The following is a 264,076-nucleotide window of genomic DNA, read 5'->3' on the forward strand; positions in this document are numbered from 1 at the left end:
CTCTACACTACACTACACACTACACTACACTACACACTACACTACACTCTACTCTACTCTACACTACACTACACTCCTCTACTCTACACTACACTACACTCTACTCTACCCTACACTCTACTCTACTCTACACTACACTCTACTCTACTCTACTCTACACTACACTCTACTCTACTCTACACTACTCTACACTACACTACTCTACTCTACACTACACTCTACTCTACACTACACTACACTCCTCTACTCTACACTACACTACACTCTACTCTACCCTACACTCTACTCTACACTACACTACACTCTACTCTACTCTACTCTACACTACACTCTACTCTACTCTACATTCTACTCTACACTACACTCTACACTACACTACACTCTACTCTACTCTACACTACACTCTACTCTACTCTACTCTACACTACACTACTCTACTCTACACTACACTACACTACACTCTACTCTACACTCTACTCTACTCTACTCAACACTACACTACACTCTACTCTACACTCTACTCTACTCTACTCTACTCTACTCTACTCTACTCTACTCTTCTGGGAAATGCATCTTTTCACAAAGGGTCCAAAATGGTATAACTGGAGCTTCATCCGTTGTGCCTTGAATGAAAACTTGGGGTGGGTAATTTGGTACTCAGAGAAGAGATCGCGAAACCTCAATGCTCTAGATTTGATTGCTGATTGAGTGATTGATTGACTGATTAAGAGCTTTCACCAGCTTCTCCTCTTGGCTGACCCATGGACCTACTTTCTCCACAATTGAGTCTCTTCCTAAGCTGGTGTTTTGAGACCTTCCAATGGGACACTGTAGCGTTGTCCACCCAGCCATGCGTTGATTAGCAAGGACAATTTTGCTTGGGCTCAGTTGTGATCGTAAGTCAAGATCTATCGGTAACGAGAGTCTTTCTCCTGCCTAGGATCTCAGCGGTCATATCTGCAGGTGATTGTTCCTCAAAGGAGCCCATCTCACAGCAGTGGAAATCAGGTATTTCTATGGGTTTTTTCCTGATCCGTTGTCAAAGTTGCAGCTAGTTTCACTGTCACTTTCAGCCCCCGCCTGCCCGCAACTTCAAATCCGCTGAGGGTTATTAAGCTGATACCCACTGGGGAACAATTTGTAACACAATTTCTTTCTTTTTTTTAAATTTATAAAAAAGTTTTTATTTATAAACATGACACACAAAACAAACATTGGACATTTGTATTTACAAATCTGTGTTACATTTCTTTTTGTGCTCGCAACCTATTGCACAATTATTTTACCTATTTATTGTAGACCGGTCGTATACATTGATCTTATTTTTATATCTAATCCTTTATCTGTTTTCCCTTAACGGTTCCATTTGTCACCAAGAAATATCTCTATCTTTTAAAAAACAAACAAACTTTTCACTCCTACAACTATTATTATGACTAGAATAGAATAGAATAGAATTTGGAATGAAGAATAGAATAGAGTAGAGTAGAATAATAGAACAGAGTAGAGTAGAAAAGAATAGAGTAGAGTTAGAAGAATAGTATAGAATAGAATAGAATAGAATACCTTATTGGCCAAATGTGATTGGATACACAAAGAATTTGTCTTGGTGCAGATGCTCTCAGTGTACATAAAAGAAAATACAAGTTTCATCAAGAATACTAATGTACAACACATAATGATAGTCCGGTAAACGTTTATTATTCAATTATTTAATTATTCAATTATTCAATTATTCATACCTTGCTTACAGTTTGTGCTGCTTGAATTTTGGCTTGATTATTAAAAAAATTATGGTTTGCACTGCTTGGATTTTGCAATATGAATAAAGCAACAAGAATAATATCCAACCCCCTTTTGGTTGTTTCAGGAGAGGATGTCATTTGACATGAACATAGAAGGGAAATCCATTTCAGTTTACCTGAAGCAACAGTGAGTAAGAGAAACGATTGGAAGCCTCTGCCTATTTTGGAGTTAATTCATATGTTTAAGGCAGTGTTTCCCAACCTTGGCCACTTGAAGATATTTGGACTTCAACTTCCAGAATTCCCCAGCCAGCGAATGCTGGCTGGGGAATTCTGGGAGTTGAAGTCCAGATATCTTCAAGTGGCCAGGGTTGGGAAACACTGGTTTAAGGAACCACGTAAACGGTTTATTTTATTTTAAAAGATAACCACAGAGGAACAGAATAAAAATATTAATACAGCTGTCATTGGCTTATATACAGAGGGTGGACAAAAAACCTGGAAACACCTTGCAGCTCTTCCGTGGAATCCAGATTTGTGAAGCTCCCTTCGAACAGTTTTTGTGGAAACTGGGTTCTGTACGTGTCTATTGAGCTCTGCAGTGATTTTAGGAGCTGTGGTCTTGCGATCCGCTCTAACAATTCACTTTAGAGTCCAATGGTCTCTATGTCAATTTCCCCATGCCTGGCGACATAGATGGGTTTTCAGGAGTTTGCGAAAGGCAAGGAGGGTGGGGCAGTCTGAATCTCCAGGGGCAGTTGATTCCAGAGGGTCGGGGCCGCCACAGAGAAGGCTCTTCCCCTGGGCCCCGCCAGACGACATTGTTTGGTCGGCGGAACCCGGAGAAGGCCAACTCTGTGGACCTAATCGGCTGCTGGGATTCGTGCGGCCGAAGGCGGTCCCGGAGGTATTCTGGTCCGATGCCATGTAGGGCTTTATTGGTCATAACCAACACTTTGAATTGTGACCGGAAACTGATCGGCACTCCAAGGCCGTGGAGTGTTAACGAGACATGGGCATATCTGGGAAAGCCCATAATTGCTCTCGCGGCCACAATATATACTATTGGGTTGTATCATGTAATATGTCCTTTCTCTCTCACCTCACTTTGTCCTGGACCCGGTATCCGTCTGCTTTTTTTCTGTAGAGCCTTCCTATCCAATAATTTCAGAGTTTACACATACAATAAAGACGGGACGCTGGTGTCATTTGTCCCAGCCAACCAGGTAAGATTTCTCCGAGCTGGGAAGTAAGCATTTTCTTAATCTGACGATGGTTTGATTCCACTAACCCACCGATTCTGAAAAAAACAATCCCTTGATGATTGGAGTTTTAATTCATTGGCGATCAGATATGCATTAGTTAGGCATATAAATAAAATAAATAAATAAATACTGAAATAAATGAATATCTGCAGGATATTCTAATTTTTCGAGTTTCACCTGTATTCTCATTGTGCCCAGAGCGCGAGAAACTTGAAAATGTCCAAAGATACTTCACCAGAAGAGCCCTTCACTCCTCCACTCGAAATAGAATCCCCTGTGAGACTAGACTTTCAATCCTGGGCCTAGAAAGTTTAGAACTAAGACGCCTTAAACAAGATCTAAGTATTGCCCACAAGATCATATGCTGCAACGTCCTGCCTGTCGGCGACTACTTCAGCTTCAACCACAACAACACAAGAGCACACAACAGATTTAAACTTAATATTAACCGCTCCAAACTTGACTGTAAAAAATATGACTTCAGTAACCGAGTTGTCGAAGAGTGGAACTCATTACCGGACTCCAAAGTGTCATCCTCAAACCCCCAACACTTTACCCTTAGATTATCTACGGTTGACCTATCTAAATTCCTAAGAGGTCAGTAAGGGACGAGTACAAGTGCACTAGAGTGCCTTCCGTCCCCTGTCCTATTGCTCTCCTATATCTCCTATACCTTTCCTCTATTCCTATATCTCTTCTTCTATTCTTTCATTGATATATTCTATTCCTATATCTTCTTTTCTATTATTTCTTAGATATATTTTACTATGAGTATCTCCTCTATAACCTTCATCATGTATTTTATGTGTATATTGATATATACCCACTAAAACCCTCATTGTGCATTGGACAAAATAAATAAAAATAAATAAAAATAAATAAATATTGAACTCACAGCCTCCTAATTGTGAGACTAGAGCTTCACCTCTAGGCCGCCGCACTCGTCTCCGGTACTTAGATGCCCCTCATTAAGCATAAACCCTCTTGTTTATTCTTTTTATAGCGGGATTGCTATTACCAAGGCTATATAGATGGCCACACAGATTCAATTGTGATGCTCAGTTCCTGCTCTGGGCTCAGGTGAGTCCAGGTAATTTCCCTTTGAGCGAACCACTCCTGTTCCTCAGCCCAACTCTTAACTGCATTTTCTCCTCTCCAGAATAATAGAGTTGGAAGGGACCTTGGAGGTCTTCTAGTCTAACCCCCTCCTGCTCAAGCAGGAGATCCTACGTCAGAAGTTCCCAACTGGAGGGTACGAAAATATATTCCAGAGGGAGTGAAAACTTGGGCTTAGAAGTTTCAAAATTATAGTGTACAGTACAGTGTTCTCTCGATTTTCGCGGGTTCAAGCTTCGCGAAAAGTCTATACCATGGTTTTTCAAAAATATTAATTAAAAAATACTTCATGGGTTTTTTCCCTATACCATGGTTTTTCCCGCCCGATGACGTCATACGTCATTGCCAAACTTTTGTTTGCCTTTAATAAATATTTTTTTTAATAAACTTTAATAAATAAACAGGGTGAAATTGCAATTTAGGGGTTTAAAGTGCTAAGGGAAGGCTTCTGATACTGTTCATAGCCAAAAATAGTGTATTTACGTCCGCATCTCTACTTCGCGTAAATTCGACTTTCGTGGGCGGTCTCAGAACGCATCCCCTGCAAAAATCGAGGGAACACTGTATATGCATAATTATATTTGATTTAAAAAAATGGTGCCTCCTCCATTTCTCTTCCAAATTTATTTTTTCCTCTTAGCTCCAAGGTCTCCAGAACCCCATGCAATAAAATAAGTTTATACTTTGCAAACACCAGGAAATGGAGTTGAATGAACCACGATTCCAATAACTGTGGACTGCCACATTATCGTATATTAAATTACTCTTCTTTAGCTTCGAGGCCCAACAGAATAATGCCTGGTTTTCATATTTTGTTTTGTTTTGTTTTGTTTTGATTACTTTATTTTATTATTACTGTACTTTACTTCATTTTATTATTTTATTACTTTACTTTGTTTTTTATTTTATTTTATTTTGCTTTATTTTATTGTTACTGTACTTTATTATTTTATGATAGCCTTCCATCTGATAATCAGCTCTAGGCAACTAACATTAAACCCACAGAGAGAAATCCAACCCCCTTGCCTTTTCAAATGTATTTCCCTTACTTAAAAAAACTAAGACAAAAACACCATCTTGCTAACGGTGCTTTATTTCTTTTAACTTTATTTATGCTTTTTCTGCCCAACAGTGGGGTGATACAGATTCAGAACGCCAGCTACGGAATTGAGCCGATCGAGTCGGCCTCTGGTTTCCACCATCTTGTTTTTCGGATAGAATACAATGATACTGGCCTTCAGTTTTCGAAGCAGAATTATTCCATTAAATGGACGACCACGGTGATTTCAAAGAAAGACCCATTGCAACCTGTGAGCATCACTCATTTTATTTCTTTACTTATTTACTTATTTACTTACTTCTTTACTTCTTTACTTCTTCTTTACTTTTTACTTACTATTTACTTATTTACTTATTTACTTACTTACTTATTTACTTATTTACTTACTTACTTACTTACTTACTTATTTACTTACTTATTTACTTATTTACTTACTTACTTATTTACTTATTTACTTATTTACTTACTTATTTACTTACTTACTTATTTACTTATTTACTTACTTACTTATTTACTTACTTACTTACTATTTACTTACTTACTTATTTACTTATTTACTTACTTACTTATTTACTTATTTACTTACTTACTTACTTATTTACTTACTTACTTACTATTTACTTATTTACTTATTTACTTATTTACTTATTTACTTACTTACTTACTTACTTACTTATTTACTTACTTATTTATTCATTCATTCATTCATTTTTCTCAACTATGTATTGATGGTATACAAAGATAAAATAATATTTATATACATGATACTAATAAAAAAGAAACATTAGGACAGGGGACAGAAGGCACGCTGGTGCACTTATGCAGGCCCCTTACTGACCTCTTAGGAATCGGGAGAGGTCAACAGTGGATAGTCTAAGGGTTAAAGTTTTGCGGGTTAGGTGGGGAAACCGGGTGAAAGCATTGAGCGCATATAAGAGGTTGGCTAGTCCTGGAACCTTCCCCTAATAATGGTGTTTTAAACTTTCTTCCCTTGAATGAAAACAGATTAACTTTGCCGTGCTCAAATTTGTGGAAATGCATGTGGTTGTGACCAAATCTCTGGTGAGTTTTATTTTTGTTGGCTCTGCTTACTTAAAAGGTTTCCAAACTTGGAGTTGAATAGAATAAGGATAGCAACACCATCTGTAAATACACATTTATTTATTTATTTATTTATTTATTTATTTATTTATTTATTTATTTAGTTAGTTAGTTAGTTAGTTAGTTAGTTAGTTAGTTAGTCAGTCAGTCAGTTAGTCCAATACACAATAATACACAATGATCAAAGAAGAAATGAAGTTTTTTCCCTTTTCTTTTTTTGCAGTATGATTATATGGGCTCCAATGAAGATGTGGTCACGGGGAAGATCATGCAGCTTATGAATTTTATCAATACGGTGAGTTGTGCCTGTGTATGTGCTTGTAATCTCTACACCAGCCCTGCTTAGAATGTCATGCTCCTATTTAGACCCACACTGGGCTGATTTTGTCCCCCAATAGCTCGCTCTACATGTAGTGTTCTGTTCTTCCTCTGAAATAATAACATTGGCAACCTAATTGCATCCTGGCTTCAGTCAGCATCAGGGAAATGGAAGAGGGACTCCTTCCCCTCCCCTCCCCTCTTCCTTCCTTCCTTCCTTCCTTCCTCCCTCCTTCCTTTCCTTCCTTCTCCTTCCCCTTCCCTCCCTCCCATCCTTCCTTTTACTTCCCTGCTTTCCTTCTCCTTCCTTCCTTCCTTCCTTCCTTCCTTCCTTCCTTCCTTCCTTCCTTCCTTCCTTCCTTCTTTATTATTTTTGTAAATAACTCAAGGTGCCAAACACACACACAATACTCCTTCCTACCCTTGACCCCACAAGAAACATGTTAGGTGGGTTGGTCTAAGAGTCACAAGTTCAGTCACCCTGCTAGTTTTAATCCCTAGGGGAGAACTAGAACTCCCAGTCTCCTGTTGATTGGCCCAAAGTCACCCAGCCGGCTTTCATGCCTAAGGATGAACTAGAACTCCTAGTCTCCTGGTGATTGGCTGGCCCAAAGTCACCCAGCCATCTTTCATGCCTAAGGCGGGACTAGAAGTTACAATCTCCTGGTGATTGGCCCAAAGTCACCCAGCCGGCTTTCATGCCTAAGGCGGGACTAGAACTCCTAGTCTCCTGGTGATTGGCTGGCCAAAGTCACCCAGCCATCTTTCATGCCTAAGGCAGGACTAGAACTCCCAGTCTCCTGGTGATGATTGGCCCAAAGTCACCCAGCCGGCTTTCATGCCTAAGGCGGGATTAGAACTCCCAGTCTCCTGGTGATTGGCCCAAAGTCACCCAGCCGGCTTTCATGCCTAAGGCGGGACTAGAACTCCCAGTCTCCTGGTGATTGGCCCAAAGTCACCCAGCCGGCTTTCATGCCTAAGGCGGGAATAGAACTCCTAGTCTCCTGGTGATTGGCTGGCCCAAAGTCACCCAGCCATCTTTTATGCCTAAGGCGGGACTAGAACTCCCAGTCTCCTGGCTTCTCACCACTAGACCAAACTGTCTGTTTTGAATCTGGGCTGTGAGCCTCTCCTGAATGGATTCTTGCTCCCGTTTTCAGATGTTTTACAAACTCAACATGAAGCTTGTCTTGTCCTCGTTAGAGTTATGGATCAAGAAAGACAAGATCCCCCTCACGGGGAGCACCGACACGTTGCTGCAACAGTTTCTGAGCTGGAAAAACGAGCACCTGGCTCTGCGGCCTCACGATATGGCTTTCCTATTCGTGTAAGGAAAATCCGTCCTCCCCCTCGAAGAAAGGAAGGGATGAGGGCAGCGGTGGGTGGCTACCGGAACGATAAAGGAGGCCACACCGGTAGCAAACATTGGACTGCGTGTGCAGCTTTGCTTCTCCTGTGTGGACATGTGCACTTTGCGGGGTGTCTTGCGGAATCCTGTGTCCAGTTTATTTATTATTTAATTTATTTATTTATTTTGTCCAATACACAATGGGGGTTTTAGTGGGTATATATCTATATACACATAGTAAAATACATGATGAAGGTTATAGAGGAGATACTCATAGTAAAATATATCTAAGAAAGAATAGAAGAGAAGATATAGGAATAGAACATATCAATGAAAGAATAGAAGAAGAGATATAGGAATAGAAGAAAGGAATAGGAGATATAGGAGAGCAATAGGACAGGGGACGGAAGGCACTCTAGTGCACTTGTACTCACCCCTTACTAACCTCTTAGGAATCTGGATAGGTCAACCGTAGATAATCTAAGGGTAAAGTGTTGGGGGTTTGGGGATGACACTATTGAGTCCGGTAATGAGTTCCACGCTTCGACAACTCGGTTACTGAAGTCATATTTTTTACAGTCAAGTTTGGAGTGGTTAATATTAAGTTTAAATCTGTTGTGTGCTCTTGTATTGTTGTGATTGAAGCTGAAGTAGTCACCGACAGGCAGGACGTTGCAGCATATGATCTTGTGGGCAATACTTAGATCTTGTTTAAGGCGTCTTAGTTCTAGGCTTTCTAGGCCCAGGATTGAAAGTGTAGTCTCGTAGGGTGTTCTGTTTTGAGTGGAGGAGTGAAGGGCTCTTCTGGTGAAGTATCTTTGGACATTTTCAAGGGTGTTAATGTCTGAGATGTGATATGGGTTCCAAACAGATGAGCTGTATTTGAGGATGGGTCTGGAGTTCTGGAGACCTCACCTACAAAAAGAGATGGATCAAATTGAATGGGTCCAAAGACGGGCGACAAAAATGGTGGAAGATCTTGAGCATAAAATTTATCAGGAAAGACTTCATGAACTCAATGTGTATAGTCTGGAGGACAGAAGGGAAAGGGGGGACATGATCGAAACATTTAAATACGTTAAAGGGTTAAATAAGGTTCAGAAGGGGGGGAAGTGAACATAAGAACAAGGGGGCACAATCTGAGGTTAGTTGGAGGAAAGATCGGAAGCAACGTGAGAAAAATATTTTACTGAAAGAGTAGGAGATGCTTGGAACAAACTTCCAGCAGACGTGGTCGGTAAATCCACAGGAACTGAATTGAAACATGTTTGGGATAAACATAGATCCATCCTATAGGCTGTATATATGTTTATCCACCCTATAGGAAAGGGGGGACAGAAGCATTTAAATAGGTTAAAGTGTTAAATAATTTTCAGGAGGGGAGCGTTTTTAATAGGAAAGTGGGCACAAGAACGCGGGGGCACAATCTGAGGTTAGTTGGGGGAAAGATCGGAAGCAACGTGAGAAGATATCATTTTATTGAAAGAGTAGTAGATGCTTGGAACAAACTTCCATCAGACGTGGTCGGTAAATCCACAGGAACTGAATTTAAACCTGCCTGGGATAAACATAGATCCATCCTAAGATAAATACAGGAAATAGTAAAAGGGCAGGCTTGATGGACCAGGAGGTCTTTTTCTGCCGTCAATCTTCTATGTTTCTATGTCTTTGCTTCTGCGTATGCGCAGGAAGCAAAATCTTGCGCAGGGATGCATGCGCACTTGAGATTTCAGCGATTGTTTGCTTCCGCGCATGCGTGGAGGCCAAAATTTTTTAAAACCACCAAGATCCCTCTCTTGCGTGTCACCTCGTGAGATTTTGCTTCCTGTGCATGTGCAGAAGCAAAGACACACTCGGACACGCATGCGCGCATGCAGGAGAAGTGAAGTTGGGCGCGCGGCACGCCAGTGGCAGCAGGAATGGGAATCCCCCCCTGGATGTGGGGAGGGTCTCACTACAAAAACCGGAGATGATGGCACCGACCCCTGAACAAGCAAATTCTTCCTTTCAGTTATAGGAACAAGGCAGATTCTGTCGGGGCAACATTTGCCAAACAGATGTGCTCCAAATCCAGTTCCGCTGGAGTCGCCATGGTAAGAGAGCTGATACGGCTCGTGGTTATTATTCCCCACTTCTGGGTTCTGTTTGCCAACCCGCAGTCGGATGGGCCACAGCTTAAACTCCTAAATAGAAATGGTCTTTGGCTCCGTTTGCTGAGGAAGGCATAGCTCAGTGATGGCGAAACCTTTTTGGTCGGTGTGCCCAAAGGGTGCGTGGGCGCCAGTGAAGGGCTGCAAAATTGTTTACTTCCCCGCTGTGGGCGTGGCTTATTGGGTGGGTGGGGCTTTCCAGCCATGTGATCAGGTGGGAGTGGCTTGACAATCCTTCCTCCCACTTAGGACTGTATGACTGTAACTTGTTACTTGTATCCTAAGATTTTTATTAATATTGATTGTTTCCTCATTGCTTATTTGACCCCTATGACAATCATTAAGTGTTGTACTACATGATTCTTGACAAATGTCTCTTTTTCTTTTATGTCCACTGAGAGCATCTACACTAGAGACAAATTCCTTGTGTCCAATCATACTTGGCCAATAAAGAATTCTATTCCATTCCATTCCATATATTCTATTCTATATATTCTATTCTGTTCTGTTCTATTCTATTCCATTCCATTCTATTAGTTCTGTCTATTCTATTCTATTCTATTCTATTCCATTCTTCTATTATTTCTGTCTATTCTATTATATTCAGTCCTATTCTATTCTATTCTATTCCATTCCATTCCATTCCATATATTCTATTCTATATATTCTATTCTGTTCTGTTCTATTTTATCATGTGACCTTAAAGCTTAAAGGTTATATGACTGGCTTAAAGGTGGCCAACTTGATGTCACTCAGGTCAAGGGTTAGGGTTAGGGTGCCTGGCCTCTCCACGCCTCAAAGAGATACAATTTTCCTCTCTATTTACTGTTACTGAACAGCCAAAATATACTCTTTAATTCTATGTATCTGTGCTGTAGGTGTACATACATATTACACACAGGCACACAAAAATATACATTATCTACTATATGAACTATACATGTAAATGCAATAAATAAATAAATAAACTTCCGATCAAATCTTAAAGGCTCATCAGAGCCCAGAACATTCTGCCTTTGGTTGTTAAGCAGTTTCCACTTTTCATGGATTTCTGCTTTCTCTCAGTTTCAAAACGGGATGACCTTGGAAGCCTTCTCGGTTATAGTGGCGCAGTTGCTGGGGTTTAGTGTCGGACTGTATTTTGATGACACCAGACAATGTCATTGTTCGGGGACGGTCTGCCTGATGAACACCAGAGCAGCGTAAGTCTTTCTATTTAGCATTTTGCCTTTAGACTTAGTAGGCGCAAAGTTGACTCAGCCTTCCATCTTTCCGAGGTGGGTCAAATGAGGACCCAGATTGTCGGGGGCAAGAGGGTCATTCTGTAAACAGCTTAAGGAGGGCTGTAAAAGCTCTATAAAGTCTAAATGCTCTTACTATTGCCCTTCCTTCCTTCCCTCCCTCCCATCCTCCTTTTTACTTCCCTGCTTTCCTTCTCCTTCCTTCCTTCCCGCCCTCCCTCCTTCCTTCCTTCCTTCCTTCCTTCCTTCCTCCTTCCCTCCTTTCCCCTAGCCTGGCCATCCCTCCATTTTACTATCCCCCTTCCTTCCTTCCTTTCCATTCCTTCCTTCCTTCCTCCTTCCCTCCTTTCCCCTAGCCAGGCCATCCCTCCATTTTACTATCCCCCTTCCTTCCTTCCTTCCTTCCTTCCTTCCTTCCTTCCTTCCTTCCTTTCCATTCCTTCCTTCCTTCCTCCTTCCCTCCTTTCCCCTAGCCAGGCCATCCCTCCATTTTACTATCCCCCTTCCTTCCTTCCTTCCTTCCTTCCCTCTTTCCTTTCCCTTTCTTCCCTCCCTCCTTCCTTCCTTCCTCCTTTCCTCCTTTCCCCTAGCCAGGCCATCCCTCCATTTTACTATCCCCCTTCCTTCCTTCCTTCCTTCCTTCCTTCCTTCCTTCCTTCCTTCCTTCCTTCCTTCCTTCCTTCCTTCCTTCCTTCCTTCCTTCCTTCTTTCCTTCCTTCCTTCCTCCCTCCCTCCCTCCCTTCCTTCCTTTCCCTCCCTCCCTTCCTTCACAGTGCTTTTACAGCCCTCTCTAAGTTGTTTACGGAATCAGCGTATTGCCCCCAACAATCTGGGTCCTCATTTTACCCACATCGGAAAGATGGAAGGCTGAGTCAACTTTGAGCCTACTTTTGACAACAAACATTTTATAATATTGTCAAACTGTTTAGTAAGGCTGTATTAGTATTGTTCTTCTCATCTTTCCTATTACCTATCTCCTTTTCTATTTGTGACTAAAACTTTGTTGCCTGTATCTTTACGATTGGGGCAGATTGCCATGACCGCCGCTACCGATGCACTGCGCGTGCAGCTTCGGTTCTCTTGCGCTGTGTGTACGTCGCAGTGTATTTTTGCTCTGTGCGCATGAGCAGAAACAAAATTTTGCCAGGCATGGAGAAGAGAACTCCTGCAGAAATTGAGAAAACACAACTATTAAATATAAAGAAAAAGAGTTTGTTGCCTTGAAACAGGCACCAAAAAGAGATTTAAGAAAGGAATATCTGTTCTTAACTAAGAAATGGATTGGGAGAGGAATTAATTTTAGATGGCCAGAAGGTATAATGTCGGTACGGCATGAGCAGAGATTGCGACTGGACACGGTTAACAAGGCTGAAACTTTCTCCAGACAAAATTTTGCCAGTCAAAGGCTGCGTTATTTTTATCCCTTTCAGACAGTCCAGTGGCATCAAGACCTTCAGCAGCTGCAGCGTCAAAGATTTCCAGAATTTCCTGAACTCGGCGTGGTCGCAGTGTCTCCACAACAAGCCACATTTTGATATCTCCTACCGAGCGCCCCTCTGCGGCAACCACGTGGTGGAAGACGGGGAGCAATGCGACTGTGGCACAGTGCAGGTTTGCAAGAAAAAGGGGGAAGGGGGAAATCAGAGGAGAGGAAAAAGAAATGATAGAATAGAATAGAATAGACAGAAATAATAGAATGGAATGGAATGGAATAGAATGGACTGAATATAATAGAATAGACAGAAATAATAGAAGAATGGAATGGAATGGAATAGAGTAGAATAGAATAGAATAGAATAGACAGAAATAATGGAATGGAATGGAATAGAAGAGAATAGAATAGAATAGATTGAATATAATAGAATAGACAGAAATAATAGAATGGAATGGAATAGAATAGAATAGAATAGATTGAATATAATAGAATAGACAGAAATAATAGAATGGAATGGAATACAATAGAATATAATAGATTGAATATAATAGAATAGACAGAAATAATAGAAGAATGGAATAGAATAGATTGAATATAATAGAATAGACAGAAATAATAGAAGAATGAATGGAATGGAATGGAATAGAATAGAATAGAGTGGCAAGGGACTTTGGAGGTCTTCTAGTCCAACCCTCCGCTTAGGCAGGAAACCCTACATCACTACAGACGAGTGGAACAGAGTTTCTTCCCAGAGTCGTGGGTGCTCCATCTTGGAGGCTGCCCCCCCCCCAAAAGAAGACTGGGCATCTATTTGTCTAGCAGGGGGTTGGACGAGAAAACCTCCGACGTCCCTTCCCGCCAGATGATTCTGTGCTCTATGATGCTCAGCTCTCCTCTCTCCCACGTATTTCTCTTGTTTGCAGGAATGTGAAAAACATCCTTGCTGTGAGTCGGATTGCACCTTGAAAGCAGGGAAGCAGTGTGCCCAAGGAGAGTGCTGTCTGCTGGGAACCTGCAAGGTAAGGGCGGGCCCAGGTGGGACGGTGCAGAAGCCATGGGCACTTGTTACTCGCTGCCATCTAGTATGGCCGCCATCTTGGTTTTTTAAAACCTTTATGTGACCCCTCGACTGAATATAAAGCATAGCAGAGTTGGAAGGGATTATTTGTCCTCAGCAACAGGAAATTTCTCCTGAGTTCTAGCTTGGATTTCTCTTCGATACGTTTCCATCTGTTATTTCTGGTCTTACCTTCAGGTGCTGTGGAGAGTAGGTTGTTGTTGTTGTTGTTATAATCAATACAACACAGCAAACGAGATCACTATGCTGGATTTCATCACCAGTTGGATTCTTCTTCTTCTTCTTCTTCTTCTTCTTCTTCTTCTTCTTCTTCTTCTTCTTCTTCTTCTTCTTCTTCTTCTTCTTCTCCTTCTCCTTCTCCTTCTCCTTCTCCTCCTCCTCCTCCTCCTCCTCCTCCTCCTCCTCCTCCTCCTTCTCCTTCTCCTTCTCCTTCCTCCTCCTCCTCCTCTGGTTCTTCTTTTGGTTCTTCTGGTTCTTCTGGTTCTTCTGGTTCTTCTGGTTCTTCTGGTTCTTCTGGTTCTTCTGGTTCTTCTGGTTCTTCTGGTTCTTCTTCTTCTTCTTCTTCTTCTTCTTCTTCTTCTTCTTCTTCTTCTTCTTCTTCTTCTTCCCTTTCTCCTTCCTCCTCCTCTCTCCCTCCCTCCCTCTTTCCACTCTAATTTCTGTGTTTGATGTTGGTAATGAAACTTCTCAAGAGAGGAACTGCAATACTTCCCAACACTTTGGCACCAGACTTCTCCCTAATATAATACAGGTAGTCCTGTTGTGAGTCCAGGTGTACAATGAATGAGCTGGAAGGGACCTTGGAGGTCTTCTAGCCCATCCCTCTTGCTCATGCAGGAGACCCTGAACCATTTTAGTTAAGTGATTGTCCAGTCTGTTCTTAAAAACCTCCAGTGATGGAGCGCCCACGATTTCTGGAGGCAAGCTGTTCCACTGGTTATTTGTCTGACTGAGTGTTATATAGGGTTTTTAGTTGTACTTTTTAAATACATTAGATTTGTTCTACATGCTTTGTTTTTTATACTTATTCCGTGAGCCGCCCCGAGTTTTTGGAGAGGGGCGGGATACAAATCTAACAAATTGAAATTGAAATTGAATTGTCCTCCCTGTTGTTCTGTCAGGCTCTCTGGTAGACTCCTCCCAAAAGTTCACAGGTACAAATTTCAGACACACACACGTTTGAAAATTGAAAACAATGTTCTTTATAATGAAAATTCACTTAACCTAAGCCCTCTTTTTGTATAGCCAAGAGCACTCGTCTCCAAACAAACTGGTAATTTGTACAAGTCCCTTATCAGTTCTGTGATACTTAGGTTGCAGCTGTGAGGCAATTCACAGTCCTTCTTCTTTCACAAAGTGAAACACACTTTGCTCTGGTTTAGTTTCAAAGCGGGGAAAAATCAGCACACAAAAGGTCAAAGTCAGTAAAGCAGTCACGAAACACAACGATCAGATAATCCTCCACAATGGCCAAACCCACAGGCTGCTCTTTATAGCAGCCTCACTAATGACCACAGCCCCACCCAACCACAGGTGGCCTCATTTTCTTTGATAATAATCTCTCTGTTGTTGCTGCCTATGCATTGCTCTCCGCATGCGTGGCTGTATAATTAACTCTTGTTCCGAATCCAAGGAGGAGCTAAACAATTGATCTCCTTCTGAGCTGTCTGCCCCACTCTCCTCCTCCCTGTCACTCATGTCTTCTTGGTCAGAGGAGCCTTCATCATCAGATTCCACCGGGAGCAAAACAGGCCTGCAGCATGTGGATGTCTCCCCCACATCCACAGTCCTTGGGGCAGGAGCAGGGCCAGAGCTAACCACAACAACTGTTGGGAAGTGTCTCCTTAATTCTCCAAAATTCAGACGTCTACCTGTACGCAGCTTGATTCCTGGTTTTGGTTAATTTACCGGAACTCACGCCGCAGCCTTGTTCTCTCTGTCTTGCAGTTGAAGACCAAGGGAACCTTATGCAGAGAACTGGAGGACACGGAATGCGACCTCAAGGAGTTTTGCAACGGTACCTCGGCCGAATGCTCGGAAAACCATTACGTAGAGGATGGACACTGGTGCGAACACCGAACAGGGATTTGCATGCACGGACGGTGCCAAAGCGCAGACCGGTGGTGCAAGAAAATATTCGGACCACGTAATAAATGTTTCTCTCCATTTAATCTCTTCTGCTTTCTGTCGAGGCAGGACACGCAGGCATTGTAAAAATAGAAGGTTTATTCAGCTCTGGTAGAAAGGCAACAGCTGGTGTGCCGGCAGCTGCTTTTATACAGGGCTGTGTAGTGTTTTAGCCACTGGTTCATTCTCCCGCCTTGGAGAATGGACAATGAGAGAGAGAGAGAAAGAGAGAGAGAGAGGGAAAGAGCAAGAGAGAGAAAGAGAGAGAGAGAGAGAAACAGAGAGAGAGAAAGAGAGAGAGAGAGAAAGAGAGAAAGAGAAAGAGAGAGAGAGAAAGAGAGAGAGAAAGAGAGAGAGAGAGAGAGAAAGAGAGGGGGAGGGAGGATTGATGGATGGATGGAGCATTGATCAGAATTTATTATTTATTTATTTATTATTTATTTATTATATTTGTATGCCGCCCCTCCCTGAAGACTCGGGGTGGCTAACAACAATAAATATTAAAAATAATATTAAAAAATAATCTAAAAACCCCCAATTTAAGAGACCTATCATACAAACAAGCATACCATGTATAAATTCTATAAGCCTAGGGGGAAGGGAAAAATTTCAATTCCCCCATGCCTGATGACAGAGGTGGGTTTTAAGGAGTTTACAAAAGGCAAGGAGGGTAGGGGCAGTTCTAATCTCTGGAGGGAGCTGATTCCAGAGGGTCGGGGCCGCGACAGAGAAGGCTCTTCCCCTGGGTCCCACCAGACGGCATTGTTTAGTCGACGGGACCTGGAGAAGACCAACTCTGTGGGACCTGACCGGTCGCTGGGATTTGTGCGGTAGAAGACGGTCTTGCAGATATCCTGGTCCGGTGCCATGAAGGGCTTTATAGGTAATAACTTCTTAATAGGTAATTTACTTCTTAATGGCGGTAAAAGAACCTTTTCTTTAAAATAATATTAGAAGCAATGCCATAGAGCAGTGATGGCGAACCTCTTTTTCCTCGGGTGCCAAAACAGCATGGCCGTGCGCTATTGCACATGTGCCCACACCCATAATTCAATGCCCGGGGAGGGTGAAAACAGCTTCTCACCAAAATCTCTCGCATGCATGCGTCTCCTCGTGAGATTTTGCTCTGCGCATGCGCACGAAGCAAAAATATGAAGAATTGAAGAAAAAATATAAGACTGGCACAGTAGCAGCCATGCGCAAATTGCGCAATCTGGCAGCTGCTACCGGTGCACCGTCCCCAGGGGTGGGCTGCTGCCCAGACTTAGGGGAACACAGTGGGGTAGCGAAAATGGCCCTCCACCCCAGAGCACCCAATTTGCACCGAAAGATGTTGAAAGAAAATGCGGTGCATCCCGCATAAGTAACGCCCACAGTGTGGTAGTAAAAGTTTTGGTAGCCCTTCACCGGCCGTACCGTACTGGTAGCAACCTACTACTGGGAGTGGGCACTACTTTCAGCTGACAGCCCCCTCCCAAATAGCCAGAATGGGTCGTCTTCGTAGGCTTCGGCCAGCCTCTATTTAAAGCTTTGGACCTGTGCTGTGTTTTGCAGAATCGAAAAGTGGCTCCCTTCAATGCTACGAAGAAATTAACAGCCAGAAGGACAGGATGGGTCACTGCGGTTCTACTGCAAGAGGATACCAGGACTGCCAGTGGGAGTAGGTTGCTACTAACACTAACAAACTAACTAGACTGTTTTCAGTCTTTTCAAGTTCCCCAAGGGTTACGCTCTGGCATAGTTGCTCCAGTCATGATAGGGTGGAAAATGTATCTGTCTTGAGTCGGAATTAGTTCAGTACCAGAATAATACTATTAGGGAAAGCAAGTAGGATGCTTGGCTGCCTAGCTAGAGGTATAACAAGCAGGAAGAGGGAGATTATGATCCTGCTATATAGAGCGCTGGTGAGACCCCATTTGGAATACTGTGTTCAGTTCTGGAGACATCACCTACAAAAAGATATTGACAAAATTGAACGGGTCCAAAGATGGGCTACAAGAATGGTGGAAGGTCTTAAGCATAAAACGTATCAGGAAAGACTTAATGAACTCCATCTGTATAGTCTGGAGGACAGAAGGGAAAGGGGGGACATGATTGAAACATTTAAATATGTTAAAGGGTTAAATAAGGTTCAGGAGGGAAGTGTTTTAATAGGAAAGTGAACACAAGAACAAGGGGACACAATATGAGGTTAGTTGGGGGAAAGATCAGAAGCCACGTGAGAAAATATTATTTTACTGAAACAGTAGTAGATGCTTAGAACAAACTTCCAGCAGACGTGGTAGATAAATCCACAGTAAATGAATTTAAACCTGCCTGGGATAAACATATATCCATCCTAAGATAAAATAAAGGAAATAGTATAAGGGCAGACTAGATGGATCATGAGGTCTTTTTCTGCCGTCAGACTTCTATGTTTCTAATGTTGTGGCCTGTTGGCTGCTGAACCCAGCAGCAGCCGAATCAGATGGAGCTCGGCATGGGAGTAAGGGTCAGCATTAAAGTATCTGAGGGGGAAAAGGGAATGGAGCTGGCATAGAGAAATAAAGAAACATAGAAACATAGAAGACTGATGGCAGAAAAAGACCTCCTGGTCCATCTAGTCTGCCCTTATACTATTTCCTGTATTTTATCTTAGGATGGATCTATGTTTATCCCAGGCATGTTTCAATTCACTGACTGTGGATTTACCAACCACATCTGCTGGAAGTTTGTTTCAAGCATCTACTACTCTTTCAGTAAAACAATATTTTAGAGAGAAAGAGAAACAGAGGCGGAGCATGGGCTGTTTGTCAACCCTCAAATGCAGAGTCAACAGCCTCCAGATCTGGAGGTGGCTGATGCGGAAGAGGAGGAACAGCTGGGTCTTGTGCCCGACACACGGATGTACAGAAGGAAGAGAGGAGAGGAGAGCAGTGGAAATCTATGGGCTGGTCCTTAGGATGGAAGAGCCACCGCTGCTAGCGAAGCCCCACCCTAGCTCTGGGATAAAAGGCAGGGGGCGGAGATGAATAGAGCACAAGAATAGAGCTTTCAAGAAGAGACTGGACTGTTATCTGTCAGAAATGGTGTGCGGGGTTTCCTGCTTGGATGGGGGGGGGGGGGCTGGACTAGATGACCTACAAGGTCCCTTTCTGTTCTGTCGGGCTCTCTGGTAGAATCCTCCCAAAAATGCACAGGTACAAATTTCAGACACACACACACGTTTGAAAATTCAAAACAATGTTCTTTATAATGAAAATTCACTTAAACCAAGCCCTCTTTTGGTATAGCAAAGAGCACTGGTCTCCAAACAAACTGGTGATTTGTACAAGTCCCTGATCAGTTCTGTGATACTTAGCTTGCAGCTGGGAGGCAATTCACAGTCCTTCTTCTTTCACCAAGTGAAACACACTTTGCTCTGGTTTAGTTTCAAAGCGGGGAAAAATCAGCACACAAAAGGTCAAAGTCAGCAAGACAGGCACAAAACACAACGATCAGATAATCCTCCACAATGGCCAAACCCACAGGCTGCTCTTTATAGCAGCCTCACTAATGACCACAGCCCCCCCCCCCACCACAGGTGGCCTCATTTTCTTTGATAATAATCTCTCAGTTGTTGCTGCCTATGCATTGCTCTCCGCATGCGTGGCTGTATCATTAACTCTTGTTCTGAATCCAAGGAGGAGCTAGATAATTGATCTCCTTCTGAGCTGTCTGCCACACTCTCCTCCTCCCTGTCACTCATGTCTTCTTGGTCAGAGGAGCCTTCATCAGCAGATTCCACCGGGGGCAAAACAGGCCTGCAGCATGTGGATGTCTCCCCCACATCCACAGTCCTTGGGGCAGGAGCTGGGCCAGAGCTAACCACAACAGTTTCCAACTCTGTTAATCTGAAACAAATGTGGCTTAAACAAAAAAAAAGCAAGCAATGTTCATTCATCCTCAAACAAACCTAGTTGTATGTTGCCCGAGGTTAGAATATTGGTTCTTCAAGGACACGAGTAGCGGATGTAAAACTGCTCGAATCTCTCTTTCTTTATCTTCTTTTCTGCAGGGACCTGAGGTGTGGAAAACTGGTTTGTGACTATCCGAATAGAGTCCCTTTCTTTTTGGAAAACGCCGCCATCATTTATGCCAAGGTGCAGAATCGCTTGTGTGTCACTTTGGACTATTTGAAGGGTCCAGGGATCAAAGATCCGTTTCTGATTCACGATGGTTCGTCCTGTGGAGAAAACAAGGTAAACTTCTGAAATTGGGTCACAGGAAGATAAGTGACCTGCCTGATACGGGCTCTGATTTAGTGGCCTGTCACAATGGATCCGCTTTTTAGCTAATGGATCAATGTTTTATTTTTCTTCCAATATGGCATTCCTATCCCAAGGAGATGAGAAGAGTCAAAATGTTGCTTAGACTCAATTGATAAGAACGAAAGCTTTGATTCTCTCTCCCCCCTCACTTTCTCTCCCTCTCTTTCCCTCTCTCTAAAATAAATAAAATAAAAAATTAGTAATAATCTGGATAGGTCAACCGTAGATAATCTAAGGGTAAAGTGTTGGGGGTTTGGGGATGACACTACGGAGTCCGGTAATGAGTTCCACGCTTCGACAACTCAGTTACTGAAGTCGTATTTTTTACAGTCAAGTTTGGAGCGGTTAATATTAAGTTTAAATCTGTTGTGTGCTCTTGTGTTGTTGTGGTTGAAGCTGAAGTAGTCGCCGACAGGCGGGACGTTGCAGCATATGATCTCGTGGGCAATACTTAGATCTTGTTTAAGGCGTCTTAGTTCTAAGCTTTCTAGGCCCAGGGTTGAAAGTCTAGTCTCGTAGGGTATTCTGTTTCGAGTGGAGGAGTGAAGGGCTCTTCTGGTGAAGTATCTTTGGACATTTTCAAGGGTGTTGATGTCTGAGATGCGATATGGGTTCCAAACAGGTGAGCTGTATTCGAGGATGGGTCTTATTATAATTATTATATATTATTATATTATATATTATTATATATAATATTATATATTATAATAATAGTAATAATAGTAGTAATAGTAGTAGTAATAATAATAATAATAATAGTGATAATAATGATAATAATAATGTTCAACTTGTGATATTATGATATTTGAAAGCCATCATATAAATCCAATTTTCTGTATTATTGTTTTTTCTGAATAAAGTACTAATACTAATAAATACTAATACTAATATTAATACCAGTAAGGGCCAGTAAGGGGCGTACATAAGTGCACTGGTGTGCCTTTCGTCCCCTGTCCAATTGTCTTTCCTTTCCTTCACCTATCATATATATTCTCTTCCTTTCATATATCCTCTCCTCTAAGTTCACTTTACCCTTATATATATTACTACATGTCTATTTTTCTTCCTATATATTTGTGTATTGGACAAATGAATAAATAAATAAATACCATCCTGCCATATACAGTGTTCCCTCGATTTTCGCTGGGGATGCGTTCTGAGACCGCCTGCGAAAGTCGAATTTCCGCGAAGTAGAGATGCGGAAGTAAATACACAATTTTTGGCTATGAACACTATCACAAGCCTTCCCTTAACACTTTAAACCCCTAAATTACAATTTCCCATTCCCTTAGCAACCATTTAGATGATTACTCACCATGTTTATTTATTAAAGTTTATTTTAAAAAATATTTATTAAAGGTGGATGAAAGTTTGGCGAGGACATATGACATCATCGGGCGGGAAAAACCGTGGTATAGGGAAAAAACCCGCAAAGTATTTTTTAATTAATATTTTTGAAAAACCGTGGTATAAACTTTTCGCAAAATTTGAACCTGCGAAAATCGAGGGACCACTGTATCTGAAACGCCAGCAAACCTCCTCCCCTACCTATGCCAGGTCCTCGGGAAGAACTCAATACGCTGAACAAAATGCTAAATCCGTTCTGAACCTCTGGCTGATTGGAATGGAGCATAATTGGTGGGCATTGGATTTGTTATTATGTACTGTTTTATTGTTGTTGTGAGCCGCCCCGAGTTTGCGGAGAGGGGCGGCATATAAATCCAATAAATCTAATCTAATCTAATAATTAACTAATTAATTAATTAAAAAGAGAAAGTAAGCCAGCAAAAACTCCAAGGGCAGACTTGATGCCCACTGGGGCTTTGCTGTCATTCCTTGTCTATGTTTCAAGTCATCCCAAATGGCTTTTAACCCTATCATTTAATCCTACCGTTTCTTTCAACGTAAGCTTTGGTCGCTCTCATTTTTTCAAATGAGATGCATTTTAATTTTTTGCTTGTGTCAATTTCATTCCCCCCTCACCTCTGTTAAGATCTGCATGGGCCAGAAGTGCGTCGATCGAGCCGTAGTCAGACCAAACTGTAACGCCGAAACCAAGTGCCACGGGAAAGGGGTGAGTCAGTAATAAAATTTGTCAAAAAGGTTTTGTTCACTGTTGTGTACCTACATTGGTTTCACCACCACGTCTCCTTCTGGGTCTTCTCCTCCTTTTGAGCAGCGGCAAATAAACACAGGTGAAGGGTGAAGCAAAACACCTCTGAAGAGTGTTCGGAAACTTCAGATCGTGCAAAATGCAGCTGCGAGAGCAGCTTTCCCAAATAGCCCATGTCACACCAACACTCCACAGTCTGCATTGGCTGCCGATCAATTTCCGGTCACAATTCAAAGTGTTGGTTATGACCTATAAAGCCCTTCATGGCATCGGACCAGAATATCTCCGGGACCGCCTTCTGCCGCACGAATCCCAGTGACCAGTTAGGTCCCACAGAGTGGGCCTTTTCTGGGTCCCGTTGACGAAACGATGTCATCTGGCGGGACCCAGGGGAGGAGCCTTCTCTGTGGTGGCCCCGGCCCTCTGGAACCAGCTCCCCCTGTAGATTAGAACCTGCCCCCACCCTCCTTGCCTTTCGCAAACTCCTTAAAACCCACCTCTGCCGTCAGGCATGGGGGAATTGAGACATCTCCTCCAGGCCTATATAGTTTTATGTATGGTATGCTTGTGTTGTATGTTCTTTTAAATGATGGGGTTTTTTAGATTTTTAAATATTAGATTTGTTCTCTGTACATTGCTTTATTATTGTTGTGAGCTGCCCCGAATCTGCGGACAGGGGCGGCATACAAATCAAACCAAATCAATCAATCAATCAATCAATCAATCAATCAAATAAACAAATAAAAAAATAAAAATAAATAAAAAATAAATAAATAAAATAAATAAATAAAATAAATAAATAAAATAAATAAAATAAATAAAATAAATAAAATAAATAAAATAAATAAAATAAATAAAATAAATAAAATAAATAAAATAAATAAAATAAATAAAATAAATAAAATAAATAAAATAAAATAAAATAATAAAATAAAATAAAATAAAATAAAATAAAATAAAATAAAATAATGTTTTTCTTCCCATTCCTCTTTCTCGGATACAATTCAGAAGTGCAACAACAAAGGCCATTGTCACTGTAACCCGGGATGGGCTCCCCCGGACTGTCGCTTACCGGACGAAGGCGGCCTCGGCGGAAGCATCGACAGCACTTTCCGAAGCGGTGGGTGCCCTCGCTTGGACAGGTTTTAACGAGAAGAAGTTCACACTGCAGCATAGAAGCAGCACATGGGGCTAGCTCGGCTCTGCAGTGATGGCACGGGCAACTTGCCACAACCGATTCGCCACGGCCAACTTGCCACGGGACAACGACCACGGGACAATTCAATCCTCCAAGTTAATTACTTAAAGTTCTAACATTTGTTTTAGGCAGAGAATTAACCTGCCGTACAAGAGAATTATATACAGTATATGGTGTACAGTATATATATATTATATTATAGGTTATACAGTATATATATATTTCTGTGGGCAAAGTTGGCCATGGTGAGTTACATGGAGTAGGGTTTCCTTTTGTTGAACTTTAAACAATATTTAGCTTCCCAACAGGTTCCCAGGGTTTAATATTGTGAAAGAGGAGGAAAAGGAGTCTATCTGGTTTCTTTGATTATATGTATTTCAATCATCCTTTCTTATGCACCTCTTAGTCCTTTCTACTTTAAAAGCGCTCCAAGTGAGACATTCTTCCCCTCTAGAAAAGTTATTATTCCTTTCCTCCTACCCTCCCTCCCTCTTTCTTTCTTTCTTTCTTTCTTTCTTTCTTTCTTTCTTTCTCTCTTTCTCTCTCTTCCTTCCTTCCTTCCTTCCTTCTTTCCTTCCTCTTCTCTTTTCTTTTTCCTTCCCTTCTCCCTCCATTCCATCCCTCCCTCCCTCTTTCTTTCCTTCCTCCCTCTTCTCTTTTTCCTTCCCTTCTCCCTTCCTTTTCTCTCTTTTCCTTTTCCTTCCCTTCTTTTTCTCTCTCCCTACCTCTCTCCCACTCTTCCTGACCTTCTTTCCTTTTTCATCAAAACCTCTCCCTCCCTTTTCTTTTTTTCTTCCTTTCTCTCTCCTTCCCTCCCGCCCTCCACCTCTCTTCTCTTTTTCCTCCCTCCCTCCCTCCCTTCCTTGTCTCTCTTCTTTTTCTTTTCCTTCCTTCCCCCATCCTCCCTCCCTCCCATCCTTCTCATCCAAACCATCATTCCTCCTTTCCTCCCTCCCCTCCCTTCCTCTCTTTCCTTCCCTCCCTCCTTCTCTCCCATTTTCTATTCTGCAAGTTGTTTTTTGAGAAAGCTGCAAGTAGAACCTTTGATGGTATAATTTTATTATAATGATTGAAGTTCCACTTTTGGTTTCAGTGTTATACCGACCCTGGATTTGACGTTGCATCATATTTTCCATTGAAAATTGCAGAGAAAGTTTGCTAATTTCCTTCTGGATTCAGACAGTTCATTGTTTCAGGGACTTGATAAGATTTGTTTCATCCGAATGGATAAAGAATTTTGGGGATAAGTTCTTTCCCCATTTTCGTTGGAATTTTTTTTGACAGTGTGGTTCTTTCTTTTCTAGTTATTGTCCGGAGCAACGATCGCCCCAAACCGTTTTCGACGAGAAACTGGCTCCTCGTGGGTTTCTTTGTCTTTCTGCCCGTTGTGATTGGCGCCATCATCTTAACCATCAAACTGAGACAAGCCTTACTAAACTCCAGTGTGGAGGAGGAAAAAGAAGAGGAGGAGGAAGAATACGACACAGAAGGGTAAAGCAACCAGACCGGAATGTCCAGGGCCACCTTCTCAGAACAACAGAGGAGTAGGAAGGGACCTTAGAGGTCTTCTAGCTCAACCCCTTTCTCAACAGCCATCAATGTGAAGCACATTTTGCTTTTGCAAACCTGGATGACTTCTAGTGGGGAGTAGTTTGTGTGCTTCTATGATAGTTTGCATGTAACTATTTATCCACTGGATTTTTTGGAGTATAAGATGCACTTTTTTTCTCCCTAAATGAGGTTGAAAATTTGGGTGCGTCTTATACTCTGAATGTAAATTTTTTCCATAGCTTCCCCCCCCCCCCAGCTCTAACTAGGTGCTAATAATCTTCCCAGCTCTTACCTTGCAGGCTATTCTATTGTAATTCTATTCTATTTTAAATTCTATTTCATTCTAAATTCTATTTTATTCTATTCTAAATTCTATTCTATTCTAAATTCTATTCTGTTCTATTCTGTTCTATACTATACTATACTATTCTATTCTCCTCTCCTATTCTATATTCGATGCTATGCTAGGCTATGCTATGCTAGCTTAGTCTAGTCTAGTGTAAATTCTATTCTTGTTTATTCTAAATTCTACTCTATTTTAAATTCTATTCTATTCTAAATTCCTACTCTACTCTACTCTACTCTATATTCTCTATTCTCTACTCTCTACTCCCTATTCTCTACTCTCTATTCTCTACTCTCTTCTCTCTACTCTCTATTCTCTACTCTCTACTCCCTATTCTCTACTCTCTATTCTCTACTCTCTATTCTCTACTCTCTATTCTCTACTCCCTATTCTCTACTCTCTATTCTCTACTCTCTTCTCTCTACTCTCTATTCTCTACTCTCCACTCTCTACTCTCTATTCTCTATTCTCTATTCTCTATTCTCTACTCTCTATTCTCTACTCTCTTCTCTCTACTCTCTATTCTCTACTCTCTACTCCCTATTCTCTACTCTCTATTCTCTACTCTCTATTCTCTACTCTCTATTCTCTACTCCCTATTCTCTACTCTCTATTCTCTACTCTCTTCTCTCTACTCTCTATTCTCTACTCTCCACTCTCTACTCTCTATTCTCTATTCTCTATTCTCTATTCTCTACTCTCTACTCCCTATTCTCTACTCTCTATTCTCTATTCTCTACTCTCTTCTCTCTACTCTCTCTTCTCTACTCTCTACTCCCTATTCTCTACTCTCTATTCTCTACTCTCTACTCTCTACTCCCTATTCTCTATTCTCTACTCTCTACTCTCTTCTCTCTTCTCTCTACTCTCTACTCTCTACTCTCTATTCTCTATTCTCTACTCTCTACTCTTTACTCTATATTATCTACTCTCTACTCTCTATTCTCTATTCTCTACTCTCTACTCTTTACTCTCTATTCTCTACTCTCTATTCTCTACTCTCTACTCTCTACTCTTTACTCTATATTCTCTACTCTCTACTCTCTATTCTCTACTCTATTTCACATGGTTCCCCAAGGATTATTTTAAAAATGCGTATCTTTTCTCCGTTTTCAGATCGAAATTTCCAGAAGGTCAACAGTCCGAGAGCGCAAGGTAGGTTTCTGTGTGTTGCATTCTGCGCCCGTCCCTGTGTTTCCTTTTGGCTCGAGTAAGTGGGGGAGGCTCATCATGCTATCATGTTATCATCCAGCCATTACCGCTCAACATAAAGTTTATGGTTCTTACCCTGAAGCCTGATGCCTTTAACAGCCACGTCTTTACTGTAGGCGGTATTCACTAACTTTCCGTACCGGTTCGCAAACGTGAGCATGCTACGCTCACAGGTTCCACTTTGGTGCATGCTTATGGGTCTTCCGTGCATGCGCTTTGCTCAAGCACGCAGCTTGCACACATGCGCAAGGCTTGAAAATGTGCCTAAATAGGACGGCACAACGCTGGGGCATTTGGGCAGACCTGCTGCAACCTCACCCTCAGGTCGCTACTACTAGTTCTCCCGAACCAGTCCGAAACGGCTGAAACATAGAAACATAGAAGTCTGACGGCAGAAAAAGACCTTATGGTCCATCTAGTCTGCCCTTATACTATTTCCTGTGTTTTATCTTAGGATGGATCTATGTTTATCCCAGGCAGGTTTAAATTCAGTTCCTGTGGATTGACCAACCACGTCTGCTGGAAGTTTGTTCCAAGCATCTACTACTCTTTCAGTAAAATAATATTTTCTCACGTTGCTTCTGATCTTTCCCCCAACTAACCTCAGATTGTGTCCCCTTGTTCTTGTGTTCACTTTCCTCTTAAAAATACTTCCCTCCTGAACCTTATTGAACCCTTTAACATATTTAAATGTTTCGATCCTGTCCCCCCTTTCCCTTCTGTCCTCCAGACTATACAGATGGAGTCCATGAAGTCTTTCCTGATACGTTTTATGCTTAAGACCTTCCACCATTTTTGTAGCCCGTCTTTGGACCCGTTCTATTTGGTCAATATCTTTTTGTAGGTGAGATGAATATCATCTCTGACAGGAGTGGTGAGAGGTATCTTGGAAAGAAGAAACCGCAACCAATTTGCACGGATTTTCCACCTGGTGTCTGTTTACACTAACTCTTCTCCTCTGTTTTTGCTCTTAATTTTTGCAGTGTATAAGCGGTGACCTCAGACGTTGCCAGAAAGTGAACCCATTTCCAAAGGGCTGCAAAAGATCTCAGGAAAACAAAAGCTATTTCCCCACCTTCTGTCTGAGCCGTCCACTCCATCTCTTTCTTTATACTGTAATATAATTATTCAGACAGTTCAGTATCTACAATAAAATGCTTTTATGCTACAGTACCGTGACTTAAAATGTCAGTTGTTTGGGGTGAAATTATGCGGGCCAGAGGAAAGATGTGGTAAGCGACCGGTTAGGTCCCACAGAGTTGGCCTTCTCCGAGTCCCGTTGACTAAACAATGTCATTTGGCGGGACCCAGGGGAAGAGCCTTCTCTGTGGCGGCCCTGACCCTTTGGAACCAACTCCCCCCAGATATCAGAGTTCCCCCCACCCTCCTTGCCTTTCGTAAGCTCCCTAAAACCCACCTCTGTCGTCAGGCATTTTCTCACATTACTTCTAATCTTTCCCCCAACTAACCTCAGATTGCGCCCCCTTGTTCTTGTGTTCACTTTCCTATTGAAAACACTTCCCTCCTGAACCTTATTTCACCCTTGAACCTATTTAAATTTTTCGATCAATTTACGAAAAACAAGGAAGGTTGGGGCAGTTCTGATCTCTGGGGGCAGTTGATTCCAGAGGGCCGGGGCCGCCACAGAAAAGGCTCCTCCTCTGGGGCCCGCCAGATGACATTGTTTAGTTAACGGGACCCGGAGAAGGCCAACTCTGTGGGATCTAACTGGTCGCTGGGATTCGTGTGGCAGAAGATGGTCCTGGAGATATCCAATGCCATGAAGGGCTTTATAGGTCATAACCAACACTTTGAATTGTGACCTGAAACTGATCGGCAACCAATGCAGACTGGGGAGTGTTGGTGTAACATGGGCATGAGCGACTGTGAGCAATGACTCCCTGTCCAAATAGGGTCGCAACTGGTGCAGCAGGCGAACCTGGGCAAACGTCTCCCTCGCCACAGCCGAAAGATGATATTCCAATGTTAGCTGTGGATGGAGGAGGACGCCCAGGTTGCGGACCCTCTCTGAGGGGGGCAATAATTCTCCCCCCACCCAGGGTAATGGATGGACAGATGGAATTGTCCTTGGGAGGCAAAACCACAGCCACTCCATCTTGTCGGGGTTGAATTTGAGTTTGTTGACACCCATCCAGACCCCAACAGCCTCCAGGCACCGGCACATCACTTCCACTGCTTCGCTGACTGGACATACCTGCTATCTTGCACATGTTTTGACAAATAAATGAATTAAAATAAATAAATAACACGGGTATGCATAATGTTCTTTGAGCAACCGTCTGCGGCAATATGCAAACAACCAGCCTAGATTAAGTGTCCAGCAAGCCGCAAAGATTTCCCCGAGGGGAGCAATAGAATTCCAAAGTCTCAAGCAAGGGTCATTCCCCATCATTGCTTCCTATCCCACCTTTCTCCTGGAAGCAACCAGGGATGGACTTTGGACATCTGTCAGCAAATTCCAGGCTCTGCTGCTGAGGTCTGGCTCACTTTGTCCTGCCAACAACCTCCTTGTTATCTGGGGGGGATCCTAAAGAACGAGGACACGAGTGTTTTTGCAATTTTGTGAAAGAGTGTTTTTGCAATTCACACTAAAAAGTATTTAACCCAGTATTCTCCAAGGGCAAACAGAGATGAGATGGAGGCCCTATTTGGACTGGGACTCACTGCTCACAGTCACTCATGCCCTCATCACCTCGAGGTTCGACTACTGTAATGCTCTCTACATGGGGCTACCTTTGAAAAGTGTTCGGAAACTTCAGATCATGTAGAATGCAGCTGCGAGAGCAATCATGGGCTTCCCTAAATATGCCCATGTCACACCAACACTCCGCAGTCTGCATTGGTTGCCGATCAGTTCCCGGTCACAATTCAAAGTGTTGGTTATGACCTATAAAGCCCTTCATGGCACTGGACCAGACTATCTCAGGGACCGTCTTCTGCCGCACGAATCCCAGCGACCAGTTAGGTCCCACAGAGTGGATCTTCTCCGGGTCCCGTCAACTAAACAATGCCGCTTGGCGGGACCCAGGGGAAGAGCCTTCTCTGTGGCGGCCCTGACCCTCTGGAACCAACTCCCCCCAGAGATTAGAATTTCCCCCACCCTCCTTGCCTTTCGTAAACTACTTAAAACCCACCTCTGCCGTCAGGCATGGGGGAACTGAGACACTCTTTCCCCCTAGGCCTTTACAATTTTATGCATGGTATGTCTGAATGTATGTTTGGTTTTTACTTTAATGGGTTTTTAATTGTTTTTACTATTGGATTATTGTGTACTGTATACTGTTCTATTATTGTTGTTACCCAGAAGAGACCTCAGACGACAAAAATTTGCCCTGTTTAATAACTAAGTCAGAAGTTCAGCAGACCTTTTCCCGATTTCCCGACACCTACGATCAAGGAAACGGTCAAACAAGCAGAGAGTAAACAGCCCAGCCAAAGAATCTCCAAGACCACGTCTACCAACACTGCCAGGACAAAACTCGAAAATACAAACTGAGAGCAAATATCACTTCCTACTAGTCCTGACGATGTTGCTTAGTTTGGTAATGAGAGGTCTGCAAGAAAATAACCGAGCTCAGAGAGCACCAGGGCCCCCTAATTTAATCACTACACATATTCTCCTTTATTGCTACTACTATTGCCCATCCTCCTCCTCCAGCTGAGAGAGAGAGGGAGGCAGGGAGGGAGGGGGAGAGAGAGAGAGTGAGAGAGAGCGAGAGAGCATGTGTGTATATTGCCCTTTCAAATACTGAATCCTTTCAATACTTATTGAAGTCTGAGAAAAAGGGCAACATAGAAATCTAATAAATAACTAAATAGCTAAATAACTAAATAGCTAAATGATAACTGAGGTTATGACCTATAAAGCCCTTCATGGCATCGGACCAGAATATCTCTGGGACCGCCTTCTGCCGCATGAATCCCAGCAACCAATTAGGTCCCACAGAGTTGGCCTTCTCCGGATCCCGTCGACTAAACAATGTCCTCTGGCGCCTTCTCTGTGGTGGCCCCGACTCTCTGGAACCAGCTCCCCCCAAAGATTAGAACTGCCCCCACCCTCCTTGCCTTCCATAAACTCCTTAAAACTCACCTCTGCCGTCAGGCATGGGGAAATTGAGGCATGCCGTACCCCTCTCCCCTGGGTCTATACAATTTATGTATAGACCCGGGGTATTATGGTATGGGGTTTTTAAAATGTTTTTTAAATCTATTAGATTTGTCATGAATTGTTTTATGGTATGCTGTGAGCCGCCCCGAGTCTACGGAGAGGGGCGGCATACAAATCTAATAAATAAAAATAATAATAACTAAATAAATAGCTAAATAGCTAAATAACTAAATAACTAAATAGCTAAGTAACTAAGTAACTAAATAACTAAATAGCTAAATAGCTAAATAGCTAAATAGCTAAATGGCTAAATGGCTAAATGGCTAAATGGCTAAATAACTAAATAGCTAAATAGCTAAATAACTAAATAACTAACTAACTAAATAGCTAAATAACTAAATAACTAAATAGCTAAATAGCTAAATAACTAAATAACTAAATAGCTAAGTAACTAAATAACTAAATAAATAACTAAAGAATTAAATAGCTAAATAGCTAAATAGCTAAATGGCTAAATAACTAAATAGCTAAATAACTAAATAACTAAATAACTAAATAGCTAAATAGCTAAATAACTAAATAAATCTGTCATGAATTCTTTTTTTGTTTCCAAATTTGGTCAATTGAGGTTGTTATCAACGCATCTCCCCAGTGTTTATCCAGCGCCACTGATCATTGGTCAGTGACATCCAAAAGGCCAAAGGTCTGGGACTATGAGGAGCAGAGGAGACACTTTAACCTAATCAAGATCTACTAATAGTTACTAGAAAACCTCGCCTTGGTCAGCAGTTGCTGTGAGGTTCTGAGCTTCGCTTCCATCCCAAATTCAGTCGGCGGCAAAATTCCCAACCTGCCCGTCAAAGCTCATCAGAATGGAGAACGCTATGCATCAAATGAAACAAAAGCCAGCATTCACACTGAAGAGATTTCATATTTCTGAAGATTACGGTTTCCTCCTTCCGAATCCACTGGTAGGTACAAGCCTTTTGCCCAAAATTAAAGGAGGTGTGGGAAGGAGGAGGAAATGTTGCAGATGGCTGGATGGAAGGAAGGACGTTGAGTAAGATTTTATTTATTTTTATATTTGTCAAACAATTATAGGATGGTATTTATTTATTTATTTATTTATTTATTCATTTGTCCAATACACAATACATATGGAAGAGAATAGACATGAAATAATATATATAAAGATAATATGTAAAAATAGAGGAGAAGATATATGAAAGAAAGAAAAGATACAGCGTTCCCTGGATTTTCGCGGGTTCGAACTTCGCGAAATGTCTATACCACGGTTTTTCAAAAATATTAATTAAAAAATACTTTGCGGGTTTTCCCCCTACACCACGGTTTTTCCTGCCTGATGATGTCATATGTCATCGCCAAACTTTTGTCTGCCTTTAATAAATATATATTTTTTAATAAACTTTAATAAATAAACATGGTGTGTAATAATCTAAAAGGTTGCTAAGGGAATGGAAAATTGCAATTTAGGGGTTTAAAGTGTTAAGGGAAGGCTTGTGATACTGTTCATAGCCAAAAATAGTGTATTTACTGCCGCATCTGTATTTCGCGGAAATTCGACTTTCGCGGGCAGTCTTGGAACGCATCCCCCGCGGAAATCGAGGGAACACTGTATATGATATATGAGATAAAGGAAAGACAATTGGACAGGGGACGAAAGGCACACTGGTGCGCATATGTACGCCCCTTACTGACCTCTTAGAAACCTGGAGAGGTCAATCGTGGAGAGTCTAAGGGAGAAATGTTGGGGGTTAGGGGTTGACACTATTGAGTCAATTTTAATTTGTATAAGCATACCGTAACATTAGAAAAGTAATGATAAAAAGTAATGATAAGAGACATTAGGGCAGTAGGACAGGGATGGTAGACGCATAATGCACGCCCCTTACAGACCTCTTAGAAAGGGAGGAGAGGTCAATTGTGGATAATCTGAGGTTAAATATTTTGGGGTTAGGAGTAGAAACCACGGAGTCAGCTAGTGCATTCCAGGCGTTGATTACTCCATTGCTGAACTTGTATTTTTTGCAGTCTAGTTTAGAGTGGTTGACATTTAGTTTAAATCTATTAGGTGCTTGTGTGTTGTCGTGGTTGAAGGTGAAGTAGTCACTAACAGGAAGGACATTTTGGTATTGGATTTTATGATTTTATAGCTAAGTAGCTAAATAACTAATTAAATAAGTAAATAAATCCCTCCTGAATTCTTTTTTATGAACTATAAACTAATTCTTTTTATGAACTCTAGTTAAGTCGGAACGGAGACGACGGAGTTGTAAGTTGTCTGATCAAAGAATGTTAAGTCTTCCTCGTCCTCCTCCTCCTCCTCCTCCTCTTCCTCCAATACCATCATCGAATATTGGCGATCCTATGTTAATCAACAGCGGCACAAAAAAGTGTTGCTAAGTTTTGTCCAAACCAATGCCTTAGATTTTGAATGGACGGATGCATGGTGCAGCAAAGCCCCAATGGATGATTATGATAATCTGTTAACCTGATAATTTGATAACACTTCTCTGGGAATTATCAGTCATCCAGGTCACGGTTGTTCCAAAGGTCCTTTTCCAAGAGGCAACTGGACATTCTGATTTTACTTTGAAGAAGCCTCTTGGATGAGAAGCCCACCATCTTCAATTTATATAATCGCATTTCTTTTTTCGATTTTTTTGGGTCTCTCTCTTTTTAAGAAAGAACTTCCTCCTTTCTATGGTCCATGGATGGAGATTGCTCATAGGTTGACTTACCTGATTGAGAGCCATCAACTACGTTCCCAGGTCAACAAGGTACTGAAATTCATTTTCAAGCATGACATTTAGCCATAGAGATTAATTATCTTTATTTATTTATTGGGTCAAGTACGTATTAGTTTTAAAAAAAGGCAAATTCAAATACACCCGGAATAGTGAACCTTCTGCCTTTCTCTCTGCAATGCTGCCAATGTTCCAGTAGGTGGCGCTTGTTCCACAGAAGAGAAAATAACATTGCTTAGATTTCTTATTTAGAATCTGCTTTCTATTTATATGCAAGGCTGTGATTTGCATGTAATAAATGACACATCAAAAGGCAAAAGGGAGAGTAACTAAAAACAAAAGGATGCAAAAAAGGAAAACCAAGTGTAAGATATATATACATACATATATATCCAACAGAAAAAAGATATATATACAGTGATACCTCATCTTACAAACGCCTCATCATACAAACTTTTCGAGATACAAACCCGGGGTTTAAGATTTTTTTGCCTCTTCTTACAAACTATTTTCACCTTACAAACCCACCGCCGCCGCTAGGATGCCCCGCCTCCGGACTCCCGTTGCCAGCAAAGCACCCGTTTTTGCATTGCTGGGATTCCCCTGAGGCTCCCCTCCATGGGAAACCCCACCTCCGGACTCCCGTTGCCAGCAAAGCACCCGTTTTTGCACTGCTGGGATTCCATTGAGGCTCCCCTCCATGGGAAACCCCACCTCTGGACTTCCGTTGCCAGCGAAGCGCTTGTTTTTGCGATGCTGGGATTCCCCTGCTGGGATTTCCCTGCAGCATCGCAAAAACACAGAAGTCCAGAGGTGGGGTTTCCTATGGAGGGGAACCTCAGGGGACTCCCAGCAGCGCAAAAATGGGCGCTTCGGCTGGCATAAGGGGTGAATTTTGGGCTTGCACGCATTAATCGCTTTTCCATTGATTCCTATGGGAAACATTGTTTCGTCTTACAAACTTTTCATCTTAAGAACCTCGTCCCAGAACCAATTAAGTTTGTAAGACAAGGTATCACTGTATATATATGTTTGTTTTCAGAAAAAACATGTGAGATATATATATTTCCCTGGTGCAGAGCTGAAGGGATTGGATATTGTAGCCTAGAGGGTTAATTCTCTGCCTTACAAGGCAAAGGTTGCAGGTTCAAGTCCCAGTGAGGGTATGGCTAGCTGATGAGGCCAAAATAAGGCAGAAATAGATCTATCCTAGTCTCCCTTAATTTTCAAATTCAGCAAAGAAAAAACAAAAGAAACCCATGTGACGTCAAAGCTCTGAACACTGAACACGACCCCGAACTTTGCCCGAACTTTGGAAAAATTTTGGATTCGTGTTTGGCATACCGAACACCACAAAATTTGGTATGGACCCAAATTGTGCGGGTTCAGTTCGCCCTTCACCAAGTGTGACGTATAAGTCATCAGGTATTGTTTTCAGGGCCGTTGTAACTTTGAACGGTCACTAAATGAATTATTGTTCGGTTGAGGACTACCAGGAATCTCTGCTATATGGGTCCCTTCCTCTTTGTTCCTTTTTTTCTTCAACTTAAGGGAAGAAATTCGATAATGAGGCGTGATCAGTGGTTTGCTTTCTGGCGCTCGATGTATCATGGTTGATTTATACACCAACATTGTCACTCGAAGCTGCAGAAATCGAACCTGCTAAAAGTGCAAACTTGTGGCTTCCTGGCCCTCAGCTGTTGCATCGTGATAAGCCACGGAAGAATGGGAGGTTTGCAGGCGTTATGTCGGCATGAAAGAGGCAAACCTATCAAAGTTAAATAGAAATCAAATGAGTTTATTGATCGGATGTATAGCGGTGTGTCTTCCACAGGAGATTTCCGACAAGTATTCAATTTTGTGTTAAAAAGGAGTTCAGGTGGTACGAAGAACTGCTTTTATGAATTTGTTCTTAATGGAATAGTCTTTAGCGGAAGGAAGGAGAAGGAAGAAGGGAAGGAAAAACGGAAAGGAAAGAAGGAGAAGGAAGAAGGAAAGGAAAGAACAGGACAGGGCAGGAAAGGAAGGAAGAAGGAAAGAAAGGAAAAGAATGAAGAAATGAAAGAAAAAGGGAAATAAAGGAAATAAAGGAAAGGAAGGAAGAAGAGAAGAAAAGAAGGAAAGGAAAGGAAAGAAAGGAAGGAAGGAATGAAGGAGAAAGAGACGGAGAAGGAAAGGAAAGGGAGGAAAGGAAGAAAGGAGAAGAGAGAAGGAAGATGGAAAGGAAGAAGGAAAGGAAAAGAAAGAAAGGAATGAAGGAGAGAGAGGAGAAGGAAACAAAAGGAAGGAAAGGAAGAAAGGAAAGAAAGGAAGGAAAGAGGGAGAAGAGAGAAGGAAGAAGGAAAAGGGAAGAAGGAAAGGAAAGGAAGAAAGGTATGAAGGAGAGAAGGAGAAGGAAAGGAAGGAAGGAAAGAAAGAAAGGAAAGAAGGAAGGAAGGAGAAGATAGAAGGAAGAAGGAAAAAGGAAGAAGGAAAGGAAATAAAGAAAGGAAGGAAAGAAGGAAAGGAAAGGAAAGGAAGAAAGGAGGGAAAGGAAGAAGGGAAAGAATCATTGGAGACTTTCAAAAACAGACTGGATAACCATTTGTCTGAAACGCTATAGGGTCTCCTACTTGGGCAGGGCGTTAGACTAGTTCAGGGGTAGGTCAAGTTGGCTCTTCTATGACATGTGGACTTCAACTCCCAGAATCCCTGAGCCAATCACGCAGGCTCAGGAATTCTGGGAGTTGAAGTCCACATGTCACAGAAGAGCCAACTGGGCCTACCCCGGGGCCACTAGAAGACCTCCAAGGTCCCTTCCAACTCTATCATCCTACATTCTATGAAGGAGGGAGAGAGATGGAGATGGCGGGCAACCTTTATTCATAACAATATTGCTTGTGCTTTACGGCTTTCTCTCTTTCAACAGATGCCTCTACTAAGCTGCCAGTACCTCCAAGGCCACCGAGAGCTCTATTTGGCCCACCTGGTCCTCAGTTTCATCACCATGGGCTACGTCTGGCAAGAAGGGGAAAAAGCCGTCCCCAAGGTAATAGTCACATGATGGCCAACCTATGGCATGCGTGCCACAGATGGCACATGGAGCCATATCTATCTATCTATCTATCTATCTATCTATCTATCTATCTATCTATCTATCTATCTATCTATCTATCTATCTATCTATCTATCTCTATATCTATCTATCTATCTATCTATCTATCTATCTATCTATCTATCTATCTATCTATGTGTTTGTTTGTTTATTTATTTCTCTCTCTCTCTCTCTCTATCTGTTTGTTTGTTTATTTGTTTATTTATGTATTTATGTATGTAAAGGCTCTTTAACATATTTAAATGTTTCGATCGTGTTCCCCCTTTAATAAAGGGCTAAATAAGGTTCAGGAGGGAAGTGTTTTTAATAGGAAAGTGAACCCAAGAACAAGGGGGCACAATCTGAGGTTAGTTGGGGGAAAGATCAGAAGCAACGTGAGAAAATATTATTTGACTGAAAGAGTAGTAGATGCTTGGAACAAACTTCCAGAAGACGTGGTTGATAAATCCACATTAACTGAATTTAAACATGCCTGGGATAAGCATAGATCCATCCTAAGATAAAGGACAGGAAATAGTATAAGGGCAGACTAGATGGACCAGGAGGTCTTTTCCTGCCGTCAATCTTCTAAATGCAAATGCCACAATTAAATAATGCCAGTGGTTAAGTGCCCAAACTTTGATCATGTGGGCTATGGGAATGCTGCTGCAATGGTCACAGATCCGAGGAGCAGTTGTAAGTCACTATTTTGTTTGAACTTTGAATGGGTGCTAAACGAACGGTTCTATTTTAAGGGCTACCAGTGGTTTTTTTCAATGCTTTTAGTAGCGGGATCCTACCGGTACAGTCGACGCCGTTGTACCATTAGCGAAAATTGAGCTGGGAGCAATGCTCTGCATCCTACTGTATTACTGTGTCTTTATATATGTTGTGAGCTGGCCCGAGTTCTCGGAGAGGGGCGGCATACAAATCTAATAAATACAATAATAAATAAATAAATCTCCGAAATGCGTGCATGCGTGTCCAAGTGAGATTTCGCTTCTGTGCAGGTGCAGGAAGCAAAATCTTGCTAGGGGATTTTGGTGTGTGAGATTTTGGCGATCGTTTTGCTCCTGCGCATGTGCAGAAGCAAAAAATGGCCGAAACCTCATGTACATGCGCATGTCCCCTTGTGAGATTTTGCTTCCTGTGCATGTGCAGAAGCAAAATCTCACCCGGATGCGTGTGTGCATGCGCCGGAGATGCAGAGCTTTGCGCACAGCTCAATTTTTGCTATCGGAGTGATGCCGTCAACCGTACCGGTAGGAATGTGCTACTGTCTGGAACTCTACTGAAGCCCAATCGGACACAGACTTAGGAGAGCTGGTGTTGACCTGCTGGTTCTTGCCTTCCAGATCTTGCCGCGAAACCTGGCCATCCCTTTTGGAGAAGTCTCTGAGATGCTTGGTCTCCCTCCGATCCTGGTCCACACGGACTTTGTTTTGGTGAACTGGAAGAAGAAAAATCCCCAGGGGTAATTCTATTGACAATAATATGTGTGCGCAACATCTGGAGACCAATCGTAGCTGGAGTAGCATAGAACCGTCACGCTCAAGAAATCAGGAATCCAAGGGGTCCAAATCAGTAATGGGTTGCTAGCCGGAATGCGCCACACTGCGTTCCGGGAGCGAAAATGGACCTGCACATGTAGCTCTGTGTCGCCGGTGTGCGCATGTGCGCACCCCAATGTAACAATGACAGAGTTTACAAGCCATTAAAGGAAAGACTTAATGAACTCAATCTATATAGTCTGGAGGACAGAAGGAAAAGGGGGGACATGATCGAAACATTTAAATATGTTAAAGGGTTAAATAAGGTCCAGGAGGGAAGTGTTTTTAATAGGAAAGTGAACACAAGAAGAAGGGGACACAATCTGAAGTTAGTTGGGGGAAAGATCAAAAGCAACGTGAGAAAACATTATTTCACCGAAAGAGTAGTAGATCCTTGGAACAAACTTCCAGCAGATGTGCTTGGTCAATCCACTGTCACTGAATTTAAATATGCCTGGGATAAACATAGATCCATCCTAAGATTAAATACAGGAAATAGTATAAGGGCCGACGAGATGGACCATGAGGTCTTTTTCTGCTGTCAATATTCTATGTTTCTATTAAGAGCTGGGAACATTGTTAGCACCTGGTTAGGGCTGGAAAGAAACATTCGGAACAAGTAAAGCAATGAGCCCCCCTCCCCCACAAAGAGAGGGTTTGGAAAACATTCTTTGCAGAGAGTAATAATGAAAGAGCTTGCAAGCTGGTTAAAAAAAAGCTACATTCAGAGTATAAGAGGCACCCAAATTATCAGCCTCTTTTAGGGAGGAAAAAGGTGTGTCTTATACTCGGAAGATCTATTTCGGCCTTATTTTGGCCTCATCAGCTAGCCATACCCTCACTGGGACTTGAACTTGCAACCTTGGCCTTGTAAGGCAGAGAATTAACCTCTAGGCAACAGTATCCAATCCCTTCAGGGAAGGGTTACATGTTATTTTAGGGAACCTGCCCTATATTTGGTCCCGTCGACCAAACAATGTCGGTTGGCGGGACCTAGGGGAAGAGCCTTCTCTGTGGGAGCCCCGGCCCTCTGGAATCAACTCCCCCCCCAGAGATTCGCACTGCCCCCTCCTTCCTTGCCTTCCGAAAGAGTTTAAAAACTCATCTTTGCCACCAGGCTTGGGACTCTTAGATCTTCCCCTGACCAATGAATGCCGTAAGTATGATTGCTGAATGTTTGGTTAATAAGTTAATTTTTTAGGTTAATCTTCTGTTTCTAATTGTTTTTAATATTGTAGTACTATTTATTTATTTATTTATTTATTTATTTATTTATTTACTTACTTACTTACTTACTTACTTACTTACTTACTTACTTACTTACTTACTTACTTATTTATTTATTGGATATGTATGCCGCCCCTCTCCGAAGACTCAGGGCGGCTAGCAGCAATAATAAGACAGCATATAATAATAATCCAATACTAAAAACAATTAAAATTCCATTATAATAAAAACCAAACAGACATACCATGCATAAAATTGTAACGGCCTAGGGGGAAAGAGTATCTCTGTTCCCCCATGCCTGGCGGCAGAGGTGGGTTTTAAGTAGCTTACGAAAGGCAAGGAGGGTGGGGGCAATTCTAATCTCTGGGGGGAGTTGGTTCCAGAGGGCCGGGGCCGCCACAGAGAAGGCTCTTCCCCTGGGTCCCGCCAAGCGGCATCGTTTAGTTGACGGGACCCGGAGAAGACCCACTCTGTGGGACCTAACTGGTCGCTGGGATTCGTGTGGCAGAAGGCGGTCCCTGAGATAATCTGGTCCGGTGCCATGAAGGGCTTTATAGGTCATAACCAACACTTTGAATTGTGACTGGAAACTGATCGGCAACCAATGCAGACTGCTAATTGGATTATATTATTATTCTTTTATTTATATGCCGTGAGCCGCCCCGAGTCCTCGGAGAGGGGTGGCATACAAATCCAATTAAATAAATTAAAAAAAAAAATAAGTATATCGTATATATATATAAGTAGATCAAGGCTGCAAGCATCTGGCTGGTTTACTCAAATGTTTGTAGCCTAGATCTGTTTGTCTCAACCTCAATGTATGAAATACACCTGTGTGTGTGTGTGTTATTGTTGTTGTTAAAAGCACAGTTGTACCATTGATGGACTTTTCCCTTCAACTAATTTCATCTCTTGATTTCTGCTTCCTTCCTGGTATGTTGGCGGGTGTCACCTCAATTTCTCCAAGGCGTCTGGAAATCGAGTAAGTCTTTGAGAATCCGGGTTTCTTTTTTCCTTTTTGCAGGACAAGATGGATTTCGTAATCACCCCGGAGTCAATGTTCAGCCTGTTTGAAGTCAAACAGCTGCTACATTTAGGAAGACAGGTTATGTTTACATTGTTCTGGGTGCCTATTTTTGCCACGGAATAGAAAACTGAGATTTAGGAGAATCATCTCCCTCCGTGAAACAGCTGCTTGGTGGTAGGTTGCAGCTTCCCTCTGGAGCACAAATGGCAAACTATCCAGAAATGGTTTGTTTAAGCAAGAAATTGCTCACCTCCTCTCCAGAACATTACTAAAACCCAAGGACTATTTGAGTATTTCTTTCACGTAGTTTTGTTTTTTTCATGCTGAATAGACTTGGAGTTGAGTAGAGATTTTAGCAATAAACAATAAATTTTAGCTGCTGCCACCCTCTTCCTCCTCCTCTTGTTTCTTCCTACACTCCTCCTCCTCCTCCTCCTCTTTCTCTTTCTCCTTTTAATTTTGCTTCTTTCTTCTCTCCTCCTCCTCCTCCACCTCTTTCTCCTTCTAATTTTGCTTCTTTCTCCTCTCCTCCTCCTCCCCCTCTTCCTCCTCCTCCCCTCCTTGTGTTCCATCCTACACTTATCTTTCTCCCCCTCCCCTTCCTTCTCCTTTTAATTTTACAAAATCTTCAACCTTACATTATCTACAACAGACCTCTCCCCTTTTCTAAGAGGTCTGTAAGGGGCGTGCATAAGTGCACTTTTGTGCCTAACGTTCCTGTCCTAATTTTTTTTAATCTTTTCTATCTCTACTTTATACTTATATTATGTTAAACATACTACAATACAATACTATATTTGGATGACAAATTAAATAAATAAATTAATTAATTAAAAAATAAAAATAAAAAATAAATAATAAATAAATAAAAAATAAATAAATAAAATAATAAATAAAATAGTAAACAAATAAATAAATAAATAAATAAATCTGGGTCCTCATTTTACCCACCTGAACCTTGAGCCGGTGGTGAGATTTGAACTGCTGAACTACAGCTAGCAGTTAGCTGAAGTATCCTGCAGTGCTGCACTTTAGAAACATAGAAACATAGAAGTCTGACGGCAGAAAAAGACCTCGTGGTCCATCTAGTCTGCCCTTATACTATTTTCTGTATTTTATCTTAGGATGGATATATGTTTATCCCAGGCATGTTTAAATTCAGTTCCTGTGGATTTACCAATCACGTCTGCTGGGAGTTTGTTCCAAGGATCTACTACTCTTTCAGTGAAACAATATTTTCTCACGTTGCTTTTGATCTTTCCCCCAACTAACTTCAGATTGTGTCCCCTTGTTCTTGTGTTCACTTTCCTATTAAAAACACTTCCCTCCTGGACCTTATTTAACCCTTTAACATATTTAAATGTCTCGATCATGTCTCCCCTTTTTCTTCTGTCTTCTAGACTATACAGATTGAGTTCATGAAGTCTTTCCTGATACGTTTTATGCTTAAGACCTTCCACCATTCTTGTAGCCCGTCTTTGGACCCGTTCAATTTTGTCAATATCTTTTTGTAGGCGAGGTCTCCAGAACTGAACACAGTACTCCAAATGGGGTCTCACCAGCACTCTATATAGCGGGATCACAATCTCCCTCTTCCTGCTTGTTATACCTCTAGCTATGCAGCTAAGCATCCTACTTGCTTTCCCTACCGCCTTTAACCACTGCACCTCCCGGGCTCTTCCAAACTTTCTTTAGTTTGCAAAGCAAGCAACGGAAGTCACAAAGCTTCATTTGTTTCTATGTTTCTATGTCAAACAGGTGTGCATGGAAGCATTGTCAAACGTTGCCAAGCTGTGGAACAGAAGCAGCAAAAGAGATTGTGCTCAGCTTATAGATCTATGGTTTTGCACACCTTGGGCTTTTTTGGAGACACAACCTCTCCCTCGAAAGCACTAAGAAACTCTTGTCCTTCCTTTCCTAGACTTCTCTTTTTCTCGTCTTTCCAGGAACGTGGAGCCCATAGTTACCTTCCCCGGAGGAGCAAGCGCAGACGGGTTTATCCTCGTCAGTTTGCTGGTTGAGAAAGTGGCTGCACCAGGACTCAAGGTCTTGTCTTTTCTTGAATTAATTATCAATGTTCGCTTTGGCTGTTTTGGTGAGGGATGGAGAAGAGCCGGCCCCAGCATTTCGGCTAATCTGAAAACACATTGAGTTCACCTAACAAACTAGACTGGTGGCCTGTAATTTATGGTGGGAATCCAACCAGCGTCAACATAGTCAGAACAGAACAGAATAGAATGCAGAGGGGAGTAGAATAGAATAATAATGATAATGATGATGATGATGATGATGATGATGATAATGATATAACAACAACAACAAAACCAACAATAATATAGAGTAGAGTAGAATATAATAATAATAATAATAATAATAATAATAATAACAACAACAAGAACAATAGCAACAACAATAACATTGTTTGTGGTTTTAACATGGTTTGTGGTTTTAGTTGTGTTTTAGCTAAGTGTGTGTATTGCCTACTGTCTGTCCTTGTTAGTTGTATATGGTTTTCTGTCATGGCCGTTGTTAAAAGGGTGTTATAAATAAAAGTGTATTATTATTATTGTTATTATTATTTATTTTATTATTTAGATTTGTACTATTATTATTATGTCAGTACAACACAGCAAACGAGATCACTACATTGGATTTCGTATTTCATCACCAGTCGGGCGCTTCCCAAGCACCTAGGACTGCGTGATGTAGCGGTGAATTATGTTTGCTGATCCCAGTAAAGCCACCTTTTGCAATTGACAGATGGAGATTTTGTCAATTCCAATGGTTTTCAAATGTCCCCTGAGATCCTTTGGCCCTGTGCCCTGCGTGCCAAGTACCACTGGGACCACTTTCATGGGCTTATGCCAGAGTCGTTGCAGCTCGATTTTTAGATCTTTGTTGTTGTTGTTGTTGTTGTTGTTGTTGTTATTATTATTATTATTATTATTATTATTATTACTAACAACAATAATGTAGAGTAGAGTGGAATAGAAGAGAATAGACTGCAGAGTAGAATAGAATAGAATAATAATAATAATAATAACAATAACAACAATAATATAGAGTAGAGGAGAATAGAATGCAGAGTAGAGTAGAGGAGAGGAGAATAGAATAACAATAACAACAACAATAATATAGAGTAGAGTAGAGTAGTAGAGTAGAGGAATTTCCCTAGCAGAGGCTCTGAAGGCTGGTCCTTTGCTGTTTCCAGGGCAACCCCATGGGCCATATCCATCCTGTGGTCTGGGATGTGTCACCTGGTCCTTGACTTTGACACCATCATTCTAATGTAATTACCTTGACAAGTTGAGGAGGCACTGCATGTTCTGTGAACAAAGCCAGTGTGTTTTGTTCACCCTTGTTAAGGGTCATATGAGTCCAACTAGAGCTCACATGACAGAAACCTTGACTTCTGGAACAAGCGAAGTATAATTCTGCCTAAGCTAGGCGTCATAAACTCATCTATCTGGGTGATCTGTAAAATGACTCGAAGCGTTAAAACAACAACAACAACAACAACAACAACAACAACAACAACAACAATAAAGCAACCAGCAAAATGGAACGCTGCAATGAAGCCAATGGATTCCTGCAAGGCAAATCAGGCGCCATGTAAGTTTAAACACCACTGGTCTCGTTTCTTGCAGGCAATTGCCAAGGCTGTGAATGGACTTCTGCAGCCAGATGACAAAATTCTGGCTGAAGCATTGCAAGAGGTGACAAACACCATTGAAGAGATGACCAAAACTCTGAAGAAAATGCATGGTAAGCCTGTGAGCCACGTATACTTAGATATAGACATTGGACATCAGAGTGGGAAGGGACCTTGGGCATCTACTGGTCAAACCCCTTGCTCGAACAGGAGATTTTATACCATTCCAGATTGGCTGTTCAATCTCTTCTTCGTGAGTTGGCAATTAAAAAGAATATTCATACAGTGTTACCTCTACCTAAGAACGCCTCTACTTATGAACTTTTTTAGATAAGAACCGGGTGTTCAAGATTTTTTGCCTCTTCTCAAGAACCATTTTCCACTTACAAACCCCAGCCTCCGAAACTGTAACTGGAAAAGGCAGGGAGAAGCCTCCGTGGGGCCTCTCTTGGAATCTCCTGGGAGGAAACAGGGCCGGAAAAGGTGGGGAGAAACCTCCGTGGAGCCTCTCTTGGAATCTCCTGGGAGGAAACAGGGCTGGAAAAGGTGGGGAGAAGCCTCCGTGGAGCCTCTCTAGGGATGTCCTGGGAGGAAACAGGGCCAGAAAAGGCAGGGAGAAGCCTCCATGGGGCCTCTCTTGGAATCTCCTGGGAGGAAACAGGGCCGGAAAAGGTGGGGAGAAGCCTCCATGGAGCCTCTCTTGGAATCTCCTGGGAGGAAACAGGGCCGGAAAAGGTGGGGAGAAGCCTCCATGGGGCCTCTCTTGGAATCTCCTGGGAGGAAACAGGGCCAGAAAAGGCAGGGAGAAGCCTCCATGGGGCCTCTCTTGGAATCTCCTGGGAGGAAACAGGGCCAGAAAAGGCAGGGAGAAGCCTCCATGGGGCCTCTCTTGGAATCTCCTGGGAGGAAACAGGGCCGGAAAAGGTGGGGAGAAGCCTCCATGGGGCCTCTCTTGGAATCTCCTGGGAGGAAACAGGGCCGGAAAAGGTGGGGAGAAGCCTCCATGGGGCCTCTCTTGGAATCTCCTGGGAGGAAACAGGGCCGGAAAAGGTTGGGAGAAGCCTCCATGGAGCCTCTCTAGAGATCTCCTGGGAGGAAACGGCAGGAAAAGGTGGGGAGAAGCCTCCGTGGGGTCTCTCTAGGAATCTCCTGGGAGGAAACAGGGCAGGAAAAGGAGGGGAGAAGCCTCCATGGGGCCTCTCTAGGAATCTCCTGGGAGGAAACAGGGCCTCCACCCTCCCTGTGGTTTCCCCAATCGCACACATAATTTGCTTTTACATTGATTCCTATGGGAAAAATTGCTTCTTCTTACAAACTTTTCTACTTAAAAACCTGGTCTCGGTAAGTTCGTAAGTAGAGATACCACTGTGTTATTTTGCTGAATCTGCCCTCCAGGTTTGCTCAGGGAAGACCGCTAGAAAGATCTTTAGACAAAGTAGAAGTACTTGTGATGGGAAAGAGAATAAATCTTTCATAGCTGCAAGAAACCTTTGAATTTCCCTCCGTGCTTGACAGATCTCAGCTGTTCCTGAATGTGGCTCAGTATTGTTGATTCGTCGCTTGGTTATTTTCTGGGCCTTTTGCAACCCTGATATTAACAAAGCCTTTGATGCTGTAAGATTTACCCACCATTTAGTTCTGTAATTATCTCTTGCCATAAGTGAAAGCTACCCCACTGGGGCTGGAATGGAGGCTTAGCCAAATGAATAGAATTGATTTTTCAAATGTCGGCCTCTTTTCCTTAGGCAGAAGGGCCTCCAGTCTCAGGGCTGCATTTGGTTCACATCTCAAGGTCATAAAAAAAAAATAGTGAGATCTTTAAAAAGGCAGAACGCTTCATTTTTCACCGGGAGCAGAAACAAGTAATAGTTGTGCCGAAAATGAGCAACAGATTTTGCATTGGATAATGTAATATAATCCTCATCTTCATTTAACGACCCCATAATCCCCTGCAGGGTGGAGTCTGGGCAATTGATTGGCGCTAGCGGAGTGTTTTAATGGCCAGATGCTCTTCCTGTCGCCAGTGAGGAGTTGAGGCACATATATTCTCAGTATGCCTGGAGTGAGAAAGATCAGCCTCCAGATCAAATAATAATAAATATTTATTTAGGTACAAAGTAGAAAAACAAATTCAAATACAAGTCTAATATTAAATAATTTAAAAAACCCAACTAATCTAAAACTCATTTAAAATGATATAATGTAATGTAAAATAATTATATAATTATTATATTATATAATACAACACAACACAATACAAATCAAATACAAGTCAAATATTAAAAAATTTAAAATACCCAACTAATCTAAAATCCATTTAAAACCATATAATGTAATGTAATATATAATTATATAATTAATATAATATAATACAATACAACCCAACCCAACCCAATGCAACACAACATAGTATTTTAATGCAATACGATGCGATGTGATGCAATGCAATGCGATATGTGTTCTGTCTGGGTCACTCCGGAAGCTATGACCAACCCAAAAGATAAGCCAGACACACCGGTTGAATCCAAATACAGTTTTATAATGATAAAGAGAAAAGAAGCCAACAGAAAATTTCCTTACAGATCAGGAAAACACTGGAACTCCAAATAGATACACGAACGCAATTGTTCATACAGAAACACAGGATTCTTAATGCCAGACGAGGCTGTTGAGCTAACAGACACACACACCTCCCACCAGTCTTCAAGGCTGCTGGGCCACGAGCCAGGAACAAAAATGCAGAGAGAAAATGCAGATAACACCAACTCCCCTTTGATAACACTCCACGCTGCCGGAATGGTTCTCATGCCTTATAAACCCTTCCCTGCTAATGAGGACCACACCCAACCCCCTGGTGTTTCTCATTCAATGCTGATAATATCTACGCAGTTGATTTCTCCTTTGAGCTATGCGTCTCTGCCGCAGACTAATGATAGCTTGTGCGTCGTCATCCAGGGACTCCAGGGAATCACAGCTACTTGCTTGAGATAGCCCTTCCCCAGGGCTCCCAGGCCTTGCATCACCTTCACTTTCGTGACTGTTGTCTGCACTGTCTGACTGCAAAGAACTCTCCTCTCCGCTCTCAGCCTCTCCCGGGCATGGAGCCAGCAGAGACGCAGCTGGTCTTTGATCTGGCTCAGGCTGAACCACAACAGTAATGTAATGTAATATAATTATATAATTATTATATAATACAACACAATAACACAACACAATACAACCCAAACCAACCCAAATACAAGTCAAATATTAAAAAATTTAAAATACCCGACTAATCTAAAACCCATTTAAAACCATCCGAGTCTGCGGAGAGGGGTGGCATACAAATCTAAATAATAAATAAATAAAAATAAATAAAAATAAAAATAAAAATAAAATAAAAATACAAAATAAAATTAAAATTAAAATTAAAATTATTAAAATTAAAATAAAATAAAATAAAATAAAATAAAATAATATAATATAATACAATATAATATAATACAATACAATACAATACAATACAACCCAACCCAACCCAACACAACACAACCCAATGCAACACAACGTAGCATTGTAATGCAATACGATGCGATGTGATGCAATGCGATGCGATTTGATGCAAACATCTTCTCTTTCTTCAATAGAAAGCAGTCATATTTGATTGCCCAAAGAGCAGGCATACAGAATTACAGAGAAGTTAATTGTTCTCACTGTCAGAAGATTTCTGTTTATTTTTTAGCCTGGATCTCTCTCTGATGGTTTCCATTCTTGTCCTGCCTTCAGCTGCTTTGGAGAAAAGGTTGACCTCCTCTTCTCTGCGAAAGCTCAGATATTGGAAGACTTCTATCGTGTCACCCCTAATCCTTCTCCTTATTAAAGGAGACGTACCCAATTCTTGCAAATGTTCATCATACGTTTTAACCTCCAGACCCCTAAACTTATCTTTGTTGCTCTTTTTTGCACTCTGGGTCTCACCGCACTGTTGTTGAGACGGGCACCACCACCTACTCATATTTGTGCATTTGGTTTTTCTTGCCTAAGTGTGCAATGTTACATCTGTACGTATCTTTGCACTTATTAAGCATATCCAGCAAACTGATTTGATCCTTATGTGCTCTGATTCCCAGATTACGTTGATCCTTCGGTCTTTTATGGAGTGACGAGAATATTTTTTTCTGGGTAAGTACAGCTGGACTCCTTTGGCTTTAAAAGTATTTTCCAAACAGAGCCACAGAGAGAAGCCACTGTGGTTGTTGAGAAAACCCACAATGCTAACTGAGTTGGGGGCTTTCTGTGTTCTCCAAGGATTGACCCAAACATCTGTACCGATTAGACGTGGCAAAGAAGAGTTCCTTCTACCATTTTCTTTTGGAATGGACTATTCCTTTTCACAATCTTCAGAGCATTTATTCTCAAGTGATACTTATGGCTACAAAGCTCTCCTCCTATCAGTGTGGGAGTGGTATCTCAGGACTAAATTTCCTTCCTTCCTTCCTTCCTTCCTTCCTTCCTTCCTTCCTTCCTTCCTTCCTTCCTTCCTTCCTTCCTTCCTTCCTTCTCCTTTTCTTTCTTTTCTTTCTTTCTCTCCTTCCTTCCCTCTTTCTTTTCTTTCTTTCTTTCCTTCCTCCCTCCCTCTCTCCCTTTTGGGAGAGGTATATCAGGACTACACTAACTCCCTTCCTCCCTCCCTTTCCCCTCTTTCTTTCTTTCTTTCTTTCTTTCTTTCTTTCCTTTCCCCCTTTCCCCTTTCTTTCTTTCTTTCTTTCCTCCCCCTTCTTTCTTTTCTTTCTTTCTTTCTTCCTTTCTTTCTTTCCTTTCCCCTTTTTTTCTTTCTTTCCTCCCCCTTCATTCTTTTCTTTCTTTCTTTCTTTTCTTCCTCCCCCCTTCTTTCTTTTCTTTTTTCTTTCTTTCTTTCTTTCTTTCTTTCTTTCCTTCTTTCTTTCTTTCTTTCTTTTCTTCCTTCTTTTCCCTTTTCTCTCCTTCCTTCCTCCCCCCTTCTTTCTTTTCTTTCTTTCTTTCTTTCTCTCAGACTCCTTAGTCTTGCCTTGGGAAAGTGCCTGGGTCATAAACGAAGGAGGAGAATGGGTGAATTCAACCCCTGACCGGCACATCCTCAATCCAAATCTTTACAAACTCTTGCACAAAAACAGGCCAAGCGTGGGGGCTTCTCAATCCTCTTCCTTAATGTTTGGTTTCCCAAGGCCACGTTAGCTAATTGTGTTGCCTTCACTTAATCAAGGTCCCTCATTAAACCTTCATTAAAATTCGGATGTGTTGAAGCAGAGAGGGGGGAAGAACTGATACTCCAAACGAAGTGGAACTTGAGTCTAGAGCAAAATTCTCCCTCCGGGCATTGCAGAATCCTTAGAATGACTACAAAGAGAACTTGTTGCTAGATTGCCAGAGTCAAAGTAGGTTACGAGACACCCTTTGTGGCTGACACAAGAGGAGGCTTCTGGTTTGACATTAGCTGCTCAAACGCATGCGAGAAAAAGCCCTAGATTTATTTTAGGCTGGGACCTCAGCAAAAACAATAGATTAGCCTGTCATTGACACTTCATCCCAGGTGAATTCAGTTGTCAGATTCTCTCCGTCTAAACAGAAATAAAACGGCAGGGCTGCTTTGCAAGGTGTAGTAAAATATGTCAAGGCGGCAATCGCACTGGTGTGTCCAGAGCTTTGATCATACCATTATGTCCACCATTAATATTGTTCTATCATGCTCTCTGGTAAAATCCTCCCAAAAATTCACAGATAGAAATGTCAGACACACACACGTTTGAAAATTCAAAACAATGTTCTTTATAATGAAAATTCACTTAAACCAAGCCCTCTTTTGGGATAGCAAAGAGCATTGGTACAAGTCCCTTATCAGTTCTGTGATACTTAGCTTGCAGCTGGGAGGCAATTCACAGTCCTTCTTCTTTCACAAAGTGAAACACTGCTTTGGTTTAGTTTCAAAGCAGGGAAAAATCAGCACACAAAAGGTCCAAGTCAGTAAAGCAGTCACGAAACACAACGATCAGATAATCCTCCACAATGGCCAAACCCACAGGCTGCTCTTTATAGCAGCCTCACTAATGACCACAGCCCCACCCAACCACAGGTGGCCTCATTTTCTTTGATAATAATCTCTCAGTTGTTGCTGCCTATGCATCGCTCTCCGCATGCGTGGCTGTATCATTAACTCTTGTTCTGAATCCAAGGAGGAGAGAGATAATTGATCTCCTTCTGAGCTGTCTGCCCCACTCTCCTCCTCCCTGTCACTCATGTCTTGTTGGTCAGAGGAGCCTTCATCTTCAGATTCCCCCGGGGGCAAACCAGGCCTGCAGCATGTGGATGTCTCCCCCACATCCACAGTCCTTGGGGCAGGAGCTGGGCCAGAGCTAACCACAACAAATATAATATTATAATATACTGCTCAAAAAATCAAGAGAACACTCAAAGAACACATCCTAGATCTGAATGAATGAAATATTCTCATTGAATACTGTACTTTGTTCTGTACAAAGTCGAATGTGCACAACAGCCGGTGAAATTGATTGTCTATCAGTGTTGCTTCCAAAGTGGACAGTTTGATTTCACCGAAGTTTGATTTACTTGGAATTCTATTGTGTTGTTTAAGGGTTCCCTTTATTTTTCTGAGCAGTGTATTGAATACAGTGGTACCTTTACTTACGAACTTAATTCGTTCTGTGACCAGGTTCTTAAGTAGAAAGGTTTGTAAGAAGAAGCCATTTTTCCCATAAGAATCAATGTAAAAGCAAATAATGCGTGCGATTGGGGAAACCACAGGGAGGGTGGAGGCCCTGTTTCCTCCCAGCAAGAGAGGCCCCACGGAGGCTTCTCTTCGCCTTTTCCAGCCCTGTTTCCTCCCATGAGATTCCAAGAGAGGCCCCACGGAGGTTTCTCCTCATCTTTTCCAGCCCTGTTACCTCCCAGGAGATTCCTAGAGAGACCCCATGGAGTTCTCACCACCTTTTCTGGCCCTGTTTCCTCTCAGGAGATTCCTAGAGAGGCCCCACGGAGGCTTCTCTTCGCCTTTTCTGGCCCTATTTTCTCCCAGGAGATTCCTAGAGAGGCCCCACAGAGGTTTCTTCCCACCTTTTCATCCCTGTTTCCTCCCAGGAGATTCCTAGAGAGGCCTCACGGAGGCTTCTCCTCACCTTTTCCAGCCCTGTTACCTCCCAGGAGATTCCTAGAGAGGCCCCATAGAGTTCTCACCACCTTTTCATCCCTGTTTCCTCCCAGGAGATTCCTAGAGAGGCCCCACGGAGGCTTCTCCCTGCCTTTTCCAGTTACAGTTTTGGAGGCTGGGGTTTGTAAGTGGAAAATGGTTCTTGAGAAGAGGCCAAAAAAATCTTGAACACCCAGTTCTTATGTAGAAAAGATAGTAAGTAGAGGCATTCTTAGGCAGAGGTACCACTGTAACTTTACTATGCTAGCTGATTGACATTGAAGAGGTGGAGAACGTAGGATCCCCAGTGTGTTTCTTCTCACTCTTCGAAGGAAAAGGTCTGAACGCAAACTGCGGGCATCCACAGTACGTGGTAGACTTCCTCCGTAGTCACCTGTTGCCGGGCAAAGAGGCTGCGGCATGCCAAGCGCAGCCTCGCCACCTCTTGAAAAGCGCCCCGTGGCTTGGAGAAATGCCTCCGTGGCAACTCAGGTCGTCTTCTGAGCAGGCTGCTAAGGAAGGCAGTTGTGTGAGCATTCGAGTAAAAGAGCAGCCTAAAAATAGATCGGCGGCGGCTTGCTCCCTGGTGCTTCGGTAACATCTGGCAAGGAGGGCAGGTGGCCCAGGTCAGCTAATGAGCTGCACACACAGCTTGAATCTCAGTGGGCAGCGGCTTCTCTGCGGTTGATCTGTGGCTCTTGAAATGCGTCGCTTGGCAGAGGAATTGGAGGCTCTGAAGCTGCCACCCTCCTCCTCCTCCTCCTCCATCTCCTTCTCCTGCTAATTTTCTTCCTTCATCCTCTTCTCCTCCTCCTCCTCCTCTTCCTCCCCCTCCTTTGGCTTTTTCCTACATTTATTCTCCTCCAATCCCACCTCCTTCCCCTTCTAATTTTTCTTCTTCTTCTTCTTCTTAGCCTCCTCCTCCTTGCTTCTTCCTACACTTATTTATTTATTTATTATTTATTTTATTAGATTTGTATGCCACCCCTCTCCGAAGACTCGGGGCGGCTAACAACAATAAAAAAGACAATGTAAACAAATCTAATATTAAAAATAATCTAAAAACCCCCAATTTAAAAAACCAATCATACATACAAGCATACCATGTGTAAATTCTAAAAGCCTAGGGGAAAGGGAAAAAAATTCAATTCCCCCATGCCTGACGACAGAGGTGGGTTTTAAGGAGCTTGCGAAAGGCAAGGAGGGTGGGGGCAACTCTGATATCTGGGGGGGAGCTGGTTCCAGAGGGTCGGGGCCGCCACAGAGAAGGCTCTTCTCCTGGGTCCCGCCAAACGACATTGTTTAGTTGACGGGACCCGGAGAAGGCCAACTCTGTGGGACCTAACCGGCCGCTGGGATTATCCTTCTCCTCCTCCACCTCCATCTCCTTCTCCCAATTTTGCTTCTTCCTCCTCCTCTTCTCCTCCTCCTCCTCTTCCTCCATCTCCTTCTCCTTCTACACTTCTCCTCCTCTTCCACCTCCACCTCCTTCTTCTAATTTTCTTCCTTCCTTCCTTCTCCTCCTCCTCCTCCTGAAATTGTGTTCCAAATTGTTCCCCAGTGTTATTCATTAGCTGCTGTTGTTCCTGCTTATTTGGGCACTGGCTTCTGTAGAAGGTTACCGGTTGTTCCTCTTTTCTGCAACCCATCAGTGCCTTTTCCCCTCTTCCAGCTGGAAAGACAACCCCGTGTTGCCAGAAGGTTTGCTGTACGAAGGCCTTTGCGAACATCCGTTGGCATATTCGGGGGGCAGCGCAGCTCAGAGCTCCACCCTGCACGCCTTCGACGAGCTGCTTGGTATCCAACATCAGAAAGAAAGTGGTAAGACCTCTCCTCTGCTTGCATTTAGACCTTGCGTGGTAGATTGGAATTAGGATTAAAACACCAAGGGGTTTTCCAAATCTTCCAATTATTCTGACTGTTAAGGAGGGTGCAGAGTGATCCCTGAGTTGTCAAAGCTACACATACACAGAGGAAATGTGGAGTTTTAGCAGATATCCAGCCGATTGCCCAGAGAGACGAGTAATGGTTCAGTAATACAATCCAGGTACATTAAGTGTATAAAATATCATTTACTTTGGCAAGGGTCTGTTCTGGGTCCTATTCTTTTTAATATGTTTGTGAGTGACATAGGGGAAGGTTTGGTAGGGAAGGTTTGCCCTTTTGCCGATGACTCTAAAGTGTGCAATAGGGTTGATATTCCTGGAGGGGTCTGTAATATGGTAAATGATTTAGCTTTACTAGATAAATGGTCAAAGCAATGGAAACTGCAGTTTAATGTTTCCAAATGTAAAATAATGCACTTGGGGAAAAGGAATCCTCAATCTGAGTATTGCATTGGCAAAAACTTCAGAAGAGAAGGATTTAGGGGTAGTGATTTCTGACAGTCTCAAAATGGGTGAGCAGTGTGGTCGGGCGGTAGGAAAAGCAAGTAGGATGCTTGGCTGCATAGCTAGAGGTATAACAAGCAGGAAGAGGGAGATTGTGATCCCCTTATATAGAGCGCTGGTGAGACCACATTTGGAATACTGTGTTCAGTTCTGGAGACCTCACCTACAAAAAGATATTGACAAAATTGAACGGGTCCAAAGACGGGCTACAAGAATGGTGGAAGGTCTTAAACATAAAACGTATCAGGAAAGACTTAATGAACTCAATCTGTATTGCCTGGAGGACAGAAGGAAAAGGGGGGACATGATCGAAACATTTAAATATGTTAAAGGGTTAAATAAGGTTCAGGAGGGAAGTGTTTTTAATAGGAAAGTGAACACAAGAACAAGGGGACACAATCTGAAGTTAGTTGGGGGAAAGATCAAAGGCAACATGAGAAAATATTATTTTACTGAAAGAGTAGTAGATCCTTGGAACAAACTTCCAGCAGACGTGGTTGGTAAATCCACAGTAACTGAATTTAAACATGCCTGGGATAAACATATATCCATTTTATGATAAAATACAGGAAATAGTATAAGGGCAGACTAGATGGACCATGAGGTCTTTTTCTGCCGTCAGTCTTCTATGTTTCTATGTTTCTAAATATAGTACCTTAGTCAGGAACAGTCCTAGTCATACACAGTTAAATCAGTTAATACATATAAAAAACTGTAAGTCTTACTTGTTTAGCTTACAATTACAGAAACCAGCATTTGAACATATAGTTCTTACTAAAGCAGTCATAGAGAAATAACAGAAATAGCAGAGAGAGTCAGAGAGAGAATCATGCTTCTGGCTCCCTCTTGTGGCCATCAGTAACACTAACTGTTAAAGCAATAGTGTTTCAATACATTTAAGCCTACATTGTTAACTTGCCTTGAACTCCACTTATCCGTTGCTTTGGTATCTTTCGCCAGCTGCATTTTTGCATGGGATGAGAAAATACATGCCTCATCATCATCAAGCCTTCATTGAAGAAATCCAGTCTGTCCCTCCCCTGAAGGAGCACATCTTATATTCTGGAAACCTAGACCTTCGGTCCATGTATAACAAGTGTGTGGCTGCTCTTTCTGAGCTAAGGACCTATCATATCACCCTAGTTGCCAAGTACGTCGTCATAGCATCCAAAAAAGCCAAGAGCAGCATTTCTCAAAGCACAACTCCTCCATCGTTCCTGGAAAGGATGGGGACTGGGGGTACGCATGTTCTGAAATTCTTAAAATGTGTCCGAGACACAACGAAAGAAGCTATGATACAACTCTAAAAGACTGCCCTTTCGGTCAAGTAGAGATGAAAGTCATGATTATTGTTCTAGACCTGGGCTGGGATCTGGCTGGCTGCTCCAAGAATACCAGCTTTACAAGCTTGTAATTTTCAAAACAACATTTATTTTATTTTTCCCACCACATTGGATTTTGTCATTACAGCCCCGGCATGGAAAAATGCATTCTAAGCTCACAGACTAAACGAAGTTATAATTCTTTCTAAAATAGCAGGCTGTCTAATTCGAAACATCTTCTTATCTCTGAGTCAGGTTCACGCTGTTAAAAAGCAGTTTATCATGCAATATAAAACTTACTTCTCCGGAGAGACGACGTACGGCACCATTTTTGTTTCTAGCACTTTGAAGAAAAGCATCCATCTCTTCCGTTCAATTCCGGAAGCGATGTAATTAATTATACACTCCGAATAGCACATTAAAACCTCTTCCCCCCAATTTCATCTCTTCTTTTCTGTAACCTTCTGAACTTTGCACTTAGCCAAGGACCCCCTTCTATACTCCCGTTATCAGAAGAAACATGACTCTGCATGCTTTCGTCGGACGGCTGTTGTATTTCACTAGCTTCTTCCACACCTCTTAAATCAGGCTAATGAACAGCTTCTACATCATCTTCATCTTCTGAATCTGACAAGTCTAAAGGCTGACAGGGAATGCTCACAACACTTATGGAGCCCATTCTTGAGCTGCATGAGTCTTTCCCTCCCGCTTTTGTCCACCCCACTGTGCTCATCTCCCCCACACCTTTCTCCTCTCTTGAGCTCCATGACTCTTTCCCTCCCGTTTTTGTCCACCCCACTGTGCTCATCTCCCCCACACCTTTCTTCTCTCTTGAGCTCCATGAGCCTTTCCCTTCCGTTTTTGTCCACCCCACTGTGCTCATCTCCCCCACACCTTTCTCCTCTCTTGAGCTCCATGAGTCTTTCCCTCCCGTTTTTGTCCACCCCACTGTGCTCATCTCCCCCACACCTTTCTCCTCTCTTGAGCTCCATGAGTCTTTCCCTCCTGTTTTTGTCCACCCCATTGTGCTCATCTCCCCCACACCTTTCTCCTCTCTTGAGCTCCATGACTCTTTCCCTCCCGTTTTTGTCCACCCCACTGTGCTCATCTCCCCCACAACTTTCTCTCTTGAGCTCCAGGAGTCTTTCCCTCCCCTTTTTGTCCACCCCACTGTGCTCATTTTCCCCATGCAGTTTGGAAGGGGGAGTTTGTCGCTGGGATTCAAAGCAGCGCTGGCAAAAATGAAGGGAATCCCAGTGAGAGGAGCCTCAGGGAAACCCCAGTAAATGCAAGAACGGGGCGCTTTGGCTGCCAACGGAAGTTCGGAGGCGGGGATTCCCAGGGAAATCCCAGCGCTTCGGGGCATCCCAGCGGCGGCCGCTCAGGTTCGTAAGGTGAAAATAGTTCGGAAGAAGAGGCAAAAAAAAATCTTAAACATCGGGTTCGTATCATGAAAAGTTCGTATGAAGAGGGGTTCGTAAGACGAGGTATCACTGTATTGGTAACTTGCAAGGGTTTATGTGAAAGCGCCTGTTTCTTCTTGATATCATCTTTCTCTTTGAGAGAGTGTATCTTTGTAGAAGAAATTTGATTTGATTTGATTTTATTGGATTTGTATGTCGCCCCTCCCCGTAGACTCGGGGCGGCTAACAACAGTAGTAAACAGCATATGACAATCCAATATAAACAGTTAAAAACCCCTATTGTAAAACCAAACATACATACAGACATACCATGCATAAAATTGTAAAGGCCTAGGGGGAAAGAGTATCTCAATTCCTCCATGCCTGGCAGCAGAGGTGGGTCTTAAGAAGCTTATGAAAGGCAAGGAGGGTGGGAGCAATTCTAATCTCTGGGGGGATTTGGTTCCAGAGGGTTGGGGCCGCCACAGAGAAGGCTCTTCCCCTAGGTCCCGCCAAGCGATATTGTTTAGTTGACGGGACCCGGAGAAGACCCACTCTGTGGGACCTAACTGGTAGGATTCGTGCAGCAGAAGGCGGTCCCTGAGATAATGTGGTCCGGTGCCATGAAGGGCTTTATAGGTCATAACCAACACTTTGAATTGTGACCGGAAACTGATCGGCAACCAGTGCAGACTGCAGAGTGTTGGTGTAACATGGGCGTATGATTGCTCTCGCAGCTGCATTCTGCACGATCTGAAGTTTCCGAACACTTTTCAAAGGTAGCCCCATGTAGAGAGCATTACAGTAATCGAACCTCGAGGTGCTGAGGGCATGAGCGACTGTGAGCAGTGACTCCCGGTCCAAATAGGGCCGCAACTGGTGCACCAGGCGAACCTGGGCAAACGCCCCCCTCGCCACAGCCGAAAGATGTTTCTCTAATGTGAGCTGTGGATCGAGGAGGACGCCCAAGTTGCGGACCCTCTCCGAGGGGGTCAATACTTCCCTCCCCAGGGTGATGGATGGGCAGATGGAATTGTCCTTGGGAGGCAAAACCCACAGCCACTCCGTCTTATCCGGGTTGAGTTTGAGTCTGTTGACACCCATCCAGGCACCAACAGCCTCCAGGCACCGGCACATCACTTCCACTGCTTCGCTGACTTCGTTGAAATGCTTAGTACATTGAATTTGGCCGCATGTATTGAATACCAACCTGAGTTTTTCTCCAGCCGTTTTGAAGCTGCCTCCTTTCTTTTTGCATTTTTCTTTTCCGATGTTGAAACAGACGGCTCCAGACGTTTCTCATATGGGCGACGCAGCCGTTTATTCTGCGCAATATCAGAAAATAATTTGCTTTCTGTCCAACCAATTGTTCTCCAGGCGTCTTTAGTCGGTCCCTGCAGCTGGATGGGATGCTGCAGTGGCTAAATGTAAAATTAATGTTCTGAGACCCGGAGATTAAATTCTGTGCCGGGAATTTCCCAGGCAGATAATATGCAAACCTGCTTGCGATAGGCAAACGGCAATATTGTTTATTGGCGGAAAACCTGAACTATGGCAAAACTGAAATGAAAAATATGTGCAGAAGAAAATGAAATGGGAAGTGAAAATCAACATAATTCTCATAAACCAATCACTTTTCATTGATGAAACTTCACATCATACATTTGATGGTTCTTCGACTGATTTCACGCGCATGTTCTATAGTACCACATCCATTTCTGTTGTGGTTAGCTCTGGCCCAGCTCCTGCCCCAAGGACTGTGGATGTGGGGGAGACATCCACATGCGGCAGGACTGTTTTGCCCCTGGTGGAATCTGCTGATGAAGGCTCCTCTGACCAAGAAGACATGAGTGACAGGGAGGAGGAGAGTGTGGCAGACAGCTCAGAAGGAGATCAATTATCTAGCTCCTCCTTGGATTCAGAACAAGAGTTAATGATACAGCCACGCATGCGGAGAGCGATGCATAGGCAGCAACAACTGAGAGATTATTATCAAAGAAAATGAGGCCACCTGTGGTTGGGTGGGGATGTGGTAATTAGTGAGGCTGCTATAAAGAGAAGCCTGTGGGTTTGGCCATTGTGGAGGATTATCTGATCGTTGTGTTTTGTGTCTGCCTTGCTGACTTTGACCTTTTGTGTGCTGATTTTTCCCCGCTTTGAAACTAAACCAGAGCAAAGGGTGTTTCACTTTGTGAAAGAAGAAGGACTGTGAATTGCCTCACAGCTGCAAGCTAAGTATCACAGAACTGATAAGGGACTTGTACAAATTACCAGTTTGGTTGGAGACGAGTGCTCTTTGCTATACCAAAAGAGGGCTTAGGTTAAGGGAATTTTCATTATAAAGAACATTGTTTTGAATTTTCAAACGTGTGTGTGTGTGTCTGAAATTTGTACCTGTGAATTTTCGGGAGGAGTCTACCAGAGAGCCCGACAGAACACATTTCACTTTTTAATTTATAGTTTTGGGGAAAAAAAACCACATTCAGTGTTCTGCCGAGCTCTCTGATAGGAGCCTCCCGAAAATTCAAGGGTACAAATTTCAGACACACACACGTTTGAAAATTCAAAACAATGTTCTTTATCACAAAAGTCAAAATAAACTAAGCACTCTTTTTGTATTGCAAAGAGCACTCTTCCCAAAACAACCGGGTAGTCTGTACAATTTCCCTTAAGCAGTCATTAAGTACTTAGCCAGCAGCTGTGAAGAAACTTCACACCCCTTCTTCTTCCAACGAAGTGAGACACACACACACACACGTTGCTCTGCTTTGATTTCAAAGGCGTGAAAAAGCAACAAAGTCCAGCACACAAGATTCCTGACGAACTGCGAACAGATATTCTTCCACAATGGCCAAACCCACATGCTGCTATTTATAGCAGCAGCCCTAATTACTAGAGCCCCACCCAAACACAGGTGGCTTCCCTTATTTCCTGTAATATGTTCTTACTTGGTCTCTTCTACGCATAATTCTGCACTTGTGTGGGTCCAAAACGTCTTCATCTGAATCAACGGAAGATAAGGGAGATTGACTGCCTGGGCTGTGTGCCAAGCCCCCCTCTGCCGAGTCACTCCCACCTTCTTCTTTGTGCGAGGAAACTAAACTCTGAACTGATTCTGTCGGCAATAACACAGGCCTGTGACATGTGGAAGTTTCCCCTGCTACACACCCACACACACCCCTTTTGGAACATGAACCGAAAAAGGTTCACCATCCCTGTTATAAGGTTTCTTGTGTGAGTAGGAGTTTGGACTAGAAGACTCCAAAGAGGATTGCAGGCTAAAACATACGGTGAACCTTTGCGTGGCTACTCTAGTGAAGAGAAGGACCAGGGGACACATGAGAGCATCTTCCCATATTTGAGGGGCTACCACAGAGAGGAGGGGCTCAAGCTATTTTCCAAAGAACGCAAAAGCCATACAAGGAATAACGGATGGAAACTGAAGAAGGAGAGATTCAACCTGGAAATAAGGAGGAATTTTCTGACAGTGAGAACAATCAACCAGTGGAACAGAAGTTCCCTTCGGAAGTTGTGAGAGCTTCATCACTGGAGGCTTTCAAGAAGAGTGTCATCTTTCAGAAATGGTGTAGGTCAGGGGTGGGCAAAGTTGGCTCTTCTTTGACATGTGGACTTCAGCCCCCAGAATTTCTGAGCTGGCATGATTGGCTCAGGAATTCTGGGAATGGAAGTCCACAACTCATAGAAGAGCCAACTTTGCCCACCCCTGGTGCAGGTTTCTTGCTTGGGTGGTGTTCTGTCGGGCTCTCTGGTAGAATCCTTCCAAAAATTCACAGGTACAAATTTCAGACACACACATGTTTGAAAATTCAAAACAATGTTCTTTATAATGCAAATTCACTTAAACCAAGCCTTCTTTTTGTATAGCAAAGAGCCCTCGTCTCCAAAAAAACTGGTAATTGGTACAAGTCCCTTATCAGTTCTGTGATACTTAGCTTTCAGCTGTGAGGCAATTCACAGTCCTTCTTCTTTCACCAAGTGAAACACACTTTGCTCTGGTTTAGTTTCAAAGCAGGGAAAAATCAGCACACAAAAGGTCAAAGTCAGTAAAGCAGTCACGAAACACAACGATCAGATAATCCTCCACAATGGCCAAACCCACAGGCTGCTATTTATAGCAGCCTCACTAATGACCACAGCCCCACCCAACCACAGGTGGCCTCATTTTCTTTGATAATAATCTCGCAGTTGTTGCTGCCTATGCATCGCTCTCCGCATGCGTGGCTGTATCATTGACTCTTGTTCTGAATCCAAGGAGGAGCTAGATAATGGATCTCCTTCTGAGCTGTCTGCCACACTCTCCTCCTCCCTGTCACTCATGTCTTCTTGGTCAGAGGAGCCTTCATCAGCAGATTCCACCGGGGGGCAAAACAGGCCTGCAGCATGTGGATGTCTCCCCCACATCCACAGTCCTTGGGGCAGGAGCAGGGCCAGAGCTAACCACAACAGGTGGGGGGTTGGACTAAATGACCTATAAGGTCCCTTCCAAATCTGTTATTGTATCTTCTATCTTCTAATGCAGTATTATACAAAATTATACTTTTTCTTCACTGCTTCATTTTTCAGAGACATTGCTCGATATATTCTAGGTCTGGGGAGAATTGCCTGTTGCTCAACATTATTGATGGTAAAAAATTTCTCTTTGAATCATTCCACCACCAGTGCATAAAATCTACTTTTCCTTTTCCTTCAGCTCTTAAGAAGAAAAAAAATCCTCGTGATTGTTGTAAGTTTTAAACAGTTTTAAAGGAATGGTAAAAGCAATGAGTCAGCTAGTTAATCTAAGTTTCAATTAAAAGACACAAAGGCTGTGTCTAATTACATTATTCCAAAGCTATGACTTCATTATACCTGATGTTCTTTCTGAAAATAGGTCCTTAGCGTGTGAAAAATGCAAATTGATCTGCCTTCTCCAATAGGTGTTGCCATTCTCTGAATTTAGAATCATTTTGTGTTTGTTTGCCCCAGTTTTCTCTTCAGATGGATCTGACTCGGTGCTATGTTCGTGCTGCTTGGACAATTTCTGATTTGGGATTGAACACCATAGCCTAGCCCTAGAGGATAATTCTCTGCCTTACAAGGCAAAGGTTGCAGGTTCAAGTCCCAGTGGGTATGGCTAGCTGATGAGGCAAAAATAAGGCCAAAATAGATCTATCCTAGTCTCCCTTAATTTTCAAATTCAGCAAAAAAACATGTGACACACACACACACACACACATATATATGATGGTCTTGGTATATTCGAGTTTCTTCCCGTGTAGGATTTGGAAATTTCTGGTGACGTTTTGATGAGGTCCCACTCATCATCTTCAGGCTGGTGTTTCTGTCCTTGTTCTAGGGAGAACACTGCGAGATCTGAGCTGCCTTCCTTCTATAAATACTGGTGGCTGGGTGTGGTTTGATGGCTCAGCAATTGCCTGCTGTGTAGAAACTTCCTGGTGAGTCAGTGGGGTAACACCTGGGGTCGTTGATTTAACTGAGGTATGCTATTAGTTAATGATTGTGGATTAGGGATGATATCCTGAGTAGTCGGAGCTTGCAGGCTACTTGGTTGGAGCTTGCAGGCTACTTGAAACCAGCCCTCATTAACAAATGTAGTTTCAAAAGCCATAGAAACTGAAACCAGACTCAGAACACACATTGCAAAACAACCTCTCGCTTACCAGACATCGGGAAACCAGCCCTCAAACGTATCCCAGCCTTAGAAACCAGACTCAGAACACACATTGTAAAACAATCAAGTAGCCTGCAAGTTCCAACTATTCAGGATATCACGCCTAATCTACAACCATTAACTAATCAGCATACCTCAGCTACATCAACGACCCCAATTGTTACCCCACTGACTCACCAGGAAGTTTCTACACAGCAGGCAATTGCTGAGCCATCAAACCACACCCAGCCACCAGTATTTATAGAAGGAAGGCAGCTCAGGTCTCGCAGTGTTCGCCTTAGAACAAGGACAGAAACACCAGCCTGAAGATGATGAGTGGGACCTGTCGGATCACCCTGGTATATTAAAGGAACGTCACAGCTCCTTTTTGCCTCTAGGCCCAACCGAGGACCATTTCAAGGCAGTTAATTTATTTAAAAAAAAACCCCAAAAAAACCCATTTGACACACACACACACACACACACACACACACACATATATTAAATGTTTTTTTAGCTGGAATTTTTTAAAATCAAGGGAGACTAGGATGGTCCCATTTCGGCCTTGTTCTGGCCTCTATAATCATCCCAAATCAGACTATATATATATATATATATATAGTCTTTCTTCCCCTGTAGCTGGCTGAAATAGATACCGTTGCTTTCTATTCAGTCCACAATTTAATCATTCTATATTGTTGCCGTGTGATAAATTATCGACCGTTAACTTTTGTAGTTCACTGTGGATCACAGCAGCTGAACCCCCTGGTGGGTTTAAGCAACATAAATAAACTCCAAATTTCCCCTCCAGCTATTCATAAATCTGGAGTGATATAAATAATCGAGCAGTCCTCAGCTGTTAGCAGTTCACAATTCAGCTGATTTTCAGACTTCTGTGTGAAGTGTCTTCTTCTTCTTGTGCTATATCGATCATTGGACATTGGCGATCAATGTTAGTGATCCTATTTTTAGCCATGTGAAAAAGTGCTGCATAGTTTTGGCCAAACCGCGGACTGCATTGGCTGCCGATTGGTTTCCGGACGCAATTCAAAGTGTTGGTTATGACCTATAAAGCCCTACATGGCATCGGACCAGATTACTTACAGGACTGCCTTCTTCTGCATGAGTCCCAGTGACCAGTCAAGTCAACTAGACAATGTGGCTTGGTGGGACCTTCTCTGCAGGGCCCCCAGCCCTCTGGAATCAGCTCCCTTTGGAGATTCGTAATGCTCCCACTCTCCTCACCTGTCGCAAGAGCTTAAAGACTCCTCTATGCCGGCAGGCTTGGGGAGATTAGATTCCAGCCCCATGGGCGACAAATGTTATGTATGTGTGTTGTTTGAATGAGAACGATCGATTTTAATGTAACTGGGGATTTTAGATTAGATCAGTTAGTTCAAATTAATTGGATTTAGGACACTTTTACTGTATTGTTTTTTCTTTCATGCATTGTAAGCTGCCCCGTGTCCTCGGAGAGGGGTAGCATATAAACTCAATAAACCAACCAACCAACCAACCAACCAACCAACCAACCAGTAAAATATTCTTCTAAGTGGACCTCGTTTGACTTCAATTTTTCCTTGGATGATTAAATGAAGAATGCTGCATTTTTCCAGGTGTCACATCACATGTCCAAAATATTCTAACTTTTGCTTTAAAAAAAAATAAAATATCTTTATTAATTATTAACATTTTAAAAAAGGCAAAACAAATACAGAACAACGAAAGGCATTTAAACTAAAGACAAAAACAAAACATAAATTTACTTGCTGGCATTGCAACTACAGCTTTGTAACTATTATTTTCTATATTCATTTATAAAATTCTTGGCCGTATTAGTTTCATACTTAGGTCCAATATTAAAAAAAAGAATGACGAGGAGTAACAAGATTGCTAAAAGATAATATACTTGACTGTGATATGAATATTTATGAATGTGAATATTGCTTTTTAATGGGTTTGATGATTTCCTTTGGCTTTCCCAGGTGGTTTATCGCCTCCTTGTTTCTGATGTTGTCAACCCAGCTTGTATGTAACACCTGCCTGTAAATCCACATTACAAATGCTTCTAGTCCCTTCAAGTAGCTTTCTGTCTGACATAGAAACATAGAAACATAGAAGACTGACGGCAGTAAAAGACCTCATGGTCCATCTAGTCTGCCCTTATACTATTTCCTGTATTTTATCTTACAATGGATATATGTTCATCCCAGGCATGTTTCAGTTCAGTTACTGTGGATTTACCAACCACGTCTGCTGGAAGTTTGTTCCAAGGATCTACTACTCTTTCAGTGAAATAATATTTTCTCACGTTGCTTTTGATCTTTCCCCCAACTAACCTCAGATTGTGTCCCCTTGTTCTTGGGTTCACTTTCCTATTAAAAACACTTCCCTCCTGAACCTTATTTAACCCTTTGACATATTTAAATGTTTCAATCATGTCACCCCTTTTCCTTCTGTCCTCCAGACTATACAGATTGAGTTCATGAAGTCTTTCCTGATACGTTTTATGCTTAAGACCTTCCACCATTCTTGTAGCCCGTCTTTGGACCCGTTCAATTTTGTCAATACAGTAGAACCTCGACATACGAGCTGCTCTATATACAAGCATTTCGAGATGCGAGCTAGGAGGGGAGAGATATTTTTGTTCTACTTACGAGTCCAAATTCGGGATACGAGTGCTCACCGCCTGTCCCTGTCAGCGGCCCAGCCACCTTCACCCGCCCGGACAACCGCCAGAGGGGCTCCTCCGGAGGGGCCCACGGGGAAGGGCTTGAGCCGCCGCCTTCTCCTTTCCCTGTGGGAGCACTGCCCCTCTTATCTGCCTGGCCTGAGAGGCACGAAACCGGTGCTCATGCCGAGCGGCCCGCCTGGAATGCCAGCAATGTTTTTTTACTTTAGGGATCATGTCCCAGCTTTCGTCTAAATTAGAACCGAGGTACGTGATCCTTTCGACTTTTTCCAGTGGTATTGCTAGAAGTTCTAGGAATTCCTAGATGTTCACAATTCAGCTGATTTTCAGACTGCTATGTGAAGTGTCCATCGCAAATCTAGAAGCAGGAACCCAAGAATTTCTATAATTCATTTGTTTATTTTGCCAAGCACGTATTGGTAGTATACAAAGAAATAACATGTTTATGTACGTGATATGTGTACTAATAAAGGGAAAAATTAGGACATGGATGGTAGACAGGAGAGAGAGAAAGAGATAATAATAATAATAATAATAATAATAATAATAATTTATTAGATTTGTATGCCGCCTCTCTCCGAAGACATTTGCAATAGGCAGAAGATAGAGATACGAGAGGGTGGGGAGAGAGGGAGAGTACCACCAGTTTGCTTCCTCCCCTCGTCTCAGATAATTTAGGTAACTATTTGTTGTGGTTAGCTCTGGCCCAGCTCCTGTCCCAAGGACTGTGGATGTGGGGGAGACATCCACATGCTGCAGGCCTGTTTTGCCCCCGGTGGAATCTGATGATGAAGGCTCCTCTGACCAAGAAGACATGAGTGACAGGGAGGAGGAGAGTGTGGCAGACAGCTCAGAAGGAGATCAATTCTCTAGCTCCTCCTTGGATTCAGAACAAGAGTTAATGATACAGCCACACATGTGGAGAGCGATGCATAGGCAGCAACAACTGAGAGATTATTATCAAAGAAAATGAGGCCACCTGTGGTTGGGTGGGGCTGTGGTCATTAGTGAGGCTGCTATAAATAGCAGCCTGTGGGTTTGGCCATTGAGGAGGATTATCGGATCGTTGTGTTTCGTGACTGCTTTACTGACTTTGACCTTTTGTGTGCTGATTTTCCCCAGCTTTGAAACTAAACCAGAGCAAAGTGTGTTTCACTTTGTGAAAGAAGAAGGACTGTGAATTGCCTCACAGCTGCAAGCTAAGTATCTCAGAACTGATAAGGGACTTGTACAAATTACCAGTTTGTTTGGAGACGAGTGCTCTTTGCTATACCGAAAGAGGGCTTAGTTTAAGTGAATTTTCAGACGTGTGTGTGTCTGAAATTTGTACCTGTGAATTTTCGGGAGGAGTCTACCAGAGAGCCTGACAGAACACTATTTATTTATTTCATTGACCAAATTCATCTTGACTTTATTTGACTCCCTCTTGAGGACTTTTCCAATTCAGCACGTAGAACCACACTTTTTCTGTGTATAGGTTTCCACACAAAGGCGGATGTCTAATGACATTTTAAGAAAATGAAATAATTTTCAATTATCTACTCATCTCCTTCCTTTATGTTTCCCATTTGTTAATTTAGGTTAAAGAATTGGCTCCCAAAAATGCTTTTCAAAACCATAAAGGAAGATGTTTTATTGTTGTTGTTTTTGTTTAATAAGAATTTTAATTCTATCCTCAGTACGGGAATGGGTTGCAGTCATCTTTATTTTATGTGAAATTGATGTAACATGCATTTAAATTTATTGGCGTCTCTTTCCCTGAACATTTACCGCGTCGCCATCTGCTAAGTTCATCCTTTATTTCTAGTACATGAGAATTTAAAGCTTGTAAATGTTTTCATGTTGAAAACCCAACTCCTAATTATCCTGCTGACATTTTGTTATCTTCAAATATTAAACTTCCTGCCTGATAAATTCCTGTAGTTCTCTAAAAGAAAAAGATTGGCTTGGCTTAATTGATGTTAACGGATATATATACTGTATATACTGAAGTTTGCAGATGATACAACAGTGATCGGACTCATTCGAGACAATGATGAACCCGCACACAGATGGGAAGTTGAACAACTATCCTTGTGGTGTGACCAGAACAATCTAGAACTGAACACACTCAAAACCATAGAAATGGTGGTAGACTTTAGGAGAAACCCTTCCACCCTTCCACCTCTCACAATACTAGACAACACAGTATCAACAGTAGAGACCTTCAAATTTCTAGGTTCTATCATATCTCAAGACCTAAAATGGTCACCTAACATCAAAAACATCATCAAAAAAGCACAACGAAGAATGTTCTTTCTGCGCCAGCTCAGGAAGCTCAAACTGCCCAAGGAGCTGCTGATCCAGTTCTACAGAGGAATCATTGAGTCTGTCATCTGCACCTCTATAACTGTCTGGTTTGGTGCTGCAACCCAACAGGACCGACACAGACTTCAGAGGATAATCAGAACTGCAGAAAAAAAAATTGCTGCCAAGCTGCCTTCCATTGAGGACCTGTATACTGCACTAGTCAAAAAGAGGGCGGGGAAAATATTTACTGACCCCTCACATCCTGGACACAAATTGTTTCAACACCTACCCTCAAAACGTCGCTACAGAGCACTGCACACCAAATAATTCCCTCAACACTGTCAGACTTTCTACTAAGTCTGCACTTCTATTCTACTAGTTTTTCTCATCATTCCTTTCACCCATTTCCTCCCATGTTGACTGTATGACTGTAACTTGTTGCTTATATCCTATTATTTTTTTTAATATTGCTTCTTCATTGCTTATTTGACCCCTATGACAATCATTAAGTGTCGTACCACATGATTCTTGACAAATGTATATTTTATTTTATGTATGCTGAGAGCATCTGCACCAAGACAAATTCCTTGTGTGTCCAATCACACTTGGCCAATAAAAATTCTATTCTATTCTATTCTATTTGATTCGACTCGACTCGACTTGACTCTATTCTATTCTACTCTACTCTACTCTACTCTACTCTACTCTACTCTACTCTACTCTACTCCACTCCACTCCATTCTATCCTATCCTATTCTAAAGATGTGCCTTTGGGACCTTGATTCTAATATACCTCTTGAACCACCACTACAGCACCCTGGTTCAACACAAGATGACAATTTATTTACCAACTTGGATAAGATACTAAAATACTACTTGCTTATCAAATGCTGCATAGTTTATTGGGGACATATACTCAAGACTAGCTTATTCAGCTGAACGCTGCACCGAGTTTCTATTATCATATGCTGCAACGTCCTACCGGTCAATGACTACTTCAGCTTCAACCGCAACAACACAAGAGCACACAACAGATTCAAACTTAATACGAACCGCTCCAAACTTGACTGTAAAAAATATGATTTCAACAATCGAGTTATCAAAGCGTGGAACTCATTGCCGGACTCAATTGTGTCAACCCCTAACCCCCAACATTTCTCCCTTAGACTCTCCACGATTGACCTCTCCAGGTTCCTAAGAGGCCAGTAAAGGGCGTACATAAGTGCACTGGTGTGTCTTTCGTCCCCTGTCCAATTGTCTTTCCTTTCTCTCACTTATCATGTATATTCTCTTTCTTTCATATATCCTCTCCTCTGTTCTGTCTGGGTTTTCCCAGACCTCCACACCCACTGAAAAAACAGCCAGACACTCTGGTAAAATCCAAAAGTATTTTATAGCAGGAAAAAATAAGCACAAAGGAAAACCTGTCTTCACAGCAGACAGGTTACAATACGTTACAACAGGGTCCTGATGTCCAGTCAATTTCACAAGCTTCTTGCTGGCACACCCCCCCAAGGTTTCAATAGTCCAAGGCACAAACCAGGATTGTAGCCACCAAAGTTCACAGACAGGTCTCACGAATCTCCAAGATAAAACTCCACAAGCCAGGAAGGGTGGGGCCGCCTTTTATCCTTTCCCAAGCACCACACCCAAACCCAGCTGTGACCTCTAATGCTGGAAATACCTAGCCAATTGAGTTCGTCTCTGATTAGCTCTCCTTTGTCGCATATCTATGATGTCATGAGCATCTTCCCCCAGGGAATCCAGGCTGCTTGCTGGGGAGAGCTCCCCCTGGTGGAACTCTGGCTGTCCTTCTTCTTCAGCCTGGGATTCCGCTTCCTCGTCAGTCTGCACCTCCTGGTCCTCAGCCTCTCCCTCTGAGCTGGAAGCCGACAGCAAATCAGCCATTCCCGGAGGGGTCCCAGGCTGAACCACAACATCCTCTAAGTTCACTTTCACCCTTATATATATTACTACATGTCTATTTTTCTTCCTATGTATTTGTGTATTGGACAAATGAATAAATAAATAAATAAATAAATAAATAAAAATATAGAATGCAACAATTGGTTGTCTGGATTCCTGTGTTTTATAAATTAAACCACCAGGTGGCAGCAGAGGGCTACCTGTCTTCATAATTTCATAAGTCTTCTGCTGGGAGGCAGCATTTTAACCCCCCCCCTCCCAAAAGAAATTTAATAATAAGAAAACAAACCAACAGATGACAAATGGATAAACTTCTTTGGACAGCTGAAAAGACTGACTCGGTGAAAAAAAAAAATCCCGAGTGTTTTCGAAAGCCGCTTGCTTGACCTTAAAAGAGATTAAAGTTATTCAGATGGCTACAGAGTGATAGCAAAAGATTACTATCGGGTTTTTTGCAGAGGCATCGAAGTGGATCCGTATTTACTTCTCCAAATTGCCGGAGTAGCACTGGCCCGTGACAAGTGACAGCACACAGATAAATCCGGAGAGAGATTGTATTTCCCCCCCATCTCATAAATCACAATCCTTTGCTGCCTCTCATTTTTAATCAGAGATGCCTTGTTCGCTTTCTTTTTATGACTGTCAATTTCTACGTCTGTTAAAACCTGTTCAAGTTAATCCCCACTTGTCTGGGTGGCTGAATGGACTTTGGTGTCAGCTGAAGGCAGGCTAACCTAACCTGCGCCATTGGCATTCATACCTCCTCCTCCTCCTTCTCCCTCCTCTTCCTCTTCTTCTTCTCCTTCCTCCTCCTCCTCATCTTCTTCCTCTTCTTTTTATTTATTTATTTATTATTTAGATTTGTATGCCGCCCCTCTCCTCGGACTCGGGGCGGCTCACAACAAGACACAACAAATGCAAATAAATTTAAATATTTAAAAAAGTTTAAAAATAACCCCAATATACTAACAAGCACACACACAAACATACCATGCATAAATTGTACATGCCCGGGGGAGGTGTTTCAGTTCCCCCATGCCTGACGGCAAAGGTGGGTTTTAAGGAGTTTACGGAAGGCAGGGAGAGTAGGGGCAGTTCTAATCTCTGGGGGGAGTTGGTTCCAGAGAGTCGGGGCCGCCACAGAGAAGGCTCTTCCCCTGGGGCCCGCCAACCGACATTGTTCTTCCTCCTCCTCTTCTTCTTCTTCCCTGTCCTCTTCCTCTTCCCCTTCCCCTCCTCTTTCTCCTCCTCTTCCTCCTCCTCCTCTTCTTCTTCTTCTTCCTCCTCCTCCTCCTTCTTCCGCCATTTCTGTCATCGGAGGTTGGCGATCAATGTCTAGAGGTATTTCAGAAAAAGAGACCTCTACTCCTCTGTCCACAACAGAATACCTTATACCCCCGGACTTGAAATTTTGGGCCTACATAATTTAGAACTACGCCACCTTCGATCTGACCTAAGGTAGCACACAAAATTTACTCTTGCAATGTCCTATCTGTCAACGACTACCGCAACAATACATGAGCTCACAATAGATACAAGATTAATGTCAACCACTCCAAACTTGATTGCAAAAAATATGGCTTCAGCAACAGAGTGGTCCGTGCCTGGAATGTATTACCTGACTCCGTAGTTTCTTCCCCAAACCCTGAAAACTTTTACCTTAAACTGTCTACTGTTGACCTCACCCCATTCCTAAGAAGTCTGTAAGGGGCGTGCATAAGCGTGCATAGTGTGCCTACTGTCCCTGTCCTAATGTACCCATGTATTTCTGTTTTGTTCTGTTCTGTTCTACCCTGTTCTGTTCTACCCTACCCTACCCTACCCTACCCTATTCTATTCTATTCTTTGCAAAATTTCTTGTACTCAAACCGTGCTTGTACTTCTTATAGATTTACCATCATGTTTATACTTTGTTTATACTTTCAGTTTAGTTCCGGGGTGGCGCAGCAGGTAGAGTGCTGTACTGTAGCCACTGAAGCTGACTGTAGATCTGTAGGTCAGCGGTTCAAATCTCATCACCAGCTCAAGGCTGACTCAGCCTTCTTCCATCCTTCCGAGGTGGGTCAAATGAGGACCCGGATTGTGGGGGCAATAGGGTGGCTCTGCTAAAAAGTGCTATTGCTAACACGTTGTAAGTCGCCCTGAGTCTAAGGAGAAGGGCGGCATTAAAAAAAAAATTGATTAAATAAATAAATAAACTGAAGAAACAAAACATCTTCAAAGACAAAAACAAATCCCGTTGCCTTTTGAAAAAGCACCTTTGGGTTGTCCTAGTTGATGGGTTGGTTGGTTATTTGTTTTATTTCCTGCTGTTGTTTTGTCTAACCAGAGCCTGGGAAAAGGAGGAGGTCTTAATTTTTGACAATATCCAAATAAGGATTGGCCTGCAATCCTTCAAAAAACCCCCAAACAACTGCTGTTGTTTTCCTCCGTCCCCTTTAATAGATGCCATTCAACAATTCAATCAATACTGAAATGCTTCCAGCATTCATACGAAGCTGAGATTTGAAGAAGCAAGCGGTCCCGAGAAATTATGGGTTGCAGGCAATAAGAATAAACTCCTGGCGTCTATTTACCAGGACTCATTTATCTTGCATTTGTCATTTTAAAGACAACTGGGTGGAATAGATTAGAATAAAACTTTATTGTCGCTTTAAATGCACGCTAATCAGCATATATTAGAATGAAATTTCACTGCCTTCAGCTCTCAAAAGATAACCATTATGCATAGACCCACATACACACAAACATATGACGCAGGGAACCATCCGAACGGTCTAATTCAGATTAATACTTAAAGATGGCTAAAAAAAACATAAACAGAATACAGTGGTACCTCTTCTTAAGAATGCCTCTACTTAAGAACTTTTCTAGATAAGAACCGGGTGTTCAAGATTTTTTTTGCCTCTTCTTAAGAACCATTTTCCACTTAAGAACCCGAGCCCGGAAAAATTTCCCAGGAAATTTGAGAGTGACATGAAGGCCCGGCCAGTTTCCTGCCATTCCCCCTTTAATCCCGGCCATCTCGGGCTTTTCTGGGCTGCCAGAGGAGCCTTTCAGTGGTGCTTAAGGAGGCTTTGGCAGTTCAGGTAGGGAGAAGCCTCCCTGGGGCCTCTCTAAGAATCTCCTGGGAGGAAATGGGGCCAGAAAATCCGGGGAGAAGCCTCCGTGGGGCCTCTCTAAGAATCTCCTGGGAGAAAGAGGGCCGGAAAAGCCGGGGAGAAGCCTCCGTGGGGCCTCTCTAAGAATCTCCTGGGAGGAAACGGGAGCGGAAAAGCCAGAGAGAAGCCTCCGTGGGGCCTCTCTAAGAATCTCCTGGGAGGAAAGAGGGCCGGAAAAGCCGGGGAGAAGCCTCCGTGCGGCCTCTCTAAGAATCTCCTGGGAGAAAGAGGGCCGGAAAAGCCGGGGAGAAGCCTCCGTGGGGCCTCTCTAAGAATCTCCTGGGAGAAAGAGGGCCGGAAAAGCCGGGGAGAAGCCTCTGTGGGGCCTCTCTAGGAATCTCCTGGGAGGAAACAGGGCCTCCACCCTCCCTGTGGTTTCCCCAATCGCACGCATTATGTGCTTTCACATTGATTCCTATGGGAAAAATTGCTTCTTCTTACAAACTTTTCTACTTAAGAACCTGGTCACGGAACGAATTAAGTTCGCAAGTAGAGGCACCACTGTATGTTTAAAAATAAAAAAAAAACATTACACACACACACGGAAACATACACAAAAGGTTGCATCATTTGGCATTGCTTCAGTGGCACCCAAAACAGCTGCTACCTGATACTAGTTTTCAACTCCCAGTTCCAGATCGAAATGCTGGTTTAATGGCAGGTACCATCCAAGGCTGAAACCACAGCTGTGAACAGATGCCACATGTACCTTCTGCAAGTTTTCAAATACCGGGCTCCTTTAAAAAAGCAAACAAACTACGGGTTACTCACCAATCTTCCCACGCAACCCTCCTCCTTCCAACTTCCATCCCACCCTGAATTAAAGCCCTGGTGATGGTATAATTATAATGTTTCCCTGCGAAATGAGGGTTTTGGGGAGGTCTGGTCCTTTTGCAAAGGCGCTGTTGGTTTTTTTTAAAAAGGAATTGATGCCACCAGGTGAGAACCGGAAGTGGATAAAAGCTTTGCTGAAATTAAATACCACAGACAGAATAAAAGGGGGGGATTACAACAAGATGCAGACCGAGTCCAGGTTTTGCTTCACCAGCCTTTCTGGATCCTGTGTGTATAATTGTGTAATTTAAATGTATAAATGTATAATTTCCACTCTTGTTATTTCCCAGCTCCAGAGGAATTCGTCATTGTTGTCCTGCTATTGGCCCTGCACTCAAACAAACTAAATTACTTGGCGACCTCTCAATCTTGGTGATGGCAAACCTTTTTTTTCATTGGGTGTGAAAAAAATGTGAGCGTGCGCTATTGCACATGCGCGAGTGCCCACACCCATAATTCAATGCCTGGGGAGGGTGAAAACAGCTTCACCCGCCCCCTGGAGGCCCTCTGGAGGACAGAAACGGCTTTTTCCCCAACTTCTGGTGGGCCCAGCAGAAACATAGAAGACTGACGGCAGAAAAAGACCTCATGGTCCATCTAGTCTGCCCTTATACTATTTCCTGTATTTTATCTTACAATGGATCTATGTTTATCCCAGGCATGTTTAAATTCAGTTCCTGTGGATTTACCAACCATATCTGCTGGAGGTTTGTTCCAAGGATCTACTACTCTTTCAGTGAAACAATATTTTCTCACGTTGCTTTTGATCTTTCCCCCAACTAACTTCAGATTGTGCCCCCTTGTTCTTGTGTTCACTTTCCTATTAAAAACACTTCCCCCCTGAACCTTATTTAACCCTTCAACATATTTAAATGTTTCGATCATGTCCCCCCTTTTCCTTCTGTCCTCCAGACTATACAGATTGACTTCATTAAGTCTTTCCTGATATGTTTTATGCTGAAGACCTTCCACCATTCTTGTAGCCCGTCTTTGGACCCGTTCAATTTTGTCAATATCTTTTTGTAGGTGAGGTCTCCAGAACTGAACACAGTATTATTCCAAATGTGGTCTCACCAGCGCTCTATATAGTGGGCCCAGTAGGCTTGTGTTTCACCCTACCCAAGCTCCAAAGTCTTACTGGAGCCGAAGGAGGGTAAAAGTGCCCTCCTCCATTCCCCTGGAGGCTCTCTGGAAGCCAAAAACGCCCTCCCAGAGCCTTTGTGCGAGCCAAAAGTCTGCCGGCTGGCACACACATGCACATTGGAGCTGAGCTAGGGCAACGGCTCGCATGCCAGCAGATATGGCTCCGCGTGCCACCTGTGGCACCCATGCCATAGGTTCGCCATCACTGTACTAGGGGGTCACCATCAGTGAAATGGTGGATACTACTACTTGATCTGTTGTGTTTGATGTTGGATGGCTCAGATGGGAAATTGTGGTGGGTTGAGCATGTTCTTTCGGATTGTTATGTATATTAAGATTGGTCTTTGAATTTTGTTGCATGGGTATACTGTGTAGATACATACAATGACAATATATATTTTTATAGCATTAAAAAATTGGGCCGCTATTTTTATTCAGAGGTGGTAGCATTGTAGCATTGTATTCTATAACTTCCTGAAATTGATTTATTGTAAAACAATTCGATGTTGTTATAATTTTTATTGTACTGTGATTGGAGAGAAAAAAATAAAAACAAATTCTTTGCCAGACAATAAAGTATTTATTATTAATTCTGGGAGCTGTCTAGGAATACGGGGGTGCTGAATAGCAACCTCTGCAGGACAAGAACAATCCTCCCCAATTTTCCAGCCAAGGCACTGAAACTATATCGGAGCCAGTGCAAACTAAACAAATGCTCTTTTGTGCATTGTGATGAAAGGCAGGAAGGGAGGGAACCTACATTCCAATCCATCTTTTCTTAGGGCAGGTCTAACCTTCTCCACACATGTCCCAAAGCGAAGAAACAGCTGAGAAGCAATCTGGCTTGTCTTCCACTTCTGCTCATTTTGAAAGGCTGAGAACAAAGGTCCAGAAAAATCCCTGTTTCCATCACACCGTTAGCTCCTGCAACAGTAAATAGCCTCTTCCCTCGGATACTTCTCCCTGCAATAAATAGATAGATAGATAGATAGATAGATAGATAGATAAATAGATAAATAGATAAATAGATAAATAGATAGATAGATAGATAAATAAATAGATAAATAGATAGATAAATAGATAAATAGATAAATAGATAAATAGATAAATAGATAAATAGATAAATAGATAAAATTAAAATTAAATTAAAATAAAATAAAATAAAATAAATTAAACTAAACTAAACTAAAGTAAACTAATAAAAAACTAAAATAAAATAAAAAGAAATAAAAAAAAACAAAACAAAATAAAAATGAAATAAAATAAGGGGGGTGGAGAAAAAGAGAAGGAATCCAACAGTAAAGTGCCCATGCTACTTTCACCAATTAAGGGGAAATCCTACCTCTGAGAATTATTGGAGATTTTCTCCTTTGGGAGGATAAATGTCAGAAAGTCACCTACCCTGTTTCTCCGGCCATAAATTTAGCGGAGAATGTTTGAAAGAAGATTTTGAATGTTTGAAAGAAGGCATTGAAGGAAAGCTTGAAACTGATCTGTCAGTCAAATCTGACCTGTCAATCTAGGTAATGAGCCCAAGCAATCAGAGCCAGTAAAAATAAAATCCCTCTCAAGTGGGCTTTTAAATAGAAGGAGAACATCTTCCTCTCCTCTCCTCTCCTCTCCTCTCCTCTCCTCTCCTCTCCTTTCCTTCTTCATCATTTCTTTTCTTTCCCTTCCCTTCTTCCCTCCCCTTCTCTTTCCTCTCCTCCCTTCCCTTCTTCCCCTCTCCTATCCTTCCTTTCCTTCTTTCCTTTCCTTTCTCCCTTCCTTTCTTCATCATTTCCTTCCCTTCCCCTTCTCTCTTTCTCTTCCCTTCTCTTTCCTCTCCTCTCCTTTCCTTCTTTCTCTTCCCTTCCCTCCTTCCTTCCCTGCAGTGATGAAAACATCACCCTACTTTCTTGACAGAAGCCCATATACGTGTCCCATGCGTCAATGAGTGAAGCTATCACGGCCATTGCCTGCCAGGGGCAAACAAGCAGATCTACATGTGTAGAATTCAAAGAATTGTGTTGCCTTCTGCCTTTAATGCAGGCATTCCCCCAGACTGCCTGATTTATGGAGCTGAGAGGCAGACGGGGTCAGGCTTGGGTGCCTTGTGGCTGCACAACAATTCGAGGCAAATTTCCTGCTTGAATCCTCCTTCCTGCCTGTCTAGACATCTTGTTTTCTTCACCCTCTTGCCTCTCACTGGGGGGTCATCTCTACCCTTATCAAACGAGGTGTGAAAATGATTGGCACTTCATTTCCTCCTAGGTAGACCAGAGACCATGCTCACCAAAAATACACCACCCTAATATTTTACTTATTTATTTATCTTATTTTTTATAGTATATTTATTTGTTTTGTCACGTAAGTATTGGCGGTATACAAAGATATAATATTTATATACATGATATTAGTAAGAGAGAAACATTAGGACAGGGGACGGAAGGCACGCTGGTGCCCTTACTGACCTCTTAGGAATCGGGAGAGGTCAACAGTGGAGAGTCTAAGGGTAAAGTTTGGGGGGGGGGTTAGGTGGTGATACTACAGAGTCAGACAGTGAGTTCCAGACATCAACTACTTGGTTACTAAAGTCGTATTTCCTGCAGTCGAGTTTGGAGCGGTTTATTTTAAGTTTGTATCTGTTCTGTGCTCGTGTATTGTTATGGTTGAAGCTGAAGTAGTCGTTGACAGGAAGGACATTGTAGAAGATGATTTTATGGGCTATGCTTAGGTCATGTTTAAGACGACGTAGCTCAAAGCTTTCTGAACCTAGGATTGTAAGTCTGGTTGCGTACGGTATTCTGTTGCGAGTGGAGGAGTGGAGGGCTCTTCTCATAAAGTATCTGTGGACATTTTCTAGAGTGTTTATGTCCGAAATGTGGTGCGGGTTCCAGACAGATGAGCTGCATTCAAGGATTGGTCTGGCGAAAGTTTTGTATGCTCTGGTTAGTGGTGTGAGATTACTGGAGGAGAAGCTATGTAGGATTAGGTGAACAACTCTTGAAGCCTTTTTGGCGATGTTGTTGCAATGGGCTTTGGCACTTAGGTCATTCGATATGAGTATTCCAAGGTCTTTTATGGAGTGAGGGTTGTCTGTAATAATAATTGTTCTGTCTGGGTGCCCCCAGACTTCAACACCAACTGGAAAAAGCAGCCAGACACGCTGGTAAAAGCAAAAGCACTTTATAGTTTGAAAAATAAACACAGAGAAAAACCTGTTCTTCCCAACAGGCAGGCTATGAGACTTCACAGCAGAGTCCTGATGGCCAGACAATACAGCAGACTTCTTGCTGGCACACCCACCACTGTAGAGAATAAGACCCACACCTTTTCCCCCCAAGGTTTCAGTATTCAAAGTCACAAACCAGAATTCCAAGACGCCAAAGATCACAGCCAGGTCCCAGGACTCCCAAAGATAATACTCCACAAGCCAGGAAGGGTGGGTCTGCCTTTTCAGCCTTTCCAGAGAGCACCACACCCAAACCCAGCTGTTGCCTCTTTAGTGCTGAAAGTACCTGGCTAATTGTCCCCTTCGTTGTGTTGCTCTTCTCTGCCGGAGATCGATTATTGCTTGTGCATTTTCATCTAAGGAATCCAGGCTGCTTGCTGGGGAGAGCTCCCTCTCGGGGGACTCTGGCTGTCCTCCCTCTCCCTCAGCCTGAGATTCCTCCTCCCCGTCTGCCTGAACCTCCTGTTCCTCATCCTCCCCCTCTGAGCAGGAAGCCGGCAGAGGATCAGCCGTTCCCTGAGGGGCCTCAGACGGAATCACAACAAATAATAATTAATAATAATTTATTAGACTTGTATGCCGCTCTTCTCCGAAGACTCGGAGCAGAGTAAGGTCTTGTTTATCCAGCTTGTATTTGGTGTTCTGACTCTTTTTGCCAATGTTTATTTATTTATTTATTTATTTATTCATTTGTCCAATACACAAATACATAGGAAGAAAAATAGACATGTAGTAATATATGTAAGGGTAAAGTGAACTTAGAGGAGAGGATATATGAAAGGAAGAAAATATATGTGATATATGAGATAAAGGAAAGACAATTGGACAGGGGACGATAGGCACACCAGTGCACTTATGGACGCCCCTTACCGGCCTCTTAGGAACCTGGAGAGGTCAATCGTGGAGAGTCTAAGGGAGAAATGTTGGGGGTTAGGGGTTGACACAATTGAGTCCGGCAATGAGTTCCACGCTTCGATAACTCGATTGTTGAAATCATATTTTTTATAGTCAAGTTTGGAGCGGTTCGTATTAAGTTTGAATCTGTTGCGTGCTCTTGTGTTGTTGCGGTTGAAGCTGAAGTAGTCATTGACCAGTAGGACGTTGCAGCATATGATCTTGTGGGCAATACTCAAATCGTGTTTTAGGCACCATAGTTCTAGGCTTTCTAGGCCCAGGATTGTTAGTCTATTTTCGTAGGATATTCTGTTTCAAGTGGAGGAGTGAAGGGCTCTTCTGGTGAAATATCTTTGGACATTTTCAAGGGTGTTGATGTCCGAGATGTGGTATGGGTTACAGACAGATGAGCAGTAGTCTAGGATGGGTCTGGCAAAAGTTTTGTAGGCTCTTGTGAGTAGTGTGAGATTGCCTGAGCAGAAGCTGCGTAGGATCAGGTTAACAACTCTAGAAGCTTTTTTGGCGATATTGTTGCAGTGGGCTTTAGCACTTAGGTCATTTCGATATTAGTATTCCAAGGTCTTTTACTGAGTGTGGGTTGGCAGTGAGAGATTGTTTATTCAGTTCGTATGTGCGGTTTGGATTCTTTTTGCCGATGTGGAGGGTAGAGCATTTGTTGGTTGATATTTGAAGTTGCCAGCCGTTAGGCCAGTCTGAGACAAAGTCCAGGTCTTTTTGGAGAGTGAGTGTGTTGTCAGTGGTGTTGAAAAGTTTCACATTGTCGGCAAAAAGAACACAGTTGCTTTCGATATGGTCACAGAGGTCATTGATTTAGAGAATGAAGAGAGTAGGACCAAGCACGCTTCCCTGGGGAAGTATGTAGGACAGGGCATTTCTTGATTGAGATTTTTCTAGACAAACTTCCTTCTGGAATAATTATTTCTGAGCCAGTTCATTTCTTTGCTGTTTTCTTATTTTTCCCGAAAGCGGTGAAGGCATTTTCTTTTTCCCCCAATGGCTTTTATAATCAGGACACCAACCACTGAGATGACATTTATGGGCTGTGAGTTACAGCACAGCGGATAGGAACAGCGTATCTGCGTTTGTTCTCTTGTTGCTCTGGGTTCTGATTTTAATTGTATTTTATTTCTGGCTTTATTGTACTTTAATTGTGTTATTTATTACCCAGGCTGCTCGGGGAGGAAGCAGTTTGACTACCAAATGAGATAGAAATCGAAGATAGCAATAATACTAATACCTAATACATAAAGGCAAATTGATAAATATTCCTTGGAGAAGGGAAATTTCCAAAGTATCAACGCTGACATTTTATTTATTTCTTTGTGGAAGATTGGAAGCATTTAGGGACCAACAGCTTTTTAGAACATGTATTGAAGAATTTATTTTATTTTTTTTATTAAAAATAAGCTTTATTTATAACACACAAAACGAAACACAAAAACATTTAAAACATTGGAAATTATGTGACGTGCTTGCAGTACAACTCTAATAGTGTTTATTTTCTATTACATAATTTATATTTACATAATATACATCAGTTCTAAACAATGATCTTATTCAGGTATCTCTTTTTCCCCTCTTTATTTAGACCGATCCTCTGACATTAACTCTCCAATTTTCTAACAATTTTTTTCGGCCAAGAATTTTTTATTTTTCACTCCAATCTCATATGCGAAATAAACATCCCATCAATCTTGAAATACATTACGACAATTATTTCTTTTAACTTTGGTATTCATAATCCATCCAATGCTGCCTCCCATACAATTGACATTTGGAGAAGAATAGTTACTCAAATTTCCTATATGTATTTTAAAAGCTATTAATTAATACGATTTTTAAATTGCTTCTTTTCTAATCAGGTCTAATCATTTAGGCCACAGTGCTTCAATCTTCTCCACATATCCTTAACAACAATTCCATGTATAGTTATTACCATTACTTTTATAATAATTGCCCTTAAAAAAGAAACAAAAAATCCCAATCGTATCAACTAAATCCTGAATTTTATCTAACTATTACATGGATCAAGAGTACAGTGATACCTCGTCTTACAAACGCCTCATCATACAAACTTTTCGAGATACAAACCCGGGGTTTAAGATTTTTTTGCCTCTTCATACAAACTATTTTCACCTTACAAACCTATTCTATTCTATTCTGAGATGCCCCGCCTCCGTACTTCCATTGCCAGCAAAGCGCCCGTTTTTGCGCTGCTGGGATTCCCCTGAGGCTCCCCTCCATGGGAAACCCCACCTCCGGACTTCCGTGTTTTTGTGATGCTGCAGAGGAATCCCAGCAGGGGAATCCCAGCAGCGCAAAAACGGGTGCTTCGCTGGCAATGGAAGTCTGGCGGTGGGGTTTCCCAGCGAGGGGAGCCTCAGTGAAATCACAGCATCGCAAAAACACAGAGGTCTGGAGGTGGGTTTCGAGGACTTCGGTGTTTTTGCGATGCTGCAATTTCACTGATGCTCCCTTCGCTGGGAAACCCCACCTCTGGACTTCCATTGCCAGCGAAGCACCCATTTTTGCGCTGATGGGATTCCCCTGCTGGGATTCCCCTGCAGCAACACAGAAGTCTGGAGGTGGGGTTTCCCATGGAGGGGAGCCTCAGGGGAATCCCAGTAGCGCAAAAATGGGTGCTTTGGCTGGCAAAAGAGGTGAATTTTGGGCTTGCACGCATTAATCGCTTTTCCATTGATTCTTATGGGAAACATTGTTTCGTCTTACAAACATTTCACTTTAAGAACCTCATCCCGGAACCAATTAAGTTTGTAAGACAAGGTATCACTGTATATTAATTCAAGGCGGGAAAAAGGAAGGTCCAAATAATTTGTCACATTTATTGACTCCCTCTCTTTGCTTTTTCCTTTTTTCCATCCAGTCATAGAACCTGTCCCAACAGTTAAAGTAGTCTAGAAGTTATTTTAGAACTTTATTTTAGAATTTTATAGATGAATCTAGTGAACTCTGGACAGAAAGTCCTATTACTACTAGGCAGGAATAGAAGCCAAAATGCCATTTACATTGGATTTATGTTGCTTTTTTAAAAAGGGGAAGAGTTCTACTTATTTCACTGTTCCAGCTTCAAGATATTGAATTATTTACCTTGGGAATCTCATATTGAGCAGCTTCTTGGAACAGAAAGATGACAGAGTTGGAAGGGACCTTGGAGGTCTTCTAGTCCAACCCCCTGTTTAAGCAGGAAATGCTATACCACTTCATAGAAACATAGAAACATAGAAGTCTGATGGCAGAAAAAGACCTCCTGGTCCATCTAGTCTGCCCTTATACTATTTTCTGTATTTTATCTTAGGATGGATATATGTTTATCCCAGGCATGTTTAAATTCAGTTACTGTGGATTTACCAACCACGTCTGCTGGAAGTTTGTTCCAAGGATCCACTACTCTTTCAGTAAAATAATATTTTCTCATGTTGCTTTTGATCTTTCCCCCAACTAACTTCAGATTGTGTCCCCTTGTTCTTGTGTTCACTTTCCTATTAAAAACACTTCCCTCCTGGACCTTATTTAACCCTTTAATATATTTAAATGTTTCGATCATGTCCCCCCTTTTCCTTCTGTCCTCCAGACTAGACAGATTGAGTTCATTAAGTCTTTCCTCATACGTTTTATGCTTAAGACCTTCCACCATTCTTGTAGCCCGTCTTTGGACCCGTTCAATTTTGTCAATATCTTTTTGTAGGTGAGGTCTCCAGCACTCAGCACAGTATTCCAAATGTGGTCTCACCAGCATTCTATATAGCGGGATCATAATCTCCCTCTTCCTGCTTGTTATACCTCTAGCTATGCAGCCAAGCATCCTACTTGCTTTCCCTACCACCTGACTGCACTGTTCACCCATTTTGAGACTGTCAGAAATCACTACCCCTAAATCCTTTCCTTCTGAAGTATTTGCTAACACAGAACTGCCAATACAATACTCAGATTGAGGATTCCTTTTCCCCAAGTGCATTATTTTACATTTGGAAACATTAAACTGCAGTTTCCATTGCTTTGACCATTTATCTAGTAAAGCTAAATCATTTACCATATTACAGACGCTTCCAGGAATATCAACCCTATTGCACACTTTAGAGTCATCGGCAAATAGGCAAACCTTCCCTACCAAACCTTCCCCTATGTCACTCACAAACATATTAAAAAGAATAGGACCCAGAACAGACCCTTGTGGCACACCGCTTGTAACCTGTGTTAAGGCCTCCACAACTTCTGAAGGCGTGTTCTTTTCCCTTTCCTTCCTTTAAAAAAAAATGTTTCTATGAAATACTCAAATGAAGTTCCGAGGTTGTAGGAGCTTCATCATTGGAGACTTTCAAGAAAAGCCTAGGCTGCCAGGTGTAGGTGTCACCTACTTGGGTGGGGGTTAGACTATATGACCTACAAGGTCCCTACCAACTCTATTAACCTGTTAATCTGTTTATCTTTCTCTTTACTATATAGCTGGCATTCCAACAACGTATGTACTATGTCCTCAATCGCAGATGGTAAATATAACCAAGAACCTATTAAACCCAAGGAATTCTCCTGTGCCTGTTTTTCTAAGGTGTGGATTCTACAAACAGTCGTACTCCCAACTAATCCAACTCTTAGTAGGTAGACTGCCCAGCCCTTAGCAACCCTCCTCAAAAGATAAGCACTCTGAAAGCATCTAAACAATTGTTAAATGCTCTACTCAAGCTATATGGCTGTGCTACATTCCACCTGAAGAGGTTATTCAACCAATTGATAACATTTAGCTCATATTGGATTATTTACTTATTTTATTTATTAATTGGATTTATATGCCATTTATATGGATTCGGTTCAGGGTTTTGTTCCACCAGTGAAGCGCTGCTACTGGTGCGCTTCCCACGGAGTTCCATGCCCCCAGCGCATACCTGTGTGTGCCCGAAGGAGATTTTACTTCTGCGCATGAGCAGGAAACAAAATCTTGTGAGGGGACGCATGCACAAGTGAGATTTTGGCTTTTTTTTTTGCTTCTGTCCATGCGCAGAAACAAAATCTTGCTCAGGCGTTCACGCATAAGTCCCGAGAACATAGAAACATAGAAGACTGACAGCAGAAAAAGACCTCATGGTCCATCTAGTCTGCATTTATGCTATTTCCTGTATTTTATCTTAGGATGGATCTATGTTTATCCCAGGCATGTTTAAATTCAGTTCCTGTGGATTGACCAGCCACATCTGCTGGAAGTTTGTTCCAAGCATCTACTACTCTTTCAGCCAAATAATATATTCTCATGTTGCTTTTGATCTTTCCCCCAACTAATCTCAGATTGTGCCCCCTTGTTCTTGGGTTCACTTTCCTATTAAAAACACTTCCCTCCTGGACCTTATTTAACCCTTTAACATATTTAAATGTTTCGATCATGTCCCCCCTTTTCCTTCTGTCCTCCAGGTTAGACAGATTGAGTTCATTAAGTCTTTCCTGATATGTTTTATGCTTAAGACCTTCCACCATTCTTGTAGCCCGTCTTTGGACCCGTTCAATTTTGTCAATATCTTTTTGTAGGTAAGGTCTCCAGAACTGAACACAGTATTCCAAATGGGGTCTCACCAGTGCTTTATACAATGGGATCACAATCTCCCTCTTCCTGCTTGTTATATCTTTAGCTATGCAGCCAAGCATTCTACTTGCTTTTCCTACCACCTGACTGCACTATTCACCCATTTTGAGAAATCACTACCCCTAAATCCTTCTCTTCTGAGGTTTTTGCTAACACAGAACTGCCAATACAATACTCAGATTGAGGATTCCTTTTCCCCAAGTGCATTATTTTACATTTGGAAACATTAAACTGCAGTTTCCATTGCTTTGACCATTTATCTAGTAAAGCTAAATCATTTACCATATTACAGACGCCTCCAGGAATATCAACCCTATTGCACACTTTAGAGTCATCGGCAAATAGGCAAACCTTCCCTACCAAACTTTCCCCTATGTCACCCGATGACATCACCAGCAGGTCACTGTTGTGGTTGGCTCACAGCCAGGCTCTCTGGCCACCAACTTTGATCCTGATGAACCAGGGCTATCTGGGCATGGCCGTCCTGTGTGGCTGCTGGAGGAGTCAGAGAGCGAGCTAGAGGAAAAGTGAGAGTCTGGAGGTGAGGAGCCTACACAGGCTATAGATTCCCCAGTTGGGATGTACAGTCACCAACTGGGGCTTTGCCAAGGTCTGAGGACAAGGAGATTAGGGACCTGATCCTGAATGCTCGGGTGAGAAGGATGAGGGGCCGACAGGAGCCGTTGAGAAAGCTCAGAAAGAAGAAGTGAGCACAGTTGTGCTTAAATACTTCCCGAGAGTATTTAAGGGGAGGAGTTTAGAGGATGCTCTTTGCAAGAAGTCAACCTTCATGCCTCTGGAGGAGAAAAGCCCGTAAAAAGAGTGTTTTGCCTGACAAACCTGGATTCAGTGTTGGACATTTATAGGGTTAACCGTGTGAGTAGACTTCTGGCTGGGAAGCAAGTGTGTGTGCCGTTATCTTATCAATTTGGCCTCATGCCCGGATCTTGGCAAAGGAAGAGACATTGCTTTAATTTGGCTTTTGTAAAGTAACAAACGTTTAGTACAGGGGTAGGCAAAATTGGCTCTTCTATAACATGTGGACTTCAACTCCCAGTATTCCTGAGCTAGCCTGTTTGGCTCAGGAATTCTGGGAGTTGAAGTCCACATGTCTTGGCCTAGAGCAGGGGTAGACAAAGTTCTACGCAAAGTTCTACACTTCTACGCATTGAAGGGCTACCAAATTTTTTACTACCACACTGTGGGTGTGGTTTATGCAGGACGCCCTGCATTTTCTTTCAACATCTTTCAGAGAAAATTGGGTACTCTGGGTGGAGCTCCAGTTTTGCTACCCCACTGCGTTCCCCCCATCTGGGCAGAAGCCCACCCCTGCTTCTATGACATGTGAACTTCAACTCCCAGAATTCCTCAGCTAGCATGATTGGCTCAGGAATTCTGGGAGTTGAAGTCTACAACTCATAGAAGAACCAACTTTGCCTACTCCGGGTCTAGCAAAAAGGAATTTTGAAACCTATGTGTGTGTTTGAGCTTTCAGTTGGGGCTAATTATTGTCCGGCTGCCGGCCAAGACAGGACAGTCGCTACCGGTTCAGGCGATCTGGTCCGAATTGGGAGGAAACTCCCCCTCACTGATTGGGTTGTGTTGTGGTTCAGCCTGAGCCAGATCAAAGACCAGCTGCGTCTCTGCTGGCTCCATGCCCGGGGGCGTCTGAGAGCGGAGGGGGGAGTTCTTTGCAGCCAGACAGTGGAGACAGCAGTCAAGAAAGTGACAATGAAGCAAGGCCTGGGAGCCCTGGGGAAGGGCTATCTCAAGCAAGTAGCTTGGAGTCTCTGGAATCCCTGGATGACGAAGCACAAGCTATCATTAGTCTACGACAGAGAGGCATAGATCAAAGGAGAAAGCAACTGCGTAGATATTATCAGGGCTGAATGAGGAGCACCTGGGGGTTGGGTGTGGTCCTCATTAGCAGGGAAGGGTTTATAAGGCATGCGAACCCTTTCGGCAGCGTGGAGTTGGTGTTATCTGCATTGCCTCTCAGCGTTTTTGTTTCTGGCTCGTGGCCCAGCAGCCTTGAAGACTGGTGGGAGGTGTGTGTGTCTGTTAGCTCAACAGCCTCGTCTGGCATTAAGGATCCGGTGTTTCTGTATGAACAATTGCCTTCGTGTATCTATTTGGAGTTCCAGTGTTTTCCTGATGTGTAAGGACATTTTCTGTTGGCTTCTTTTCTCTTTACCGTTATAAAACTGCGTTTGGATTCAACCGGTGTGTCTGGCTTATCTTTTTGGGTTGGTCATAGCTTCCGGAGTGACCCAGACAGAACAGATTGCTTTATTTATTTATTTATTTATTTATTATTTATTTATTATTTAGATTTGTATGCCGCCCCTCTCCACAGACTCGGGGCGGTTCACAACAAAGTGAAACAATTTACAACAAATCTAAATTACAGTTTAAAAATATTTTAAAAACCCCATTTTCTAAACAAACATACATACAGACATACCATTCATAAATTGTATATGCCCGGGGGAGATGTCTCAGTTCCCCCATGCCTGACGACAAAGGTGGGTCTTAAGGAGCTTTACGAAAGACAAGGAGAGTAGGGGCAGTTCTAATCTCCGGGGGGGGGGGGGGTTGGTTCCAGAGGGTTGGGGCCGTCACAGAGAAGGCTCTTCCCCTGGGGCCCGCCAACCGACATTGTTTAGTTGACGGGACCTGGAGAAGGCCCACTCTGTGGGACCTAATCGGTCATTGGGATTCGTGCGGCAGCAGGCGGTCTCGGAGATATTCTGGTCCAGTGCCATGAAGGGCTTTAAAGGTCATAATCAACACTTTGAATTGTGACCGGAAATTGATCGGCAACCAATGCAGACTGCGGAGTTTTACGTTCTGGTCTTGAATTGCAATACATTACCTCTTCGTTGGAGGTTGCAAGGAATCTGACCCACACAACTGCTGGCGTAACCTCATCAGCGCTTATTTTACAATTCCAGATGTCGTATGATGTGCAGCTGAAAAGTCTCACTCGAAGGAAGTCGTGGCGGCAAGGGACCGGGCAGGCTGGGGCTCTTATTATCTTCTGCCTTCCTGCCACTTGCCGGCCTCCAATTATTTCTGGGTAGCCTGGAGCTTGGGAAGGGCACGGAAAGGTTCCCAAGTCATGAAAGCGACAGGAGCCGTAGGATTCTGGAGGTTTCTCGACAAATGTTCCAGCCGCACACCCTTCCTGTGGTCCGTGCCACACCTGGCTTTGTGTTGCCATCCTGTTCTGCTTGTGCACAAGCTACAACTGTGTGCAATACAGGAAGTGTCGGCAGCTGGCTGGAAATTTATTTTATTTATTTATTTATTTTGTCCAATACACAATTTATTTATTTTGTCCAATACACAATTTATTTATTTTGTCCAATACACAATGAGGGTTTTAGTGGGGGTATATATATATATGTGTGTGTGTATATATATATATATATATATATATATATATATATATATATATATATACACACACACACACACACACACACACACACACACACACACATATATGTATGTATGTATGTATATATATATATATATATACACATACACACACACACACACACATAGTAAAATACATGATGAAGGAGATACTCATAGTAAAATATATCTAAGAAAGAATAGAAAAGAAGATATAGTAATAGAACATATCAATGAAAGAATAGAAGAAGAGATATAGGAATAGAAGAAAGGTATAGGAGATATAGGAGAGCAATAGGACAGGGGACGGAAGGCACTCTAGTGCACTTGTACTCGCCCCTTACTGACCTCTTAGGAATCTGGATAGGTCAACCGTGGATAATCTAAGGGTAAAGTGTTGGGGGTTTGGGGATGACACTATGGAGTCAGGTAATGAGTTCCACGCTTCGACAACTCGGTTACCGAAGTCATATTTTTTACAGTCAAGTTTGGAGCGGTTAATATTAAGTTTAAATCTGTTGTGTGCTCTTGTGTTGTTGTGGTTGAAGCTGAAGTAGTCGCCGACAGGCAGGACGTTGCAGTATATGATCTTGTGGGCAAATGTTATATTTGGAGAGGGAATGGGCTTGTCCAGCCATGACCGGCCTTCGTGTTTACTTCACCTTAAGTTCTGTCTTATAATGTTTCATTATTCTGTTGTATAAGACTTCATCAAGCCTTTCCTTGTCTGTTTTCAGTAGTTTAGCCTGGGGCCTCGGAGGGAGAGAGGGAAGCAACGCTTGGGTCAGCTTCGGGCTTAACCGTTTGCGTCTAACGAGGACATCTCACTTGGTGGGGAATGGATCTTTTCAATGTGTGTGTGCATATATATATTTATAATGTTTTTATTTGTTTCCTAGTTTGATTTGATAGTTTATTTTCATTATGTGTTGTATCTTTTTATTTTTGATGAATGTTTTTATTTATTTTATTTTATTTATTTATTTGTCAAACAATGATAGGGTGGTAATTTGCACAAATAAAACATGAGATAAGTAATGATAAAAAGTAGCGATAGAAGACAATGGGACGGTAGGCACAATGGTGCGCTTATGCACGCCCCTTACAGACCTCTTAGAAAGGGGGAGAGGTCGATTGTAGATAGGCTAAGGTTAAAGGTTTTGGGGTTAGGAGTAGAAACCACAGAGTCAGGTAGACAAATTGGTCATCAAAGACAAATCCTTTGTGTGTCCTATCACACTTAGCTAATAAATAATTCTATTCCATTCCATTCCTTCTGCCCCACGAATCCCAGCGACCAGTTAGGTCCCACAGAGTGGGCCTTCTCCTTGAGTCCCGTCAACTAAACAATGTCGTTTGGCGGCACCCAGGGGAAGAGCCTTCTCTGTGGTGGCCCTGGCCCTCTGGAACCAACTCCCCCCAGAGATTAGACTAGCCCCCACCCTCCTTGCCCTTCGTAAGCTCCTTAAAACCCACCCCTGCCATCAGGCATGGGAGGGACTGAGATATTCTTTCCCCCTAGGCTTCTACAATTTATGCATGGTATGTTTGTATGTATGTTTGGTTTTATAGTAAGAGTTTTTAGTTGTTTTAGTATTGGATTGTTACATGCTGTTTTTATCACTGTTGTCAGCCGCCCCGAGTCCATGGAGAGGGGCGGCATACAAATCCAATAAATAAATAAATGAAATAAATCCCATTCTTCGTTACAACTTCTATTCTATCCCATCCCATCCCTTCCCTTCTCTTTCCATTCCATTCCATTCCATTCTATCCTATTCTCCTACCTTACCCTACCCTACCTATGCTATCCTACTCTTTCTTCGATATTAGTGTAACTCTTGTCCTGCAGCGAGTTGGGCACAACAAGTTGTCGTAGACATTAATGTGAAATGGAACACAATGTCACTCTGTATACTAAAATTTGAAGTAACAACCGAAATGGATCAGTTGAGAATTTTTAATTTAATTCCACAAGTGACCTCTTTTCTCTTTATTATTATTTTTTGCTCAAAGTGCTCCCTGCCTAGAGAGCCTTCCATTTTCCGCCTCTTCTCAGAGTCATCTGAAGCCTGTGATGTTTTCTGCTTGACATTTTTTTCAGGGCAGCCAAATATTCTGTCTTTTTTGTTATGTTTATTTTCATTCCTCGGCAAGTTATTTCGTGATGGGAGGAGGGAACCAGCAGGGGAAGATTCTCCAAGGACTTAATTGAGAAGAGGTCAAATATTTTCAGACAAAGCATATGTTTTTAAATAAAGACCTCCAGGGACTTTGGGGTCTGGGGACTGAATGATATCCCTAAAGTGTAAAATCACACACACACACATACACCCCCTACGCATTTCAGTGCTTTTCCTTTTACATGTTAAACTTTGTATTGTGCTTAAGGAGCTTAAGGCTGAAAGTATTATTTTATTATTTTATTTTATTTTATTTTATTTTATTTTATTTATTTATTTATTTATTTATTTATTTATTTATTTATTTTTATTTTATATTTTATATTTTATATTTTATATTTTATATTTTATATTTTATATTTTATATTTTATATTTTATATTTTATATTTTATATTTTATTTTATTTTATTTAATTTTATTTATTTTATTTATTTTATTTATTTCATTTCATTATTTTATTTTATTTTATTTTATTATTTTATTTTATTTTATTTTATTTTATTTTATTTTATTTTATTTTATTTTATTTTATTTTATTTTATTTTATTTTATTTTATTTTATTTTATTTTATTTTATTTTATTTTATTTTATTTTATTTTATTTTATTATTTTATTTTATCTTTTGGATCTTGCGCTGTGTTTATAGAAGAGATTTCGGAAGGTTTCCAGAAGAGAAATTGGAGAATTCTCACCGGGCCCTCCCTGCATGGCTCTCGCCCTCCTTTTCTTCCTCTTCTTTGTAACTAGAGATGCTTAGATAACATTTTATTGCGTTCATGGGAATTATCCTTCCAGTAATAGGCTTCATCAAGATCACAACAGTATTTCCTGGCTGGTGTTTTAGTGCCTTAAGCCACCGCCCACTCTGAGAACAGATTATGCTGAAGCAATGTTGGGGCAAAGCTAGTTTCATCTTGCACTGCCTAGCAAACATAGAAACATAGAAGATTGACGGCAGAAAAAGACCTCCTGGTCCATCTAGTCTGCCCTTATAATATTTCCTGTATTTTATCTTAGGATGGATCTATGTTTATCCCAGACATGTTTAAATTCAGTTCCTGTGGATTTATCTACCATGTCTGCTGGAAGTTTGTTCCAAGCATCTACTACTCTTTCAGTCAACTGACATTTTCTCACGTGGCTTCTGATCTTTCCCCCAACTAACCTCAGATTGCGGCCCCCTTGTTCTTGTGTTCACTTTCCTATTAAAAACAATTCCCTCCTGGACCTTTAACCCTTTGACATATTTAAATGTTTTGATTGGAGAACAGAAGGGAAATAATCAAAATATTTAAATATGTCAAAGGGTTAAAAAAGGTTCAGGAGGGAAGTGTTTTTAATAGGAAAGTGAACACAAGAACAAGGGGGCACAGTCTGAGGTGAGTTGGGGGAAAGATCAGAAGCAACGTGAGAAAATGTTATTTGACTGCAAGAGTAGTAGATGCTTGGAAGAAACTTCCAGCAGACATGGTTGGTAAATCCACAGATGGAGTTCATTAAGTCTTTCCTGATAAGTTTTGTGCTTAAGACCTTCCACCAGACCGGGACATGGATTTTGAGGTTGGGTAAGAATCTGCCCTATCCCATAACCCTCAGAAAGGGAGCTCTAAAACACATGAGGCTAAGACATATGAGGTTAAAACAGAGACCAATAAGGTCGCATAGGGTTGGCCTCCTCCAGGTCCCGTCGACTAAGCAATGCTGGTTGGTGGGACCGCGGGGGAGGGCCTTCTCTGTGGCTGCCCCTGGCTCTATGGAATCAACTCCCCCGCCCGATGTCCATACTGCTCCCAAACTACTGGCCTTCTCAAAGGTTGTGAAGAACTGGCTTTGCCGGCAGGCCTGGAGGCTGTGAATATTTACATCTGTCAAGGCCGAATTGTATTGAATGGTGTGCATGTGTATTTCGATTGGATTATTTACTTTGTGGGTTTTTATAACGGGGTTTTATTGGTTTAGTAGTTAATATTTGACTTCTTTTTATTGTACTGTGTTTTTTATATTGCTGTAAGATGAGTCCCATTGGGGTTGGACGGCATAGAAGTTGAATTAAATGAATAAATAAATAAAATAAACTTCACTTCGAAGGGCTTATTGTGTCCCATAAGCTAAAGTTTGTTTTATCTGATATCTCTGACCGACTAAACTTTACTTTCGTTCCCAAGTTGGGGGAGCAAGGGAAGCAGAAAGAATGAATGAGTGAATGAATGAATTGAATTTAAGACTGAAAGAGTTGTTATCTCATCCAAAGTGCTCCATCACCAGAACATAAGTGACCTAAGTGCTAAAGCCCACTGCAACAATATCGCCAAAAAAGCTTCTAGAGTTGTTAATCTGATCCTACGCAGCTTCTGCTCAGGCAATCTCACTGTACTCACAAGAGTCTACAAAACTTTTGCCAGACCCATCCTAGACTACTGCTCATTTGTCTGGAACCCATACCACATCTCAGACATCAACACCCTTGAAATGTCCAAAGATATTTCACCAGAAGAGCCCTTCACTCCTCCACTCGAAACAGAATATCCTACGAAAATAGACTAACAATCCTGGGCCTAGAAAGCCTAGAACTACGGCACCTAAAACCCGATCATATGCTGCAACGTCTTACCGGTCAATGACTACTTCAGCTTCAACCGCAACAACACAAGAGCACGCAACAGATTCAAACTTAATACGAATCGCTCCAAACTTGACTGTAAAAAATATGATTTCAACAATCGAGTTATCGAAGCGTGGAACTCATTACCGGACTCAATTGTGTCAACTCCTAACCCCCAACATTTCTCCCTTAGACTCTCCACGATTGACCTCTCCAGGTTCCTAAGAGGCCAATAAGGGGCGTATATAAGTGCACTGGTGTGCCTTTCGTCCCCTGTCCAATTGTCTTTCCTTTCTCTCACTTATCATATATATTTTCTTTCTTTCATATATCCTCTCCTCTAAGTTCACTTTACCCTTATATATATTACTACATGTCTATTTTTCTTCCTATGTATTTGTGTATTGGACAAATGAATAAATAAATATAAATAAATAAGAACATAAGAAGAGCCCTGCTGAATCAGGCCAAAGCCCATCGAGTCCAGCATTCTGTGTCACACAGTCGCCCACCAATTGTCCATGGGGATCTTGAGCAGAAAGAGAAGGCAAAACTCTCCCTTTCCCTTGACCCTCAACAAATGGTACTCAAGGGAATCCTGCCTGCCTCAACCAACATAGAGGCAGCACGTGGACAAACTTAAAGTAAACCGCTCTAAACCCGACTGCAAGAAATACGACTTTAGTAACCGAGTAGTTAATGCGTGGAATACACTACCAGACTCTGTAGTATCATCACCTCACCTAACCCCCAAAACTTTACCCTTAGACTGTCCACTGTTGACCTCTCCCGATTCCTAAGAGGTCAGTAAGGAGCGTGCATAAGTGCACCAGCGTGACTTCCGTCCCCTATCCTAATGTTTCTTTTTTATTAGTATCATGCATATAAATATTATTATATTTTTGTATACCACCAATATATACTTGACAAAACAAAACAAAAAAAAGAAGATTTGGGTGCGCAAATTTCAGTCCTGGGTTTGCTCTATTGTATTTCACCCAACCTTTAGTAAATTATACTTTTCTCACTAAATGAAGTCAAGGATCACTCTTACTTAAAGGTTTAAGATGAGGCAGGACTGACAAATTGCATCATTTATTGATAAATATTCTGGCCACAATGGGACTATGGATATTGCTTCAATTTTCTCATCCTTCTTAAAACAAAAAGAGGGATGAAAATTGAAAAGTTGGGGAAAGATGATATCATTTGCCAACTATTTAAAAAGACCAGCTAGACTTCCTTGTTATTTAAAGCTTTGTTCTATTTTCAGTTTTTGGGAAGAATTTTCTATTTCTGTCCTAGGATCTGATAACATTTTTACTTCTAGCCCACCTCTAGCAACTAAAATTACAACGGCATTTATTACAATGGCAGATGATACGTAAAAATAGAACTGGGTATCCAAGGCCCACATCAAATATAGCTGGATTTAAAATATTAAGCAGAAGCACGAGCAATAAACAAGAACAGCAAAAATGGAGGTGCAGAAGCAACTCCCTAACAATGTGACTGAAAACTAAGAACTTTAAGTAGGTTTCACATGGGAACGAATTCCAGAAAATGGGAAATTAGGTTTTAATCTCTGGCTTGTCACATCCAGGATCTCTGAATTGTCCTCCAAATCAAACAGGAGCCGGATGAAGATTTATTTATTTATTTATTGGATTTGTATGCCGCCCCTCTCCGTAGACTCAGGGCGGCTAACAACAGTAACAAAAAACCCAGCATGTAAATCCAATACTAAAACAACTAAAAACCCTTATTGTAAAACCAAACTATTGGCATGGAGTCTACGAAGAGGGGCGGCATACAAATCTAATAAATAAAATAATAATAATAATAATAATAATAATAATAATTTTGATTTGTAAGCTTTGTTTGTTTTGTTCCTGTAGTTCCGGATCCACTGGAAATTGTGCTGGAACTACCATTTACCAGTGGCAAAGAACTGGTGGGATCATAAGCCCGAAAAAGTGGTCGAAAATGAGCAAGCAAAACTACTGTGGGACGTCCGACTTCAGACTGACCGAATTCTGAAGCATAACACATCAGACATCCTGATTGTGGAGAAAAAGAAAGTATGGATCATCGACATCGCAATCCCAGGAGACAGCAGAATTGAGGAGAAGCAGCTAGAGAAATTAGTGAAATACGAAGATCTAAAAATCGAGCTGCAACGACTCTGGCATAAGCCAGTGAAAGTGGTCCCAGTGGTACTTGGCACGCTGGGCGCAGTGCCAAAGCATCTCAGTGGACATTTGAAAACCATCGGAATTGACAAAATCTCCATCTGTCAATTGCAAAAGGCCGCTTTACTGGGATCGGCAAACATAATTCGCCGTTACATCACGCAGTCCTAGGTGCTTGGGAAGCGCCCGACTGGTGATGAAATACGAAATCCAGCATAATGATCTCATTTGCTGTGTTGTACTGACATAATAATAATAATAATAATAATAATAATAATAATAATAATAATAATAATCTACATCATGCAGTCCAAGGTGCTTGGGAAGCGCCCGACTGGTGATGAAATACGAAATCCAGTGTAGTGATCTCATTTGCTGTGTTGTACTGACATAATAATAATAATAATAATAATAATAATAATAATAATAATAATAATAAAGCTTGAATCTCAATGCTGTGACACTCCTTTCGTCCTTCTCATGAAATCACCCCATTTTGTGGATCTCTCTGCCTTGATCTAGTTAAGAAAGACTAAGGAATCAACTGCTGCGAATGTTTTATTTAGCGTTGTGTTTGATCCGAGAGTTGTTTCCCTTATGATTATGTTTATGTAGAATCCCTGCCCTTGAGCAGGAAGGTAGACTCAACTGTGTCGGTGGCCTTTTCAAACTCTGTAATTCTCTGATCCTAGTTACTGTTTGCTTCCTCTCGTTGAGCGAAATTGCCGGTCTAAATGTTTCATTTTCTTGTTTATTTCAGGGTGGAAAAAATAATCATAAACCAGCATCGTCTGGGGCCAAAAATAGCTTTCTCCATTAAAGACGGCTTGCTGATGATACAAAACTGAACCTTTGGGTGAAAATAATGTTTTTACGGGTAAGTTACACAACCACAGGAGCCAGTGATGTTTAGGATTAACTGGGACAGATAACTCTGGGATAGTTTTATCCAGCTGCTATGATGCAGGGAAGGAAAGTCTATTTATTTCCCTTGTAAAAATGATTGCTTCACTATTCAGATCCATTCAAGCAGTGACTATTTTGATTAGGTCCCACAGAGTTGGCCTTCTCCGGGTCCTGTCGACTAAACAATGTCATCTGGCGGGACCTAGGGGAAGAGCCTTCTCTGTGGCGGCCCCAGCTCTCTGGAATCAACTCCCCCCGGAGATTCGAACTGTCCCCACCCTCCTTGATTCGAGCTGTCCCCACCCTTCTCACCTTCTGCAAGATGTTGAAGACCTATTTATGTCGCCAGGCATGGGGGGAACTAATCCCTCCTTTCTGACTTGTAGCATTTGAGTGTGGTGTGATTGTGTAGCATGGATTGTTTTTAGTAATAGTGGGCTTTAACTGGTTCTTTTTAATATTAGATTTGTGTTATATTGTATTGTTATTGTTGTTGTGAGCCGCCCCGAGTCTTCAGCATACAAATCTAATAAATTATCATTATTATTATTATTAATTTTAGCTTTGGCATGAAATTACCGACAACAAGACAATGCTGGGGAGGGGCGGCATACAAATCTAATAAATAATAATAATAATAATAATAATAATAATAATAATAATAATAATAATGGGCTATTGCAATACCCACTATGGCTGTGTGTGTCTGTCTTTGTGTTTTGTGTTTGTGTGTGCACTTGCTCTCCTGTTCACCTTTTCATTTCTTTGACAAATATTTGAACAGCCAAGCTATCTTCTTGAAATGCGCAAGCGAATTATGTAACGGACTAAAACTCACAAAGTGAGCCAGATTGCAAGGCACAGAACATGAAATTTGCAGGCGGAGCTGTGTCATTATGGTGAGTTCAGCCGTCAGGTGAGAGGCAGAAGCAGGAACGGGAGATTTGGGTGCTAGTCTGGATCCAAGCCATTTTAAACTGACTTTGATCAAGGGGTTGATTTATCCACGGCCTAAATTTGCACCTGAATGTAAAAAAAAACAAGAATAAAGAAAAGGGAAGAACAGAGGGCCTGTATCTTTTGTTCCATAATTTCCCCACTAATATCTGATTAAAAACCTGGCCTCTTTACCTTGGAATTCTTTATACAGTGTTCCCTCAATTTTCGCGGGGGATGCGTTCGGAGACCGACCGTGAAAGTCGAATTTCCGCGAAGTAGAGATGCGGAAGTAAATACACTATTTTTGGCTATAAACAGTATCCCAAGCCTTCCCTTAACACTTTAAACCCCTAAATTGCAATTTTCCATTCCCTTAGCAACCATTTAGATTATTACTCACCATGTTTATTTATTAAAGTTTATTAAAAAAATATTTATTACAGGCGGACAAAAGTTTGGCGATGACACATGACGTCATCAGGCGGGGGAAAACGTGATATAGGGTAGAAAAACATGAAGTATTTTTTAATTAATATTTTTGAAAAACCGTGGTATAGACTTTTCGCGAAGTTCAAACCCGCGAAAATCGAGGGAACACTGTATACTGTATTTTTCAGAGTTTAAGACGCACCTTAGTTTTTGGGGAGGAAAATGAATCTGCTTACCAGGTATTCATCTGGCTAGCATCCTTAGTCTGGTCAGTTTTAGCACATTATTTTATCCCCTGGTTAGGGCTTTTAAAAAAAACCTTATTTGGAGAGAGTAACAATGAAAGAGCTTGCAAGCGGATAAAAGCTGGGAACATCGTTAGTACCTGTTAGGGATGAAAAAAACATTTGGAGCAAGTTAGAGCAATGGAAAAAAAACCCTGCAAAGACTTAAGGTTTGGAAAAACATTCTTTGCAAAGAGTAACAATGAAAGTGTTTGCAAGCCAGTAAGAGATGGGAACATTGTTAGCACCTGGTTAGGGCTGGAAAGAAACATTTGGAGCAAGTTAGAGCAATGAAAAAAACCCTGCAAAGACTTAAGGTTTGGAAAAACATTCTTTGCAAAGAGTAACAATGAAAGAGTTTGCAAGCTGGTAAGAGATGGGAACATTGTTAGCACCTGGTTAGGGCTGGAAAGAATATTTGGAGCAAGTTAGAGCAATGGAAAAAAACCCCTGCAAAGACTTAAGGCTTGGAAAACATTATTTGCAACGAATAACAATGAAAGAACCTGCAATGTAAGAGCTGGGAAGATCGTTAGCACCTAGTTATGTCTTGGGGGGGAAAAGCTTTGGAAAAGCTACATGATGCACCTGAATTTTTAACAACTTTTAAGGAGGAAAAAGGTGCTGCTTTTACTCCGAAAAATATGGTATATATAAAATAGTTGAATCAATTCTTTCTATATTTATATGGAATCATGTCCACATTTATTTATTTTTTTCCTTTTAAACAAATATATCCCTTCTTATCAGGAACAAAGAGAAGAAGAATATATAACTGATACTGTACTAATTTAGCAAAAATCATTCATTCTCATTCTTTCTCTTTCTCTCTCTCTCTCTCTTTTTCATTTTACAAAGAAGCAATTAAAACGTCCTATGTTGGCGTAGCAGGGAACTATTAGAGGAAGTATGTGCATGCAATTGTTTATTTGGGAAGTCTTTCACAGAACATTGCATGCAAATTTCAATTTTTGTTTTTATCTGCAGCCAATTTCAATGGTATAATAAGGTGGTCCTTAAAGTGATTAATTTACTCCCTTTCCTGAGCTTCAATAGAGTCATTGTTCCCACATTAAAAAAAAAAGACTGCTATTTTATCCCAGCATCTCAAAAGGCAGCCCTAAATTGAATACTCAACTCACAAACAAGCAATTACAAATTTCGCCATTACTACCAGGATTTGCTGAAAGCCTTGAGTGTATTTATCCTCAGATTAGGAACTACTGGCACAATATAGGTGAGACTAACTATTCCTATCCTGCAGAACAGGGGAGAACATGAAATTTGTGGATGTCAGAGTGGTCTTTGTTCCTCAAACTGTTCGTTCTAATCCTCCCCAGTTAAGTTAAAATAAGATTGCCAACAGCCGTAAAAAGATCTCATAAAATGACTCAACCTCAGAAAACTTTGGCAAAGTCTCAGAATGAGATGGTCCGAATCTTTGCCAGATGATTTAATTCACTTTGGGATGGTCTCTTGGGAAAGGCCCTGGTGTCCAGCATCTAAAAAGGCCACTGACTCTTACATTGGAAGTGTGTGTGTGTGTGTGTGTGTGTGTGTGAATGAATGTGTGTGTATGATGGAAGCACAGCTTCAATTGGAGGAATCCCAAGTATTCTCCTTTGCACACCCAGCCAACATGGATTTTATTATTTATGATTATGATTATGATTATTTATTAGATTTGTATGCCGCTCCTCTCCATAGACTCGGGGCGGCTCACAGCAGTGATAAAACAATATACAATAGCAAATCTAATATTAAAGTCTAAAATAACAATTTTACATTAAAAAATCTAAAAAAACCCTTATGTAAAAAACATACACACAAACATTCCATACCTAAAACTACATAGGCAAGGGGAGATGTCCCAGTTCCCCCATGCCTGACGGTTTATGAAAGGCAAGGAGGGTGGGGACAGTCCTAATCTCCGGGGGGAGCTGGTTCCAGAGGGTCGGGGCCGCCACAGAGAAGGCTCTTCCCCTGGGTCCCGCCAAACGACATTGTTTAGTCGACGGGACCCGGAGAAGACCAACTCTGTGGGACCTAACCGGTCACTGGGATTCGTGCGGCAGAAGGCGGTCTTGCAGATATTCTGGTCCGGTGCCATGAAGGGATTTATAGGTCATAACCAACACTTGTGACTGGAAACTGATTGGCAACCAATGCAGACTGTGGAGTGTTGGTGTAGTTAGTCAAGTTAGTCCAGGGAAGCCTCTGAAGCCCAGGGAGCAGGGGTGGGCAGAAGGCAGGACGGGGTGGAAGGCAGTTCCACATGCGAAAATGAAGGTGTGTGCACAACTCCAGCTGATCGGCGGCTGTCACTTCCTGGATTACTGGTCTATGCTCCGCTCTCTTTTTTTCCTTCTGCCACTGCTGCTGCGTCTGCGCTCTTTGCTTTTTCCCTCTTTCCTCCTTCCTGGCCTCGGACGAGCTTCCCTCTCTCCTGCCTGGCTCCTCTTCAGCCTCAAGCGGCCACCTCCCACCTAAATTGCAAGCAGAAGGTGTGGGTGGAAGTGGCGCTGGCAGCATTTATGCTTCTGGCAGCCCCCGTTCACCTAGCTACCCAGTCTGAAGCGGGATGGTGATGACCTCGGAAGAAGAGCATGGGAAACATGAAGCAAATTGTCACCCCAGTGAGCAATACTGGTAAGGTTGTAAGTCGAGGACTTAACAGTCCACTTGAACAATGATGACCGACAAGCCACTCCTACCCAGTCACATGATCATTAAGCCACACCCACCAAGTAAGCCATCCCCACAGTGTGGCAGTAAAAATTTTGGCTGCCCATTACTGTCAGGGAGGCCCACCAAAAATTTGGAAATGGGCTGTTTCTGGCCTGCAGAGGGGCAGGGGAGGCAATTTTTGCCCTCTCCAGCCACTGAATTATGGGTGTGAGCACTCACACAGGCGCAATAGTGTGTACGCACGTGCTTTCGGCACTCGAGGGAAAAAGGTTCACCATCACTGTATCAGGCTGTGCAGAAATGGATAGATTGACATTAAAAATTAAACAGAAAGAGGATGTATTCAGTAGTCCCTCTACTTACGAACTTAATTTGTTCTGTGACCGGGTTCTTAAGTAGAAAACTTTGTAAGAAGAAGCCATTTTTCCCATAGGAATAAATGTAAAAGCAAATAAGGCGTGTGATTGGGGAAACCACAGGGAGGGTGGAGGCCATGTTTCCTCCCAGGAGATTCCTAGAGAGGCCCCACAGAAGCTTCTCCCTGCCTTTTCCGGCCCTGTTTCCTCCCAGGAGATTCCTAGAGAGGCCACATGGAGGCTTCTCCCTGCCTTTTCCGGTTACAATTTCGGAGTCTTGGGTTTGTAAGTCGAAAATGGTTCTTGAGAAGAGGCAAAAAAATCTTGAACACCCGGTTCTTATCTAGAAAAGTTTGTAAGTGGAGGCGTTTGTAGGTAGAGGTACCACTGTATATTATTTTACCAATAGCTGGGGAAGTTGGAGTCTTCAGAGAAGGGTGGCATACAAATCTAACAAATTATTATTATTATTGTTGTTGTTATTGTTATTGTTGTTGTTGTTATTATTATTATTATTATTATTATTATTATTATTATTATTATTATTAAGAAAAGGGGTGGAGGTTAAGAATGTAATCTGTATTGTTAAGCAAATTGAATATCCAAACAACACAATGTTTATAAAGCACTAAGAAATGTATTTAATGGAAAATAAAGAAGAAGAAGACACAGAAATCAGACTTACAGTATGTCCAATCACCCTAGAATGGTCTTGTTCCAATCTGTTCCTTCTAAGGACATACTGTAGGTGCAATCTGGACATCCATGAAAACAAAGTTCTTCCAAACAGATAAGCCCTGACCAGATGCATTATAGTTTATAGCTCATGGAATATTTCCACCTCCTTAACTCTAGCCTCCCAGTTTTCCAAGAAATCGGAGCGTCCAGAAATAGCAAATCAAAGCCTGCCAAATGTCATTTAGATCTGACCTCAGAGAAAGAGAGAGATGCACACGTTTAATATGGGTTTTAAATTATTTTTAAACTGTGTTTTTAGATGCTGTTTTGGTGGTAAGCTGCCCAGAGTCCTTAGGGAGTTGGGCAGCATATGAATTAAATAAATAAATAAAAAATAAATAAGTAATTTCATCCCATTTGGACATTGTCCTAATCTGGATCTAACTAGATCGCCTCCTTGCCAGTGGATTCTCAAAGCAAGATTGTTGGTTTGATAGTTGATGATTGGTATGATTGTAGTTGCATGTTTTATTATTTATTTGTTTGTTTGTTTATGTATTGGTGGTGTACAGAGATATGATAATATTTGTATACATGATACTAATAAAAGAGAAACATTAGGACAGGGGATGGAAGGCACGCTGGTGCACTTATGCAGGCCCCTTACTGACCTCTTAGGAATCGGGAGAGGTCAACAACGAATAGTTTAAGGGTAAAGTTTTGCGGGTTAGGTGACGATACTACAGAGTCTGGTAGTAAGTTCCATGCATCAACTACTTGGTTACTAAAGCCGTATTTCCTGCAGTCAAGTTTGGAGCGGTTTACTTTAAGTTTGTATCTGTTGTATGCCTGTGCGTTGTTGTGGTTGAAGCTAAAGCAGTGTTTTTCAACCAGTGTGCCGTGGCACACTAGTGTGCCGCGAGACATGGTCAGGTGTGCCGCGAAGCTCAGAGAGAAAGAAAGCAAGAGAGAGAGAAAGAAAGAGAGAGAGAGAGAAAGCAAGAGAGAGAGAAAGCAAGAGCGAAATAAAGCAAGAGAGAGAGAAAACAAGAGAAAGAAAGAGAGAGCAAGAGAGAGAAAGAAAGCAAGAGAGAGAGAGAGGGAGGGAGGGAAGGAAGGAGAGAGAGAGAAAGGGAGGGAGGGAGAGAGAAAGAGAGCAAAAAAGAGAGGAAGGAAGAGAAAGAAAGAGGGATAGAGAGAGAGAGAGAGAAAGAGGAAGGAAGGGAGAGAAAGAGGGAGGGAGAAAGAAATAGAGTGAAGGGGAGGAAGAGAGAGAGAGATAATTTTTTTGTCCAAACTTTTTTAGCCCCCCCCCCCCCCCCGCTCAATGTGCCCCAGGGTTTCATAAATGTAAAAAATGTGCCGCGGCTCAAAAAAGGTTGAAAATCACTGAGCTAAAGTAATTGTTGACAGGAAGGACGTTGTAGCAGATGATTTTATGGGCTGGGCTTCGGTCGTGTTTAAGGTGACGTAGTTCTAAGCTTTCTAAACCTAGGATTGTAAGTCTAGTTGCATAGAGTATTCCGTTGCGAGTGGAGCAGTGGAGGGCTCTTCTAGTAAAATATCTCTGGACATTTTATGTCCGTTTATGTGCTCATATTTTCTTTTAAAAGCTGGGGGTTTTTTAGCTGAGTTAGGTGGGTTTTTTTAAAAAACCTTTTCGATTTAGGATATTTTCTATTGTTTTATATATGTTGTAAACCACCCTGAATCTTCGGAGAGGGACGGCATATAAGTCCAAATAATAAATAAATAAGTAAATAATAAGAGCTGCAATTCTCTTTTTATATCTTTCTGGGATGGGATTACTAAGAAATCTGGGGGATTTATTTATTTACTCTTTTTTGGCGCTGGGGGTAATTTCTCCATACGAACGTCTTCAATACATTTAAAAATATTTTCATCTTATAATAAAAACAGTATCAAGTTAGTACATTATTTATAATTAATCTCCCCCCCCAAATGCTAGAAATTCCAAATTAATTGCTTTCTGTGTCAATCCAGGCCCCCCAACCTTCACCTTTAATTTTGTCATCTAGATATCTAATTTTCATCTAATTGAATTCGAGCTTAATTTCTTTTAAACCTTATTAAAATAATATCCTTCTCCATTAATACTTCAGATATGTCTACTCTTCCTTCCAATGTATTCTCCAAAAGCCTTACAAGAAAAAAGACTTTATCAACTACAAATAATAAAAAAGAGAAATTATAGTTTAATAAAGGGAAAGAAAAAAAGGGAAAAAAAGAAAGCCAAACTCTATTATTATAATGCCAGTATTATAACGATATAAAAATTAACCAAACCATTATTTTAAATCTTCGACTGATAATCATCTTAATATTATAATCATATTTTGTTTCAAATCATAATCAATTATTATTCAAATATTTATCGCTTCATTGTCATTGTCTTTCCCAATAATTTCAATAATCCAATAATCAAAATATATCTATTTCTATATAATTCTATATTTATTGATTCTATACCACCCAATCCCAATGGGACTTTATTTATTTATTGGATTTGTATGCCGCCCCTCTCCAGAGACTCGAGGCGACTAACAGCAACATGAAACAGCATATAACAATAATCCAATACTAAAAACAGTTAAAAACCCATTATTATAAAAAACCAAACATACATACAGACATACCATGCATAAAACCATGCCTGGCGGCAGAGGTGGGTTTTAAGCAGCTTACGAAAGGCAAGGAGGGTGGGGGCAATTCTGATCTCTGGGGGGAGTTGGTTCCAGAGGGCCGGGGCCGCCACAGAGAAGGCTCTTCCCCTGGGTCCCGCCAAGCGACATTGTTTAGTTGACGGGACCCGGAGAAGACCTACTCTGTGGGACCTAACTGGTCGCTGGGTTTTTTGCGCCAGAAGGCGGTCCCGGAGATAATCTGGTCTGGTGCCATGAAGGGCTTTATAGGTCATAACCAACACTTTGAATTGTGACCGGAAACTGATCGGCAACCAATGCAGACTGCGGAGTGTTGGTGTAACATGGGCATATTTGGGGAAGCCCATGATAGCTCTCGCAGCTGCATTCTGCACGATCTGAAGTTTCCAAACACTTTTCAAAGGTAGCCCCATGTAGAGAGTGTTACAGTAGTCGAGCCTCGAGGTGATGAGGGCATGAGTGACTGTGAGCAGTGACTCCCGGTCCAAACAGGGTCGCAACTGGTGCCCATTTCCCATTGCCCATATAAGAACTGAGTAGAACTAACTAACAAATTTCCACTTCCCTTATTTTACAAAGATGGTTCTTGTCTGCTAGCTCTCAAGAAGGGAGATATCTATGAAACAAGAGAAAACAAGCGTGCTTATTTCACAGGAAAAACAATTTGTCTCTTTCCCAGGGAAAAAATAAAATAACTCATCTGGGCCTATTTCACAAGAAGGAACTGCAAAGCTTGTGTATTATTTGTTTTATATTTCCTCTGGACTGAAAGCAGGGGCATGGAGAGTGTTGCTTCATTCCAGGGAAATAGTTTCTGGGGCTGAAAGATCATGAGAAAAAACGCCGAACGAACCAATAAAGGACAATACAGTATTTATAGCTCAGGGCAGTAGCAGCAGTAGTGATGGGCTCCTACGGCTATGATTAGGTACGCAGAACCAGTAGAAAAATTTTGGTCCAGTGCACAGAACCGGTAGAAAATGTTTGAATTTTTTTCTTTTTTTCCCTTCTGGACTCTGGGTAAGTTTTTCCTATCGTGGTAAATGAGGTTGAATTTGCATAATTTTAGAAGAGCTGTGCGTATGTGTACATACACATACAGTTTATATAGTGTTGTGGTTCTGTGTTAGCAAAAACTTCAGAAGAGAAGGATTTAGGGGTAGTGATTTCTGACAGTCTCAAAATGGGTGAGCAGTGTGGTCGGGCAGTAGGAAAAGCAAGTAGGATGCTTGGCTGCATAGCTAGAGGTATAACAAGCAGGAAGAGAGAGAGCGATCCCCTTACATAGAGCGCTGGTGAGACCACATTTGGAGTACTGTGTTCAGTTCTGGAGACCTCACCTACAAAAAGATATTGACAAAATTGAACGGGTCCAAAGATGGGCTACAAGAATGGTGGAAGGTCTTAAGCATAAAACATATCAGGAAAGTCTTCATGAACTCAATCTGTATAGTCTGGAGGACGGAAGGAAAAGGGGGGACATGATCAAAACATTTAAATATGTTAAAAGGTTAAATAAGGTTCAGGAGGGAAGTGTTTTTAATAGGAAAGTGAACACAAGAACAAGGGGACACAATCTGAAGTTAGTTGGAGGAAAGATCAAAAGCAATGTGAGGAAATATTATTTCACTGAAAGAGTAGTAGATCCTTGGAACAAACTTCCAGCAGACGTGGTAGATAAATCTACAGTAACTGAATTTAAACATGCCTGGGATAAACATATATCCATCCTAAGATAAAACACAGGAAATAGTATAAGGGCAGACTAGGTGGACCATGAGGTCTTTTTCTGCCGTCAGTCTTCTATGTTTCTATGTTTCTATGTTAGCTCTGGCCCAGCTCCTGCCCCAAGGACTGTGGATGTGGGGGAGACATCCACATGCTGCAGGCCTGTTTTGCCCCCGGTGGAATCTGCTGATGGAGGCTCCTCTGACCAAGAAGACATGAGTGACAGGGAGGAGGAGAGTGGGGCAGACAGCTCAGAAGGAGATCAATTATCTAGCTCCTCCTTGGATTCGGAACAAGAGTTAAGGATACAGCCACGCATGCGGAGAGCGATGCATAGGCAGCAACAACTGAGAGATTATTATCAAAGAAAATGAGGCCACCTGTGGTTGGGTGGGGCTGTGGTCATTAGTGAGGCTGCTATAAATAGCAGCCTGTGGGTTTGGCCATTCTAGAGGATTATCTGATCGTTGTGTTTCGTGACTGCTTTACTGACTTTGACCTTTTGTGTGCTGATTTTCCCCCGCTTTGAAACTAAACCAGGGCAAAGTGTGTTTCATTTTGTGAAAGAAGAAGGACTGTGAATTGCCTCACAGCTGCAAACTAAGTATCTCAGAACTGATAAGGGACTTGTACCAATTACCAGTTTGTTTGGAGACCAGTGCTCCTTGCTATACCAAAAGAGGGCTTAGTTTAAGTGAATTTTCATTATAAAGAACATTGTTTTGAATTTTCAAACGTGTTTGTGTCTGAAATTTGTACCTGTGAATTTTCGGAAGGAGTCTACCAGAGAGCCCGACAGAACAAATATTAGATAATGTATATTTTTGTGTGCCTGTGTGTAATATGTATGTACACTTATGGCATATATACACGGAATTAAAGAGTATATTTTGGATGCTCAGTAATAGTAAGTAGATATCGAAGTTGTCTCTCTTTAAGGCGAGGAGAGGCCAGGCATCTTAACCTTAACCCAAACCCCTGACGTGAGTGAGGTCAAGCCAGTCACATGACCTTTAAGTCACATGATTGTCAAGCCACTCCCACCTGGTCACATGGCTGGCAAGCCACACCCACAAAATAAGCCATGCCCACAGCATGGTATAAAACTTTTTGGTAGCCCTTCACTGCCCAAAAGAGAAGATCCTGTTCAAGGGACTAAAAGCAGAACCTCTTCTTCATAAAAACTCTTCACAAGCAAGATCTCTTTGCAGGAAGAATTACTCCAACAATATCCTGTTTGTAAGCTTGGGCTGAAGTTCTAAGGACCTGGTTGAAAAGCCACCACATCTGTTGTAAAAAGGACCTCCTTTTGACCTTGTGCACCTTGACTCCTGGACTTCCTTCGTAAGAGTATCTAAGTCAAGAGTGACACCTGTTAGGTTGCCACTCCTCTGCTCCTTAAGAAATGTTGAACACCCACCCTGCATAATCACAGGGAGGGGAAATGTTGCAATCACATACCATTTGGAGCCAAGGTGGGTGAAGAGCGATATTGTAAGTTCAAAAGGAAATGGAAAGTTAAGGAGGAGACGCAGGCCAAAGGGGAGGGGAATTAAGAACCTCGGGTGATAGAAACAGGTCTAAAACTCAAACATAATCACCCACTTCTTGCCTACAGCCTTAAAATATTATTGAGGTTATAAACAAGGCACAGAAGGGCTGGGAGGCGATGAAACCACGCAAGCTATTGTTTGCATAAAGTTTCACTTTAGAAAGGTATAGGTCAGGGGCAGTGAAGGGCTGCAATTTTTTAATGGGTGGGCTTATTTGTAGGTGTGGCTTGCTGGCCATGTGACCAGGTGGGAGTGGCTTGAAGATCATGTGACCGGCGTGGCTTAAAGGTGGTCAACTTGACATCACTCACGTCAAGGGTTAGGGCACCTGGCTTTCCTTGCCTCAAAGGAGGCCCTGTTTCCTCCCAGGAGATTCCTAGAGAGGCCCCACAGTGGCTTCTCCCCACCTTTTCCGGTCCTGTTTCCTCCCTGGAGATTCCTAGAGAGGCCCCATGGAGGCTTCTCCCCACCTTTCCCGGTCCTGTTTCCTTCCAGGAGATTCCTAGAGAGGCCCCACGGAGGCTTCTCCCTGTCTTTCCTGGTCCTGTTTCCTCCACGGCGATTCCTAGAGAGGCCCCACGGAGGCTTCTCCCTGCCTTTTCCAGTTACCGTTTCGGAGGCTCGGGTTTGTAAGTGAAAAAATGGTTCTTGAGAACACCCGGTTCTTATCTAGAAAAGTTCGTAAGTAGAGGCGTTCTTATGTAGAGGTACCGCTGTAGAACTTTCCCACCCAGATAGATTTAATGAACCTTATCAATGGTCCACCAGATTGAATCAGAATCCGAAGAGACCTAGAAGGGACCTTGGAAGAGTTCTAGTCCAACCTCCTGACCAAGCAGGACAACCTATTCCTGTGATGGTGAGTCTATGACCCGCGTGCCATAGGTGCCATGTGAAGCCATATCGGATGACATGTGAGGCACTGACCTATGTCAGCTCCAGCATGCATGCACACAGGAAAGAACCGGAGATGCCCTAATTTGGAAAGGGCAGATGCCACCATACGTAGTTTTGCAAAGGCGTCTGTCAAAAGATTTTTGTGGCGGAATCTCCAGCCAGGCTTAAGGGGTTAAAAGGGGGCTGACTTTGGAGGTGCTACACAACAGGAAGTGCCAAAGGCTTGACCTCCCACAGAATTCTTGAAGCCTTATCTGGCCGTTCCCAGGGGAATGCGGTCAGACTGGCGAGATTCTTATAGCAGAGTTGGCTAACAACAAACACAAGTGATTCCGGCTGTTTTCGACTAACATATTTGGGTGCATCGGGGTGGATTCCCATTCCCACAGTTACAGGTGCTCTGCCTGCACATCTTCGCTTCTCCTGCGTGCATGCGTGCGTGTCCCAGTGTGGTTTTACTTCTGCGCATGGGCAGGGTGCAAAATCTTGCAAGGGGACACGTTCGGGCGAGAGAGATTTCGATGATTTGTTTTTCCTTCTGCGCATGCGCAGTTGTCTATTCCAACACTAGCTTCTACAACCTCCTCCTGATCTCTTCCTTTCCCTTCTGCTTCTCCCTATCCCTTTTCCTTTTCCTCTTTCCCCAACTCTGTCCCCCTCCTTCCTTTTCCTTTACCTTCTCCTCCTCCTCCTTCTATTTCTCCTTCTCCCTTTCCCTCCCCCTCCTTCTCCTTCTCTCTCCTTCTCCTCCTCCTCCTTCTGCCTTTCCCTTTCCCTCTCCCTCCTTTTCCTTTTCCTCCTCCTCCTCCTTCTCCCTTTCCCTCTCGCTCCTTTTCCTTTCCCTCTTCCTCCTCCTTCTCCCTTTCCCTCCCCCTCCTTCTCCTCTTCCTCCTCCTTCTCCCTTTCCCTCTCGCTCTTTCTCCTTCTCTCTCTTTCTCTTCCTTCTCCCTTTTCCTCTCTTTCCTCCTCCTCCTCTTCCTCCCCTCCCTTTCCCTCTCCCTCCTCCTCCTCCTCTTCCTCTCTCTCCTCCTAGTTTGTCTTGCCAAGGTACCAGCCCTGTTATAGGACATCCTTGCGGGCTTTAAATGGATTTACTGTGCCTCACTAGATCCATTTTGTTAGGGAAGAAAATGCATTGGATTCAAAGCATCTCTTTGCCTTTGAATCCAAGGTGCCGCAGAGCCCTGTTGCAATTATTATTATGCTAGTACAATTGAGGTTTGTCCAGGTTCATTGGACAAAATGAAGCAGCTGCTTTGAATGACGAATGGGCTCCCACCAAAGGTGCATAGTGCTATGCCCCTGGCTGTTTTCTATATATATCACTGAGAAAGGGTTCTCGGTATGACATATTGACTGTTTTCCACCGAATGCCTTCGCTTAATGAATTAATTAATGTTTTGAGTAAACGTGTCTGGGTAGGTTCTTGCACTTTGAACCACAAATTAATCAAAATGTCTGGGTTCACACAGCACGCTGAGCCAAAGAAAAATGTTAACTAATATTAAAGCCGCCCGAATTTCACTTCTTGTACTTATTGGGAAATAAATAAATAAATGCAAAATGTGACATAGAATTAAGATCAGAGATAGAATTAAAGAACAGTATTGCAATTTTTTTAGTTTCCCTTGTGAGCTGCCCTGAGTCTTAGGAGAGGGGCGGCATACAAATCTAATAAATTATTATTAATAATTATTATTTCCACTACCAGTTCAACAGAAGTGGTCAGAACCTGCTGAAACCCACCTGTGAATCTGCTGGCTGGAGAATTCTGGGAGTTGAAGTCCACGAGTCTTAAACTTGCCAAGTTTGAAGACCTCTGCTCTATAACCTTCATCATGTATTTTACTATGTGTATACCCACTAAAACCCTCATTGTGTATTGGACAAAATAAATAAATACATTCTTATATTGTTGTAAGCTGCCCTGAGTCTTTCGGTGTTGGGTGGAATAGAAATCGAATTAAACAAACAAAAAATAAATAAGCAAGTAAACAAACAAACAAACAGTGCAAGAGAACACAACTTTGATTGACTGAAGTTGCGCCATTCTTTGTGTAGCACCTCAAGAGCCACACTCCAAAGTTGGCTGGGATGATCAGTGAAAAAGGGGGAAGGTTTGAATGAAGGGATTAAAACGGATGCTTTAGGCTCCTATCTCTTAAGCTCCCCAAATTCCAAAGTATGCAAAATCTAGATCGGAGCAGGGAAGACAAACTGGAAGCATTTTGGGGACACAAACATAATTCAAATATTCCCCTGATCTGCCCTTTAGATTTTTTCCTGGCTTAAAGGGAGCAGGAACCTAACTAAAAGGAGAATTCCAGTAGCAACTTCTTTATGAGACCAATGTGTAGGAAAAAAAGTTGTAGCTGACAGTTCCCAAGAAGTGTTTTTTCCCTTTCAAGATTATTTAGAATTGAGATTTTGGCACCGGGTGGACAAGACATTCCATGGCTTGATGGGAAATGGTGCGATTTTTCACCGAGCCTCCGCAGTTACAAACTAGATAATGACAGATTGATTTTCCAGGAAAGACTTTTCTTCATGTAACACTGCGGCTGTAACGCTGTAGCTGTAATTGGGAAGATACAGTGGTCCCTCTATTTACGAACTTCATTCCTTCCGTGACCAGGTTCCTAAGTAGAAAAGTTTGTAAGAAGAAGCAATTTTTCCCATGGGAATCAATGTAAAAGCAAACAATGTGTGTGATTGGGGAAATCACAGGGAGGGTGGAGGCCATGTTTCCTCCCAGGAGATTCCTAGAGAGCCCCACGGAGGCTTCTCCCCACCTTTTCCCGCCCTGTTTCCTCCCTGGAGATTCCTAGAGAGGCCCCACGGAGGCTTCTCCCTAACTTTTCTGGCTGTTTCCTCCCAGGAGATTCCTAGAGAGGACCCACAGAGGCTTCTCCCTACCTTTTCCGGCTCTGTTTCCTCCCAGGAGATTCCTAGAGAGGCCCCACGGAGGCTTCTCCCTGCCTTTTCTGGCTCTGTTTCCTCCCAGGAGATTCCTAGAGAGGACCCACGGAGGCTTCTCCCTGCCTTTTCTGGCCCTGTTTCCTCCCAGGAGATTCATCTAGAGGCCCCACGGAGGCTTCTCCCTGCCTTTTCCGGTTACAGTTTCAGAGGCTCGGGTTTGTAAGTGGAAAATGGTTCTTGAGAAGAGGCAAAAAAAATTTGAACACCCGGTTCTTATCTAGAAAATTTCGTAAGTAGAGGCGTTCTTAGGTAGAGGTACCACTGCATTATGATTTAGACCAGGGGTAACAAACTTGGTTTCATTGGGGGCCGTATCAGGGTTGTTTTTGGCCTCAGGGGGCCAGGGTGGGGATGGCCAGTCAACATCACTCATGTCAGGGGTGCCTGTCATGGCCTGAATACTCCTCCAGTGAAAACAGGCTCCCAAGCTCCATTTTTGGCTGCAACAGCCTCCTGCAACCCTCTGCCCCTGAAAACGGAGCTGGGGAGGGGCATGCAGCCCTCTTGAAGTCCATTTTCACTGGAATAAGCACCACGAGCCGGTCCTTCTGTCAATCTCCAGAGACTATTTGACACAAAGCACATGAAATAAAAGAAAGAATAATATTGCCTTCTCTCTCAAAATGAAACAAAAGGACTGCAGAGAAGGTGCCAAAGTTGGCACAACATTTTTCGCTTGGCAGTAGTTGAGGTACATGACTCATGTCACCAAAGAGTTGTCCTGCACACAGGGAAAAAAAACCATTTGTCAGGGAAAAGAGCTTAAAAACTAAACTTCTCCCTGAAATATTAACCCTGAAGCAACAGTTGCAAAATTGTTCCCTTACGTATTCCCAGGGCCAGTTCTGGACATTTTGACCCCCCTAGGTACGGATTGGCTCATCTTCACATTTTGTTAGGAATTTCAAAAAGATGCCCCCCCCCCCCCTTTCTTCTAGTTATTGAGTTTTACACTTATGATTTTCAGGCCTGGACGTGTTTTCCCCTTCTTCTTGGACGTTTTGAACCTATTTACGCAGTATGTAATTTTAATGACATCAACGCCTGTTGGCACTCATGGGCTGGTTCCTATTCTGGGAGTTGAAGTCCACAAATTCTGGGAACTGAAGTCCACAAGTCTATGGAATTCTGAGAGTTGAAGCCCACAAATTCTGGGAGTTGAAGTCCACAAATTCTGGGAGTTGAAGTCCACAAGTCTGGGGAATTCTGGGAGTTGAAGTCCACAAATTCTGGGAACTGAAGTCCACAAGTCTATGGAATTCTGAGAGTTGAAGCCCACAAATTCTGGGAGTTGAAGTCTAAGATTGCTGTAGGAACCAGCCCATGAATGCCAAGTTTTAGGCAAGGAAGGGAATGGAGCAAAATTCTACAATTGTGTATTGGAAAACATAATAAAAAAGCAGTAACAGCACAACCATGAGCCATCACCCCTGCTTGGGGGGGGGGGGGGGGGGACTCAGTATAATTTTGCACATGTTGCCATACGACAACAGTGGGCTCTGATATCATTAAAATTACATAGCAAATGTTTTGCAGAGGGCATTCTTGAATGTAGTTACTTCGTGACATAGAAGTTTGGTTCCTGGTCACCTTCCTTCCATTTTCTCATTTATTTACATGCCTTTAAAGAAAACACAACAACAGCGGAAACCCCAAAAAGCCCTTTCTGTTGTCCCTCTTTTGCTCATATTCAAATATGAGTCACTCATTAAAAATTAAAGAGAGAAACGTTTCTTCTTAGTTTGACATTTAGAACAACAACCACCAGCACCAGAAAAACACCAGGAGAGATTTTAAATAATGGATGGCTATGAAAATAAAAATAGGAGCAACAGCAACTCCAGGCTGGGCTTGTTTGCATAAACAAACTTCATTTTCAGGGAAAGTCTTGAATATGTATGTGTGTGTGTATGTGTCTATATCTCTCTATCTCTCTATATCTATCTCTCTATCTCTCTGTCTCTCTATTTTTCTATCTATCTATCTATCTATCTATCTATCTCTCTCTCTCTCTCTCTCTCTCTATCTATCTATCTATCTATCTACCTACCTACCTACCTACCTACCTACCTACCTCTCTCTCTCTCTCTCTCTATTTTTCTTTCTATCTATCTATCTATCTATCTATCTATCTATCTATCTATCTATCTATCTATCTACCTACCTACCTACCTCTCTCTCTCTCCATCCATCCATCCATCCATCCATCCATCCATCCATCCATCCATCCATCCATCCATCCATCCATCCATCCATCCATCCATCCATCTATCTATCTATCTATCTATCTATCTATCTATCTATTTATCTGCCGCCCCTTTCCAAGGACTCTGATAATGAAAAGGAAGGGAGACTACTATAGATCTATTTCGGGCTTATTTGACCTCATCAGGTAGCCACATCCTTACTGGGATTTGAACCTGGGGCTCTGCCTTGAAGGCAGAGTATATATACTGCTTTCAAAAAATAAAGGGAACACTCAAATAATACATCCTAGTTCTGAATGAATGAAATATTCTCATGGAATATTGCACGACTATTTGCACAACTATTCCACTGGAACAGCAGCATGTGAAATTGATTGTCAATCAGTGTTGCTTCCTAAGTGGACAGTTTGATTTCAAAGAAGTTTGATTTCCTTGGAGTTATATTCTGTTGTTTAAGTGTTCCCTTTATTTTTTGAGCAGTGTATGTACACATACATACATACATACATACATACATACATACATACATACATTCATACATACATATTCCAAACTTGCAAAGAACTGATAAAGAAATAAAGGGAGACTAGTATAGATCTATTTCAAGCTATTGGGCTCTCAACAGCTAGCCATACCCTTCTAGGATCCGAACCTGGGCTGCTAGATAGTGCTTTTAACCTCTAACCCCTAAGCTCATCCCTTTTATCAGCTGAGCCAGGGAAAGATTACATGATTTTCTGTCGAGTCACGGACTGAATTGGGACAGTGTGGATGAGCGGATAATACATTTTCTTTCTAAGATTGTTAGCATTCTATTTGGGACTCGCCGCCTACAAACCTGAAAGAGGAACAGCTTTTTCAAACTTGATGTTTCTTTGATACAGTATGTATGGAATAAAATTCCCATAATTATGTAGACTTAGCAATCGTACATCACTTTCTGGCTCTCGTCCACAAGAGTTTTAAAAAAGATCTGCTGTTGTGACCCAGAGGTAAAGACCAGTCCTTTTATGTTAAACCCCCCCTCCCTTTTGTCAACCCTGTAATCCCTTCATTTAGGGTAGAGGGTCAAGGTGACTGGATACAGCTGAGTGATTACTGGCTAAATGCCCTTTCTGATCCTTACATGGAGTTCGCAGCAGATAGTTCTTTCTTTGTGCCGTAGAAGAGAAATATCTGCTGCTACCTAGGATAGAACTCTCAATCTTCTGAGTGGGAGGTAAGTGTCTTCACCACTAGACTACCGCACTCCTGGAAAAACCAGCCCCTTCATTATGTGCATGGAATCAAACCAAATATCCTTATCGTGGTCTTGAACCAAACTTTACAATAAAAACAGTGCAGTAAGAAAAGAGAATCAGTTTAGTAGAGCAATTTGTTATCAGGGAAGGGGAAAATAATAGGGCATCATCTATAGGAAGCATCATCTATTTAATTTTTGTTTTTAATATAGAGGAGCTTGATATTTTGACATACAATTCCCCAAAACTGGACTCCAGGAGAAATAGTAATGGAAAAATAGAGTGAGAAAGGAAATCTGAACTCCCACTCCTACAGTCTATGTCATAAAGACTTCCTGCCTTTTACTGAAGAACACAATTCAAATGCAATAATTTAGCCTGTTTCTGGGATGAGAGGTAAACATGGGTCATTCCGTGGCCAAGGTGGAAGTTGTCTCAGATGAGGTCTGCAAAAATGGAATGAGCCAAACACCTGAAGGGACAAATAATTTAAGGTGAAGAGATCTATGCAAATTAATTTTTGGGAATGAAAAGAAAGAGCTGAGTGGTTGTTAAACTGAGCTAGAAATACAAGAAAGAGAGAAAGAAAGAAAGAAAGAAAGATAGACAGAAAGAAAGAAAGAAAAGAGAGAGAGAGACAGAGAGAAACAGAGAGAGGGGGGAAGAGAGAGATAGAGAAAGAAAAGAGGGTAAGAAAGAAAGAAAGGTAAGGAAAAAAGAAAGACTGATAGAAAAAAGGGAAAGAGAAAGAAAGAAAAAGGAAGAAAGACAGACAGAAAAGAAAGAACGAAAGGAAGAAAGAGGAATGAATGAATGAAGGAAGGAAGGAAGGAAGGAAGAAAGAAGGAAAGAAGGAAAGAAGGAAAGAAGGAAAGAAGGAAAGAAGGAAAGAAGGAAAGAAGGAAAGAAGGAAAGAAGGAAAGAAGGAAAGAAGGAAAGAAGGAAAGAAGGAAAGAAGGAAAGAAGGAAAGAAGGAAGACCTTTTTTGAAAGGAATAACTGAGATAGAAAGAAAGAGAAAAAAAAGAGAAAAAAGAATGAGAAAAAAGAAAGGAAGAAAGAGGAGGAAAGATGAAAGAAAGGGAAGGAAGGAGAGAAAGAGAGAAAGTAAGGATGGAAGGAAGGAAAGAAAGAAAGAAAGAAAGATCTTTTTCGAAAGGGCACGGACAAGCGGATCAGGGACGTCCATCAATTCCTGCATGGATTTCTGATGTTAAAATGAAGTCTATGAAAAGATGACCAAGGGTTACTGGAGGCAATTTGGCATCAAACAAAGAGCGGCTGCCCTTTTTCCTCTCACTATCTTTGAATGCTTGACATTGCAAAGGTGTCTTCAGCTCTGGCAAACCTCAATCCAGCATCTCTTGTCTCGCACCCAGCGTTTCTCAACTTCGGCAACTTGGAGGTGTGCGGCCTTCAGCTCCCCAAATTCCCCAGCCAGACAGATGGGTGGTTCCACTGGAATTTGGCTCTTGAGAACATTTACCATGACGTGTATGCATATGTTTCTCTACTGCATGCCTACCATCCCTGTCCTCTGTGGGGCCACTCTAGGAATATACTGAGAGGAAAAAGAGCCGGAAAAGGCGGGGAGAAGCCTCTGTAGGGCCTCTCTAGGAATCTCCTGGGAGGAAACAGGGCCGGAAAAGGCAGGGAGAAGCCTCTGTGGGGCCTCTCTAGGAATCTCCTGGGAGGAAACAGGGCTGGAAAAGACGGGGAGAAGCCTCTGTGGGGCCTCTCTAGGAATCTCCTGGGAGGAAACAGGGCCGGAAAAGGCAGGGAGAAGCCTCTGTGGGGCCTCTCTAGGAATCTCCTGGGAGGAAACAGGGCCGGAAAAGGCAGGGAGAAGCCTCTGTGGGGCCTCTCTAGGAATCTCCTGGAAGGAAACAGGGCCTCCATCCTCCCTGTGGTTTCCCCAATCGCATGCATTATTTGCTTTTACATTGATTCCTATGGGAAAAATTGCTTCTTCTTACAAACTTTTCTACTTAAGAACCTGGTCACGGAGCGAATTAAGTTCGTAAGTAGAGGTACCACTGTCTATATATAAGGTGTAGAGAAAAAAACTCGCCATGGTAGAAGAAAACTAACTATAGTTTTGAAACCAGCATGCCTAATTAAATATAAAAAAGCTCAAAAATCAAACTCCACAGAAATTGTGTTACAAATTGTTCCCCAGTGTGATTGCAACAATAACCACAGAGCAAACCCAAGAACCTTTGATAGACATTGCCGCAACTAATTTTTTTTTTTTGATGTTTCTGTGCATGCCATTCATTTTGCCAAGTGAAGGTTGTCAGACTGAAAGGGGAAGCAAACAGGAACCTGCAGCATACCAGACATGTGGGAAATTGCAAAATAGATTTTGTTTTTTGATACCACACAAAATTTTGCGTGGCGGCATCTGGTTTCTTTGGAGTGGGAGTGGGTGAGTCACTGCACAATGACTTAGCTGTGCAGTGTTGTTGATCTTTCCATGGTTACAGCCTGGGTTTCCATGTTGGGTGTCTGAGTGCGAGAGAAAGCCAAGTTTGATGCATACAGTTAGTCAAATACAGTAGTAGCCAAGGACCAGTCACTTCCTCTCTGACTCTCCTCTTTTTCAAGGGAATGTTCGTAAAGGCAAGAAATTGATCCAGCCAAGCACTTTCAAGGAAGAAGCAAAACGGCAAAACAATATATTTTGCACAACTTTTTCAGAGTGAATGGGTGATAAATAAAGGAAGAAGAAGGCTAATTAAGAAAAAAAGAAGCGAGGGAAAATGCTTGCGACAATAATTTAATTTAATTTAATTTAATTTAATTTAATTTAATTTAATTTAATTTAATTTAATTTAATTTAATTTAATTTAATTTAATTTAATTTAATTTAATTTAATTTAATTTAATTTAATTTAATTTAATTTAATTTAATTTAATTTAATTTAATTTAATTTAATTTAATAATTTAATTTAATTTAATTCAATTTATTTTTAATTTAATTTTTAATTTAATTTTTAATTTAATTTAATTTAATTTTTAAAATTTAATTTATTTATTTTATATAATTTCTTTCTGCGCATGCACGATACTAAAAAAAAGTTTCTGCGCATACATAGAAACAAAAAAGAAGATGGTGGCACCTATGGCAATGCCTGAGAGACCCACCTTAGGGGCGCAGCAGGCCAGGGACCCAGGCTGCCAAGTTACCACTGGTTCTATAGAACTGGTCTGAACTGGGAGGAACCCACCTCTGGAGTAGCTGCTTCATGTTTTTGCTGAATTTGAAAATTAAGGGAGACTAGGATAGATCTATTTCGGCCTTGTTCTGGCCTCATCAGCTAGCCATACCCTCGCTGGGATTTGAACTGGCAGCCTTTGCCTTATAAGGCAGAGAATTAACCTCTAGGCCACAGTATCAAATTCCCTTCAGCTTTGTACCAGGGAAGGGTTATATGTTTTTTTCTGTCGAATCACCTGGTATACCCAAATATCGGAGGAGCTTAATGCTTCCTCTTGCCTTTTGGCACAACCCAGGGCCATTTCCAAGGCAGTTAATTAATTTATTCAATTAGTTAACTGCCTTGGAAATGGGCCAGGGTTGGGCCGAGAGGTTCAAGTCCCAGTGGGTATGGCTGGCTGATGAGGCCAAAATAAGGCTGAAATAGATCTATCCTAGTCTCCACTAATTTTCAAATTCAGCAAAAAACAACAACATGTGACATATACATATATATACATACACACACACACAGTGCATATCTATATCTATATCTATATATCTGTACAATCAAGTTTTGTACCTCTTGATTCTTGACAAATGTATCTTTTTCTTTTATGTACACTGAGAGCATCTGCACCAAAGACAAATTCCTTGTGTGTCCAATCACATTTGGCCAATAAAGAATTCTATTCTATTCTATTCTATTCTATATTCTATATTCTATATTCTATATTCTATATTCTATATTCTATATTCTATATTCTATATTCTATATTCTATATTCTATATTCTATATTCTATATTCTATATTCTATATTCTATTCTATATTCTATTCTATTCCATATTCTATTCTATTCTACTTTTTCTATTCTACTCTACTCTACTCTATATATGTATATATGTATTTGTGTATGTATACATGTTATGTTTTGTTACGTTATGTTACATTATATTACATTATTAATATCAGTTTGCATCCTAAATTGTGGTCTTATGGCTATGGGTCAATGCAAATGGCCATAAATGCAGACTGGTCACTGAGTGCCCAAGTAGTTATTTGTCCACTAAAAGGGGGTAAACATTGAAACTTCAGAACTGGGTCAAAAGTCCCTTTCGAGGGGTTTCTTGTAACTGAACAGCTGCTAAGCATCTGGCTATAAGCCGGTGACTAGGTTTTTGTGTGCGTGAGTCCACATGTCTGCATATGTTTATGTAGCTTTTTTTCTGTAGTTTTTTTCCGCTTGTTTATTTTGTGATGTGTACTTTTTATGTCGTAGGTATTTTTGTCTACTTTTGTGACTTTGGGTCGCCCTCCCACCTCTTCTTTCCCCCCTGTTGTTATTTTTAAAACGATTAAAGATTATTTTTACAAATGGGAGAAGTCACTTCCATGTGTAAAAATAAAAAAATAAAGTCACCCATCAGAAATCAGGTCCGATTCAAAGAAGATTTTATCTTAAAACAGCTGGCAAGCTGCTGACTCAAAAGGAACCAAATTGGGCTATTATTTAATGGTTGGGGAGCTCTATCCCGCTATTATAGATAAACCATCCTCCAGATATCGGATCTTTTTTCCAGATGTAATCATAAATCCAGTTCCCTGCTAGCTGTAGAAAGAGATGTAACACCGTCTCCAGTCACTGGTAGAAAATTGTCAAAATATGTGAGGTTTCCTTGCTCCTTCGTAAAATCTTGCCAGCCGTCGAAAAATTACCTTTCACTTTGGAAAGCCAAACATCTATGAGATTGGAGCCAATTATGGTTCGTTGTTTAGTGCTTCTGCTGTCTTATTTCTTATTGTCACTTTGACAAGGCTAAAACAAAGTTCTTTCTACCGGTAAACTACTACACATGCTCAATTTAGCATTAAAGCAGCAAAGGAAACATTCATTTTTCTTCCTTAGGAGTCACTCCTCTACCCGTAATAGAATACCCTACGAAACTAGACTTACAATCCTGGGTCTTCAAAGCTTAGAACTACGTGATTTAAGTAGATTAGATTAGATTAGATTAGATTTATTGGATTTATATGCCGCCCCTCTCCGCAGACTCGGGGCGGCTCACAACAATAGTAAAAAACAGTACATAGTGACAAATCCAATGGCCACCAATCCAATTACAATTTTAAGTTGAGAAATTCATAAAACAATCCCAATATATAAAAAAAACAAGCACACAATCAATCAGACAGCAAACAACATGGGCAAGGGGGAGATGTTTTAGTTCCCCCATGCCTGACGGCAGAGGTGGGTTTTAAGGAGTTTGCGAAAGGCAAGGAGGGTGGGGGCAATCCTAATCTCAGGGGGGAGCTGGTTCCAGAGGGTCGGAGCCACACAGAGAAGGCTCTTCCCCTGGGGCCTGCCAGATGACATTGTTTGGTCGACGGGACCCGGAGAAGGCCAACTCTGTGGGACCTAACCGGTCGCTGGGATTCATGCGGCAGAAGGCGGTCCCGAAGATATTCTGGTCCGGTGCCATGAAGGGCTTTATAGGTCATAACCAACACTTTGAATTGTGACCGGAAACTGATCGGCAACCAATGCAGACTGCGGAGTGTTGGTGTGACATGGGCATATTTAGAGAAGCCCATAATTGCTCTCGCAGCTGCATTCTGCACGATCTGAAGTTTCCGAACACTTTTCAAAGGTAGCCCCATGTAGAGAGCGTTACAGTAGTCGAGCCTCGAGGTGATGAGGGCATGAGTGACTGTGAGCAATGAGTCCCGGTCCAAATAGGGCCGCAACTGGCGCACCAGGCGAACCTGGGCAAACGCCCCCCTCGCCACAGCTAAAAGGTGTTTCTCTAATGTGAGCTGTGGATCGAGGAGGACGCCCAAGTTGCGGACCCTCTCTGAGGGGGTCAATAATAGTATTTCCCACATGATCTTGTGGGCAATAAAGTATTGCCCACAAGATCATATTCTTCAATGTCCTGCCTGCCAAGACTACTTCACCTTCAACCACAACAGCACAAGAGCACACAACAGATTCAAGCTTAATATTAACCGCTCCAAACTTGACTGTAAAAAATATGACTTTAGTAATCGGGTAGTCGAAGCGTGGAACTCATTACCAGACTCTGTAGTATTATCCCCTAACCCCCAACATTTTACCCTTAGACTATCCAAGGTTGACCTCTCCAGATTCCTAAGAGCTCAGTAAGGGGCGTACAGAAGCGCACTACAGTGCCTTCCGTCCCCTGTCCTATAGTCTCTCCTATATCTCGTATTTCTTCTCTACTATATCCTCTATAACCTTCATTGTGTATTATTGTGTATTGGACAAAATGAATAAATAAATAAATAAATAAATAAATAAATAAATAAAATGATTCTGATATGGTTAAAAGGAAACGACACAATGTGACATAGAATTAAGATAAGAGATATACTTATTAGGAATAATTAGAGAACATTATACTAAACCAAAATACTACTTTATTGTCCATATATTAACTGCGGCAAGATTGGCATATGCTCAAAACTGGAAAGATTGAAACCTCCAGTCAGATGACATGATAAATTAATAAAATAATGGATTGTGCTGAAATGACCAGGCTTACTTATGAACTGCAAAATAAACAAGAAAGAGATTATTTTTACTGTATGGGAAAACTTTTAGAAATGAGGAGAGATAATACAAGCAAGTTAAATAAACAGGGAAAATTGTTAAAATGTGACCTAATTTAATGAAAATAGTAAATAATACCGATGTAGGGTAGAGAGAGGTATAGATATATGTGTATATGTATATATATGTAAAGCTAGAAGTAATATTGCGAAGTGTAAATATATCTGGAAATTATATAGTTGCAAAAGTGGTTAGTATTTACTTTATTTGTTTATATTTCATGTGTGTTAATACATGTTATAATACTATACTTGCTTGACAAATAAATACAAATAAATAAATAAATACATTTTTTGTATATCTTGTTTATATGTTGTTTGTTTATAAAAAACTCAATAAAATTAACAAAAAAGTTGATACTCAGATACGTCCTTTTTAAAATTATTATTATTATTATTATTACTATTATATTATTATTATTGTTATTTTAAATTGGTTGACCAATTTTGTTTGTATTATTTATTTATTATTTCTTTATTAATCAGATTTGTATGCCGCCCCTCTCTGCAGACTCGGGGCGGCTCACCGCAACAGTAATACAATGTAAACAAATCTAATATTTAAGTTAATTTAAAACCCCAATTTAGAAACCAATCATACATACTAACATACCATGCATAAATTTTATAAGCCTAGGGGGAGGGAAAGTCTCAATTCCCCCATGCCTGACGACAGAGGTGGGTTTTAAGGAGCTTACGAAAGGCAAGGAGGGTGGGGGCAACTCTGATATCTGGGGGGAGTTGGTTCCAAAGGGTCGGGGCCGCCACAGAGAAGGCTCTTCCCCTGGGTCCCACCAAACGACATTTAGAAGAATAAAAATAAATAAATAATAAAAGTATTATTTTAAATTGGTTGGCCTTTGGTTTCCCTGGCTATGTTTCTTCTCCACTTATTGGAAACAAATAATTTGTTACGACCAAAATTATTTGCAAAATATTTCAAGAGAGGATGACTATATTTTATCTGTAGGGTTCTTCAGAATTTCTTTGAAATTTCTCCTGATAGTAACGTTGACTGGACCGGAGGATTGTTATAGGGCTTCTGAAGGATTATTTTGTGACTCATTGTTCCACCGAAGAAGAATGTCTTAGCCAAAGAGTAATAATAACAAAAAAAAAGACATTAAGGAAAGGCCAACAATGGAGGAAGTCCGAGATGTTGGAGACAGCCAGGGATTCCGACTGCCGCAGCTTCATTGTTAAGAGTTTTCTGCTCGCGTCAGTGTTTGAATACCAGGAAGCAGACAGATGTCTCAGCCGCCATGGCCGTCCATCTGTCCGCCTTGCCCACCCCTCAAAGTGCCTGGTCCCCCTCCCAGTGTCCTTGTCCTCGAGCCAGCCAGAGTGGCGTCTGAGATCTTTAAATCATGTCGCAATTCTCCGTGGAGAGCCCAGTGGAAAAGCATTCTGCAAACAAAGCATAATCCACAGAATAATTCAGCCCTCATCTCTGCTAGGGACTGGATCACCTGATACTCCCCCCATCTCCCCATAGTCAATTGGGGGCTTGGAACAGAGAACATAGAATAATAGGTTTGGAAGCAAGTGTGGGTTGCTCTTACCACCGCTAATGGTGCGATGCGCATTCAGCTTCTCTTCTCATGTGCGCGCGCGTCCCAGCGAGAATTTACTTCTGCACATGCACAGGAAGCAAAGTATTGTGAAGGGATGCACACACAAAATCTCTCTCTCTCATGTGTCCCCTCCTAAGATTTTGCTTCTGGAACAAACACTGTCAACGCATCTGTAATGTAGCAAATGATTTAGCTTTACTAGATAAGTGGTCAAAGCAATGGAAACTGCAGTTTAATGTTTCCAAATGTAAAATAACGCACTTGGGGAAAAGGAATCCTCAATCTGAGTATTGTATTGGCAGTTCTGTGTTAGCAAAAACATTCAGGAGTAGTGATTTCTGACAGTCTCCAAATGGGGGAAGAGTGCGGTCAGGTGGTAGGGAAAGCGAGTAGAATGCTTGGCTGCATAGCTAGAAGTATAACAAGCAGGAAGAGGGAGATTGTGATCCCGCTGTATAGAGCACTGGTGAGACCCCATTTGCAATTCTGTGTTCAGTTCTGGAGACATCACCTATATTGATAAAATTAAACGGGTCCAAAGACGGGCTACAAGAATGGTGGAAGGTCTTAAGCATAAAACGTATCAGGAAAAAGTTAATGAACTCAATCTGTAGAGTCTGGAGGACAGAAGGAAAAGGGGGGACACGACTGAAACATTTAAGTATGTTAAAGTGTTAAATAAGGTTCAGGAGGGAGGTGTTTTTAATAGGAAAGTGAACCCAAGTACAAGGGGGCACAATCTGAGGTTAGTTGGGGGAAAGATCAGAAACAACGTGAGAAAATATTATTTTACTGAAAGAGTAGCAGATGCTTGGAACAAATTCCCAGCAGGCGTGGGTTGGTAAATCCACAGTAACTGAATTTAAACATGTCTGGGATAAACATATATATCCATCCTAAGATAAAATACAGGAACCAGGAGGTCTTTTTCTGCCGTCAATCTTCTGTGTTTCTATGGATGGAGCATTCCCTTTTCTTCTTAAATTTCCCATTGCTACAAAGGCTGAAAATTTCATTTTGCTCATTCAGAGGCTGCCAATCATCCTAAAATTGTGGGTCCGGCACCATTGTGCGGCAACCTCTCTGTCCGATTAAAAACCAGAAAGCTCAGCTTCACGGGATGCCAAACGTTATGTAATATTAACTTCTGCTTGGATTGGGGAAATTGGACGCTTCTTATCTTTTGATTAAAGAGCCTTGCCAAGGTCCCTGGACAATCAATCCACTGTTCAGAAAAGTTACCTTTTAGAGTTGTTTTGAGTTCAACATTGGAGGAAGAAAAAATACAGGTGACGAAGTATTTTTCAGAGAGAGAGAGAGAGAAGACAGTAAATGGTCAAAGGCTGCCTTGTCTGTTACTTGTTTATTCATCTTGTTTTCTTAAAAGTGAATATGCCACTGTTCAAGCCAGAATCTTCACAGAGTGACACACAACAGCTAAAAATATACTAAGGTCACATATCAGGACAAAATGAAGATGCTGGAAGGCTAGGGAAGGCTTTGGAAATAGACAGGTAATTGATTGGATCAAATTGTCCCAAGGACAATTCCATCTGTCTGTTCATCACCCTGGGGGGGGAATTATTGACCCTCTCAGAGAAGGTTCGCAACTTGGGCGTCCTCCTCGACCCACAGCTCACATTAGAGAACCATCTTTCAGCTGTGGCGAGGGGGGCGTTTGTCCAGGTTCGCCTGGTGCACCAGTTGCGGCCCTATTTGGACCGGGACTCACTGCTCACAGTCACTCACGCCCTCATCACCTCGAGGTTCAACTACTGTAACGCTCTCTACATGGGGCTACCTTTGAAAAGTGTTCGGAAAGTTCAGATCATGCAGAACGCAGCTGCGAGAGCAATCATGGGCTTTCCCAAATATGCCCATGTCACACCAACACTCCGCAGTCTGCATTGGTTGCCGATCAATTTCCGGGCACAATTCAAAGTGTTGGTTAATAAAGCCCTTCATGGCATCGGACCAGAATATCTCTGAGACCGCCTTCTGCTGCACGAATCCCAGCGACCGATTAGTTCCCACAGAGTCGGCCTTCTCCGGGTCCCGTCAACTAAACAATGTCGTTTGGTGGGCCCCAGGGGAAGAGCCTTCTCTGTGGCGGCCCTGACTCTCTGGAACCAGCTCCCCCCAGAGATTAGAACTGCCCCTACCCTCCTTGCCTTTCGTAAACTCCTCAAAACCCACCTTTGTCATCAGGCATGGGGGAATTGAGATATCTCCCCTGGGCCTATATAATTTATGAATGGTATGTTTGTAGGTATGTCTGCTTAAAAATGGGGTTTTTTAACTATTTTAAATTTTAAATTGTATATTATTAGATTTGTTATAAATTGTTTTATTGTGTTGTGAGCCGCCCCGAATCCAAGGAAAGGGGCAGCATACAAATCTAATAAATAATAATAATAATAACATAAAACGTAACTAAATAAGTAAGTAAGTATGGATTAAGGAATATAGTGAAATGTTTAGCTCCTTGATTAGTTTCTATCCATTGCTTCTTTGGACGCCTTCAGGTGCTTTGGAGAATAGTTTGACTCCCCTTTATTTGTGGCAGCTCCTGAGATATTGGAACATTGCTATCATGTCTCCTCTGATTCTTCTTTTCATCAAACTAGACATAGCCAGTTCCTGCAGCCTTCATATGTTTTAACCTCCAGTCTCCTAATTATCTTTGTTGCTCTTCTCTGCACTCTTTCTAGAGTCTCCACATCTTTTTTATATGGTGGTGACTAGAACCGAATGCAATATTCCAAGTGTGGCCTTACCAAGACCTTATAAATTGATATTAACACTTCACGTGATCTTGATTCTGTCCTTCTGTTTATGCAGCCTAGAAATATGTTGTCTTTTCCCCCCGGCTGTAGCACATTGCTGGTTCATATTTAAGTTATTGTCCACTAGGATGGTAGTCCACTAAATGTAGGGAAGGCCTGGGTAGGGGAAGGAAGAAAGAAATAAAAAGGAAGGAAGAAAGAAAGGAAGAAAGGAAGGAAGGAAGAAAGGAATAAAGGAAAGAAAGAAGGAAGGTGGAAAGAGGAAGGAATAAAGGAATAAAGGAAAGGAATAAAGGAATAAAGGAAAGAAAGAAGGAAGGTGGAAAGAGGAAGGAATAAAGGAATAAAGGAAAGGAATAAAGGAATAAAGAAAGAAAGAAGGAAGGTGGAAAGAGGAAGGAAGAAAGGAAGAAAGGAAGGAAGAAAGGAGTAAAGGAAAGGAGGAAGGAAGGTGCAAAGAGGAAGGAAGAAATAAAAAGAAAGAAAGAAAGGAAAGAAGGAAGGAAAGAAAGAAGGAAGAAAGGTGGATGGAGGAAGGAATAAATAAAAAGAAATAAATAAAAGAAAGAAAGAAGGGAGGAAGGAAGAAATAAAAAGGAAAGAAAAAAATGAAAGAAAGAAGGAAGGAAGAAAGAAATAAAAAGGAAAAAAGAAGAAAGGAAGGAGAAAGGAAGACAGATAAAGGAAGAAAGGAAGGAAGGAAGGAAAAAGAAAGAAAGAAAGAAAGAAGGAAGGAAGGAAGGAAGGTGCATGGACAAAGGAAGAAATAAAAAGAAAGAAAGAAAGAAGCAAGAAATTAAAAGTAAGTAAGAAGGAAGGAGGAAGGAAGAAATAAAAAGGAAGGAAGGAAGGAAAGAAGGAGAAAAGAAAGAAAGAAAGAAAGAAGAAAGAAAAAAGAAAGAAAAGACAGAAACAAAGAAAAGAAGGAAGGAAAGAATGAAGGAAGGAAGGAAGGAAGGAGGAAGGAAGAAAAAAAAAGAAAGGAGAAAAGAAAGGAAGGAAAGAAAGAAAGAAAGAAAGAAAAAAGGAAGGAAATACTATATATGGTTGATAAAGTGTAAGATGACTAACAATAGAGCTAGGAGGGCTTATCCTCCGATATCTGTAGGAGCTGTGGTTGGGCCCCTTATCATTTCTTGGCATAATTTCTGTAGGTAAAAGGCTCCACTGGGCAGCATCAGTCATGATCAGTGTGTTCTTGAAGACGACGTATCCTGAGAAATAGGTTAGGACTGGGGATAAGGTAAAACGTTCCAAAAAAGGCTCTTCCCATTTCGGGAGGGTCACCCGAAGGTCTTAGGCAAAAGCAAAGATAAAGGTAGACGGGAGGCTATTTTGATTTAAGCCTCCTCCTCCCAGGGCCTTTTGACCAATAATTCACCCTAGCAAGTCCCAACAATCCTTCTCTCCCAAAGATTAAATTCATTTCAGCCTTCTGGGTCAAAGAAGGAACCTCCACTGTCGTTCGGAATGATTGATTTGCTCTTCACTTGTTTCCCTTCTGAATGTTATTACAAATTCTTTGCATTGGCATTCTGCGTTGTGAGTGATAAGAGTTAATGGCAAAAGCCAGAGACGGGTCCAAAAATGATTGGAATCGCTGGAAGTAGGAGTGGATTTGGGTTCTTTTACCCTCTGGGCCTGCGCAAAACATTCTTGGCATGCGCAGATAGTAAAAGAACCCAAATGGGGCTCTCCAGGTTGGGAACCACTGCTCCAAAGCACTGAAGGCAAAACAAGAAGCAGCAGATGGAAAGTAATTACAACCTAGAACTAAGGAGAAATTTCCTGACAGTTGGAACAATTAATCAGCGGAACAACTTGCCACCAGAAATTGTGAATGCTTCAACACTTGAAGTTTTAGAGAAGCTGTGGCAAGGGGGGCGTTTGCCCAGGTTCACCTGGTGCACCAGTTGCGGCCTTATCTGGATCGGGAGTCACTGCTCACAGTCACTCATGCCCTCATCACCTTGAGGCTCGACTACTGTAACGCTCTCTACATGGGGCTACCTTTGAAGAGTGTTCGGAAACTTCAGATCGTGCAGAATGCAGCTGCGAGAGCTATCATGGGCTTTCCTAAATATGCCCATGTCACACCAACACTCCGCAGTCTGCATTGGTTGCCGATCAGTTTCCGGGCACAATTCAAAGTGTTGGTTATGACCTTTAAAGCCCTTCATGGCATCGGACCAGAATTTATTTATTTATTTATTTATTACTTAGATTTGTATGCCGCCCCTCTCCGAAGACCCGAGACCGCCTTCTGCCACACAAATCCCAGCGACCAGTTAGGTCCCACAGAGTGGGCCTTCTCCGAGTCCCGTCAACTAAACGATGTTGTTTGGCGGGACCCAGGGGAAGAGCCTTCTCTGTGGTGGCCCCGGCCCTCTGGAACCAGCTCCCCCCAAAGATTAGAATTGCCCCCACCCTCCTCGCCTTTCGTAAGCTCCTTAAAACCCACCTCTGCCATCAGGCATGGGGGAACTGAGATATTCCTTCCCCCTAGGCCTTTACAATTTATGCATGGTATGTTTGCGTGTATGTTTGGTTTTATAATAAGGGTTTGGTTTTTTTTAGTTGTTTTAGTGTTGGATTATTACATGCTGCTTTTATCGTTGTTAGCCGCCCGAGTCTACGGAGAGGGGTGGCATACAAATCAAGTAAGTAAGTAAGTAAGTAAGTAAGTAAGTAAGTAAGTAAGTAAGTAAGTAAGTAAGTAAGTAAGTAAGTAAGTAAGTAAGTAAGTAAGTAAGTAAGTAAGTAAATAATATGCTGAATAACCATCTGTCTGGTGTAGGGTTTCCTGCCTAGGCAGGGGGGTGGACTATAAGGCCTCCAAGGTCCCTTCCAACTCTGATATTTCTATTCTGTTATGTGTTTACCAAAAGAATGATGGGGATTGTAGTCCAGTCCATCTGGAAGATGCCGTGTTGAAGACGTTTGGAGTTTTGGATGAGTACTGACATCAGGCCAAGTGATAACTGGGCATGGTTACTTGAAGTTTAGTGTAAGACAGGTTTACTGCTGAACATGTTGTGTGAACTCTACCTTTATGATCACAGGATAACACAAAAGAGTTTCTCAACAGCATCCTTTACTGGTAGATGGCTGAAGGGCCATCTCAAATTTCCCACCTTTCTGGTTTGGGGTTTTTACATACTTTCCTTATCCAGGGAAGGGAAAACAAACTGTTCTTGTCATTTGACGATAAAGATTTTTAATTAAAGTGACAGCAGGAGTCATGATAACGAGAGAGAGAGAGAGAGAGAGAGAGATGGAGAGAGAGGGAGAGGGAGAGCGAGAGAGAGGGGGGGAGGGAGAGAGAGAGAGAGGGAGAAAGAGAGGGAGAGGGAGGGAGGGAGGGATATATATATACTGTATAGAGAGAAACCTGGTTTCATAAGTAAAATAAAATAAAATAAAAAACCAACAGTCCAGAATGCTCAGAATGTCATTCTTCATAGAGCTTGTCAGAAACATCGTGTAAGAAAAAGCTCAGCTTGGTTGAAAGCTTTTGGGAAATTTATTTAATTTATTTATTTATTTTGTCACGTACGTATTGGTGGTATACAAAGATATAATACTTCATATACATAATACTAGTAAAACAGAAACATTAGGACAGGGGACGGAAGGCATGCTGGTGCCCTTATGCACGCCCCTTACTGACCTCTTAGGAATCGGGAGAGGTCAACAGTGGACAGTCTAAGGGTAAAGTTTTGGGGGGTTGGGTGATGATACTACAGAGTCCGATAGTGAGTTCCATGGTATCAACTACTCGGTTACTAAAGTCGTATTTCCTGCAGTCGGGTTTGGAGCAATTTATTTTAAGTTTGTATCTGTGGTGTGCTCGTGTGTTGTTGTGGTTGAAGCTGAAGTAGTCATTGACAGTGAGGATGTTGTAGCAGATGATTTTATGGGCTATGCTTAGGTCACATTTAAGATGACGTAGTTCTAAGCTTTCTAAACCTAGGATTGTAAGTCTAGTTGCATAGGGTATTCTGTTGTGAGTGGAGGAGTGGAGGGCTCTTCTAGTAAAGTATCTCTGGACATTTTCTAGAGTGTTTATGTCCGATTTGTGGCATGGGTTCCAGACAGATGAGCAGTATTCAAGGATTGGTCTGGCGAAAGTTTTGTATGCTCTGGTTAGTAGTGTGAGATTACCGGAGCAGAAGCTACATAGGATTAGGTGAACAACTCTTGAAGCCTTTTTGGTGATGTTGTTGCAGTGGGTTTTGGCACTTAGGTCATTTGATATGAGTATTTCAAGGTCTTTTATGGAGTGAGGGTCCTCTGCAAAGTCTTCTGTGTTCAGCTTGTGTTTGGTGTTCTGATTCTTTTTGCCAATGTGTGGGACAAAGCATTTTTTGGTTGAGATTTGGAGTTGCCAGATGTTTGACCATTCAGACACAAAGCCAAGGTCTATTTGGAGAGTAGCTGTGTTATCAGTGGTGTTGAAGAGTTTGACATCGTCAACGAAGAGAACACAGTTGCTTGTATTGTGATTGCAAAGGTCAGTTCGCAAAATCAGCGACTTTTTTGAAGAGGGGATGATCATGTGGGGATTATAATTCCCAGCATGTTGGCTGAGAACGCTGGAAGTTGTAGCCCCAACACAGAACCATCAACCCATGGAACAGAAATTGCCTTCAGAAGTTGTGAGAACTTCATCGCTTGAGACTTTCAAGAAGAGACTGGACTGTCATCTGTTAGAAATGGGGTAAGGTCTCCTGCTTGGGTGGGTGGGGGGCTGGACTAGATGACCTACAAGGTCCCTTCCAATTCTATAATCTGTAAAACTAAAAACGGAAACATAGTGTTGTGGTTAGCTCTGGCCCAGCTCCTGCCCCAAGGACTGTGGATGTGGGGGACACATCCACATGCTGCAGGCCTGTTTTGACCCCGGTGGAATCTGATGATGAAGGCTTCTCTGACCAAGAAGACATGAGTGACAGGGAGGAGGAGAGTGGGGCAGACAGCTCAGAAGGAGATCAATTATCAAGCTCCTCCTTGGATTCAGAACAAGAGTTAATGATACAGCCACACATGCGGAGAGCGATGCATACGCAGCAACAACTGAGAGATTATTATCAAAGAAAATGAGGCCACCTGTGGTTGGGTGGGGCTGTGGTCATTAGTGAGGCTGCTATAAATAGCAGCCTGTGGGTTTGGCCATTGTGGAGGATTATCTGACCGTTGTGTTTCGTGCCTGCTTTACTGACTTTGACCTTTTGTGTGCTGATTTCCCCCCGCTTTGAAACTAAACCAGAGCAAACTGTGTGTCACTTTGTGAAAGAAGGACTGTGAATTGCCTCCCAGCTGCAAGCTAAGTATCTCAGAACTGATAAGGGACTTGTACAAATGACCAGTTTGTTTGGAGACGAGTGCTCTTTGCTATAGCAAAAGAGGGCTTGGTTTAAGTGAATTTTCATTATAAAAAATATTGTTTTGAATTTTCAAACGTGTGTGTGTCTGAACTTTGTACCTGTGAATTTTTAGGAGGAGTCTACCAGAGAACCCGACAGAACACATAGGAAGGCTGCATTGGAATTCTGTGGTGGATAAGGGATATTTGCAATAGAGTTTAAGGACATGGAATCAAAGGCTACCACTGAATGTTAAATAGGATGCTGGGGGGAAAAATCCATTTTTTTTTCTATTTTTCCAGGACTGGCAAATATTCCTTGGACTCAGGCTTGAGTGAGGATTGGCTATTTCTCGACTTCTATCCCTCCTGAATGTTTTTGAGACTTTTCCAGCCTCGGTTTCCAGACATCTGTTTACAAAAGGTTTGTTTCAAAAATCTGCATACGGTGAGAAAAGGCAGTTCAAAATGCATACGCATAATAGGAGTCCTCATGCATTTTATATTTCAAGCAAATATCAAAGCCTGCCAAAATTATGCTGGCCTTTTTAAAGAGATTGCTCCCCCCTCCCCATCTCTTAATTTTTACTAGGGTTAAATTATATCTTGCATAGTGATTGAAGGCTCGGGGGAAAAGTTATGCTTGGAAACTTTCTTTTTTGTTTTATTTTAGGTGCCTTTCATCAATCTTCCAAAGCAAATTTGATAAAGGAAGCGATATTTTTGCGGCCCTGTTTCACTGCAGAAGTTTCTTCTAAGAGAGGGAGAGAGAGAGAAAGTGAGAGAGAGAAAGAGTAAAGAGAAAAGAGAAAGAAAGATCAAAAGAGAGAAAGAAAAAGCGAGAGAAAGAGAAAGAGCAAAAGAGAGAGAGAGAAAGAGAGAGAAAAAGAAAAAGAAAGAGAAAGAGAGTGAGAGAAAGAGAAAAAGAGAAAGAAGAGCAAGAGAGAGAGAGAGAAAGAAAAAGAAAGAAAGAGAGAGAGAGAAAGAGAAAAAAGAGCAAGAGAGAGCAAGAGAGAGGGAAGAGAGAGAGAGAGGGAAAGAAAGAGAAAGAGGGAAAGAGAGAAAAAAGAACGAAAGAGAAAGAGTAAGAAAAAAAGAGAGAGACAAAGGAGAGAGAGAGAAAAAAGAGAGAGAAAGAGAGAAAGAGAGAAAGAGGGAGAAAGAGGGAAAGAAAGAACAAGAAAGAAAACAAAAGAGAGGGAGAAAGAGAGAAAGAAAGAAAGAAAAAGAGAGAGAGAGAAAGAGAGAGAGAGAGAGAGAGAAAGAAAGAAAGAAAGAAAGAGTGAGTGAGAAAGAGAAAGAGGAGAATCCTGGCAGCTCAACTGTTAAACTGGCCTTTGATTACTGGATGTTGAACTGGGTGTGATGTCATCATTGTAACATGAGCTTCCTGCCCAGCCATTCGGCTGCCTTTAAATACCAGCGCTATCCCCAGGACTTCTCCACAGGCTTCCTACGGGCAACCCGACTCGCCAGGCCAACCTACAAGCTCCCTCTGACCTCCTTGCGGCGAGAGAAGCAAAAACCCGGTGTCAAGCCAGCATGTCCACTTCCCTGAGAGTGAGCCCGTCCGTCCACGGCTATCACTTCGACACGGCTCTGCGTAAGAAAGCCGTGCCCAACATCTTTGAGAACCTGGACCAGGAGACCCTGGAGAAGCTCTTCAAAAACTCCGGGGACAGAAAAGCAGAGGAAAGAGCTAAGATCATTCTGGCCACCGACCAAGATCTGGAGGAAAAAGCAAAATCCCTCATGGCTCTGAAGCAGAGAACCCGAGAGAAACTCTTCCAGTTTCTGAAGTTTGGGAAACATTCCATCAAAATCCACTGAAGAGCCACAGGTGCAAGATGGTGACCACCCAAAAAAAGGTCTACATATTACAAAAATTGCACAGCTCTCCTGCTGGTGTTTTGGCTCAGCAGCATCTCCAGCGCCTGGTACGAGACGGACAATGCTTGGACACGCCAGTCATGGGTCGTTCAATGCTCACTGACTATGCGTGCGCATGTGTTTCTTCTGCAGACTCCAACTTGAACAGTTCCAAAGTGAGTCTCTCGCATTAAACGATGGAAGCAGCAGATCCAGAGCCAACAAAAGGATGGGGAAAAAAGTGGCGGAACTTGGGACAAGCTGCAACTTTCCCCAGGCAGCACGGAGGGAGAAAAGAGATTTTTCGGACTTATATTCTCCTGGACTAAACCGTCTGCTTGCCTGGACAGTCTTTCTAGACATGTGCTTGTAAAACCTTCCATAAGGTGCTTTACTCTCCTCTGCTGGGATCACAGGAGATTAGACAGCAATCCGAGTTTGACCACTTTGCGGTTTGCTAAAAATTGCACGCCAGAGGAACGGCTAAAGTCAACCGGACAGTTTTGTGAAGCAACCTTGTTTTTCTCTTCCATTTCTTAAAAGCAGTTGCACAAACTTTTTTTTTTTTAAACTTTCCTTCTGATTTCCTGAACTGTGAAAATCTCTTTGAAATACCCTATTCACTTTTTTTTTAACGATTTTTTAAAACTTTTATGAACAAGTCATAAGCTATGTTGATGATGCTGTAGTAATGGGCATTAATTTATTGCATATGCTGCATTGTGGAACAAATAAATTATAATGTTGATATATATATATACATTGCTCTTGATTTGAAATGCTTTCTTTGGCATGCGAAGTTGGTTTTAAATTTCCTAAAACTTCTTTCCTTTGAGGTGCCATATTTGATGAGAGTTGTTTCAAAACAGAAAAGTTTTTTTTAACAAAATGCAATATTTTTTTTTGTTTATTGTGATAGAGGACCATTATAAAATGAAACACTAATAAGTCTTCTTTAAAATAAATCCCAATGAAGATTATTTTCAGTATCTTTTTTCCCCTAAATACCAGCCCTCAAAATGCTGTAAAATTTGAAATAATTCTGAGCATATGCAAAGTAAATTTCATGATGTATGTTTAAGAAACATTAGCCCTGATGCATCTGAATTTAAAAATAAAACGATTTATGTTTGCTAAAGCTTCCCAGAAAACAGTAGTCACTTTCATTCTCTCCAAGCTCCAGAGAGAATTACATCATCTTTTTTTTTATTGCTTAGGTCCCTTGTGCAATCTGTAACAGCTCAACCTCTTTAAAAGTACAAACTTTTGAAGTACAAACTTGCAACATAGAATAACAAGAGGTGGAAGACACCTTGTAGGCCTCCTGGACCAAATAATTGACCAGGTTCTTTTTTTTAAAAAAAGGGTCCAGATCTACTTCTGAAGGCAAACTATTCCACTGATTAATTGTTCTCAGTTATTAGGAAATTCCTCCTTTTTTCTAGGTTGAATCTCCCCTGATAAGTTTCCATCCATTGCTTCTATTCCTGCCTTGGTGCTTTGGATAATAGACCGGACCCCCCTCCTCTCTTCTCTGTGGCAGCCCCTCAAATATCGAAACACTGCTATCATGTCTCCCCTAGCCATTATTTTCACTAGACTAGACATGCCCAAAGATTATGCCCATTGTATGGCTGTTGAGTGAGGCTCAGAGTTTCCCAAAGAAAACCTGAGCATCCCCCATTCCACATCTGGATTTTTAAAGATTAAAACATTAACTAGAAAACAGATCAACACTGCATCCTTTGAAGCTACTTTTCTCGGGGCAAAAAGAAAGTTTGCAACAGATGTAGGCAGGTTCTCACCGACTCCATCATTGGATCAAAGATATACAGTTGCAAACTTTAAGCGATCGGAGCAAATTGGGTAAATGAAACAATATTTAAGTAGTAGGTCCAATCGCTCTTCTAATTGCATAGAAGGACTTTAGGAGAGAGAAAAAAATTATCCTGAGCAGTTATTGAGTATTTTTACCCTTTCTTTGATGGTGCAATTTAATGCTCCACATTATACTCTATTTTACACTTTTGCAGACCTGGAAATTGAGATTTATCAATTGAATGCAGGTTTGAGAGGGGTTGGAAAACGTGGCAATGCACAGGTGCTGGTTTAGAGATCGGCAAAAAAGCCTCAAGGATATTCATCTTCCTGAGCAAATATTGCAGAGTATTCATTTTCTCATTGCTATCTTAGATGGCAATACAGACTCCCCTCCCAATTTCTTGCCCATAGCAGTTCATATTTGATAGGCTACGAAAACAAACTTGCAAAGAACTGATCCAAGAAATAAAGGTAGACTGGTGTAGATCTATTGCAAGCTTTTTAGCCTTTGTCAGCCAAGCCAGAATTCGAACCTGGGCTGCTTATGCCTTGCTAGGCATATATATACATGTCCTCCAGCGGTAGATTGCTTCCAGTTTGACCTGGTTCTGCAACTGGTAGTGCCGGTGGCAGGAGCCTCCGCCCATCCGCCTCCGCCCATCTGCCTGGGACGCGTCTGCGCATGCGTGAAAGCATTGCACATGAGAACTGGTAGCAACCAGGTTTTAGAACCCACTAGTGATGCTCTCCATATGTATTCTCTGCCTTACAAGGCAGAAGCTACAGGATCACATCCCAGTTTTGCCGATAAGCCTCACTCCAGACCCCGAATCATATTTTCAAATTTATAAAGAGCTGATAAAGAAATAGAGGGAGACCAGGATAGGTCTATTTAGCTCTCGTCAGCTAGCCATACCTTCAGAGCATTCAAACCTGGGTTAAAGGTTCTGATCACTAGGTCACAGGTTCTGCCCATTTTTATCAGTTGAGCCAGGGGAAAATTTAAAATGTTTTTCTGTCAAGTCACCCGGCAGATCCAAATATCCAAATACTGCTCAAAAAATAATAAAAGCAACATGAGAAAATATTATTTTACTGAAAGAGTAGTAGATCCTTGGAACAAACTTCCAGCAGATGTGGTAGATAAATCCACAGTAACTGAATTTAAACATGCCTGGGATAAACATATATCCATCCTAAGATAAAATACAGAAAATAGTATAAGGGCAGACTAGATAGACCATGAGGTCTTTTTCTGCCGTCAGACTTCTATGTTTCTATGTTTCTATGTAACACTTAAACAACACAATAGAACTCCGAGTAAATCAAACTTCTGTGAAATCACACTGTCCACTTAGGAAGCGACACTGATTGACAGTCAATTTCACCTGCTGTTGTGCACATTCAACTTTGTACAGAACAAAGTATTCCATGAGAATATTTCATTCATGTTCTTTGAATGTTCCCTTTATTTTTTTTTGAGCAGTGTGTATATATGCTAATTGTGTTACATAACACACTAAACAAAGTTAAAACATGGCTGGGGTTCAACCCTGATACTCTTAGCATGTTGTTTAAGCCATCCCTGAACTTAAGCCAAGATGGGATTTCTTTGGGCATGTCCACCCAGCAATCATAATTGCTTAATCTAATTTTAGGGTTTAGCCTGTATGAACCATCCCAAACTCATTACTCAAGAATTCCCTTGGAACTCTCGATTAAAATAACTCTCCTTCTCTTGGGCAGGGGGTAGAACTAGAATACTTCCACAGTCCCTTCCAGCTCTAATCTATGTTTATTATTCTATGTCAGTGATGGCGAACCTATGGCATGGGTGCCACAGGTGGCACATGGAGCCATATCTGATGGCATGCGAGCCGTTGCCCTAGGTCAGCTCCAACATGTATGTGTGTGCCGGCCAGCTGATTTTTGGCTCACACAGAGGCTCTGGGAGGGTGTTTTTGGATTCCAAAGAGCCTCAGGCCTCCAGGGGGGAGGGGGAAATTGTTTTTGCCCTCCCCAGGCATTAAATTATGGGTGTGGGCACTCGCGCATGCGTGATAATGCGCGCACATGCTTTTTTTAGCTCCCAAGGAAAAAAGGTTCGCCATCACTATTCTATGTTTAACATGGAATACAGTGGTACCTCTACTTAAGAACTTAATTCGTCTACTTAATTTCTTAAGTAGAAAAGTTTGTAAGTAGAAGCAATTTCTCCCATAGGAATCAATGCAAAAGCAAATAATGCATGCAAACCCATTAGGAAAGAAATAAAAGCTCGGGATTTGGGTGGGAGGAGGAGGAGGAAGAAGGGGAGGAGGAGGACAGTGGCTGCCCAGAGAGAAAATGAGTGTTTCTTTTCTCTGGGTGCTGGCAGAGGTTTATTCCCTCTCCAAGCGCCCAGAGAAAGGAAAATGCTTCGTTTGCTCTGGACTGCCAAAGCCTCCTTAAGCGCTACCGAAAGGCTCCTCTGGCAGCCCAGAAAAGCCCGAGATGGCCGGGATTAAAGGGGGAATGGCAGGAAACTGTCCGGGCCTTTGTGCCGCTCTCAAATGTCCTAGGAAATTTTTCAGGCTCAGGTTCTTAAGTAGAAAATGGTTCTTAAGAAGAGGCAAAAAAATCTTGAACACCCGGTTCTTATCTAGAAAAGTTCTTAAGTAGAGGCCTTCTTAGGTAGAGCTACCACTGTATTCTATGTTTCCATGAGTCCATTTCTTGACTCTGTTTTATCTACCGATGTTTTGCTCTGTGACTTATGGAGTCACTATAAAAAACCACTTTTTGTCTATAATGGCCAATAAAATGAAAGTCTCTCTGTCTTTGAGCACGGCATCTAACATATTCGGATCCGCAAAGTTCTCTTGGCTATAATACATAACTGATTTACTCGAATGCTTTCTTTCGTCTGGAACTTTTCAAAATGTCCCAGTCTGGATTGCTTGTATACTTACCACATTCTCTGCCCACTTCCCTCACAGCCAAGTATTTATCAGAATAATTTCTCGAACTTAAGTAACTCTAAGATGGGTGGCCTTCGACTCCCAGAATTCCCCTGCTAGCATGGAATTCTGGGAGTTGAAGTCTGCACCGCTCAGAATTGCTAAGCTTGAGAATCTCTGGTTTATGGAGTATATTTTTCTTTAGGTTCTTTATAACAGAGAGATACAGATGTGGCTTTAGGTCGTGCCCCCACATGCTGGGTTTCGGAGGGAAGGAGGGAGGGGGAGAATTTTTCTATTTTTAAAAGCGTATATCCAAGAGAAGCCAGAAGCATGACATAATGTCACCTCTGTAACTTTCTGCTCTGAGAGCTTAAGGGAAAGTGGACTAAAAACAATATGTTACACCATTCGGAGAGCCTTAATATATCCTCTCTTACAATGCCACTGAGTATAAGGATCAGGATAGCTCCTGAAGCTAACACACTACATTAGGTCACCAGGCTCAAGGTTGACTCAGCCTTCCGTCCTTCCGAGGAGGGTAAAATGAGGACCCAGATTGTTGGGGGCAAGAGGCTGACTCTGTAAACCGCTTAGAGGGAGCAGTAAAAGCACTAGGAAGCGGAATATAGGTCTAAGTGCTATTGCTATCTTCCTTCCTTCCTTCCTTCCTTCCTTCCTTCCTTCCTTCCTTCCTTCCTTCCTTCCTTCCTTCCTCCCTCCCTCCCTCCCCTCCCTCCTTCCCTCCCTTCCCTCCCAGTGGTTAGAACCAGTATTAGGTTAGGTTTTTTAGGTTTATTGGATTTATATGCCGCCCCTCTCCGCAAACTCGGGGCGGCTCACAACAATTGCAGGCTGAGTCTGCCCACAGCCTGAATTCGATGCTGACTGGCTGAAGATTGACTCAGCCTTGCATCTTTCTGAAGTGGGTAAAATAAGGACCCAGATTGTTGGGGGAAAATTGCTTAGAGTGGGTTGTAAAGCACTGTGAAGTGGTATATAAACCTAAGTCTTCCTTCTTTCCTTCTTTCCTTCTTTCCTTCTTTCCTCCCTTCCTCCCTCCCTCCCAGTGGTTACAACCAGTATTGCAGTCTGACTCTGTCCACTGGCAGGAGTTTGATCCTGAACAGCTCGTTCACTCAGCCTTCCATCCTTCCCAGGTGGGTAAAACGAGGACCCAGATTGTTGGGGGCAAGAGGTTGACTCTGTAAACTGCTTAGAGAGGCCTGTAAAAGCCCCGTGAAGCAGTATATAACTCTAAGTGCTATTGCTTTCTCCCTCCCTGTGGTTACAATGCAGGCTAACTCTGCCCACTGCTAGCAGTTTGATCCTGACCAACTGGCTCAAGATTGACTCAGCCTTCCATCCTTCTGAAGCCAGGAAAACGAGGACCCAGATTGTTGGGGGCAATATGCTGATACTGTAAAAGGGCTGTAAAAGCACTGCGGAAGCTGTATATACGCAAGTCTACGTGTATATACACAAGTCTATAGCTCTATATACACAACATCTAAGTGCTATTGCTATTGCTAAATGTCTAAAACCCGATGTTCCCTGAATACAGTTCCCAGTAGGGAAATTTGTCTACCTATGTCTCATAATTCCGGGTAAGGATGAAATACCTACTTGTATTTAATTGAAAACGTCATCCAAATACTGAGCAGATCTAACTCTGTTTAGATGTTGGAGATGAGTTATCTCCTTGTGGGAGTAGGGCAGGCAGAATTAAGAGGGCTAGCATGTCATCATTTTACTGCCATTGCATTGCCACTCCAAGTCCAACCTCTCCTGAATGCCATTAACCCTTATCTGGCACCAATTTAGCGTTGAACTTTCGTAGATCGGATTCTTGTGCATGGCTCTGAATAAATCTTCTATGCTGCCACCTAACCGGTGGCCCTGATTCTTGGTGCCGAACACTGCTTCTATTATCAGAGTACAGAGTAGCCAAGGGGAAAAATAGAAAGTTAAATTAATGCAATCCTAAATTGCATTAACAGGGATTCAATCAAGACCACATGAGATACTAATGCCACTCTACAGGGACTGTACCACTGTACAAGGAATGGTTGCAGGAACTGGGCCTGGTTAGTGAAAAGAAGGACCAGGGGAGACAGGAGAATACTCTTCTAATATTTGAGGGGCTGCCGCAGAGACGAGGGGGGTCAAACTATTTTCCAAAGCACTTGAAGGCCAGACAAGGAATAATGGATGGAAACTGAACAAGGAGAGATTCAACCTGGAAATAAGGAGAAATTTCCTGACTGTGAGAACAATCAACCATGGAACAGTTTCAAGAAGAGCAGCAGAGGTTGTGAATGCCCTATCACTTGACACATTCAAAAGAAAATTGGACTGTCATCTGGTTGGGGTGATGTAGGGTTTCCTGCTTGAGCAGGGGGTTGGGCTTGATGACCTGCAAAGTCCCTTTCAACTCTAACAATCAATCAATCAACCAACCAACCAACCAACCAACCAGCCAGCCAGCCAACCAACCAACCAACCAACCAACCAACCAACCAACCAACCAATCAATGAATCAACCAACCAACCAACCAATTAACCAATCAATCAACCAACCAATTAACCAATCAACCAATCGACCAACTGACCAACCAACCAACCAACCAACCAACAACCAACCAACCAACCAACCAACGAATCAACCAACCAACCAACCAATCAACCAATCAATCAATCAACCAATCAACCAATCAATCAATCAAAGACCTGACTGCCTTCTGTCAAAAATAGATTGGATATTGGATACTTTGACCCTCAAAATATATTGAATTTGGCCATCAGCCACATTCATAGTTTCCTGTTCTTGCCTTACAAAGGGGACTGGGCTGGACTTTGATATATAGCACTTAATTAAATAAGTTATTTAACCAGAGTTCACCACTGGGATAAGGTTGCCTCAAAGGCTCAATTAAAAACCAAAACCAAAACCAGAGAACCAGACCTTTCTCCTCCTGGGAGGATTATAGGAAGTGGAAATCTTATCCAATCTGCCCTTTCAGGTGAAGGTACATAGATATGACTGTTTCCTGGGAAAACGTCATACTCTTAAATATGCGCAAGAAGTGTTGAACTACTACCTACAACTTACCTTTCAATCAAAATCAGTTCTCCTCCTCCAATGTTCCAGCTTGTGGTATCTGTATTTTTAAGGGGAGAGTTCAGGTTCATAGAAGAGGAGAACTAGGGGCGATTTGATAGCAGTTTTCCAGAACTTGAGGGGCTGTCACAAAGAAGACCCAGCACAGTTCTAGGTTGCATTAATGTGTTCAAGACATTGTGTTCATAATTGTCTAGCAACTACCAGCAATCTCCCGCAGGCGTAGGTATTAATGGGCAGCCAAACTTTTTACTGCCACACTGTGGGTGTGGATTATTTTGTGGGTGTGGCTTGATTGTCATGTGACTGGGTAGGAGTGGCTTGCCGGCCATGTGACCAGGTGGGAGTGACTTGAACGGTCATCATCGTTCAAGTGAACTGTTAAGTCCTTGACTTACAACCTCACCAGAGTTGCTCTCAGGGGTGACAATTTGCTTTGTGTTTCCCGCGCTCTACTTCCTGCGTCATCCCCCTGCCTCAGGGTGGGTAGATAGGTGAACAGGTGTCAATCAGCTGGTGCTGGTCTCCCTGCCGCTTTCCGAGGAGGAGGAGGAGGATGGGAGGGTGGGATGGAGCATCCCCCTTATGAAACCAGGTTGCAACGCCTTGGTCTCTTCAGCTTTGAAAGACGGCGTTGAAGGGGTGACTTGATCGAAGTGTCTAAAATCATGCATGGGATAGAAAGGTGGATAGAGAAAAATTATTTTCTCTATCACACAATACTAGGACGAGGGGGCCCTCCCTAAAGCTCATAGGTAAGAAAGTGAGGACAAATAAAGGGAAATATTTCTCCACCCACTGGGTCCTTGGTTTATAGAATTCACTTCCAGTAGAAGTCGTGACAGCTGTCAGTCTGGATAGCTTCAAGGCAGGATTAGATGGATTCATGGATGCCAAGTGTATCGGTGGTTATTGAAACGGATGTCCAAGTGCCGCCTCTATGTTGGTTGAGGCAGGCAGGAGTCCCTTGGGTACCATTTGTTGGGGTTAAAAGGAAAGGGAGGGTCTTGCCTTCTCTTTCTGCTCAAGATCCCCATGGACAATTGGGGGCCCACTGTGTGACACAGAATGCTGGACTCAATGGGCTTTGGCCTGATTCAGCATGGCTCTTCTTAGGTTCTTATGTTCTTATGGTCAGTGGGCACACAGCTTCATTTATGTTGTGAGCTGCCCCAAGTCCTCGGAGAGGGGCGGCATAGAAATCCAATAAATAAATAAATAGATAAATTTCCACTGGTGGATCTGTGTTCCACCCCGTCCTCCTGCTGCCCACCCCTGGGCGTAGGGCATCTAAGCAAGCTACATCTCTACTCCACTTTTCCAGAACACATAGAAACATAGAAACATAGAAGACTGATGGCAGAAAAAGACTAGATGGACCATGAGTTCTTTTTCTGCCGTCAGTCTTCTATGTTTCTATATTTCTGTGTCTCTCTGTGTCTCTCTGTCTCTGTGTCTCTGTCGTTCTTTCTCTCTCTCTCTCTCTCTCTCTCTGTGAGAGAGAGACAGAGAGAGAGAGAGAGAGAGAGAGAGAACGACAGAGACACAGAGACAGGGAGAGACAGAGAGACACAGAGAAAGACACAGAAATATAGAAACATAGAAGACTGACAGCAGAAAAAAACCTCATGGTCCATCGAGTCTGCCCTTATACTATTTCCTGTATTTCATCTTACAATGGATATATGTTTATCCCAGGCATGTTTAAATTCAGTTACTGTGGATTTACCAACCACGTCTGCTGGAAGTTTGTTCCAAGGATCTACTACTCTTTTGGTAAAATAATATTTTCTCATGTTGCTTTTGATCTTTCCCCCAACTAACTTCAGATTGTGTCCCCTTGTTCTTGGGTTCACTTTCCTATTAAAAACACTTCCCTCATGAACCTTATTTAACCTTTTAACATATTTAAATGTTTCGATCATGTCCCCCCTTTTCCTTCTGTCCTCCAGACTATACAGATTGAGTTCATGAAGTCTTTCCTGATACGTTTTATGCTTAAGACCTTCCACCATTCTTGTAGCCCGTCTTTGGACCCGTTCAATTTTGTCAATTTTCTTTTTGTAGGTGAGGTCTCCAGAACTGGACACAGTATTCCAAATGGGGTCTCACCAGCGCTCTATATAAGGGGATCACAATCTCCCTCTTCCTGCTTGTTATACCTCTAGCTATGCAGCCAAGCATCCTACTTGCTTTTCCTACTGCTCACCCATTTTGAGACTGTCAGAAATCACGACCCCTAAATCCTTCTCTTCTGAAGTATTAGTAATATCGGCAGGGATGGCAGGAAGTTCTGGCGCAATCATCTTTGGTCTTCGGTATCAGAGGTCCTTTCTAGCTTCGGGGCCTTCTGACAAAAACAGCTGAAGCCCTTGTTTATTTCGATTGTTATCTTCCTTTCCGTGCAATGTTTGGAAGGAAAGAACAGAGCCTTGGGCCGAATAAAAGCATAGCCCCAAGTCCCGCCGCTTTCTTGTTTGGTTTTCCTAGGGACGGCTGCTAAGTCTGAAAGCAATTATTTGGGGCTTGTTTATTAGCTTCAATGCTTTTGAGAGCAGAAGGACCGTTGGATCTACAGCACCTGGACCACAGAACCGAATGCCTGGGGAGCCCTGAACGTCCAGTCATTTGAAGGTGAGAACGCGGCAATCCCGCCTGCAGAGGTAGCCATAAACAGTGGCATTTTCACTCCGTAGATCTCAGCACCTCCTCTGTTTACCATTAAAAAAAAAGAAATAGCATTTGCAGTACTCTTTGGACTGTTTGAGTTAATAACTGCTCGCAGCTTGGCTTGGCATTTGCAGGGGAAGTGAACCTCTGGCTGAATGCCCTTAAAGCATTTGAAATACTCTGGACCTCTGGCTGGCCTTTGACCCGATGTGCCGGTCTTCTCCTGTTTGCAACCCTGGGCCAGAGATTTTGAGAGAGCAACCAGGGGAGAAAAATGTTTCCAATTTGCAGACACGTTGGCTTTCTTTCCCAGTTGGATGCAGTTTTGGTCATTATAAAGGTGAACTTGAAGCCACAGTTGGTGCCAAAACTATCATAATAATTAATAATAATAATTTATTAGATTTGTATGCCGCCCCTCTCCGAAGACTTAGGGCGACTCACAACGACGATAAAAACAATATTATAATGGCACAAATCTAATATTAAAAATCTAAAACCCCTATCATAATTAAAAACCAAACAGCACATACATACCAAACATAAATTATAATAAGCCTGGGGGAAAGGTGTCTCAAATCCCCCATGCCTGGCGGTATAGGTGGGTCTTAAGTAGTTTACGCAAGACAAGGAGGGTGGGGGCAGTTCTAATCTCCGGGGGGAGTTGATTCCAGAGTGCCGGGGCCACCACAGAGAAGGCTCTTCCTCTGGGGCCCGCCAGACGACATTGTTTAGTCAACAGGACCTGGAGAAGGCCAACTCTGTGGGATCTTATCGGCCGCTGGGATTCATGCGGTAGCAGGCGGTTCCAGAGGTACTCTGGTCCAATGCCATGTAGGGCTTTAAAGGTCTTAACCAACACTTTGAATTGTGACCGGAAACTGATCGGCAGCCAATGCAGGCCACTGAGTGTTGTAGATACGTGGGCGAATCTGGGAAGCCCCACGATGGCTCTCGCGGCTGCGTTCTGCATGATCTGGAGTTTCCGAACATGGTAGTTGTAGCAATGGGAGCAATGCAATCTTCCACTGAGTCAGGCTCAGTTTTATGATGGTTTTGCTTCAATTGTCCAATGAATCCACTTTCTTCATTTCATGCTTGTTGGACGCTAGCTGGGAAGGCTGGGGATGGTGATCAGGTCATCTAGTCCACCACCACTACCCACGCATAAGGCCTTACAGCCTTTCTGACAGATGGCAGTGCAGCCTCTTCTTGGAAGCTTCCAGTGATGAAGCTCCAATGATTTCTGAAGGCAAGCCATTCCATTGAATATAGAATAAGAGAGGCCTTGGAGGTCATCTAGTCCAACCCCCCAAAAGCAGGAGACCCTACACCACTTCTGACAGATGGCAGTGCAGCCTCTTCTTGGGAGCTTCCAGTGATTTCTGAAGGCAAATTGTTCCATTGAATATAGAATAACAGAGTTGGAAGGGACCTTGGAGATCATCTAGTCCAAACGTCCAAAAGCAGGGGACCATACACCATTTTTGACAGATGGCAGTCCAGTCTCTTCTTGAAAGCCTCCAATGATGAAGCTGCCACAACCTCTCAAGACAACTTCTGTTCCATGGGTTGATGGTTCTCACTGTCAGAAAATGTCTCCTTATTTCCAGGGTGAATCTCTCCTTGATCGGTTTCCATTGTTTGGCCTTCAGGTGCCTTGGAAAATAGCTTGACCCCCCTCCTCTCTATGGCAGCTCCTCAGATATTGGAAGACTGGTATCATGCTTGTTTCAAGGGTTCTGCTTTCTTGAGAAGATTGGTGAGGCAGGATCTTCTTCTTCTTCTTCTTCTTCTTCTTCTTCTTCTTCTTCTTCTTCTTCTTCTTCTTCTTCTCCTTCTCCTTCTTCCTTCTTCTTCTTCCTCTTCTCCCTCTTCTTCTCCTTCTCCTTCTTCCTCTCCTTCTTCCTTCTTCTTCTTCTTCTTCCTTCTCCCTCTCCCTCTTCTTCTTCTTCCTTCTTCTTCTTTTCTTCTTCTTCTTCTTCTTCTTCTTCTTCTTCTTCTTCTTCTTCTTCTTCTTCCTTCTCCCTCTCCCTCTTCTTCTTCTTCCTTCTTCTTCTTCTTTTCTTCTTCTTCTTCTTCTTCTTCTTCTTCTTCTTCTTCTTCTTCCTCCTCCTCCTCCTCCTCTTCTGAATTAAGAGGCCGCCCATCTTAGACATTTGATATCTACAGTCAATGTTTCCATGGGTTTAAGCTTTGGGAAGAAATCTCTTAATCAAGGCCACTCTTTATATTCTATACAGCAACATACAAAGACCCCTGCCAACATTGCTCTCCCCTGATAACCCAAGGGTGCAAAGCCATGCTAAGTTTTGCCGCCGCATCTTAGAGAGACCCAGATAAATTTAGCTGCCTAAGGCGGACTTTTCTTTCCTGTGTCCTGGGCAGAAGAATTAATGGAAGCACACGGCATGTCCCAGCCGGAAATCTCTTGCATGGATCTCTTCCTTGTTTTGTTACAGGAGGCGTCGTTACAATAGGCTTTGCATTATTCCAGAAGGTTTCCACCCTGCCTGAACGCGGCTCCCTGCTCATCCTGAAGACATCGAGTCTACATTAGCAAGGACTCAGGAAGGGGTCAATACAATGCTCACAATCTGTCCTGAAGCACCAGCCACCCATTGAATTCCAAAGGCATTGGGGAAACCAGGGTGTAGATCTACTTACATTCTTTTAAGATTGGTAGGCGAGAATGGCTACCTGTATGAAATATACAGGTACGCTGACGCCGAGGACGATTCACATAAATATTCACCACCACTTTAGGCAGGAAACCCTACACTACTTCAGATAAGTGATTATCCAAAATCGTCTTAAAATCATCCACTGTTGAAGCATTCACAATTTCTGGAGGCAAATTGTTCCACTGATTAATTGTTCTAACTCTCAGGAAATTTCTCCTTTGTTCTAAATTGCTTCTCTCCTTGTTTAGTTTCCACCCATTGCTTCTTGTTCTGCCTCCAGGTGCTTTGCTTTTTTAAAAAATATATTTTATTGGTTCAAGTAAGAAGACGATTTCCACCACCACCGTCTCGAAAAGAACTGGAGGGTGCTTTAACTGAAGAATGGGCTAAAATTCCTTTGGAAACAATTCACAATTAGTATGAATCAATACCTTGGAGAATTGAGGCTGTATTTGCCGCAAAAGGTAGACCAACACCATATTAAAAGATATTTTGATGATTTTTCAAGGTGTTTCCATTTTTGTGTCCACCCCCTGCAGTGTTCCCTCTAATTTTTTTTTTTTGGGGTGTGTGGAAAAATATAGTATCTGAGCAGCAGTCCCTTCGGGACTGGGCGGCACAGAAATAATAAATAAATAAATGTTTTGCCTCAGAGAATTTCAAAATAAAATACTGTACTGTGTGTCTATAACAGTGAGCTCATAATAGGGCAACTCTATCAATATCAAAATGCCACTTAAATAGTTGAGCTAGTTTCAAACTAGATTTTGATTTTCTTTCTCTCTTCCTTACTCCCATTCTTTTTCTTTCTCTTTTCCTTCCTCTCTTTTTTCTATCTGTTTCTCTCTCTTCCTCTCTTCCTCTCTCTCTCCTTCCCTCTCACTCTTTCCCTCTCGGCTTCTGGGCAGGTTTGGAAAACTCTGAGTTGATGATGATTTTTAAGTGAGCGATTGCTCACTGCTCAGCTTAGAGGGAACTATGACCCCCTGTATATACCACTTTACAGTGCTTTACAGCCCTCTCTAAGTGGGTTACAGAAAGTAAACCTATTGCCCCCATCAATCTGGGTCCTCATTTGACTCACCTCGGAGGGATGGAAAGCCGAGTCAACCTTTAGGAAGGAAGGAAGGAAGAAAGAAAGAAAGAAAGAAAGAAAGAAAGAAAAGAAAGAAAAGTTGGACATTTAGTTGAAATCCTTGCCTTTTAACCATACCCTGCAGATTACCTTGGAAATTTGTAAGGTTAGCCAGTTTAATTAACAGATTCACAAAGTTGGAAGGGACCTGGTAGGTCATCTAGTCCAACTCCCTGCCCAAGCAGAAGACACTGCCCTACACTATTCCTGACAGATGGCAGTCTAATCTCTTCTTGAAGACCTCCAGTGATGAAGGTCCCACAACTTCTGAAGGCAACTTCTGTTCCATGGGTTGATTGTTCTCACTGCCAGGAAATCTCTCCTTATTTCCAGGTTGAATCTCTCCTTGACTTCAAGAGGACAAGGCTCTTGGGACAAAATCTCTTGCACATAACTTGGACTAACATCTCATTTTGATTATTGAACAAAATGCAAAGAGTTGATAAATGTTGTCGGGCTCTCTAGTAGAGAATCCTCCCAAAAATTCACAGGTACAAATTTCAGACACACACACGTTTGAAAATTCAAAACAATGTTCTTTATAATGAAAATTCACTTAAACTAAGCCCTCTTTTGGTATAGCAAAGAGCACTCGTCTCCAAACAAACTGGTAATTTGTACAAGTCCCTTATCAGTTCTGAGATACTTAGCTTGCAGCTGTGAGGCAATTCACAGTCCTTCTTCTTTCACAAAGTGAAACACACTTTGCCCTGGTTTAGTTTCAAAGCGGGGGAAAATCAGCACACAAAAGGTCAAAGTCAGTAAAGCAGTCACGAAACACAACGATCAGATAATCCTCCTCAATGGCCAAACCCACAGGCTGCTTTTTATAGCAGCCTCACTAATGACCACAGCCCCACCCAACCACAGGTGGCCTCATTTTCTTTGATAATAATCTCTCAGTTGTTGTTGCCTATGCATCGCTCTCCGCATGCGTGGCTGTATCATTAACTCTTGTTCTGAATCCAAGGATGAGCTAGATAATTGATCTCCTTCTGAACTGTCTGCCCCACTCTCCTCCTCCCTGTCACTCATGTCTTCTTGGGCAGAGGAGCCTTCATCAGCAGATTCCACCAGGGGTAAAACAGGCCTGCAGCATGTGGATGTCTCCCCCACATCCACAGTCCTTGGGGTAGGAGCTGGGCCAGAGCTAACCACAACAATAAATAGGTTCAAGGATGTTGAGTGTCCCCAGAGTCCACATTCAGACAGATCAATGAGATGCCTTTACTCGTTATCTACTCACTTGAGAGAGCAAGATTACAGAGATATTCTTCTAAAGCAGCTTTCTACTACCCATCAGCGTTGTTGAACTACACCAATTCCCAGCTAGAAACATTGCTATCTTGGAAGAGTCAGGTTGTTTCTTCCAAGCTATGGACTGCCCCACTTTGGGAAAGGCTACCCGAGATTAATGGATGCCAGCTACACTAATTCAACCTCCAGATGCGTCATTCTATAAATAAATTCACCCGAAGGACACGGGAACCTTGAAGGAGGAAGTTGGATGAAGGGCAGCAAAAACAAACCAATCTGGAATCAAAGAGAGGCACCGTTTCCAAGTCAACAAGTTTGCATATAGCAGTTTAGTGCACCTTAAAAATAAAACAGAAGTCTACGGAGGTTTACAGCTTGGTTTTATGGGGTTCATGGCAGACTCTTCCTGTTTGAAGGCATCTCCGTGACGTACAGAAGAGCCCAGTTTTATTGCTCAGAGGATCCTAGTGCCAACACACTCACACACTCTGTCTCTGTTTATATAACTCTCTCTCTCTGTATCTGTCTGTCTCTGTCTCTCTCTCTGAGGGAGATTGTGATCCTGCTGTATGGAGCGTTGATGAGACCCCATTTGGAATACTGTGTTCAATTTTTTATTTATTGTATTTATTTATTTTTATTTATTTTGTCCAGTACACAATAATACACAATGAAGGTTATAGAGGATATAGTAGAGAAGAAATACGAGATATAGTAGAGACTATAGGACAGGGGACGGAAGGCACTCCAGTGCGTTTGTGCACGCCCCTTACTGACCTCTTAGGAATCTGGAGAGGTCAACCGTGGATAGTCTAAGGGTAAAATGTTGGGGGTTAGGGGATGATACTACAGAGTCCAGTAATGAGTTCCACGCTTTGAGAACCCGATTACTACCTCACCTACAAAAAGTTATTGATAAAATTGAACGGGTCCAAAGACGGGCTACAAAAATGGTGGAAGGTCTTAAGCATAAAACGTATCAGGAAAGACTTCATGAACTCCATCTGTATAGTCTGGAGGATAGAAGGGAAAGGGGGGGGGGGGAGACACATGATTAAAACATTTAAATAAAGGGTTAAATAAGGTTCAGGAGGGAAGTGTTTTTAATAGGAAAGTGAACACAGGAACAAGGGGGCACAATCTGAGGTTAGTTGGGGGAAAGATCAGAAGCAATGTGATCAGCTTCAATCACAACAACACAAGAGCTCACAACAGATTTAAACTTAATATTAACCGCTCCAAACTTGACTATAAAAAAATATGACTTCAGTAACCAAGTTGTTGAAGCGTGGAACTCATTACCGGACTCCATAGTGTCATCCCCAAACCCCCAACACTTTACCCTTAGATTATCCATGGTTGACCTCTCCAGACTCCTAAGAGGTCAGTAAGGGGCGTACATAAGTGCACCAGCGTGACTTCCGTCCCCTGTCCTATTGCTCTCCTATATCTCCTATACCATTCTTCTTTCCTATATTTATTCCATTCTTTCACTGATATATTTTATTCCTATTTCTTCTCCTCTATTCTTTCTTAGATATACTTTACTATGAGTATATCCTCTATAACCTTCATTCTATATTTACTACACGTATACCTAATATAACTCTCATTGTGCAATGGACTAAATTAATCCATCAATCAATAAAAAATATTATTTGACCAAAAGAGTAGTAGATGCTTGGAACAAACGTCCAGCAGACGTGCTTGGTAAATCCACAGGAACTGAATTTAAACATGCCTGGGATAAACATAGATCCATCCTAAAATAAAATAAAGGAAATAGCATAAGGGCAGACTAGATGGACCAGGAGGTCTTTTTCTGCTGTCAATCTTCTATGTTTCTATGTTTCTGTGTCTCTCTGTGTCTCTGTCGTTCTTTCTTTCTTTCTTTCTCTCTCACAGAGAGAGAGAGAGAGGGGGAGAGAGGGAGAGAGAGAGAGAGAGAGGGAGGGAGAGAGGGAGAGAGAGAGGGAGGGAGGAAGGGAGATAGAGGGGGGGAGGGAGGGAGAGAGAGAGGGAGGGAGAGAGAGAGAGAGAGAGGGGGGAGGGAGGGAGAGAGAGAGAGGGAGGGAGAGAGAGGGAGGGAGGGAGGGAGAGAGAGAGAGAGAGAGAGAGAGAGAGAGAGAGAGAGAGAGAGAGAGAGAGAGAGAGAGAGAGAGAGAGAGAGAGAGAACATGGGCAGTTGGTTTTCAGACCGGAAGTGGAATGGATTAGCATAGCCTTGGATTCCAAGGATTAATGAGCCAAACTCTACTTAGAGTGGGTTTGAAGGTTTCCTGGCAAGTGAATTGAGCCGTTGTCCCAGAACTGAATTAACATGACTAAGAATTAAAAGTTCATGATTAGCCAGGGATGGGAATCATTATGCGTCGGGGTGAGCTTCTATTTCCCAGTAACGGCAGGAAAATGCTGGTTTATCTTCTTTCTATGTAAAAGGTCCTGATAATTCAGTCCTGGGCGTCTTCTGTAGCTGGCCTTACAGATTGGGCTAAACCCACCTTCTCAAATGATTGGGGTTCATCCAATGAAGCTCAGTGGAAGGAGATTTGGAACAGTGAAATGAGCACCTCTTCACACAACGGAGAGTTACCTGTGGAACTCATTGCTCCAAGACCGGATGCTCACTACTCAACTGAATGGCTTGGGAAGGAGATTAAGTATAGAACAGAACAGAATTTGGAATGAAGAATAGAATGGAATGGAATGGAATGGAATGGAATAGAATAGAATAGAATAGAATGTGCAAAAGCCACCAAGTTACTACCATTTCTATAGAATCGGTCTGAACTGGGAGGAACCCACCTCTGAGGACTCATTGAGTCGGTCATCTGCACCTCTATCACTGTCTGGTTCGGTTCTGCAACCCAACAAGACCGACACAGACTTCAGAGGAGAATCAGAACTGCAGAAAAAAATAATTGCTGCCAACCTGTCTCCCATTGAGGACCTGTATACTGCACGAGTCAAAAAGAGGGTGGGGAAAATATTTACTGACCCCTCGCATCCTGGACACAAACTGTTTCAACTCCTACGTTCAAAACATCACTACAGAGTACCGCACCCCAAGACAACTAGACACAAGAACAGTTTTTTCCTGAATACCATCACTCTGCTAAACAAATAATTCCCCCAACACTCAAATTATTTACTAAATCTGCACTACTACTACTACTAGTTTTTTTCTCATCATTCCTAGCACCCATTTCCTTCCACTTATGACTGTATGACTGTAACCTATTGCTTGTATGCTTAATATTTTTATTAATATTGATTGTTTCCTGATTGCTTATATGACCCCTATGACAATCATTAAGTGTTTATCCTCATTATTCTTGACAAATGTATCTTTTCTTTTTGGTACACTGAGGGCATCTGCAGCAAGGACAAATTCCTTGTGTGTCCAATCACAATTGGCCAATAAAGATGAATTCTATTCTATTCTATTCTATACTATACTATACTATACTATACTATACTATACTATACTATACTATACTATACTATACTATACTATACTATACTATTTACACTGAGAGCATATGCACAAAAGGGCAAATTCTATTCTATTCTATTCTATTCTGTTCTGTTCTATTCTATTCTATTCACATTGAGAGCATATGCACCAAAGGGCAAATTCTATTCTATTCTATTCTATTCTGTTCTATTCTATTCTGTTCTGTTCTATTCTATTCTATTCACATTGAGAGCATATGCACCAAAGGGCAAATTCTATTCTATTCTATTCTATTCTGTTCTATTCTATTCTGTTCTGTTCTATTCTATTCTATTCTATTCACATTGAGAGCATATGCACCAAAGGGCAAATTCTATTCTATTCTATTCTATTCTGTTCTATTCTATTCTGTTCTGTTCTATTCTATTCTATTCTATTCTATTCACATTGAGAGCATATGCACCAAAGGGCAAATTCTATTCTATTCTGTTCCGTTCCATTCATTCCATTCAGTACCATATTATTTAATCCTAGCAATTGTGTTTTACAAACCCCTCTTTAAGGCACAGCATTTTTCATAGATTTATCCCACTATGGCTTATGGAAATCATGATTAGCCCATTCCATGAACCATGCCATTCGATACAGAACCAGCTGTACAAACGGGCTACGTATAGGACGTCTTCCTGTGTTCTCAATGCCCTGTTCTTTTCCAGTCTTTTCGCTTTTTCACCATCTCTCCCCTTTATTTTGCAAGTCCCACTGATTAATTTATCTCTGTTCTCCTGTTGCGTGGAAGCATAATGCAGAGAAAGCTGCAGTGGTCCAGGGGACTTCTCAAAGATCACTGCAGTGCACGAAGCTGGTTGCAAAACTTTAAACCAGAAGTAGAAATAAAGATGAATCAAATGGGAGTAAGGTTAAATTAAGTTCCAATAGGAAAGAAGGAAGGAAGGAAAAAGGGAAAGGAAGGAAGAAAAGAGGGAGGAAAAGAAAGGCAAGGAAAAGGAAAAGAAAGGCAAGAGAAGGAAAAGAAAAGGAGAGGGAAGAAAGGGAAAGAGAAAGGGAAAGGGAAAAGAAGGAAGGGGGAAGGAGGGAGGAAGGAAGTGTTCGGAAACTTCAGGTCGTGCAGAATGCAGCTGCGAGGGCAATCATGGGCTTCCCCAAATATGCCCATGTTACACCAACAATCTGCAGTCTGCATTGGTTGCCGATCAGTTTCCGGTCACAATTCAAAGTGTTGGTTATGACCTATAAAGCCCTTCATGGCACCGGACCAGGATATCTCCGGGACCGCCTTCTGCTGCACGAATCACAGCGACCAGTTCGGTCCCACAGAGTGGGCCTTCTCCGGGTCCCGTCGACTAAACAATGCCGTCTGGCGGGACCCAGGGGAAGAGCCTTCTCTGTGGCGGCTCCGACCCTCTGGAACCAGCTCCCCCCTGAGATTAGGATTGCCCCTACCCTCCTTGCCTTTCGCAAACTCATTAAAACCCACCTCTGCCGTCAGGCATGGGGGAACTGAAACATCTCCCCCTTGCCCATGTTGTTCTGGTGTTAGATTGATTGTGTGCTTGTTTTTTAATATTCTGGGGTTGTTTTTTAATGAATTTTTTAGCTTAACATTGTAATTGGATTGGTGGGTATTGGATTTGTTATTATGTATTGTTTTTACCTTGTTGTGAGCCACCCCGAGTTTGCGGAGAGGGGCGGCATATAAATCCAATAAATCAAATCAAATTAAGGAACGAAGGAACGAACGAATGAAAGAATGAAGGATACATTTTCTCCTACTGATTTCTCCTACTGTTCTCAAGGATTGCTGCAGTGCGCAAAACTGTTTGAAAAACTTTAAACCAGAAATAAACATGAATCAAATGGAAGGAAGGTTAAATTAAGTTCCAATAGGAAAGAAGGAAGGAAAGATAAGGGAAAGAAGAGAAGAAAAGAGGGAGGAAAAGAAAGGCAAGGAAAAGAAAAGAAAGGCAAGAGAAGGAAAAGAAAAGAAGTAAAGAGGGAAGAAATGGAAAGGGAAAGGGAAAAGAAGGAAGGTGGGAGGGAGGAAGGAAGGAAGGAACGAACGAAGGAACAAATGAAAGAATGAAGGATACATTTTCTCCTACTAATTTCTCCTACTGCTCTCAAGGATTGCTGCAGTGCACAAAACTGTTTGAAAAACTTTAAACCAGAAATAAACATGAATCAAATGGAAGGAAGGTTAAATTAAGTTCCAATAGGAAAGAAGGAAGGAAAGAAAAAGGGAAAGGAAGGAAGAAAAGAGGGAGGAAAAGAAAGGCAAGGAAAAGAAAAGAAAGGCAAGAGAAGTAAAAGAAAAGAAGAGGGAAGAAATGGAAAGAGAAAGGGAAAAGAAGGAAGATGGGAGGGTGGAAGAAACGAATGAAGGAATGAACAAATGAAAACATGAAGGACACATTTTCTCCTATTGATTTCTCCTACTGCTCTCAAGGATTACTGCAGTGCACGAAACTGTTTGAAAAACTTTAAACCAGAAATAAACATGAATCAAATGGAAGGAAGATTAAATTAAGTTCCAATAGGAAAGAAGGAAGGAAAGATAAGGTAAAGAAGAGAAGAAAAGAGGGAGGAAAAGAAAGGCAAAGAAAAGAAAGGCAAGACAAGGAAAGGAAAAAAAGAGGGAAGGGAAAAGAAGGAAGGAAGGAAGGAGGGAGGGAAGAACAAATGAACAAATGAAAGAAGGAAGGAAAGACACATTCTCTCCTATTCAAAGTTATGGCTGGACTTTGAGACACCACTGTGAAAAATGAGTTCTTAACTTTGCATTACACCCAGCTCAGAAGAGAAGTAAACAATGGACGTCTTCCTTTCTGCACCCAGCCTTAAATTTCAAATGACTTTGGCATCATTCCCGTGCACCTTATTACTTGGAGATAATGGCCAGTTAACAATGAGATAGGGACAGTTCTGGTCACCCAGCCTGACAAGCAAACTTTAAATCAGCTCCAGAGGAGAACAATGCCTTCTATTCATAGGGCATGCAAAGGCGAATGGTATACAATAATTCTGCTGAGGATATAACCCTGTTGTAAAAAAGACCACAAAAACAGACTTTTACATTGTATTATTTGTAGGCTCTTTCTCTGCTAGCCATGCACAACATTTTTCCGGGATCTGCTTACAATAAACTACTGTTAGTATTGTCCAAGTGCCCTCCGAGTCGAATTTGCAGTAATTTATTTCTTCCGGCAGAAAAAGACCTCATGGTCCATCTAGTCTACCCTTATACTATTTCCTGTATTTTATCTTAGGATGGATCTATGTTTATCCCAGGCATGTTTAAATTCAGTGACAGTGGATTGACCAAGCACATCTGCTGGAAGTTTGTTCCAAGCATCTACTACTCTTTCCGTCAAATAATATTTCCCTCCTGAAACCTTATCTAACCCTTTCACATATTTAAATGTTCCCCCAGATTATATAGTATATAATCTTTCCTCTGATTCCTGGGCTGGCAACTGCCTTCCCTTTGGCCTTTCTGACTTATAAACAGGCTTCCAGAAAACTGATTGGTGACCGTTCCCATGAGTCAGTTTCTTGTCACTCAACGTCATGGAAAGGGGTTAAGTTCAGCCCGACGCCCAGAATTTTGATGCAACTACTTACTTTATTCTGTTTAGAGAGTAAACAAGCCTGTTTACGTTGCTAATCTGTGTCCATTTCCTGTCTGGTTATCTCTGGAATTGGAGAAAGCTCTAGTTGGTTTAAAATCTGACTCACCCTTTCCCCAATTATTATAGAATGAGAAGGCGATCTCGCCAGGATTTTATTCTTGCCCAATCTGGTACCTGCCAGATGTTTCGGCATCTGGACTGCTAGAATTGTCAGCTGGAATTCTAAAAATTGTGGTCCCAACAGATCCAGAACTTACCTTGGTGAGTTAGAGCTTCTTTTTCACCTGCAGGAAAATGACAACTTTTTGCCGAATAAAATTGAACGGCGATAAAAAAATGGTGGAAGATCTTAAGCATAGAATGTATCAGGAAAGACTTCATGAACTCAATCTGTATAGTCTGGAGGACAGAAGGGAAAGGGGGGACATGATCAAAACATTTAAATATGTTAAAGGGTTAAATAAGGTCCAGGAGGGAAGTGTTTTTAATAGGAAAGTGAACCCACTGCAACAACATAGCCAAGAAGGCTTCAAAAGTTGTAAACCTAATCCTACATAGCTTCTGCTCTGGCAATCTCACACTACTTACCAGAGCTTATAAAACTTTCGCCAGACCCATCCTCGAATACAGCTCATCTGTCTGGAACCCATACCACATCTCGGATATCAACACCCTTGAAAACATCCAAAGATATTTCACCAGAAGAGCCCTTCACTCCTCCACTCGAAACAGAATATCCTACAAAAATAGACTAACAATCCTGGGTCTAGAAAGCTTAGAACTATGGCGCCTAAAACACGATTTAAGTATTGCCCACAAGATCATATGCTGCAACGTCCTACTGGTCAATGACTACTTCAGCTTCAACCGCAACAACACAAGAGCACGCAACAGATTCAAACTTAATACGAACCGCTCCAAACTTGACTGTAAAAAATATGACTTTAGCAATCGAGTTGTCGAAGCATGGAACTCATTACCGGACTCAATAGTGTCAACCCCTAACCCCCAACATTTCTCCCTTAGACTATCCACGATTGACCTCTCCAGGTTCCTAAGAGGTCAGTAAGGGGCGTGCATAAGCGCACCAGTGTGCCTTTCGTCCCCTGTCCAATTGTCTTTCCTTTATCTCATATATCATATATATTTTTTTCCTTTCATATATCTTCTCCTCTATTTTTACATATTATCTCTCTATATATTACTTCATGTCTATTCTCTTCCATGTGTATTGGACAAATGAATAAATAAAAATAAAATAAATAGATGACCTACAAGGTCCCTTCCAGCTCTGTTTATCTGTATCTGCCTGATGGAAGTTGGAATCCAAAACATCTAAAGGCAGGTCACCTATTCCACTCCTATTGCATAATCAAATGGGGACAATGCCTTGATTTTTAAATTTACATGAGAAGAGAAAGAAGGAAGAAAAACAGCCAAATTATTTCCCTTCCCTCTGGTGCCTTTGCAATGCAAATTCCAATCAGGCCAGACTATACCTGTGCTTTTTTCTTTCCTAAGTTGGCCATGTTCTATGAGCATAAAGTGACCTGATCCTGCTTTGAATGAGCTTAACAGATTAACCTGGGGATAAAGTCCAGCATGCGTAATTTTGCTGCCTGAATGGTCGAAATGATTGCATGCTCCAAGATCTGACTGAGGCAGAAGCTTAGAAAGAGAGGATTTGGCATCCAGAGCCCAAGGAATCAAATTAATGCCCCTCTTATTTTGCTGGCTGCAATAACTCAAAACATTTGTAAAGCATTCTAGGTACAGTGGTGCCTCTACTTACAAACTTAATTCCTTCCGTGACCAGGTAAAAAGTTTGTAAGAAGAAGCATTTTTTCCCATAGGAATCAATGTAAAAGCAAATTATGCCTGCGATTGGGGAAACCACAGGGAGGGTGGAGGCCCTGTTTCATCCCAAGAGATTCCTAGAAGGGCCCCACAGAGGCTTCTCCCCATCTTTTCCGGCCCTGTTTCCTCCCAGGAGATTCCTAGAAGGGCCCCACAGAGGCTTCTCCCCATCTTTTCCTGCCCTGTTTCCTCCCAGGAGATTCCTAGAAGGGCCCCACAGAGGCTTCTCCCCATCTTTTCCTGCCCTGTTTCCTCCCAGGAGATTCCTAGAAGGGCCCCACAGAGGCTTCTCCCCATCTTTTCCTGCCCTGTTTCCTCCCAGGAGATTCCTAGAGAGGCCCCACGAAGGCTTCTCCCCAACTTTTCCGGCCCTGTTTCCTTCCAGGAGATTCCTAGAAGGGCCCCACAGAGGCTTCTCCCCATCTTTTCCTGCTCTGTTTCCTCCCAGGAGATTCCTAGAGAGGCTCCATGGAGGCTTCTCCCCACCTTTTCCGGCCCTGTTTCCTCCCAGGAGATTCCTTGAGAGGCCCCATGGAGGCTTCTCCCCGTTTTTTCCGGCACTGTTTCCACCCAGGAGATTCCTAGATAGGCCCCGAAGGCTTCTCCCCATCTTTGCTGGCCCTGTTTCCTCCCAGGAGATCCCTAGAGAGGCCCCACGGAGGCTTCTCTTCAACTTTTCTGGCCCTGTTTCCTCCCAGGAGATTCCTAGAGAGCCCATTACTGAACAGGGCCTTAACCAATCACAATCCTTGAAAAAGCCCTCCAAATATGAATTTATTTATTTATTTATTTATTTATTAGATTTGTATGCTGCCCCTCTCTGTAGACTGTTCTACGTTCTAATTTCTAAGTCTCTCCCTCCAGAACAGTTAGAGTCAACAGATAAGGTCATCTAAAGGTTAGTTTCACTTTAGCTAGGCTTAACACAACTATTGCTATTCAATACTTGACAACTGCAATTCTTGTTCTTCAAAAGAAATGGGGAGGGAAAAAAACATTCCCCCTCCAACTATGAGAGAGTGGGACCAGGGTGAAGACACAAAGCAACACGTAGAGGAGCCTCTCTTTCCACCGTCTTGCAATCTGCTGCCCTTCGCTCAGTCGATAGCTTTTTCCCATTGTGAACCGAGAAGAGATTTCTCTTTGTCCTCATTTTCCGCACTACGCATGAATTTTTTAACCGATTCTGCCAGTCATTCTCCGCCAACAATGGAAATGAAGAATTAAAATGCCAAGTTCCCTTTTTCCTCCCCCCTTGAGGAAAGTGAGTCCTTTAAAAGAACAAAAGGAACCCCAAAACTCTGCATAGTTGGGGTTTTTTTGTTCTAGATGGGCAAATATTTCCGGATGGGATTAAACTCCATCCAGAAGATTGGAAAGCCTGCTCCCTGGACAAAGAGGGACCGAGAAGAATGCGGCGCAGCTATTATAAGTCCTAAAAAAGCCTTTTTGAAAATTCAGCAGAGATAAAAAGCAGAAAGAAGGGAGAACAAGTCTTAGCTGGTTGCTTAGCTTTGCCTGGACCAAATACAATAGCCCATAATTAGGTTGTAAAATCCTTGCCTGCCATTTAGCTAGGCGGGGTTGGCTAATCTGCCGAGAAAGTCCCCCTCGCTATAAATAACGCCCTGACTCAGTTCTTTGGAGAACAGCAATAATCAGCTATTTAGGGGCCAACCTGTTACTGGAAAACAGCCACCAGCTACAGAAGAGCAAAAGACAACTAGACTTAAGGAGAAGAACAGCCTATAATTCACTTCCCTGGTGCCAACAGCAGTTCATCACCCTTAGACAGCTAGACTTTGACAGCTAGACTTTGACATTTCCATCCCCCCCTCATTCTACTGAAACAGGCCAGGCTCACTGCTTCTCCACCCACATTGGAAAATGGACCTTTTATGGTTCTGTGAAATTCCGAGTATACAGAAGGGGCGAGTACAAGTGCCCTAGAGTGCCTTCCATCCCCTGTCCTATTTATTTATTTATTGGATTTGTATGCCGCCCCTCTCCGGAGACTCGGGGCAGCTAACAGCAACAATAAAACAGTATACAATAGTAATCCAATACTAAAAACGATTAAAAACCCATTAATATAAAAACCAAACATACATACATACATACATACATACATACATACATACATACATACATACCAGGCATAGAACTGTAAAGGCCTAGGGGGAAAGAGGATCTCAATTCCCCCATGCCTGACGGCAGAGGTGGGTTTTAAGTAGCTTACGAAAGGCAAGGAGGGCGGGGGCAATTCTAATCTCTGGGGGGAGTTGGTTCCAGAGGGCCGGGGCCGCCACAGAGAAGGCTCTTCCTCTGGCTCCCGCCAAGCGACATTGTTTAGTTGACGGGACCTGGAGAAGACCCACTCTGTGGGACCTAAGTGGTCGCTGGGATTCGTGCAGCAGAAGGCGGTCCCTGAGATAATCTGGTCTGGTGCCATGAAGGGCTTTATAGGTCATAACCAACACTTTGAATTGTGACCGGAAACTGATCGGCAACCAATGCAGACTGCGGAGTGTTGGTGTAACATGGACATATTTGGGAAAGCCCATGATTGCTCTCCTGTATCTCCTATAGCTTTCTTCTATTCCTATATCTCTTCTTCTATTCTTTCATTGATATGTTCTATTCCTATAATTTCTCTTCTCTTCTTTCTTAGATATATTTTACTAGGAGTATCTTCTCTATAACCTTCATCATATATTTTACTATGTGTATACCCACTAAAACCCTCATTTTGTATTGGACAAAATCAATCAATCAATAAATTAAATTGTCTTGGGGTTGTTGTTTTTTAACCACTTTTTTGGCACTTGCAACAAAATTAGTGACAGAGAGAAAGAAAGAAAGAGAGAAAGAAAGAAAGACTAAGAAAGAGAGGAAGGAATGAAAAAGAAAAGGGAAAGGAAAACACCAAGAGAGGAAGGAAAGACAGAAAAGAGGAAGGGAGGGAGGAAGGGAGGGAGGAAGGGAAAGAAAGAAATAAATAAAGACAAACACCAAGGAAAGAAGGAAAGAAGAAAAAGAAAGAAAGACAGACCAAGAAAGAGATGAAGGAAGGAAAAGGAAAGAAAGAAAAAAGGAAGAAAGGAAGAAAGAAAGAAAGAAAGAAGGAAAGAAAAAGAGAGACACTAAGAAAGAGAGGAAGGAAGGAAAAGAAAGAAACAGCAAGGAAGGAAGAAGAAAGAAAAGAAGAAAACACCAAGAGAGGAAGGAAAGACAGAAAAAAGGAAGGAAGGGAGGAAGGAAGGGAAAGAAAGAAATAAAGACAAACACCAAGGAAAGAAGGAAAGAAGAAAAAGAAAGAAAGACAGACAGAAACAAAGACAGACCAAGAGAGATGAAGGAAGGAAAAGGAAAGGGAAAAGGAAAGAAAGAACAAAGGAAGAAAAGAAGAAAGAAAGAAAGAAAAAAAGAAGGAAAGAAAAAGAGAGACACTAAGAAAGAGAGGAAGGAAGGAAGAAGAAAGAAAAGAAGAAAATGAAAGAAAGAAAGAAAAACACTTGGCCTATGTGTATATGAAATTTCTGTTTCTTTTTGCTTTTTGACTAGGAGAAAATCTGAATTCTCCAGAACAGAGCAAAAGCCTTCAGCATAAGTCAGACAAAGCTCTGGTCCATTTCACGGGGGAGCCTAGCCGAGAAACCTTGGGAGTCCAGCCAAGGTCACCGAGTTGATCTTATTACCTTCGGGTGAGCACTTCTTAAGGGGGCTCAGCACGTGGAGCAAAGATGCTCGGGGACAGACAGCTAGTAAACAACTCAAAAGGCCGAGCAAGAGCTGATCTTTAAGGTCAGGCTGGCCGTACGGAGGGTACGAGAACAGGAAGCGCAAAATAGCCTCTTTTGTAACTCTCCTTCCAGCAACAGACCAGAACCAACAGCAACTCAAAACTGCAAGGACCTGTTTGTTTGTTTGTTTATTTATTTATTTTGTCCAATACACAATGGGGGTTTTAGTGGGTATATATCAATATACACATAGTAAAATACATGATGAAGGTTATAGAGGAGATACTCATAGTAAAATATATCTAAGAAATAATAGAAAAGAAGATATAGTAATAGAACATATCAATGAAAGAATAAAAGAAGAGATACAGGAATAGAAGAAAGGAATAGGAGATATAGGAGAGCAATAGGACAGGGGACGGAAGGCACTCTAGTGCACTTGTACTGACCTCTTAGGAATCTGGATAGGTCAATTGTAGATAATCTAAGGGTAAAGTGTTGGGGGGTTGGGGATGACACTATGGACTCCGGTAATGAGTTCCACGCTTCGACAACTCGGTTACTGAAGTCATATTTTTTACAGTCAAGTTTGGAGCGGTTAATATTAAGTTTAAATCTGTTGTGTGCTCTTGTGTTGTTGTGGCTGAAGCTGAAGTAGTCGCCGACAGGCAGGACGTTGCAGCATATGATCTTGTGGGCAATACTTAGATCTTGTTTAAGGCGTCTTAGTTCTAAACTTTCTAGGATTATTTCCCATGTACAGTGGGACCTCTACCTACGAACGCCTCTACTTACAAACTTTTCTAGATTAGAACCAGGTGTTCAAGATTTTTTTGCCTCTTCTTAAGAACCATTTTCTACTTAAGAACCCAAGCCCGGAAAAAATTCCCAGGAAATTTGAGAGCGGCACGAAGGCCCAGACAGTTTCCTGCCATTCTCCCTTTAATCCTGGTCATCTCGGGCTTTTCTGGGCTGCCAGAGGAGCCTTTCGGTGGTGTTTAAGGAGGCTTTGGCAGCCCAGAGCGAACAAAGCATTTTCCTTTCTCTGGGCACTTGGAGAGGGAATAAACCTCTGCCAGCGCCCAGAGAAAAGAAACACTCCCTTCACTCTGGACAGCGACTGTCCTCCTCCTCTTCCTCCTCCTCCTCCTCCTCCCACCCAAATTCCGAGCTTTTATTTCTTTCCGAATGGGTTTGCACGCATTATTTGCTTTTACATGGATTCCTATGGGAAAAATTGCTTCTACTTACAAACCTTTCTACTTAAGAAAAGGGACTGCCTTCTGCTGCACGAATCCCCCTAGGCCTTTACAATTTTATGCATGGTATGTCTGTACATATGTTTGGTTTTATAATAAGGGTTTTTAACTGTTTTAGTATTGGATTATTATTATATGCTGTTTTATTGCTGTTGTTAGCCACCCCGAGTCTGCGGAGAGGGGTGGCATACAAATCCAATAAAGTAAGTAAGTAAGTAAGTAAGTAAGTAAGTAAGTAAGTAAGTAAGTAAGTAAGTAAGTAAGTAAGTAAGTAAGTAAGTAAATAAATAAATAAATAAATAAATAAATAGTTCTTAAGTAGAGGGACCACTGTACTAAAATGTAGCAACTTACCGTTCCGGTAGAAGACCAACACCGCACCCACCTCTGTTCCTCCCTAAAGATCCCCTCATTTGTCCACCTGTCCTTTTCCAATCCTTCTCCATTCTATGATAATATTTAGTGAAGATAGTTTTGAGCTTTGATTTCCCCATGATGATAAATCCTGATGCGCTTATATCGCTCCACAGAACACCCCGTAGACCTTCCCTTCCACCAGTAAATAGATTAAGCTGTAATGTAATATTTAATTATAGGATTTATAACACGGATCGTCCATGGCTTCTCAGGTAAAGTGGCTGGTTATTGATAGAAAGGGGCGAGCGCCATTAATCACCTGCTTCTTCTGGGAGAGTAAAAGTGAAGTGCGTGGGATGAGATTGAGGGAATTGGGGGCGCATCGCTCATCGAGTGCCCACTCTGCATGTCTAAAAGCTATGGCGTCAGTCCCAGACGTCTCCAGATTGAGGGGAAAGATGTTCCTCCCATGTAGCTCTGGAGAACTCGGTAATTGTTGTGGTTAGCTCTGGCCCAGCTCCTGCCCCAAGGACTGTGGATGTGGGGGAGACATCCACATGCTGCAGGCCTGTTTTGCCCCCGGTGGAATCTGATGATGAAGGCTCCTCTGACCAAGAAGACATGAGTGACAGGGAGGAGGAGAGTGGGGCAGACAGCTCAGAAGGAGATCAATTATCTAGCTCCTCCTTGGATTCAGAACAAGAGTTAATGATACAGCCACGCATGCGGAGAGCGATGCATAGGCAGCAACAGCTGAGAGATTATTATCAAAGAAAATGGGGCCACCTGTGGTTGGGTTGGGTGGGGCTGTGGTCATTAGTGAGGCTGCTATAAAGAGCAGCCTGTGGGTTTGACCATTGTGGAGGATGATCTGATCGTTGTGTTTCGTGACTGCTTTACTGACTTTGACCTTTTGTGTGCTGATTTTTCCCCGCTTTGAAACTAAACCAGAGCAAAGTGTGTTTCACTTTGTGAAAGAAGGACTGTGAATTGCCTCACAGCTGCAAGCTAAGTATCTCAGAACTGATAAGGGACTTGTACAAATTACCAGTTTGTTTGGAGACGAGGGCTCTTTGCTATACCAAAAGAGGGCTTAGTTTAAGTGAATTTTCATTATAAAGAACATTGTTTTGAATGTGTGTGTGTCTGAAATTTGTACCTGTGAATTTTTGGGAGGAGTCTACCAGAGAGCCCGACAGAACAGTAATGTTGACCTCACCTACAAAAAGATATGGATCAAATTGAACGGGTCCAAAGACAGGCTACAGGAATGGTGGAAGGTGTTAAGCATAAAACTTATCAGGAAAGACTTCATGAACTCAATCTGTATAGTCTGGAGGACAGAAGGAAAAGGGAGGACACGATCGAAACATTTAAATATGTCAAAGGGTTAAATAAGTTTCAGGAGGGAAGTGTTTTTAATAGGAAAGTGAACGCAAGAACAAGGGGGCACAATCTGTGGTGAGTTGGGGGAAAGATTAGAAGTGACGTGAGAAAATATTATTTTACTGAAAGAGTAGTAGATGCTTGGAACAAACTTCCAGCAGACGTGGTTGGTAAATCCACAGTCACTGAATTTAAACTAGGTTTAGGTTAGGTTTAGGTTTATTGGATTTATATGCCGCCCCTCTCCGCAAACTCTGGGCGGCTCACAACAATAATTAAAAAAAACAGTACAGTACATAATACCAAATCCAATGCCCACCCATCTAGTTACAATTTAAATTAATAATCTCATAAAAACAGTATATATAAAAAACAGGCACACAGTCAATCAATCAACAAAACAACATGGGCAAGGGGGAGGTGTTTTAGTTCCCCCATGCCTGACGGCAAAGGTGGGTCTTAAGGAGTTTACGAAAGGCAGGGAGGGTGGGGGCAATCCTAATCTCAGGGGGGAGCTGGTTCCAGAGGGTCGGGGCCCCCACAGAGAAGGCTCTTCCCCTGGGTCCCGCCAGACGACATTGTTTAGTCGACGGGACCCGGAGAAGGCCAACTCTGTGGGACCTAACCGGTCGCTGGGATTCGTGCGGCAGGAGGCGGTCCCGAAGGGCTTTATAGGTCATAACCAACACTTTGAATTGTGACCGGAAACTGATCGGCAGCCAATGCAGACTGCGGAGTGTTGGAGTGATATGGGCATACTTGGAGAAGCCCATAATTGCTCTCGCAGCTGCATTCTGCATGCCTGAGATAAACATAGATCCATCCTAAGATAAAAGACAGGAAATGGTATAAGGGCAGACTAGATGGACCATGAGGTCTTTTTCTGCCATCAATCTTCTATGTTTCTATGTTTCTAAAGTACCCAAAGGCCAGACAAGGAATAATGGATGGAAACTGAACGAGGAGAGATTCAACCTGGAAATAAGGGAAAAAAATTGACAGTGAGAACAATCAATCCATGGAAGAGAAGTTGCCTTCAGAAGTTGTGGGAGCTTCATCACTGGAGGCTTTCAAGAAGACACTGGATTGCCATCGGTCAGAAATGGTGTAGAGCAGTGATGGCAAACCTATGGCACGCGTGTCAGAAGTGGCACATAGAGCCCTCTCTGTGGGCACCTGAGCTATCGCCAGCTGGTCTTCACTGCAGTGCAAAAACAGCCTGAAAACTGCCTGAAAACTGCAAAAAACAGGCTGTATTCTGGCGTTTTGGGGGTCATTTTGGGGCCATTTCCAGGCTGTTTGGAGACCATTTCCAGGTCATTTTTCAGCTGTTTTCTGGCTATTTTTTATGCCTGGAAGATGGCTCCAAAACATAGCTCCAAAACGGGTCATTTCCTGGTCTGTTTTCTGGACCATTTTCCAGTCGTTGTTGGGCCATTCCTGCAACCAAAAATGGTCCAAGAATGACCTGTATATGGCCCCAAAACGGCCTGAACACTACCTGAAAATCTGCCTGGAAACAGCTTAAAAAATTGCCCCCAAAAGCATGCATGCATGCGCCAACCAGCTGGTTTCCTAGCACTCTGGTGCACACACACGCATGCACATTCAAGTTTGGGCACTCAATGCCGAAAAGGTTTGCCATCACTTTTTGTAGGGTCTCCTGCTTGAGCAGAGGGCCAGACTAGATGACCTACAAGGTCCCTTCCGACTGTGTTAATCGCTAACATCTCTTCTCCGAGCGGCTGTTTCTCTTTGCTCGGATGCTGCAAGCAGCCTTTGTTCTGCTTCGTTCGGTCTTTCATCAGAGCTGGCGGGTGGGTGGAGGCCGGATCCGCTGTGTTTACTGGAGCTCTTTCTCTGCCCAGCTCCAGTTGCGGTTGAGAGCCACCAAAAAGCAGCTCAGACCAGTTTGTCACGCCCAGGCTCGGCCTCTGAGTCACAGGGAAAGGTCCCTGGGTTTTGCTGCCGGGCTCTTATGGAGCGCCTGGTGCTTGAGAAATACCCTTGGCCTTGTTTATCGCATGATACCACGATTGCCGGCATGAGTAATCAGTGGTAATAGAGGGGATATTTATCTGGGCAAGCGGATCGCTCTGAAAACAAAGAGCAAAACCAACTTGACAAGCCTTTTTCTTCTTCTTCTTTTCACGATAAGATCCTTCGCTGCTTGCCAACTGAGACTTAGCTCAATCGATTAGGCAGATTAATCTTAAGCCGATTCGAAGACACGTTACCTTTTCCTTAAGACGGAGGTAATCCTGGACACAAGACCCACTTAAGCCTTCAAGGTTCCCAGCACGTTCCTCCCTGGGAGTGGAGCATGGGAACTCTTGAGGATGAGGTGCTATGTTATCCTGGGGCTTAGTTTGCATGACATAATAATAATAATAATAATAATAATAATAATAATAATAATAATAATGCTTGGGAAGTGCCTGACTGGTGATAAAATACAAAATCCAGCCTAGTGATCTTGTTTGCTGTGTTGGATTGACATAATAATAATAATAATAATAATAATAATAATAATAACAATAATAACAACAACAACAACAACAACAACAACAATAATAATAATAATCTACATCATTTATTTATTTATTTATTGGATTTGTATGCCGCCCCTCTCTGTAGACTTGGGGCGGCTAACAACAATAATATAAAACATCATGTAAATCCAATACTAAAACTAATACTGAAACAATTAAAAAACCCTTATTTTGTAAAACCAAACATACATACAAACAAACATACCATGCATAAATTGTAAAGGCCTAGGAGGAAAGAATATCTCAGTTCCCCCATGCCTGACGGCAGAGGTGGGTTTTAAGGAGCTTACGAAAGGTGAGGAGGGTGGGGGAGTTGGTTCCAGAGGGCCGGGGCTGCCACAGAGAAGGCTCTTCCCCTGGGGCCCGCCAAATGACATTGTTTTGTTGACGGGACCCGGAGAAGGCCCACTCTGTGGGACCTAACCGGTCTCTGGGATTCGTGCGGCAGAAGGCGGTCTCGTAGATACCCTGGTCCGGTGCCATGCAGTCCTAGGTGCTTGAGAAGTACCCAACTGGGGATGAAATACGAAATCCAGCATAGTGATCTCGTTTGCTGTGTTGCATTGAAATAATAATAATAATAATAATAATAATAATAATAATAATAACAACAACAACAGCAACAGCAACAGCAACAAAAACACAACGACAACAGAGTTGGAAGCAGTGAAGGGCTACCAAAATCTTTACTACCACACTGTGGGCGTGGCTTATGCAACACACCCTGCATTTTCTTTCAACATCTTTCAGTGCAAATTGGGGGCTCTGGGGTAGAGCGTCATTTTTGCTACACCACTGCGTGCCCCCCTCTCCCGTCTGGGCAGTAGCTCACCCTTGGTTGGAAGGGACTTGGAGGTCTTCTAGTCCAACCCCCTGCTTAGGCAGGAAACCCTAAACTACTTTGGACAAATGGTTACCCAACATCTTCTTAAAAACTTCCAGTATTGGAGCATTCATAACTTCTGGAGGCAAGCTGTTCCACTGATTAATTGTTCTAACTGTCAGGAAATTTCTCCTTAGTTCTAATTTGCTTTTCTCCCTGATTAGTTTCCACCCATTGCTTCTTGTCCTGCCCTCAGATGCTTTGGAGAATATGTCGACTCCTTCTTCTTTCTGGCAACCCCTGAGATGTTGGAACACTGCTATCATGTCTCCCCTGGTCCTTCTTCTCATCAAACTAACCATGCCCAATTCTCGCAAAAGTTCCCTGTGCAAATTGAGCCTAGCTCGTCTTTTTAAGATTCAGCATGTCATACAAACTGGAATAATTGGGCTAATTGAGTAAACCGCGTTCGGTTAATCAAAGATATGCCACCTACCATGCTAACACATTCGTGTCATCTAAACAGAATTAATTTCTGCTCCGAGTATACAAAATTAAATTGTCTTGGGTTTTGTTTTGTCTTTTTGTAAACACATAGTGTTTTTTAAAGACCGCTTTATTATTGTTTTAGACAATTTAACAAAAGGAAGAAACTTTTAAAACAAATACTAATGCCCAAATGCTAAAAACTCATCAAGGAGAGATTGAACCTGGAAATAAGGAGAAATTTTTCTGACAGTGGAAACACTCAAGAGGACACTGGACTGCCATTTGTCAGGAATGGTTGTAGGCAGGGTCTCCTGCTTGGTTGGGGGGTTGGACTAGATGACCTTACAAGGTCCCTCCCAGCTCTGTTAATCTGTAAATCTATAAACTCAGGGCTGTATAAACTGCAACACTAGAGGACAAATTGCACACCCACCCCAAATATACAAAAGCATCTATCCTGTGATGATACCTTTAGGGCTCTTTATTTTATTCATTCATTCAACCATCACATTTCTAAAACGCCCATCTTATCTAAGCGCTGGGCGGCTCAGAATCAAAACATGTTGTAATATAAAAGCACACACAAGAACAAAAAGCTAACACACAGGGTTGAAAGAACAACAGTGCTTGCCTATCCCAGGTTCTTGGGAAGGACTCAATCATCGAACAAATCCAGTTTGGACATGGGGACGAGTGTGACACCAACCATGACAACAATAATAGTGGGTTGAGCACACTTTTCAAAGAAGACTAGATCTGCTTTTTAGAATATGGGTTTAGTGCTCTTTTCCTGGGGAGAACTGAAGGCCAGTTTAAAATGTGTTCTGCCAGCTATCTAGAATAGAATAGAATATAATTTGGAATGAAGAAGAATCGAATGGAATATAATTTGGAATGAAGAAGTATATAATATAATATAATTTAGAATGAAGAATAGAATAGAATATAATTTGGAATGAAGAAGAATAGAATAGAATAGAATAGAATATGGAATGAAGAATAGAATAGAACAGAACAGAATAGAATAGAATATGGAATGAAGAATAGAATGGAATATAATTTGGAATGAAGAATAGAATAGAATATAATTTGGAATGAAGAAGAATAGAATAGAATAGAATATAATTTGGAATGAAGAATAGAATAGAATAGAATTTGGAATGAAGAAGAATAGAATAGAATAGAATAGAATATGGAATGAAGAATAGAATAGAACAGAATAGAATAGAATATGGAATGAAGAATAGAATGGAATAGAATTTGGAATGAAGAATAGAATAGAATAGACTATGGAATGAAGAATAGAACAGAATGGAATATAATTTGGAATGAAGAAGAATAGAATAGAATAGCTTTTTATTTTGTTCTCACAGGCAGGGAAATACAGTCAGAAGAATCTCTCCTTTCTTAATTTGGCCACCAACGTCTAAAGAAGCACTACAATATACTGTATGCTGGCTTTTTTTACCGGGGCGGGATAGGAATAAGCAAATGTTGTGCCAATATCCTTTTGTGCCCGATTTGATACCACCTTAACTCCCCAGTTAGGTCTTGCTCATGGGCCAATTCCTTGTGTGTGCGTGTGAGAGAGAGTGAGTGTGAGTGTACATGCCTGTTTAAGCCTGGATTACTTTCTGGTGATTCTATGGACAAGTCCATGGAGTTTTCTTGGCATCATTTTCAGAAATGTCATTTCTTCTCCCTAGGACTCAGAGACAATGACTGGCCTGGTGCCGAAGGAAGGTCCAGACTCAGCAACTTCATTTTCTAGTCTGATACTTTTAACTAGTGCACCAAATTGGTTCTTGCTATTTTCCTTGCAGCAAATTGTTTTCTTTCCCTACTTTGGGTTATATTTACTTTTATTTTGTGAGTTTGTACTGCTGATACAAGAATTTCTTTCTTTCTTTCTTTCTTTTTCTTGATCCCTTCCTTCCTTGCTTCCTCCCTCCCTCCTTCTTTCTTTCTTTCTTTTTCTTGAACCCAATTCCTATGCTCCTTCCTTCCTTCTTCCTTCCCTCCCTCCTTCCTTCCCCTCCTCCTCCTCTCCTCCTCCTTCTTTTCCTCTTCCTCTTCTTCCTCTTCTTCTTCCTCCTTCTCCTCCTCCTCCTTCTTCACCATCTCCTTCTTTTTCCTCTTCCTCTTTTCTTATTTTTCCTCCTTCTTCTCATCCTCCTTCCCTCCCCCTTTCTTTCTTTCTTTTTCTTGATCCCTTCCTTCCCTCCTTGCTTCCTCCCTCCCTCCTTCTTTCTTTCTTTCTTTTTCTTGAACCCAATTCCTATGCTCCTTCCTTCCTGCTTCCCTCCTTCCTTCCCCTCCTCCTCCTCTCCTCCTCCTTCTTTTCCTCTTCCTCTTTTTCTTCTTCTTCCCCGCCACCCTCCCTCCTTCTGTCTCAGAGAAAAAAACCCACACACACTGTTTTCAGTTTTGCCTTCCCTTGTTCTGGAGATATAATTTTGCAAGAACTTTTAGCCTTGTACAATGACTCTTTCATTTATTATCTTAAATCAACAGCTGCTTAAAAGAGAAATGACTGATCACCGTGGGGGGAAAAAGATGTTCTGAGAGCAGGTCACAGAAATAGACTCATTAGAAACAGCCTTGCAGAGGGCTTTCTCCTCGCTTGCCTGTCAAGACGGCTTCATCATTAAACAGAGTCACCTTGGGATTATACAATTTTTTTTTTCTTTTAAGGACTTACTGTGCTGGGCTGCTTAGACTGATCTCCTAAACAGTTGCAGAAAAGCTCAGAAATGACATTTTAACAAAGGAATGAACTGCCTGGATGGGAAAGGCACCTGTTTATAGGTAGATAATTGAAAGAGATTTTAACCCTTCCAAGTGTAATGCTCCCTGGCTGGAGAAAGTCGCCAACTTTCCAAATATCCAGCCAGTATTGGTGGTGGCTATTATTTCTCCTTGACATTAGAAGTGTTTTTATTTCTGCAGGGCAGAAATCAAATTGTTCGAAGGCATGGAATTGAACTAATAATTCATATCCATTTGTCTCAGTCCAAGTTGGTTCAGTTCTCCGAAGTCTGTTCTCTAACTTTCTAGCATTACTTTATTCTTCCACCTCAAAAATGGAAAAGGAAAGGGGATTTTTAAAAAATGATCTACCTACCTACCTACCTACCTACCTACCCAGTCAGTCAGTCTGTCTATCTGTCCGTCCATCCGTCTCTCTCTCTCTCTCTCTCTCTCTATCTATCTGCTGCATCTATCTATCATATCTATCAATATATCACATCATGTCATATCATATCATATCTATCTTTCTATCCATCTATCTATATCTTTTTATTCCATCCATCCATCCATCCATCCATCCATCCATCCATCCATCCATCCATCTATCTATCTATCTATCTATCTATCTATCTATTGCATCTATCAATCATATCTATCAATATATCACATCATGTCATATCATATCTATCTTTCTATCCATCTATTTATATCTTTTTATCCTATCCCATCCATCCATCCATCCATCATCCATCATCTATCTATCTATCTATCTATCTATCTATCTATCTATCTATCTATCTATCTATCTATCTATCTATCTACCTACCTACCTACCTACCTACCTACCTATCTATCTATCTATCTATCTATCTATCTATCTATCTATCTATCTATAATATCGTATCATACCTTTCTATCCATCTATCTATATCTTTCTTACTATCATATCTATCTATCTATCTATCTATCTATCTATCTATCTATCTATCTATCTATCTATCTATCTATCTATCTATTTATCTATCTATCTATCTACCTACCTACCTACCTACCTACCTACTGACCTACCTACCTACCTACCTACTTACCTACCTACCTACCTACCTACCTTCCTACCTTCCTACCTACCTACCTACCTACCTACCTACCTATCTATCTATCTATCTATCTAAGTAACATTACTTTCCTGCCCTATAAATGCCTGTAGATTAAGAAATAGAAAATATCATTTTTTTGAGGTTTTAAATGATTTAAAGTGTGGGCACATAATTCCCTCTTCCGTTTGGTTTCTTATTTTATTCAGTTTTGTTATGACTTGCTTTGTCTTGTTTTACAACATTCCGCCGTAGGACTTCAAATTATGACTGCGGCGTGGGAAGAAGAGCTTTTTTATTAAATGATTCCCTGCCTGTTCTTATGTTTTCATAGAAAACTGATCCTATCATTATTTGGAGGCAATAATCCCTTCCAGAGAATATAGCTGCACATTTCTCAGGTAGAGATGTGAGATAATTGGCAGGAAAATGAATTGCAAATGAAAGAACTCTCTTTTCCCCAAACTCCTGAGTAGACTCCCAGAATCCCTCAGCCTGAATCCATTGCAATGAATTCTGGGTAATGATCATTCTTCTTCTTCCTGTATCATATCTATCATATCTTTGGAGGGAGTTACTTTGAGATATCTCTGCTTGTGGGTCGTATTAAAAAAAACAATTGCTGCCAACCTGCCTTCCATTGAGGACCTGTATACTGCACGAGTCAACAAGAGGGCAGGGAAAATATTTACTGACCTCTCACATCCTGGACACAAATTGTTTCAACTCCTACCCTCAAAACGTCACTACAGAGCACTGCACACCAAGACAACTTGACACAAGAACAGTTTTTTTCCGAACGCCATCACTCTACTAAACAAATAATTCCCTCAACACTGTCAGACTTTCTACTAAATCTGCACTTCTATTCTACTAGTTTTTCTCATCATTCCTTTCACCCATTTCCTCCCATGTTGACTGTATGACTGTAACTTGTTGCTTATATCCTATTATTTTTATTAATATTGCTTCTTCATTGCTTATTTGACCCCTATGACAATCATTAAGTGTTGTACCACATGATTCTTGACAAATGTATATTTTATTTTATGTACGCTGAGAGCATATGCACCAAGACAAATTCCTTGTGTGTCCAATCACACTTGGCCAATAAAAATTCTATTCTATTCTATTCTATTCTATTCTATTCTATTCTACTCTATTCTATTCTTCTTTGCTGTGTGTGGTTTGTAATCTATTGTTAATATTGTTGTATATTTGTAAATAATAATATTGTTAATACTAAGTCTGAGTCTTTAACTGGCTAGCCCACATTATCTACAACACTGAAACAACTCTGTTGATTGTATGTCGAAGATTTCACACAGAGCTGCACCGAGACATACTAACAGTGTGCATCCCGGGATGAAACTCCGGTTCCTACTCACCACTGCCAGGGAGGGTAGCTGCAGAGCAAGTGAGAGAACCAGCCCATTAATTTGGAGGGGAAGATCCCTGAAAGAAACATAAGCAATCCTGCTGTGCTCTTTTAATTAGATATGATTAAGAAACCGAGCAAAGAAGATTAAGAACTGGAGTGTACCAGGGGTTAAAAAAAAAGGCTCGGATTTTAGCTTAAACAACTGACAACTTTCCATGGAAGATTAGCTGCTCAAATTAATGAAATATTGCAAACCGGGAAAGTTGAAGAATGGGTGACAACTAGTAAAATTCTTTTAATAATAAAAGATGGAGAAAAGGGAATTATCGTAAGCGTTTGCGGACCAATTTGCAGCGTGCCCACATTGTTCACGCTGCTAATATATTAGTAAATCCAATTTCAAGTTACTCATTCAAGAATTCATTATATTATAGGATAGAATAGAATTCTTTGTTGGTCAAGTGTGACTGGACACACAAGGAATTTGTCTTTGGTGCATATGCTCTCAGTGTACATGAAAGAAAAAATAAAATACATTCATCAAGAATCATTAGTGATAGTCGTAGAGTAGAGTAGAGTAGAATAGAATAGAATAGAATTCTTTATTGGCCATGTTTCAATTTGTCTTTTGTGCAAATGCACAACTCCATTTCCACTTATGGATCGCTGATCCCACCCATACTGGGTGCAACCTTCATGGCACCGGACCAGATTATCTCAGGGACCGCCTTCTGCTGCACGAATCCCAGCGACCAGTTAGGTCCCACAGAGTGGGCCTTCTCCGGGTCCCGTCAACTAAACAATGTTGTTTGGCGGGACCCAGGGGAAGAGCCTTCTCTGTGGCGGCCCCGGCCCTTTGGAACCAACTCCCTCCAGAGATTAGAATTGCCCCCACCCTCCTTGCCTTTCATAAGCTCCTTAAAACCCACCTCTGCCATCAGGCATGGGGAAACTGAGATATTCCCCCTAGGCCTTTACAATTTACGCATGGTATGTCTGTATGTATGCTTGGTTTTTATAATAAGGTTTTTTTTTAGTTATTTTAGTATTGGATTGGATTGTTACATGCTGTTTTTATCATTGTTGTTAGCCGCCCCGAGTCTACGGAGAGGGGCGGCATACACATCCAATAAATAAATAAAATAAATAAACCTGCTACTGGTATATATACATATGAAGTAAATGCTCAGGGGAAGATACTTTGCCAGGGTTTTCTCCTGCACAATTTCCAACATCCCAATGTTGTTTGCATCCTTCCATGATCTCCTACATTCAGACCAAGCCCAGCTCCGCTCAGCCTTCTTGGAAATTAAGCTGAGCGGGTGGTGGATAAACAGCCCCCTAACGACAAGTGGAATAGCAAAGCTATTAGGAAAAAAAGAGATATTTAATAATAATAATAATAATAATAATAATAATAATAATAATAATAATGATTTATTGGATTTGTATGTCGCCCCTCTCCGCAGACTCGGGGCGGCTAACAACAATAATAAACACAACATGTACAATCCAATAATAAAAACAACTACAAACCCCTATTATAAAACCAAACGTACACACAAACATACCATGCATAACTTGTAATGGCCTAGGGGGAAGGAATATCTCAACTCCCCCTTGCCTGGCGGTATAAATGAGTCTTGAGTAGTTTACGAAAGACAGGGAGGGTGGGGGCAGTTCTAATCTCCGGGTGCAGTTGGTTCCAGGGGGCCGGGGCCACCACAGAGAAGGCTCTTCCCCTGGGGCCCGCCAAACGACATTGTTCAGTCGACGGGACCCGGAGAAGGCCAACTCTGTGGGACCTTATCGGTCGCTGGGATTCGTGCGGTAGCAGGCGGTTCCGGAGGTACTCTGGTCCATTGCCATGTAGGGCTTTAAAGGTCATGACCAACACTTTGAATTGTGACCTGAAACTGATCGGCAGTCAATGCAAGCCACAGAGTGTTGAAGAAACGTGGGCGAATCTTGGAAGCCCCACGACGGCTCTCGCGGCTGCGTTCTGCACGATCTGAAGTTTCTGAACACTTTTCAGAGGTAGCCCCATGTAGAGAGCGTTGCAGTAATCAAACCTCAAGGTGACGAGGGCATGAGTGACTGTGAGCAATGACTCCCTGTCCAAATAGGACCGCAACTGGTGCACCAGGCGAACCTGGGCAAACGCCCCCCTTGCCACAGCCGAAAGATGATGTTCCAATGTCAGCTGAGGATCGAGGAGGACGCCCAAGTTGCGAACCCTCTCTGAGGGGGTCAGTAGTTCCCCCCCTAGCCATTTGGAAAATCCCTCCCTTGCAAAAACCAACATTTTTGTGAGAAAATAACCAAAGCTCCAAAACGCTGCTGCTTTGCTGGGTGGAAATACCAGCACATGTTTTTCGCTCAGCTGTTTCCGCTGGAGGGTGCTTCAAGCAGCCTCTTGTTGTTACACACACATAGCGCAATCAATTGTGTGGATGTACCCGTGGAGTGCGTTCGAGACAGGAGAAAACAAGCTCCCCAATTATGCCGTGCCATTTCCCTGACATTTTCATTATCGGAGACCAGTAACCATCAAAGAAGGCCTTGTTCTGAAAGGCCATAGTTGTCAAATTACGTTAGGAGGAACTGGGAGGGAGCGGGAAGCTCTTACCGCTAATCTTGGATACCTGGGAAATCAGCAGAGAAATATAAGTTTGGATTTTTTTTTTCCAAAGTCAATCAAAGGGCTGTTTTCTGAATTGAGGAATTAATCCAGTACTGTCAGATGCAAGGAACTAAAAACAGCACAAGTAATTTCTCACAGTGGTTTCTTTATTGTTGCTTACCCCTAGACCGGAATCTAGCCAGACTAAAGCACACTCTGAATAATAATTATTTTTAAAAACACTTTAATACAGATTTAAACCCGGTGTCTTGTATATGATTACATTTCTCATATCACCTCTTTATAGATACATAGGTTATGTTACATATTTCTATATTCCTTTTCATCCTTTCACATTTTATTCCTGTTACTTTTGTTACCCATCCAATCGTACCAACTTTTCCAAATTTCATAATAATTATTAGAACTGCAATAAAAACAATGGCTGCCCACCTGCCTTCCATTGAGGACATGTATACTGCACAGGTTAAAAAGAGGGTGGTGAAAATATTTACTGACCCATCACATCCTGGACACAAATTGTTTCAACTCCTATTCTCAAAATGTTTCTACAGAGCACCACACACCAAGACAACTAGACACAAGAACAGTTTTTTCCCAAACGCCATCACTCTACTAAACAAACAATCCCCTCAACACTGTCAAGTTTTTACTAAGTCTGCACTTCTATTTTTACTAGTTTTTTTCTCATCATCCCTATCATCTCGCGCATTTGTAATAATAATAATAATAATAATAATAACAACAACAACAACAACAACAACAACAAAACAACATCAAAACAACAACAACAACAATACTACTACTACTACTACTACTACTACTACTACTAATAATAATAATAATAATAATAATAATAATATATTATATTTGTATGCCTCTCCAAAGACTTGGTAAACAATATATAAGAAATCCAATAATTAAAAACTTAGTCTAAAACCCCGTATCATTAAAATAATCATACAACTCAATCATACCATATATAAATTCTATTAGCAAAGGGATATATCAGTTACCCCATGCCTGGCAACTAAGCAATGTCGCCTGGCGGGGCCCAGGGGAAGAGCCTTCTCTGTGGTGGCCCCGGCCCTCTGGAACCAACTCCCCCCAGAGATTAGAACTGCCCCCACCCTCCTTGCCTTTCGTAAACAACTTAAAACCCACCTCTGCCACCAGGCATGGGGGAACTGAGATACTCTTTCCCCCTAGGCCTTTACAATTCTATGCATGGTATGTCTGTATGTATGTTTGGTTTTTATATTAATGGGTTTTTAATCATTTCTAATACCAAATTACTATTGTACACTGTTTTATTGTTGCTGTTAGCCACCCCGAGTCTCTGGAGAGGGGCGGCATACAAATCCAATAGATAGATAGATAGATAGATAGATAGATAGATAGATAGATAGATAGATAGATAGATAGATAGATAGATCGGTGGGTTTTCAGTAACTAGATGAATAGAACACACGCACTTGCTTTCATCACCCAAGAAAAAAAAAAGGTTTTGCCATCACTGACCTAGAATATAATTTAATTGTTTGGTCATTGTGTGCAAGGGTCAGTTTCACTTAACTTTGCTATTGGTTCAGGAATGGGAGCGCGCAGGTGCTCATTATGCGCAGAATGTCGGTGATGACATCCAGGTGGGGGGGCGGAGCTTGCCACCACCGCTGACGCTACCTGTTCGCGTGAACCGAGGCGAACTGATAGAAACCCACACACCGATTGTGTGTCATGTGAACACAGCAATAATGAGTTCATAACTCAGGAAAAAAGCATAAGTCATGCGATAGTTTCAACTTCACTTTCCAGTGCATAAAATATTACAATTTTTGTTCGCTGTCTTAGAGTGCTTTCTGGATTAGAAATATGGGCTACCAATCAAGTCAGTTGAAAAAAACGAACAGCGGGATTTAGTGCAAAATCAATAAAAGGCAGCGGTAGTCCCTTCGTTTTGCATTTCGACCGAAGCTCTAAAAGATGATTAGATATTAAGCATTAGAAGGTTTCCCCTTATTTTGGTTCATTCTATCAAGCCAAGTAGAAATGATATAGTTTTAAAAAAGGCCGCTATTTTCAAGCAACAACAAACATTTTAAACCCCAAAATCTATGCTAATAACTGTCAAGAAAAATACATACATGTTGTGATTAGCTCTGGCCCTGCTCCTGCCCCAAGGACTGTGGATGTGGCGGAGACATCCACATGCTGCAGGCCTGTTTTGCCCCCGGTGGAATCTGATGATGAAGGCTCCTCTGACCAAGAAGACATGAGTGACAGGGAGGAGGAGAGTGTGGCAGACAGCTCAGAGGGAGATCAATTATCTAGCTCCTCCTTGGATTCGGAACAAGAGTTAATGATACAGCCACGCATGCTGAGAGCGATGCATAGGCAGCAACAACTGAGAGATTATTATCAAAGAAAATGAGGCCATCTGTGGTTGGGTGGGGCTGTGGTCATTAGTGAGGCTGCTATAAATAGCAGCCTGTGGGTTTGGCCATTGTGGAGGATTATCTGATTGTTGTGTTTCGTGACTGCTTTACTGACTTTGACCTTTTGTGTGCTGATTTTTCCCCGCTTTGAAACTAAACCAGGGCAAAGTGTGTTTCACTTTGTGAAAGAAGGACTGTGAATTGCCTCACAGCTGCAAGCTAAGTATCACAGAACTAATAAGGGACTTGTACAAATTACCAGTTTGTTTGGAGACCAGTGCTCTTTGCTATACCAAAAGAGGGCTTGGTTTAAGTGAATTTTCATTATAAAGAACATTGTTTTGAATTTTCAAACGTGTGTGTGTCTGAAATTTGTACCTGTGAATTTTTGGGAGGATTCTACCAGAGAGCTCAACAGAACAGAGAAATATGTAGACAAGAGACTGTATTACAGCTAATTGTCGATTTATGGTCACCTGTGACCAATGAAGGGCTACCAAAATTTTTACTACCCATGCTGTGGGTGTGGCTTATTTTGTGGGTGTGGTTTGATGGTCATGTGACCAGGTAGTAGTAGCTTGACGATCATGTGGTTTGACCAAAGAATTTCCAAGAACCTCAAAACAATACTCATATCAATGGACTCAAAACAAAGAGGTCATCAAATTCACTCACATTCTAGAAGTGAGCAGCTATAAAACAGTGAAAAGACAGAAACATCCCACTTAGAATTTTAAAAGCCCATTTTGAGCATTGTGATAAAGGGGCCTTCAGGATTAAAATGGCCACTCACATAATCATCACTTACTCAAAGGCAACAATCTAAAGTGTCCCTTGCTACTTTCACAGCCTAAGTGAACATCCCAAAATGCTCCGTTCCACATAAACAGTCTTAACCCTCCTTCCTGCAGACGACCAAACAAAATCAAGGTTTCTGGCAAAACATGAGGTTTCAAGCAGTATTCATTTTATTTTTTTCTAGAGCAGGGATCCCCAAACTTGCCAACTTTAAGACTTGGGGATTTCAACTCCCAGAATTCTCCAGCCAGCTATGAAGACCTCTGTTCTAGAGAATACTATAGCCATTTGAAAAGGAGGAGAGGCAGAAACCCCTACATGTTGTAAACCGCCCCCAAGTCTTCGGAGAAGGGCGGCATATAAACCCGATTAATAAATAAATAATAATAAATAAATAAAATGACAACTAGCCTGCTTGGAATTCTGCATTTCTCTGCAGTATTTCTCGGAGGAGAAACCATCTACAGGCTTGTAAAAACATGTGTTCCTGACAATTGGTTGTATAATTTGTGTTGCCTTCAGCCATGTGTCTCTTGCAACGGGAACACTCGCCTGCCTTTCTGTTTTCAGAAACCTAACGAAGCATCACTTATGAAGGAGGAACGTGGACGCGCTGACACGGGAGTCAGCGGCGTTGGGAGGACGTTTCGCTTTCTGTGCTTTTTTTTTTTTTTACTGCCTGGAATGCTATGTTGGCTACGGCCCATTAATAAACAGAACTGCTTGTACTATTTAGAGTATCATTAATTGGATGAAGAATTAAATAAAAGGGCGCTTCGCCAGGAAGGACAGGATGTAATGTGCACTGACTCTGCCATGCAAGCGAAGTGAATTATTTCATTTTGCGTTGCTGATGCAAAAATGACACAATTTGCATTTTTTATATATATATAGACTAGCGGGACACCCATGCTTTACTATGAAACTATGTGATAAATTGATAGCTTGAAAATTAATGAGTAGTTACAATCGGCCTTGATACATTGATACTTAACGTTTGAAAATTTATGTAGAATGTCTAACTCCTTAGCATCAGAGCTTGTTAATATAAGGCAACTGGCAGTTGGAACAGAGTTCTTTTCAGGTGGGGAAGGGGAGTAGAATGTCTAAATTCCCAGTCCACGGCCTGGATGAGTCACATGTTGGCCATGCCACTCTTGATTTAGTGAAGGGGTAGCATCAGAGCTTGTTAATATAAGGCAACTGGCAGTTGGAACAGAGTTGGTCACCACACTTCAAAAAAGACATTGAAACTCTGGAGAAGGTGCAGAAAAGAGCAACCAAAATGATCAGGGGTCTAAAAACCAAGACTTACGAAGAGAGACTGCGGGAACTGGGCATGGATAGTGTAGAGAAAAGGAGGGCCAGAGCAGACATGATAGCAGTCTACAGGTATACGAGGGGTTGCCGCAGAGAGGAGGGGATCACTTTATTCTCCAGGGCACCGGAGGGCTGGACGAGGAACAACGGCTGGAAGCTGACCAAGGAGAGATTCAACCTGGAAATAAGGAAGAGCTTCCTGACGATCAGAATGATCAACCAGTGGAACAACCTACCAGCGGACGTTGTGAACTCCAATACTCTGGACATTTTAAAGAGGAAATTGCACTGCCATTTGGCTAGGATGCTATAGAGTTCCTGCTTAGGCAGGGGGTTGGACTTGATGACCCGCATGGTCCCTTCCAAATCTAACAATCAATCAATCAATCAATCAATCAATCAATCAATAAAGTTCTTTTCAGGTGGGGAGGGGGAGTAGAACGTCTAACTCCTTAGCATGAGACCGTGTTAATATTATACTGTATAAGAAATGCAAATGATCTGATAGTCATTTTGAAAAATCCTTTCTTAGCGAGCACCTCGAAGCCAGGAAGCAAACTTTGTGCAAAAGTTTCAAGTTTGTTGGCTTTACAATTCTGGAGATTTTGTGATGAGTGAGTGGTATTTGCCTTTTATATAGAGAGATTTTATTTATTATTTATTTATTGTTTGGATTTCTAATGCAAATAATGCAAAAGATGTAATTTGTGTTGCTCAAGTCAACAACAACATTTGCATCATATGTGTTAGAACGGTGACGCCTGAGATGTCATCCCATTTACTACTGGAAATCTGGGCTTGTTCCCATTTCTTCCTAAGCGAGAGTGGCACCTACCAATTATGAAAATAACATATTTCAATCCTCTTGCTATAATTCAAGACTCGGCGGCCTCCTTTTGTAATTACTGCGATTCTTTTTCTTCTATAACTCTCATTCTTGGTCCAGATTTTGAATTGTGGTTGCAGTCTGATTTGGTTTTCAATAGCCCCACATCAGACCTCTCTCTATATACTGACTGCTCAAAAAAATAAAGGGAACACTTAAACAACACACTATAACTCCAAGTAAATCAAATTCCTGTGAAATCAAACGGTCACAAAAAGTTTTATAGAAAATATATACAATTTAAAAAGACAGTACATAATATTTGGAATCGGCTTCATACTTCTTTACACTAATCTTGTACTGCACATTGTCTTAAAATAGACAAACATCTTACACAAATAGAGGTAGAAACCAAAAACAAATAAGAAAGAGGAAAGAGAAACATAGAAACATGTAACCACCACCCCTGCTGTCTATCTTGACAGCTTTTTCTTAATATCTTATATTTTATGACACTTGGTACCAACGGTTTCAGTTGGCTTTATGTAAAGCCTTTTTGGGTTTGTGTATATATTTTTACACTTAGTTTCAACAATAGCCCTCTTATATTTTTACAGTTATTTAGCATAATACCCCTTTATACAGCTTTATTTCTGCTTCCTCTTTTCTACCTGTTCTGTCTGGGTCCCCCCCAGACACCAACCCCAACCAAAAAGAGTATCCAGACACACTGGTAAAAAGCAAAGGCAGTTTATATAATTCAAAGCAAACACAGGTAACAAAAACTGTTCTTACAGACAGGAACACTATGAAGCTTCACAGAGGTTTCACGAAGGCCAGGCAATAAAACAGGATTCTTGCTGGCAAAAACAACGCTGGAGATAATAAAACCCACGCCTCCCCCAAGTCTTCCAGACTTCTAGGCCACAAGCCAAGATCAGAGACGCCAAGACTCGAAGCAAGGTCACAGGACTCCCAATTGATAACTCTCCACAAGACTGTAAGGGCGGGCCTGCCTTTTCAACCCTGCTGAGGAGAACCACACCCAAACCCAGCTGTTGCCAATTCAGGGATGGAAATACCTTTCTAATTGGCCCCGTCTTTGAGCTGCTCGTCGCTGCCTCATGTCTATTATAGCCTGTGCGTCTTCATCCAAGGAATCCATGCTACTAGCTGGGGAGAGGCCCCCCCTGGGGGTCTCAGGCTGCTCTCCCTCCTCCTCTTCCTGACGTTCCTCTCCCCCGTCTGCCTGGTCCTCCCCCTCCTGTTCACTGTCCTCCTCCTCTGGGCATGGATCCGGCAGAGCTCCAGCCGGTCCCTGAGGAGCCTCAGGCTGAATCACAACACTACCCAACCATATAATTCCTTCCATACATAGTATTTCGATTCATCTTTATCTATGTATCTTTAAGATAGGGAAGATTAAGCAATGTGATGGAGATGGTTTAGCATATTATGTGATTCAGTTTTGCAGAAACAACCTAGAGATGGACCCCTGGACAGGTGAATGACTTGAAAGAGTTGACACTTGTATCAGAGCTGAGTGACAGGTGAGGACCAAAGTTGAACGAGCTGCCCTAAAAGCTGCCCTAAATGAACTGTAGGACACAGTATGTTCCCACACCAGAGGTGCTACCCCTCTCTGAGCACCCCATACAAAGAGACACAATATGGGTTTGATATATGATTTTTGGGGAGCTAGGAAAGTTGGTGGGAATCTAATTCTAATGTCTGATATTAAGCTGGTCAGCTTGAACATTCAACATCTTTTTTTGGTCCCACAGAGTCGGCCTCCTCCAGGTCCCATCGGCCAGTCCCATGTCGACTGGCGGGGCTTAGAGGAAGAGCCTTCTCTGTGGTGGCCCCAGCCCTTTGGAACGAACTCCCTCTGGAGATACATACTGCCCCCTTCCTCCTGGTCTTTCGTAAAGCTTTAAAAACCTACCTTTGCTGGCAGGCATGAGGGCCGTGAGTGATGAGATTGTCTAATCACATAATCTGTATAGTCTGGAAGACAGAAGGGAAAGGGGGGTGACATGATCGAAACATTTAAATATGTTAAAGGGTTAAATAAGTTTCAGGAGGGAAGTGTTTTTCATAGGAAGGTGTACACAAGAACAAGGGGGCACAATCTGAGGTTAGTTGGGGAAAAGATTAAAAGTAACGTGAGAAAATATTATTTGACTGAAAGAGTAGTAGATGCTTGGAACAAAATCCAGGAACTGAATTTAAACATGCCTGGGATAAACATAGATCCATCCTAAGATAAAATACAGGAAATAGCATAAGGGCAGACCAGATGGACCAGAAGGTCTTTTTCTGCTGTCAATCTTCTATGTTTCTATGCCTCCTGCCGATACGAGATATGACTGAACTGGATGAATGTGTGTGAGTGTACATGGGGTCTTTTAAAATGTTTTAGTAAATTTTTCATATTTTATAGTTATTAGATTTTTTAATAGTATATTGTTATATTTAATGTTGTATGCCGCCCTGAGTCGCCTCAAGAAGGGCGGCTTAGATATCTAATAAACAAATAAACAAATAAACAAATAAACAAATAAACAAATAAACAAATAAACAAATAAACAAATAAACAAATAAACAAATAAACAAATAAACAAATAAACAAATAAACAAATAAACAAATAAACAAATAAACAAATAAACAAATAAACAAATAAACAAATAAACAAATAAACAAATAAACAAATAAACAAATAAACAAATAAACAAATAAACAAATAAACAAATAAACAAATAAACAAATAAACAAACAAACAAACAAACAAACAAACAAATAAACAAACAAACAAACAAACAAACAAATAAATCTTTTGGCTTTTGAGAAATCCATTGTATTTTTGACATATTTCTGTACATATTTCACATTGAACACATTCCAAAGGATGGTATTTCATCCTCCGAAACCTGACAATGATCTTCAGGTGGGCTTAGTCATGATCGCATCTTGACTGGCGCCGTTTAAAAGAAATGTAGCTCTTAATTATGGGAACAATGTAGTTATACTAATAATTAACCAGCACTTTGAAGGATGTAACGGGGACTTGTAGGCCCTCAGTTCTAAAAAAGCTCTTCAGTGATGCTAAAATGGATGGGAGAGATTTTCTTTGGAAGAGATTATAATTATTGTTTTTGTTGGCTGCAAAGCCAGCCTGATGTTTAGACTGGATTTGGCATTTTTATCCACCTACCAAGTCCTTCTCAAGGACCTGGGAGAGACAGTTATTGTTTGTTTGTTTGTTTATTTATTTTGTCCAATACACAATGAGGGTTTTAGTGGGTATATATCTATATACATATAGTAAAATACATGATGAAGGTTATAGAGGAGATACATAGTAAAATATATCTAAGAAAGAATAGAAAACAAGATATAATAATAGAACATATCAATGAAAGAATAGAAGAAGAGATATAGGAATAGAAGAAAGGTATACAGTATAGGAGAGCAATAGGACAGGGGACGGAAGGCACTCTAGTGCACTTGTACTCGCTCCTTACTGACCTCTTAGGAATCTGGAGAGGTCAACCGTGGATAATCTACGGGTAAAGTGTTGGGGGTTTGGGGATGACACTATGTAGTCCGGTAATGAGTTCCACGCTTCGACAACTGAAGTCATATTTTTTACAGGCAAGTTTGGAGCGGTTAATATGGTGTTTAGAGATATCATTGCAGGCTGTAAACTGTTCCAAGCAAAACCGTTTTTTTTTTTTGCAATTAACTAATGCTGATTTTGTCTGTGCCAATAGTGTTCAGTAGGTCTCCGTATGTTTTGGGATTAGACCCAAGGCATCTATCACTATTGGAACTATCATTGCTTTCTTTTGCCATAGTCATTCTCATTCTACAGTATTTGCAAATCTTTTGTGACTTCCCCCTAGTTCTCTCTCTTCTCTTCTGCTGTCTCCAGGAATTGCCACATCCACTATCCTGACTTCCCCCCTCTCTTTCTTGCTGACAGTAGCTTAAGTCTGGGGTGTTATGTGGCAGGTGCTTGTCTACTATTATTAGTAAAGCAGATTAGGGTCAAAATCTAACAGGCGTGAAGGATTTTTTTTGAGTAGAAAGTAGACCAAGTATACGCTCTGGTTTCCTTACTCATGCACTCAAGTAATCCACAAACATCTATTGACGATTCTTCTAGAAACCTGCTTGTCTGGTCCAGTTAGCTAGAATAGAATAGAATAGAATGGAATGGAATGGAAAGGAATGGAAAGGAATGGAATGGAATGGAATAGAATGGAATGGAAAGGAATGGAATAGAAAGGAATAGAATGGGAAGGAAAGGAATGGAATGGAATAGAATAGAATAGACAGGAAAGGAAAGGAATGGAATAGAATAGAATAGAATGGAAAGGAATGGAATAGAATAGAATAGAATGGAATGGAACGGAACGGAAAGGAATGGAATGGAACAGAAAGGAATGGAAAGGAATGGAAAGGAATGGAATAGAATAGAATGGAATGGAATGGAAAGGAATGGAATGGGATGGGATGGGAAGGAATGGAATGGAATGGAATAGAATAGAATAGAATGGAAAGGAATGGAATAGAAAGGAATAGAATGGAAAGGAAAGGAATGGAATAGAATAGAATAGAATAGAAAGGAATGGAATGGAATAGAATAGAATAGAATAGAATAGAATAGAATTCTTTATTGGACAAGTGTGATTGGACACACAAAGAATTTGTCTTTGGTGCAGATGCTCTCAGTGGACATAAAAGAAAATATACATTTGTCAAGAACCACAAGGTACAATATTTAATGATTGCCACAGGGTACAAATAAGCAACCAGTAAACAATCAATGCTAAACTAAACCATAAGGATAAAAACAAGTAGTGATGGGCAAACCGAACCCGCAAAACTTGGGTCAGTATCGAATTTTGCGGTGTTCGGTATGCCGAACCCAAACCTGAAATTTTTTCAAATTTTGTGCAAAGTTCGGGGTCGTTTTCAGCGTTCGGAGCTTTGACGTCACCGGCAGGTTGCTAAGGACGCCAAGGTGATCACTTCCTGGATTCCATGGAATCCAGGAAGTGATCACCTTGGCGTCCTTAGCAACCTGCTGGTGACATCAAAGCTCCACCCCCGGAATCTCTATGTGGGCGGGATTCCCCGTTCGGGTTCGAGTTCGGTTCGGGTTCGACTGAATTTTGCATAAAGTTTGTCCGAACTTGCCGAACCCGAACACCATTGGGTTCACCCATCACTAAAAACAACATGTTACAGTTATAAATGGGAGGAGATGGGTGATAGGAATGATGAAAAGACTAATAGTAATAGTAATGCAGCCTTAGTGAATAGTTTGACAGTGGTAAGGGAAATCATGACTGTAACTTGTTATTGAACATAGAAACCTAGAAGACTGACGGCAGAAAAAGACCTCATGGTCCATCTAGTCTGCCCTTATACTATTTCCTGTATTTTATCTTACAATGGATATATGTTTATCCCAGGCATGTTTAAATTCAGTTACTGTGGAAGTTTGTTCCAAGGATCTGCTATTCTTTCAGTAAAATAATATTTTCTCATGTTGCTTTTGATCTTTCCCCCCAACTAACCTCAGATTGTGTCCCCTTGTTCTTGTGTTCACTTTCCTATTAAAAACACTTCCCTCCTGGACCTTATTTAACCCTTTAACATATTTAAATGTTTCGATCATGTCCCCCCTTTCCCTTCTGTCCTCCAGACTATACAGATGGAGTTCATGAAGTCTTTCCTGATACGTTTTATGCTTAAGACCTTCCACCATTCTTGTAGCCCGTCTTTGGACCCGAATTAGATTTCTGAATCAAATCTGCAAGACTGTTGGCGTCATCAAATCGGAAGTCTCCAAATTGGATCTTATCATCTGGATTTCCTACATTTTATCCACATCTCCAGCCCCAATATGGATCCAGAAGTCCAAACTGAATTAATGTAGATGCTCAAATTAAATGGGATGGATGTTCTGAGTGGGTATTGAAACCCAGAGATAGTTAAATTGCAAACTGGAATAAAATTGACGATTTCAGCTGGGGTTCATCCGGTTCATACCCACGTATTACCAATGATAACCTTCTAAAATTTAGATTTGAACCTTTTAATGTTGAAAGCGGTTGGGTGCTGCTGGGTGCTTCTCCTTAATCATTCCCATTACCTAATGAATATGGTGTAGCACCAAATTGCCATCTGGTGGCCAAACTGTGAACTACTCTGCAGCCACCTCTGAGCTGTCCTTTCATGCTGTTTTCCTGGAGACAAATGGCAGGAACTGCCTACATGGCCATAAGTGGTGAACGGGAAAATGGGGTAGGGAAAAAGAAAAGAGGGCATTGAAGTGTTTCCGATCTTTCTTGACATGTGCGAGGGCAAAAAAACTTGAAAATATATATATATATCTCTCCTCTCTCTCTCTCTTTCTCTCTCTCTCTTTCCTCTCTTTCCTCTCTTTCTCTCTCTCTCTCCCCCCTCTCTCTCCTCTCTCTCTTTCCCCTCTCTCTCCTCTCTCTCTCTCTCCTCTCTCTCCTCTCTCTCTCTCTCTCTTTTCTATGGCATCCCAGGGTCCCTATAAGACTGGATAACTGAGTTCCTATCAAACAGACAATGATTTGTCAAACCAATCCTTGAATACAGCTCATCTGTCTGGAACCCAGTGTGTATATAAGGGTTTTTTTAGGTTTTTTTAATGTAAAATTGTTATTTTAGATTTTAATATTAGATTTGTTATTGTATATTGTTTTTGTCATTGCTGTGAGCCGCCCCGAGTCTGCGGAGAGGGGCGGCATGCAAATCTAATAAATAAATAAATAAAATAAATAAATAAATAAATTTCGGAATTAGAAAACACCCAGAGATACTTTACAAGGAGAGCCCTCCATTCCTCTACTCGCAACAGAATGCCTTACACAACCAGACTTACAGTCCTAGGCTTAGAAAGCTTAGAACTACGTCGCCTTAAACACGACCTAAGCACAGCGCATAAAGTCATCTGCTACAATGTCCTTGCCGTCAACGACTACTGCAGCTTCAACCACAACAACACACGAGCACACAACGGATATAAACTCAAAGTAAACCGCTCCAAACTCGACTGCAGGAAATACGATTTTAGCAACCAAGTAGTTAATGCCTGGAACTCACTACCTGACTCTGTAGTATCATCCCCTAACCCCCAAAACTTTACCCTTAGACTGTCCACTGTTGACCTCACCCGATTCCTAAGAGGTCAGTAAGGGGCGTGCATAAGTACACGCCCCTTACTACTACTACTACTACTACTACTACTACTACTAATAATAATAATAATAATAATAATAGCAGCAGCAGCAGCAACAACAACAATAATAAAAATAAATCTATAGGCAACAATCCTGGTTTGTACCTGGGTTGGGTCAATCACATCAACTATCACAAATTCAATTCAATTCAATTTATTAGATTTGTATGCTGCCCCTCTCCGAAGACTCAGGGCGGCTCACAACAACAATAAAAACAGTATAACAATGGAACAAATCTAATAATAGAATAGAATAGAATAGAATAGAATTTTTATTGGCCAAGTGTGATTGGACACACAAGGAATTTGTCTTGGTGCATATGCTCTCAGCTTACATAAAATAAAATATACATTTGTCAAGAATCATGTGATACAACACTTAATGATTGTCATAGGGGTCAAATAAGCAATGAAGAAGCAATATTAATAAAAATCTTAGGATATAGGCAACAAGTTACAGTCATACAGTCAACATGGGAGGAAAATTACATTAAAAAACCCCAACAATTTAAAAACCATACAACACATACATACCAAACATAAAATATAAGAAAGCCTGGGGGAAGGAAACACGACTAATCCTAACTCTAACCTAGTTTACAACTTGTACAAATGGAACTACGATACAGGAGTACAGATGTTCATTTTACGTACGTACCCTATAAAAAGTATAAATATTGTTTTCCGTGTTCTCTCTCCATTTCCTTCTTGTTCCTACCGTAGTGAATCCAGAAAAACCTTGTAACTGTATGTCTGAGTCAGCTATGCCCTATTTCTCTCAGATGCCTAAACAATCGTATTTTTGTGCTATGAAAAAACTACCAGTGTGGAAAGAAACCAGTCTATCACATACACACCCCCAATTCATTCCCAAAGGATCTTTCAGGAGCCAAAGGATTTAGCTGATCTGTCAAGCCACATCTATAATGGATAGGCTTCCATAAAGTATGGATGAGCCACAAGCTGTTGAGAAAGAAGAGCAGAAGGCTTCTCATACTTCTCATGGGACATTGCAGGAGAACCAGGCATGGAATGGGTCCACACGATGCAGGAAAAAGGATGTTGAGACGTTAGAAAGAGTACAGAAAAGAGCGTCAAAAATTAGGGGACTGGAGGCTAAAACATACGAAGAACGGTTGCAGGAACTGGGCACGGCTAGTTTAAAAGAAGGACCAAGGACATATGCACAAATAGAATCTAGATTCAAGAAAGACAGTCAAACCCCCGGTATTGAAAAGTCTATGAAAGCACTAGATAAGATTTTAACAGGGAATGAAAATAAACAGATAACTAGAATATACCAAATACTTGTTGAACAGGAAAGAGTAAAAGAGACAACTAAAAAACCTATGATAGCATGGGGAAAAAACTTGCAACATGAGATGGTTTAGGTTTAGGTTTATTGGATTTATATGCCGCCCCTCTCCGCAAACTCAGGGCGGCTCACAACAATAATAAAAAAACAGTACAGTACACAATACCAAATCCAATGCCCACCCATACACGTAGCAGATTGGGAAAAAACATGGATTACAATATCCAAAATAACTCTCTCAGCAGCATATAAGGAAAATTATTATAAACTTTTCTACAGATGGTATATCCCACCCGTTTGGTCAGCAAAGATTTACCCAACATTAACAGACACATGTTGGAAGTGTAAAAACGAAAGAGGTACTTTTTTTCACATGTGGTGGTCATGTCCTAAAATACAAAAAATCTGGAAAACAACTCATACCTGGCTCTCAGAGATTACCAAAGAGGAAATAGAATTTACCCCGACACATATAAACACTGCAACAAGAATTGCGATAGCACAACTTTGGAAGAATGACCAGATCCCAACGGAAAACTTAATTATAGATAAAATATATACATGTGTGAAGATGGACGAAATCACTAATTCAATCAAGGGAAACAAAATCATGGAATCAAAACGAACATGGCAAAAATGGCACGAATGGGTTCAAAAGAGAATATAGAAATAATATAATATAAAGAAACAGTACAATTGAAACAAACTACAGTTACTTTGTAAATAGTTTTATTTATCATTTAGTGAATGTAATAAATACAGTACTAGAAAATAAATGTATAAAGTTTAATGTATACAATGGAATGTAACAGGTAAAAAAATCTACTATAAGAACGTTAACAGAGATGGTTTATAATCTGTAAAACGGAATAAATTGTGAGTTGAATTATATGTGAAAACTTAATAAAGAAATTTTGCAAAAAAAAAAAAAGAAGGACCAGGGGAGACATGATAGCAGCCTTTCAGTATCTCAGAGGTTGCCACAAAGAAGAGGGAGTCAAACAGAGGGTAGAACAAGAAGCAATGGGTAGAAACTAAACAAGGAACGAAGCTATTTAGAACTAAGGAGAAAGTTCCTGACAGCTAGAACAATTAATCAGTGGAACAGTTTTGCCTCCAGAAGTTGTGAATGCTCCAACACTGGAAGTTTTAAAGAAGATGTTGGACTACCATTTGTCTGAAGTGGGGTTAGACTAAGCAGAGGGTTAGACTAGAAGATCTCCAAGGTCCTTTCCAACTCTGTTATTATTAGCACAACATCATTCCTATCACCCATTTCCTCCCATGTTGACTGTATGACTGTAACTTGATACTTATATCCTAAGATTTTTATTAATATTGCTTCTTCATTGCTTATTTGACCCCTATGACAATCATTAAGTGTCGTACCACATGATTCTTGACAAATGTATATTTTATTTTATGTACGCTGAGAGCATCTGCACCAAGACAAATTCCTTGTGTGTCCAATCACACTTGGCCAATAAAATTCTATTCTATTCTATTCTACAACAAGCTTGAAATAGATCTATAGTAGGCTCCCTTCTTTTTCACTTATCAGTAAAATATATACACCCACCCACACACACACTACACATGTCTATCAGGAGGGAATGGAAGTGCAATGACAGCTTAGTTGCCTATAGAGGGAACCGTAATTAAGATCAAAGCTATGTCACATTGCTCTAAGACATAGAGATGTTGTTAGAGACTTAACCATATAAAGGGGCCGGAAATCTCTTGGCCTTTGTATTAAAAACTGTCATACGAGCAATCTTTCATGGCTTTCCATCAAGAGGAGACTTTGATTGATGCTTCGGTTCTGTGCAATTATTGTACACATTCAAAACGTTTTTAAAAAACGAAAAGAGGTTTGGTAAACAGGAGACCCCATGCTGATGTTGTTTGATGAAGAAGCTGCTGATGTTCTTATCAAAGTGTACCATTTATGCATAGTCATAAAGGATGAATTGGCAAAAATAGAAACATAGATTTATTTATTTATTAGATTTATTTATTTATTAGATTTGTATGCCGCCCCTGTCCAGAGACTCGGAGCGGATAGAAACATAGAAGATTGACGGCAGAAAAGACCTCTTGGTCCATCTAGTCTGCCCTTATACTATTTCCTGTATTTTATCTTAGGATGGATATATGTTTATCCCAGGCATGTTTAAATTCAGTGACTGTGGATTGACCAACCACGTCTGCTGGAAGTTTGTTCCAAGCATCTGCTCCTCTTTCAGTCAAATAATATTTTCTCACGTTGCTTCTGATCTTTCCCCCAACTAACCTCAGATTGTGCCCCCTTGTTCTTGTGTCATATTTATCATATATACAATGATAAAATATGCGTTAATGTAAGAAAAGTAGTGAGTTTAATTTTGTTTTATAGATTAATTTACTTATGGCAAAAAGCATGTACCAATTAGTAAATGAACCTATAATTTTCCTGTTCCTTACATTGATTCCTAAGTTCTGGCCAATTGTAAAATCTAAACATTATTTGATACGTACTTTAAATTAGAAATAAACAAGCGTATTAAAGCACATGTAAATTTTCTGCAATATCAAAGCATTCTAACATTCTACAGGGGGAAAGTCCTGCACTTTCATTCTCTACAAGCTCTTATGCAATTTGATGAAAGAGGAAAAAATGGTTTTGAATTTTGTTCAGAGAGAGAGAGAGAGAGAGAGAGAGAGATGGGGAGGGAGGGAATGACAATGGTTGCTGGTGAGAGTCTCATTGATCACGAATGGTACTCTTGCAGTCATTTAATGATGAGGAACAGAGGAAAAGACAACTCCATCTTTAAAGGCTCCTTACAAAAGCAGCTTTGTGCCACTTCAATGCTTTTTCATACCTTTGAACACGTATGAGGCATCTTGATGCTCATACAAAAGGCATGGAAAAAGTATCATAATATTATAACTATCTTCCTTCCTTCCTTCCTTCCCTCTCTCCCTCCCTCTTCTCCCTCTCTCCCTTCATTTCTTCCCTCCCTTCTTTCCTTCTCTTTCTCTCTCCCTCACTTTCCTCTCTTTTTCTTCTTTCTTTCCCTCCCCCTCTTCTCTCCCTTCCTCCTCTCCCTCCCTTCCTTTCTCCCTCCCTCCCTTCTCTCTCTCTCCCTGCCCTCCCCCTCCCTCCTCCCCCTTTCCATCCCTCCCTTTCTCCCTTCCTCCTTCCCTCTCTCACTCAATTTCTTTCTTTCCCTCCCTCCCTTCATTCCTTCTCGCTCCCTCCCTCTCCTTTCTCTCTATTCCTTCCTTCCCTCCCTCCCTTTCTCCCTCTCTCCCTTTTCCCCTCCCTCCTTCCTTTTCCCTCTCTCCTTCCCTTCCTTTCTCTTTCCGTCCCTCCCTCCTCTCCCTCCCTTCTTTCCTTCTCTCTCTCCCTCCCTCTCCTTCCCATCTTTTCCTTCCTTCCTCCCTCCCTCTCTCTTTCCCTCCCTCCCTCCCTTTCTTCCCCAACTTACAACCACAATTGAAATCAACAAATGGAAATGGTTGTAAGTAGGAGTTTTACTGATGGCGCTGAAAAACAACATAATTCCATCCTCCAGTCAACAAGGGGAAAGAGGAGAATCAATTACCCAGCGGAGCTCATTTGATTCCATTGTTTTATTTTAGAAATAATTAACTCTTGGAGTGTTTGGGGAGGGGGCTGCCTTTGAAATGAAGTATTGCTTCCTCCCACCCCTGCTGTCAAATGTCCCTGAGTTTTATTCAAAGGGGGGAAAAATAAAGTTTTAAAATAAAATATTAATGAGAGGACTGGGAGAGAAAACGGGGCAGAACTGCAAAAGACAATGATGGAAAATAATTGTTCCATCTTCCTGGATACAAAATGATCCCTTCCTTGTTGATTAACAACTACCTTTCCTGTCCAGCTCCTTCTCCTTTAAAGCTAATTTAAAATTTTGCAAGATCTAAGGGCCACTGGCTACTTTTGACATTCTACTTTATTTATTTGTTTTGTCACGTACATGTTGGTAGTATACGAAGATATAACACTATTTATATACATGAGTATGTATTGGTGGTGTATAGAGATATGATAATATTTATATACATGATACTAATAAAAGGGAAATATTCGGACAGGGGATGGAAGGCACACTGGTGCACTTATGCATGCCCCTTACTGACCTCTTAGGAATCGGGAGAGGTCAACAGTGGATAGTCTATGAGTAACGTTTTGGGGGGTTGGTGATGATACTACAGTCTGGTAGTGAGTTCCAGGCATTAACTATTCAGTTGCTAAAGTCCTATTTTCTACAGTTGAGTTTGAATTCAATTTACTTTCAGTTTGTATCTGTTGTGTGCTCGTATATTGTCGTGGTTGAAGCTGAAGTAGTCGTTGACAGCAAAGACTTTGTAGCAGATGATTTTATGGGCTGTGCTTAGGTAGTGTTTAAGGTGGCATAGTTCTAAGCTTTCTAAGCCTAGGACTGTAAGTCTGGTTGCATAAGGTATTCTGTTGCGAGTAGAGGAGTGGAGGGCTCTCCTTGTAAAGTATCTCTGGATGTTTTCTAATTCTGAAATGCGGTATGCTTTCCAGACAGATGAACTGTATTCAAGGATTGGTCTGGCGAAGGTTTTGTATGCTCTGGTTAGTAGTGTGAGATTACCGGGGAAGAAACTACATAAGATTAGGTAAACAACTCTTGAAGCCTTTTTGGCGATGTTGTTGCAGTGGGCTTTGCACTTAGGTCATTTGATAGGAGTATTGCAAGGGTTTAGGACATTTAGCCTCCGCCAGTTGGATGAAGCTCTTTCCTCCGCAGCAGCTGATCTCCTGAATGAGAAAGTGGGTCAGACTAGATGGCCACCGAGGTCCCTTCCCTCTCTATCATTCTGTAAGTCTCCTGAATGAGAAGGTGGGTCAGGTCAGACTAGATGGCCACCGAGGTCTCTTCCCTCTCTATCATTCTGTAAGTCTCCTGAATGAGAAGGGGGTCAGACTAGATGGCCACCGAGGTCCCTTCCATCTCTATCATTCAATGTGCGTGTTTGTGTGTGAAAGAGCAAACTGTCCCATTCTTTCCTTCCAAAAGTAACATTTTATAACAACCGTTCTGTCCCATGTGGCCAAAAGGCTGTGGCTGAATTTGGATTTTTGTGACCAAAGGGCTGGGGCGAAGAGCTAGGGGCCTTTGGGCGAGGGAGAGAAGGCAGCGGCCGATCAGCTGCTGCGGAGGAAAGAGCTTCATCCAACTGGCAGAGACAAAAAGTCCCATCCCTATTGCAAGGTCTTTTATGTCAGGATTAGCAATCCTGGGTGATATTTCATTGTATTAACGCATAAGGAAAAAAGAAGAATGCATTGCATTTGAACTGCAATCTGATTGGGCCAGAATATTATAAGATGCAAATCAACAATACCATGTCCTTTCTGTCTGTTGTTTGCTGCTGTTTGTCTGTTGTGAGGGTCATGCTATCTATGGCTGTCGCAGAACGAACAGCTCCGTTCTTGAAATGGGCATTTAGAGAGGGACGAGGGAGGTCAACTGTGTGGGTCTTGTGCCAGATTAGGGGCTGGGTTTGAAACCTCACTTTCTTTTCCATCCTCCGCAGCTCTCTAAAATATTAACCATCAGCTGTCATCTTTCCTTTACGTGCCTGCATTGATTTTTCCGAAAGTCACGGGAGAGAAGAAAGGAAGGAGGCAGCTATATTACTATTGAATAATATAAAAGGACAAACCCATTAGATTGGAATAAGGTTAAAGAATCTGAAGGTCCTGATTGATATTTATTTAAAGATTTATTAGGCCGCAGGACTCAGACCGTCTGGTGCACAGCACAAATACACAATTAAAAAAGAACAATCTAAGAACAAGCCAAGAATTTATCAAGAAAAGCTCAGACTGCTAGAATGGATGGGCAGGTAGGTGGGTGGGTGAATGGAGGCAGAGGCAAAAATATAGTTTAGTGGTAAGTCATAGGATGAATAGATAGAGTGAGATAGACTAGAGGGAGGGAGAGAGATAAATAAATAAATAAATAAATAGATAGATAAAGACAGATAAATAGGTAGATAGATATTATGATATGACATGATAGATAGATATGATAGAAAGAAAGAGATAGATAGATAGATAGGTAGGTAGGTAGGCAGGCAGGCAGGCAGGTAGGCAGGTAGGTAGGCTGGCAGATAGATGATAGATAGATAGGATAAAAAGATATAGATAGATGGATAGAAAGATTGATATGATATGATATTTTGATAGATATGATACATACAAAGAAAGAAAGATATAGATAGATAGATAGATAGATAGATAGATAGATAGACAGACAGACAGACAGATAGATAGGATAAAAAGATATAGATAGATGGATAGAAAGATTGATATGATATGATATTTTGATAGATATGATACATACAAAGGAAGAAAGATATAGATAGATAGGTAGATAGGTAGATAGGTAGATAGATAGATAGATAGATAGATAGATATGATAGAAAGAGAGATAGATAGATGGATAGATATGATAGGAAGAAAGAAAGAAAGATATTGATAGATTGATAGAAAGATATGATATGATATGATATTATAGATAGATAGATAGATAGATAGATAGATAGATAGATAGATAGATAGATAGATAGGATAAAAAGATATAGATAGATGGATAGAAAGATTGATGTGATATAATATTTTGATAGATATGATAGATAGAAAGGAAGAAAGATATAGATAGATAGATAGATAGATAGATAGATAGATAGATAAATGATAGATAGATAGATAGATAGATAGATAGATAGATAGATAGATAGATAGGAGAGAAAGGTGAGAAAGAGAGGGAGATGACAGATGTAATGGAAAGATGAGAGAGACAGAGAGACACAAAATAAGAAAGCGGATTGTGGAGATAAGTTGAGGATGAAAAAGTCTACATGTCAGTGAAGGTGTGAGAACAGTCCTATTTCTAGACAGACTGGAACAAAAAGAGTTCAGTCCAGGGACGGCTGCCCCCTCTATTTCTTTTTTATGGCTCTTCCCTAAAGATTGCTCTGAAATGCTAAGATAGTTCAACACTTTGTTGCTGACCTTGGGGAATGTGAGCTTAAGAGAAGGGTCTGCCAAATCTGGTTTGATGGCTTCTTAGCCCATAGCTCATAAGAGTATCACATCTTCCATATGGTGAACATTTTTCTGTTCACATTGTTTCATCGAATAATTGTTTTCCCCGAGGGGCATCCGAATAAGCCAAGATCTGATTTGAGTTTTGCTTCTGATCTTCTTCGGTTTAAATTTGAAAAATCAGTTTGATTATATTATAATTTGTGGTTCATATCGCATTTTCAATTTGTAGAGGTGCAGAAAAAAAAAATCAGTTTGAAGCTTCTGTTTGATAACAGTGAGTGTTCGCAGAAGTTTATTAAACAAATAATTCAATTTGTTGCATCGGATCAAGGAAGTGAGTCCATCTGAAGAGATGATTTGATTGAGCATTTGCAAATTGTTTTGTTTTTAACTGAAGCTTTTCCCAATGTGCAATTCTTTTAAACTTTAAAATAAGGCAATATCCTAGACCAGTGTTTCCCAACCTTGGCCACTTGAAGATATCTGGACTTCAACTCCCAGAATTCTCTGGGAATCTGATGGCTGGGGAATTCTGGGAGTTGAAGTCCAAATATCTTCAAGTTGCCAAGGTTGGGAAACACTGTCCTAGACCCAGCAGGAGAGATTGAAGGGGAGGCTTTCACAACTGTATAGTGGCAGGAGATGAAATTTGGGCTTATCATCGTACTCCAGAGAGTAAATGTCAATCAATGCAGTGGCGCTATACCCATTCTCCTTCAGCCAAAAAATTCAATCAACACAGCAATCGGTGAGAAAAATCTAGGGTCCCTATCGTGCACAAATCTTGGGCCCTCATTGCAGCAGCATTCATGGTCTTAGCCTTCAGGTAGTATATATTAGAGCAGGCACTTCACTCTGTCCTTCTCTTCTCTGTTCTTTTCTTCTCTTCTCTGTTCTTCTCTTGTCTTCTTTGTTCTTCTCTTCTCTGTTCTTCTCTTGTCTTCTCTGTTCTTCTCTTCTCTGTTCTTCTCTGTTCTTCTCTTCTCTGTTCTTCTCTGTTTTTCTCTTCTCTTCTCTGTTCTTCTCTGTTCTTCTCTTCTCTGTACTTCTCTTCTTTGTTCTTCTCTTCTCTTCTTTGTTCTTCTCTTCTCTGTTCTTCTCTTCTCTGTTCTCTTCTGTTCTCTTCTCTGTTTTTCTCTTTCTTCTCTTCTCTTCTCTGTTCTTCTCTTCTTTTCTCTTCTCTGTTCTTCTCATCCCTTTTCTTTTCTTCTCTTCTCTGTTCTTCTTTTCTCTTTGTTCTTCTCTGTTCTTCTCTTCTCTGTTTTTCTCTTCTCTTCTCTGTTCTTCTCTTCTCTGTTATTCTCTTCTCTGTTCTCTTCTCTTCTCTGTTATTCTCTTCTCTGTTCTTCTCTGTTCTTTTCTTCTCTGTACTTCTCTTCTCTTCTTTGTTCTTCTCTTCTCTTCTCTGTTCTTCTCTTCTCTTCTTTGTTCTTCTCTTCTCTGTTCTTCTCTGTTCTTTTCTTCTTTTCTCTTCTCTTCTCTGTTCTTCTCTTCTCTTCTTTGTTCTTCTCTTCTCTGTTCTTCTCTGTTCTTTTCTTCTCTGTTTTTCTCTTCTCTTCTCTGTTCTTTTCTTCTTTTCTCTTCTCTTCTCTGTTCTTCTTTTCTCTTCTCTTCTCTTCTTTGTTCTTCTCTTCTCTGTTATTCTCTTCTCTGTTCTTCTCTGTTCTCTTCTCTGTTTTTCTCTTCTCTTCTCTGTTCTTCCCTTCCCTTAATCAAGTACTTGCAACTGGAGGAAAAGGTGCAGTTGATGGAAGAGAGGTATGCAGATCTTGATTTCCCTGAGCTATCATGTATTTTGATCTTATTTATGATGTCTTCCTCAACATCTCTGAAGTGGGCAAGAGGACGTTGTCACATGGCAACCCCCCCTGTGGAAAATCTAATTAAATCGCTTTTAAAGTGGAAGGATTTCCACCATTGGGGCAAGGGGACCTATTTGCTAAACACTAATAATAAAAAACAAACCCCTCCCCTACGCACACATACATATACAGGCTTCAATACCTCCTGCCCCACTGGCATTCAACGTGAACCACCCTGGAGCATTTTTATTGATGTAGCCTTTAGATGAATGCAGTTATTAAAGTGCTTGAGGTAGTGCAGAATGTCAAATAAATATGTGTCTAATTTTCTATCAGCAAAAGTGCTTGGCGTGTCCCTTTTTTTTATTGAGTTAGAAAGTTCCATGCCAAGTAGATCCAGCAAGAATTTATAGCTTTGTTACTGACACTTTCAGGCAATCACTCGGGTACCAGCACCTTGGGAAGGCTCAGCATCCTTGCCCTGTATCTTGGTTCTCCTACCCAATTAATCCACGAAGTGGAATCCAGGAAGTGATCACCTTGGCGTCCTTAGCAACTTGCTGATGACATCAAAGCTCCGCCCCCGGAATCTCTTCGTGGGAGGGATTCCCCAGCTCCTTCAAAGGGAGGTCACGTAAAAACAAAGATTGTTATTTTTACGAAAAAGGACACCGCAGCAGCGCTGCAAGCAAAGGGCAGTCCTTTCACGTAAAAATAAACATGGTGATGTCAAAGCTCCGACCCCGGAATCTCTTCATGGGAGGGATTCCCTGTTCGGGTTCGAGTTCGGGTTCGGTTTGGGTTTGGCCGAATTTTGTGTAAAATTCGGCTGAACTTGCCGAACCCGAACACCGTTGGGTTCGCCCATCTCTAGCCTTCTCCGGGTCCCGTCAACTAAACAATGTCATTTGGCGGGACCCAGGGGAAGAGCCTTCTCTGTGGCGGCCCTGACCCTCTGGAACCAGTTCCCCCAGGAGATCAGAATTGCCCCCAACCTTCCTTGCCTTTCGTAAGCTCCTTAAAACCCACCTCTGTCGTCAGGCATGGGGGAATTGAGATATTCCTTTCCCCCCCAGGCCTATACAATTTATGCATGGTATGTTTGTGTGTATGTTTTGCTTTTTAATAAGGTTTTTTTTAAAGTTACTTAAATATTAGATTTGTCATACATTGTTTTATTGTTGTTGTGAGCCACCCCGAGTCTGCGGAGTGGGGCGGCATACAAATATAATAAATAAATAAATAAATAAATAAATAAATAAATAAATAAGAGCCTTCTCTGTGTCTGCCCCAGCCCTCTGGAATCAACTCCCTCCAGGGATTCATACTGTCCCCACCCTCCCAGTCTTCCGTAAGGTCTCTGCCGACAGGCTTGGGGGCCACTGAAATCTTAACATCTTCCCCAGCCTATGAGTGAAGAATGCTATGAATGTGGATGATTGGTTTACTAAAATATAGGGATTTTAGAATGTAACTTAAGTTAAGGGAAGGGAAAGGAAGAGAAAAGAAGAGAAGAGAAAAGAAGGACAGGATAAGAAAAGACGAGACAAGGGAAAGGAGGGGAAGGGAAGGGAAGAGAAGAGAAGGGAAGAGAAGAGAAGAGAAGAGAAGGGAAGAGAAGAGAAGAGAAGGGAAGGGAAGGGAAGAGAAGGGAAGAGAAGGGAAGGGAAGGGAAGAGAAGAGAAGAGAAGAGAAGGGAAGAGAAGAGAAGGGAAGAGAAGAGAAGGGAAGAGAAGGGAAGAGAAGAGAAGGGAAGAGAAGAGAAGGGAAGGGAGGAGAAGAGAAGAGAAGGGAAGGGAAGAGAAGAGAAGGGAAGAGAAGGGAAGAGGACCTAGTTTCAGTACAGGGTGGAGTAGAATTTAAAACTATGGAAGTATTTATTAAGCACTAAAAATAACTCATGAGCCACGACATTTGAGGCGCTGAACAAAGCTGTGTCAGCTGTAATTACTAGTAAGGAAAAGAACGGGGTGTCTAAATCTGCCTGGCTTGACACATTTCCTCGGTAGTAAATGTGGAAGGAGATGCTACCATGTCTACAGAAGCAAAAGGAAACAAACCTTCCCCACAGAGCTCTCAGTGCTGTTTTCTTTGCTTGCTCCGAGACGTATTTCCCAATGAGGTTGTCCACAGCAAGCTCGCCACTGCCTAAAATGCCATAGACATCAGTAACGGGTTTCACTTACGTTTGCTACCAGTTCGAAGCTTCTGCGCATGCGCAGATTGTCCGTGATGATGTCCTGGTTGGAGCCTCCCCCTGCCGCTGCTACCAGTTCGCTCGAACCGGGACGAACCGGTAGCAACCCACCACTGGTAGACACGAAGGGAATGTTTGTAAAGGAAATTAAGACCTCTCCTGTCTGCCTCTCCTCTCCTCTCCCCTCCCCTCCTCTCCTGTCCTCCTTTCCTCTTCCCTCCCCTATTCCACCCCCTCTTCTCCGCTCTCCTCTCCACTCTCCTCTCCCCTTTCCTCCCACCCTTCCCTACCCTCCCTTCTGTCCTCCTCTCTTCCCTTCTCTTCTCTCTTCCCCTCCCCTATCTCTCTGCTCTTCTCTTCCCTCTCCACTATCTTACTACCCACCTCTCCCCTCTTCTTTTCATCATCTATCTATTATATCACTTTTATCTCTTATATTTTCTGCCATTCTCTCTAGTTATATTTTACTCCTATATTTCTCTTCTATACTTTCTTTGATACATTATACTACTATATATCCTCTATAACCTTCATTGTACCTTATTGTGTATTGGACAAAACAAACAAATAAAATAAAAAAATTAATAAAATGTAAAAAGCTCATGGAAGGAGGATAAATAAATGAAATAAAGGAATAAAGAAACAAAGAAACAAAGAAACAAAGAATCCTCTCCTCCCACCCTCCCCTCTTCCTCTCCTCTCCCCTCTACCCCTGTTCTCCTCTACTCCCACCCTCTTCCTTTCTTCTCCTCTCCTCTCCCCTTCCCTTCTCTCATTTCCTCTTCTCCTGTTCTCCTCTCTTCCCAATTTCCCCCTCTCCTCTCCTCTCCCCCTTTCTCTCTATCCCTTTCTTCCCCTTTCCTCTTCTCTCCGTCTCTTCCAACCTCTCCCCTCCTCTCCTTCCCTCTCTTCTCCTCCCCTCCCCTCTCCTCTTCTCTTTCCCCTCCTCTCTGGAGGAGAGTTGCTGAATTTGCAAGATACACCTTTGAACAGAAGGTATGGTCAGTAAAAGGAAATGTTTGGCCAAACCCAAATTATACACCATGCCTAGATGTGCCAAGATCATCTTCAATTTTAAGAGAGAGGGACTTATTGCCAATAAGTAGTATCTGTACTCTGTAGTATCATCCCCTAACCCCCAACACTTCACCCTTAGACTATCCATGGTTGACCTCACCAAGTTCCTAAGAGGTCAGTAAGGGGCGTACATAAGTGCACCAGAGTGCCTACCGTCCCCTGTCCTATTGTCTCTCCTATATCTCCTATATCTTCTCTTCTATCCCTATATCTTTTCCTGCTATTCTCTCATAGTTATATTTCACTCCTTTATTTTCTCCTCTCTTCCGCCTTTAATACATTCTACATGATTATATCCTCTATAACCCTCATTGTGTATTATTGTGTATTGGACAAAACAAACAAACAAACAACGGCCAGTTAGGTCCCACAGAGTGGGTCTTCTCCGGGTCCCGTCAACTAAACAATGCCGCTTGGCGGGACCCAGGGGAAGAGCCTTCTCTGTGGCGGCCCCGGCCCTCTGGAACCAACTCCCCCCAGAGATTAGAATTGCCCCCACTCTCCTTGCCTTTCGTAAGTTACTTAAGACCCACCTCTGCTGCCAGGCATGGGGAAATTAAGACTTCTTCTCCCCCTAGGCCGTTACAATTGTATGCGTGGTATGTTTGTATGTATGTTTGGTTTTGTATATTAAGGGGTTTTAATTCCCTTTTAGTATTGGATTATTATTGTATATTGTTTATGAGTGTTGTTAGCCGCCCCGAGTTTTCGGAGAGGGGCGGCATATAAATCCAATTAAACTTGAAACTTGAAACTTAAATAAATCCAGAGCAAAGTCACAGTGATAACAAATTGACAGGTGTGCAAATCCACACTAGCCAATTCATTTTCTCAGGGTGGCGTGGGGGAGGGAGGCAACAACAATGACTTTGTCTTTTGGCTCATCCGTAGTGTTGATGAAAATACCCTTTCCAATGTCACAGGGCTTCTAGCCAGTTAGTTTTAGCAATAAGTGATTTAATCTCCTGTCTACCTTTAGTGGAAGTTAAATGAAGGCTGCAAAAATGTAATTTAAAGTCTTTCTCTCTTTAATTGGGATCTTGTACGTAACCATAGCACCTGAACTTTATCTCCCAAGTTTGGGCGAGTGGCTGTCCGTTCTCTGTAGCCATTGTGTTGTTATTCTCTGCTGAAATGTCCTTTTAATAGGCTCCTTTGTATTAATCTGTCGGCGTTACAGATATTTCTCCTGCAAACGCAGAAAGTCCCAAAAGTAATTAAGCAACATTGCCAGGTCTTCCCGATTCTATTTATTGCCATTAAGTGGAATCTATTATACCAGGATGAACAGTTTGCTAACAACCAACTACCCAAGTTATTTTAGCACATGGTAGCATGCCAACGATGTTAATGAAATAAGAGGAAGGGACATGTAAGAGGTGTTGGGGGTGGGGCAAAAATTATATTGGTAATATAAATATTGGCGGTTGACAAGACTGGAAAATTTGATTGGCATTGGGTGTACATTTCAATGGGCTTTGAAGAAGCAAAATAGAAAGTGTATCTCTGTTTCTGAACATTGGTGTTTGTTGTGGTTCAGCCTGAGGCTGCTCAGGGACTGGCTGTGTCTCTGCTGGCTCCATGCCCGGAGGAGGATGACAGCGAAGAGGCGGGGCCTGAACAGTCGGATGGGGGAGAGGAAAATCAGGAATGGGATGAAGGAGAACAGCATGAGAGCCCCGGGGGGGGGGGGCTCTCCCCAGCCAGTAGTTTGGAGTCATTAGGTGATGAAGCTCAAGCCGTCATTGACATGCGACAGAGACGGTCAGATCAAAGAAAGGAGCAATTAAAGAAGTATTATCAGCACTGAATTAGGAACAGCTGGGTTGGGGTGTGGTCCTCCTTAGCAGGGTGTAAAAGGCAGGCAAGCCCTTGAAGCCATGTGGAGTGTTATCAGTTTGGAGTTGCGTTATCCTGTCTTGTTTCTCAGCGTCTCTGTTCCTGGCTTGTGGCCCAGCAGCTTTGGAAGACCCGTGGGAGGTGTAGGTCTGCTATCTACAGCCTCGGCTTGGCAGCAAGAATTCTGTATTGCTGCATGGACTTTTGCCTTCGTGGATATATCTGAAGATACAGCATTTTCCTGTTTGTAAGGACATTTTCTGTTACGTGTGTTTTTTTTAATTTTATAAAACTGCCTTTGCCTTTTACCAGTGTGTCTGACTTCTCTTTTTGGGTTGGTATTGGCTTCTGGAGTGACCCAGACAGAACAGTGTTGAAAAATACTACTTCTTGAGGCTGCAACAGTTAGCCCAGGATATAAACAAATGGGTCATTTTATCTGGTCGGATTGCTGGCCTTCTCCGCACGACTCAAGATTAGCCCTCAGGCATAGGAATTGCTCAACACCCACAGAACGCAATTTCCTTCCTTGCATCATCTCAGTTGTACCCCACCGTCCAAAATGTCAAGCAAACCTGGGACAACCTACAGAGCCAGCTATGACCCTTACAGAGCCTCCATGACCCCTACAACAGCCAATAGAATGCATGCTCTTGCACAGGAATAGGAAGCTCAAGTTCAAAGTCCAAGAGAAGGTGCAGTGGTACCTCTACTTAAGAACGCCTCTACGTACAAACTTTTCTAGATAAGAACCGGGTGTTCAAGATTTTTTTGGCCCTCTTCTCAAGAACCATTTTCCACTTACAAAGCTGAGCCTCCGAAACTGTAACTGAAAAAGGCAGGGAGAAGCCTCCGTGGGGCCTTTCTAAGAATTTTCTGGGAGGAAACAGGGCCGGAAAAGGCATGGAGAAACCTCTGTGGGGCCTCTCTAGGAATCTCCTGGAAGGAAACAGGGCAGGAAAAGGCATGGAGAAGCCTCTGTGAGGCCTCTCTAGGAATCTCCTGGGAGGAAACCGGGCCGAAAAAGGCAGGGAGAAGCCTCCATGAGGCCTCTCTAGGAATCTCCTGGAAAGAAACAGGGCTGGAAAAGGTAGGGAGAAGCCTCCATGGGGCCTCTCTAGGAATCTCCTGGGGGGAAACAGGGCCTCCACCCTCCCTGTGGTTTCCCCAATCGCACACATTATTTGCTTTTACATTGATTCCTATGGGAAAAATTGCTTCTTCTTAAAAACTTTTCTACTTAAGAACTTGGTCACGGAACGAATTAAGTTCGTAAGTAGAGGAACCACTGTATAAATGCCGCCCTCTCTCAACTCCACAGGCTCAGCTGTCCAGAACCAGTGTTCTAGGTTGTTCTGGTTCACCATTAAGCCATCTTTCCAATCAGTCACCATGTTTCCAATACCTTTCTCCCAGCTTGCAACTGAAACCAGAGGGCTATTTATTCCAGCACTACAACGCCACTTAATAATTGCAGTGTTTAATCTCATCCAGAAACGAGCGTGTCCAAAAGTGAGAACAGAAAACAGAGCAGCGGAGATGAAAATGTATTGCCCCTTTGCAAATAATGGAGATATATTTCATTGCAATATTATTTAAATTAGGAGAATTTGCATGACAATTTCCCTCCCTCCCCGGGATTTTTTTTCTTCAGCTCGATACATCTGCTTTCATGTGATCTTCTAGCTCCAAGTTGTTGAGCATCCACATTAATTGGATTTACTTTCTCTCTGCAAGTTAAATAAATATGTCTGCCAGTGAAATAAAAACAGCGTACAATGTAAGACAAATGGCACGTCCTCAATTATATTTTGTAGCCGGGTCTGAAACAAGGCTGCGCTTCTGCGTTCAGTTGACAAGTGGGCAGGAAATGTTTATGTTCATCCTGGATGTTCATTGAAATCTGGACTGGGTGGTGAGAGTAGTTACTCATTCGCTAATGAGGCTTGTAAATGAGGTGGTGGGAAAGCGAACGTTTCACAGAGCTTGGAGTCGCCTACCATTCCAAACCTTGATTAAAGCGAATTGTTAGCATCTCCTATTCACGTTCCTATTTCAGGTAGGGATGCTATTAAAGAGCGCAGCCATTGAGCATTGAGAAGGGGGGGGGGACACGATGGAAACATTTAAATATGTTTAAAGGCTTAAATTAGGTTCAGGAGGGAAGCGTTTTTTTAAGAGGAAAGTGAACCCAAGAACAAGGGGGCACAATCTGAGGTTAGTTGGGGGAAAGATCAGAAGCAACGTGAGAAAATGTTATTTCGCTGAAAGAGAAGTAGATGCTTGGAACAAACTTCCAGAAGACGTGGTTGGTCAATCCCACAGGAACTGAATTGAAACATGCCTGGGATAAACATAGACCCATCCTAAGATAAAATACAGGAAATAGTATAAGGGCAGACTAGATGGACCGTGAGGTCTTTTTCCGCCGTCAATCTTTGATGTTATGTATCACAGGATCCCTCCAACGAAATATCATGTCCTGTCCACTTCTTTAGATATCTTTCTTTCTTTCTTTCTTTCTTTCTTTCTTTCTTTCTTTCTTTCTTTCTTTCTTTCTTGATTTGATTTTTATGCCGCCCCTCTCCATAGACTCGACTCCATAGATTTATCATGTCCTGTCCACTTCTTTGGAAATCACTTTCTTTCTTTCTTTCTTTCTTTCTTTCTTTCTTTCTTTCTTTCTTCCTTCCTTCCTTCCTTTCTTGATTTGATTTGTATGCCGCCCCTCTCCATAGACTCGACTCCATAGATTTATCATGTCCTGTCCACTTCTTTGGAAATCACTTTCTTTCTTTCTTTCTTTCTTTCTTTCTTTCTTTCTTTCTTTCTTTCTTCCCTCCTTCCTTTCTTGATTTGATTTGTATGCCGCCCCTCTCCATAGACTCGACTCCATAGATTTATCATGTCCTGTCCACTTCTTTGGAAATCACTCTCTTTCTTTCTTTCTTTCTTTCTTTCTTTCTTTCTTTCTTTCTTTCTTTCTTTCTTTCTTTCTTCCTTCCTTCCTTCCTTCCTTCCTTCCTTCCTTCCTTTCTTGATTTGTATGCCGCCCCTCTCCATAGACTCGACTCCATAGATTTAAAGTGGCATAGGCTTAAAAGGTGAATCCGGGAACGTTTCAGTGGAGAAATACTAAAGAATGTGGACATTTTTTTGTGCCTGGCATCCAGTGAAGGGCTGCAAAATTTTTTACTACCACACTGTGGCCGTGGCTTATTTTGTGGGTGTGGCTTGCTGGCCATGTGACCCGGTGGAAGTGGCTTGAGGGTCATGTGACTAGGGGTGGCTTAAGGTCATGTGACTGGCTTAAAAATGGCCAACTTGACATCACACACGTCAAAGTTTTGTATTAGAGTGCCTGACCTCTCCTCACCTCAAAGAGATAAAAGTTCCCTATTTACTATTACTGAACATCCAAAGTATACTCTTTAATTCTATGTATCTATGCCATACGTGTACATACATATTACACACAGGACCACAAAAATATACATTATCTACTATATAAACCGCATGTGTATGTAAACACACACACGCACGCACAGCTCTTCTAAAATTATACACATTCAACCTCATTTATTGCGATAGGAAAAACAGACCCAGAGCCCAGAAAGGAAACCACACTTGGAGTCCTGTGTACAGTTCTGGTCACTGCACCTCAAGAAGGATAGAATGGAACTGGAAAAGGTGCAAAAAAGGGCAACAAGAATGATCAAGGAAATGGAGCCCCTCCCTTATGAAACCAGGTTGCAAGGCCTTGGTCTCTTCAGCCTTGAAAGACGGCGTTGAAGGGGTGACTTGATCGAAGTGTATAAAATCATGCATGGGATAGAAAAGGTGGATAGATAAACATTCTTTTCTCTATCACACCATACTAGGACGAGGGGGTCCTCCCTAAAGCTCATAGTTAAGAAAGTGAGGACAAATTAAGCATAAAACGTATCAAGAAAGACTTAATGAACTCAATCTGTATAGTCTGGAGGACAGAAGGAAAAGGGGGGACATGATCGAAACATTTAAATAATATTAAAGGGTTAAATAAGGTCCAGGAGGGAAGTGTTTTTAATAGGAAAGTGAACACAAGAACAAGGGGACACAATCTGAAGTTAGTTGGGGGAAAGATCAAAAGCAACATGAGAAAATATTATTTTACTGAAAGAGTAATAGATCCTTGGAACAAACTTCCAGCAGACGTGGTAGATAAATTCACAGTAACTGAATTGAAACATGCCTGGGATAAACACATATCCACCCTAAGATAAAATACAGAAAATAGTATAAGGGCAGACTAGATGGACCAGGAGGTCTTTTTCTGCCGTCAGACTTCTATGTTTCTATGTTTCTCAATAAAGGGGAATATTTCTTCACCCAGAGGGTCATTGGTTTATGGAATTCACTTCCAGTAGAGGTCGTGACAGCTGTCAGTCTGGATAGCTTCAAGGCAGGATTAGACAGATTCATGGATGCCAAGTGTATCAATGGTTATTGAAATGGATGTCCAAGTGCCGCCTCTATGTTGGTTGAGGTAGGCAGGATTCCCTTGAGTACCATTTGTTGGGGGTCGAGGGAAAGGGAGGGTCTTGCCTTCTCTTTCTGCTCAAGATCCCCATGGACAATTGGTGGGCCACTGTGTGACACAGAATGCTGGACTCGATGGGCTTTGGCCTGATTCAGCAGGGCTCTTCTTAGGTTCTTATGTATCAATAGGAGCCCATCGCTGCTGGCATCCCACCTCCAAAAGGCAAAGCCAATTGAAAAATACTTTATTTTCCTCCGAGCTTTTAGAACCCATTCATAGCCGTGGCTCAAAAGTCTTTTTATTGTTTTATGATGTTTGTTTTAAACTTGGTTTTATTTGGTATAGCATATGTTTTGCGAACATTAGTTCTCCCACAGTTGGGGGAAAACAACACGACAGCAAATCTGATGGTTATAAAAACAAAGGACAGATGGAGATAAGGCAGCCCACCAAAAGGAGGGGGCGGTGTAGTCCATTAAGAAGGGCAGGGGAAAAATATGAAATATGGGGGGGGGGTTTGAACATGATTTCTATATTTATGTTTCTGGTCTATTTCTGGTTCCCTTCCTTGGCTCATTTGTCAAGAATCATGAGGTACAGTACTTAATGATTGTCATAGGGTACAAATTGCGAGAGCAATGATGGGCTTTCCTAAATATGCCCATGTTACACCAACACTCCGCAGTCTGCATTGGTTGCCGATCAGTTTCCGGTCACAATTCAAAGTGTTGGTTATGACCTATAAAGCCCTTCATGGCACTGGACCAGATTATCTCAGCGGGACCGCCTTCTGCTGTACGAATCCCAGCGACCAGTTAGGTCCCACAGAGTGGGTCTTCTCCGGGTCCCGTCAACTAAAGAATGTCGCTTGGCGGGACCCAGAGGAAGAGCCTTCTCTGTGGCGGCCCCAGCCCTCTGGAACCAACTCCCCCCAAAGATTAGAATTGCCCCCACCCTCCTTGCCTTTCGTAAGCTGCTTAAAACCCACCTCTGTCGTCAGGCATGGGGGAATTGAGATACTCTTTCCCCCTAGGCCTTTACAATTCTATGCATAGTATGTATGTATGTATGTTTGGGTTTTTTTTATATTAATGGGCTTTTAATTATTTCTAACATCAGACTACTATTGTACACTGCTTTATTGTTGCTGTTAGCCGCCCTGAGTCTCCGGAGAGGGGTGGCATACAAATCCAATGAATGAATGAATGAATGAATGAATGAATAAATAAATAAGCAATCAGGAAACAATCAATATTACAAGTCATCTGCCTACATATTATAGAGTTGTGGGTTCATTGGATCAACCACGATTAAAGGAACTCGGGTGAACCCAGCCACACATTTTGTTGATGGCCTGGCCCCTGCCTGTCAATAAGAGATTTAGAGGCGTGTGATTTTTTAAAAAAACAACAACAACAACAACCCATCACTCCGGGAGATATTGTGGCATTAGAGAACATCATTCGTAGTTTTATTTCAACCCTCGCGGAACGTTTTAAATTTTCTCCGTGTTATGCCCTTGCCAAATATCCTTTGCCAGACCCCAAATCTTTCGAATTAATCTCTCCGAACTCTGACAGTCTGAAAAACCTGTGATTGATGTCTTTGAAAGATGAAGTATCTTATTGTGACCAAGTCCTTTTTGCCCCGAAGCTCTGTGAAGAACCCCAATAAATTAGATTTCACTCTGACCAAGAGAGTTTTTAGCTTGCAGCATTTGGGATCTGATTTAATTTCTGCCTCCCTAAAAGCTTCGCGTAGGAGCAAGTGGGAAGGTTTTTTGAACGTCGAGAGAGCTATATATAACCGCAAGACACAATGTTTGCAAATATTTGTGCTGTTCTGTGTAGCCCTGGTTGTGTTGGTTGCCATCAAATTGCTAGCAATCTAATTTTGTCTCCCCAAGGAAGGGAAGATTGCTGCGCAAACGAACGTCTTCCCCCACATCTTTCAAGTCCAACTCATTTAATCTGTAGACAGATCATGAGATTTTATTGATGATCTTCAAGCAACTTGACCATACAGTGGTGCCTTTACTTATGAACTTAATTTGTTCCGTGACTAGGTTCCTTCTTAAGCAGAAAAATTTGAAAGAAGAGGCAATTTTTCCTAGAGAGGCCCCATGGAGGCTTCTCCCCGGCTTTTCCGGTCCTTTTCCTCCCAGGAGATTACTAGAGAGCCCCCACAGAGGCTTCTCCCTGCCTTTTCCGGCCCTGTTTCCTCCCAGGAGATTCCTAGAGAGGCTCCACGGAGGTTTCTCCCCATGTTTTCCAGTCCTGTTTCCTCCCAGGAGAGAGGCCCCACGGAGGCTTCTCCTCGGTTTTTACGCTCCTGTTTCCTCCCAGTTTTTACGGTTTTTACGCTCCTGTTTCCTCCCAGGAGATTCTTAGAGAACCCCCACAGAGGCTTCTCCCCAGCTTTTCTGCTCCTGTTTCCTCCCAGGAGATTCCTAGAGAGCCCCCATGGAGGCTTCTCCCTGGCTTTTCTGCTCCTGTTTCCTCCCAGGAGATTCCTAGAGAGCCCCCACGGAGGCTTCTCCCTGCCATTCTGGCCCTGTTTCCTCCCAGGAGATACCTAGAGAGGCCCCACGGAGGCTTCTCCCCACCTTTTCCAGCCCTGTTTCCTCCCAGGAGATTCTTAGAGAGGCCCCACGGAGGCTTCTCCCCGGCTTTTCCGCTCCTGTTTCCTCCCAGGAGATTCCTAGAGAGGCCCCACGGAGGCTTCTCCCCGGCTTTTCCGCTCCTGTTTCCTCCCAGGAGATTCCTAGAGAGGCCCCACGGAGGCTTCTCCCTGGCTTTTCTGCTCCTGTTTCCTCCCAGAAGATTCCTAGAGAGCCCCCACAGAGGCTTCTCCCTGCCTTTTCCAGCCCTCTTTCCTCCCAGGAGATTCCTAAAAAGGCCCCACGGAGGCTTCTCCTTTCCTTTTCCGGTTACAGTTTCGGAGGCTCGGGTTTGTAAGTGGAAAACGGTTCCTGAGAAGAGGCCAAAAAATCTTGAACACCCGTTTCTTATCTAGAAAAGTTCTTAAGTAGAGGCGTTCTTAGGTAGAGGTACCACTTTAGTTGATAAAAGTTGTCCTCCCTCCCCTCTCCTGGGTTGAATAATTATCTGAAAATATCACGGTTAGGGAAGGTAGAACATGCCAAAGAACAAGAGAAGAGTAGGAGTGTTGTTACCACCAGGAAGGTCTTGTTTTCAATTTCAACTGAGGTCAAGGACTTTTCTTTTTTTTAATCAGTCGGTATTCCCATCAGGAACCAGGGCCTTAAATGCAGAAGATATAGGAAAGTCCTTGGCTTATGTAAGACTTGTTTTTCAAGAAAATAATGACTCACGTTCCCCACCTCTTCTCTTCTCACAGTTGGAAATTGAATTTCCTTTTTCACATTTACCGAAAGAATGAGAAATAGAATATTGTGTATTTCCTTTTCACATTCGCTGGAAGACCGAGAGACTATGGCAGTCTGGTTTTGTGTTGATTCTTTCCATAGGAACAGAAATCAATCAGTCAATACTGGAAGTTTTTAAGAAGACGTTGGATAGCCCTTTGTCTTAAGTGGTGTAGGTTTTCCTGCCTAAGTAGGGGGTTGGACTAGAACAGTGTTTCCCAACCTTGGCAACTTGAAGATATTTGGACTTCAACTCCCAGAATCCTCCAGCCAGCATTTGCTGGCTGGGGAATTCTGGGAGTTGAAGTCCAAATATCTTCAAGTTGCCAAGGTTGGGAAACACTGGACTAGAAGACCTCCAAGATCCCTTCCAACTCTGTTATTCTATTCTAATGGCAATTCACTTTTGAACTTGAAGACAATTCTGGTCAAGTTCTTATAGAAACATAGAAGACTGACGGTAGAAAAAGACCTCATGGTCCATCTAGTCTGCCCTTATACTTTTTCCTGTATTTTATCTTACAATGGATATGTTTATCCCAGGCATGTTTCAATTCAGTTACTGTGGATTTATCTACCATGTCTGCTGGAAGTTTGTTCCAAGGATCTACTACTCTTTCAGTGAAATAATATTTTCTCATGTTGCCTTTGATCTTTCCCCCAACTAACCTCAGATTGTGTCCCCTTGTTCTTGTGTTCACTTTCCTATTAAAAACACTTCCCTCCTGAACCTGATTTAACCCTTTAACATATTTAAATGTTTCGATCATGTCCACCCTTGGTGTATGTTATTCTTGGAGTTATGTAATGATAATGATTACTAAGATATATATAACAAATAAACAAGCATATAAAGGTTTTCCTGCCTAAACAGGAGACTAGAGGACCTCCAAAGTCCCTTCCAGGCAATAATGGGCTGCTGTCCCCACGGCGGTGGGGGATACAGAGGGGGTAGTAAATTTATGCACTATTTATTGAATATTTCATAGGTTTTTTAATTGTCCTTCCTTCTCTAGTACCTTAGTATGATCCTTAATTACTTTTAAAATCAGAAATAATTAAATAATATGTTTTTATCCATGAACGCTTTCAACATTTTAATCATTACCCAGAATAGCAATTAAAGAAAATTGAGCAACTTGCCTAATCTGTTATCATACAGAACCTTGTGTGTTCAGTACAAAACCTTAAAATGTTACTGTGCTCCTCAACCAATAATGCTGCTCTATCATTTGCCCTTTTTGTGGCTATTCAAATAATGGGATTTAATCAAGTGCGAAAGAGCCCAAGCACCTATTTGACAAACGTATCTTGGTTGGTAAGCCACTCCCACCCAGTCACATGACCTTTAAGTCACTCCCAGTCACATGATTGTCAAGCCACTCCCACATGTCATATGAGCATGCAAAACTACTGTAGGACTTTTGACTTCAGATTGACCGAATTTTGAAATATAATACGCCAGGCATCATGATCATGGAGAAAAAGAAAGTATGGATCATCGACATCGCAATCCCAAGAGACAGCAGAATGGAGGAGAAGCAGAGAAATTTGTGAAATACGAAGATCTAAAAATTGAGCTACAATGACTCTGGCACAAGCCAGTGAAAGTGGTCCCAGTGGTCCTTGGCACGCTGGGCGCAGTGCCAAAGGATCTCAGCGGACATTTGAAAACCATCGGAATTGACAAAATCTCCATCTGTCAATTGCAAAAGGCCGCTTTACTGCGATAAACACACATAATTCGCCTCTACATCACGCAGTCCTAGGTGCTTGGTGATGAAATATGAAATCCAGCATACGGTAGTAATCTTGTTTGCTGTTTGTAGAAATAACAACAACAAAAACAACAACAATAATACTAATACAGTACTACTACTAATACTACTACTAATACTACTAATACTAATACTGCGAATACTACTACTACTACTACTACTACTACTAATAATAATAATAAAAACAACAACAACCAACAACTAACAATCAAACCCTGGAACCAGAAAGAACCGTTTGAAAATGTTTCATCAAAAAAGCCCTTTGGTGTGTCCCTGAAACCTTCAAAACACAGCCAAACTGTGTTTGTGGTGTGATAGAAGAGAAAACCTATTAAATACAAAGCTGGAGAGTAATCAAATCAACCATATTTAATTTTATGTGTAAATAAAATCAAATTTCGTTTTTGCCTCTGCTCCATCTACTGTTTCTTGGCCCACAGCCCACAGCATGTCCTTCATAAGGCAGCCTTCAGCCAAAATAATACAACATTGTATTAAAGCGAGCTTGGCAGAAGAGAAGCGAAAAGTTATAAATAGATACTAGTCATTAAATCTGCGGTTCCTTCCATTAAAAAAAAATAGGATCAAAACAAAATTGAGTCCGCAATCTTTTGTTTAAATAACTTTTGGTGTCATGAAAAGAGGAGGAGGAGGAGGAGGAGGAGGAGGAGAAGGAGGAGGAGGAGGAGAAGAAGGAGAAGAAGGAGGAGGAGGAGGAGAAGAAGAAGGATCAGAAGGAGAAGAAGGAGGAGGAGGAGAAGGATCAGAAGGAGAAGAAGGATCAGGAGGATGAAGAGGAGGAGGAGGAGGAGAAGAAGAAGAAGGATCAGAAGGAGGAGGAGGAGAAGAAGGAGGAGGAGGAGAAGGAGAAGAAGGAGGAGGAGGAGGAGGAGAAGAAGAAGAAGAAGAAGAAGAAGAAGAAGAAGAAGAAGAAGAAGAAGAAGAGGAGGAAGAAGAAAGGTAGTTTGGGCCACCTCTTTCTCAATTTATGGGTCGCTGAAGGACAGACTTTAGGAAGATCTGGCTAAAAATAATTGGTCTTCCTAAGGAGAAGCCATTCTTCACTAGAAAATTGACAATGAGGTGATTATTATGGGCCCAATGGTATGATTGAAATTAAAGCTGTATCAGAACATTTTGAAGCAGTTGAAAAGACCATAAGGAGGTTATTGGGACAGTGGACAAAAGAGATTGCTTGCTCAGAGCAGGGATATGAGATAAATTTCACCTGGCAATTTTTAACTTACAGTTGTATACCACATTTTTCGGAGTATAAAATGCACCCTAATTTTGGGGGAGGAAATTAGTGGGGTAATATCTGCCTACCAGGTCTATCTGTCTGTCTGCCTGCCTGCCTGCCTGCCTGCCTGCCTGCGTGTGTGTTTGTTTATTTATTTAATTAATTAATTGGATATACAATGAGGGTTATAGAGGATATAATCAGGTAGAACGTATTAAAGGAGGAATAGAGGAGAAAATAAAGGAGTGAAATATAACTATGAAAGAATAGCAGAAAAAGATATAGGTATAGAAGAGAAGATATAGGAGATATAGGAGAGACAATAGGACAGGGGATGGAAGGCACTCTGGTGAACTTATGCACGCCCTTACTGACCTCTTAAGAATCTGGAGAGGCCAACCATGGATAGTCTAAGGGTAAAATGTTGGGGGTTAGGGGATGATACTATAGAGTCCGGTAATGAGTTCCACGCTTGGACACCCCGATTACTAAAGTCATATTTTTTACAGTCAAGTTTGTAGCGGTTAATATTAAGCTTGTATCTGTTGTGTGCTCTTGTGTTGTTGTGGTTGAAGCTGAAGTAGTCTTTGACAAGCAGGACATTGCAGCATATGATCTTGTGGGCAATACGTAGATCATGTTTAAGGCGTTGTAGTTCTAAGCTTTCAAGACCCAGGATTGTAAGCCTAGTTTCGTAGGGTATTCTGTTTTGAATGGAGGAGTGAAGGGCTCTTCTGGTGAAGTATCTTCGAACATTTTCAAGGGTGTTAATGTCTGAGATGCGATATAGGTTCCAAACAGATGAGCTGTATTCTATGATGGGTCTTGCGAAAGTTTTGTAAGCTCTGGTAAGTAACTCTTGAGGCCTTCTTAGCGATGTTGTTGCAGTGGGCTTTGGCACTTAGATCTTTAGTTATTAGTATTCCGAGGTCCTTGACCGAATGGGGATTATCTGTGATAATTTGTTTATTAAGTTTGTATTTGAAGTTCAAACTAATAATACTAATACTAATAATACTTTTTGCTGATGTGTAGGACAGAGCATTTGCTGGTTGAGATCTGGAGTTGCCATGTGTTGGACCACTCAGAAACCGAGTCTAGGTCTTTTTGTAGAGTAGTTGTGTTATCAGTTGTGTTGAAGAGTTTTACTTTATGGTTCAGATGGCATCCACCCCAGAGTTCTTAAAGAACTCAGAACTCAGATCTGTCATTACTACCCCCCTGACTGATTTGTTTAACCAATCCTTGTTAACAGGAGAAGTTCCTGAGGAATGGAGAATGGCCAGTGTTGTGCCTATTCACAAGAAGGGCAGTAGAGAAGAAGCTGGTAACTACAGGCCAGTTAGCTTGACATCAGTGGTAGTTAAAATGATGGAGACTCTACTCAAAAAGAGGATAAATCAGCGCCTAAAAAACAATAACTTAATGGACCCAAATCAGCATGGCTTTACTGAAGGCAATTCATGTCAGACTAATCTCATTGATTTCTTTGACTATGTCACAAAGGTGTTGGATGAAGGTGGTGCCGTGGATATTGCCTACCTGGACTTCAGCAAAGCCTTTGATACTGTTCCACATAATGAGCTGATAGATAAATTAGTGAAGATTGGACTTAATCCCTGGATAGTTCAATGGATTTGCAGCTGGCTGAAGCGTAGACATCAGAGAGTTATTGTTAATGGCGAGTATTCTGAGCAGAGTCAGGTTACAAGCGGTGTGCCACAAGGGTCTGTTCTGGGTCCTATTCTTTTTAATATGTTTGTGAGTGACATAGGGGAAGGTTTGCCTATTTGCCGATGACTCTAAAGTGTGCAATAGGGTTGATATTCCTGGAGGCGTCTGTAATATGGTAAATGATTTAGCTTTACTAGATAAATGGTCAAAGAAATGGAAACTGCAGTTTAATGTTTCCAAATGTAAAATAATGCACTTGGGGAAAAGGAATCCTCAATCTGAGTATTGTATTGGCAGTTCTGTGTTAGCAAATACTGTACTTCAAAGGAAAAGGATTTAGGGGTAGTGATTTCTGACAGTCTCAAAATGGGTGAACAGTGCAGTCAGGCGGTAGGGAAAGCAAGTAGGATGCTTAGCTGCATAGCTAGAGGTATAACAAGCAGGAAGAGGGAGATTATGATCCCGCTATATAGAATGCTGGTGAGACCACATTTGGAATACTGTGTTCAGTTCTGGAGACCTCATCTACAAAAAGATATTGACAAAATTGAACGGGTCCAAAGACGGGCTACAAGAATGGTGGAAGGTCTTAAGCATAAAACGTATCAGGAAAGACTTAATGAACTCAATCTGTATAGTCTGGAGGACAGAAGGAAAAGGGGGGACATGATCGAAACATTTAAATATATTAAAGGGTTAAATAAGGTCCAGGAGGGAAGTGTTTTTAATAGGAAAGTGAACACAAGAACAAGGGGACACAATCTGAAGTTAGTTGGGGGAAAGATCAAAAGCAACCTGAGAAAATATTATTTTTCTGAAAGAGTAGTAGATCCTTGGAACAAACTTCTAGCAGACGTGGTAGATAAATCCACAGTAACTGAATTTAAACATGCCTGGGATAAACATATATCCATCCTAAGATAAAATACAGAAAATAGTATAAGGGCAGACTAGATGGACCATGAGGTCTTTTTCTGCCGTCAGACTTCTATGTTTCTATGTTTCTATGGTTGTCACCTATAAAGCCCTACATGTTATTGGACCAGATTATTTATGGGGCATTCTTCTGCCTCGCACAGTATTCATTTTAAAACCATGTCCCAGTTAAACCGAGATTCAGAAAAACTCAAATCTGAGGTCGAGGAAATAAATAAAAAGACAGCAAATCCTTCCATCACAAGGACTGAAAGTATAATAAGTCTACCCCCTCTACATTTCAAAGGATTTGTTTCCAATTCTTTATTACACCTTCTGAAAGAATATAAGAATATAGAATATAAGAAGTGCTAGTACAGATAAGAAAATCAGGGTCAAATAGTAAAATATGGGTAGATAAAGAACAAGTCAGATATAGCATAAATCTAATATATTGCTAATAACACACAAGAGGCTTATGGTATGATTAGGTATTTTCTAGCAATTTTCTTATCAAAATCCCTATTAAGCTTGATTAACACGGGCCACCATTAAAATAAAACGATAATTAAGAAATAGGACATGCCACTAATGTTATATTAAAAATTATGCTATCATTTAGAATAGGCACTCTACAAATAAAATTTTGGGTGGCAATGCAATTCCATGCATAAGATTATAGACCAGGAAATGTATTTGGAATATTAATTCAATTCAATTAATTTATTAGATTTGTATGCCGCCCCTCTCCGAAGACTCGGGGCGGCTCACAACAATAATAAAAACAATATTCCAGTGAAAACAAATCTAATTTTAAAAAGCACATAAAACCCTATCATATTTAAAAAAGCAAACAACATATACATACCCAAACATAAATATAAAAAAGCCTGGGGGAAAGGTGTCTCAACTTCCCCGTGCCTGGCAGTATAGATGGGTCTTGAGTAATTTACGAAAGACAAGGAGTGTGGGGGCAGTTCTAATCTCCGGGGGGAGTTGATTCCAGAGGGCCAGGGCTGCCACAGAGAAGGCTCTTCCCCTGGGGCCCGCCAAACGACATTGTTTGGTCGATGGGACCCGGAGCAGGCCAACTCTGTGGGACCTTATCGGTCGCTGGGATTCGTGCGGTAGCAGGCGGTTGCGGAGGTACTCTGGTCCAATGCCATGTAGGGCTTTAAAGGTCATAACCAACACTTTGAATTGTGACCGGAAACTGATTGGCAGCCAATGCAGGCCACGGAGTGTTGTAGAATCGTGGGCAAATCTAGGAAGCCCCATGATGGCTCTCGCGGCCGCGTTCTGCACGATCTGAAGTTTCCGAACACTTTTCAGAGGTAGCCCCATTAAGTTCTATTGATACTCAGACCTGTACATTGTTAAACTGAGGAAATTTAATAATATAGAACCAATTGCTAGATATGTTTCTAAATGTGTCTATTTAGTCTTGGGCAGTGTTTTCCAAACTTGGCCATTTTAATACCCAGAATTATATAAGTATGGATATTACATGATTATTTCCCAGATAGGTAAATAATTGTAAAGATGTGCAAAACCTCATTATAACAAATCCATTTGACAAAGCTGCCAACAATTTGATGCAATGAATCGTGATGAACAGCAATTAGATCAACTGTGCATGTGTAAAAGCTTCATTTTCTAAATCCTGCTAAGAAATTGAAACTATCTGCCTTGCCAGATAAAATTGGTGGAACAAATCAAAACACTGAATCAATTCGGTTTTCTTGATTGATTCAGCAAATTGGATCGGCCCAGATTTGCAAATCCATAATGCCTCTTTTCTCACACCCCTCTTTTTTCTCCCTCCACATTACAAAGTACAAATTGGATGCAAATTTCTAAGAGACCTTTAGGGCCAAAATCAGACCACTTAAAAGCAATGGGTTGAAATAGACTGTTTGAAATAGAAGTGAAGAGATGCAACTAGATCTGAAATTTCCTAGAGGCCGTGAAAAGTCTATACCACGGTTTTTCAAAACTATTAATTAAAAAATACTTCGTGTTTTCCCCCCTATACCATGGTTTTTCCCGCCCGATGACATCATATGTCATTGCCAAACTTTCGTACGCCTTTAATAATTTTTAAAAAAATAAATTTTAATAAATAAACACGGTGAGTAATAATCTAAATGGTTGCTAAGGGAATGGGAAATTGTGAATTTAGGGTTTTAAAGTGTTAAGGGAAGGCATGTGATACTGTTCATAGCCAAAAATAATGTATTTACTTCTGCATCTCTACTTCGCGGAAATTGGACTTTCGCGAACGGTCTTGGAACGCATCCCCTGCGAAAATCGAGGGAACACTGTATTCCAAGATCTCCATTCTCTCCCCACTCCAGGGGAAGGATACTGCAAAATCCCCATTCCCTTCCCACTCCAGGGGAAGGATGATAATAATAATAATAATAATAATAATAATAATAATAATAATAATAATTATTATTATTATTATTATTATTATTATTATTATTATTATTATTATTATTATTATTTTTATTGGATTTGTATGCCGCCCCTCTCTGCAGACTCGGGGCGGCTAACAACAATAATAAACACAGCATGTACAATCCAATAATAAAAACAACTAAAAACCCCTATTATAAAACCAAACATACACACAAACATACCATGCATAACTTGTAATGGCCTAGGGGGAAGGGCTATCTCAACTCCCCTATGCCTGGCGGTATAAATGAGTCTTGAGTAGTTTACGAAAGACAGGGAGGGTAGGGGCAGTTCTAATCTCTGGGGGGTGTTGGTTCCAGAGGGCCGCGGCCGCCACAGAGAAGGCTCTTCCCCTGGGGCCCGCCAAACGACATTGTTTAGTCGACGGGACCCGGAGAAGGCCAACTCTGTGGGACCTTATCGGTCGCTGGGATTCATGCGGTAGCAGGCGGATCCGGAGGTAGTCTGGTCCATTGCCATGTAGGGCTTTAAAGGATATTGCAACATCTTCATTCTCTCACCACTACAGGGGAAGGGTACTGAAAAATCTTCATTTTCTCCCCATTCCAGAGGAAGGATAGTGCAAAATCTCCATTTCCTCCCAATCAGATGGGATTTGGGAGGCAGAAAATAGTTGGGGGAGGAGCCAGTCAGAGATAGTATTTACTGGTTCTCTGAACTGGTCAAAAGTTTTGCTTCTGGTTCTCCAGAACTGGTCAGAATCTGCTGAAACCCACTTCTGCTCTCAGTATAGATCAGCTCCTTACCCTGTAGATGACATTTGTAAGTGCAGAACCTGTGCCCTTCAAAATATTGTTAAGGTCTCCATTAGCAGAAGCCTAGCCAGCATGCCTAATCAGAAATGATGGAAGTGTAGTCCATCACGCGCGGAAAATTGCATTTCATCCCGCCCCGTGCTATAAATATTAACAGAAAAAGTCAAAAACTGTTTTCGTGTTCAACAAACATGGCTAAAGTGGATTGAGGAAGTGGGTCACAGAATTAAAATCTGCCTTCTCTTGCCTCCTTTTGGCTGTATACTTAATCTTTGCAGAGCCATCGTAGAAAACGGCAAGAATTGTTGTGTTTATCTCTGCTGGATGTTCTAAGATGCAGACAAACCTCTTGCCTACGGGTCAAGATGGATACTGTTATGCCGGGCTTCTCGTTAACAGCCTCCAGTGAGAGAGGAATGCAAAGTCAAACACGCACACGCCGGGCAGAAGAAATAAAAGTAGCTTATCTGAAAAAGTGTTAAAAGCACAGACGTTTAAGCAGAGACAAATTTCTCTCACCCAATTTACAGTCCTGGATTGCGGTCAAAAGCAGGAACGAAAAAGAACAATTAAGGCAGGTGGCATTCCTCACAACTCCCCTTTCTTTGATTCCACAAAAGTTAACTGTGAATTGTCCGAAGAGTCAACAGAAATCCTGGAATAGTCCAAACCTTGGCAAGGATCCTTCTCCAAATGAATAAACGGCCACATGTGCACTCCCCAACGCCCGTAATTTATCATCCACCCCATTAACTTAATTGCCTCAGCAACAGGTGTTCTCCCTTATCTCCCATGATACCTGTGCAGTTGGTCCCTTCTAGCCATGAGCCTGCGCATACGGGCATCTATCCACCAATCCTCCTCCGAGTCTGATGACTCACTAATGGGGTCATTAACTAGCGAGCTGGCTGCACCCATCTCTCCGTCTGATTCTGCTTCCCCACCGTCTGACCTTGGCAATGAATCTTCACTATCAGAAGCTGCTGGCAATAATACAAGTCTCTGTGACCCTGAGGATTCCCCTAAACCAACATCCAAATTCCCTGTTGCAGGAGCTGACCCAGAGCCAACCACAACAGATACCGAAGCTGGGATTAATTCGGGAGATTCAGACTGTACTATAAAGCCCTTCATGGCACCGGACCAGACTATCTCAGGGACCGCCTTCTGCTGCACGAATCCCAGTGACCAGTTAGGTCCCACAGAGTGGGTCTTCTCTGGGTCCCGTCAACTAAACAATGTCGCTTGGTGGGACCCAGGGGAAGAGCCTTCTCTGTGGCGGCCCTGGCCCTCTGGAACCAACTCCCCCCAGAGATTAGAATTGCTCCCATCCTCCTTGCCTTTCGTAAGTTTCTTAAAACCCACCTCTGCCGCCAGGCATGGGGGAATTGAGATACTTTTTCCCCCTAGGCCTTTACAATTTTATGCATGGTATGTCTGTATGTATGTTTGGTTTTACAATAAGGGATTTTAACTGTTTTAATATTGGATTGTCATATGCTGTTTTACTACTGTTGTTAGCCGCCCCGAGTCTACGGAGAGGGGCAGCATACAAATCCAATAAAATAAAATAAAATCAATCAATGATGCAGGGAATTCAACCAGACTGAGGTCAGATTAACTGGGGAGATGATTTGGTTCACCCACCACCGCTGAATTTGATGGCTTCGTGGAAGGAACAAAGGATGTCCAAAGAATCCGCTAGAACTGCCTTGCGATATTATCATTTTTCTCTGTCAGAGACTCCCTGCTTCTCAAAGTAATTGCCATGCACATGTTAGATGTGAGGTGATTACATTCAAATCCCAGAGCCTGCATTGCGGGCTTAACACTAATTATCAAAATGAAGAGATAGACGTAATTACCAGCCAGCTTTTGCAAAGATGTCCTAGTCGAATGAAGACAATTTCCAGACATTCTTCAACGACGCCGTCTTCGGGCAGCTTAATTAACTCTCACATACACATATTAGATTGTTGGCTTGGGATGTTTTGACCCAAAGGTCCCAAAACGTGTAATAAAATAAGAAATAGTTCTCAACAAATAAATAAGGTTCCTCATGAAAAACGTATATTTTGGATCCTTTAATGTTGTTGGGCTCAAGGGCCACGCAGAAAATGCCATTCAGTAGTCTTGCTTCAAATTTCGGCTGCCGGTTCTCCAGAACCTGTCAAAACCTGATGGATTTTAACCCTGCTTGCCACTAAATAGAATAAGCTATCCTAACTCTTAGCCATACTGTGATAAGACCACACACAATGTTAATTGGGCACCATTCACAAAAAGACATTATATATATAGAATGGAATGGAATGGAATAGAACAGTACATGGAAGGGAGAATAGAATAAGGAATAGAATAGAGTAGAGTAGAGCAGAGCAATGTATGTATGTATGTATGCATGCATGCATTCATGCATTCATTCATTCATTCATTCATTCATTCATTCATTCATTCATTCATTCATTCATTCATTCATGGCGGCTTACAACATGTTGGCAATAGCACTTTTTAACAGAGCCAGCATATTGCTCCCACAATCCAGGTCCTCATGTGACCCACCTCAGAAGGATGGAAGGCTGAGTCGACCTTGAGTTGGTGATGAGATTTGAACCGCTGACCTACAGATCTACAGTCAGCTTCAGTGGCCTGCAGTACAGCACTCTACCTGCTGCACCACCCCAGCTCTTTTTAAAAAAAAATAGAGAGTAGAGTAGAATAGAATAGAACAGAACAGAACAGAAAAAGAACAGAACAGAATACAATAACAGAGTGGAGGTCTTCTAGTCCAACACTCCTGGCTTAGGCACACTACATATATTTAGTTATATATTTTATTGTTTTTTAAATAAGGACAGAAGGCCCAAAACACAATGAGAATTACGATAAAAATACATGCACCATCCAAGAAAAAACACAAGCATAGCATTTTTTTAAAAGCTAGAAACTACAACAAAGAAAAACACACATTTTTTAAAAATAATAAATTCTATGTGTACTTATGTAATTCAATTATTACTCAGGTTTATATATATCTATATCTATCTCTCTCTATCTCTCTATCTCTCTACCTATTTACCCATCTACCCATCTACCCATCTACCCATCTACCTACCTACCTACCTACCTACCTACCTACCTACCTACCTACCTACCTACCTACCTATCTATCTATCTATCTATCTATCTATCTATCTATCTCTATATCTCTATATCTATCTATATCTGTCTCTATCTCTATCTATCTATCTGTCTATCTGTCTATCTGTCTATCTGTCTATCTGTCTATCATCTATCTATCTATCTATCTATCTATCTATCTATCTATCTATCTATCTATCATCTATCTATCTATCTATCTATCATCTATCTATCTATCTATCTATCTCTATATCTCTATATCTATCTATATCTGTCTCTATCTCTATCTATCTATCTATCTATCTATCTGTCTATCTGTCTATCTGTCTATCTGTCTATCTGTCTATCTGTCTATCTGTCTATCTGTCTATCTATCTATCTATCTATCTATCTATCTATCTATCTATCTATCTATCTATCTATCTATCTATCTACCTACCTACCTACCTACCTACCTACCTATCATCTATCTATCTATCTATCTATCTACCTACCTACCTACCTACCTACCTATCTATCTCTATATCTCTATATCTATCTATATCTGTCTCTATCTCTATCTATCTATCTATCTATCTATCTATCTGTCTATCATCTATCTATCTATCTATCTATCTATCTATCTATCTATCTATCTATCTATCTATCTATCTATCTATCTATCTATCTATCTATCTATCTATCTAAAACATTTATATAACCATCAAGGGCTTTTGTTTTGTTTTGTTTTTTGGTATAAATAAGTATTACCCGAGAAAACTTGTTAAACTGGCTCAGGGCATCTGATTGCTAGAGGCAAAGAACAAAGTAAACCTTGTTTTCTGTTCATGTACAAAATCCAATTGAACATCATTTTTGTTTTTAATGTAAGAAGGAAAGTCTCCACCCGAAAAGTGTTCTGGTATATGTCAAAGTATGGGACAAACTCTTGTGCAATTTCCAGATGTCTTAGGCAGCATCTACCAAAGGTCCATGCTTTCATGAGGCCTCCAGAGTTGCTGAAAGCCACATAAGAACAGGGCAGGCTTTGAAGAATACCGTATTTTTCGGTCGGTGTATAAGACACACCTTTTTCCTCCTGATAATTTGGGTGCGTCTTATACTCTGAATGTAGGGGGGTTCAGTCCTAACTAGCTGTTAACGATCTTCCCAGCTCTTACCTTAATAATAACAAAAATAATTTATTAGATTTGTGAAGACGCTCATGCAAGTGGGATTTCTGGGATTTTCACTGATTTTTTTTTTTGCTTCGGAGCATGCGCGGAAGCAAAATTATTGTCAAAAATCACCAAAATCTCGCTTGCGCAAGTGTCCTTCCAAGATTTCACTTGCTATTCTCTCTCCCTTCCTCCCTTCATTTCTTTCTCTCTCTCTCTCCCTATCTCTTCTTTCTTTCTCTTTCTTTCTTTCTTTCTTTCTTTCTTTCTTTCTTTCTTTCTTTCTTTCTTTCTTTCTTTCTTTCTTTCTTTCTTTCTTTAGAAACATAGAAGACTGACGGCAGAAAAAGACCTCCTGGTCCATCTAGTCTGCCCTTATACTATTTCCTGTATTTTATCTTACAATAGATATATGTTTATCCCAGGCATGTTTAAATTCAGTTACTGTGGATTTACCAACCACGTCTGCTGGAAGTTTGTTCCAAGGATCTACTACTCTTTCAGTCAAATAATATTTTCTCACGTTCTTACTTACTTCTTTCTTTCTTTCTTTCTTACTTACTTCCTTCTTCCTTTCTTCTTTTTTCTTCTTCCTTTCTTCTTTTTTCTTCTTTCTTTCTTCTTTCTTTCTTTCTTTCTTACTCCTTCCTTCCTTACTTCCTCCCTCCCTCTCTCTCTCACCCCTCTCCTCTCCTCCCTTTTTCCTTTTTTCTTCCCTCCAGCCTTCTTCATTACTAATGTAGAAAAGCATCCCTTTCAACCTTACCTGCGCAGGGTAAACTCTGCCTGGGAATCATGCTTAATTAATAAGCCACCTCAACGGGAAGCAAAGGCGAAGTCTGGCCTCTCCTCTGCTGTCAACTCTTTCATGCTGAAAGCCTGGTGAGTTTCAAAGAGGGATCGGGCTCCCAGCCAAGCTGAGTTTGAGAGCACAACCTCAGCTGCAATGCATTTGTGCTAATGCTCCTCCTCACCACCGGTTCAGTTTCCACACTCCCTGCATTGTGCTGAGAGGGAACTGCTGCTGTTGTGATTTTGCTACTTTGTGAGCCACATCCTTTATGGCTAAATGTTCTGGGGGGGGAAACTCAACACCCACCCACCATGGAGCCTGGTCAGTGGTGAAATCTACTTATCTACCGGTTTGGAAGTGCCACCCATTGTACATACTTTTTCATCATTTTCTTTCTTTCTTTCTTTCTTTCTTTCTTTCTTTCTTTCTTTCTTTCTTTCTTTCCTCCCTCCCTCCCTTCTTCCTTCCTTCCTTCCTCCTCCCTTCCTCCCTTCCTCCCTCCCTCCTCCTCCTTCCTTCCTTCCTTCCTTCCTTCTTTCTTTCTTTCTTTCTTCTCTGGCCTTCTCTGGGTCCCGTCAACAAAACAACGCCGTCTGGCGGGCCCCAGGGGAAGAGCCTTCTCTGTGGCGGCCCCGACCCTCTGGAATCAACTCCCCCTGGAGATTAGGACTGCCCGCATCCTCCTCGCCTTTCGCAAACTCCTAAAAACCCACCTTTGCCGCCAGGCATGGGGAAATTGATTCCCGTTGGCTGTTCCGTTTTATGTATGGTTTGTTTGGGTTGTATGAGTGTTTTTAATTAGGGGTTTTTAACTGTTTTGCTTTTTTAAATCATTGGATTTGTATTTTGTATTCCTGATGTGAGCCGCTCCGAGTCTTCGGAGAGGTGCGGCATACAAATCTAAATAATGATAATGATAATGATAATGATAATAATAATAATAATAATAATAATAATAATAATAATAATAATAGTGATGAAATACAAAATCCAGCATAGTGATCTTGTTTGCTGTGTTGTATTGACATAATAATAATAATAATAATAATAATAATAATAATAATAATAATAATAATCTTTCAGTGCAAATTGAGTGCTCTGGGGTGGAGCTCCATTTTTGCTACCCCACTGCGTTTCCCCCTATCTGGGCAGTAGCCCACCTCTGATTATCTACGATTTAAAGTGTATGTACACACATGCACAGCTCTTCTGAAATTATACACATTCAACCTCATTTACTGCGATAGGAAAAACAGACCCAGAGCCCAGAAGGGGGAAAAAGAAATAAAAATTTTGCTACCGGTACTGTGTACCTGACCGTACCCATAGGAGCCCATCATTGCATACATACATACATTTTTGGCATCACACGTTCCTTCTTGTGTGTGTTTGTGTTTGTGTACATGTGTGTGCGTAAGTGAGGGAGGGACCACATGACACCAATAGAAGACAAATATATTTTCAGAACAAATATTCCGGAGTTAGATTACACGAAGCCTATGGAGAGATTCTTATGTAAGAAGACGATTTCCCTTTCATCGTCTTTAAGCAATTTAATCACCGCTGGCTTACAAGATACCGAGACAGAACTTTTATATTCTTAATTCTCACATCCCCGAAAGTCTTAAGTAACTTTAGAAACCTCACAGGGGGAGAAATTACATTTGCATTGCTAAACAAAACCCAAACTCTAGGAAAGCCTATCACATGCAGGGTGAAATCCATCAGATTGTGTGCTTGTTTGGTTCCAGCATAAATTTACAGTTAAATTTTTATCCCCCAAAATAAAACCTGTACATCCCTCGGTAGCACGGACGGGTTCCTCCTGGTTTGGACCGGTTAGCAACCTTCTGGTGATGTCATGATGATGCCACCAAACCATATCGGTTGATGCTGGTCTGTGGACACCACCATCTTTTTTTTAAAAATTGATTATTTTTTTTTGAATTTATTTGAATTTTTTCTGGGTTTCCGTGCATGCACCACCAGATAGTTTTTGGCTTTGTTTGCTATTTTTGCTTGTTTTGCATGTGCAGAAGCTGAGTTTTTGGCATGGAGGGGACAGAAATATTTGCCTCCCTAAGCAATGTCAGATGTTTTCAAGCTTGTCTAGAGAGGTGTTTTAGGAACATAGAAGATTGATGGCAGAAAAAGACCTCCTTGTCCATCTATCTATCTATCTATCTATCTATCTATCTATCTATCTATCTATCTATCTATCTATCTATCTATCTATCTATCTATCTTTCTTTCTTTCTATCTATCTATCTATCTTTCTATCTATCTATCTATCTATCTATCTATCTATCTATCTATCTATCTATCTATCTATCTTTCTATCTATCTATCTATCTTTCTATCTATCTATCTATCTATCTATCTATCTATCATCTATCTATCTATCATCTATCTATCTATCTATCTATCTATCTATCTATCATCTATCTATCTATCTTTCTATCTATCTATCTATCTATCTATCTATCTTTCTATCTATCTATCTATCTATCTATCTATCTCTTTCTATCTATCTATCTATCTATCTATCTATCTATCTATCATCTATCTATCTATCTATCTATCTATCTATCTATCTATCTATCATCTATCTATCTATCTATCTTTCTTTCTTTCTTTCTATCTATCTATCTATCTATCATCTATCTATCTATCTATCTATCTATCATCTATCTATCTATCTATCTATCATCTATCTATCTATCTATCTATCTATTATTTATTTATTCATTTGTCCACTACACAAATACATAGGAAGAAAATAGACATGTAGTAATATATATAAGGGTAAAAGTGAACTTAGAAGAGAAGATATATGAAAGGAAAAAAAAATGATATATGAGATAAAGGAAAGACAATTGGACAGGGGACGAAAGGCACACCAGTGCACTTATGTACGCCCCTTACTGGCCTCTTAGGAACCTGGAGAGATCAATCGTGGATAGTCTAAGGGAGAAATGTTGGGGGTTAGGGGTTGACACTATTGAGTCCGGTAATGAGTTCCACGCTTCGACAACTCGATTGTTAAAGTCATATTTTTGACAGTCAAGTTTGGAGCGGTTCGTATTAAGTTTGAATCTGTTGCCCTTGTACCATTTCCTGTATTTTATCTTAGGATGGATCTATGTCTATCCCAGGCTTGTTTAAATTCAGGGACTGTGGATTGACCAACCACGTCTGCTGGAAGTTTGTTCCAAGCATCTACTACTCTTTCAGTCAAATAATATTTTCTCGCGCTGCTTCTGATCTTTCCCCCAACTAACCTCAGATTGGTGTGCAGGGCTCTGTAGCGACGTTTTGAGGGTAGGAGTTGAAACAATTTGTGTCCAGGTCAGTAAATATTTTCACCGGTTATGAAAAATTGCAGTTTTAATGAATCGGTAGAGGATGGTGAAGGACTTTCTGAAGAACAGATGAGAATCTCGAAACGCAAAGAGAGAAAAAAAAGTTCAATAGTGGCGGAGTGAAAAAAGTGGGGCAGATCCCTGAGGGTCGGCTGGGAAGCAGGTAGGAAAATAGTGAACACGGAGACAAGTCAATAAACGATAGCGCCAACTTTTCAAATTGCTGGTGTACAGATGTTGGGAGATCAAAACTTGGAAGGGAGGTTAGATGGAGGTCAGTAGAAAATAAAATGCTGCCCTCGTGAAGATAAAAGCCCCACTCTCCATGTCTAAAAGGAACGTTCCACTGAAAAAAAGGACAATTGACCCATGAACGAACAAAGGCTGCTGAATTATCATGGGTTTCTTGAAAACCAAATAAATTCCATATCCTCACCAAAAGGAGAAATATCCTTTACCCATCTGGAGAATTGCAGTTAATTACAATGAAAGGGAAAAAAATACAGTGGGTGGGTGCTGGATATTCTCTGCATAACCACATCAGGGAGAAGATATGAAGTAGCATGGAAAGCAATAAATGCGGATTTAGAGACCTCCCGATGTGTTGGATGAAGCAATATATTAAAACTTGTTATTTGTTAGGAGCAGACCACTGTGTGTGGTAAGGCATGAATGAGTCCAATGGAGGAGGAGGAGGAGGAGGAGGGGGGGAGGAAGAAGAAGAGGAAGAGGAAGGAGAAGGAGGAGGAGGAGAAGAAGAAGAAGAAGAAGAAGAAGAAGAAGGAAGGAGGAGGAGGAGGAGGGGGAGGAAGAAGAAGAGGAAGAGGAAGGAGAAGGAGAAGGAGGAGAAGGAGAAGAAGAAGAAGAAGAAGAAGGAAGAAGGAGGAGGACGACGAGGAGGAAATAGAAGAAGGAGGAGGGGGAGGGGGAGGAAGAAGAAGAGGAAGAGGAAGGAGAAGGAGGAGGAGGAGAAGAAGGAAGAAGAAGAAGGAGGAGAGGGAGTAAGTAGAAGAAGAAGAGGAAGGAGAAGGAGGAGAAGGAGGAGAAGGAGAAGAAGAAGAAGAAGAAGAAGAAGAAGAAGAAGAAGAAGAAGAAGAAGGAAGAAGAAGGGGGAGGGGGAGGAAGAAGAGGAAGAGGAAGGAGTAGGAGAAGAAGAAGAAGAAGAAGAAGAAGAGAAGGAGGAGGAGGAGAGGAAGAGAGAAGGAAAAAGCAAAGGAGGGAGAGAGGGGGGAAGGAGATGGAGAAGGAGAGAGAGGGAGAAGAAAAATGAGGGAGGGAGAAGGAGAAGGAGAAAGAAGGAGAAGGGGAAGGAGAAAAAGAAGTAAATGCTACTAATTCCTGATTTTTTGCACAATGATGATCCTAGAAATGTGTCCATAAATAGATTAGAGCGAGCAAGTTCTTCACACGCTTTAAAGAGTGAATACTCTAGAACAGTGGTTCTCAACCTTTCTAATGACCCCTTAATACAGTTCCCCCTCTTGTGGTGACCCCCAACCATAGGTCTAGCGCCAATTCTTCCAACAGATCTTTAAGCTGATTGGCAAGAGGTCAGAGGGAACACCCCCCTGTAAACTCCTGATTAGATGGATTGTAAAAATATATTTTGAGATGCCAGAATAGAAGCTTTGGTTGCTAACACCATTGGAAATTTGTCTTTTCCCATGGTCTTAGGCAACCCCAGTGAAATGGTTGTTTGACCCCCAAAGGGGTCCCGACCCCAAGGTTGAGAACCACTGCTCTAGGAGTCTTGCCCACGATGGACCAAAATGCAGCCCCAGGATTGAGTTCCCAAGTGTCAATTATATCATGACACCCAGCCTCTGCCTAGAGATGGCAACTTATTTTGGGCAATAAAAATCCACTCGCCGCTCAGGAAACGAAGGTTATTTATATGATTTAATAGATAGTTCCATATTTATGAGATCAATATTGCCATGTTTCCCCACCCCAAACTCTGGTCTGGAATTGGATGAGGATGTTTTATTTATGGGTACAAGGCTCACACCTTATTTCTCCTCCCTTGCTTGGCTTCCTTACAAAATTAGATGTTTCTATGTATAATACTCTAAAAAAAAAAAAAGCTGCCTGAATGATTTAGTGCATTAAATGTCCTCTAACTGTTAAATCTGTAATAAAAAAAAGGTGTTTGTAATCAAACCTAGAGGTTCATCTTGATTTTGTATACAGATTATCTCCGGGACCGTCTTCTGCTGCATGAATCCCAGCGGCTGATAAGGTCCTACAGATTTGGCCTTCTCCGAGTCCCGTCGACTAAACAATGTTGTCTGGCGGGACCCAGGGGAAGAGCCTTCTCTGTGGCGGCCTCGGCCCTCTGGAATCAACTCCCCCCAGAGATTAGAACTTCCCCCACTCTCCTTGTCTTTCGTCAATTCCCCCATGCCTAATGACAGAGGTGGGTTTTGAGGAGTTTGTGAAAGGCAAGGAGGGTGGGGGCAATCCTAATCTCTGGGAGGAGTTGATTCCAGAGGGTCGGGGCCACCACAGAGAAGGCTCTTCCCCAGGGTCCCACCAAATGGCATTGTTTCATCGACGGGACCCGGAGAAGGCCAACTCTGTGGGACCTAACCGGTCGCTGGGATTCTTGCGGCAGAAGGTGGTCCCGGAGATATTCTGTAATAAATAAATAAATAAATAAACAAATAAATAAATAACATAGACTTACCGGTATATACAATTCCACAGTGCTTTACAGCACTCTCTGAGCAATGTACAGTATCCTTTGGATGCTGCCCCCAGAAATCTGGGCCTTCATTTTATCGATCTCGGAAGGATGGAAGGTTGAATCAATCTTGGTGGTAAAGTATCCTTCCTTGCTTCTGTTGTGAAGCTATTTCTTTTTGAAGTGGTTTTGAATTCATAATTGTTTGGATTATTATGTGGATTACCTTGAATGTTTTGGATTGTTTTTCTGCCATATTTAGCTTTGGTGTGTTGTAATTTTCTGTATTTATCGCTGGTTAATAATTGGATTACATTTCGCATCATCAGATTAGCCAAAGAATTTGCCCTTTGGAAAAGAAAAGATGGCTTGGAAACGTATTATTTCTAAGTAATTAAACACTTTAAATGTGCATGATGCCTTTCATGCTGCATTATTACTTCTTCGATTCCAAATTTTATATTCCAGTTTTCCAGGCAGAAAACCAGAAAGGGCACTGAAGATTCCCCTCTGAATAAGTGTCAGCTTGATCACTCATATTTTCAGTTTCTGCAACAGATTCTTATTTACATATTTTAGCTTGGAACAGATATACTTGCTAGAAAAGGAAGGGAGGGAGGGGAGGAGGGAGGGAGAAGAAGAGGAAAGGGAGGAAGTAATGGGTGGATAAGAAAGGAGGAAGGAAGAAGGAGGAACAGAGGAAGGAAGGAAGAAGGAAGGAAGATGGAAGGAAGATGGAAAGAAGAAGGGAGGAAAGAAGGAAGGTGGGAAGGGGGAAGGGAGGAAGGAAGGAGGGAGGGAGGGAAGGAGGGAGGGAGAAGAAGAGGAAAGGGAGGGAGTGGTGGGTGGATAAGAAAGGAAGAAGGAAGAAGGAGGGAGGGACAGAGGAAGGAAGGAAGAAGGAAGGAAGATGGAAGGAAGATGAAAAGAAGAAGGGAGGAAAGAAGGAAGGAGGGGAGGAAGGAAGGAGGGAGGGAAGAAGGAGGGAAGAAGGAGGAGAAAAGAAGAGAGTAAGGAGAAAGGGAGGGAAGGATGGGTGGATTAGAAAGGAGGAAGGAAGAAGGAAGAAGGAACAAGGAGGGAGGGACAGAGGAAGGAAGGAAGAAGGAAGGAAGATGGAAAGAAGAAGGGAGGAAAGAAGGAAGGAGGGAAGGGGGAAGGGAGGAAGGAAGGAGGAGAAAAGAAGAGAGTAAGGAGAAATGAAAGGGAGGGAGTGATGGGTGGATAAGAAAGGAGGAAGGAAGAAGGAAGAATGAGGGAGGGACAGAGGAAGGAAGGAAGGAAGAAGGAAGATGGAAGGAAGAAGGGAGGAAAGAAGGAAGGAGGGAGGGAAGGGGGAAGGGAGGAAGGAAGGAGGAGAAAAGAAGAGAGTAAGGAGAAAGGAAAGGGAGGGAGTGATGGATGGAGAAAGAGGGAGGAAGGAAGAATGTAGGAAGGAAGGAGGGAAGGAGGAAGGGAGAAGAAAGAGAGGGAGAGATGGACAGAAAAGGAGGGAGGGAGGATGGGTTAAAAATACTAGGAATCCCTGAATTTTGCACCCAATCAAACTTTTTCACAGCATCGAAAAGGACAAAAAAGGGCAAGTATTGTAACAGTGAGAAATCAGTGATAACCCAAATGTTCTAGTTCTATCAATATATGAAATAAACGTGCAAAGCTCTGAGAGAGATTTGGTTCCAAAGTATCTGATGGGAATCTCCGGCTGAAATCTTCTGGATCAGATTGACACTTCAGAGCCTCTCATCAATCCAAATCATCGGATATCTTCAAAGAGATGAATCGATTCACACGGCCATGATAATGGAATTAGGAAATCAGATGGAATGACTGGGTTTGACTTTCTGAACTGAAACATTGATTTTCTGAGTCAATTGAAATAATAAAAGGGAATCCACTCTCCCGTCAGAGCTGAGTAGATTAATGGAACGACCTCGGAAACCTTATATATAGAATAGAATAGAATAGAATAGAATGGGATGGGATGGGATGAGACGGAATGGAATGGCATGGAATGGGAGTAACTTTGTTTATCACATTGGTTACAATCATTTCATCATTATCATTTATTTGATTTGTATGCCGCCCATTTTCCTAGGGACTCCAGGCGGCTCACAACAAGAATTAAAACATATAAATAGTATTAAAACCTCTAGAAAACATAGAAACATAGAAGACTGACGGCAGAAAAAGACCTCATGGTCCATCTAGTCTGCCCTTATACTATTTCCTGTATTTTATCTTACAATGGATATATGTTTATCCCAGGCATGTTGAAATTCAGTTACTGTGGATTGACCAACCACGTCTGCTGGAAGTTTGTTCCAAGGATCTACTACTCTTTCAGTCAAATAATATTTTCTCATATTGCCTTTGATCATTCCCCCAACTAACTTCAGATTGTGTCCCCTTGTTCTTGTGTTCACTTTCCTATTAAAAACACTTCCCTCCTGAACCTTATTTAACCCTTTAACATATTTAAACGTTTCGATCATGTCCCCCCTTTTCCTTCTGTCCTCCAGACTCTACAGATTGAGTTCATGAAGTCTTTCCTGATACGTTTTATGCTTAAGACCTTCCACCATTCCTGTAGCCCGTCTTTGGACCCGTTCAATTTTGTCAATATCTTTTTGTAGGTGAGGTCTCCAGAACAATTTAAAACAATTAAAATCCCACAGTTAAAAAACCCTATACATACCATTTATAGCCGGATCTCAATAGTTACACCATCAGATCAAGCCTGCTGGAAAAGCCAAGCCAATAAGGTGGGGGCAATCCGGATCTCAGGAGGTAACTGGTTCCGGAGAGCCGGAGCCACCACAGAGAAGACCCTCCCCCATGGACCTGCCAGCCAACACTGTTTAGCTGACGGGACCCGGAGAAGGCCAACTCTGCGGGCCCTTATCGGTCACTGGGAACTACATGGTAGGAGGCGGTCTCGAAGATAGTCTGGCCATGAGCCATGTAGGGATTTAAAGGTAATGACCAACACCTTGAATTGCACCTGGAGACCAATCGGAAGACAGAGCTATCTGCAGAGGATTGGTGCAACGTAGGTGTACTTAGGTGCGCCCACAACAGCTCGTGTAGTTGCATTCTGGAGCAGCTGTAGTTTCCAGCCCCATGTAGAGCACATTGTAATAATCTAACCACGAGATGATAAGGGTCTTCTCCAGGTGACATCAACTAAACAGTGTTGGCTGGCAGGTCCATGGGGGAGGGTCTTCTCTGTGGTGGCTCCGGCTCTCTGGAACCAGACCCATCCTCGAATACAGTTCATCTGTTTGGAACCCATATCGCATCTCAGACATTAACACCCTTGAAAATGTCCATAGATACTTCACCAGAAGAGCCCTTCACTCCTCCACTCAAAATAGAATCCCCTACGAGACTAGATTTTCAACCCTGGGCCTAGAAAGCCTAGAACTAAGACGCCTTAAACATGATCTAAGTATTGCCCACAAGATCATATGCTGCAACGTCCTGCCTGTCAGCGACTACTTCAGCTTCAACCACAACAACACAAGAGCATGCAACAGATTTAAACTTAATATTAACCGCTCCAAAGTTGACTGCACAAAATATGACTTCAGTAACCAAGTTGTCGAAGCATGGAACTCATTACCGGACTCCATAGTGTCATCCCCAAACCCCCAACACTTTACCCTTAGATTATCTATGGTTGACCTATCCAGATTCCTAAGAGGTCAGTAAGGGGCGAGTACAAGTGCACTAGAGTGCCTTCCGTCCCCTGTCCTATTGCTCTCCTATATCTCCTATACCTTTCTTCTATTCCTATATAACTTCTTCTATTCTTTCATTGATATATTTTACTATGAGTATATCCTCTATAACCTTCATCATGTATTTTACTGTGTATATATATATACTATATCTACAGCAGCATGAAGCTTATAACTTCAGCCTGATGATGGTGAATGTGATTTCACCGAAACGTCGCATAGACACTCAAAATATTAGATTTATTGGATTTATATGCCGTCCCTCTCCGCAAACTCGGGGCAAAACCCAAACTCAGAACAATCTACACACACACACACACACACACACACACACACACACACATATGTCACATGTTTTTTTGCTGAATTTGAAAATTAAGGGAGACTAGGATAGATCTATTTCGGCCTTATTTTGGCCTCATCAGCTAGCCATACCCACTGGGACTTGAACCTGCAACCTTTGCCTTGTAAGGCAGAGAATTATCTCCTGCAGGTGAGGTTATGAGCACATTTATAGACAAATTATTTTTGCTCATTCATTTGCAAATGTAAAATTGCAACCCTGTCACGAGTATATATCATGCTTTGAACTCATTAATTTAAAGGATGACAGGGAGGGTGATGAAACCGCTATATTTTTGCATGGATATGTGAGAAAATTTTAAGTTTACCTTGATCATAAGTTCAGTTGAAACACAAAGGCTGCAAGCTTTTGAAGGTTGGTTTTTCCTCCAGCCATTCTCTGTAAAAAAAACACCACAAAAACAAAACCCTGATTTTCTTTTCTACCTCTAAATGTGCTGTTTTCTATCTTCTGTTTAATTGGAGGCAAAGAGGCCAAATGCAATTATATTGCTGATTCTGTGAAACCGCCTTGTAATATTTTTAAATGTTTCACCTTGGCCCGAAGTCTTAGTTTGAATCCATTATAGTTGTGAATCTTAAGAGTCAACTAGGGGGAAAAAAATTGAAAGGCAGCAAACGGTAGCTTACTTGAAAAAAAAAATAACCTTGATCCAGCTAAGAATGTTTATTCTAGCGGAATATGTTTGTGAATATATCAGAGTTGATCTCTTATGCAGACAAACCCATGTGCATGTGCCCAGTAAAATGTGCACCTCAGCCACTCAAGTCCTGCATTAAAGAGGACAATGGATGCAAAACTCTGGGTGCATAAATCTTTTTTTTCCCCCCAGTGGGAAAGCAGCTTTTCAAAAATGTGCATTTTAGACGAGTCAATGATATCTACTTTTGCAAAAGTAGGTCCACAGTTCGGGATTTGGAATCTAGACTTTGTGATTGCCTTTTTAAAACATTTTTGATTTCATGCTACTTTAGCAGTTAAAAATATTTTTTCCTTCAAGCCAACCTTATATTCGGATAGGAGCGGCATACAAATCTAATAAATTGTTATTGTTATTGTTTATTTATTTATTTATTGGATTTGTATGCCGCCCCTCTCCGCAGACTCGGGGCGGCTAACAACAGTGATAAAAAACAGCATGTAACAATCCAATACTAAACAACTAAAAATCCCCTTATTATAAAACCAAACATACATACAAACATACCATGCGTAAATTGTAAGGCCTAGGGGGAAAGAATATCTCAGTTCCCCCATGCCTGACAGCAGAGGTGGGTTTTAAGAAGCTTATGAAAGGCAAGGAGGGTGGGGGCAATTCTAATCTCTGGGGGGAGTCGGTTCCAAAGGGCCGGGGCCGCCACAGAGAAGGCTCTTGCCCTGGGTCCCACCAAACGACATTGTTTAGTTGATGGGACCCAGAGAAGGCCCACTCTGTGGGATCTAACTGGTCGCTGGGATTCGTATTATTGTTGCTATTATTATTATTATTATTATTATTATTATTATTATTATTATTATCTTCTGGGGGGGTTCATGTCCTATGTCCCTGTAGTTTTATTTGCAACATGTGACTGCCTTTTCGGCATTTAGATCCCGATTAATACTCAGACACAAAGATAGGAAGCACAATAATCTATTATACAAATAAACTTGTTGAAAACCACAAATTAGTTCAGGAGGGAAGTGTTTTTTAACAGGAAAGTGAACACAAGAACTAGGAGGCACAATCTTAGGTTGGGGAAAAGATCAGAAGCAACGTGAGAAAATATTATTTGACTGAAAGAGTAGTAGATGCTTGGAACAAAGTTCCAGCAGACGTGGTTGGTAAATCCACAGCAACTGAATTTAAACATGCCTGCGATAAACATAGATCCATCCTAAAATAAAATACATGAAATAGTATAAGGGCATATAATATTTTTTTCTCCTTTATGAGATTAGCACAAGGACAAGAAAGTAAAGAAAGAGTTTATGAAAGTTATTAAGGTTACCCTCTTTTCAGCCAAGGACAGCCCAAAGGGAAATGGTCCATCTCCTAATGAAGAAAATAGAAAAACAGAAGCTTTTGCCATCTCGCAACTCAACACAACATTGCTACATAACTACACCAAAAAAGAATGGAATGGAATGGGAATAGAATAGAATAGAATAATGGAATGGGACTTTGGAGGTCTTCTAGTCCAGCCCCTTGCTTAAGCAGGACTACCTATACTATTTCAGAAGGGAAGGAATAGAACAGAATAGGATAGGGTAGGGTAGAATGGAATCGAATGGGATGGGATGGAGTAGGGTAGGGTAGGGTAGGGTAGAGTAGAGTAGAATAGAGTAGAACAGAATAGAATAGAATAGAATTCTTTATTGGCCAAGTGTGATTGGACACCCAGGAAATTTGTCTTTGGTGCATATAAGCAGAATCTGTCTGGAATCTTGTTCAGAAACTTCAGATCGTGCAGAATGTGGCCGCGAGAGCCATCATGGGGCTTCCTAGATTCGCCCACGTTTCTGCAACACTCCGCGGTCTGCACTGGCTGCCGATCGGTTTCCGGTCACAATTCAAAGTGTTGGTAATGACCTTTAAAGCCCTACATGACATTGGGCCAGAATACATCCGGAACCACCTTCTACCGCACGAATCCCAGCGGCCGATAAGGCCCCACAGAGTTGGCCTTCTCCGGGTCCCGTCGACGATCCCCAGGGGAAGAGCCTTCTCTGTGGCGGCCCCGACCATCTGGAACCAACTCCCCCCAGAGATTAGAACGGCCCACACCCTCCTTGTCTTTCACAAATTACTTAAGACCCACCTTTGTCACCAGGCATGGGGGAGTTAAGTTATCCTTTTCCCCTAGGCTATTACAATTTATGCATGGTATGTTTGTGTGTATGTTGGTTTTTTTATAATAAGGGTTTTTTAGTTGTTTTTATTAATTGGATTGTTCATGTTGTTTTACCACTGTTGTTAGCCGCCCTGAGTCTGTGGAGAGGGGCTGCATACAAATCCAATAAATAATAATAATAATAATAATAATAATAATAATAATAATAATAATAATCAAGCTGATGACTTGATGAATTCGTCCGTCTTATTTTCATGGCGACAGTAGGGGACACTTTCCCTTTTTCCAGGATAGTTTTCAAGCTTCTTAAGCTTGTCCACAGACTATCCAAGTCCTACTACAGGTATTCTAGGCCCATCCCTATTTGGGTCTCCTCAAAATCTATCCAGGTTGTCTACACTTGGCTACCTGCCATGACCTATTTGAGGGCATCCAAAAGCCTTTTTCAAACTTCCAAAGTGAGCTAGTTGATGTTTCTACCTTTAATCCATATTTAGAGGTATAAGATCCACTGTTTCTTCTAACCAGAGAAAGAGATAACACCACCTTTGCCAGCGTACCCATCAATACAGGAGTCGAATCAGCTAAATTCAAGGAAACAAACTCTTTTCTGTTGCAGGGTTGCAGCCTTAATTACCTGAAAATCCATCATCCAGCTTTTTGGAGATGGTTTTTATTGTCTTTTCTTCTTCTGCATCTCCTATGTAACCTTTCCCACAATGACTGGCTCTTCTCTGCCGCTCACCCTTTTCTCTCAAGCCTCTGAGTTATTGCACAAATATCATTAGTTTAATTTACTGCAGGAGGTAATTCCCAGATCCGAGGAAGCTCTGCTTGCTTGGCAGGATGAATTGTTTCAGCAAACTGGCTTGGCATTTAACGATGCTCCGGAGGCATTGGCTCTAAACTGGCCCAAGGTGAAACCAGGCCTTGGAAATCTGTGTTTAAAGGATGGGCAGACGGATGGAAGCTGATGGTGATTTCTCAGCTGAGCCGAAGGACGGCCATCTGCTCTTCGGACAAACTGGGCATTGCTTCTATGTTCCGCTCTCCGTGTGCAAAACACGGGGGCCTTGGAGCCTTTGCAAATGGCTCGGTTTGCTGTGTGTTTTTCTCAGCCAGATGGCTTAACTGCAATGTTTAGTTAGTCCAGTGATGGGTTCCGACGGGTACGGTCAGATACGCAGAACCGGTAGAAAAATTTGGGTCAGGTACGCAGAACCGGCAGGAAAAAAAAATGCTTCCCCCCCCCCCCTTCTTTTCCCTTCTGGGCTCAGGGTATGTTTTTCCTATCGCAATAAATAAGGTTGAATGTGCATAATGTTAGAAGAACTGTGTGTGTATGTTTGTGTGTGTGTGTATACACATACAATTTATGTCAGTGTTTCCCAACCTTGGCAACTTGAAGATATTTGGACATCAACTCCCAGAATTCCCCAGCCAGCGAATGCTGGCTGGGGAATTCTGGGAGGTGAAGTCCAGATATTTTCAAGTTGCCAAGGTTGGGAAACACTGATTTATATAGTAGATAATGTATATTTTTGTGTGCCTGTGTGTAATATGTATGTACACATATGGCATATATACATAGAATTAAATAGTATATTTTGGGTGTTCAGTAATTCAATTCAATTCAATTTATTAGATTTGTATGCCGCCCCTCTCCGTAGACTCGGGGTGGCTCACAACAATAATAACACAATATATATACAATAGTAATAGTAAATAGATAGGGGAATTGAATCTATTTGAAACGAGGAGAGGCCAGGCAAGACTTCATGAACTCCATCTGTATAGTCGAGGACAGAAGGGAAAGGGGGACATGTTTGAAACATTTACATATGTTCAAGGGTTAAATAAGGTTTAGGAGGGAAGTGTTTTTAATAGGAAAGTGAACACAAGAACGAGGGGGCACAATCTGATGTTAGTTGGGGGAAAGATGAGAATCAATGTGAGAAAATATTATTTTACTGAAAGAGTAGTAGATACTTGGAACAAACTTTCAGCAGACATGGCTGGTAAATCCACAGTAATTGAATTTAAACAATGCCTGGGATAAACATAGATCCATCCTAAGATAAAATACAGGAAGTAGTATAAGGGCAGACTAGATGGACCATGAGGTCTTTTTCTGCCATCAGTCTTCTATGTTACCAGTAGGTATTTGACAAAATAAATAAATAAATAAATATACTATCTATCTATCTATCTATCTATCTATCTATCTATCTATCTATCTATCTATCTATCTATCCATCCATCTATCATCTCTCTTTCTCTCTCTCTCTCTCTTTCTCTCTCTTTTATCTATCTATCTATCTATCTATCTATCTATCTATCTATCTATCTATCTATATATCTATCATCTATCTATCTATCTACTATCCATCCATCCATCCATCCATCCATCCATCTATCTATCTATCTATCTATCTTCTGTCATCTTCTATCAAATATATATTATCATATTTGGGCTATGTCTATGTTCATTCCATTACTGGAATATCTGAATGTCTGCACAAACATAAGAAGCAGAAATATATATAGTTTAGCTTCGTGATCTAATTGATTCCAGAGAGCCATGGCATCTGAACATGGACATGCTATTATTACCATCCCTCACCATCTCTTGAGCTTGGTTGCTTCACCTCGTCTTCTGTGTCTGGTTTCAAGGGATCTTCCCGTCTCCACTAAAGGAACCAAAAATCCAACAAATGCATCTTTGGAATGCAGAGTATCTGCATAGTTTATATTCCCCCAAAGGTGTTAATATGGAAATTTCTCATCTGGAAATGCTTGTTATTTTCCCAGCGTTTCTTATTTAGTGAGTGAGAGAAGCCCAGTGGGTCTTTTAATGAAGGTAGAAGACATTGGGCATCAGACTTTTCGAGCCCTTGTAAATATTCCATAACAACACGCTTGATAGCACGAGGTTCTTATGCTTTATATTAAAATTATATCAACAGATTAAAACACACATGCACGGAGGCACACACACATATATTCAGGATTTTTTTCCTCCACTATGAAATGACTTATCTGTTAGAGAATTGTGCAAAGGAGCCTGCAGGGAAGCTCCTGAGGGGGGGGGTTGACTCTTGATTTCTGATTTGGTAAAGGAAGGTATCTTTTCTACATTTCTTTCGATCAGAGGGTTCCTTCCTTCCTTCTTTCCTTCTTTCCTTCCTTCCTCCCTATCTTCATTCCCTCCCTTCCTCCCTTTCTCTTTTTCTCCTTCCTTCCTTTCTCCCTCCCTCCATCCCTCCTTCCTTCCCTCCCTCTCCTTCACATCCTCTTTTTCTCCTTCCTTCCTTCCTTCCTTCCTTCCTTCCTTCCTTCCTCCTTCCCTCTTTTCCCCTAGCCAGGCCATCCCTCCATTTTATTATCCCCCTTCCTTCCTTCCTTCCTTTCTCCCTCCCTCCTTCCTTCCCTCTCCTTCCCATCCTCTTTTTATCTTTCCTTCCTTCCTTCCTTTCTCCCTCCCTCCGTCCTTCCCTCTCCTTCCCATCCTCTTTTTCTCCTTCCTTCCTTCCTTCCTCCTTCCCTCCTTTCCCCTAGCCAGGCCATCCCTCCATTTTACTATTCCCCTTCCTTCCTTCCTTCCTTCCTTGCTTCCTTCCTTCCTTTCTCCCTCCCTCCTTCCCACTCCTTCCCATCCTCTTTTCCTCTTTCCTTCCTTCCTTCCTTTCTCCCTCCCTCCCTCCTTCCCTCTCCTTCCCATCCTCTTTTTCTCCTTCCTTCCTTCCTTCTTTCCCTCTCTCCCTCCCTCTCTTTTACCGTCTTTCATCTCCTGAGAAGAAACACATTACATTTTTAGTACATTCCGGGTTTTATAACAACAGAGTTGGAAGGGACCTTCGAGGTCTACTAGTCCAACTTGGAATATTGCAATAAAATAAAATTAAATAAATTGGAAAATGCTTCGGGAGAAAAACCTTGAGGCAAAATCCACAAGTCCCGGAAGAAGTTCGTGACTGTGTACAGCCACGTTCGGAGAACTCCTGCGACGTAGCTGGGACCCATCGCATTGGCCTTTGCCATTCCATCGGATTATTTCAGAGACGTGGAAAGACAATGAACTGAACAACGAATTGAACTGAGACGGACAAAAGAACAAGCTAAGAGCAAAACACACTCATGCCAAAGCAGAAGGCAGGTCACGTTTAAGCGTCAATGAGCACCAAGCACAATATTTTGATAGATTCATGCGAAATAATGACTAATTTCAAGCCCTGTGAAATCAGGTCACTTTTTGTAACTCTTTCAAAAGTCCTGGCTGAAAGTCAGCAGGCAATTATGCAATTGAATCAAGCCAATTAGCTGCTTGGAGTTATTAGCAAAATCTTGGGAATGTGACATCTTTGTCAACGCTGTGGCATTTTCTCCCAGGCATTTTGAGTTGGTTAACCGTGTAATCTCGCTTGATGTTCCCTTTCTCCACAGGCCAATTTGGCTCACGTTCATTGAATTATTACCATCTTTTTGGGGTTGGGCTAAGAGAAGGAGCAGCGAAAAATCCAGCCGATCACTTGATGGGCAGAGGAGATAATATGTTGTGTCCAGTGATGGGCGAACCGAACCCGCACAATTCGGGTCTGTACCGAATTTTGTGGTGTTCCGTATGCCGAACACGAACCTGAAATTTTTTGAAACTTCAGGCAAAGTTCGGGGTCACGTTCGGAGCTTTGACATCACTGGCAGGTTGCTAAGGACGCCAAGGTGATCACTTCCTGGATTCCATGGAATCCAGGAAGTGATCACCTTGGTGTCCATAGCAACCTGCCGGTGACATCAAGGCTCCGCCCCCAGAATCTGTTTATTTTTACATGAAAGGACCGCCCTTTGCTTGCAGCGCTGCTGCGGCGTCCTTTTTCATAAAAATAACAATGTTTATTTTTACGTGAAGACCTCCCTTTGAAGGATCTGGGCAATCCCTCCCATGAATAGATTCCGGGGGTGGAGCCTTGATGTCACCGGCAGGTTGCTAAGGACGCCAAGGTGACCCCGTGTGTAGAAGAGAGAGCTCTGCAAACCCCGAGGCAGGAGAGCCGCCAACCAACATGGCAACGGTAGAGCCGTGACTGCCCACTGTAACAGAGGAAGCAAGAAAGAGAAAAACCTACAATTCTGCTTACAAAGAAGAAAAAAACCCATTATGGTAATCAAAGAATATATATATTTAAAGTAGACAAATATATAATAATACACTAAGAGAGACAGTAACGTTGAGACCCGCCAAAGTTAAATAGCGGCTACTCAGCGGTGGGGGAGAAAAGGAGAAGGAAAAGAAAAGAAAAGAAATCTAACAAAATTCGTGAGTTGTGCAGAGACTAAACCAAAATATCGGAGAGTGAAGTGTTAAGGAGATTATTGGAGCCTAAGGTGGTTGGTTGTAAACTTCGCCCCTGGAATCTCTTGGTGGGATTCCCCGTTCGGGCTTGGGTTCGGGTTCGGGTTCGGCCAAATTTTGCGTAAAGTTCGTCCGAACTTGCTGAACCCAAACACTTTTGGGTTTGCCCATCACTAGTTGTGTGTCTTTTCTACCATTCAATAGTTGACTGGATGTTTTCAGCTAAGATCAGGTAGATCTTTTGGAACTGCTAACTGGTGTTTCTTTGCACCTATAAATATGAGAGCAGAAAGGTAGAAGCTACATTATTTGTTGTTGATCTATTACTCTATTTTTATAGAATAGAGTAGAATAGAATTCAGAATACAATAAAATAGAATTCAAAATACAATAGAATATGGAATGGAATAGAATAGAATAGAATTCAGAATAGAATAGAATAGAATATCTATTATCCAGATATCAAAAGTAAAGGAGGTAGCATCGGATTTGTATACCATAACTTTTAAAATTGAATTATTGATGTACTGTATTTAAGCAATTTGATATTGTTGGTACTTTACATTGTACTGTGACTGGTGAGAATATTAAAAAAAAAATCTGTGAAAAAAAATATTAAACCATTGAACATTAGAAAATGGTATGATAAGTAGGCATCAAGGCCAAGGAAGTTGTTTTCGGCAAGGAAAATAAAGTGAGCAGTTAGAAATCATACATTAAATAGTAAAAAAAAATAAAAATACAATAAATAGATGAATTTGGTTTCTTTGGTGGAGGAGAAAATGGATGAAGAAATTTTGAGATATGCAAATTTTGGGGGAAAGGTACTGGATAGGAGCCATGGTGATACAGTGGTTAGATTTGAGTATCGCTGGTCCTGGCCCTCAGTTCTGGGAACATCCTGAACTCAAAGTTTCGTCGAGTGCCTATTGCATCATTTCTTTACAGCCGAGCCAAGGTGCCTATTGTCTTGTCTTGTAACTTTTTATTGTTACATTTATGGTGGTGCTTTTTAATATCAGCCCTGCTATCTAGTCACAGTTGGAATTATTTTCTTACGAATGTTCTCCTTCCAACGGTTTTGAAAAAAGGGTTATGATGATGCTCTTTGCCAGCCGTTGGGGAAACATTTGGTCTGAGGGAAGGAGGAGACCTGAATTAATTCATACGTAAATTTCAGCCTGGGGGGGGAGAAATCATCTTAAAAATATTGAAACAATTAAACACCGAAAAGAACAAAAACACACAATTAAAAAAACGCCTTCCCCAGGTCTGAGTAATGGCAAGAATGCCCTACGAAAATAGACTAACAATCCTGGGTCTAGAAAGCTTAGAACTACGATGCCTAAAACATGATTTAAGTATTGCCCACAAGATCATAGGCTGGAACGTCCTGCCTGTCAATGACTACTTCAGCTTCAACCGCAACAACACAAGAGCACGCAACAGATTCAAACTTAATATTAATCGCTCTAAACTTGACTGTAAAAAATATGACTTTTGCAATTGAGTTGTTGAAGCCGGACTCAATAGTGTCAACCCCTAACCCCCAACATTTCTCCCTTAGACTATTCACGATTGACCTCTCCAGGTTCCTAAGAGGTCAGTAAGGGGCGTATATAAGTGCACCAAAGTGTTGGTAATGACCTTTAAAGCCCTACATGGCATTGGGCCAGAATACATACGGAACCGCCTTCTACTGCACGAATCCCAGCAGCCGATAAGGTCCCACAGAGTTGGCCTTCTCTGGGTCCCGTCGACCAAACAATGTTGTTTGGCAAGCCCCAGGGGAAGAGCCTTCTCTGTGGTGGCCCCGGCCCTCTGGAATCAACTCCCCCAGAGATTAGAACGGCCCCCAACCTCCTTGTCTTTCGCAAATTATTCAAGACCCACCTTTGTCGCCAGGCATGGGGGAGTTAGGATATTCTTTCCCTAAGGCCATTACAAGTTATGTATGGTATGTTTGTGTGTATGTTTGGTTTTTATAATAAGAGTTTTTAGTTGTTTTATTAAATTGGATTGTTACATGTTCTTTTTTATCATTGTCGTTAGCTGACCCGAGTCTGCGGAGAGGGGCGGCATACAAATCCAATAAATAATAATAATAAATAATGAAACATCAACAAGACAATCAGCAAATTCAGAGAACACCCTCATGTCAACCTTCAGCTACAAATATTCTCCTTTATTGGTGTTGTGGTTAGCTCTGGCCCAGCTCCTGCCCCAAGGACTGTGGATGTGGGGGAGACATCCACATGCTGCAGGCCTGTTTTGCCCCCCGGTGGAATCTGAAGATGAAGGCTCCTCTGACCAAGAAGACATGAGTGACAGGGAGGAGGAGAGTGGGGCAGACAGCTCAGAAGGAGATCAATTATCTAGCTCCTCCTTGGATTCGGAACAAGAGCTAATGATACAACCACGCATGCGGAGAGCGATGCATAGGCAGCAACAACTGAGAGATTATTATCAAAGAAAATGAGGCCACCTGTGGTTGGCTGGGGCTGTGGTCATTAGTGAGGCTGCTATAAATAGCAGCCTGTGGGTTTGGCCATTGTGGAGGATTATCTGATCGTTGTGTTTCATGACTGCTTTACTGACTTTGACCTTTTGTGTGCTGATTTTCCCTGCTTTGAAACTAAACCAGAGCAAAGTGTGTTTCACTTTGTGAAAGAAGAAGGACTGTGAATTGCCTCACGGCTGCAAGCTAAGTATCACAGAACTGATCAGGGACTTGTACAAATTACCAGTTTGTTTGGAGACGAGTGCTTTTTGCTATCCCAAAAGAGGGCTTAGTTTAAGTGAATTTTCATTATAAAGAACATTGTTTTGAATTTTCAAACGTGTGTGTCTGAAATTTGTACCTGTGAATTTTTGGGAGGATTCTACCAGAGAGCCCGACATAACAGTTGATAATTTATTTGTGTTGAATAGATGCATGTTGGAAACCTGAGCTGACTGGCCACGGAAGCGACCTGGAATGCCTTAAGTCAAGCTATTATGTGCAAACAAGGTAATTCCTGGAAAATATGCAGTTAACATATCCCGGTGCCTTGATGCTGGCTCCCATTCTGAAAAATATCAACACGGGGAGATGTAAATTATTTCGCCATTCACAGCCTCTTGTCTGTCCAGCATCCAGCAGATGGTAACGGAGGCCAAAAGAATTCTCAAATTTTGATCTATACCCATCTTCATCTGGTGATCTATTCTCGCCGGGGGTTGCAAATAAAATATGCATTAGCATAAATTAGTGAAAAGAAGCTGGCGTCTTCCAGAGCATGGGTTTATGTCGAATGCTTAAATTTTGTGAGCCCAGAATGTTCATTATCATAGGGATAAATGATGTATTCAAGAAGCAAATAACGCTGTCATGACTGATTGTCCCGAAAAAGGTCAGATTTAATAAGCTGCAGAAGTGGCAGCTGTTGACTGCAATAGGACCGCTCAATATAGATAATCCCCTGAAAGCAAAATATTGAAAGATATGTTTTTTTTAAAAAGTGGGGGAGTGAAAGGAATATAGAAAAATTGGATTCTTTTTCCTCACTGATGGGCTTATGGATCGAAGCAGGACAACGTTCTTCCTATAAAGCTAGAGAGAGCTACCAGATAGAAACATCAAAACATAGAAGATTGACGGCAGAAAAAGACCTCCTGGTCCATCCAGTATGCCCTTATACTATTTCCTGTATTTTATCTTAGGATGGATCTACTTAAGAACTTAATTCGTTCCGCGACCAGGTTCTTAAGTGTTGTGGTTAGCCCTGGCCCAGCTCCTGCCCCCAAGGAATGTGCAGGTGGATGTGGGGGAAACATCCACATGCCGCAGGCCTGTTTTGCTCCCAATGGAATCTGCCGACGAAGCCTTCTCTGACCAAGGAAGTATGAGTGACAGGGAAGAGGGGAGTTTGGCAGACAGCCCAGGAGGAGATCAATCATCTGTATCATCCTTGGATTCTGAACAAGAATTAATGACACATCCACGCATGCGTAGAGTGATGCATAGGAGACAACAACTGAAGGATTATTACAAGAGAAAATGAGGCCACCTGTGGTTGGGTGGGGCTGCTGTAATTAGTGCTACAGATAAAAAGAACAGCGTGCTGGTTTAGCCTCATGGCAGTTTATCTGATTCATTGTTTCGTCCAGATCGTGGTTTTTGTGCTGTTCAAGATTGTGTGTGGACTCTCTGGACTTTAGAATTGGACTCAATTTCCCAGTTATTGGGTGAGCAATTGGATTGCATTTCACCTGTGCCTTGTGTGTACCAGAAAATCCCTTTGACATTTAAAAAGGGAGCTGTTTCTGTTTTCCTGTTTATAAAACCTTTTGGGTTTTCCTTTTTATCGTGTGGTGTGTGTCTTCCTGGACTAATTACCCTGTAATTACGGGCGGTTGAAACACAGCGGCAGAACATTAAGTAGAAACGTTTGTAAGAAGAAGCAATTTTTCCCATAGGAATCAATGTAAAAGCAAATAATGCGTGCAAACCCATTGGGAAAGAAATAAAAGCTCGGAATTTGGGTGGGAGGAGGAGGAGGAAGAGGAGGAGGAGGAGGACAGTCACTGTCGAAGGAGGAAGGTGAGGGGAGGGGAAAAAAAATTCAAAACTTTAAGGCTTAAAAAAAAAAGAGGGACTCTGAGGCTTCGAGGAGGAGCACGCGCCTCCCATACACCCGGCGCGAGGCTGCCTCCCATACACTGCGCCAGAGAGAGAAACCCAGGGGGAACAGCAGGAAACTGGCCGGGCCTTCGTGCCGCTCTCAAATTTCCTGGGAAATTTTTCCGGGCTCGGGTTCTTAAGTAGAAAATGGTTCTTGAGAAGAGGCAAAAAAAAATCTTGAAAACCCGGTTCTTAGCTATCCTCATTATCATTATCATTATTTATTAAAGGCAGAAGGTGATACGTACTACTGAAAAAAGTATAAAGTGGCTGGCTACCCCATAATCCGATGAATAGCTAGAGGTATAACAAGCAGGAAGAGGGAGATTATGATCCCGCTGTATAGAGCGCTGGTGAGACAACATTTGGAATACTGTGTTCAGTTCTGGAGACCTCACCTACAAAAAGATATTGACAAAATTGAACGGGTCCAAAGACGGGCGACAAGAATGGTGGAAGGTCTTAAGCATAAAACGTATCAGGAAAGACTTAATGAACTCAATCTGTCTAGTGTGGAGGACAGAAGGAAAAGGGGGGACATGATCGAAACATTTAAATATGTAAAAGGGTTAAATAAGGTCCAGGAGGGAAGTGTTTTTAATAGGAAAGTGAACACAAGGACAAGGGGACACAATCTGAAGTTAGTTGGGGGAAAGATCAAAAGCAACCTGAGAAATATTATTTCACTGAAAGAGTAGTAGATCCTTGGAACAAACTTCCAGCAGACGTGGTTCGTAAATCCACAGGAAATGAATTTAAACATGCCTGGGATAAACATATATCCATCCTAAGATAAAATACAGAAAATAGTATAAGGGCAGACTAGATGGACCAAGAGGTCTTTTTCTGTTGTCAGACTTCTATGTTTCTATGAATATAGTTCTGGCTATTTTAATATTAATCTTCAGCATGGAAGTCCTTACTCAGCAAGAAAAGCATACAACGGGGTTAGGTTTAGCCCGATTCGCACACACCCACCAGCAGCGAGAATGAGGAAAAGCAGCTTTTCAACAGCTTGCAATCTCCTCTTTTCACCCTGAAATGAACTTTCCGTGATCGCCTTTAAGGGGAAACTGTGGAAGACTTAAAGAAAGGAAGAGAAAGTTAGAATGTGGGTCAGGACTGGCCCCGAAAGTTTGCTTCTGTTTCAGGACGGCTGCTTCTTATCCATCTCAACACAATTGTTTGCAAAAGTCGGTTCCTCTCAGATAATTCTCGTGACTCACCTCTGCCCAGCTGTTGCCAAGGTGGAGGTGGTTGTGTGAAGGTAAGTGAGTCAGAGCAAATGCTCCTTTGGCTCAAAATCAAAGCAGAGCAGTGTAGCTGGTGCTGGGGAGAAGGCTGCGAGTTCCAGATGGTGAAAATCAGCCAGTGGCATGATAGATACACTAATATATGCCTTACATTCCCCCCGCCCTTTAATTGGCAATGAGAACTATTCTTAAGAAAGTTAAGTTCAAAAATCAAACTGGGATAAATAGTCCTTCCTTCTTTCCTTCCTCCCCCTTTCCTATCTTCCTTCCTTCACCTTCCTTCATCTTCCTCCCTCCCTCGCTACCTACCTATCTTCTTTCCTTCATCTTCCTTCCTTCCTTCCTTCCTTCATCTTCCTTCACCTTCCTTCCTCCCTTCCTTCCTTTCTTCCTTCCTTCCTTCCACCCTCCCTCTCTTCCTTCCTATTTTCCTTCCTTCCTTCATCATCATCATCATCATCATCATCATCATCATTATTATTATTTATTAGATTTGTATGCCGCCCCTCTCCGTAGACTCCTTCCTTCATCTTCCTTCCTTCATCTTCCTCCCTCCTTCCTTCCCTCTCCCTCCCTTCCTCTTTTTCTCCTCCCTCCCTTCCTATCTTCCTTCCTTCATCTTCCTTCCTCCCTCCCTCCTTCCCTCTCCCTTCCATTGTCTTTTTCTCCTTCCTTCCTCCCTTCCTCCTTCCCTCCTTTCCCCTAGCAAGGCCATCCCTCCATTTTACTATCCCCCTCCCTTCCTTCCTTCCTTCCTTCCTTCCTTCCTTCCTTCCTTCCTTTTTTCTTCCCTTCTCCTCTCTCTCTCCCTCTCCTCCCATCACCATTCCCTGCCCCCATTTTCAAATACATGCAGAATTCTGGGTATTTGGGGACTGAGATACTTCTGGAGAGCTTTGGATCAGAAAGCGAATCAAAGCAGAATATCTCTCTTTCCCCCTTCAACGTGATGAAATCGTTAGGGAATGCACTTCATTCTCAGTACAGTCGAGTTTGCTGACTGTTTTGTGGGGCAACAGACGTCCGTTCGTGCAAATGTGCGCCTGCATTTTTAATAAAGGCAGAAGTAGGTCTTTGTCTGCCTGAAAACCTAGAGGATGGGCCTTGAGAAAGAACCTTGCATAAAAGTCCCATTGGAAGTCCCGAATAAACTGCTCCAGTTTTATTTTTTTGCTTTTAGACACTGTTGTCCAATGTGTTGAATTTTTGGTGTATTTTTTTCCCAGTTCAAAAATGCAGTTCCAGATTTGCAGAGAAGGAGAGGAAGTTGAACTTGTGCGAATAAAGGAATAAAGAAGAACAACAAAGATAATTAGGGGGCTGGAGGGTAAAGCATAAATAAATGGTTGCAGGAACTAGGTATATCTAGTTCCTGCATATTGGGTTTTATTATTATTATTTATTATTATTTATTGGATTTGTATGCCGCCCCTCTCCGCAGACTCGGGGCGGCTAACAACGATAGAAAACAACATGTAACAATCCAATTTAATAAAACAACTAAAAACCCTTATTATAAAAACCAAACATACACACAAACATACCATGCATAACTTGTAATGGCCTAGGGGGAAGGAATATCTTAACTGGGTTCCTACCAGTATGGTCGACTCTATAGTGGGTAGGGAAAATGGAGCTATCTGCACAGCTCTAGGTGACTAATAAATGGCTATACAGTATTCCCTCACTTTTCGCGGGGGATGCGTTCCGAGATCGCAGGGGAAAGTTTAATTTCCACGAAGTAGAGATGCGGAAGTAAATACACTATTTTTGGCTATGAGCAGTATCCCAAGCCTTCCCTTAACACTTTAAACCCCTAAATTGCAATTTTCCATTCCCTTAGCAACCATTCAGATTATTACTCACCATGTTTATTTATTAAAATTTATTTTAAAAAATATTTATTAAAGGCAGACGAAAGTTTGGTGATGACATATGACGTCATAGTGTGGGAAAAACCGTGGTATAGGGAAAAACCCGCAAAGTATTTTTTAATTAATATTTTTGAAAAACCGTGGTATAGACTTTCCGCGAAGTTCGAACCTGCGAAAATCGAGGGAACACTGTACTGTAATTTTATTTTTTTCCCCTTATTTCTAACCATTCATAAAATGAATTCCAGGTCTTACAGTATTCTGAGTCTTCTTTATTGTTAGGTTTTAGTGTCAACATACCTGCTTCTGGGCTCTGGGTATGTTTTCCCTATTGCAGTAACTGAGGTTGACTGTGTATAATTTTAGAAGAGCTGTGTGTACATACACATACAGTAAATAATGTATATATTTGTGTGCCTGTGTGTAATATGTATGTAGGCATATGGCACATATGCATAGAATTATAGAATTAGTATAGAATATATTAATGGAATAGTATATTTTGGATGTTCAGTAATAGTCAATAGATAGGGAAATTGCATCTCTTTGAGAGGACAGACACCCTAACTTGAGTGACGTCAAGTTGGCCACCTTTAAGTCAGTCACATGACCTTTAAGCCACCCCCTCCAGTCACATGATCATTAAGCCACTCCCACCTGGTCACATGGCCGACAAGCCACACCCACAAAATAAACCACGGCTGCAGTGTGGTAGTAAAAATTTTTGCAGTCCTTCACTGGTTGTCATTCACATTTTTTAAGATCCTTTCATCAGGTGAGGCCCTATGGGGTTCCCAGAGGACTGTTCTTTCCAAACTTTTATTTATTTATTGTTACAGTTGAAAGGGACCATGAAGGCCATCGAGTTCAACCCCCTGCCCAAGCAGGAACCCTATAGCACACCAGTCAAGTGGCAGTTCAATCTTCTCTTAAAAATGTCCAGGGTGTTGGAGTTCACAATGTCCGCTGGTAGGTTGTTCCATTGGTTGATCGCTCTGACTGTCAGGAAGTTCCTCCTCATCTCCATGTTGAATCTCTCCTTGGTCAGCTTCCAGCCATTGTTCCTCGTCCGGCCTTCTGGTGCCCTGGAGAATAAAGTGATCCCCTCCTCTCTGTGACATCCCCTCGTATACTTGTAGACTGCTATCATGTCCGCTCTGGCCCTCCTTTTCTCTAGGCTATCCATGCCCAGTTCCCTCAGTCTCTCTTCGTAAGTCTTTGTTTCCAATCCCTTAATCATCTTGGTTGCTCTTTTTTGCACCATCTCCAGAGTTTCAATGTCTCTTTTGAAGTGTGGTGACCAGAACTGAATACAGTACTCCAGGTGTGGTCGGACCAGGGCGTAGTAGAGTGGTATTAAGACTTCCCTGGTCTTGGAGTGTATTCCCCTGTTGATTCAGCTTAGTTGACTAGTAGAGCATCAACTCTTTTCTTTGTCTTCCTGGGAAAAAAGAAATGGAGTGGAATTCCCAGCAAGCTGCCTTTGATTTTCCATTGACAACACTGCTGCTTCATTAAGATGCAAATGAAAGCTTCAGATAATTGCTTAAAATTGCTCTCAGGGAAAAACTTTGGGTTAAAAATCTACACCTTCCTTATGAAAGTTGATTAGAGAGCGGCAGCCTTTCGAAAAGAGTTCAGAGAAGAACAAGAAGGAGAATTAGGAGACTGGAGGCTAAAACATAGCAAGAATATTTGCTGGAACTGGGTATGTCTAGTTTAATGAAAAGAAGGATTAGGGCTGACATTGGACCAGAATACCTCCGGAACTGCCTGCTACCGCACGAATCCCAGCAGCCAATAAGGTCCCACAGAGTTGGCCTTCTCCGGGTCCCATCGACTAAACAATGTCATTTGGCGGGCCCCAGGGGAGGAGCCTTCTCTGTGGCGGCCCCGGCCCTCTGGAATCAACTCCCCCCAGAGATTAGAACTGCCCCCACCCTCCTTGTCTTTCGTAAACTACTCAAGACCCACCTATACCACCAGGCATGGGGGAGATGAAACACCTTTTCCCCCAGGCTTTTTATATTTTATGTTTGGTATGTACGTGTTGTTTGGTTTTTAAATATGATAGGGTTTTATATGTTTCTTTTTTAATATTAGATTTGTTTTGCTATAATATTGTTTTTTATTATTGTTGTGAGGCGCCCCAAGTCTTCGGAGAGGGGCGGCATACAAATCTAATAATTTATTATTATTATTATCATTATTATTATCATTAATTATTATTATTATTATTATTACTGTTGTTGTTGTTGTTGTTATTATTATTATTATTATTATTATAGCAGTGTTCCGATATTCCAGGGGTTTGCCCCAAAGAAGAGGGAGCCAAGCTCTTCTTCAAAGGACCTGAGGATAGAACAAGAAGCAATGGGTGGAAACTAATCAAGGGGAGAAGCAACCTGGAACTAAGGAGAAATTTCCTGACTGTTGGAACAATTAAGCAGTGGAACAACTTGCTTCCAGAAGTTGTAAATACTCCAAAACTGGAAGTTTTTAACAAGAGATTGGCTAACTATATTTACATTTTATACGATACCTATATCAAAATAGTTACTTAGTGTTATAAACTGGATTTATTAAAGCTTTTAACGCCATTCAGTGATTTATCTTGGGGTAACCATGGTCCTTGGTATTCATTCCTAATTCTAATAGTGATTCTTCATTTAGTAATGGGATATAGAAAGTGCTTATTTATTTATAACTAATTACCATATTTTTCAGAATATAAGATGCATCAGCAGACCCCCGCCCCCATTTTCATCCCCTATATAACTAAGGTGTGTCTTATACTCCAGTGCATCTTATATTCCCAAAAAATTAGTTGTTAAGCAAATCTGAATTCCCCATTAATTTTGCTTGTGCCATTTAATCCTCTCAAGACCCTGGAACCTTAATAGCATCATCAAAATTCAATATGCCCAATTTATCTCAACCCTTCATCTTGCAAACCTTCTTAAAAACCTTCACTGTACATTTCAAAGTCTTTTGAGTTCTTAAATTTATAATATTTTTTTTCCTTTTGTTCAGAGCTGAAAATAATCTCAAGTCTGATGAAGACTTTAGACTTGTCATTCGAAAGGTCTCTAATAGCTTTAAAATGGATAATAGGCCATTTTATCTGACAAGACAGAGAAAGTACAAAAAAATGGAACTACAAATCATAGGGCCAAAGAATGATTTGGAAAATTTTGATTGGATTGGATTGGATTGGATTTGTATGCTGCCCTTCTCCGTAGACTCGGGGCGGCTAACAACAGTAGTAAACAGCATATGACAATCGAATATAAACAGTTAAAAACCCCTATTGTAAAACCAAACATACATACAGACATACATGCATAAAATTGTAAAGGCCTAGGGGGAAAGAGTATCTCAGTTCCCCCATGCCTGACGGCAGAGGTGGGTTTTAAGAAGTTTACGAAAGGCAAGGAGGGTGGGAGCAATTCTAATCTCTGGGGGGAGTTGGTTCCAGAGGGTCGGGGCCACCACAGAGAAGGCTCTTCCCCTGGGTCCCACCAAGCGACATTGTTTAGTCGACGGGACCCAGAGAAGACCCATTCTGTGGGACCTAACTGGTCGCTGGGATTCGTGCAGCAGAAGGCAGTCCCGGAGATAGTCTGGTCCGGTGCCATGAAGGGCTTTATAGGTCATAACCAACACTTTGAATTGTGACTGGAAACTCATCGGCAACCAATGCAGACTGCGGAGTGTTGGTGTAACATGGGCACATTTGGGAAAACCTATGATTGCTCTCGCAGCTGCATTCTGCACGATCTGAAGTTTCCGAACACTTTTCAAAGGTAGCCCCATGTAGAGAGCATTACAGTAGTCGAGCCTCGAGGTGCTGAGGGCATGAGTGACTGTGAGCAGTGACTCCCGGTCCAAATAGGGCCGCAACTGGTGCATCAGGCGAACCTGGGCAAACGCCCCCCTCGCCACAGCCAAAAGATGTTTCTCTAATATGAGCTGTGGATCGAGGAGGACGCCCAAGTTGCGGACCCTCTCTGAGGGGGTCAGTAGTTCCCCCCCAGGGAACTTTATCCAATAAAGTGACCTTTTCCAAATCATTCTTTGGCCCTAGATATATCTCCAATAAAGTGACCTTATACATATACCTTATATATATAAGAACCTGGCTGAAGTTTTAGAAATTATAATAAACCAAGAGAAAATTCTCCCCCACCCGCATTCTAGTTTCTTTTCCTTTGTTTGGATTCATTTATACCATTATAATCAAAATACTTAATAGAAATGATATTTCAAAAAGCAATGCCATAGTTTCATATTTGCTGGTTAATGACCCAATTAAAAAGACTTTATTAGCTTTAATTGAGGCGGAGTTTATGATATTGGGGCCTCTGTTGAATATATTTAAAATATAATCGGATTATTGCTCCTTAAATGCCTGTGGAACTTTTCACCGAATCCTATTGCCAAAGCCAAATTATAGTCTAATTTCAGTTTCATTGCAATATGTGCTCATAATGCACATTGAGTCATACAACCTAAAATCTATTTTGAGTTTTGCACATTGCTTTGCATTACTAACCAGGATAGGTGAGTATAACTACAAGACGGGAACTTTTTGAGATGAGCCCAAACTTAAATTTTGCTGAATCCAAAATACGGGATGTTGTGTTTGGGCCTGGGCCAGCCGTTGCCTGCACAGATGGGGGAGACGCGGCACACAGTGACTGTGAAAGCCTGGCTGACAGCCAGGAAGATGTAGCAGTCAGTCAGGAAGATGGGGCAGAGAGCCAGGAAGAATTGGCAGACAGCTCAGGGGAGGGGGCTGGCAATTCGTCAGACAGTTTATCCTCTCTCAGTTCGTCTGCAGGACAATACATTAATTTACGCAACCGAAGGGCCTTGCAAAGAAGGGATCGCTTTAAGAAGTAGGATAAGCACACCTGGCTCTGGGTGTGGTTCCCTTAATGAGGGCTAACGGCATAAAATGGGAACGGGGCCAAGGCAAACTGTGGCTGATTATCTGGGTGGCTTGTGTGGCGTTGTTTGTTCCTGCTTTGAAGTTCCTGCTCTTGGATTTCAACTCAGCGTTGGGGGAGTTGAAAACTCTGGGACAAGCTGCTGCTTTTGTGCTGTGAATATTCAGAGACTCTTGGAATATTTATGCTCCGTGACTTTTGTATTTGTTGGCTTTTCACTGAACTTTGTAGCTGACTGAATTTTCAACAAATCCTATGTGTTACTCCTGAAAGTAAGGACCATTTGCTTTAGACTTTTTTCTTTACTGTTTAATACAAGTTTGCTGACTAACTAAGCACGTGTGTGTCTGACCTTCTTTCCTGGACCGTTAATTATTGCTTGAGGCCGGTCAGGCAGAACACGGGATACCATATTTTTCGGAGTATAAGATGCACCCTTTTCCTCCCTAAAAGAGAATTTGGGTGCATCTTATACTCTGAATGTAGCTTCCCCCCCCTCCAGCCCTAACTAGCTGCTAACGATCTTCACTGCTCTTACCTTGTGTTGTGGTTAGCTCTGGCCCAGCTCCTGCCCCAAGGAATGTGCAGGTGGATGTGGGGGAGACATCCACATGCCGCAGGCCTGTTTTGCTCCCGATGGAATCTGCCGGCGAAGCCTCCTCTGACCAAGGAAGCGTGAGTGACAGGGAAGAGGGGAGTTTGGCAGACAGCCCAGGAGGAGATCAATCATCTGTATCATCCCTGGATTCTGAACAAGAATTAATGACACATCCATGCATGCGTAGAATGATACATAGGAAGCAACAACTAAAGGATTATTACAAGAGAAAATGAGGCCACCTGTGGTTGGGTGGGGCTGCTGTAATTAGTGCTACAGATAAAAGTGCAGCCTGGTGTTTTAGCCTCATGGCAGTTTATCTGATTCATTGTTTCGTCAAGATCGTGGTTTTTGTGCTGTTCAAGATTGTGTGTGGACTCTCTGGATTTTAGAATTAGACTCAATTTCCCAGTTATTGGGTGAGCAATTGGATTACATTTAACCTGTGCCTTGTATGTACCAGAAAATCCCTTTGACATTTAAAAAGGGAGCTGTTTCTGTTTTTCTGTTTATAAAAACTTTTGGGTTTTCCTTTTATCGTGTGGTGTGTGTCTTCCTGGACTAATTACCCTGTAATTACGGGCGGTTGAAACACGCCGGCAGAACACCTTGCAGGCTCTTTCATTGTTTCTCACTGTGAAGAATGTTTTCCAAGCCCTAAGTTTTGCAGGGTTTTTTTCATTGCTCTAACTTTCTCCGAATAAGTTTCTTTCCAGCACTCACCAGGTGCTAGCGATGTTCCCAGCTCTTACCGGCTTGCAAGCTCTTTCATTGTTACACTCTGGGAAGAATGTTTTCCAAGCCCTAAGTCTTTGCAGGGTTTTTTCCATTGTTCTACTTGCTCCAAATGTTTCTTTCCAGGTGCTAATGATGTTCCCAGCTCCCACTGGCTCGCAAGCTCTTTCATTGTTACTCTACAAAGAATGTTTTCCAAGCCCTAAGTTGCAGGGGGGTTTTCCATTGCACTGGTCCTTATATACTGCTCCATAGTGCTCTACAGCCATCCCTGTAAGTAGCAACAATAGCCTTTAGAGTTATATACCGGTTCACAGCCCTCTCTAATCATTTTATAGAGTCAGCATATTGACCTAATCTGGCTGTGGACAAAGTCAGCCTGAAAGGAAGGAAGGAAGGAAGGAAGGAAGGAAGGAAGGAAGGAAGGAAGGAAGGAAGGAAGGAAGGACAATAGCAATAGCACTTATAATACCGCTTCACAATGCTTTACAGCTCTCTCTAAGCAGTTCAAAGAGTCAGCATATCGTTCCCCAACAATCTGGGTCCTCATTGAGTCAACCTTGAGCCGGTGAGAATCGAACTGACAAAGTGAAGGCAGCCAGCAGGCAGCCTGCAGTACCGCTCTCTGACCACTGTGCCACCATGGCTCAGAATGATGTTATGATGCAAGTGGTGATATGACATCGAAATACAGTGTTGTCATTATCATGTGCTTAAGCCTTGTTATATCTTTAGAATAGAATAGAATAGAATAGAATAGAATTTTATTGGCCAAGTGTGATTGGACAAGAAGGAATTTGTCTTGGTGCATATGCTCTCAGCATATATAAAAGAAAAAGATACATTTGTCAAGAATCATGTGGTACAACGCTTAATGAGCGTTCGCTGGCTGGGGAATTCTGGGAGTTGAAGTCCAAATATCTTCAAGTGGCCAAGGTTGGGAAACACTGAAATAAGCAATAAAGAAACAATCAATATTAATAAAAATGTTTACTGTTTCTAACTGGCCTTCTGAATTATTTCCCTTCTATTGACCTTGAAACTTGTCCAGTTTGTGTCTGAGATTTTTCTCCTCTTTCCACTGCTTAAGCTGTCCCACACTGCTGACCTTCTGCCGCAAGATTTAATTCCACTTTTCCTTCAAGCCAGCGCTCCAATGACTGATGACATAATCTTTGGCCGCAGCTGTTTAACTGACCCTCAGTGGGGACAATTCTTTAATCTTCTTTCCAAGTCCATCACTCATAGGGTTTTCAGCAATATTTTCTCACTGGCTGACAGTGAAAACATCTGAAATGTCTGCACTCAAGATTGTGTTTTGGCTAGTTCAACTTGCCCCCTGGGCTCATCGTTCTGTGTTGATTGACATTTTATTTGTTTACCATGTTCACATTTTTGAACCGTTCATCCTCCTCCGAAGAGGGGCATTGTAGTATATGACGTTGTTGTCGTTAGTTGCCCATGTCTGACCCCAGGGACCAGATTCCTCCAGGCCCTCCTGTCTTCTACCATCCATTTAAGGGGTGTTCATAAGTGCACCAGCCTGCCGACCATCCATGTCCTAATGTTTCCCTCTTATTAGTACCCATCTCATGCATTGTATATAAACAGTGTTATATCTAAGTGTTTTTAATAGGAAAGTGAACCCAAGAACAAGGGGGCAAAATCAGAGGTTAGTTGGGGGAAAGATCAGAAGCAATATGAGAAAATATTATTTGACGGAAAGAGTAGTAGATGCTTGGAACAAACTTCCAGCAGACGTGGTTGGCAAATCCACAGGAACTGAATTTTAAACTTGCCTGGGATAAACATAGATCCACCCTAAGATAAAATGCAGGAGACAGTATAAGGGCAGACTAGATGGACTGTGAGGTCTTTTTCTGTCATCATTTTTCTATGTTTCTAACCAGGTAAACAGGTAAACAACTAAGCCGAAAGCAATACTCTAATCAAGGAACTACCAACGAGAAAATCACACCCTCACCAACAATGACAGGGCAAGCTAGTGTGTATAACCAGGGAGCAAACCAGTGAAGGACTAACAAAAATTTTACTATCACACTATGGGTGTGGCTTATTATTATTATTATTATTATTATTATTAATAATAATAATAATTTATTGGATTTGTATGCCGCCCCTCTCCACAGACTCGGGGCGGCTAACAACAATAATAAACACAACATGTACAATCCAATAATAAGAAACAACTAAAAACCCCTATTATAAAACCAAACATACACACAAACAGACCATGCATAACTTGTAATGGCCTAGGGGGAAAAGCTATCTCAACTCCCCCATGCCTGGTGGTATAAATGAGTCTTGAGTAGTTTACAAAGACAGGGAGGGTGAAGGCAGTTCTAATCTCCGGGGGGAGTTGGTTCCCGAGGGTCTGGGCCGCCACAGAGAAGGCTCTTCCCCTGGGACCCGCCAAACGACATTGTTTAGTCGACGGGACCCGGAGAAGGCCCACTCTGTGGGACCTTATCGGTCACTGGGATTCGTGCGGTAGCAGGCGGTTCCGGAGGTAATTATTATTATTATTATTAACAATTAGATTATTATTTTATTATTATTATTTATTAGATTTGTATCAATAAAGATATTTAATTTTTTTTAAAGCTACCTCTGTCCCTTTTCCTGAGGAAACCGAGAGTCCCAGAAATAATTTCTCAAGGAAGTATGAGGTGCCAGCCCAGCAAATTATTCCGTGATCCCCCCCGAAAAAGAGATCAGACTGGATTTCCCCTCATTTATCATTGTGTTTCATGGTGTGTGCTTTTTAAAGGTCAGGAGTTGCTAATTAAGTGGATTCAGCAGGAAGCTGACAAAGACAAACGACTTAAAATAGTCACTAAAGAGAAATTAATCATGGGGGAGAAAAAAACTTCATAAAGGAGCCCAGTGTGGAATTATTTTCATTGACTATGATCACCTAGTTCTTTTTTTTTATTTTGCTAATGACAACAAGAAGGGTTATTGTTTCAATTAAGTGCCATCAAACTTTGGGGACTATTTAGCTACGCACTCACCATTTTAACTTTTATCTCCAGACTCCAGTAACAATTCACAGCTCTTCAAGAACATTCCCACGATCTCTTATATCCACTTATCTACCTGTCTATTTTTCTCAGTTCAACCAGGGAAGGGCTGCAAATTTTTTTTTACTACCACACTGTGGGTGTGGCTTATTTTGTGGGTGTGGCTTGCCAGCCAGGTGACCAGATGGGAGTGGCTTGATGATCATGTGACCGGGGGTGGCTTACAGGTCATGTGACTGGCTTAAAGGTGGCCAACTTGACGTCACTCACATCAAGGGTTTGGGTTAGGGTGCCTGGCCTCTCCTCGCCTCAAAGAGATAAAATTTCCCCATTTACTATTACCGAACATCCAAAATATACTCTTTAATTCTATGTAGATATGACATACATATTACACACAGGCACACAAAAAGATACATTATCTACTATATAAACTGTATGTGTATGTACACCCATACACACACAGCTCTTCTAAAGATATACAGTGATACCTTGTCTTACAAACTTAATTGGTTCTGGGACGAGGTTCTTAAGGTGAAAAGTTTGTAAGACGAAACAATGTTTCCCATAGGAATCAATGGAAAAGCGATTAATGCGTGCAAGCCCAAAATTCACCCCTTTTGCCAGCCGAAGCGCCTGTTTTTGTGCTGCTGGGATTCCCCTTTAGGCTCCCCTCCATGGGAAACCCCACCTCCGGACTTCTGATGCCAGTGAAGCGCCCGTTTTTGCACTGCTGGGATGCCCCTCTGGGATTCCCCTGCAGCATCACAAAAACACGGAAGTCCGGAGGTGGGGTTTCCCATGGAGGGGAGCCTCAGGAGAATCCCAGCAGCGCAAAAACAGGTGCTTCGCTGGCAATGGAAGTCCAGAGGCTGGGCATCCCAGCTGCGGTGATGGATTTGTAAGGTGAAAATAGTTTGTAAGAAGAGGCAAAAAAATTGTAAACCCCGGGTTTGTATCTCGAAAAGTTTGTATGATGAGGCGTTTGTAAGACGAGGTATCACTGTACACATTTAACCTCATTTACTGCGATAGGAAAAATATACCCAGAGCCCAGAAGGGAAAAAAAAGAAAAAAAACCATTTTTTCTCTACTGGTTCTGCTTACCTGATCATACCCATAGGAGCCCATCAGTGGTTCAACAACCACAATCATTTTTTCCTAGCCCATCATGGCAAAGAAAAAAAAAATCTAATTTAAAATAAATTGGCATCTGCTTTCATAAACATGCACACATTTTCCATTCTATTTTAATGTTTAAATTTTAGTTAGGCACCAACGACCATCTTAACAGGCTTCCTCATTTAGGATTGATTGCTGAGTTGGACATTCATTCTTGCAACTGTTAATATCCCTCTTGATCTACTCCTGATTAAATCTCCCATAACTCCATGGAAACTGTGATGGAGGGGGAGCTCCACTCTGCCAGCTGTGTGAATTGAGGCTAAACTCTACCACGTTGTGCCTGTGGTGGTTTCAACTGGAAACTAACCAAAGACAGAAACAATCTGGAATCAAAGGAGCAACTTTCTAACAGTGAGTCAATCAGAGGAACAACCTGCCTTCAGAAATCATGGGTCCTCCACCATTGGAGGTTTTTAATAACAATAACAATAACAATAACAATAACAACAACAACAACAACAACAACAACAACAATAATAATAATAATAATAATAATAATAATAATAATAATAATAAAAAACAACTGGTGGGATCATAAGCCCGAAAAAGTGGTCGAAAATGAGCAAGCAAAACTACTGTGGGACGTCCGACTTCAGACTGACCGAATTCTGAAGCATAACACATCAGACATTGTGATCGTGGAGAAAAAGAAAGAATGGATCATCGACATCGCAATCCCAGGGGACAGCAGAATTGAGGAGAAGCAGCTAGAGAAATTAGTGAAATAGGAAGATCTAAAAATCGAGCTGCAACGACTCTGGCATAAGCCAGTGAAAGTGGCACCAGTGGTCCTTGGCATGCTGAGCGCAGTGCCAAAGGATCTCAGCGGACATTTGAAAACCATCGGAATTGACAAAATCTCCATCTGTCAATTGCAAAAGGCCCCTTTACTGGGATCGGCAAACATAATTCGCCGCTACATCACGCAGTCCTAGGTGCTTGGGAAGCGCCCGACTGGTGATGAAATACGAAATCCAATGTAGTGATCTTGTTTGCTGTGTTGTACTGACATAATAATAATAATAATAATAATAATAATAATAATAATAATAATAATAATAATAATAATTTATTAGACTTGCATGCCGCCCCTCTCTGAAGAGACTGGACAGTCAATTATCTGAACTAGTATAGGGCCTTCTGCTTTCGCAGGGGGTTGGACTAGAAGACCTCCAAGGTCCCTTCCAGTTCTATTCTATTCTGAATTCCATGCAAGAATCATTTGAGTACCTGAGAAGCTGTATGGCCACCTATCACTCTATTCTAAATTCATACCTAACCAATAGGACAGATGAAAACAAGTCGATCTTCAATCTAAACATTGTTTTAAGTTAATGAAAATATTTGCATGTCTAGTGAAATGTTAAATATACTTACGCTACTTATACTTTTATACTTATACTATTTATATTTAGGACACAAAGTTGGCAAAGATTTCCTGGATATGGGTCTTCTGACACAGTGTGAATAATATAGGTAAGTCTACGGAGAGGGGCGGCATACAAATCAATCAATCAATCAATCAATCAAACAAACAAACAAACAAACAAACAAACAAACAAACAAACAAACAAACAAACAAACAAACAAGTAAGAACGCTTAGGGATGACATGGACATAATTTCCCAATCTAGCTTAAAGCTTTAGGGTGTTCTGTGGTTTTACCACTAAGAAATATCCAGGCTTCATTCTGCTTGTCTTCTACCCCTCCACCCCAAAAGATCAGCCAAGGTAAATAAAAGATAAGTCATCAATAACTGTGACAGCAAGATTAGAGTGCAGCTATGAGAAAGAACAAATAAAGCAGAAGCTTTTTCTTAATAGATTTTCAGTCATCTCCTTGGCCATTATAGGAAGCAGGATACTTACTATAGGCAAAAAGATAAAGCAAAGTGATTTAATTTAAATAAAAAAAAATATGTCAACTTTTTAATTTGCGTGGCTACAAGTTCCATTGCAGAAAGCCTATTGGCTTGGTCAGCGTGCCAAGGATCTCAATTGAAGCATTACGTTAGCTGGGGCAAATAATCTCTTAATCTTTTACTTACTGTTGATTTGCTTGAAAGAGCTCTTGGCATCTGCATAGCTAAAGAACTACAAGTACAGAGCAGACCCTGAGACAATAATCTTCTGAGCGGTCAAGGGCCTCCCCAGACATGCCCATGTCTGTCCAGCACTCTGCGGATTGCATTGGTTTCCAATTGGTTTCCGGACGCAATTCAAAGTGTTGGTTATGACCTATGAAGCCCTACATGGCATCGGGCCAGATTACTTTGGGACTGCCTTCTGCCGCAAGAATCCCAGCAATCGGTG

At 41.8% G+C, this 264,076-nt stretch overlaps 3 protein-coding genes and 2 long non-coding RNA genes across 5 annotated transcripts; 4 read left to right on the plus strand and 1 right to left on the minus strand.

Annotated features, from left to right (window-relative positions):
* The first annotated feature begins 991 nt into the window (after positions 1-991).
* On the plus strand, positions 992-27,720 carry LOC139174753 (disintegrin and metalloproteinase domain-containing protein 2-like). The gene is made up of 20 exons (XM_070765299.1): positions 992-1,008; positions 1,871-1,932; positions 2,893-2,971; positions 4,014-4,090; positions 5,259-5,436; positions 6,192-6,248; positions 6,511-6,582; positions 7,766-7,932; positions 9,965-10,046; positions 11,169-11,305; positions 12,775-12,955; positions 13,703-13,798; positions 15,805-16,003; positions 17,539-17,644; positions 20,021-20,204; positions 22,267-22,347; positions 23,395-23,506; positions 24,889-25,075; positions 26,598-26,636; positions 27,677-27,720. The coding sequence occupies exons 2-20, from the start codon at positions 1,877-1,879 to the stop codon at positions 27,681-27,683; spliced, it is 2,097 nt and encodes a 698-aa protein (XP_070621400.1). The 5' UTR covers positions 992-1,008; positions 1,871-1,876; the 3' UTR covers positions 27,684-27,720.
* Positions 27,721-31,449: 3,729 nt separating this feature from the next.
* On the plus strand, positions 31,450-55,428 carry IDO2 (indoleamine 2,3-dioxygenase 2). The gene is made up of 10 exons (XM_070765033.1): positions 31,450-31,793; positions 33,528-33,623; positions 36,499-36,618; positions 38,019-38,137; positions 40,408-40,422; positions 42,414-42,513; positions 44,115-44,232; positions 48,229-48,280; positions 52,951-53,099; positions 54,629-55,428. Exons 1-10 carry the CDS (start codon positions 31,695-31,697, stop codon positions 54,973-54,975), a joined length of 1,215 nt encoding a protein of 404 aa, XP_070621134.1. The 5' UTR covers positions 31,450-31,694; the 3' UTR covers positions 54,976-55,428.
* A 19,456-nt stretch (positions 55,429-74,884) lies between these two features.
* On the minus strand, positions 74,885-225,183 carry LOC139175049 (uncharacterized). The gene is made up of 3 exons (XR_011560463.1): positions 225,100-225,183; positions 182,616-182,677; positions 74,885-75,072 (listed from the first exon to the last, which is right to left on the minus strand). It is a non-coding gene; the product is annotated as an uncharacterized lncRNA (long non-coding RNA).
* LOC139175038 (uncharacterized) lies at positions 104,104-109,228 on the plus strand. Its single transcript, XR_011560461.1, has 3 exons — positions 104,104-104,211; positions 107,241-107,331; positions 109,081-109,228. It is a non-coding gene; the product is annotated as an uncharacterized lncRNA (long non-coding RNA).
* Positions 131,062-133,372, plus strand: TCIM (transcriptional and immune response regulator). The gene has a single exon (XM_070765985.1). It carries the CDS (start codon positions 131,895-131,897, stop codon positions 132,180-132,182), a length of 288 nt encoding a protein of 95 aa, XP_070622086.1. The 5' UTR covers positions 131,062-131,894; the 3' UTR covers positions 132,183-133,372.
* Positions 225,184-264,076: the final 38,893 nt, after the last annotated feature.

This window comes from Erythrolamprus reginae, chromosome 12, assembly GCF_031021105.1.
Source record: "Erythrolamprus reginae isolate rEryReg1 chromosome 12, rEryReg1.hap1, whole genome shotgun sequence".
NCBI lineage: Eukaryota > Metazoa > Chordata > Lepidosauria > Squamata > Dipsadidae > Erythrolamprus > Erythrolamprus reginae.

Bases quoted from the DNA above. Each gene is read 5' to 3' on its own strand.
- TCIM (XM_070765985.1), top strand. From the start codon at position 131,895: ATGTCCACTTCCCTGAGAGTGAGCCCGTCCGTCCACGGCTATCACTTC.
- LOC139174753 (XM_070765299.1), top strand. From the start codon at position 1,877: ATGTCATTTGACATGAACATAGAAGGGAAATCCATTTCAGTTTACCTG. The intron at 7,933-9,964 runs GTAAGGAAAATC...TCTTCCTTTCAG, and splicing joins GATATGGCTTTCCTATTCGT to TTATAGGAACAAGGCAGATT. The intron at 11,306-12,774 runs GTAAGTCTTTCT...TATCCCTTTCAG, and splicing joins CTGATGAACACCAGAGCAGC to ACAGTCCAGTGGCATCAAGA.
- IDO2 (XM_070765033.1), top strand. From the start codon at position 31,695: ATGGAGAACGCTATGCATCAAATGAAACAAAAGCCAGCATTCACACTG. The intron at 33,624-36,498 runs GTACTGAAATTC...CTCTTTCAACAG, and splicing joins TACGTTCCCAGGTCAACAAG to ATGCCTCTACTAAGCTGCCA. The intron at 44,233-48,228 runs GTAAGCCTGTGA...TCTGATTCCCAG, and splicing joins AACTCTGAAGAAAATGCATG to ATTACGTTGATCCTTCGGTC.